This window comes from Xenia sp. Carnegie-2017, unplaced genomic scaffold (genome assembly GCF_021976095.1).
Source record: "Xenia sp. Carnegie-2017 unplaced genomic scaffold, XeniaSp_v1 HiC_scaffold_3, whole genome shotgun sequence".
NCBI classification, from domain to species: Eukaryota; Metazoa; Cnidaria; class Anthozoa; order Malacalcyonacea; family Xeniidae; genus Xenia; species Xenia sp. Carnegie-2017.
In genome coordinates, this window is record NW_025813493.1 from 1,736,453 (window position 1) to 1,946,452 (window position 210,000).

Consider the following 210,000-nt stretch of genomic DNA (forward strand, 5'->3'; position numbering starts at 1 on the left):
AAAATCTCGGTCAAATTCATTTTCTTTAGTCATACTGGTTCCGATATCACGAAATCATGAGGACCTTTGCTCTTTTAGTGATTTTTGGTTGCGTTCTTCTCACTGCAAATGTTCTATCTCTAAAATATGTAACTGTTGAACCAACGACAGAAGAGATCGAGGTAAAAAATCAAAAATCGTTCATGACGTATTGCCAGATTGACCAGTTAGAACAACTGTTATTATAAAATATATAATGTTTTGATATACTATTTATATCAAGGTTTTATTTTAATGTATTGACTCGCGTACTAAAGTAACTTTTAATGCACTGTTATATAAAGATAATGAAAATCTTTACGGCAAATATTCAAGAAAACATTATCAAACTGTTCATCTTTCTATTCAAAAGCCATTTTTTATCAAAACGATTATGTATTTCAAGACTCAAGTATTTTTATGATGGAATGGTAAACATCAAATCAATTCTTTCTCATCATCGCGCTATTATAAATTTTAGAAATATAGTACGCCATTTCGATAATTTCAAAGTGTTTAGGAAGGTTCAATTTCTGCTTTTTCGACTCATGTACATATATGCAAATGCATGAATGTACTTTTACAATATTTATCAATTTTGATAGACAATTTTACATGCGCGCAAATTGACACTATATGTTACGTGTCAATAAATAGGTGACAATAAAAAAATTCACATAACGTACTTTTTTTTGTGTGAAAAACACACAAAACGTTTGTACAAACAAAAAGAAAGGATGAAATCTACTTGCTTCATAGGTGTAACATTACAGATAAAACTCTATGGAAGACCTATTTGCAGACGACAACCAATATGTAATCTATCCATATTCACATTCTGCATGCGTGTATTGAATTACATCTCACACATAGACATCACGCAACATAAGTCGAAAAGATCACAAAGTATGTACAAGTCTTAAGTACTATTTTAGTCCAAGGTTAAGATTTGATTAGTACATTCAAGAAACTTATGCCACATCGAAAAATTACTTTGACATGAAGCGAAATTTATTGTATAATGAAGAATATAAAAATAATCATGGGTTGAATGCCATTTGTATTTCTTTCCTTTTAACAAATTAATCGCATTAGTGTTCCTTCTTTGTATTTTGTAAACAGTTTACCTGACCATAAAGTATCCGCCAAAAATTGCTTTGTTTACTTTGAATTACAGTCATTTAATACACCGTTCTCAATATTTCATTTACAATGAAACTTTAGAAAATTGGACAGAAAAATCCAAACAAACTGCATAGCAAACATTTTTGACAACTTGCGCGTGACCTTGACAACCGAGATGAATGTTAATTTTGATGTAATTTACATGCCATTTTAAAACGTTTCCCATTTTATTGACACTTCAATAAGAGGTATTCTTAGTATACCCTATTGCTTCCAATATTGTTGCTTTATCCATATTCTTCCCTTCCTTTTATCCATTTTGCCAGCAAGAGTGTCATTTATCCCTATTGCTCCCTATAGTGCTGTGAGTTGTGTCATTATTTTACAAGGATGAGGATATGGTATATTGACTATAAAAGATGGATTTGGGATTTTTATCTTTCCTCTAAAATAGGATAAAAGTGACATGATTTTGATGAAGATAACTGTTTTAATCATTTAGGATGATTTTGATGACGATGAAGATGAACCTATTAATGGTGGAATGGGTACTAGTGTGGATACAGATGAAGTGAATACTCTTGTGAAAGATACGATAGATTCATTTAATGTTACGGTTGGTTATAAAGAAAAAGATGACGATGAGTATGAAAAGGCAAAGTGCTCAAAGGTTTTATTCAGATTTCCTATATTTCCATATCTTTGCTATTTCACTTTGCGTTTTGCCAGTTCGCTATTATGGTTGAAAAGTTTTCTTTTCAATATTTTAAAATATTTCAAAATGACGAGATAATGAAATGGAAAATAATATAAATGTATTTTTCTCAGCCAGCACTCTCGAAGATTTTGGAGCACTCTTAAATTCTTCCCATTGTTTTTATGTCTAAGTTGTACTTTATATGTCATTAATTATATAATAGTAAAGGAGAAAACGTAAGATTGTATTAGAAAAGTGATGCTTTAATATAATAGTGGTGCTATAATTGTATTACAGTATCACAACACAACTTTTACATAATCTCAACAGTTTTTCAATTATCGAAGTCGTGCATTTTTGCGTACTTTCACACGATAAGACTAGGAACAAGTAGCTTACTTTTTAACAACAACAGATAACTTTTATAGCTACAGAACTTTGTTATTTCATAACGTCAACATTAAGTTAACTCTAAATTACATTCAAATGAACTTTATAAATATAAACTTTATTATCAATGTTAAATATACAATGGCCAAATAATATATTATGGGAAGATTGATACTCCGGAAATTAACTGAATACGTGGATTCGTCTTTGTTTATCATACAGAAATGCAGGGACACAGCCATGAAGTATATAACGAAAGGTGAAGTCGGCAAATACTATAATTCTCTTGTAACGTGTATGAAGACATAAAAAGAAAGGTTAGTTCAAATAAATTCTGTAAGAGCATTTTTCAAACAATTGTCGGAAATTCAAATTTAATAACGAGTAATCAGACAGATAATATTTCATATTTTACTCTGGTATGTTTGAGAAAAATAAAAAGGCAAACATTTCCCTATATTATTAGCTTTAGATAAGGTAAAGCAAAACTAAAAAATCATTTTAGTTTTGATAATTAGGTGTAGGAAAGCATGATCTTTGAGTGCTCAGGAAAAGACTGTGCATAACTGTGTATTAGTCACATGAGACACTTTTATAAAAGTATATTGTTACATGCTTGTAGATGTTATTCAATTTCATTAGTGAAGTTCTGAGAAAGACTTTTGGTGTTGACTTATGAGTTTGGACAACCTTAGTGTAGTCATGTTCATAGTTCTGAGAGTTCTGAGAAAGACTTTTGCTGTTGACTTATGAGTTTGGATGACTTTAGTGGTGGTCATTTTCATAGTTCTGAGGCTGAAACGTGGCTTAAATTCCGCCTAATGACTAATAAAAACATGAAATATTTTTTTAATATAACTTGCATAACATATACTTCGTGTAAGTAGAAATGAAAGTTTTCAAATCTTTTTCTTTACAGGAGCATTATCCATTCTCAATGCATCCAAAAAGATGTGTATCAAGTATTTATGAAAAGATATGAAATTGTTTGAGGCCAAATCAATAGAAATAATATGTCTTTCAGAAAAATGCTTTATGTCTGTGTCGCAGTGCATTATGACGCAAGGATCTCCTAAAGAATGTGGAGCAAGCTAAACTCTGCATAAATGATTGTCGGCAGGTTGGTAATGGCAAATCAACAGAGTTAAGCTCATAGCATGAATAATATGAAATGTTTTTTTTGCTAATAATGTCTCACAAGATTTGACTCACTATGGTTTGGTATATGAGCATTTTATAAAAAATGGCAGTACATAAGTCATGTACCAAAAACGATAATATTCATAAGGACCTTTTAGCTAAAATTCTGAGAAAAACCGATGAATTACAACCAATTTTTAAAACTACCTGTCAGCTGAAACTTTCATATTTTGCTCTGTTATGCTCTCGCTATGTCATCTTTTATTTTCACCACGGACTTTTGTGACCCAAGCCCGATAGCCGTTTTTATGAAATATGCTCGTATCCAAAGGATTTAGTGCGAAAAGAAAACAAATTCTTACGAGTTAGTGAAAGCTTTCGTTAATGCTATTGTTCTAATTTCAACTTTCACCACAATAATTATACAGTTGCTAAACTTTATTTCCATTTTTAATGGCACGGATTCGAGAAGTATTATTTGTGTTTGCAATTTTTATCTCAACCATCCATCTTAAGCTTAAAAAATTGGTCTTGAATGTGATTCTGTAAGCCACAGTAATACTGAGCTTCAAAAGTGACGTCACGAGTGTAGACCTGGATTATGGTTCATTTACAGATTTACCATCTTTAGTTTTTTTACCATCCGTATTTCTAGAACTTCACTGCGAACAACACTCTTGGCATGACTTGTATGGTAAGTTATTACTTCGGTAAATTTGCTAAAATAACAATGTTGTTTGTTGTTGATGATCTGAAATGTTTGAGTCAAGCAATCAGAAGATTCCCATCACCGCTAAGCATTTGTATACTAATTTAAAAGTTAAAAACGTTTAAATTGTATTTAAAAATCGAAAGTATTCTTTTGTTTTGAAGTCTTTGTAAACACTTACTAGACTTTATAGTGATTTATAATTCGCATTTATTTTCAACAGCATAACTGTACCGATGAATTGATAAACTGCTTAAATAGTACGGAAGATTTCTCTACGTGTTTTCAAAAGATGCCTTTTTGCGTCATGAAATGCAAGGTAACTATTCATACACACATGGAAAAATTTAATTAAGGATGTCTTTATCAATTTACAAATAACGGACAAATTTCGTTAAAATTTTAGAGCGATTCTTATCCCATGAGTTCCGTTTCGCCATTCAAAGAATGTATGGTTAGTGCTCCCAAATAACAAATTCTGCTTCAATTTGTTCAAATTTTTCATTTACAATTGTAAAATAATGTGCAATCAACCTAATTCTAATCTCATTTTACTGCTGTTAATTTGAAATTACGATGACTTGTAAACAAGTATCTATTTTATGAGCTTGATTTAACAAAAGTATCTTTAAGCCATGAGAGCCACGAAAGCTATTCTTGTAAATCTGTTCCGACTACAAAAAATGACAAAAAACTAAACGACAACCAACTGACCAGCTTCACATGGTTATAAATGCCTTTTTATTTTTGCTAGTAACATAACATAATTGAAAGGGAAGTGGTTGGTTTTTTAAACTTCAAATGATAAATTTTGAGTATTTCGATTCAAACTTTTAATAATCCATATTTTTCGTGCTAATAAAGGTCTGAGTTGATGTTCTAAAATCATTTCTGCAGCAAAAAGTCTATGTATGTAAGACAACATGAAATGAAAAAGTTGGCTGATTTTAAAAATTTGTTTCATCAAACAGGTAGATTGCACAGAATCGTTTATTAAATGCTTGAAGAGCAGCAAAGATAAAGACACATGCTATAAAACGTATGAATCATGTTTCATGAAATGCAAGGTAAGAATAACGTTGTATGGTTATGTAGAGTGACAATGTAGTTTTGATTGTCTATAATTATTTTTTAGAAGAAACATTTACCAAATATAAGCAAAGCTGTCGAATGCAAGGTGAGTAAAATTACTCAAATTTATTGAGACACATCCTGGTAACTCAATATTATTTCTAACATAGTTGAAAACGCATGAAATTTGATTAAATTGTCCATGTTTATGCACTCGTGGGATTAGCATCAGTAACGTGGTTTTAATTTTTGAACAATTAGCTAGTTTTTAAATATATTCTTTCTTTCATAAGCCGCGTATTACCACTAGTTAAGAGTTTCCCTCTTTTCAATGACCACGCAAGTATACATGCCAAAGGAAAAAAGGGCTGATTTTAAGTTTATTTTATAAAATAGAAAAAATGCGGAGAAGCATTTGCCGAATGCTTGGAAAGCAGCGGAGGAGTGTACAAGTGTTTTGATGTTTTGGTATCATGCACCAAGAACTGCAAGGTATGTTTATTTTTCAAATGTATGGTCGTCTTGATGTTGTTGTTTCAAATTTTTATGTTTTATAGGACCAACATTTGAAAAGTTCAACAAATTTTTCAAGTGTATGGTAAGTATGTATTAAAATATCTCGTATTTTATTGTAAATGTACAATCTTTGGTATGTGATATCGGGTTGTTCTTCATGAGGTATTTTTAAGTTTTCTCAATCGTTCTGGTCTATTTTCACCAAAGTGAAAGCATTTTGTCTTAAGCACTTTTGTTTATAAACACTTTTAGGAACACTAAAAATGATCTCTGTGTTCATACATACAATGGCTGCAACAATCTTTTTATTTCATTCATTGTTTTAAAGAAAAAAGTAAATGCTAGACAGTCTTTTAGATTTAAAACAAACTCTTTGGGTAGAAACCAAGAACTCCCTCACAAAACTAATACAATTTTATCTAATACTATTTTTCTTTACACAATGCTTAAATTTTAATACCTTAATACTTTTGTATCAGCCCGGCTGTACTACCAACTATGATCAATGAAAATAAAATGTTTAAAATTACCATAAAATTGGTTTGTTCAGATGCATTTAGAAGAGCAGTATTTTTGATTATTTTGACTAGTTTGTTTTACATGAAAAGCCAGATTTGCGTAGAGCAGTGTTCATATTGCATTAAAGTAATTAAAGTAAAAATACGTGATATACAAGTGGCTGTATAAAGGACATTAATGCAGAACAAATAGCAATGTTTATATATTTCAGAAAACATGTAACCTCAATATGAAAGGTTTCAAGTGTCGCCTAAGATTACTTAATCCTAACGACGTAAAATTTCAGTGCTTGAGACAATGCAAGGTGAGTTTGCCATCTTTGAAAACAGAAAGTACATATACTAATAAATATGTCACGACAAAACTATACACATTGATATTCTAACATGAAAATGATAATCATGTTTTGTTTACATGAAGATCAAACGAAACTGTTGCTGAAATCGTATGTCTCAAAACGTACATGGCTTATTACAATTTGGACCTTTTCCATGATGTATTAGCAAAATCAGCCTGGTTTTTATTCTCAAAACACATGCATATAATAATGTTCATTTATTGGGAAAAGAATGAATGCAATTAACTATAGAAATAATTCGTATTTTAAATTTGAGACATCAAAATTTACACTGCATGTATAGCGGGAGTAAAAACAGCATCGCACTTTTTGTGTTCATGTTTTTCTTAGATACAAAGCGTTCCATTCGTTTCATTCGTATTTTAAATTTGAGACATCAAAATTTACACTGCATGTATTGCGGGAGTAAAAACAGCATCGCACTTTTTGTGTTCATGTTTTTTTTTAGATACAAGGTGTTCCATTCGTTTCAAGCTTAAAACAAATGGGATCTGGGCTCTTTTCACAGCTGAAGGTTTGTGAATAGATTATTGTAAATAGATTATGGTAAACAATCACGCGATGCAGCCATAATTTTAAATGGGTACGATTGTATTTTGCCGATCCCCTTACTTGAAGATCCTTTTTAAAATCGGTTAGGTTATTGCCAAGAGACAAATCCCTCCATACCCCCCCCCCCTATTAGGCAGGCTAAGAAAAACTCATGACAATTTTGAAATTATGATATGAGTTGGACTATGTGACATCAAGATTCCCGTTTCCAATTTTTTGTGTGTTTATAATCGCCTCGTGGAACCAACATTTAGCATTATAGTTTAAATAATATGAAGAACGTGGTTATGTTTGTCGTCTTTGTTTCGATAATGGTTATGTCGTAGGTTTTTCGTCATGCTTGTAGATTTCATTGCAATGACTAAAGAGACAAGCTTAAAATAATTATATTGACCTATAAAACCTATTCTTTTTGTAATTCGACTACCCACTAAGGAATCACGTGACTCCTTAACTTCCTTGTTCAGTAACTCACAGAAATACAATGAAAACTTCAATTCACAGATAAGTCTTGTTTAATTTTTTAATTTTTGGACACGTAGCTATTATTTACTGATTTTTATGGAGATTTAGCGTCGAAAAAACTTTGTTTTGTAGTTTAAATCTTTAAACCGTCTACAAATTTTCATTTATTGCAAATATATATGCATGTTTCAAACAAACAACTTTTTTGTCACTCATTCCTTATCTCCTAAACGTTTTACTGACCTGTAGTAAGTGATGTTTTTTAAAATATTTGGCGTCTTTGAATTGTCGTATGGTAATTCTTGAATTGAAACTTTTTGCTATTTTTCTATAGAATCTTGTTTTGGACGTGCAAATCTGTCACCAAACTCAAAGTCACCTGGATTTAAATGGCCGAACAAGTACCAAAAGTATCCTAAGTTTTCAGGACAATCACGACATCGTTCCTCCAAGTTTTAAGACATGGCCACGTCATTCCCCACTTTTCCTCGAAGAATGCCAAAGCGTTTCTCTAAATTCCGAAAAATAGCAAGGAAATGGCAACGAAAAAATGGAGCAGCATCCATACTGGGTTAAATGTTCCAGGTAAATATTAAAATTGGTTGAATTGTAATAAATTCAACTGAAAGAGTTTTGTCAAAGATGCCAAATAGTATTTATACTTAAATGAGAATTGGGTGCGTTGAAGTATTGACATACTTGCCTTTGTAGCATCTTGTTTGTTATAAAACCACACTCATTCTTGTGTTGAATTTTTATCAGATGATGAATTATGTAATACCATGTTTTCCTCAACTTCTTTTGTTCTTGTAAGACGAATTAATAACGTATTTACCTAACAAGATTTAACCTAACTAGAATTCTCTTTACTACAATTCACCTAATTAGAATTCACCTAACTATAATTCACCTAATTAGAATTCACCTAACTATAATTCACCTAATTAGAATTCACCTAACTATAATTCACGTAACTAGAATTCACCTAACTAGAATTCTCTGTACTATAATTAATCTAATTAGAATTCACCTAACTATAATTCACCTAATTAGAATTCACCTAACTATAATTCACGTAACTAGAATTCACCTAACTAGAATTCTCTTTACTACATTCACCTAACAAGATTTCACAAAGTCGTATTACAAAGTAATATTCAAAACAATCCCGACTTTTGATCTTGCAATCATAAAAATCATCATGAAGTATTCCCCAAAACACAAAAACATTTTGGTAATTACGGTATTAAAAAGTAAAATTTGTCTGTTTTATTCCGTGCTTCAACATGTTTTTATGAAAAATTATTAATTATTAATTAATTATTTGAGTTCTTTTCCTATAATAACATTCATGATTATTTTCTATCCCTTTATAGAGCACTTTGTTTTACTAAATTACTTTTGGAGATATATGGTACAGTCAGAATTATTAACAATAATCAGGTTATTGCATGATTGGAATTAATTTGGGAATATATAGACAGTCAATGTATTCTTAATTAATTTAATTACTCAGATGTTGAAATTATCACTAAAATAAAATATATTTTTATATGTTTTGCCTAAAGGATATTGATTTGTACTCGTTTTGCAGTTCATTATCTAATGCAAAAAATAGACAGCAAGATAGCATATTTTACAGATGAAAATTTTGATAAAGCTCTCATAACGATCATGTGGCGATTCTGATCACAAGCTTCTTTCAAGCAGCGATATTTGACTACATTTGTGTTTTATATTGTTGATTCAAGTTCATGGGGCAAATAAGGAATTTTACATTCGCCAAGCCACTTCGCGAAAGTCATTCAAGGTGGTTTCGAATAACATATGTAAAAATGTATAGTCTGGAGTAATATAAAGAGATTATTTTGCGATTTATCTTTTCGGTTTCTCTCGTGTGCATATTCTACTACTGTAAGCAAATTGTCGCACAAGAAACCTTGGAACAAGTGCTCTCTATTCAAATAAATTTATTTTTGCAAAAGCTTACTTTACAGGACATCAATTTTCATGCATTTATGTTGTAAAATTACTCTTTGGCAAGTATCATTTGACAAAAGAAAAATAAGAATTGTTTATCAAATGTCAGCGTTACAGAAAAAAGCCAGAGGAATGGGACCCAGTTCTGGCTGTAGTAGCTTACGTCAGTGAACAAGGGATTTATATCAATTGCATTTTGATTATATTTCATTACTAAGAGTAGTTGCGACAATACTAGATGACCTGTAAAAAAGATGGCAAAATATTTTATATTTGCAAACATCATTGTGGTGTGTATGATCATCAGCAGTGCTTCGTCCTTATCCTGGAGCAGTTGGAGTTTTGTTAAAGACGCTATAGGTAAGATTTGTGCATTCAAACTCTACTTTGACGAGAAATAAACTGTCGTCACAAACTTCCTTTTTATGTGTTAGATAAAATAAAGTTCATAGATTCCATTCAAAGAATCGTAAGTTATCTTCCTTTGATTGCTGAACACCCTAATATACTGCACAGATATACTTGCGTATAACCGGTAATTTTTTGTGTTGTTTTCGTTCACTGCAATGTCCTCGTAAAGTTCAAAACAATTTTGCAATTGTCAGTCCCAATTTTCACAATTATTATTATTTCGCTCATTTTCTCCCGAAAAAGCAGTAAATAATGCGCGTAAAAGAAGCATTTGTTAAATACGTGTTTAAAACATAAGAGAATCTCGTGATAAACTCCCAAGTGCAACATTTTTGCTTGACTTTTTAAAAGGCTTTAAAAGTATTTTTGTTTGATATGTTGTAAAATTATTATCCCTTGAATGTATGTAGCATTATGATTATTCAAAGCTAACAAAGAATTTTCGTTTTCGGTTGTTTTTGTATTGTTCTACCTTAAACCTACCCAGCTGTGCATTATAAATGCTTAAAATTAAAACTACTCTATATAAAAATAAAAAGTTGATAGAAGAAATTGTAACTTTACTTGTAAGTTAATGAAAAGTTAGTTCGTATTTGCCATACTAGTTTATCTAATCGTTTAAATTACAGTTTTATTTTTGAATTTATGATTCATCTCAGCAAACGTGTTTATCTCGTGAAGAAACTTGTGACAGTCGTCATCAAATGGCATCAATTAAGCTTTTGCATAATTAATTTGATAAGAGATCAAATAACAAGATTACACATTTTCAAATATACATCAATATACATTGTAAAAGATATTCAATTAACGCATGAATTGCATATGAATATACTGTTGAGTGTTCCTTGTATGTCCTTTGAGTATCCCTTGAGTATCTCTTGATTATCCCTTGACTACCTTGAATATCTCTTCAGTATCCCTCAAGTATTATTTGAGTATCCTTTGAATATCCTTTGCGAAGGATGTACTTAACGATAATTTAGTCTTAAATTTCCATTTTACATTTCAGGTCAATACATTCAAAAAAATGAATGTAACGAGGATATTATTGCGTATTACAAATTTGACAAGTCATTGCGAGATGTATGCCAAGGTAATAATGCCTTACATTATGGTAAATCCAAAGATGTTTTGCAATCATCAAGTGGAATCGTTCGTGGAGCTGCCAAATTCAATTCGCGTTCTTCCGAGCTACATGTACCAACTCTAAATGGATATGAGTGGGCTTCAAGTTTAACAATCAGTATTTGGTTCAAAAAGTCAGGTGGTATATCAAGTAATATTATCAGCAACTTCATCAATAATCAAAGTGATTCTACTGGAAGTTGGGGAATCCTTTGTTCAATAACGGTGGGACAATGGACACCATAAGAGCTACTTTAGTCACGTCACAATCCAGGAAATCTTGGGACAACATCACAATGCCATTCATTGATCACTGGCATCATTTTGTGATGACGTATGACGGATACACTGTCTCATTTTACCACAACAATCGTCTCGCTCTTATCGACAGACTTTGTTGTCGTGGTAACATCGTCAGCAGCAATTCCGATGTGGTTATTGGTGGCAGAATTTATGGACAAGATCATGCAGGATATATTGACGAAGTTAAGATTTTGAAGAGGTCGGTTGATCGTTATGAAGTCACAAAACTTTACCAACTCAAAACATTGTAAAAAGCCACGTCAATGAAGAATATATGAACAAACCGTGTAATTCTTCTGTTAATGTTTTGTGGTAACTGGTAAATATGGTTGACTATGTAAATATAATAAAAATTTTAAACTAAGGTTTTGAATAAATAACCAATTGCAAAAATAAAAAATTGCTCATAAACTTGGTGCTCGTGTCATAAAATGTTGTTCCGCCATGTTTGAAATCTTCTCGTTTTTAATTTCTTGCTTCATCAATCATACGTAAGTGTAACTTTGGCTATCCAGGTTGTTTCTTTCTTTTTCACAATTTCAGCCATTTGTCCAAATAATATGTACGTAAATGAGTACATCACTTCTATACTCACATCACCAAATGTTACTGATATTAGTCAACCTCTAAAGGTTCGCTAGACACAACTTTATAAACTGCAGAACAGTTGAAACTATGTCAAGCCCTGTAGACTGTAGTAGTTTGTTTTCACAACGTTCGGAGATCATACAAACATAGAGTATTGAGCCTCCCATTTCATTTATAGCCCAATCTCCAGTCTCTGTTATGTCCTTAATTCATAAAAAATTTAGGCTCTAAAGCGATCATACACTAGAAGCTAGCTATTGAGCAACTCTTTTTGTATTGGGGTACTTTGGCCGAACGTAAATACATATATAGTAAAAGAGACATAAACATTATATTCACTGAGCATTGGAGTTTCTATAATTGACATTTCTCAACTCAACACATCAATTATCTGTTAAGTAAAATCAATATACTCTGAGAGTTATTTTTGTAAAATATTCATATTATTGATATTGGAAAACTTACGCTGCAGATCTTGGATATAATTGTAAAAATCTTTAGTCCAGACTTTACAATTTAGAGGTGCTCAAGCACCCTACCAGTGTGTTTCCTACGACAAAATAATCACCATCCTTGCATGAAGTCTCAAGCACCCTACCAGTGTGTTTCCTACGACAAAATAATCACCATCCTTGCATGAAGTCTCAAGCACCCTACCAGTGTGTTTCCTACGACAAAATAATCACCATCCTTGCATGAAGTCTCGGCAACCCTACCAGTGTGTTTCCTACGACAAAATAATCACCATCCTTGCATGAAGTCTCAAGCACCCTACCAGTGTGTTTCCTACGACAAAATATACACCATCCTTGCATGAAGTCTCAAGCACCCTACCAGTGTGTTTCCTACGACAAAATAATCACCATCCTTGCATGAAGTCTCAAGCACCCTACCAGTGTGTTTCCTACGACAAAATAATCACCATCCTTGCATGAAGTCTCAAGCACCCTACCAGTGTGTTTCCACGACAAAATAATCACCATCCTTGCATGAAGTCGACTAAAGTCACTTAAGTTAACTGCTGTTAACTGTCCATCAATAGATAATCATCTTAGCCAAAATGAAAATATATTCTCTTACATCAAAGCACACATATTGAAGTAAGAGACAACCATTAGAGTCGGTTACATCTTTGTATTCTCTATGTGTGAAATGGTTGTAATGACATAAATAGGTACTTTCAAAACAACGAAATGTTCATCGAACACGCTTATGCATACATATTGTTGAATTAGTTATTTGCTGCATAAATTAAACAGCATTGAAAGGCCTTTGTTTCATTTCCTCGGGAAGTAATGGCTTTGTCAATGCATGAAACTGATATGAAATTCATAGAATACTGTTAAATTTATGCAGCAAACTAATTCAATATGTATATCAATCAAAGTGTTCTCCAGTTTTTAAACACTGTATATAGCTGTGATTCAAGCAGAGGCATAACGTTCATGGGGAGTGAGGACGGTTAGGTCGGTAGTTGTATATTCATATATTCATTTTAGGCCTACTACATTTGAAATAAAAATTCACTTACAAAAGATATCAGTAGAGAATATAAGTTAATAAAAACACATCACCACATTTAACGTTTTATTTACGCATTTTGGGTAATGGGCACATAAATGCATAGAATGGTATTTACAATGTTAACAATCTTACTTGGCATAGGCATGATCCTTATGGAGCCTCCATCAACCAACGTTGGCTAGAGTGAACCATTCATAAAACCTGAAAAATGAATTTACCGTTTTAAAACAATATGTTTTTGGCTCTCATCGACACAGTTGACTATATTAATTTTCTGCACAGAATCTTTGCAACAAGTTGGCGCAATCAACTGTGTAGAAGCATCGAAGGAACACTTAAATTCTTTTCTATACACGAAATGTAGCATGCCGTTTGTGTTCGTTTTATAGTTTGACTAATCCTTGTATTGATGAACCACACTGAATCACATGGGGTTCAGATCGTTTAGTAATGAATTAATTTACAATATATGATGTTGGATCTGACTATGAGTACATACTTTATTTTCTGTAAGCTTTGACATTATTTTCAGATTTGACTGCAAGGGTGTAAATTTTAATGATGATTTCAACGTCTTATTTTCTTTAGCAAAGAGTGATTTAAAGCACATGAACATCCACTTTTTTGCCAAATATTCAAATTACTCCAGAGTGAGCGCTACCAGATGTCTGTCCTGATAAGATCTTGGTGAATCTTCTAATGGAAAAGTTCTCTCGACAGTTAACTCTGTCATATTTGCACTACAACTTAAACACTGAATCTTGCATGCTAACAATAATTTTCCTTCCCAAAGTCGCTGCAGATGGCTCCGGATACCATGAATTTAGTCTCTCAGTCCTGAGAGTCAGATCTCAAAATAATTTAACCAAGCCTTAGATAGTCGCAACGAAAAGCATCATATTAGATAATATTAATCTATTATGTATTATCTCTAAGAATTAAAAGATGTTTACTGTGCTTGCACAGGCTTATGCAAATCGAGAGACCTTTGAGAGAACTCGAGAGCAGATCAGTGCAAGCTTGAGACCGAAGGTCGAGGTTGCTTCTGCTCTCGAATTTTCACAAACGTCTCTGAGGTTTGCATAAGCCAGTGCAAACACGAAAAACATCTTTTATTTCGTTTATAAAATAATAATAATGTAAAAAAGTCAAACATTTTAATTTTTCCTTTAAAATGTATTCATGATCGATTTGCAAATTCTCTTTGATTGATTGATTGTTATGATTGATTTGAATAGTTGAGCTCAGATGTGATTTGCACAGGCTTATGCAAATAAAGATCTAGACCAATCGCCGCACGTGTTTCATTGTGTTTATTTTATAAAAGGTGTTGATGGAACAAGGAATGAGACAGAGAAGACCATGTTTTAAGTTTGATGAATATTGTGATCAATGAAAGAAAGAGGGGAAAGAAAGAATTATACTCAGCCCTGGCAAGCTCAAACTTAGAATAGAGAATATAGCGTTCACAGGCCACACGTCTTGATCAGAAACGGAGTCAAGATCAGCCTAGAGAAAATGAGGGGGAACATGCAAATGCCTACCCGACATTGTTAGAAGAAGTACAACGGTTTCATGAATTATTTCATCAAATTTCTCTCCTTAAATTTAACCACCATGGAACCCATTTGCAAACTTTGTTAAAATAGTAAAAGGCTTTCATACAAACCATTAAAAATTACAAGCAGGAATTTGCTGTGGTTTTTAACAATGCTCCTTAAATAAATTTTGTGTATATAAATCCAAACATAAATAAATGTAATGTAAACAGTTCTTTGTCGTTACGCGATTTTGTTTCTGGTCATTACTTAATGCTTTTAACGCATTGAAGAAATACAACCTACAGTCTTATCAAAACATGTTTAACAAACTTCTCTTTGCTTGGCTCTTGTATTTGTGCCACATGTTTTTCACAATCTTGAAAACTACAGATTATACAGAACAAGAGATAATTTAAGTTAAGCTTTTAATAAATTCCATATAGAACATAAATACTTTAAGTGAAGAAAGTGTTAGATTTTGTAAACCACAGCCGAGTGACTTGATTTGTCATGCTTGATTATTATATATTTGAAAATAATTAAATTCAATCCATACATAAATTCCAACAAGCCTTAACTACTCTATTTTCAATTTATACTTCGAAAGAGCCAAATATTTTTATTAGTTATTGTGCTGCTATTTTGATTCGTATTGAGACGTTTCAAGACATCAAAATGCAAGCTTTATTTGACATATGCCATGGCATAGATTTCTCAGGAATTCGTGGTGGATTGTATATGTATGCAGGTTTACAAGATTCATTTAGGAACTGCAAAATATTTGCTTGATAATTGTGTGTTTGATAATTGTAATGAAATTTATTTCAACATTGCAGTTCCGTCAAATGGACGCCAATTTCCCTACTTGGTTCAAAATATTTTAAGTTGTGTGCTTAATACTCGCGTGTTGTTTATTTTTTGACTGAATACATGACACAAACGACATGTCTTGTTTTCTTCTAAAATGTTTACTGAGTCAGTATTTATCTTGAGTCAAAACAATGAATAGATCGAATAATTCCAAATAGATAGAGTTTTCCAGGTAATTTTCTTAGGGAAGTTTTTGTTAATGTCTTAGCTCTATAAGTTATTAAACAAACATATGCATGCACATTTATGATTAGATAATTTGCAAAAATTAGATTTTGCTCTATAGATACATTGATTGTCAAACGCTAAAAAGCTGAGAGACAGAAAGACTCATTGTAGACTGAACAGTGGACAGGTAGATTGTCTTAAGTTACAAAGTTTGAATACTTATTAGTTTTAGTGTGGTTTCTCTTGTAATGCAAACAGCTCCGTTATGGTATTTGACTCTGTAAGCGAATTCAAAGAAATCTGAACATTAGATTGTTTTTCATTTTGAGATTTGCTTTTTGCCAACTTTCAAGATGGAGTGACACGGTAGTTAGACATCTAGAGGATTGGGTTCTAAATCATTGACATAAACCAGTAATAATTCGTGATATAGTCTGAAAATTTCATTATCTAAAAATATTTCAGCATTATATTAGTAATGTATACGTGTAAAACATTTTATAGAAAGACTCTATTAATGCTGTTTTATTGCTGGAATTTTTCAATTGCTCTCTTTGAACAAACAATTACAGATTCAAGTGCGAGCAAGTAACGTTCAGAAACATCTTCAAGAATGAACAAGCTTAATAGTTTATGTTGATGCTGGTTCAGAGATATGTGCTTCGAAGGAATTACGAAAGAAACAAGATAAATGAGCGTTAATTTGCAATAAAATATTTTTAATGTTCTGACTGTTCTCCAATGGCGTCAATGTACTTCACATCATTTACATTCAACTATTGTTCATTTCACTATTTTTTTTATTTTTAAGAAGATAAAAAGTTTTAGCCTCTCTGCTTTTCCTTACTTTATTTTAGTAACACAACTTAACACAACTTGTAACCCAACGTGTGAAATATTTGGTATATCTTTGGAAAATTCTTCTCCAGGCGTTATTTGACATACCTGTTTTATTTCTGAATCGACCAGAATGCAAACACTTCACTTATTAAACATTCTTTATAGTAAATATCAAACAAGTAATTTCTGTGGAGCAGACAAGTTGTACAAATATCTTTTCAACACGTTTTTTCATTAAATTTTTGTTTCTGCATATCTTATTACGTTAACACATTAACGTATTTCGTAATTCTTAAAACTAATAAATGCTGGACAGATCGATGTACAAAATTTTATTCACAAAATTGCTGCTGTCTCCATGACAACAACGTGTGTATCAATAAGTTCAATATCAAAATATTTCTGGAGATGTATTCTTACCTTATATGTTAACTTTACTCCTCTTTGGTTTATATACTACGGCCTTTCAAATTGTATGTATAAGAGTTTTATTATCTGTATACAAGAAAAAAACGTTTATTTAGATTACTTTTGTAAATTGAGAATACTTGATTCATGATAGCCAAAAGGTATTGTACCAGTGTATTTAGAAGCTATCCTCTTTGAATCCTTTTATCAGTTTATATGTAATGCCAATGCGATTGCTAATTGAGCAGTGTTTTCATGGAGAAATGAAAAATGCAGAAGCAGCAGTTTCTTTACAATACTAACGTCCAGTAATGGGCAGGCAATCTGTACAACAAATATATATGAAGCACAGAAGCAAGAAAAAATCTAAAATGAGGTGATTGAAATAATAAAGTCTATAAAATTGTTGTTTTTTTATTGAGTTTATACACCTTTGATTTGGCAAATTGAATATTCAGATATGAATGGTGCTGAAGGAAGTTGTCGTCAGTATAAAGTTATAGATATGTCAATGAAAGTTAATTACATACATGCTTAAACAAAAATGCTACAGAAAAGCCTTCAAAAATGTGATAAATTCATTTTGTTTTTTAAGGATAAACAAAATAATTAATTCTTTGTACAATGTTTAACTTTTATTTGATTGAGTTTTTCTATACTTCTTATGAAGATAAATGGCTTTAGCTGCCTCTTCACTTTTCATAATGGACTTTGGCATTAAAATAAAATTGCAAACTTTGACGCCGTTTGAAGGTACCCTCGAGAAAAAGGCGGTGATATATCAACAAAAATGTTTTCTCAAAACTTAATATACCTGCTTTATTATTTAACATACCAGAAAGTTAACACTTGACTTATAATAAATAGTTAATGATGTGAAGGTATTATTGTGCCTTTAATAAATCACAGGCTGATCGCCAAAAGAACAGTTATCTTGATTGAAGAAATGCTTTTGGTACATTTTCCATTCTGTTTTGATTTTTAGCTCTTCTTTAATGTTGATTCATAAGCATATTAGAAAGTTCCAGCAAATACTATAAAACCCTCTTGCTCTTATCTCCATGACGACAACATTTTATTATTGACAACTAATGCACAATTTCGTTGGACGGTATAGAATTCTGCACTTACGTTGAAAGCACAACAAAATTAATGTGAAGAATACATATATTTGTGTACACACTTGGATAATGAAAGGCAGACCCCAATAAAACATTCCAGAATATTACCATTCAGTAGTAGGACGAATTGTAATTCAAAAAACGCTTTTTATTAAATTTGATCATAACAAACCAGCTATATTATTAGTTTAAATTATTACATCTACAAAAAATGACTCTTAATCATGTATTTCATAGTTTAACAGCATTGTTGGTCAAAATAACGTGACAAAAATATTGTATAATTTTTATTTAGAGTTTGAAGATTTTAACTTTTTCTCTTCGTATGTTTTATAAAATCATAAAGAGATGTTCTGGTGTTCTGCATTTCCTAAATAAAATCTATTCGAAGTTGTCTGTCTGATATTTTATCAATTAATATGCTATTAATGAATAAAAAATATAGCGGTAAGATGGGCGAGCAATTTTCAAACTGAACTATGTAAAAAACATAGTTCCCTAGTAAGTATAAAATCAATCTGGTACAAAAGTTCAGTTTAGTTCATGCTTATAGTCAAAAATGAAGTGTCTCTCACAATTTAAGAATAAATTATTCATAATACTTCAAGATTTGCTGAAACAAGTTAATTGATCAAAGATACTTAGCAGGAAAAACATGTTATCGTCATCAAGTTGTTAAGAATTTTACATTTTTCAAAACACATAAATAGAGCTTCCCCTATCTTGTCTGCACGCAGAGTTTTTGCTTTGGCTTTAGATATTTTACAAGATGGCGAATTTCACTTATGCATTGTTGGTATTTGGCTGCATTGGTGCTCTCATGCAAGAGTAAGTTTTAAACTTGTTTTAAATTTACTGAATGTAAATGTTTGTAATAAAAATATTTCAGGTTTTAAAGGAGGCGAAACATTACATATTTTTAATATATGTCGTATAAAAGATGATTTTATTGTAATTTGTATTACTTTGTTTCTATTTCTGTATAGAGCGAGAGCAAACAATGTAAAAGATCATTCAAAAAAGGATTTTTTATCAATAAGCTTCGACATGAAACGCACTTTGAAATCTGGACATAGAAATGTAACATTGAAGACACAAATTGCATCTATAAAAGCACAAATAGCTGCACTTCAAGCATATCACAAAAAACTTGGCACACAAAACAAACACCTTGAAACATTTAAGATAGAGCTTCAATCAAAAATTAACAAGACACATGCACAAAGGGGTAAGCTTATAAAATTACAAAAACAAATCAAGAAGTTTGAAATTAAAATGATTAAGCTATCATTACAAATGAAAACACTTGAAGCAAAAATAGCAACTGCCCAAACGGAGCTAAAAAGTCTTGAAAAACAATTTAAAGAGCTTTTCAAGAATAATAAAAATCTCATGCAAACCCAAATAAAAGGTAAGAATTATTTCCAGAAGACAAGAGAAGAATATAACTGTATATTGTCATACGTATATAACTTATAAGCTCTGTAAGAATAGAAGGGTTCGAATTTGAATTCCCTCTTTATCATTTAGCTGAAGGAAAAGACTGTGCAGATCTTTACAGAAAAGGTAAAAAAAAGAGCGGAGTGTATCAAATTGATCCAGATAGCCAGGGTTATTTCGACGTTTTCTGTGATATGAAGAAATCTGGTGGTGGTTGGACTGTGTTTCAACGTCGTCAAGATGGAAGTGTAGACTTTTATCGAGATTGGAAAAACTATACACAAGGATTTGGTAATCTTACTTCTGAATTCTGGCTTGGATTGGATAAAATATACCGACTGACATCAGCCAAGAGAAATAAACTTCGTGTTGACCTGGGAGACTGGTCAGGAAACAAAGCATATGCTGAATATGATTATTTTGCTGTCGAGAATGAAGCACTTAAATATCAGTTGAGTCTTGGTGCACATTCTGGTGAGTCAATAAGTAAATATAAACATTTGATGGACAAATTTCTAAGCAATATTTTGATATAAGCATTATACTTTGGAATGATTTGAGTGATTCCAGTTTCCATGTACAAGTCTCCATTTTTGGGAGAAACATAGATATCTTAACGGTTAACGAACTTTAAGCGGAAGTCTTGTTAGATCTCAAAAAACATACTCAATTTGATCTTACAAACTTACAACAAAATACATTGAACAACCATAAAAAATCATTTTGTTGTGTGAATGATTAAGTTGCACCCTACGAAAACAATTTTTGAGTTACAATAAGAGATCATTCATGGATTGCGGTTACCGTATCATTAAGATTAAATGAAAACTCAATTGTAGCTTTGTTAACAGGTAATGAGCATGCGCCTAAACATCGTGGATTAAAACATTGCTAAATTATGTGGACTTAAATGAACATTAAAACCTTTTATGTCAATGGTATGCAAGCCTGCAGTATATGATTTTAAATGTAGGCCTCCATTCCAAGATTATTTATATATGTATAAACAAGAAAATGATAGCATAGTGCTCTATCCAACAACTACAAACAATAACGACCTTATCTAACAACATTTGAAAATTAACCTTCCACTCCTCTTCCTAGTAAACAAGACAAGTCTGCTCAAAAGCAGAGAGCCTTGCGTTACATGTCCCAGAGGTATACTCTGCTATACCGGTCACAAGCCCGGTATTTCGGTTTTCGTGATTTTTTTCAACATCACTACATATATAATGAATTTATAAGTATATAAACGTTACTAAAATTCATTCAAGTTTATGTGGATAAATTTACATATAGAAAAATAAAAAACATAGATATAAATTAAGTCTCGGACAACACTACAGGTATATCATCAAGTCAATAAAGAATTTTAAAGTTCTATTACAATAAAAATTAAATACCATTCATTAATTAACATAGAAGTGAGAGCAATGAGTTAAGGCTGAATGTAGAAATAATGTTCTGGGAAATGAGAGTAGGATCAAAGTCAAAGTCTTGACAAATTTTACCTTTGCAATATATTTATTCCATTTTGAAACAAGATTTATAGCAAATTGTTAAATAAATCAGCTACAAGAAGTTTTTGAGAAATGGTAACAATATTATAATGTGATTGTGGTTTGATACCCACATGCACCAAAATATAAGAAATGAAAACTCAGTGTTATATAATGTATACACTTATATCAGTCCTTCCACTTTTACTACATAAAATAAAAAAAACTGATTGGCAAATCTCATAAAAGCCCCCAAAAAACCGCTATAAGAATCTTCTACCATTGACGTAAAACCCTTTTTGGGGGAGTTTCTGCAAGTTCAGAAGAATTCTATAACTGCATTAAATGCCATTTTTGAAAGGTATTACTTTTCTTAGGAAATGCTGGAGATTCATTATCTTATCATAAAGGCATGGCGTTTACAACAAAAGATTCAGATAATGATAAGTATCGTGGAGGAAACTGTGCCACTAACTATAAAGGTGCTTGGTGGTATAAGGATTGTTATGATTCTAACCTGAATGGACACTACTATAGTGGCAACCAAAAGAAATACAAAGGTGTAAACTGGTATCATTGGAAAGTTTATAAATCCTTAAAGTTTACTGAGATGAAAATAAAACCATAAAGAATTTCCAAAAACTGTGATGTTATAAATTTGATCATTATTTCTAATGAAACTTTCAACATATAGTAAAAACATTTTAGCTTTTATGTCATTTAAAAGAGCCTTATAATCATTATCATTTAAAAAAGCGTTAAAAACTTGTTATAAAAACTGTGGTGAAATATTATCCCTATAAATTAGAGCTGATTTAGGTAATTATATGATTCTAAGGTTACGTCTTTTCACTCATTTCTTTAATGAGATGTTGCTCTGTAAGTAGCTAAATCTATCTTTTTGCCACGTTTCACGCAATCTTGATGTATCATACGTTTCATGCAATAATCTTACATCATTATTCACTATGTAAGCAATGTCACTTTTGATTGGTCAACTACCTGCAAATAATTCTACATATTTGTAGGTAAGACGTTTATTTACAAATAACAGTTTGTCATTAAAAGCCGGTTTTGAAAAAAATTCAAATCATTACCCGTGTCGCATGTTCTCAATCGCCTGAAGCAAGACTTCTCAAATTGAGAACGTCGCATGTATGTGATGTAGGAGATCCTCTAAGCGTTCTCATTGACGCCATATTTAATTTATATATGCACCAATTTATATATCATCAACACACGACATGCACACGACACACGTGTACCATATCTAGATGGCGGCAACTGGAATACAGTATGAAGTATTAATTGACTTGCAAAAAGCTATCTTGAAGTCTTATTACGATCAGGGAATGAATACAACGGCAAAGGAGAAACATGAAACAATACAAAAGGCAGCTGATGAGACAGGAACTACGTTTGAAAAAGTTAAAGTGAGTGAGTATTTCTACTTACTTTTTATTTGGAAGGGCAGGCTACTGCAGTACTCTCAGAATTGTACGCACTAAAATGTCGTAATGCAAATCTGTGACCAAAACCTATTTCTAGTTTGAAGTATTAGCATACATATATTTTTGTTAAAGGCATTGTTGCCAATGAAGTGCCAGGCGGGAAGCGGATTCTCAATATAAATATTAGAGCCCAACAAATAATTTTAAAAATCGTCATAAACAATTTGGTTTTATGAAAGGTACTGAAATTTGTCATCATGCAGTAAATGTAGTATTTGCGTAACATTTCCTATATAGGTGAAGGTTTGCTCGTATGTATTGTGCTCATTATGTACAAGTTTGATACATTATTATTGCTGACTAACATCTGTTCTAAATAAATCCACATGGAAAGAACTTAGTGCAAAAGACAATGCATTTACACAAATGTTTGTGTTGAAATAACGCAAATTATTTGCAAAAAGTTGATGAAGTGGTGGTGCACATTTCTAACATTGTTCGATGTAGAATATTCCTTATAAGATATGGTATTTTAAAAATAGCAAATGGTGTTTAGGATACAATACCAAGGTACGACAATACAACAAAGAAAAAGGCAATTCAGTCACGTGATGTAAATCTAACGGTAAACAACACTATTTAACTGTTCATCTACTTACGAGATAACCAATATTGATCGAGGATTTATAACTTTGAAGAATTGAAAACATTGCCAAAAAAAGAAATGAGAAAGAAGAGACAATCTATAGAAGAAAAGAAAAACAAAGCTGAATGATGTTTCAGGAATATTTTTAAAACATAAGTAAAATTAAAACATTTATTCGCAGAAAGACAAAACCAATACCAATATGTAAGCACTTGCGTACAATGGCTAAATAAGTACACGAATAGCCGATGTGATAAAAGAGAATTGTTTTCAAAAGTTATGTATTAATTGCATCAGTTATAACTTGACAAGCCCTAGGTATACCTAAAACTGACCTTAATGATGTCAGTAAACCCTAAACTGACTTAACTGAACCTTGAATAAACGAGAACTACGTCATAGAAACCTAAAAATGAATTTTAAAAATTTATCTTGCACTATATTAATATAAGAGGACGATTGTTATAAAATTTACCTGTCAGCTTCGTCAATAACTTTTTCAATCTCGTCTAACGTGATTTCATTCGTTTCATAATAGGCTTACAAATACGTACGAACTGAAAATACCTGAAATATCAAAGAGTTTAGGTGATATAAAAACAGCAGACCTTTGGGATGATTTCGAGGCGGATAAAAACGCAGCTTTTGCGCAAATTTTTATAAGATTGTAAAAAACACAAATATTTGCGTGATTTTCGACCTGGAATACACAATACCTCCGGCAGCTAAACAACAAGGGAAAAAGCTATACGGCAAAACACCGAGGGAAAAACATATATACGGCAAAACACCGAGGGAAAAATATATATACGGTAAAACACCGAGGGAAAAATATATACGGCAAAACACCGAGAGAAAAAGCTATACGGCAAAACACCGAGGAAAAAAACTATACGGCAAAACACCGAGGGGAAAAAGCTATACGGCAAAACACCGAGGGAAAAGCTATACGGCAAAACACCGAGGGAAAAAGCTATACGGCAAACGCTGTATAAACGCTAGATTTTGCACTCAAACGCTGTTAAAAATCCTATACATCTTCATCATCAACTGCAAGAGAATGAGAGTACATTTTCAACCACACTAGACTTAGTGGTCGAAACATACTTCATAAAGGAACTCAGGTACATATCTTCTGAGACATAATCTTCGAAAAAAGACAGGAGCACAAGAAAACGCGAGAAATTTTTATTCGAAAATAGCGTTCTTGAGTGTAACCTTTCACAAGATTTCTAGCTATCGCTTGCCACTTACCCGCGAAACGTCATGACGAATCACTGGGACTCGTTCATCCTCGCCTGACATGAAACTATTTCATTCCAAAACAGAGAAAATGCATCCCTGACAACGCCGACTCCTTCGCCCTTTTCCTCAACACCTCTGGAATCTATCATCTTGACATCCACACACTTCTTTAAAATATCACCTTTTTCAAAATAGTGCAGCAAATCAGCTTTCACATTACAACGAGGAATAAGCAACACTTCTCGCTCTATAACCTCATTTGCCATACTTTCTGGGACAAAAGCAGCCCCTTCAGAACTTTCACCTGCAATGTACAACACTTAATATACTAAAGATGGGTGACAAGCCACAACATTTCTGACTGTTCTATTTTCAAATTCCATTCATCCACATTCTTTGAATGAATTCACAATGATATTTTGCACGATCATCACAATACCCACTCATCATTTCATGAAATATTAGTTGAACATCAAATTACTGGATATTTTTCTTCTATAATATGTAAGTAGAACATCTTTTCCGTAAAAAGACAGACAAGAACAAGTAGACTATATAGTACTCACAAACCTTGGAAAGTATTCATCTCAAAAGCATCACAATTTTGGAGGTTCTCCAGTGCATGTTGTGTTAAAGTTGCATCATCAATAGATGACAGTCCAACCAAAGTTGTGGAATGTGATTCTTCTCCAAGCTGTGGTTCTGTGCACAATGATTCATTTTGAGTCTTTGTTAGTCTGATTTCTTCCAAATCTAATTGCTCTTCCACAACATCATCAACTAATTCATTAGCAACTACAAAACAAATATTTGTATTTTTATCAAATATGTCATTTATTTAAATAAAGATTGTTGCATAACACACTTTTGCTGATTTCCTTATGCACTCATATTGGAATTCTCAAGTATAACATCTAAATGAATGTTGTCTTTTACAGTATTAATGTGCAATATTAGCTCCTTATAGAGTAAGTGTTTAATTTTATTTGTATCATGATAGTTTCATAAAATTAACCAAATGGTGCAAAAATTATTATATACTTGACCTTACAGAATTACTTTGATTACTAAATGCTCATAATTAGGTGTTAATCAACATTAATAAATTGCCTACACATTAACAAAGTGTTTTTAATAATTAATAGAAAACCTCCTCACTTTCATAATCCAAAGTCTTGCAAACATACAAATTCACACGACTTGCATGGCCTGCCAAGGGACTCCTTGTACTTTTCTACAGAAAATGTTTCTGTTGTGCCTGGTAAATATAAAACTCCATATCTGGGTACAACAAAACCTATTCGGAACTTTCATCACGGAGTTGCTTATTGTGAGGCAGTTGCTTCTCCACCCCAGCAGTTTTTATGACAACATGAGAATCACATTTTTTTACATCAATAGGAAGAAGTGAGCCTCGCTTAATTTTCAAATGATTCCCATCCAGCTCAATAATTCCAATGTTTATCTGGAGTGGAAAAAATATCGAGTTACTAGGTGTTCATGATCTGGCATCACAAAATGTTTGATGAAGAATGAAAAAGTAATTAGACATTTAAATGGAAAATACTATTCCATCCTTCTCCATGAAAACCTGAGCCTGATTTTTTAAAGCATGCCACAAAAGTATTATCGTGTTGATTCGAATGACTGCAAAAAACAAATTTCTATAGCAGCATTTTATATTTCAGCTTAAATAGGTGGGAATTACATAACTAATATCTACATAAAACAAGCATTGAATATAATTATTCACTACCATCACCCATCCTTCAAATAATTATTGACATGACCTATTTGCAGAGGTAGTAATAATCACAAACCTTGACAGTCTCATCTTTCTTCCTCTTTTTCGTGGAGACAAAACGATCTTGACGCTTCCTAGTCTCAACAGTGGCAAATGAAATATCTGCCAAATACTCTTTAAAAGTCAAAGTTTGGTGGCACAAAGATCAGTAGAAGGCCCAGCTGATGTTGATGGATCACTGTTCCGCAAGGTCTTTAATTCGTCGGACTTTCGAAGATCCGTCCCCCAGTTAGCACAAAAATTACCCCTTGAATTTAGTGAACTCTGCATACTGTACAAAACATGGTGTTCAAGTTTACATTACCAACAGCCGGGAAAGATAATACGAACATATACATGAACGCTAAATGTAATAAATACCTCACGAATGTTTTGTATTTATCTTACTTTCTCGAAATAAAACGAAAATATAAGAATATGACAATATTCTGCACTTCGGCAACTTTGTAAATTCAGAACACATTTGGCTGGCAAATTAACCGGATATGAATTTTGCATATTATAATTTGTGTTTGTGTATTTGAATTTGTGCTTGTGTATTGCACCTCTGGGCCACCGTAAATTACTGCTAGTAATACAGTATTTTGAGATAATAATGCGTAAAATGAAAGAAATGCCTTTACGTCGAACTTACGAAATTTTATTGCGTATGGTGATTGTTGTGCTGAACTGCTTTTGATATAAGGTTCAATTAACTGACTCAAGTAGAGAACCATTTTTGGAACAAATAACATTGTAAAGTTCGTGCTAATGCAGTTTCAATAGTTTTCTTACTCCAAGGCTTGTTTTCTAATCGAAGATGATTTCTCATTATGTTCTGAAATGGGTCAATTCACACACTTCACAAATCTTAGCCACTTCCACACTAAAACAAACAACTACACCAAATCACAGAAACTCTTACGATTTTCCATGTTGTAGTTTGTATTTATAGTTCATCATTTAAAAATAAAGTAATTATAATTAGGATATTCACTGAAACAGCTGAGTACAATATATTTTTGGTAATGAATTTTACAAATATACCCTAATTCTGTAGCTCAAAGTAGAACATTACTTCTCTTCTAGACTTGTCAATGATATTTTAATTGTAGGTTTTGGTTTATAAGATCACAGAGGCATATCTCCATAATTTCAGCTATTTGAGCTCTTTAATGTATATTACAACGGTTGCTGCCTTTCTGATATATATTAAAAGTTGCTGGCTTTCCGATGTATTTTAAAGTGCTGCTAGCTTTTTGATATATATGTATTTAACTGGCAATACAAGGCATAAAATTTGGACAAACAGGGCTGAGCCCCCTACAATTCACCCCTGTATGATCATTAAACACATACAGAAGTTGTGTCATTCCTCAACCCATATATTTAACTCTTTCCTAAATTAAAGATTGGATAAAACTCATATGGGGACAAGTAGCAAGGCTTCACGTGCCGTCCATGATTTCGACTGATTGCTACAACACGCGCAACACCCTCAAACTTCCAGCCCGAGTTTGGATCGCCCTGGCGCGACAAGATATGATGATGATGATGACTCATGCTGTATAAAAGACTACAAACAGTAGCATTTATAGCAAACAGATTGTTTTTCAACAACAGAAATTTTTCATGTTATAGAAATAATATATTCATTTTAAAGAAATGTCTCACCAAAATTTTCAGCAGAATCCTTAACAAACTTCATTACAAATAAACTTTAATACTTTATAAAGTGTTAAAGGCGAAATAACTTCGTGCAGCGTAAATTGTTTTAAGAATGGTCAACGACGAAATACAGCTTGTAATCAATTTTAATGCATCAAAAGTATGTACGCAAAATATAGCTATATTTGAAAATGTCTGTTCGAGTGCCACGTTTTAAAGGTTTCTTTGTAAGTCGTGCATACAGATTATTACTTAGTTGAATTGAGTGCTGAGACAGAATATCAAAAGGATGTATATCACTTGTAGACAGGAAACAGTTGGGTTGAGTTTTAGGCATAGAATTTTATATATTTGTAAATTTGTTATGTTTTATACAACAAAATATCAAATAAGTAAACAACAGGATGTGTAATCAACTCATTCATAATCTCCATTCTATTGATTGAGGGGTTTGATGTGTCGGTGTCTGGTCGTGCCTGATTGGTTTCTATACTGACATTTGTGGACGTGTCTTGCGTAGAGAACTTAACAGCAACGATTGCTTATTTGGGTCTTCGGACTCAGATTGTTCATTTTCTTCCTCAGTACAATCTGTATCAATCTTTCCCTTTCTTTAGTAAACGCCAGATGTCTTCTGTTCCGTCTGCATATTTAGCCTTCCGAAATAACTTGGTACGACGTGGGTACAAACTTCTGGTTACACACTTATTTCTTTCATGTCCTGCACGTGTCTGGTCTGGTCGTATACGTACTGTATTTTCTAGGTTGAGATCTATTAATGGCTTGCTGCCACAGTTGTAATATTTCCCTTGTTTTTTCTTTTGTTTGTCAACAATTTCTTGACTCGATGGGTTAATTTTGGCTTCAATAGTTTCCTTGCCGTAGAGAGAAGCGTTTTTGTTCACATAGCCTACTATATATGTACGTGGATAAATAGTCCAGCTTAGTTTACATATCAGTGGCTTAATTATCCTCTACCAAAAGCATAGTAAATAAAACAACATTACAACACCGAATCAAATTTATAAATGTTAAAGAAAGGTAATCACATTGCTGTAACAGTTTATCGTTTTCTTAGTGGATTAAAGTCATCTCCGATTCGTTAGGAATGTAATGAGTAATTTAGAGCAAAAATCTTCAGCGTCGCTCTCGCTGACGAAAGCGCGCTAAAAAGAAAAGCAATGATGCGCATGCGTATTAATTTTATATTGCAGTACCCAGCCATTGTACACAGCATGCTCGCTCTGCAATCTTCAGAAACGTTGTGAATATCAATAGGATCGGTGTAGACAATTCTGCCAGAACGTAACAACATGCATCAGTAAAAAATATCTAAGTTTTAAAGAGGAATGATTGTCAATCACTTTGGAAATACAAGTTCTTATTAAACGTCTAGTAAAACTGTCGTGTTCCTTACAAAGGCCAAGAGAATCGATACAATACTGGCATATTCAACTAATTCAAGTTAGATCATCGATGTCAGGTTCTCTAAAAGATCACGTTTTAAATAAGGCATGAACGTACATATATAAATAAAAAGACATGTTGTAGAATAGTGAGAAATTTATCATTTTAAGAAATATACAACAACTGAAATTACTTCAACTAATATCATTATAACGTATATTTTTATAAATGCCACGTTTGTGTTTTTACGTTTCCTTTGAAATTAAAGCATGAATTAATTATCAATTTCAATAGCTTGCTGAAACTAAAAATAAGCACATCAACACATGCTACTTTTTGAAATGGATAATTTTAGTCAATTTGAGAGGTAGAAGTTTATAGCTACGTACCTTTATGGTAGCTATGTTTCAAGTGATGTTTAGTTTTTTAGTTCTCAAGTTTTAGTCCAGCTTTTCATCATCCTTATTTATGTCTATTTAAATTCATTGTTTTTGCCGTGAGTATAAACACAGAAAGATTGACAGCAGGATTACATGAGCATGCTGGCGATATGAACTGTAAATAAAACATTTTCTCATTTTGGACCACGTTCAAAAAAGAATGTCCTAACATTCATTATTTTAAAGTAGAAGTTTCAAAATTCATGTTGATAACGTTAATATGTTCGTAATTGCATGTGTTGTTCGTTGTGACACAACAATTTCCTTCAATGTGCGTGCAAAGTTTATATTAACAATAACATCGCAGTTTGAGATAATAGAGTTATATTTATATAATTTTTATACTGGAGACAGCTGGTGGAATTATTGCCTGTTTGGTTAAATATAGCTGCAACATAAATTGTTTTAAGAATGATCAACGGCGAAATACAGCTTGTAATCAATTTTACTGCATCAAAAGTATGTACACAAAATATAGCTATATTTGAAAATGATCTGTATCGAGTGCCACGTTATAAAGGTTTCTTTGTAAGTCGTGTATGAATAAATTACTTAATTTAATTTAGTGTTGAGTTTGAATGTGAAAACAAGGATACATAGCTATCACTTGTAGACAGGAATAGAATTGGGTTGAGTTTTAGGCATAGAAATTTATACACTTTGTAAATTTGTTATGTTTTATACAACAAAATGTCAAATAAGTAAACAACAGAATGTGTAATTAACTACAAACTGCAAACATATGATGCAATATTTTCAGCTTGAATTTGTAGACAAACTGTTGTGTCTATTATGCCTTATAAATAGTAAAATTGCTTTTCATACTAAAGACAACAAAAATTTTTTCGTGCAAGTTGATTTACATCATTTTTGATAATATACAATAAAATGGTGGCGCAAAATTCGTCTTTTACACATTGCATAATCAAGGAGAACTTGTAATAGTGCAAATTCATTGGACAAAACTTCGAGCACAAAATGGCTACTGTCTAAATCTCAAATAATTAAACTCTTTTGTTATCAGCTGAAACTACTCTATTCTTCATAAATACTCAACATGAAATTACGTGGATGCATCATCGATAGTTCGCCATAAATTATTAAAATACAGTTGGCCAAATACATAAATAGAGCTTCCATGATCTTGTCCTCACTCCAAGCTTTTGGATATCGATCACATACCATAAAATGGCAAAATTTGCTTTTGCGTTGGTCGTAATTTTTTGTATTGGTGTTATTATTGAAGGGTAAGTCAGTCATTTTGTATTGGTGTTATTATTGAAGGATAAGTTTAATTTTGGGATTTTTTCTTAACTTTATTGAACGCTATCAATGTTTCTATAATGTTCTACCGCGTATCTTAACGCGACATTTGATTTCTTTTAATGTTTGCTATTACTTACGTTATAAACATCAAGCCATTTTCAGTAAGTTTATAAATTAGCCACTATGTTAAGTTATCAATTTATTTACGAGTTTGTTTTAAAAGAATTTCATTTTTTGGCTATATTAAATCAATGATTAGAAGAGTATTATGTCCTAATGGTTATGGTTAGTAAAAAATGGTAAATGTATGATCTCATTTCTGTGGTTATTTCTGTAGAGCAAAGTTAACAAGGGAAAGAGAAAGTAATTTAATAGATAATTTCTCATCGCTCAACTTTGACGTGAGACGCAATTTGAAAGTTGTTCAAAAAAATTTAACATTAAAGAAGCAAATTGCATTAATAAAAGGGCAAATAAAGACATTGAAACAATATCACAAAAATCTACAAACACAAACAAAGCACCTTCAAGCATTTAAAATTGCGCTTCATTCCAAAATCAACAAGACACATGTACAAACGCACAAATTAGTAAAATTGCAAAAACAAATTAAGAAAATTGAACTTAAAATGATTAATTTGTCATTAAAAATGAAAACAATCGATGTGAAAGTAGCAACAATTCAAGCACAGCTAAAAAAACTAGAAAAACAACTGAAAGCTCTTTACAAAGAAAATAGAAAACTCACAGGAAAGTCTGAAAGAGGTAAGAATGATTTTAAGATAACAAGAGTGACATTTAACAACATATTATTTCATGACAGATCTCTTTGTTTACATTACCAGGAAAGACTGCGCAAATCTGTACAAAAAGGTGAAAAAAAGAACGGAGTTTATCAAATTAATCCTGATGGTCAGGGTTACTTTAAGGTTTTCTGTGATATGAAGTCATCTGGTGGAGGTTGGACTGTGTTTCAACGACGACAAGATGGAAGTGTAAACTTCTATCGAGGTTGGAAAGACTATAAACAAGGTTTTGGTGATCTGAAAGGCGAAGTCTGGCTTGGATTGGATAAAATATACCGACTAACATCTGCAAGAAGAAATAAACTTCGTGTAGACCTGAGAGACTGGTCAGGAAACGAAGCATATGCTGAATATGACTATTTTGCTGTAAAGAATGAAAATAAAAAATATCAACTAAGTCTTGGTAAATATTCTGGTAAGTTAATACGTAAATATAAACGTTTGAGGAAAAAACATTTTGATATATACAATATTTTTGAATGATATGAATGATTGCAGTTTGCGATGGGGGATTCTCCAAGTTTTGATAAAAACGGATAGTAACGGTTGGTTTCGAACTAAAGCCTTGTTTGTCAATAAAAATATAATTAACTTTGAGCTTAAAACATACCGAAAAAATACAACAATTGAGGTAATGAGCCGAAATACACCACTGCGAAATTGCAGGATTTTTTGCCAAAAACAGTGGTCTTCGAGCCAGCTTAATGTCTAAAAACCTTAAACAGTGTTTGGACTTTAATATAAAACAAGTTTGAACGACATTTGTACATGTTTAAGCTTCTTTTTAGAAGGATGAAAAGCGAACTTTTTTTTGGCACGTGAAAACATGCCTTATAACTTGAATACAAAACTGACACCCCTCGTGTTTTTTCACTAAAAGGATGTAAAACCCACTTGTCTATCCTTATAATATTGTTTGAATCATTCAAAATGAAGCTGTCAAAGCAAAAAAGGCTATTTTTCGGTAATTTTTGTGTTTCCAAGCAAAATTAGATGAGCGAAATTTTTAATTTTTCTGAGCAAAATTACTTTTCTTAGGAAATGCTGGAGATTCATTATCTTATCATAATGGCATGGCGTTTTCAACCAAAGATTCAGATAATGATAAATCAGGAAGAAGTTGTGCCACTGACTACAAAGGTGCTTGGTGGTATAAAAGTTGTCATTATTCCAACCTGAATGGGCACTACTATAGAGGAGCATATAGTGGAAGTGGTGTGAATTGGTATCACTGGAAAAAAAAACAAATCCTTAAAGTTTACTGAGATGAAAATAAAACCTTAAAGAAATTTTAAATATTGTGTTTCTTAACTTTGATGAATATATCTTATGAAACTTTGCATAATATTGACATTTGATAATAATTCTTTCAATTGAACCTTTACAATCATCATACTTTTAAAAGAGCGTGGAAAAAATTGTTGAAAAATATTGTGGTGAAATAATAAATTTTTTTTCTTCAGCAAATGATGGCAGATTTAATGGTATAGTTTTGCAGTGACGTCTTTTCTTTCATTTCTTTGACGTTTGTGGTGAAAGTTAATTGCAAAAAAATTTTGATGTTTTTTGCCTCGTTCCAACGTCATCTTGGATTTATCATGCATGTCATGTGACTATCTGATATATTATTATCTGGTTTGTCATGAAGCAATCTTGTTCCCGCCAAAGAGAATCGTTGCACATAACCTATAGACAACACAGTGTGTCTAACTGTTGTTTAGATAGAGTTAAGCCGCTATATTATTCATTTAAAATTTGAGTAGAAATTCACACACAGGTGAACGCAGTCATACACACCTTACATTTAAGCCCATTACTGTTCGTAATTTTTAAATTCAAAAGAAACCCCGTTATTCAAGAAGACTTTGAATGGAGACACAAACAAACAATTGTATTGGTGGAGATAATTTACATACATGCTACATCGGAATGATATTCTTTCTAATCACCAAAATGAATTTCTCGATCATCAGCAACTTGTGACGGGCTCAAAATTCACCCTAAACATCACAATGGATTTTACCATTATTATGACGCAACTTGTCTCAGGTTTCTCCTCGGAAAATGCCTGAAATGATTTAAGCATTCCATTCGAAAAGGGCGTATTCCTGAAAGAAAAGAGAAGTAATCAATTTGATGAAGTCATATTAACTACACATCAACTTTAGCTTTAAGGAGGTCCATAACATCATCCCATTATACTAAAAAGGCAATCTTATTAAAATAATATTTACTAAGGAGTAATTGAGACAAAATTTACTGCAAAAATGTAAACAGGTTTGTGTACATGTTAGAGGCCCATTCAACGTACGGTAATGCACAAGTTAAACTGCATGCAATTAACTGTTTGTCTGTTTAGGTTTTTGATAAAATTTCCTATGAACATATTTTAATAAACAAAAAAAGGACTATTTTTTATCTATCCTTTATAAAATAACAAAAAGATATAACGCAATACGCTGCTTGGACTACAGCTCAGTTTTCAATAGCCTTTGCTAATGTGGAAAGTTGATCTCAGCTTAATCAATTAAATCAATTAAAGATAATTTAGAATAAATAATTTCGCAAAACATGTTTTATTTCAAATAATACTGGACAATGGTGATAAAAGGCTTGTACCTCATAGTTCTTTTTAAGAACTGTTTAAACTACCATCTTGCAGTAAACGTAATATTTGCGTAACATTTCCAATTTAAGTTGAGGTTCGCATTTCTCTATATATTTTCTGACGTTTTTAAATACGTTGTATGTGAGACTAGTACGTTGTATGTGAGATTAATACTTTGTATGTGAGATTAATACGTTGTATGTGAGACTAATACGTTGTATGTGAGACTAATACGTTGTATGTGAGACTAATACGTTATATGTGAGATTAATACGTTGTATGGAAGACTAATACGTTGTATGTGAGATTAATACGTTGTATGTGAGACTGGGCGGGTGGCTGAATGGTTAATTGCGTGAGCTTTAAGCCAGACGGCGCGGGTTCAATCCCGGCTCGTGGCACATCTGGCAATGTGTCTGAAAACCTAACCCGGGTTGACCAAAGCCATGTGAGGGAAATTTGGTAGAGGAAACTATGTCCTCGATGGACTGTATCTGCATCTGCAATGTTGCAGCCTTGTCACCCTGTGTCACGCTGATATCAGCGTTGTAGTTGCGTGAAGGGTACGGAGTGATTGTAGTCTGATCAGCTGCCTTCACTATAATTTCAATGACCAGGATGTTCCACTTTGTGTGTGGAACTCTCATACGTCGAAACGACGGAGTCCATTTTACTTACTTATGTGAGACTAATACGTTGTATTTGAGACTAATACGTTGTATGTGAGATTAATACTTTGAATGCGAGATCTTTCGGTTAATAATACAGCTGGGAATTGTTTTATATTGATTTGACTATTAAAAGAAATCCGTAAATAACGAAAAATTCAATATCTCTCATACGTGTATAACGTATGAGAGATTATTGAATGGTAACCTCTGTTCTGAATAAATCCACATGGAGAGAACTTACTGCAAAAGACCATGCATTTATACAAATGTTTGTAAAGAAATAACGCACACTATATGGAAAAAGTTGATGAAGTGGTGGTGCACATTTCAAACATTGTTCGATGTAGAATGTTCCTTATAAGATATGGTATTTTAAAATAGCAAATGTTGTTTAGGTACATTACCACGGTACGACAATACAACAACGAAAAAGGCATTCAGTCACGTGTTGCAAATCGAAACATAAACAACACTATTGAAAAATTTATCTACTTACGAGATAACCAAAATTGATCGAGGATTTATAACTCTGAAGAATTGAAAACATCGCCCAAAAGAAATGAGAAAGAAGAGACAATCTATAGAAAAAAGGAAAACAAAGCTGAATGATGTTATTTCAGAAATTTTTTTAAAACATAAGTAAAATTAAAACATTTATTCGCAGAAAAACAAAACCGACGCCAATATGTAAGCACATTCGTACAATAGGTAAAAAGTTACTTGAATAGGCTGTGTAATAAAAGCCTATAAAGGTATACATAAAACCGACCTAAATTAAATGGCGTCATTAAACCGTAAACTGACGTATTCCAAAAACTGAACCTTAAATAAAGGAGAACTAAGACAGTGAAAATAAATCTGTCAAGACATGCGTTCTCATAGAAATTCTCAAAGAATTTCCAAAATTTATCTTGCGCTATACTAATACAAGAGGACAATTGTTAAAAATATATACCTATCCGCTTCGTCGATAACTTTTTCAATCTCGTCTAACGTGACGTCAGTCGTTTCATTGTAAGCTTGTAAATACGCACGGACAAAAAATACCTGAAATTTCGAAGAGTTTAAGTGATATAAAAACAGTTAACCTTCAGGAAAATGCCGAGGACAAAAAAAACCAGTTTTTATGCAAATTTTGCATACAGTAAACCTCCAGCAGCTAAACACCGAGGGAAAACCTCTACGGCAAAACACCGGGGAGAACCTCTACGGCAAAACACCGGGGGGACCTCTACGGCAAAACACCGGAGGGGGAAACCTCTACGGCAAAACACCGGAGGGGGGAAACCTCTACGGCAAAACACCGACGACAAAAAATCTCTACGGCAAAACACCGACGACAAAACCTCTACGGCAAAACACCGACGACATAAAACCTCTACGGCAAAACACCGACGACAAAAAACCTCTACGGCAAAACACCGACGACAAAACCTCTACGGCAAAACACCGACGACAAAAAACCTCTACGGCAAACACCGAGGGAAAACCTGTACGGCAAAACACCGAGGGAAATACCTCTACGGCAAAACACCGAGAGAAGAAAGCAAAATAAGCAAAGCAATCAAAAGCAAAAAAAAAACACGAGAAAAACAGAAATAAAGTACTGAGAATAAATAGTTATACCGCAAAGAAAAGCACAATCATCACATCATTAACACATGGTAGCTATAAATGCTGTAACTCAAATCAAGCAATAATATATAGCCACATTATAAACAGCATATCATCCTTTTCATATGAACTATAGTTCGGGGGTTATTTTTCACCATAAAATTGTTTTTATCTTTTTTTAAATTATTACATATATTAGTGAATTACCTTTTGATCATAAGAAGCATATTTGGTGACGTCTCCGGTAAAAAAGGGATAATGTGGATGATTATAATCAAATATCCATTCACTGAAATGATTACCAATATCGTATCCTCTGAATCAAAAAATAACAAATATTATAAAAAAGTTTGACAAGGTAAACGATGTTTAAAATAAGAAAAGTTGAAAAGTTTTGATGAAATAAATAATTTAAAATGCTCCAAAAGAAAGATAAGCAGCTGGTTGAAAAGCATTATGGGTACAATATGGTTGTTTTGTTGCCAGATCTCCCCCCCCCCTTGCTCAATAATTGATGACTGCTTTAAAGCCCGCCGCACACTGGTAAACTTGCCGCGCGTACTTGTTATTCGTGACAAGTGTGATCGAGAAAATTTCCTAGTGTGCGCGGAAGTTTTGAACAACATTTGTCATTAATGACAGATGAGTCAAATATCAAATGCGCGTTTGTTTAATTTTGTCGATCACACTTGTCACGAATAACAAGTACGCGCGGCAAGTTTACCAGTGTGCGGCGGGCTTAAGTGAACAAACAAAACCCTTGCTATCATAATATTTGACAACTCTACGCAGCGCAAAGATGAAATAATATTCCAGATATAGAACTAAATGTCTCCTTTCTTCCTTCCTCATTTGCGGTTTAAACGAAAATTATCCTTCTCTCTTTTTTTTCACACGTATTTTTGCCTCATCGAGATCTTCATTTGCTTTCACCAACAAGTTTCCTATAGGTATTTAAATTATATTTAACCTTTATTAAAAACCCATAATATTCACAATAACCTAGTTGGAAATCTTTACCTGGTTGTACGTCATTATGGCAGAAGAAAACTGGTGATTGGCTGTTTTCAACCACGTGCCTAACACATCAACAACAAAATAACAATAATGTAAGCAACATATAAATTCATTGATCCTAAAACATCTTTTTGACACATAAGTATTTCCAGTTTAATTAACCTTGTATATGGTTTGTGCATAGCATTTCAGCAGTTAATGTCTCATATTATATTATTAAATAAATTAATGATTTGTGATTATTTGAATTTTAAGTAATTAAAAAATCTATAGTTTTTATTCATTTAGTACTGTGGTTGATTGACTGTGTGTCCAAATAAGTAAGTACGTCATACAATTGCTTCCATATAATGTTCTTCTTTGTAAAAATTCTTAAGTAAAGGCTACGTAGTCCAAAGGCAGCATACTAAAAAAAACCGCAGAAAAATAAGAAACATTATTATTCTATCATGACGTTGATATTTGATCTTCATCTGGCATGAAGCATACAATTTTCAACATCACTGCCAGACTACTGACTAGCAAAAGTAGTAGCTTAAACAGAAAACGACAACTTAATGCATATGTATAAAAATAAGCATTCATTTATCACGTAAGTAGTAAAAAAAATTTACTTGTTTCTAAACGCGGGAAAGTTTGGAACAAAAAATAAATTATGTGCCAAGCACGAGCACGAATTGAGTACTTTCAATGAATTTCGAGTTGCTCCAAAACTTTCACAAGTATGTATTTCATTCATAAATTAAAACCAACATTAAAAAGACAAATTTAACGACATATTGTTTAAATTTTCCGTGTCCACGCAAACCACGCAATCTGCGATACTTTTGCGAGACTGAAAAAGAGTTTCTGAAATACGGGGTTTGCGAGCATTCAACCAATCAGTGCCAATTATAAATTTATTTTCAAAATACCAGAAAATCAAAGATTAAGACAACTTTAAAAAAAGAAAACCGTCAGTATCATCTACTTTTCTAGCTAATCCTACATCGTACGTACGCTCAGTCAGTCACAATGCACAATGTATGATCTCAATTATAATCACAAAATTTCTTAAAAGCACGATGGATATCAGACATTTTAAATGAACGACGAGTTTTTTTTATCGTAAACATGTTTCGGCATACTCGCCATCTTTCCACAAGCATTAAAGAACACACACATTCCGAAAAAAACTCACATATTTATAAACACCTTCACACTTCACTACATTGCAAATCAAAATACAACCATTCATGTTTACGCATCTTAGACACCGCCAACTCTTCTGTTTTATATTGATTTGATTATTAAAAGAAATACGTGCATAACGTATGAGAGATATTGAATGGTAACCTCTGTTCTGAATAAATCCACATGGAAAGAACTTAGTGCCAAAGACCATGTATTTACACAAATGTTTTTGAAGAAATAACGCAAAGTATTTGTAAAAAGTTGATGAAGTGGTAGTTCGCATTTATAACATTGCTCGTTGTAGAATGTTTCTTATAAGATATGGTATTTTAAATATGGCAAATGGTGTTTAGGTTACATTAACACGGTACAATAAACAACGAAAAAGGTAACTTAGTCACGTGATGTAAATCGAACGTGATGTAATAAAAAAGAGAATTGCTTTCAAAAGTTATGTATTAATTGCATCAGTTATAACTTGACAAGCCCTAGGTATACCTAAAACTGACCTAAATGGTGTCAGTAAACTCTAAACTGACTTAACTGAACCTTGAGTAAACGAGATTTACGTCAGTCAATCAGTCAAGACATACGTACCCATAGAAACTTAAAAAAGAACTTTAAAAGTTTATCTTGCGCTATATTAATATAAGAGGACGATTGTGATAATATTTAAATGTCAGCTTCGTTAATTAGTTTTTCAATCTCATCTAACGCGATTTCATACGTTTCATTATAAGGTTGTAGATACGTACGGACAAAAAGTACCTGAAATATCAAAGAGCTTAGGTGATATAAAAACAACAAACCTTCAGGACGATTTCAAGGCCGTTAAAAAAGCAACTTTTGTGCAAATTTTTATAATATTGTTAAAAACACGAATATTTTCGTGATTTTCGACGTGGAATACATAATACCTCCGGCAGCTAAACACAGAGGTAAAAACCTATACGGCGATAATAGATAACTACATTATAATCAGCAGATCATCCTTTTCATATGAGCTATAGTTTGGGAGGTTAATTTTAACCATAAAATCTTACAATCATAATATTTGACAACTTTACGCAGCGTGAAGATGAAAATATATTCCTTCCATTTTTCCTCAATTGTGGTTCAAAAGAAAACTATTCTTCTATTTTTTTCACCTGTAGTTATATAACAAGAATATTCGAAATCAATCACACGAATTTTTGTCTCATCAAGATCTTCCTTTGCCTTAACCAACAAGTTTCTTCTACGTATTTAAATCATATTTACCTTTATTAAGAGTCTGTAATATTCACAATAACCTAGTTATAAATCAATACCTGGTTGTACGTCATTATGGCAGAAGAGAACTGGTGATTGGCTGTTTTAAACCACGTGCCTAACACATCAACAACAAAATAACAAAAATGTTAGCAACACTTGATCATAAAACATCTGTTGAGTACATAAGCATTTCCAGTTTAATAAACTTTGTATATGTTTTAGGCATGACTTTTCAGTAGTTTAAGTAATGAATGAAAACAATAGATTTTTGAACAAGTATACTTTACAATTCACATAAGAACAAATCAGTCATGTATTTACTTAGTACAATACTTTGAGACATTAATTGACTGTGGTTGGTTGACTGTTTGTCCAAATGAGTAAGGAGCTACACGTTATACAATTGCTTTAATATAATGTTCTTGTTTGTCATAATTTTTAATTAATGGCTACGTAGTCCAAATGCTTCGTAAAAAAAATAAGAAAAATAAGTAGCCATTATTATTCTATCATGACGTTGATATGTAATCTTTATTGTGGTGAATTTCGTTCGATTCCCAAAATTAGTTCGAGGAAGTCCAAATTGAACTTGAGTAATTGCCTTTTATTGTTGATCTCCCTCAAATCACATCATTCACATCACAACTCTTTTACAACAACAACCCACCCACATTTCGACAGCTCTTATTAACTTAACATAACAAGTTCCTGATCTCAGTTCATTTTACTGGAATGTGCTAACATTCACGACATTATCAGGCACGGAGCATGCATTTTTTAACATCATTGTCAGACTATGACTAGTAGTAGTAGTAGTAGCTTAAACAGAGAAGGACAACCTAATGCATACGTCTGTAGCTACGTATAAAAATAAGCATTCATTTATCATGTGAGAAATAGAAAATATTTTCCGTGCTTCTACACGCGAGAAAGTTTGAGAAACAAAAAGTTGCGTGGCAACCACGAGTACGAATTGCGACGGCGAGTACTACCGAGCAATTTTGAGTTGCTCAAAAACTTTCACAAGTACATATTTTTATAACTCAATGGAAACAAGTAAATATGTTTTTTATTACACTCATGAAATAGCCTATTAAAGAAATATTAAAAAGACAAATTTATTGACATGTTGTTTGAAAAATTTTTTCATTAAAAGTTTCCGCACAAACCATGCATTCTGCGATACTTTTACGAGACTGTAATAGAGTTTCTGAAATACGGGGTTTTCGGGCATTTAACCAATCAGCGTCCGTATCTTCAAAAATATTTTGTAAATTTATTTTCAAAATACCAGAAAATCAAAGATTAAGACTACTTTAAAAAAGGAAAATCGTCTGTATCATCCACTTTTCTAGCTAATCCTACATCGTACGTACGCTCAGTCAGTCACAATGTATGATCTCAACTATAATCACAAAATCTTGTAAATACCTCACCTGTAGACACACTAGTTTCCCAAAAAGGTCTCCCCACATGTGACCTTGCCGTTTCTCCTTAGTCCCCATGACCGTTCTGTGTTTGAGTGACTGACGTTATTTATAAACTGAGTACTTATCATTATTGCATAGTGACATAAATAATAAAAACGATACGTCAATAATTGTACTGAAAAGCTTCAATTTGCATCCACTTGACAATAAAAATATTTCTCGGGGAATAACGCAAACACTATAGCTAGATATCTTAATAAAAGAACTCATTATGGAACTTTAGGAAATTATATTTCAAACCACAAAACAAAACAGGACGTCTGTAGAAGCTAAGTTTTTAGCTAGCAAAGGCTTTAGCTAGCAAAGGTTTTTAGCTGCGAATCAAATTAATACAAACAAAGTGGACTTTTATTAATTATTAACTACTAATTATTATTATGTTATGTGTTATAGGAAGTCATATTCTAGTGCTTAATGATTTATATATGAGTTTTGTCTTAATGTGTTAGGTGTCACAAAAGAGATAGTTAATGTGGACAATGTTTGTTCACCAATAAACCAATCTTTCCATTATCATCAAGCAAGAAAATATTTCTACAAGCCTCTAGGAGTTAAAAAATAATCGGCTTTTATGGCATTTAAACATGCCCAAAATATCGGAAAAGTGCTTTTCTATGCAATTTAGGTAAATTGAACACAGCTGCATGTGCAAAATATAATTTATTCTTCATGATGGTGGCTATATAATTGTTGCCAAAAACATTTTTCAAACATAAAGTGTTTCTTTCTTTTATGCAAGATGTCGATGCGTGTTTTTGTGATTTTTGTTTTAGTTGCTTACTGCAATGCATCAAATAATGCTTGTCAAAGTTCACAAAGTGATTTTACAACGACAAAAAACAACGGTATGTTACAATATAACAAGATAACGTAATAATGAAAATGAATTTAAGGATATAAAAAACTCGTATCTTTTAAAACGCGTATGTTTTAAAAACCATTCTTGTGTTTTATTAACTTAACGCGAGGGAAACATATTTTTCGTTGAATATTTAACAAAGCTCAAGGTCTTCACCTAGATAAATCCGACCAAGGGCTTTTTAGCTATATACAGAGCCCGTACGGCGAGGTTATCTACTCAAAGTCTAAAATCCAATATTTAACGGTAATGACCGAGCAGACAAGGTTGGTTGGATTATTACATGACTTGAAACAAAGCTTTCTATCTAGCTTTGTTGGTCTTTAGTTTGATTTGTCAGCAAAATAATTTTTTTGAAATCGTGTCATCACATCTAAATAATAAAACTTACTTCTCTTGTGTCTTTAATTTCTTCGACTCATTTTCGTATATTGCTTGCGTTCAATGCCGAAACTTGTGTAAAAACTTTGGTAGGTGAAAGCTCGCAAAGGTAATTCATCGGACGGATTTATAGTTATAAAGTTTATTAATTTTTGTTAATCAGAAATTTTATCTGCCACCACTGACGCTTAATAAAAATCATGCAGTTTTGCAAGCATAACTTTACACATTTGCAGGGACATATAATTGGCAATACTATAAAACTATACGCCTAAAAGTTTGCGCTCATTTAAGTTTATTTATAGAAGGCGTCTTTATGTAGTGCAGCCCAAGAATTTTTTTTTCTTCACTGTAGGTGAAAAACGTATATTATCCTTAAGTTCTCATCTTTATGTTTGTGTAAGGGAATCTATCTCCCGTCTAAGGTCGATATTGAATTTCTACATCTAACAATGCATACATAAATTCATCAATCATTACAAGTAAAAACAACTAACTATAAGTTGATACAAACTTGAGCCTAATTCACACGACATTAGCTAATCTGGGCTCAACCAAGATTCAAATGAATGCGTGTATGCCTTTTTTGCGTGTAAACACTATTAACACAGGTTTAGCCTGGGTTTAATTCATTCCACTTCTTGATATGGGTTAAGTCAAACCAAGATTAAACCTGGATTTTAATGGTCAGCAAACGCAAAGAAATAGCCCGTGTGAATTTGAATCTTCGTTGAACTCAGGTTTGTTTATGTCAAACAAATTGGACTTTGGAGAAAATAAATTATACACGGAGAAAAACACGGACAAATTAACTTGCACAATAATGTGAATACAACGATACAAACATACGATCAAAGAATTTAATGTTGCAAAATAACTATAAATTTATACCATTGGCTGCTTTCGCTGAGCTTACAAAACACCTTCTTCTATCAGTAAAACTAAACGGAGTTTCCACATAACATGTTGACACGTCATGCATTTGCCAAAGAATTTGTAGGGCTTCATCTCAAAATTTTTAATGGTTTGTAATCAGATTTTATATACACGAGTACAAAACCTTGCCCGTTGTACTTTTTAAAATAATGGAACAGTGAAACCATGAAAATTATCCCAACAAATTCCTGAAACTTGCCCAACTAGTCCAAAGATTGCGAAAGTTGGAGAGTTTTCTCACCCACCCCTCCCTCATACCCTGAGAGAATTTCAGGAACTTTAAGACACTAGACATTAAAAACATGTTCATATCTTATTTATAAATTAACGCAACAAAAGTCTTTATATTTTTGCCGTGTGGATTGCATGTTATGAACGAAATAAGTTTCTTTTGCATGTTTATATGATTTTTGTCATGAAAATTACTAAAAAAATCTACTGATGACGATTCATACGCAAAATACAATTTGGCAAATTTAGGGCAATATCGTAGCTACCATTGTATCATCCCGTCTATGTAATATACGTACAGAAATGTTTTTGTTTACGTTTGAACATAATGATGATAGGTTACTTTTGAGAAACGAAGATAATTGGGACTTTCTTTTGCTTCCTGTCTCAATGAATTTTGTAAATTTTAATTTTATTATGTATATACTGACTAGAAAATGGACTTTGTTATCTTTGTGCATAATTTACACCTATAGTAATGTATTCTGTTTTGTTCTCTATTTTAAGGTGAGATTCTTTCACCGAAAGATATCATTTCAACTCATGCTGTTCCCAATCACATTGAATGTTTCACGAAGTGTCATCAACAGAATCTATGTGTTGGCTTCAATTTCTTATTTCATGCAAAAGAACATGAGATAAACTGCCAAATTACTAATGCCAAATTACATGACAGCAATTTAACGAAACTAGCCTCAGAAGGAAAATGGACTTTTTATCAAAGTCTACTACCGACGGTAAGAATAAAGAAATTAGCTAGTTGATTGGAAAATGTTTCTTAAGTAGGCATTTGGATTAATTTTAAATAATTGATAATTCACGCTAATTTTCTCTAGGTAAGTGTTGTGCAAACTATATTAAATCTGACTTAAAGTTCTTTTAAAAAGAAAATTTTGCTCATTTCTTTGTTAGCCTGATCAAGTGTTCGTTTTCGAAATCATCTTCTTGCAAACCCTCATATTATCCTACCGACATATTTTTATTTTTAGGTCTTCTTTTGTTCTGCATTGATTAGAGCATATTGGATTAAAGCAATGCATGATAAATATTACTCTTTCTTGCATTTTTAATATAATGTAATATAAAATACAAACGTCATTTTTTAAACATATCTGGTGAAAAATTATGTACTTATTACATTTATATTGGCAATGAATTGGAGTTTCGTTTGTCAGTTGAACCAAAAATAAATTTCTATTTTAGCGAAGACAGTAAGGAGTGTTAAAGAATCTTGCACATAAAAAGATTTGTGTTATTCCTTTATTAAGATCTATATATTAATGATCACTGAAATGCTTGCTAAGTCTTGATCAATAAAAACATCAGTTGATGTTTAGAATCAGTTAATGTCATTTAATTTGCCTGCTTAATCGTCAATCACTAAGATTATAAATATGATAACATAACCTAAATAAAGATTTGGGCTTTAATCTAATAAAGAAAATTGTCTATAAATCGGAACGGTAGTCCATTAACCAAGTTTACCACGCCTGTAGCATCCTAAATAATGTTTAATAATAATATTAACTGATTTATACATGGAAACTGTGCATTGGTGAATTTTTAATATATAAAAATTGGAATGTAAAATTCCAAAATGTTTTAAGTGTGATTTTGTTTCTACTACATTTGACCATTTTAAACAGGTTTTGTGTTCTTTTAATGAAAGTTTGCGGTAGGAGACGTTGACTTCATCTATCATTATAAAAAGCCATTGTTACCAACCTTTCTATTTAAACATGCTCTGCATCATGTACGTTCAGACAACCAAACGATAACTGACAATATCAGAAGATATATTTATTCTCTACAATAAATCAAATACGCCACAGGTAACAGAATCACTAAAAAAGAAATTCATCTCTTAAGTTACTGAAATTCTCCTGATTTCAAGGATAAGAACGCAATTGTAATGATCTTGAGTCAATTTTCTTGCTAATTTGTTTTAACATTTAACTATAAAATATACAAAATAGTTATTTAGCACAATGGATCTATGCGCAAGAAAGCTGTGTAACAATTTCTTTATAGGTTTAATGAGTTACAAAACCCATAAGACGTACATTGCAATAGCTTTTTTAATAAAACTTTTTTCAGGAAAAAGACTGTGCAGATCTCTACAAAAAAGGTGAAAAAAAGAACGGAGTTTATGTAATTGATCCAGATGGCCAGGGCACATTCAGTGTCTTCTGTGATATGACGTCATCTGGTGGAGGTTGGACTGTGTTTCAAAGACGTCAAGATGGAAGTGTAAACTTTTATCGAGGTTGGAAAGACTATAAACAAGGTTTTGGATCTGAAAGGCGAATTCTGGCTGGATTGGATAAAATATACCGACTAACATCAGCCAAGAGAAATAAACTTCGTGTTGACCTGGGAGACTGGTCAGGAAACAAAGCATATGCTGAATATGATTATTTTTCTGTAAAGAATGAAAGTAAAAAATATCAACTAAGTCGTGGAGCATATTCTGGTGAGTCAATACGTAAATATAAACGGAAAAATTTCTAAGCGTGAGTTTGACACATGCCAAATGTTGGAATGATTTGAGTGAGTGCAGTTGCGAAGAGAGAAACAACACAGGTAGTAACGGTTGGTATTGAACTGAAGTCTTGTTTGTTATAAAAAGTATGATAATTCATTTTGAATCGACAAGCTTACATTAAAATACAAGGAACAACAATTAAGTAAAAATCATTCTCTCGTGTGAATCATTCAGTTGCACCATGCGACAACAATTCTTGACATGCAAGAAGAGATCATGAAATGGTTGTGAAATTCAATTCTTGCTTTGTAAATAGGCACTGATAAACTGCGCCTGAACAACATGTATAGCTTATAAAACACGACTAAAACATTTGGTACATAAGAGAGAATTTATACTGTGAACACCATTGTCCAGTAATCATTGACTGAAATCTTTTTTTATAAAACGCAAGCATTCATGTTAGCCAGTTGTAACTAATTGTAAATGATTTATCTATGATAACTTGTTCTAAAAATAAAGGTTTCTCACGAACTTTTAACAACCTAAAACGTTACTGAAAGTCATTCAAGTTTACATGGAGAATTTTCATTTATAAGAACGAAACACATAAATATCATTTGAGCCTTGGAAAATACCCAGGTACACCATCAAGTAAATACACAAATTTTGAAAATCTATCATACAATAAAATTAGGCCGGTTAACATTGAGACCAATGTGAATAGACTGCATGCAGAAAAAAAGTTCAGGGGAATGAAGGTGGGATGAAAGAAAGCTAAAAATCTCTTCATGACATGTAGCTAGCTAACGAGTAGACAACTTTTATTTTTGCGATTTATTTATTTCATTTTGAGAAGGATAAATGGTTTAATATATTAGCAACAACTATATTATAAACGGTAGCAAATTTTAACTTAAAGTTAGCGTTATACATTATGCATGAGTGTGGTTGGAGCTTCCGCTAAAATTAACAAATGAAATTCAATTTTAGCTTTGTATAAAACTGTATAATGAGAATGCTACTGAATATATCTAAAGAAAACTTAGTATTGTAATATATTTCGGTATTTATACCGCTTCTTTCTTTACTCTATAAACTAAATGAAAAAAGTAATTGACAAATCTCATAAAACCCTTCTAAACAAATGACCATTGAAAAATCTCTTAAAATTTTCTATTAACCCCATAAAACACGTGTTGGGTATTTTCTGCAATTGTTAAGGAGAATTGTGAATAACATTAGTTAAATGACGTAAAATTTTTCGGAGCCAATTTACTCTTCGTAGGAAATGCTGAAGATTCATTATCTTATCATAATGGCATGGCGTTTACAACCAAAGATTCAGATAATGATAAACGTGTAGGAAACTGCGCCATTCTCCACAGTGGTGCTTGGTGGTATAATGCTTGTCATGAATCTAACCTAAATGGACACTACTATAGTGGAGCATACAGCAGTTCGACTGGTGTGAATTGGTATTATTGGAAAAATAACTATGAATCCTTAAAGTTTACTGAGATGAAAATAAAACCATGAAGAATTTCCAAAGACTGCGATGTTATAAATTTGATCATTATTCCTAATGAAACTTTCAACATATAATAAAAACATTTTAGCTTTTATGTCTTCTAAAAAAACCTTTATAGTCATTATCATTTAAAAAAGCGTTGAAAAATTGTTAAAAATGCTGCGGTGAAATAATATTTTCCCTAAAAATTAGAGCTGATTTAGGTACTTATGTGATTCTAATGTTACGCTTTTTCACTCAATTCTTTAATGAGATGTTGCTCTATAAGTAGCTAATTCTATCTTTTCGCCACGTTCCACGCAATCTTGGTGTATCATGCATTTCATGCAATTATCTTACATCATTATTCACTATGTAAACAATGTCACTTTTGATTGGTCAACTACCTGCAAATAATTCTACATATCTGTAGGTAAGACGTCTATTTACAAATAACAGTTTGTCATTTAAAGCCGGTTTTGAAAAAAATTCAAGTCATCACCCGTGTCGCATGTTGTCAATCGTCTGAAGCAAGTCTTTTCAAATTGAGAACGTCGCATGTATGTGATGTAGATCATTGAGTTCTATAATAACTGGGGCGGCTAACTTTACTGGGGCGAGGACGCCAAAAAAATAGCGGCCAACGGACGTATTTCCGCTGAAATGATCGCTTTGCAGAAAAATAATATTCTCGACTTCCCCCTGGTATCTATAGCAAATTATAAAGAATTTTTCAAAAACAAACACGATATCACAGAAGATGGATATCGTTAGTTCCATATTCTGTGACGATTCTTTTTTGGCATTTCTTTTATAATGCCAACACTTCAATCGTTCAATTGTTGGATGTCGTAGTTTCCACAAAAAGGAACATATGGCTTCTCACAGGTGAGATAGTTGCTTGTTTTGTTAGTCCGTCAACGATTGAAAAGTGATGAAAGTCAACGACTCAGTGATGAAACCTTTAAAGTTACTGTACTGTATATTTCTTCATTATTACAGTTTTCGCATTAAGAAACAGTTTGAGCTTATTTACCCATTAGAGTACAGAATGGAGATTTATCATATGCATTATTGCTGCTTTTTTAAAGAAAGGTTTCTTCACTTTTCAAAGCTTTTCTACAATTTTTTGCTTCTTATTTCTTTTCATGAGATTAATGATATAGAGGTAATATAACTTTCTAATTTCTAAAAAGCTTCTAAGCTTCAAGCATAAATATACACTAAAGGTATTTAATTCATTTGGTTTTGTTGTCTTGCCATCACATATCTACTTGCACTTCATCATTCTTGTAGGAACAAAACACCAGATGTGGATACTCAGAGAACAAAATGTACTACCAACTGCTTATGAAATTTATTATTGAGGTGAAAACTGTGTTAATCATTCAAATTGTGCACTTATATTGCAAATATAGGAAAAACAAAGTGAAAAAGAAGGGTAGAAGTATTAAAACTACAATTGAATTATAAACACCATTGGAAGCATAAGTGTTTTGATGATTATTTGCATTTTGCCCAATTCATATATCAATACAACAAAATCAAAATGTGCTACAACTTTACAAGTATTGGATGCAGTTGCACTTCAGAACATCACAAAAGGTTACTTAAAGTAATTTCTATACATTATTGTTTGTTTTCATTTACCAAACCTATGCAGACTTGAGTCTTTTTGAAATTTAATATGAAACTCAATTACAGAAAATCCGTAAGTATCCAGAGATTTAATATTTACTTTTTTAAAGAAACAAGTAAAAATCCTACAATTGTGGGGAAAAAAGCCATTGCCCATTGCATGAAAAGAAGCAAAATAGCAATGATAACTTCTCTCTCGTGAACCGTGGAAATGAACTATGATATACTTTTTTGTATAGACTAAAGAGTTTAATCAATCAAACAAGTTTGATGCTGGTAAAAGAACGACCCACATCTGCATTCATTCATGTGTAGCCGACATATATTATAGCTCTTTCGTCGATAGTTTTAAATGCATCCTCGTAAGAGCAGATAACTGACAACCACAGTTGACTCGCTGTTTAAGGTTTTTACCTTGATTTTCATCAAAAATTGCTTGCCGAATCCCAAATACACACATCACTCTTGCCTCAGGAGGGTGTGGGAAATTGTGAAATTTTCGGAAAAGCGGTCAATTTCGGTAAATCTCAGCGGCAACGGACGAAATCCGCCATTTTTTTGGCGTCATGAGATATCTAAGGCCGCGTTTGAGATAGCCGCTCCAGTTATTATAGAACTCAATGATGTAGATCCTCTAAGCGTTCTAATTGACGCCATATGGACTTGCCACTTGCAAAAAGATATCTTGAAGTCTTATAACGATCAGGGAATGAATACAACCTCAAAGGAGAAACATGAAACAATACAAAAGGCAGCTGATGAGACAGGAACTACATTTGAAAAAGTTAAAGTGAGTGAGTATTTCTACCTACTTTTTACTTGGAAGGGCAGGCTACTGCAGTACTCTCAGAATTGTGCGCACTAAAATGTCGTATCCAAATCTGTGACCATAACCTATTTCTAGTTTGAAGTATTAGCATACATATATTTTTGTTAAAGGTATTGTTGCCAATGAAGTGCCAGGCGGGAAGCGGATTCTCAATATAAATATTAGAGCCCAACAAATAATTTTAAAAATCGTCATAAACAATTTGGTTTTATGAAAGGTACTGAAATTTGTCATCATGCAGTAAATGTAGTATTTGCGTAACATTTCCTATATAGGTGGATGTTTGCACGTAAGTATTTCTCCAGATAGTTTCTGACGCTTCCTTAACACCTTATATGACAGATTAATAAAACGCACTCAAGATCCTTTGCATGGTTACTACTGCGGATGGGATTTACTTTATAGAGATTTGATTCTATAAAATTTAAACACAAAATCCTTCTTGCAAACTTACAAGAAATCTTCGCAAAGAGTTACGCTCCTTTTACGTTTGTTCACAATGATAGTGCTCATTATGTACAAGTTTGATACAAACGCATAACACATTATTGCTGACTAACATCTGTTCTAAACAAATCCACATGGAAAGAACTTAGTGCAAAAGACCATGCATTTACACAAATGTTTGTAAAGACATAACGAACACTATATGCAAAAAGTTGATGAAGTGGTGGTGCACATTTCTAACATTTCTAACATTTCTAACATTGTTCGATGTAGAATGTTCCTTATAAGATATGGTATATTAAAACTAGCAAATGGTGTTTAGGATACATTACCACGGTACGACAGTACAACGAAGAAAAAATCCAAATTCAGTCACTTGATGTAAATCTAACGGTAAACAACACTATTTTACTGTACATATACTTACGAGATAACCAAAATTGATCGAGGATTTATAACTTTGAAGAATTGAAAACATCGCCCAAAAGAAATGAGAAAGAAGAGACAATCTATAGAAGAAAAGGAAAACAAAGCTGAATGATGTTATTTCAGAATATTTTTTAAAACATACGTAAAATTAAAACATTTATTCGCAGAAAGACAAAACCGACACCAATATGTAAGCACTTGCGTACAATGGCTAAAGAGTACTTGAATAGGCGATGTAATAAATAATTGAAAAGTTATGTATTAAGCATCTATAACTTGACCCTAGGTATACTGACCTAAATGGTGTCAGTAAACTCTAAACTGACTTAACTGAACCTTAAATAAACGAGAACTACGTCAGTGAATCAGTCAAGACATACGTACCCATAGAAACCTAAAAAAGAATTCAAAAATTATCTTGCGGTATATTAATATAAGAGGACGATTGTTATAAAATTTACCTGTCAGCTTCGTCAATAACTTCTTCAATCTCGTCTAACGCGATTTCATTCGTTGCATTATAAGCTTGTAAATACGTACGGACGAAAAATACCTAAAATATCGAAGAGTTTAGGTGATACAAAAACCGCAAATCTTCGGGACGATTTCAAGGCCGATAAAAAGCAGCTATTGTGTAAATTTTTATAAGATTGTTAAAAAAACACAAATATTTGCGCGATTTTCGACCTGGAATACATAATACCTCCGGCATCTAAACACCGAGGCTGCATTATACGGCAAAACACCGAGGGAAAAACTATAAGGCAAAACACCGAGGGAAAAGCTATACGGCAAAACACCGAGGGAAAAAGCTATACGGCAAAACACCGAGGGAAAAAGCTATACGGCAAAACACCGAGGAAAAGCTATACGGCAAAACACCGAGGGAAAAAGCTATACGGCAAAACACCGAGGGAAAAAGCTATACGGCAAATCACCGAGGGAAAGCTATACAAAACACCGAGGAAAAAGCTATACGGCAAAACACCGAGGGAAAAAGCTATACGGCAAAACACCGAGGGAAAAGCTATACGGCAAAACACCGAGGGAAAAGCTATACGGCAAAACACCGGGGAAAAAGCTATACGGCAAAACACCGAGGGAAAAAGCTATACGGCAAAACACCGAGGGAAAAGCTATACGGCAAAACACCGAGGGGAAAAAGCTATACCAAAACACCGAGGGAAAAAGCTATACGGCAAAACACCGAGGGAAAAAGCTATACGGCAAAACACCGAGGGAAATAGCTATACGGCAAAACATCCGAGGGAAATAGCTTTACGGCAAACGCTGTATAAACGCTATATATTTTTGCACTCAAACGCTGTTAAAAAATCCTGCACATCTTCATCATCAACTGCAAGAGAATGAGAAAGTACGTTTTCAACCACACTAGACTCAGTGGTCAAAATATACTTCATAAAAAAACTCACGTACATATCTTATGAGACATAATCTACGCCAAAAAGACAGGAGCACAAGAAAACACGAGAAATTTTGATTGGAAAATAGCGTTCTTGAGTGTAACCTTTCACGAGATTTCTAGCTATCGCTTGCCACTTCTCCCGAGAAACGTCATGACGAATCACTGGGACTCGTTCATCCTCGCCTGACATGAAACTATTTCATTCCAAAACAGAGAAAATGCATCCCTGACAACGCCGACTGCTTCGCCCTTTTCCTCAACACCTCTGGAATCAATCATCTGGACATCCACACACTTCTTTAAAATGTCATCTTTTTCAAAATAGTGCAGCAAGTCAGCTTTCACATTACAACGATGAATAAGCAACACTTCTCGCTCCATAACTTCATTTGCCATACTTTCTGGGACAAAAGTAGCCCCTTCAGAACTTTCACCTGCAATGTACAACACTTAATATAGTAAAGATGGGTGATAAGCCACAACATTTCCGACTGTTCTATTTTCAAATTCGATTCATCCACTTTCTTTCAATGAATTCCCAATGGTATTTTGCACCATCATCACACTACCCACTCATCATTTCATGAAATATTAATTGAACATCAAATTAGTGGTACTTTTCTTCTATACTATGTAACTAGAACATCTTTTCCATAAAAAGACTGACAAGTACAAGTAGACTACATAGTACTCACAAACCTTGGGCAGTATTCATCTCAAAAGCATCACAATTTTCGAGGTTCTCCAGTGCATGTGGTGTTAAAGTTGCATCATCAATAGATGACAGTCCAACCAAAGTTGTGGAATGTTATTCTTCTCCAAGCTGTGGTTCTGTGCACAAAAATTCATTTTGACTATGCTAGTCTGATTTCTTCCAAATCTAATTGCTCTTCCACAACATCATCAACTAATTCATTAGCAACTACAAAACAAATATTTGTATTTTTATCAAATATGTAACTTATTTAAATAAAGATTGTTGCATAGCACACTTTTGCTGATTTCCTTATGCACTCATATTGGAATTCTCAAGTATAACATCTAAATGAATGTTGTCTTTTACAGTATTAATGTGTAATATTTAATATTAGCTCCTTATAAAGTGTTTAATTTTATTTGTATCATGATAGTTTCATAAAATTAACCAAATGGTGCAAAAATTATTATATACTTGACCTTACAGAATTACTTTGATTACTAAATGCTCATAGTTAGGTGTTAATCAACATTAATAAATTGCCTACACATTAACAAAGTGTTTTTTAAGAATTAATAGAAAACTCCCTCACTTTCATAATCCAAAGTCTTGCAAAGATACAAATTGACACTACTGCATGGCCTGCCAAGGGACTCCTTGTACTTTTCTACAGAAAATGTTTCTGTTGTGCCTGGTAAATATAAAACTCCATATCAGGGTACAACAAAACCCATTCGGAACTTTCATCATGGAGTTGCTTATTGTGAGCCAGTTGCTTCCCCACCCCAGCAGTTTTTATGACAACATGAGGATCACATTTTTTTACATCAATAGGAAGAAGTGAGCCTCGCTTAATTTTCAAATGATTCCCATCCAGCTCAATAATTCCAATGTTTATCTGGGGTGGAAAAAATATCCAGTTACAAGGTGTTCATGACCTGCCATCACAAAATGGTTGATGAAGAATTAAAAAATAATTAGACATTTTAATGGAAAATACTATTCCATCCTTCTCCATGAAAACCTGAGCCTGATTTTTTAAAGCATGCAAGAAAAGTTTTATTGTGTTGATTCGAATGACCGAATGACTGCAAAAAAAACAAATTTCATATAGCAGCATTTTATATTTCAGCTTAAATAGGTGGGAATTACATAACTAATATCTACATAAAAACAAGCATTGAATATAATTATTCACTATCATCACCCATCCTTCAAATAATTATTGACATGACCTATTTGCAGAGGTAGTAATAATCACAAACCTTGACAGTCTCGTCGTTCTTCGTCTTTTTCGTGGAGACAAAACGATCTTGACGCTTCCTTGTCTCAACAGTGGCAAATGAAATATCAGCCAAATACTCTTTAAAAGTCAAAGTTTGGTGGCACGAGGTCAGTAGTAGGCCCAGCTGATGTTGATGGATCACTGTTCCGCAAGGTCTTTGACTCGTCAGACTTTCGAAGATCCATCCCACAGTTAGCACAATAATTACCCCTTGTATTTAGTGAACTCTGCATACTGTACAAAACATGGTGTTCAAGTTCACATTACCAACAGCCGGTAAAGATAATACGAACATATACATGAACGCTAAATGTAATAAATACCTCACGAATGTTTTGTATTTATCTTACTTTCTCGAAATAAAACGAAAATATAAGAATATGACAATATTCTGCACTTCGGCAACTTTGTAAACTCAGAACACATTTGGCTGGCAAATTAACCGGATATGAATTTTGCATATTATAATTTGTGTTTGTTTGTGTGAATTTGCGTTAGTGTATTTGAATTTGTGTTTGTGTATTTGAATTCGTGTTTGTGTATTGCACCTCTGGGCCACCGTAAATTACTGCTAGTAACACAGTATTTTGAGATGATATTGCATTTTTTATGATAAGTGTGTAATAACTGATTGTTGACGGCTGCTAAATGTCATTACATATCGCTAGAATCGAGGATTACGAAAAACATGAAAGGAATCCCTTTCGTCGAACTTACGAAATTTGATTGCGTATGGTGATTGTTGTGCTGAACTGCTTTTGATATAGGTTCAATTAACTGACTCAAGTAGAGAATCATTTTTTGGGCCAAATAACATTGTAAAGTTCGTGCTAATGCAGTTTCAATAGTTTTCTTACTGCAAAGCTTGTTTTCTAATCGAAGATGATTTCTCATTATGTTCTAAAATGGGTCAATTTACAAACTTCTCAATTCTTAGCCACTTCCACTCTAAAACAAAAAACTACACCAAATCACAGAAACTCTTACGACTTTCCATGTTGAATTTTGTATTTTTAGTTCATCATTTAAAAATAAAGTAACTATAATTAGGATATTCACTGAAACAGCTGAGTACATTATATATTTGGTAATGAATTTTACAAATGTACCCTACTTCTGTAGCTCAAAGTAGAACATTACTTCTCTTCTAGACTTGTCAATGATATTTTAATTGTAGGTTTTGGTTTATAAGATCACAGAGGCATATCTCCATAATTTCAACTATTTGGGCTCTTTAATGTATATTACAACGGCTGCTGCCTTTCTGATATATATTAAAAATTGCTGGCTTTCCGATGTATATTAAAGTGCTGCCAGCTTTTTGATATATATATTTCACTGGCAATACAAGGCATAAAATTTGAACAAACAGGGCTGAGCCCCCAACACTCCTCGATCTGTATGATCAATAAACACATACAAAAGTTGCGTCATTATTCAACCCATATATTTCAATCTTTGCTAAATTAAAGATCGGATCAAACTCATATGCTGTATAAAAGACGACAAACAGTATCATTTATAGCAAACAGACTGTACTTCAACAACAGAAATTTTTTATGTTAAAGAAATAATATATTCATTTTAAAGAAATGTTTCACCAAAATTTTCAGCAGAATCCTTAACAAACTTCATTAGAAATAAACTTTAATACTTTATAACGTGTTAAAGGCGAAATAACTTCGTGCAGCGTAAATTGTTTTAAGAATGGTCAACGGCGAAATACAGCTTGTTATCAATTTTACTGCATCATAAGTATGTACACAAAACATAGCTATATTTTAAAATGATCTGTATCGAGTGCCACGTTTTAAAGGTTTCTTTGTAAGTCGTGCATATAAATTAATTACTTAATTCAATTGAGTGCTGAGACAGAATATCAAAACAAGGATACATATCACTTGTAGACAGGAAACAGTTGGGTTGAGTTTTAGGCATAAAAATTTGTATAATTTGTAAATTTGATATGTTTTATACAAAAAAATATCAAATAAGTAAACAACAGGATGTGTAATCAACTCATTCATAATCTCCACTCTATTGATAAAAGTATGAGCTGCAACGATGCCTTCAATTAAGAAGGCGCTAGAATTCTCGCCCCAAACAGTACATCCGGTCAAAAGGCCCGATAATCTATATCGTTACATCTATCTCCTCGTAAGGAACAAAACAAGGTTATAATTTGAAGGACCTAAGAGTAGTTTTCATAAAAATTGGTAATTACATATAGAACGTTCTTCATAATGTACGTCCTATAGAAGATTTTCTTTTGACTGAGGGGTTTGATGTGTCGGTGTCTTGTCGTGCCTGATTGGTTTCTATACTGACATTTGTGGACGTGTCTTGCGTAGAGAACTTAACAGCAACGATTGCTCATTTGGGTCTTCGGACTCAGATTGTTCATTTTCTTCCTCAGTACAATCTGTATTAATCTTTCCCCTTCTTTAGTAAACGTCAGATGTCTTCTGTTCCGTTTGCATATTTAGCTTGTTTTTTCTTTTGTTTGTCAACAATTTCTTGACTCGATGGGTTAATATTTTGGTTTCAATAGTTTCCTTGCCGTAGGGAGAAGCGTTTTTGTTCACATAGCCTACTATATATGTACATGGATAAATATTCCAGTTTAGTTTACATATCAGTGGCTTAATTATCCTCTACCAAAAGCATAGTAAATAAAACAACATTATAACACCGAATCAAATTTATAAATGTTAAAGAAAGGTAATCACGTTGCTGCATCAGTTTATCGTTGTCTTAGTGGATTAAAGTCATCTCCGATTCGTTAGGAATGAAATGAGTAATTTAGAGCAAAAATCTTCAGCGTCGTTCTCGCTGACGAAACCGCGCAAAAAAGAAAAGCAATGATGCGCATGCGTAATAATTTTATATTGCAGTACCCAGCCATTGTACCTAGCATGCTCGCTCTGCAATCTTCAGCAACGTTGTGAATATCATTGGGACTACTGTAGAAGATTCTGCCAGAACGCAACATCATGCAGCTGAGGAAAATATCTCAGTTTTAAAGAGGAAGGATTTGTCAATCACTTTCAAAATACAAATTCTTATTAAACGTCTAGCAAAATTGCCTTGTGGCTTACAAAGGCCAAGAGAATCGATACAATACTGGCATATTCAACCAATTCAAGTTAGATCATTGATGTCAGGTTCTCTAAAAGATCACGTTTTAAATAAGGCATGAACGTACATACCCAAAGAAAAACACATGATGTAGACAAGTGAGAAATTAATCATTTTAAGAAATATACAACAACTGAAATTATTTCAACTAATATCTTCTAACGTATATATTTATAAATGCCACGTTTGTATTTTTACGTTTCCTTTGAAAATAAAGCATGAATTAATTATCAATTTCAATAGGTTGCTGAAACTAAAAATAAGCACATCAACACAAGCTACTTTTAGAAATGGATAATTTCGTTCAATTTGAGAGGTAGAAGTTTATAGCTACATACCTTGATGGTTGCTATGTTTCAAGTGATGTTTAGTTTTTTAGTTCTCAAGTTTTAGTCCAGCTTTTCATAATCCTTATTTATGTCTATTTAAATTCGATGTTTTTTGCCTAAGTATAAACACAGAGAGATTAACAGCAGGATTACATGAGCATGCTAGCGATATGAACTGTAAATAAAACATTTTTCTCATTTTGAACCACGTTCAAAAAAAAATGTCCTTCACATTCATTATTTTAAAGTAGAAGTTTCAAAAATTCATGTTGATAACGTTAATATGTACGTAATTGCTTTTGTTGTTCGTTATGACACAACAATTTCCTTCAAAGTGCGTGTAAAGTTGATATTAACAATAAAATTGCTGTTCGAGATAATGGAGTTATGTTTATATAAATTTTATACTGCAGACAGCTGTGTGGAATTATTTCGAGTTTGGTTCAATATAGCTGCAACATAAATTGTTTTAAGAATGGTCAACGGCGAAATACAGCTTGTAATCAATTTTACTGCATCAAAAGTATGTACACAAAATATAGCTATATTTGAAAATGATCCGTATCAAGTGCCACGTTTTAAAGGTTTCTTTGTAAGTTGTGCATATTTTCAATTACTTAATTCAATTGAGTGCTTAGACAGAATATCAAAAGAAGGATACTTATCGCTTGTAGACAGGAATACAGTTGGGTTGAGTTTTAGGCATAAAAATTTGTATAATTTGTAAATTTGTTATGTTTCATACATCAAAATATCAAATAAGTAAACAACAGGATGTGTAATCAACTCATTCATAATCTCCACTCAATTGATAAAAGTATGAGATACAACGATGCCTTCAATTAAGAAGGCGCTAGAATTCTCGCCCCAATACAGTACATCCGGTCAAAAGGCCCGATAATTTATATCGTTACATCTATCTCTTCGTAAGGAACAAAACAAGGTTATAATTTGAAGGACCTAAGAGTAGTTTTCATAAAAATTGGTAATTACATGTAGAACGTTCTTCATAATGTACGTCCTATAGAAGATTTTCTTTTCACTGAGGGTTTGATGTGTCGGTGTCTGGTCGTGCCTGATTGGTTTCTATACTGACATTTGTGGACGTGTCTTGCGTAGAGAATTTAACAGCAACGATTGCTCATTTGGGTCTTCGGACTCTGATTGTTCATTTTCTTCCTCAGTACAATCTGTATAAATCTTTCCCTTTCTTTAGTAAACGTCAGATGTCTTCTGTTCCGTCTGCATATTTAGCCTTCCGAAATAACTTGGTATGACGTGGGTGCAAACTTCTGGTTACACACTTCTTTCCTTCATGTCCTGCACGTCTGGTCTGGTCGTATAAGAACTGTATCTCCTAGGTTGAGATCTATTAATGGCTTGCTGCCATGGTTGTAATATTTCGTTTGTTTTTTCTTTTGTTTGTCAACAATTGTTTGACTCGATGGGTAAAATTTTGCTTCAATAGTTTTTTTGCCGTAGGGAGAAGCGTTTTTGTTCACATAGCCTACTTTATATGGACGTGGATAAATAGTCCAGTTTAGTTTACATATCAGTGGCTTAAGTATCCTCTACCAAAAGCATAGTAAATAAAATATTACAACACCGAATCAAATTTATAAATGTTAAAGAAAGGTAATCACGTTGCTGAAATAGTTTATCGTTCTCTTAGTGGATTAAAGTCATCTGCGATTCGTTAGGAATGAAATGAGTTATTTAGAGCAAAAATCTTCAGCGCCGTTATCACTGAAGAAACCGCGCTAAAAAGAAAAGCAATGATGCGCATGCGTATTAATTTTATATTGCAGTACCCAGCCATTGTACCCAGCATGCTCGCTCTGAAATCTTCATAAACGTTGTGAATATCAGTGGGACTAGTGTAGAAGATTCTGCCAGAACGTAACATCATGCAGCTGAGGAAAATATCTCAGTTTTAAAGAGGATGATTTGTCAATCACTTTCAAAATACAAATTCTTATTAAACGTCTAGCAAAATTGTCTTGTGGCTTACAAAGGCCAAGAGAATCGATACAATACTGGCATATTCAACCAATTCAAGTTAGATCATTGATGTCAGGTTCTCTAAAAGATCACGTTTTAAATAAGGCATGAACGTACATACCCAAAGGAAAACACATGTTGTAGACTAGTGAGAAATTAATCATTTTAAGAAATATACAACAACTGAAATCATTTCAACTAATATCTTCTAACGTATATATTTATAAATGCCACGTTTGTATTTTTACGTTTCCTTTGAAAATAAAGCATGAATTAATTATCAATTTCAATAGGTTGCTGAAACTAAAAATAAGCACATCAACACAAGCTACTTTTAGAAATGGATAATTTCAGTCAATTTGAGAGGTTGAAGTTTATAGCTACATACCTTGATGGTGGCTATGTTTCAAGTGATGTTTAGTTTTTTTGTTCTCAAGTTTTAGTCCAGCTTTTCATCATCCTTATTTATGTCTATTTAAATTCATTGTTTTTACCATGAGTATAAACACAGAGAGATTGACAGCAGGATTACATGTGCATGCTAGCGATATGAACTGTAAATAAAACATTTTTCTCATTTTGAACCACGTTCAAAAAAATGTCCTGTACATTCATTATTTTAAAGTAGAAGTTTCAAAAATTCATGTTGATAACGTTAATATGTACGTAATTGCATGTGTTGTTCATTATGACACAACAATTTCCTTCAATGTGTGTGCAAAGTTGATATTCACAATAAAATTGCTGTTCGAGATAATAGAGTTATATTTATATGATTTTTATACTGGAGACAGCTGGGGAATTATTGCAGTTTGGTTCAATATAGCTGCAACATAAATTGTTTTAAGAATGGTCAACGGCGAAATACAGCTTGTAATCAATTTTACTGCATCAAAAGTATGTACAAAAAATATAGCTATATTTGAAAATGATCCGTATCAAGTGCCACGTTTTAAAGGTTTCTTTGTAAGTCAAGTATGAATAAATTACTTAATTCAATTGAGTGCTGAGACTGAATGTGAAAGCAAGAATACATAGCTCTCACTTGTAGACAGGAATACAGTTGGGTTGAGTTTTAGGCATAGAAATTTATATAATTTGTAAATTTGTTTTGTTTATACAACAAAATATGAAATAAGTAAACAAAATATCAAATAAGTAAACAACAGGATGTGTAATCAACTCATTCATAATCTCCACTCTATTGATAAAAGTATGAGCTACAACGATGCCTTCAATTAAGAAGGCGCTAGAATTCTCGGCCCAATACAGTACATCCGGTCAAAAGGCCCGATAACTTATATCGTTACATCTATCTCCTCGTAAGGAACAAAACAAGGTTATAATTTGAAGGACCTAAGAATAGTTTTCATAAAAATTGGTAATTACATGTGTAGAACGTTCTTCATAATGTACGTCCTATAGAAGATTTTCTTTTGACCCAGGGTTCGATATGTCGGTGTCTGGTCGTGCCTGATTGGTTTCTATACTGACATTTGTGGACGTGTCTTGCGTAGAGAACTTAACAGCAACGATTGCTCATTTGGGTCATCGGACTCAGATTATTCATTTTTTTTCTCAGAAAATCGTTGTCTTGGTAGATTAAAGTCATCTCCGAATCGTTAGGAATGAAAAGAGTAATTTGGAGCAAAAATCTTAAGCGTCGCTCAATATGACGAAAGCGCGCCAAAAAGAAAAGCAATGATGCGCATGCGTATTAATTTTATATTGCAGTACCCAGCCAATGTACCCATCATGCTCGCTCTGCAATCTACAGAAACGTTGTGTATATCAGTGGGACTAGTGTAGAAGATTCTGCCAGAACGTAACATCATGCAGCTGAGGAAAATATCTCAGTTTTAAAGAGGAATGATTTGTCAATCACTTTGAAAATACATGTTCTTATTAAACGTCTTGTAAAACTGTGGTGTTGCTTACAAAGGCCAAGAGAATTGATATAATACGAGCATATTCAACTAATTCAAGTTACATCATCGATGTGAGGTTCTCTAAGTGATCACGTTTTTAATAAGGCATGAGCGTACATACACAATAAAAAAACATGTTGTAGACAAGTGAAAAAATAATCATTTTAAGAAATATACAACAAATGAAATTACTTCAACTAATATCATTATAACTTATATATTTGTAAATGCCACGTTTGTGTCTATTACAGTTCCTTTGAAAATGAAGCATGAATTAATTATCAATTTCAATAGCTTGCTGAAACCAAAAATAAGCACATCAACACAAGCTACATTTAGAAATGGATAATTGCGCTCAATTTGAGAGGTAGAGGCTTATAGCTTCTACATACCTTGATGGTAGCTATGTTTCAAGTGATGTTTAGTTTGTTAGTTCTCAAGTTTTAGTCCAGCTTCTCATCATCCTTATTCATGTCTATACAAATTCATTGTTTTTGCCATGAGTATAAACACAGAAATATTAACAGCAGGATTACATGAGCATGCTGGTGATACGAACGGTAACTAAAACATTTTTCTCATTTTGGACCACGTTCAAAAAAAAATGTCCTATACATTCATAATTTTAAAGTAGAAGATTCAAAAATTCATGTTGATAACGTTAATATGTACATAATTGCATGTGTTGTTCGTTATGACACAACAATTTCCTTCAATGTACGTGTAAACTTGATATTAACAATAAAATTGCTGTTTGAAATAATAGAGTTATATTTATATAATTTTTATACTGGAGACAGCCGGGGGGGATTGTTGCCAGTTTCGTTCAATATAGCTGCGACATAAATTGTTTTAAGAATGTTCAACGGCGAAATAGAGCTTGTAATAAATTTTACTGCATCAAAAATATGTACACAAAATATAGCTATATTTGAAAATGATCCGTATCGAGTGCCACGTTTTAAAGGTTTCTTTGTAAGTCGTGTATGAATAAATTACTTAATTCAATTGAGTGCTGAGACTGAATGTGAAAACAAGAATACATATCACTTGTAGACAAGAATACAGTTGGGTTGAATTTTAGGCATAGAAATGTATATAATTTGTAAATTTGTTATGTTTATACAACAAAATATGAAATAAGTAAACAACAGGATGTGTAATCAACTACAAATTTGACACATACAATGCAATATTTTCAGTTTAAATTTGTAGACAAACTGTTGTGTCTGTTGTTCCTTATAAATAGTAAAATTGATTTTCATACTAAAGACAACAGAAATTTTTTCGTGCTAGTTGATTTACATCAAGGTTTGACTATATACAATAAAATGGTGGCGCAAAATTCGTCATTTAAACTTCGCATAGTCAAGCAGAACTTGAAATAGTGCAAATTCATTGAACGAAACTTCGAGCATAAAAAGACTACTGTCTAAATCTCAAATAATTAAACTCTTTTATTATCAGCTGAAACCATCTTATTCTTCATGAATACTTAACATGAATTTACGTGCATGCATCATCGATAGTTGGCAATAAATTATTGAAATACAGTCGACCCATGTACATAAAAAGAGCTTTCATGATCTTGTCCTCATTCCAAGCTTGTGGATATCAATCACATATCACAAAATGGCGAAATATACTTTTGCGTTGGTCGTAATTTTTTATATTGGTGTTATTATTGAAGGGTAAGTCATCATATTTAAAGTTCAATTTTGTGATTTTTGAATAACTTTTGTTGAACGCCGTCAATGTGTCTATGAGGTTTTACGGCGAATCTTAACGAGTAAATAAACATCAAGCCGTTTTCAGTTAGCTGCACTATGTTAAGTCATCAATCTATTTTCGAGTTTGTTTTAAAACAATTTCATTTTTTGGCTATATTAAATCAATGATTGGAGGAATATTATGTCGTAATGGATATAGTAATAAACAAAGTGAATGTATTGATCTCATTTCCTTCATTATTTCCATAGAGCGAATTTAACAAGTGAAAAAGAAATTAATTTCAAAGATAATTTTTCATCGCTCAACTTTGACATGAAACGCACTTTGAAAGTTGTTCAAAGAAATGTAACATTAAAGACTCAAATTGCATTAATAAAAGGGCAAATAAAGACACTGAAAAAATATCACAAAAATCTACAAACACAAAAAAAGCACCTTCAAGCATTTAAGATTGCGCTTCATTCCAAAATCAACAAGACACATGTACAAACGTACAAATTAGTAAAATTGCAAAAACAAATTAAGAACATTGAAGTTAAAATGATTAATTTGTCATTACAAATGAAAACAATCGATGTGAAAGTAGCAACAATTCAAGCACAGCTAAAAAAACTAGAAAAACAACTGAAAACTCTTTACAAAGAAAATAAAAAACTCACAGGAAAATCACTAAGAGGTAAGAATGATTTTGAGATAACAAGAGTGACATTTAACAACATATTATTTCATGGCAGAACTCTTTTTTACATTACCAGGGAAAGACTGCGCAGATCTTTACAAAAAAGGTGCAAAAAAGAACGGAGTTTATCAAATTAATCCTGATGGTCAGGGTCACTTTAAGGTTTTCTGTGATATGAAAACATCTGGTGGAGGTTGGACTGTGTTTCAACGACGTCAAGATGGAAGTGTAAACTTTTATCGAGGTTGGAAAGACTATAAACAAGGTTTTGGCGATCTTACTTCTGAATTCTGGCTTGGATTGGATAAAATATACCGACTAACATCTGCAAGAAGAAATAAACTTCGTGTAGACCTGGGAGACTGGTCAGGAAACAAAAAATATGCTGAATATGATTATTTTGCTGTAAAGAATGAAAATAAAAAATATCAATTAAGCATTGGTAAATATTCTGGTAAGTCAATAGGCAAATAAAAACAATCAAAGCACAAAGTTCAAAGGGTAAATAGGATAAAGATTATATTAACATTAAATTAAAACGATTTGGATACGTTCGATTCTTCGTCTACAAAGATGAATAATCATTGATTACTCATCTAGACGTATAAAGCGTCTTGTGCTCGTCTTTACACTGAAGACGCATAACCAGACGAAAAAAATTTCTTGCCCAAGTTCGTTCAGACGCATTATGCGTGTCTCGTATAAAAACGGCCAATGACAAGCTCGCGCCTGAATATCATGTAGGCAATTAAACACGACTAAATTGTAGATTGACGAAGTCCTTATTATAGTAAGCCTCAGGTAATCAATTGTAAAAGCAAGTGTCAGTGCCTAAATGATATATACATTAAAATTGTTCTTGTGTTAATGCAAGTTCAAAAGAATTCTATAACTGTATTAAATGCGATTTTTGAAAGGTATTACTTTTCTTAGGAAATGCTGGAGATTCATTATCTTATCATAAAAGCATGGCGTTTTCAACAAAAGATTCAGATAATGATAACAATCGTTTTGGAAATTGTGCCACAACCTTCAATGGTGCTTGGTGGTATAAGAGTTGTTATATTTCCAACCTGAATGGACACTACTATAGTGGCAACCAAAACCATTCCAAAGGTGTGACTTGGCAACGATGGAAAGTTAATAAATCCTTAAAGTTCACTGAGATGAAAATAAAACCATAAAGAATTTCCAAAGACTGTGATGTTATAAATTTGATCATTATTTCTAATGAAACTTTCAACATATAATAAAAACATTTTAGCTTTTATGTCTTCAAAAAGAACCTTAATAATCATTATCATTTAAAAAAGCATTGAAAAATTGTTAAAAATGCTATGGTGAAATAATATTTTCCCTAAAAATTAGAGCTGATTTAGGTAATTATATGATTCTAATGTTACGTCTCACTCATTTCTTTAATGATATGCTGCGCTGTAAGTAGCTAATTCTATCTTTTCGACACGTTCCACGCAATCTTGGTGTATCATGCATTTCATGCAATTATCCTACATCATTATTTAATATGTAAGCAATATCACTTTTGATTGGTAAACTACCTGCAAATAATTCTAGATATCTGTAGGTAAGACGTCTATTTACAAATAACAGTTTGTCATTAAAAGCCGGTTTTGAAAAAAATTCAAATCATCACCCGTGTCGCATGTTCTCACTCGTCTGAAGCAAGACTTCTCAAATTGAGAACGTCGCATGTGTGTGATGTAGGAGATCCTCTAAGCGTTCTTCTTGACGCCATATTTGATTTATATATGCATCAATCCATATATCATCAACACACGACATGCACACGACACGTGTACCTTATCAATATGGCGGCAACTGGAATACAGTATGAAGTATTAATTGACTTGCAAAAGCTATCTTGAAGTCTTATTACGATCAGGGAATGAATACAACGGCAAAGGAGAAACATGAAACAATACAAAAGCAGCTGATGAGACAAGAACTACATTTGAAAAAGTTAAAGTGAGTGAGTATTTCTATCTACTTTTACTTGGAAGGGCAGGCTACTGCAGTACTCTCAAATTGTGCGCATAAAATGTCGTATCCAAATCTGTGACCAAAACCTATTTCTAGTTTGAAGTATTAGCATACATATATTTTTGTTAAAGGTATTGTTGCCAATGAAGTGCCAGGCGGGAAGCGGATTCTCAATATAAATATTAGAGCCAACAAATAATTTTAAAAATCGTCATAAACAATTTGGTTTTATGAAAGGTACTGAAATTTCTCATAATGCAGTAAATGTAATATTTGCCTAACATTTCCTATATAGGTGGAGGTTTGCACGTAAATATTTCTCCAGATATTTTCTGACGCTTCTTAATATCTTATATGACAGATTAATAAAACACACTCAAGTTCCTTACCATGGTTACTACTGCGGATGGGATTTACTTTATAGTGATTTGATTCTATAAAATTTAAACACAAAATCCTTCTTGTAAACTTATAAGAAATCTTCGCAAAGTGTTACGTTGCTTTTACGTTTGTTCACAATGATAGTGCTCATTATGTACAAGTTTGATACATACGCATAAGACATTATTGTTGACTAACATCTGTTCTAAACAAATCCAGATGGAGAGAACTTAGAGCAAAAGACCATGCATTTACAGAAATGTTTGTAAAGAAATAACGCACACTATATGCAAAAAGTTGATGAAGTGGTGGTGCACATTTCTAAGATTGTTCGATGTAGAATGTTCCTTATAAGATATGGTATTTTAAAAATAGCAAATAGTGTTTAGGATACAATACCACGGTACGACAATACAACAACGAAAAAGACAAATTAAGTCACGTGATGTAAATCTAACGGCAAACAACACTATTTAAATATTCATCTACTTACGAGATAACCAAAATTGATCGAGGATTTATAACTTTGAAGAATTGAAAACATTGCCCAAAAGAAATGAGAAAGAAGAGACAATCTATAGAAGAAAAAGAAAACAAAGCTGAATGATGTTTCAGGAATGTTTTAAAACATGAGTAAAATTAAAACATTTATTCGCAGAAAGACAAAACCGATACCAATATGTAAGCACTTGCGTACAATGGCTAAATAAATGCACGAATAGGCGATGTGATAAAAGAGAAATGCTTTCAAAAGTTGTGTATTAATTGCATCAGTTATAACTTGACAAGCCCTAAATGATGTCAGTAAACCCTAAACTGACTTAACTGAACCTTGAATAAACGAGAACTACGTCATGGAAACCTAAAAATGAATTTTAAAAAATTATCTTGCGGTATATTAATATAAGAGGACGATTGTTATAAAATTTACCTGTCAGCTTTGTCAATAACTTTTTCAATCTCGTCTAACGTGATTTCATTCGTTTCATTATAAGCTTGTAAATACGTACGGACGAAAAATACCTGAAATATCGAAGAGTTTAGGTGATATAAAAAAAGCAAACCTTAGGGACGATTTCGACCCGATAACAAAGCAGCTTTTGGGCAAATTTTTATATGATTGTTAAAAACACAAATATTTGCGTGATTTTCGCCCTGGAATACATAATACCTCCGGCAGCAAAACACCGAGGGAAAAACATATATACGGCAAAACACCGAGGGAAACCATATATACGGCAAAACACCGAGGGAAAATCATATATACGGCAAAACACCGAGGGAAAATCATATATACGGCAAAACACCGAGGGAAAAACATATATACGGCAAAACACCGAGGAAAAATCATATACGGCAAAACACCGAGGAAAATCATATATACGGCAAAACACCGAGGGAAAAACATATATACGGCAAAACACCGAGGGAAAAACATATATACGGCAAAACACCGAGGAAAAACATATATACGGCAAAACACCGAGGAAAAATCATATATACGGCAAAACACCGAGGGAAAATCATATATACGGCAAAACACCGAGGAAAATCATATATACAAAACAACCAGGGAAAACATATATACGGCAAAACACCGAGGGAAAATCATATATACGCAAAACACCGAGGAAAAATCATATACAGCAAAACACCGAGGGAAAATCATATATACAACAAAACACCGAGGGAAAAACATATACGGCAAAACACCGAGGGAAAAATCATATATACGACAACAAAACACCGAGGGAAAAACATATATACGGCAAAACCGAGGGAAAAACATATATACAAAAACCGAGGGAAAAAAACATATATATGGCAAAACACCGAGGGAAAAACATATATACAACAAAACACCAGGGGAAAATCATATATACAATAAAACCGGGGGAAAAACATATATGACAAAACACCGAGGGAAAATCCATATATACAAGCAAAACACCGAGGGAAAATCCATGCTCTTACAACCAAAACTTTCGAGGGAGAAAAACATATGCTACAACAAAACAACGAGGGGCTATATATGCAGCAAAACACCGAGGGGAAAAACATATATGCAAACCACCGAGGGGAAAAACATATATGCAACAAAACACCGAGGAGAAAATCATATATGTACAACAAAACACCGAGGGAAAATCATATGCTCACAATAAAACTCGAGGGAAGATCATATGCTCTGGCTTAAACAACAGGGGAAAAAACTTTATCACAACAAAACTTGAGGGGAAAAACATATACAACAAAACCACCAGGGAAAAAATCCTCTGACAAAACTCTTTCAGGGAAAAAACTTTGTTCTACAACAAAACAGGGAGAAAAACTATCTCTCCTAATAAAACCTCGAGGGAGAAATCACTCTCTGTAATAAAACAACAGGGAAAAAGCTCTCCTATGGCTCTGGCTCTCAAGGGAAAAACTCTCTCAACTCGGCTCTCAAGGGAAAATCCTATCTAATAAAACTCTCAGGGAAAGATCATGCTCCCAGCAAAACAACAAGGGAAAAACTCTATCCTGGCAAGCTCTCAAGGGAAAAATTTCTCTCCCTGAAAAAAACAAAGGGAAAATCCTCTCTCCAAAAAAAACAAAAAACAACAAAGGGAAAAAGCTCTATCTCCTAATAAAATCTCTCGAGGGAAAATCCTCTCTAACATAAAAGCTCTCGAGGAGAAAAACTTTCTCTATCCCAACAAAGCTCCTCGAGGAAAATCTACTAATAATAAAACTCTCAGGAAAATCTTGGCTCTCGAGAAGAAACATATATGCAAACAAAGGCTCTCAGAGGGAGAAAAACAATAATAAACAAAACAATGAGGAAAAACCTATATACTGACAAAACCTCGAGGGAAAAACAATATATCTGAAATAAAACCGAGGAAAAACATATATACAATAAGGCACAACGAGGGAAATAGTATATATGAAAATAAAACCTCAAGGGGAGAAAGATGTATATACAATAATTTTCCTGAGGGAAAAGCTCTGACAAAACTCGAGGGGAGAACTGCTCCTGACAAAACACCAGGGAGAAAAACTGTCTCCTGACAAAGAAAACCTCGAGGGGCTTTCTCTGAAAAGGCTCAGGGGAAAAAACATAAACAAAGAACAGAGGGAAAAATTTCTCTCCGATAAAACTCTCGAGGGAAAAAATTTCTCTCTCCCCAATAAAATAACATGATCGCTCTCCCACAACCGACTCTTCGAGGGAAAAACATATATACAGCAAAACAACGGGGAAAAACATATATACAACAAAACAACGAGGGAAAAACATATACGGCAAAACAACAAGGAAAAACATACATACGGCAAAACAACGAGGAAAAATATATATACAGCAAAACAACGGGGAAAAACATATACAGCAAAACACTGAGGAAAAACATATATACGGCAAAACAACGAGGGAAAAACATATATACGAAAAAGCAAAACAACGAGGGAAAACTATACGGAATAAAAAATTAAAGAAAAACCTATACGGCGATAGTAGACTACATTATAAACAGCAGATCATCCTTTCCATATGAAGTATAATTTGGGGTTATTTTTAACCATAAAATTGTTTTACCGTTTCTTAAACTAATACTTCTATTAGTGAATTACCTTTTGAGCATAAGAAGGATATTTGTGACTTCTCAGTAAAAAGGGATAATGTGGATGATTATAATCAAGTATCCATTCACTGAAATGATTACCAATATCGTATCCTCTGAATCAAAAATAAAAATATTATAAAAAGTTTGACAAGGTAAACAAATTTAGAAACGTTAAAAATAAGAAAAGTTGAAATGTTTTGATGAAACAAATATTCAAAATTTTCTAAGAGAATGATAAGCAGCGGGTTGCAAAGCATTATGGGTACAAATTGGTTGTTTTTGACAGCTCTTCCCCCTTTGCTCAAGTGTTGACTGCTTTAAGTGATCAAACGAAAATCTTGCTATTATAATATTTGACAACTCTACGCAGCGCGAACATGAAATAATATTCCTTTCTTCCTTCCTCATTTGCGGTTTAAACGAAAAGTATCCTTCTCTCTTTTTTTTCACCTGTAGTTATAACAAGAATATTCGAAATAAATTACACGAATTTTTGCCTCATCGATCTTCATTTGCTTTCACCAACAAGTTTCCTGTAGGTATTTAAATTATATTTAACCTTTATTAAAAACCCATAATATTCACAATAACCTAGTTGGAAATCTTTACCTGGTTGTACGTCATTATGGCAGATTAAAACTGGTGGTTGGCTGTTTTCAACCACGTGCCTAACACATCAACAACAAAATAACAAAAATGTTAGCAACACTTGATCATAAAATATCTGTTGAGTACATAAGCATTTCCAGTTAATAAACTTTGTATATATTTTAGGCATGACTTTTCAGTAGTTTAACTAATGAATGAAAACAATAGATTTTTAAACAAGTATACTCTACAATTCACATAAGAACAAATCAGTCAAGTGTTTATTTAATAAGATACTTTGAGATATTAATTGACTGTGGTTGAATGACTATGTGTCCAAATGAGTAAGGAGCTACACGTTATACAATTGCTTCAATATAATGTTCTTGTTTGTCATAATTTTTAAATAATTGCTACGTAGTCCAAATGCTTCGTAAAAAAAAAACCCAAGAAAAATAAGAAGCCACAGTTATTCTATTGGGTCGATACAATGTTCGGGAAAGACGGGTTTATTGGTGGTTTCAAAGTCAAAACATCATTCAGTCAATTAAGTGGAACATGGAACATTCGACAATGGGAATGATTGAGAATGGGATAGTAGCAAACGAGAAGGACAACAATGCGTCTGTAGCTACGTATAAAATAAGCATTCATTTATCATGTAAGAAATAGAAAATATTTTCCGTGTTTCTACACGCGAGAAGTTTGAGAGAAACAAGAAGTTGCGTGGCAGGCACGAGCACGAATTACGACGGCGAGTGCTTCCGAGCAATTTTGAATTGCTCAAAAACTTTCACAAGTACGAATTTCTATAACTCAATGGAAACAAGTAAATATGTTTTTTATTACATTCATAAAATAGCCTATTAAAGTAATATTAAAAAGAGAAGTTTATTGACATGTTGTTTGAAAAATTTTTTCATTAATAGTTTCCGCACAAACCATGCAATCTGCGATACTTTTACGAGACTGTAATAGAGTTTCTGAAACACGGGGTTTTCGGGCATTCAACCAGTGGCCGTGTCTTCAAAAAGTATTTTGGAAATTTATATTCAAAATACCAGAAAATCAATAACTAAAGACAACTTTAAACAGAGAAAACCGTCAGTATCATCTACTTTCCTACATCGTACGTACGCTCAGTCAGTCACAATGTATGATCTCAATTATAATCACAAAATCATGTAAATACCCCACCTGTAGACACACTAGTTTCCCAAAAAGGTCTCCCCCCATGTGACCTTGCCGTTTCTCCCCAGTCCCCGTGACCGTTCTGTGTTTGAGTGACTGACGTTATTTATAAACTGAGTACTTATCATTATTGCATAGTGACATAAATAATAAAAACGATACGTCAATAATTGTACCCAAAAGCTTTAATTTGCATCCACTTGACAATAAAAATATTTCTCGGGGAATAACGCAACCACTATAGCTAGATATCGTAATTAAAGAACTCATTATGGAACTTTAGGAAATTATATTTCAAACCACAAAACAAAACAGGACGTCTGTAGAAGCTACGTTTTTAGCTAGCAAAAGTTTAGCTAGGAAAGGTTTTTAGCTGCGAATCAAATTAATACAAAGAAGGTGGACATTTCTTAATTATTAATTACTAATTATTATTATGAGATGTGTTATAGGAAGACATATTCTAGTGCTTAAAGATTTATGTATGAGTTTTGTCTTAATGTGTTAGGTATCACAAGAGATAGTTAATGTGAACAATGTTTGTTCACCAATAAAGATTTTCCATTATCATCAAGCAAGAAAATATTTCTACAAGCTTCTAGGAGTTAAACAAAAATCAGCTTTTATGGCATTTAAACATGCCCAAAATATCGGAAAAGTGCTTTTCTATGTAATTTAGGTAAATTGAACACAGCTGCATGTGCAAAATATAATTTATTCTTCATGATGGTGGGTACATAATTGTTGCTAAAAACGTTTTTCAAGCATAAAGTGTTTCTTTCTTTTATGCAAGATGTCGATGCGTGTTTTTGTGATTTTTCTTTTAGTTGCTTTCTGCAATGCATCAAATAATGCTTGTCAAAGTTCACAAAGTGTCTTTATAAAGACAAAAGACAACGGTATGTTACAATATAACAAAGATAACGTAATAATGAAAATGAATTTAAGGATATAAAAAACTCGTATGTTTTAAAACGCGTATGTTTTAAAACGCGTATGTTTTAAAAACCATTCTTGTGTTTTATTAACTTAACGTGAGGGAAACATATTTTTCGTTGAACCTTTAACAAAGCTCAAGGTCTTCACCTAGATAAATCCGACCAAGGGCTTTTTAGCTATATACAGAGCCCGTACGGCTAAGTTATCTACTCACAGACTAAAATCCAATATTTAACGGTAATGACCGAGCAGACAAGGTTGGTTGGATTATTACATGACTTGAAACAAAGCTTTCTATCTAGCTTTGTTGGTCTTTAGCTTGATTTGTCAGCAAAATAATTTTTTTTTGAAATCGTGTCATCACACATCTAACTAATAAAACTTACTTCTCTTGTGTCTTTAATTTCTTTGACTCATTTTCGTATATTGCTTGCGTTCAATGCCGAAACTTGTGTAAAAACTTTGGTAGGTGAAAGCTCGCAAAGGTAATTCATCGGACGGATTTATAGTTATAAAGTTTATTAATTTTTGTTAATCAGAAATTTTATCTGCCACCACTGACGCTTAATAAAAATCATGCAGTTTTGCAAGCATAACTTTACACATTTGCAGGGACATATAATTGGCAATACTATAAAACTATACGCCTAAAAGTTTGCGCTCATTTAAGTTTATTTATAGAGGCGTCTTTATGTAGTGCAGCCAAAATTTTTTTGTTAACTGCAGGTGAAAACGTATATTATTCTTAATTTCTCATCTTTATGTTTGTGTTACGGAATCTATCTCCCGTCTAAGGTTGATATTGAATTTCTACATCTAACAATGCATACATGAATTCATTAATCATTACAAGTAAAAACAACTAACTATACGTTGATACAAACTTGAGCCTAATTCACACGACATTAGCTAATCTGGGCTCAACCAAGATTCAAATGAATGCGTGTATGCCTTTTTTGCGTGTGAACACTATTAACACAGGTTTAGCCTGGGTTTAATTCATTCCACTCCTTGATATGGGTTGAGTCAAACCAAGGTTAAACCAGAGTTTTAATGCTCAGCAAACGCAAAAAAGTAGCCCTTGTGAATTTGAATCTTCGTTGAACTCAGGTTTGTTTATGTGATACAAATTGGACTTAGGATAAAATAAATTATACACGGATAAAAACACGGACAAATTAACATGCACAATAATGTGAATACAACTATACAAACATACGATCAAAGAATTTAATGTTGCAAACTAACTATAAATTGATACCATTTGCTGCTTTCGCTGAGCTTACAAAACACCTTCTTCTCTCAGTAAAACTAAACGGAGTTTACACATAACATGTTGACACGTCATGCATTTGTTAAACAATTTGCAGGGCTTCATCTCAAAATTTTTAATGGTTTGTAATCAGATTTTATATACACGAGTACAAAACCTTGCCCGTTGTACTTTCTAAAATAATGGAACAGTGAAATTCCTGAAACTTGCCCGACTAGTCCAAAGATTGTGAAGATTGGAGAGTTTTCTCACCCACCCTTCCTCATACCCTGAGAGAAGTTTCAGGAATTTTAAGACGCTAGACGTTAAAAACGTTTCATATCTCATTTATCAATTAACGCAACAAAAGTCTTAATATTTTTGCCGTGTGGATTGCGTGTTATGAACGAAATACGTTTCTTTTGCATGTTTATATGATTGTTGTCATGAAAATTTCTAAAAAAATCTACTGATGACGATTCAAACGCAAAATACAATTTGGCAAATTTAGGGCAGTATCTTAGCTACCATTGTATCATCCCGTCTATGTAATATACGTACAGAAATTTTTGCGTTTACGTTGGAACATAAATGATGATTGGTTACTTTTGAGAAACGAAGATAATTAAGGACTTTCTTTTGCTTCCTGTCTCATTGAGTTTTGTAAATTTTAATTTTATTATGTATATACTGACCAAAAAGTGGACTTTGTTATCTTTGTGCATAATTTACACCTATTGTAATGTACTCTGTTTGTTCTTTATTTTAAGGTGAGACTCTTTCACCGAAAGATATCATTTCAACTTATGCTGTTCCCAATCACATTGAATGTTTCACAAAATGTCATCAACTGAAACTATGTGTTGGCTTCAATTTCTTATTTGATGCAAAAGAACAGGAGATAAACTGCCAAATTACTAAAATGATAACAGACAGCAATTTACCGAAAGTTGCCTCAGAAGGAAAATGGACTTTTTATCAAACTCAACTATCGACGGTAATAATAAAGAAATTACCTAGTTGATTGGAAAATGTTTCTTAAGTGGGCATTTTGCGTTAATTTTATATAATTGATAATTCACGCAAATTTTCTCTAGGTAAGTCTTGTGCAAAACTATATTAAATCTGACTTAAAATTCTTTTAATAAGAAATTTTGCTCAGTTTTTTGTTAACCTGATCAAGTGTTCGTTTTCGAAATCATCTTTTTGGAAACCCCCATAATATCCTGCAGGCATACTTTTATTTTTAAGCTTTCTTTAGTACTGCATTGATTAAAGCATATTGGATTAAAGGGGTTATATCACGAATTTTAGCCCCCCTTTTTTATTAGCTTAATTGAAAATTTGGATTATTTGAAGAACTATGACATGTCGCTGGACTTAAACAGATAAATATAAGTTCCTTAATTTTGCCTCCAAAGTCGGGTACTTTTTGCGAATTTTTTACGACGCCATATTGATACTTGTGACGTAGATAGTTGAACACGTCTGTTTCCGTCAATATAATATTATATTATAGGAGGTGATTTTGTTGTCGTTTTCTTGTGTTAAAACAAATAATGACAGTATTTTCAATAAAATATTAAAAAACAAGTTGTCCGGAAAGTATGGCTTCAAATCAGTGCTCAGATAATTCGAATTCGATGTCTGAATGCGTATCTGATTCGAGCTCGGAATCCGTGGGTTATGTCGAGCATTTAAACGACTTCGCATATGACGATGAACCGCTAGCAGGAGATGGTGATGAAGTGCATACTCCAGATGATCCCGATGGAATTCTCCCTGCGATCTTAGAACAACGAAGTGATGGCGTAATTCCACTCGGTGAATGGTAAGTTGTTGTTTTCTCCTGTTTGTAATATACATAAAGTTACTTTATAATAAACCACAATGCTCCCACGTTTCAGGTGTAATTGTCAATGCTGTCATACCGATTTGTTAGAAGGCGCATTAGAGTACAGATGCTGTAAGGAAATAGGACCAGCTTTGCAGAAAATGACATTCGATGGCAGCATTGAGAAAATATCATGCATAACACAGCATGCCAAATTTGGGCCTTTAGTTCATGAGGCTGTCCTTGAAAACGTCGGGCCACTATTGAGAGATAGGAATGGACGTGCTTATCGCCGCCAAGCATCACAATCATTAAATATGTAAGATTGTAAATTGTATGAGAAAGAATGTTATCATCAACATTGTTTCATCAACAATAATTAGTCCAACCTTTTTATTTACTTCAGGTACTTGAGAGCTGTGGCATACAGATGGTTGATGCGATGGTTTTGTGGGTCTATGGGATGGGAGAATACTCGGCCTTTACCTGCTTGTGTTTACCACTTTATTCGGAAAGCATATCCAAGTGGTAACACAAAGGTTACATACCATCAGAGGGGCGATGATGGAAAGGTCTTTAACTTGTGCACTGTAGAGACTGTTGGCCTTCTTTGCTGAGTTTAGAATGGTCAGGAAATATGCCTAGATGAAAACCAAATAGGAGATACATGGATGCACTATACGGTAAAGAAAATCTTTTCTTCAATGTCAGTCTGGGAAAAAAAGAAAAATTATATGGAATTAAATCATAGCATAAATGTAAAATGGAAAATAGCAAGCCACATGAACTTATCTTATAAGGTCTTCACACTTGAGTGCACTGCATCCACAAAGGGCATGTTGAGCATTAAACTACAATAAAAAATTATTCATGAAAATTAATTAGTTGCACAATCGAGTGAGATAGTCATCTTCAATCTGACAAGTATACATACCATTCAATGTTATATTAATACTGTAATCATCAGGAAAGGTGTGTATATCAGTGCCCAGATAGGGAGGCTAGAGGGTACTATCACTTGCCTAAGGTGAACCCTCAGGCTGGTGGTGGGAAGGAGGTGCCTTACTTCTCCATTCCAGACAGGCTCCAAGCAATGTCTGACCACTGCCCTATCATCTACCAACTTCAATTTATTCTTTTTCAGTGAAGCATTGACCTCGAGGATGTCCTTTCATTGGAGCTTTGCATTTAGTACATTTGCGAGTACTTTTATTCCCAGAGCTATTTAATATTTGATCTGCATCATCTGTTAGGTCTTGTAACTGCTGTCTTTGCTGTTCCACTAAGGAAAAAATGCAGATCATTTTGAAACTTCTGGGCCTTTTTCTTCAAAGATGCTTTTGTCTTTTTATACCAGCTTAAAGTCTTTTGTAAAGATGTAAGTTTTTTCTTAAGACGATGGCACGATTTACATGGAGACTGGGATTCACAAATATCTTCACCAACTGCATGTAGTTCTTCTTCAAATGGCGAATCGTTTGCTTCCCCAGTGCATACTTCAACATGCTCAGCTCCATCACTAGTAGATGGTACTTCCTCATCGAGAGAACATGTTTCCTTCAGCGATGGCTTATGGAGAGTATGTCGAATAATCTACAAAACATATATCGAATTTACATATGACAAAAGAAAAATTAACATAAACAAGCGTAAACTTACTTGTCTGCGCTTTCGATCGGTTATTTCGTCCTGTAATGGTTCAGGAATCCCAGCCACGTCAATGGTTGGGATAGCATCTTTCTTCAACCTTCTTTTGAGCTTGACTTGCACGCTCAAATTAAGGTCAAAACAAGAATCTTCAAAATGCGCAGAACACAGACACGAGGTAGAGGAAGCCTCAAAACCCGGTCTATGTTTACGCACAAAATTTACCCATTTTCTATGTCTTTGCGGCTCTGTTTCTTTATTAGGAAACAGATGCATCGACATTCCTTCTGTTTTGAATCATTGGCGCAACTAATTTGATTAGGTCCGCCAGCAACACAGCGTTTTCCTCCGCGTTTCTTATTAAGATTACTAGTAGAATACGCCATGTTGATATATGTGTTCAACTATCTACGTCACAACTCATTAGCATACCGATCAAAAAGTTCGCAAAAAAAATGCTGAAAATCGTGACTTTGAACGTCCATAAAATCACTTTCACCAATCCAATTTCAATTATAATTGCAGATTTAAAATCACTGAAATAAGGTCTTTCAATTTAGCTAATAAAAAAGGGGGGGCTAAAATTCGTGATATAACCCCTTTAAAGCAATGCATGATAAATATTACCCTTTCTTGCATTTTTAATACAATGTAATATAAAATACCTACAGCATTTTGAAAATATAGCTGGTGGAAAACTATGTACTCATTACATTTATATTGGCAATGAAATGGATTTTCGTTTGTCAGTTTAACAAAAAATAAATTTCTATTTTAGCGAAGACAGTAAGGAGTGTTGAAGAATCTTGCACATGAAAAGATTTGTGTTATTCCTTTATTAAGAGATATATATTAATGATCACTGAAATGCTCGCTAAGTCATTATCAATAAAAACATCAGTTGATGTTTAGAATCAGTTAATATCATTCAATTTGTCTGCTTAATTTTCAATCATTTATATTAAAAATATGATAACATTACCTAAATAAAAATTTGGGCATTAATAAAATAAAACATATTGTCTTTAAATCGGAACGGTAGTTCATTAACCAACTTTACCACGCCTGTAGCATCCTAAATAATGTTTAATTATAATATTAACTGATTTATGCATGGAAACTATGCATTGGTGAATTTCAAATATAAAATGTAAAATTCCGAAATGTTCAAGTGCGATTTTGCTTCTACTCAATTTGACCATTTTAAACAGGTTTTGTGTTCTTATAATGAAAGTTTGCGGTAAGAGACGTTGAATTCATTTATCATCATAACAAGGCATTATTACCACCCTTTCTATTTAAACATGCTCTGCATCATGTACGTACAGACAGCCGAACGATAACTGACAATATCAGAAGATATATTTGTTTTCTACAATAAATCAAACACGCCTCAGGTCACAGAATCGCTATAAAATAAATTGATCTTTTAAGTTACTGAAATTCTCTTGATTTCAAAGATAAGAATTCAATTGTAATTATCTTGAGTCAATTTTAATGCTAATTTGTGTTTACATTGAATTATAAAATATACAAAATAGTTATTTAGCACAATGGATGTATGCGCAGGAAAGCTGTGTAACAATTTGCTTATAGGTTTAATGAGTTACAAAACCCATAAGGTGAAACAAAAAAGGTGAAAAAAAGAACGGAGTTTATGAAATTGATCCAGATGGCCAAGGCAGATTCAGTGTCTTCTGTTATATGACGTCATCTGGTGGAGGTTGGACTGTGTTTCAACGTCGTGAAGATGGAAGTGTAAACTTCTATCGCGGTTGGAAAGACTATAAACAAGGATTTGGTAATCTTACTTCTGAATTCTGGCTTGGATTGGATAAAATATACCGACTAACATCAGCCAAGAGAAATAAACTTCGTGTTGACCTGGGAGACTGGTCAGGAAACAAAGCATATGCTGAATATGATTATTTTGCTGTAAAGAATGAAAGTAAAAAATATCAACTAAGTCGTGGAGCATATTCTGGTGAGTCAATACGTAAATATAAACGGGAAAATTTCTAATCGTGAGTTTGACATATGCAAAATGTTGGAATGATTTGAGTGATTGCAGTTTGCGATGGGGGATTCTGCAAGTTTTGAAAAAAACGGATAGTAACGGTTGGTTTCGAACTAAAGCCTTGTTTATCAATAAAATTATAATTAATTTTGAGCTTAAAAACTTACCGAAAAAATACAACAAACAAACGTAAACTAAAAAGTCGTTCCAATTTGCGAACGATTCTGTTGCAAAGATTGATTGTGACATGTAATAATTGTGATTAACTTATCATTAACATGAAATGCAAATTCAACTGCAGCTTTGTAAATTACGTAATGATAACCTAGCACCTGAACAACATGTAGTTAATAAACACGACTAAATTATTTGGTACATAAGAAAGAATCTATACTGTGAATACGATTGTCTAATGATCATTGACTGAAATCTTTTTTATAAAATGCAAGCATTGAAGTAAGCCCTAGTAAATAATTGTAAATGCAAGTTTCAATGCCTAAATGATGTATACATTATAACTTGTTCTATCATGTAAAAGTTTTTTATGAACTTAGCAACAACCTAAAACATAACAGAAATTTATTTAAGTTTACATGGACAATTCACTTTTATAAGCATGAAACACAAATATATCAATTGAGCCTCGGAAAATACCCAGGTGCGCCATTAAGTAAGGTCTGTTTCATAAGTCAAACTTTACATGCACCGAACAGAGCCCTCTATTTGTAAGAGTTGGGACATGTATTGTTCTCTGGTTTGCGAACGTTGACTGGACAATATCGATCACATGATTAATTTCCGCATTTTCGTTCCTAATTTTGAAATTTCAACTAGTGCTTATATGGCGATTATTACAAGTTTCTTTGTATTTTGAGAAAATATTTTGATTTTTTGGAGGTATGGTTACAGTAATTGATTATTTGATAGCTAAAACATGTAACTATACACTAGGTGCCAAAAAAATGAGTCCAGTTCCAATATTGGAAAAATTTGTGGGAAAAAATGTGTCTTTTGAAATATATAGTTACAGTAGTCACTTGAAAATGCGCAGTGAGACCTGAAATTGTCTTTCACAATTGTTTGCATGATATTTCACAATATCTCAGCCCATGGGCAGTACATTGGGAAATGGCTAAAGATTTAAATGAAGGAGTTAAAGGACAAATTGTTGCTCTCACTAACGAAGGTTACTCACAACGAAATGTTGCTGCAAAGCTGGGAGTGTCCAAAGGAGCTATACAGCGAACCGTGGGAAGATTTAAAAAGACGCAATTTTATTCCAGCTTACCAAAACCTGGGAGACCATGTATAACAACAACAAAAGAAGATCAGTTCATAAAGCTAAGTTCTTTGCGCAACAGACGAGCAACTGCTAGCAACATTCAATTGTCAATTAACGCCACCCGAGAGAAAGCAATCAGCAAAACAACAGTGAGAAGGAGATTGGCTGCAAGTGGTCTGAAAGGAAGAGTTGCAGCTTCCAAGCCGTTGCTTCGCCCGATAAATAAGCGGAAGAGATTCTCACGGGCCAAAAAGTACATGCATTACAACGTAGACAATTGGAAAAAAGTACTTTTTACTGGTGAATGAAAGTTTGAAATACATGAAAATAATCGCCGTGTTTATGTGTGACGAAGATGTGGTGAAAGATTGTCAAGTCAGTGCCTCAAGTCCACCGTGAAGCAGGGGGGTGGAAACATTCAAGTCTGGGGCTGTTTCAGCTTTAATGGTGTTGGTAGTCTTTACAGAAGAAAAGGCAATCTTGACAAAAAGCAATACCATTCTATTCTACAAAGGCATGCTGTACCATCTGGCAAAAGGTTAAGCGGAAGAGGATTTACCTTACTTCAGGATAACGATCCGAAACACAGCTCCAACTTGTGTACAAATTATTTAAGGAACAAAGAAAATCAAGGTGAATTGAAGCTCATGGCATTTCCGCCTCAATCGCCCGATGTTAATCCAATTGAACACTTATGGGATGAGTTAAAAAGAGAAAAAGTGAAACGTGACGTAACAAGCCAGGACAGGCTATGGGATGTAATCTCTACATGTTGGCATAATATTGAAAAATCTACACTTCAAAATCTTTTTAAATCAATACCAAAAAGAGTTGAAGCCATTTTGAAAGCTAAGAGAGGACATACCATATACTGATATTGCTTTTTCGAGAACTTAAAACCTAAAATTGTTGTGACAGAGTGGTGATATGGTTCAAAACTAAAAATATGCATTCGATATTTAGTGGACACATTTTTTTGGCACCTAGTGTATATCGCCAGAATCATGGAATCGGGAAAAAAGAAAGAAATGGCTTTACGATAGATTGGGTTGTGCGTAGTGGCCATTGTGTCTAACTGATCTTGAACTAAAGGTTTATTTACGAAGATTGTTTTCGAGTAAAACATCATTGGAAATATTTGTCCTAATGCTAACGATTCAATAGTTTTCCAACATGCAAAGTCTGTGCTTTATAGAAAGATTATGACTTATCATTATGTTGAGAAATGACTCTAATTTACAAGTTCTTAACCATTTCAACAGATAATTATTGTTAATCCAATATGCTAAAATAATATACTTTCGAATATTGTATTTTGCATCTTTAGGAAATCCTTTGAAAGTATAGTATCAGTAATCATAAATAAAATATTTACTGAAACAGCTAGGTAAAATACATTACTGGTAATAAAATATATATTCTGGCTGTACTTTAAACCAGAGCATGTTCGATTTGGTTATCAATGATTATTTCTGGTCTTTACACAATCAATGATTTGGTGTGGTCTTTGGTCTTTATAATTTGGAAAAATATGCAGAAGTTTTGTCATTACTCAACTTATTAATTTTCTACGCTTTATTAAAAATTGGATTAGACTCATATACAATATCAAAGTCTGTACAAACAGTAACATTTGTAGCGAAAAAGAATGTTCTTCAACAGCAGAATTATTTTATAATACACAAACATAATTTCCTTTTCAACAAATGCCGCACCAAAATAGAAGCCTATACCATTTTGTATTTTAATTCAACTTTAACTATAATCACAGTTTCACAATCAATAAAGAAATCAACAACTTCACTTTAGATTAATACAATATAAAAGCTACTGCATCTAACAAATATTTTAAATTCATACTTTTCCAGCAAAAAACCTTTGTAATCTGTCTGCATTAAATTTTTATGCCTGGACTACATTGCAAAATATGTACTACCAAAGCAAAATTTCATGACTACAGTGCTTCAAAACAAAACTTTGTACAACTATGGATAACACCGATTCAATGGTAGACACAGTTTAAGTCAAAATACATATATTAGTCACAATACATTATAACAGCTCAATTGTTAATTTTTTAACATTCGCTGCCTCCCGAATCTGGATTTCTATTACTGCTTATATTAATGACAACCAGCGAAAACAGCAACGATACCGTAAGCATAAAATGTTGAAAATAATGCTTCAGGTTTTTGTGAAATAGACATACACATTTAAATGAGGTAAATCTACCTGAAAATAACGTACATTTTGTCAAATAATGTTTAGCTATATTAGAAATAAATATCAAACGGCATTCTTAACACTGTAAATGTGTCGTTGAGCTAAAATGCATAATCCCATTAGCATTACTTGTGTTTTTGACTGTTTGATAACAGCTTGGTGCAACTGTCTTTCTTAAATAGATGGGTAAATCTTAGTTAGAATGTCCAAAAGGAGTTAGAAAAGTTAGCTTACCTACGACTTAATCGACTGGAAATATATTGTAAGTAGGTATGTAATTTTTGAGTTTTTGGTAAGATTGATTCTGGGTGTCTTATAAATATTATGATATTCTGATAAATCTACTAAGAACTTATGAAAAAATATCTTGAACTAGGAGAGCAAAAGAACAAAATTCAGAAATTCTATAATCATGTTGCTGGTTCTGTTTTGAGCCAAGATATTAGAAACTGGATTGTCATTGACAACCATGGATCTACTACTGGACAGAACTACATTAATTTACCATTGAAAGTACTATTTCTTAAAATTAAAGTGCATTGGTTTCTCTGACATAACACTTTTCTTATTGCTGCATGAAGGCAAACCTGTTTAAATAATTATAATGTAGGTGAAGATATTTAGCATGTTGTATAATTGTTAATGTACAGTTATTATTTATAAAATTATGGCCTTGTGTAATGTATGTCAAGAAGAACTTATTAATTCTCAAAATGCTAACCTTCTTGACTATTTTTCTCTTGTGTCCTTACAAATTACAGTTACCTATACTAATTTTTCTAGGTTCAAACAACTTGAAAACTTTTGAATTTTACATTATGCCTTTGAATTTTTCTTTTTGTCTTTTGGTAAAAATATCAGTGAATGACTTAAAATCAAGTTTTTCTAATATAGGATTTTGTACAAAGTAACTATACATAATTGGAAAAGTCTCATATTGAAGACAGATGTTGCTTCTTTTACTAGATTGCTAGTCTTACTCTTTTAAATGATATCGTAATTCTTCAAAAGACATAAAAGTTCTTTGCCATCAATTTTTGCTTCTTCCACATTCAACTTCAATGCAACCAATGCATCTTATGTGAATTTTTAATCACCTGGAATTGAAAAACGTATGGATTTTGTCAGATGATGCAGTACTAAATATAATGTTTCATGCATGTCATCATAAGCTTTTCTTGAGCAAATATTTCAAGGTAGGCAAAAATTTGGCACATTATTGAACAAAGTAGTTTTATCTTGATTTTGATATACTAACCTATTTACTACACTGCATAACAAACAATTCATTTACAGAGACACCAGATGGCATTTATAAAACTTTTAGCAAAAAGCAAACCTTTACACACCATCATCATGATTTTCCGTAATCTGTCAAATTGTCCAGGTTTGCTGTTTAATACAGGTATTTTTATTGTACATGTACCAAATCGTTCATTAATTAATCCTGCACTGCATTTGATTTCAATACAGTTCTTTCCTTAATATTTGCTTCATATTTTCAGAAAAATATCATGAACAAATCCTCCATTTTAACTCAGTTGAAACAAGGAGTTTTAAGATATGCATATCACGATAAGAACTGGTTGCTTTGCCTCGTCTAGCAAGCGATTAAGTAAAGAACAAATAAGACTGCATAAACATAACTTAGATTACAACTTAGGAGTAAAAATATTCACAAAATATATGCCATCACACTTCAAGTATTGACTTAAATCAAAACACAGAACACTTTAAATAGTAAACAATCTTACGTTGCTTACCGGTGTCATGAAATGTTTCCTTTTCTGGCATTACTTCAGCATCCGTATACCAAACAAGTTTGCACCATGTTTTAAAGATAAAATTTCTAAAGTTTTTATGCTTGGCATTGATATTTTATATAATCGCAATTGTGGTTGTCAAATCCGGGTGGGCGAAAAAAATTTTATTTTATGAGCCCGCGTCTTTCCGCTGACTTTGACAACCAAAATCCGCCATGTTATTGACCACACGGCCGCGCGCTAATAATTTAAAGTAATTTGGTTGACATTTCCCCTCCAGGTCTTATAGAACTCAATGGTCACAATTAGTTTAAAAGCACGAACTAGTCAACAGCGAATGTAGCTCAAATCCACGAAATTGAGTTTGGTTTGCAGTAATTATTCACAAAAACGCCAAAAGCTAGATTGTGGTTTCCGATATATTTAAAATTTCCATCAAACTAGGCTGAATTTCTTTATTATTTTGCTCATTTAGCCATTTTCACACAGTTTTATTACAAGTTTAACTTGCAAGTAGTCACGAAAATGGCGGCTCCGCGCTCGCCCCAGACCCGTTGTTCTAGCTCTGGCACCGAACGCATTAAAGACAAAAGAAAATGTGATAAAATTCCAAATTATCTGTTGTTTTAAATGCATTCGGCTTATTTAAAACGCTACGTATGAAACAGGCCAAAGCAAACAAATTTTGAAAATCTATAATATAATAAGAATCAGTCCAAGTAACAATTGAGATCAATGTGAATAGACTGGGTAGAGAAAAAACTTCAGGGCAATGAAGGTGGGGTGAAAGAAAGTTAAAAAGCCTTCGTGACATGTAGCTAATTCGTAGACAACTTTTACTTTTGCGATTTACTTGATTTCGAGAAGGATAAATGGTTTAATAAATTAGTAACAACAACTATAATACCAGCGATATTGTCCAGTCAACATAATTGTGCATGATTGTGGTTGGGACTTCCGCAATTCTTAAGGAGAATTGTAAAATAACATCAGCTAAATGACGTAAAATTTTTCTGAGCAAAATTACTTTTTTTTAGGAACTGCTGGAGATTCATTACGTATTCATAATGGCATGGCGTTTTCAACAAAAGATTCAGATAATGACAAAAGTGGAAGAAACTGCGCCACTGTCCTGAAAGGTGCTTGGTGGTATAATAATTGTCATTCTTCCAATCTGAATGGGCACTACTATAGTACAGCACTCGACGGTGGGAGAAGTGTGAGTTGGCATTCTTGGAAAAAAAACTATAAATCCTTAAAGTTTTCAGAGATGAAAATGAAAATGACAAAGAATATTTAATATTGTGTTTTCTTAACTTTCATGAATACATCTTATGAAACTTTGCATAATATTGACATTTGATAATAATTCTTTCAATAGAACCTTTACCATCATCATTCTTTTAAAATAGCGTGAAAAAAATTGTTGAAAAATGCTGTGGTAAAATAATAATTTTTTTCCCCAAATGATGGCATATTTAATGATATAGTTTTGCAGTGACGTCTTTTCTAACGATTCTTTGACGTTTGCGCTGAAAGTAAATTGCAAAAATTTTGATGTTTTTTGCCTCGTTCTCACGCCATCTTGGATTTGTCATGCATTTCATGCGACTATCTGATATATTATCTGGTTTGTCATGAAGCAATATTGTTCCCGCCAAAGAGGATGGTTGCACATAACCTATTGACAACACAGTGTATCTAACTCCTTGTTGATTAGATAGAGTTAAACCACTAGATAATTCATTTGAAAATTTGAGTAGAAACCCCGTTATGCAAGAAGACTTTGAATGAAGACGCAAACAAGCAATTGTGTTGGTGGAGATAATTTACATACATGCTACATCTGAATGACATTCTTTCTAATCACCAAAAAATGTACTTCACCCTAAACATCACAATGGATTTTACCATTATCGTGACGCAACTTGTCTCCAGGTTTCTCCTCGGAAAAATGCCTGAAATGATTTAAGCATTCCATTCGAAAAAGGGCGTATTCCTGAAAAAAGAGAAGTAATCAAGCAGATGAAGTCAAATTAACTACAGCTCAACTTTAGCCTTCAGGAGGACCATAACATTATCCCATTATACTGACAAGGCAATCTTATTAAAATAAAATTTACTAAGGATTAATTGAGAAAATATTTACTGCAAAAATGTAAACAAGTTAGTGTACATGTTAGAGGCCCATTCAACGTGCAATAATGCACCAGTTAAACTGCATGCAAATAACTCTGTTTGTCTGTTTAGGTTTTAATAAAATTTTTGAATTCATTCGTTTTCATTATTTTTATTTCATAGAAGAAACAGAATATATATTTCGCAAAACATGTTTTGTTTAGATAGATAATTTTATTTTAACACGATTACCATTGTCAACATACAAGTTGATTTCCACATGGGGCGTGTGCAAATAACACTGGGCAATGGTGATAAAAGGCGTGTAAACTCACAGTTCTTTTTAAGAACTGTTTAAACTACCATCTTGCAGTGAATGTAGTATTTGCGTAACATTTTCTATTTAAGTTGAGGTTCGCATTTCTCAAGATATTTTCTGACGATTTTAAATACATTGTTTGTAAAACTAATACGTTGTATGTGAGACTAATACGTTGTATGTGAGACTAATACGTTGTATGTGAGATTCATACGTTGTATGTGAGACTAATACGTTGTATGTGAGATTAATACGTTGTATGTGAGATTAATACGTTGTATGTGAGACTAATACGTTGTATGTGAGATTCATACGTTGTATGTGAGACTATTACGTTGTATGTGAGACTAATACGTTGTATGTGAGATTCATACGTTGTATGTGAGACTAATACGTTGTATGTGAGATTAATACGTTGTATGTGAGATTCATACGTTGTATGTGAGACTAATACGTTGTATGTGAGATTCATACGTTGTATGTGAGATTAATACTTTGTATGTGAGACTAATACGTTGTATGTGAGATTAATACTTTGAATGCGAGATACATTGTTCGATGTAGAATGTTCCTTATAAGATAGGGTATTTTAAAAATAGCAAATGGTGTTTAGGATACAATACCACGGTACGACAATACAAGAAAGAAAAAGTCAAATTCAGTCACGTGATGTAAATCTAACGGTAAACAACACTATTGAACAATTCATCTACTTACGAGATAACCAAAATTGATCGACGACTTATAACTTTGAAGTATTGAAAACATCGCCCAAAAGAAATGAGAAAGAAGAGACAATCTATAGAAAAAAGGAAAACAAAGCTGATGTTATTTCATAAATATTTTTAAAACATACGTAAAATTAACATTTATTCGCAGAAAAACAAAACCGACGCCAATATGTAAGCACATGCGTACAATAGGTAAAAAGTTACTTGAATAGGCTGTGTAATAAAAGCCTGTAAAGGTATACATAAAACCGACCTAAATTAAATGGCGTCATTAAACCCTAAACTGACGTATTCCAAAAACTAAACCTTAAATAAACGAGAACTACGTCAGTCAATCAGTCAAGACATACGTACTCATAGAAATCTAAGAATTTCCAAAATTTATCTTGCGCTATATTAATACAAGAGGACGATTGTTATAAAATTTACCTATCAGCTTCGTCGATAACTTTTTCAATCTCGTCTAACGTGACATCAGTCGTTTCATTGTAAGCTTGTAAATACGCACGGATGAAAAATACCTGAAATTTCGAAGAGTTTAGAATAAGAATTTTTCACGAAATTTTTATTTCATGAGCCCGCGCCTTTCCGCTGACTTTGACAACCAAAATCCGCCATGTTTTTGACCACGGGCCGCGCGCTAATAATTTATAGTAATTTTGTTAACGTGTTCCCTCCAGGTGTCATAGAACTCAATGGAAATACCTCTACGGCAAAACACCGACGACAAAAAACCTCTACGGCAAAACACAGACGACAAAAAACCTCTACGGGAAACACCGGGAGAAAACCTGTACGGCAAAACACCGAGAGGAGAAAGCAAAATAAGCAAAGCAATCAAAAGCAAAAAAAAAAAACACGAGAAAAACAGAAATAAAGTAGTGAGAATAAATAGTTATACCGCAAGGAAAAGCAAAATCATCACATCATTAACACATGGTAGCTATAAATGTTGTAATTCAATTCAAGCAATAATAGATAGCCACATTGTAAACAGCAGATCATCCTTTTCATATGAACTATAGTTCGGGAGTTATTTTTAACCATAAAATTGTATTTATTTTTTCTGAAATTATTACATATATTAGTGAATTACCTTTTGATCATAAGAGGGATATTTGGAGACGTCTCCGGTAAAAAAGGGATAATGTGGATAATTATAATCAAATATGCATTCACTGAAATGATTACCAATATCGTATCCTCTGAATAAAAAAATAACAAATATTATAAAAAAGTTTGACGAGGTAAACAATGTTTAAAATAAGAAAAATTGAACAGTTTTGATGAAATAAATAATTTAAAATGTTCAAGAAGAAAGATGAGCAGCCGGTTGAAAAGCATTATGGGTGCAATATGGTTGTTTTGTTGCCAGCTCTCCCCTTGCTCAATTGTTGACTGCTTTAAAGCCCGCCGCACACTGGTAAACTTGCCGCGCGTACTCGTTATTCGTGACAAGTGGGATCGACAAAATTTCCTAGTGTGCGCGGAAGTTTTGAATAACATTTGTCATTCATGACAGATGAGTCAAATATCAAACGCGCGTTTGTTTAATTTTGTCGATCACACTTGTCACGAATAACAAGTACGCGCGGCAAGTTTACCAGTGTGCGGCGGGCTTAAGTGAACAAACAAAACCCTTGCTATCATAATATTTGACAACTCTACGCAGCGCAAAGATGAAATAATATTCCAGATATAGAACAAAATGTCTCCTTTCTTCCTTCCTCATTTGCGGTTTAAACGAAAATTATCCTTCTCTCTTTTTTTTCACCTGTAGTTATAACAAGAATATTCGAAATCAATCACACGAATTTTCGCCTCATCGAGATCTTCATTTGCTTTCACCAACAAGTTTCCTGTAGGTATTTAAATTATATTTAACCTTTATTAAAAACCCATAATATTCACAATAACCTAGTTGGAAATGTTTACCTGGTTGTACGTCATTATGGCAGAAGAAAACTGGTGATTGGCTGTTTTCAACCACGTGCCTAACACATCAACAACAAAATAACAATAATGTAAGCAACACTTAAATTCATTGATCCTAAAACATCTTTTTGGAACATAAGTATTTCCAGTTTAATTAACTTTGTACATGATTTGTGCATAGCATTGCAGCAGTTAATGTCAAATTAATGATTTGTGATTATGTGAATTTAAAGTACTCAAAAATCTATTGTTTTTATTCATTGAGTACTGTGGTTGATTGACTGTGTGTCCAAGTAAGTAAGTACGTCATACAATTGCTTCAATATAATGTTCTTCTTTGTAAAAATTCTTAAGTAAAGGCTACGTAGTCCAAAGGCAGCATAATAAAAATAAACCCGCAGAAAAATAAGAAGCCATTATTTTTCTATCATGACGTTGATATTTGATCTTCATCTGGCATGAAGCATACAATTTTTTAACATCACTGTCAGACTACTGGCTAGCAGTAGTAGTAGCTAAAACAGACAAGGACAACCTAATGCATATGTGTAAAAATAAGCATTCATTTATCATGTAAGTAATAAAAAAAATTTACTGTGTTTCTAAACGCGGGAAAGTTTGGAAGAAAAAATAAAATGCGTGGCAAGCACGAGCACGAATTGAGTACTTTCAATGAATTTCGAGTTGCTCCAAAACTTTCACAAGTATGTATTTCATTCATAAATGAAAACCAACATTAAAAAGACAAATTTAACGACATATTGTTTAAATTTTCCGTGTCCACGCAAACCACGCAATCTGCGATACTTTTGCGAGACTGAAAAAGAGTTTCTGATAAAAGGTGTTTGCGAGCATTCAACCAATCAGCGCCAATCAAATTTATATTCAAAATACCAGAAAATCAAAGATTAAGACAACTTTAAAAAGAGAAAACCGTCAGTATCATCTACTTTTCTAGCTAATCCTACATCGTACGTACACTCAGTCAGTCACAATGTATGATCTCAATTATAATCACAAAATCATGTATATACCCCACCTGTAGACACACTAGTTTCCCAACAAGCTCCTCCCCCCACACGTGACCTGTCTCCCTAGTCCCCATGACCGTTCTGTGTTTATGTAGCTGACTATTTTCCATACCTGATATATTTGAGAATTTCATCAATGTCAAATTTATGAAAAATTTCATGCAAGATCTTCAATTTATCAACATTGGAAAATTTAAGACCTTTAATTTCCTTCACAAATCTATCAAAAAAAAATATAGACTATGTACAATCGACGTATTATATACTGCACACTGTGATAAAATAATAATATAAGGAGATGGTGAGGTCATTTCGAACAATATGAAATCTTGAATATATTTAAAAAAAAGTTGTAACAGAAAGTGGGTTTACTTCAAAACTATTTCAGATTGGTGCAAAAGATTCAAAAAGACAAACTCACATTTGAAGTGAATCCAAAAACCAAGTTCCTTCCTTTGAGAGAGGAAGTTTTAGCTTATGAAATGCAGCTACATGCTCAGCTATTTGTCGTGATAAACGAGGATACTGGACTTCCCAACTAGTCAATGCTCGAACCTTTAACAAATTATAACACAAGTAAATTAAGCTTTGGTAAACAATGCAAAAATTAATGTTGCAAAAATTTTAACTATTTAACAGTTTAATTCAAAAATTATAAATTCTTTCCAACACAAATGAGAATGAATTTACAATTTTTCTATACAGACTGTATGAGTATGAAATAATCTGATTATACCACTATCAGTGGAATACAAACTCAGCTGTGCTAGAACAGATTTAGTTTGATATTAAAGCTGGAAAGCTAGGGCATGTTCTTTCCATATAAGTAGGTGGTATACTCACTATTAAAAATAAACTTTCCTTACATTAATCGCTGAATTTTTTTGCTACTTACATTAGGAATAAACTGTTCAAGTCTTCCTTCAGGAAATATACCATACAACTCTGGGGCCATCTTTTTTTCAGCTAAAAGGCCGCAAATGATGCATTCCTCCATCATGCGAACATTGTTGTCAGACAAATCTGCATAGAATGCACCATATAGCCGAAGCAGTGCTTTGTTCACACCATCAGGATTTGAATTTGCATATTCATGTGGCAGAGAGCACAGAAACAAATGATTTGTTAATCCACCACTGTAATTGTTAAAAACGTATTGATTATAATAATCACTCAAACTATGATTTCATCTCTTCTGAGTGGTAAGTTTATCAACAAAAGAAAAATGATAGACAAGCATAGAGGTAAGATCAGAGCATTGGTTAAAGAAATATACAAAATAAGCCCATTCTTAGATTAATCATATCTCACAAGATCTTTTTTTCCGGAAATTAATTTCTAAATCAAAGGCACTATTATGATGGTATTTTGCATATAAAACAAGGATGCTTATTTTATTTCACACATGTATTCTGCCTCCACCCTTGAACAAAACTAAAACAGCTTTGAACAAGAAAATATCAGACATAAGAAATATGAGACATGGAAGTTGGAAATTACAAAAAAATTAGCTGCACTTGAGAAATTTTATCACTTTCATGGACAGACAGCAGAGAATAATTGGTGGAGAAATTTCTACATATTAAGATAACCTGGACTTCAGATGTGGCCTTTTACACACCGAAGATATCTTTCTGAAATCCATCACACTTTGCAATCTGCAGCCTTGCTCAACTACAGAAAATCTTTCATATTGCATGGAAACATATAAATCTTGAGAAGAAATTTAGTGTGGCAGCAAACACAAACAGCCCAGCACTCTTAAAATGTTGGCAATAGAGATATAGAGAATATTTTCACCTTAAATATCATTGAGAACATTTTTACTATTAAATAAATGCCGCCGCATCTAAACAATATAGTTCTTACAGTTACGTATTCGAAAATTGTACTTACTGAATTCGTTCAATTTCAAAATGTTGTGGACTGATTTTCTTCCATTCCTCACCAAGATATTTTCGACATAAATTATAGCCGAAATCTTTGATCTTAGCGTCAACCATTTTTCCAGTAAGAAAATAATTTTTCAAACTACGCAGAACTTTGTAGCGAAGCATGGTCGAAACCAGCCAAGCAACAACGCAGTCATTTTAACGATGGCTTGAGAAATGTGTCGAATTTACTCAAGAAATGACAACAATCACTGATTCTACGTTCGTTGAAGGTCGATCATGAGGTCGTTTGGTAAGATGAGGTGTAAAATTGCAAGAACTTTGCACAAAGTACATGCAACAAATGACATGTTCAACGTAAACAAAGCTTTAGCCATGTGATACTTATTCATTCGTGCACAGAAGGCGGTCTACCATTTCCTGTTATGAAGTGACGTGTAAACTTCATCCGTCAACATCACAATATTCTTTCCAACAAAACTAATCGTGAAAACACAGAGCCAAAGGACTTCTAGAAAACGATTAACATGGTAATGAAATGTGCTTTTGACTGTGAAAATGACTACCGCTAAGGTTGTCGAAACGTCAGTCAACAACAACAAAAACAGTCCTTCTCAGGACTATACCAACCTTGACGATCTACATGTACAAACATGTAACGACACTTCCGGGTTCAAACCATTTACTTGAAATGTGCATTGCTTACAGTAATAATTATTAAGTAATTAAATTATCATCGTATATTAGTAATGGTAATATTACAGATGATTAGTGATAGAAAGAAATGTACTGTAACCAGTGGCGTAGCTAAGAATTTCTCTGACAGTGCAGATAGATAAATTTTCCTACAACAGGGCGTGGTAATTTTGGCGTGGCTAAAAGAAATGTATTTTTTAAAAATGGGGTTTAAAAACTGTGTACAAATGAATATATATACGGATATACCATTTTAAATAAACCAAGTGCAACAAATGTGAAGTAACAAATAATTATTGAAAAAATCTTCTAGTTTTGTCGTTCATGAAAGACACTTGAGGTTCTCGAATCGAAATTTTTGAAATAATTTCTCGCGGTTGATGGAAATACATGCAAAATTCGAATGGCGTTTTTCTGTCATAGTACTGCCTATATGTTTTATATCGGAAATAATTAGTGACTTTGGAGAATAAGGAAATTTGACGGACACTGAACTTAACACGTGAATATCTTTTACAATTTCCTACCTACTTGTAAATTACTGCAAAGAATATGATAAAAAAAACTTTTACAAATGGCACACAATCTATAGCTATTAATTGTATTGGTGAGAATGGATTTAAAGTCCAAATATATTTTATTTTTGTTGTACAATTGAATAAATAATCACTTTCATCACTGGCGCTGAATTTTTGTGAAAACAATCAAAAAAAATTTTATCCAATCTGAATGAATGAGAAAACAATTTTAGCCAATCTGCATCGCGTTTTTGCATTCAAAAATTTGACCAATGCTTAGATAAGTGTCCTAGCATAGGTTTTGAGAAATATTTGGTACAAAACCTAAAAACATTCGCATTTTTCATATGCATGGAAATACATTTTAATGTAAAAAAAACTGCAAAATGCAGTAAAATTATTCATGGCAAATGAGATGTATTTTTCGTAGCCTTCCATGTACTTATAAGATATTTATGGTTTTGTGAAAGTGTTTCTGTTAACAGTCGTTAATTTGTATTGAGAGTTGCCTACCTTGTCAAAATATAGGACCTTTAAGACCATATAAACGTGTAACTCACGCGAGATGTCCACGTAACAAACATTGCATATAAATCAAGAAATATACTTACTACATATATCGATTGTATAAAAAACATAAACAGATTTCTGGGCCGCCTATGGTAGGACATGCAATAATAGAAAGTTTCTACCTGTGAATGAAAGTGAACTAATATCTTTTACGATCTCAGGGCGAAGCTGCCAAATTCTCTGTTGGTCCTTGTACAATTCCTCGTCAATGATATTACTTATAGTACTCTTCTCATAACACTCCATCCGTATATACAAATTTTGCAGAGAGCACTTTGAATCTTATTGCAAATCTCTTGTGGTGATTGCTTCCTCTTCACTTTCGAAATCAGATTCATTGTCCTAAAGCAAAGACACTTGTATGTATTTTTTCATGTCTTTAGCAAGATCATGAATAATTCCCACTACTATATACCACGTGAGCCAACGACCTTTGAAAGTGTAAGTATGATGTATCGATATTTCTTTTGAACAATATCTCCAGAAGACTCGGTGTTGTTACTCGTTTGTTTTGGTATTGGAGCCTCGTCTTCGCCAGAGCTATAGAACTATACAATAATGAGCTATAAAAATTAAACAAAAGTTGCTTATAGAGCATACTCCTTTTTTGGCTTTATAGTATTTTATCTATGAACGGAAACTAACATCTGCAGTGCACATTTTTCTTTTAGTTTGTAGAGACACTTGAAATAGTTGACCAATTTGAATAACGTCAAAATAAACATATTTTTTTCCGGGGTGTTGTTATAAGGAATTAAAATAATTTGGTCTGTTATTTTCATTGTAAATGATATTTCTTCGAATTGTTGAAACAATATTTTGTTGCATATTTTTTCTGACATTTTATTTCTGCAATTACTGCTCTTTATCTAAAATATAATTAAAAATTATCACAATTTGTGTCCCCGTCCACAGAAAAGTACTTGTCTTGTGTTGATATCAAAATTCAAGAAGCCAATATTACTAGCACTTTAGGACAAGACAGTTTCTACTTCAGTTACATTTTTTCTAAACTGCAATTTGAGAAGTATAGAAAACAACTTGTCAGAATTCAAAAGAGAAATTTCATTGATAGTAAAATTGCCTCTTCAATGGTAAGTAATGAAAACATAAAGAAAACCTAAAATTCAGAGCCTATCACATAATTTAAGAACAATAGCTAATATGGATTAAACTTCCTTATGAACACCATACATTTCATTTATCATAGTCATGCTTGTACGTAATTCAACAGATAATGTAATACAATCTTTATCTTTTAAAATATTTAAAGCATTATAAAACATTTTTGTACGTTTTTTTTAAACATTTTCTGTAGTTAAGTCTAGCGCAGCCATACGTCTTGTATACATAGCTGCCATTTGTTAATTTGACTAATTTAAAATTCTTAAAAAAACTTTTACTGCTTTCCAAATCTTTTTATTACTTTATATTTATCCTCATGATGAAAACAATAGCGAATTCATTGATCGCAACAAATGATAAAGCTCTACTAATTGATATTTATGAATTTCTGGAAATGTATTACATCATATTTCCATTGATACGCCAAAGAAAATCGTAGCTACATCGAAAATATTTGAAGCAACCATCATTCGTATTTTTGTTCTAAATACAGATAACAAAAAAAGGTTTTTCAACTATCATAGACATTTAAAAATTATCAAATAAATGTAAAGTGCTTTACGTTTTTACGTGAGAATGATAGTAAACAAAAACTTGAATGCATGTGAGATAAAGAATATTTGATTGGACATTAAAACTAGGATTTATGACTGAGGGAAATGATAAAGAGAGAGAAGTACATAATTCAACAAATTGAATGGGGCAAATCATTATCAAACATCAATAAAGAAGTCATTCTAAAAAGTAAGGAATGCATGCAAAACAAATGATACATTTTTCCTCTCTTGTTTCTTTTGTTACAATTATTCAAAATTGCACGAATATTTTTGACAGATGGCAAATGCCTTTTAATTGTCTGAAACAAAATATTTGAAGAATTAAAACTTTTTGATACTTTAAAGTTGAATTCCTCTATTTAGTTCTTTAGACTTTTTTTACTATAGCAATTTTGTCGAAATGGTGATAAATTTCATTGAATTCAGAACTTATATCATTATGAGAGTTGAACTTCTGTATACGGCTGACAGATGTTGTAAACAGAATATCATGTATATCACGTAAACTTTAAGTCGAAATTTTTGCTCTGAAAATGTTTAGGGGGATGGGGGGTTGCAACCATTAATGTGTCTTTTTTGTCCTTATTTTCTGCATTTTTGAGAGAGGAAAGAGAATGAATACATTGAAATAAACTAATTTTATTAAAAACATAAGAAATTAAAATCATGTGAAATGGCATGTGTAAAGATAAACACCTAAGAAACTAGCCTTGTTTGAATTTGATATACTTTAGAAAGTTTCATGTTAGGTTAAGTAAAAAAGGGTAAAACATATTATAATGAACTATAAAAGTTGAACAAAAGTTGCTTATAGACAATACTCCTTTTTTGGCTTTATAGTATCTTATCTACGAGCTGAAACTAACATCTGCAGTGCACATTTTTCTTATAGTTTATAGAGACACTTGAAATAGTTGACCAATTTGAATAACGTCAACATAAACATATTTTTTCCCGGGGTGTTGTTATAAGGAATTAAAATAATTTGGTCTGTTATTTTCAATGTAAATGGTATTTCTTCGAATTGTTGAAACAATATTTTTGTTGCATATTTTTTCTGACAATTTATTTCTGCAATTACGGCTCTTCATCTAAAATATAATAAAAAATCATCACAATTTGTGTCCCCGTCCACAGAAAAGTACCTGTCTTGTGTTGATATCAAAATTCAAGAAGCCAATATTACTAGCACTTTAAGACAAGACAGTTTCTACTTCAGTTACATTTTTTCTAAGCTGCTGTTTGAGAAAAATAGAAAACAACTCGTCAGAACTTAAATAAGAAATTTCATTGATAGCCAAATTGCCTCTGCAATGGTAAGTAATGAAAACATAAAGAAAACCTAAAATTCAGAGCCTATCACATAATTTAAGAACAATAGCCCATATGGATTAAACTTCCTTATGAACACCATACATTTCATTTATCATAGTCATGCTTGTACGTAATTCAACAGATAATGTAATACAATCTTTATCTTTTAAAATATTTAAAGCATTATAAAACATTTTTTTACGTTTTTTTTAAACATTTTCTGTAGTTAAGTCTAGCGCAGCCATGCGTCTTGTATACATAGCTGCCATTTGTTAATTTGACTAATTTAAAATTCTTAAAAAAACTTTTACTGCTTTCCAAATCTTTTTACTACTTTATATTTATCCTCATGATGAAAACAATAGCGAATTCATTGATCACAACAAATGATAAAGCTCTACTAATTGATATTTATGAATTTCTGGAAATGTATTACATCATATTTCCATTGATACGCCAAAGAAAATCGTAGCTACATCGAAAATATTTGAAGCAACCGTCATTCGTATTTATGTTCTAAATACAGATAACAAAAAAAAAGGTTTTTCAACTATCATAGACATTTAAAAATTATCAAATAAATGTAAAGTACTTTACGTTTTTACGTGAGAATGATAGCAACAAAAACTTGAATGCATGTGTGATAAAGAAAATTTGATTGGACATTAAAACTAGGATTTATGATTGAGGGAAATGATAAAGAGAGAGAAGTACATAATTCAACAAATTGAAATGGGGCAAATCATCATCAAACATCAATAAAGAAGTCATTCTAAAAAGCAAGGAATGCATGCAAAACAAATGATACATTTTTCCTCTCTTGTTTCTTTTGTTACAATTATTCAAAACTGCACGAATATTTTTGACAGATGGCAAATGCCTTTTAATTGTCTGAAACAAAATATTTGAAGAATTAAAACTTTTTGATACTTTAAAGTTGAATTCCTCTATTTAGTTCTTTAGACTTTTTTTACTATAGCAATTTTGTCGAAATGGTGATAAATTTCATTGAATTCAGAACTTATATCATTATGAGAGTTGAACTTCTGTATACGGCTGACAGATGTTGTAAACAGAATATCATGTATATCACGTAAACTTTAAGTCGAAATTTTTGCTCCGGAAATGTTTAGGGGGATGGGGGGTTGCAACCATTAATGTGTCTTTTTTGTCCTTATTTTCTGCATTTTTGAGAGAGGAAAGAGAATGAATACATTGAAACAAACTAATTTTATCAAAAACATAAGAAATTAAAATCATGTGAAATGGCATGTGTAAAGATAAACACCTAAGAAACTAGCCTTGTTTGAATTTGATATACTTTAGAAAGTTTCCTGTTAGGTTAAGTAAAAAAGGGTAAAACATATTATAATGAACTATAAAAGTTGAACAAAAGTTGCTTATAGACAATACTCCTTTTTTGGCTTTATAGTATCTTATCTACGAGCTGAAACTAACATCTGCAGTGCACATTTTTCTTATAGTTTATAGAGACACTTGAAATAGTTGACCAATTTGAATAACGTCAACATAAACATATTTTTTACAGGGGTGTTGTTATAAGGAATTAAAATAGTTTGGTCTGTTATTTTCAATGTAAATGGTATTTCTTCGAATTGTTGAACAAATATTTTTGTTGCATATTTTTTCTGACAATTTATTTCTGCAGTTACGGCTCTTTATCTAAAATATAATAAAAAATCATCACAATTTGTGTCCCCGTCCACAGAAAAGTACCTGTCTTGTGTTGATATCAAAATTCAAGAAGCCAATATTACTAGCACTTTAAGACAAGACAGTTCCTACTTCAGTTACATTTTTTCTAAGCTGCTGTTTGAGAAAAATAGAAAACAACTCGTCAGAACTGAAATATGAAATTTCATTGATAGCCAAATTGCCTCTTCAATGGTAAGTAATGAAAACATAAAGAAAACCTAAATTCAGAGCCTATCACATAATTTACGAACAATAGCTCTTATGGATTAAACTTCTTTATCTAAACCATACATTTCATTTATCATAGTCATTCTCATACACAATCCAACAGATAATCTAACACAATCTTTATCTTATAAAATACTTAAAGCATTATGAAACATTTTTGTATGTTTTTTTTAAACACTTTCTGTAATTAAGAGTAGCGCAGCTATGCATCATGTATAAAAGCTGCCATTTGTTGATTCGACTAATTTAAAATTCTTAAAAAACTTTTACTGTTTCGCAAATCTTTTTATCATTTTATACTTATCCTTATGATGAAAACAATAACGAATTGATTGATCACATTAAATGATAAGCTTCTACTATTTGATATTTATGAATGTCTGGAAATTTATTATATCATATTTCCATTGATACGCCAGAGAAAATCGTAGCTACATTAAAAATATTTGAAGCAACCATCATTCGTATTTTTGTTCTGAATACAGATAACAAAAAAATGTTTTCCAACTATTATAGACATTTAAAAATTATAAAATATTTACAAGGAGTTTTACGTTTTTACATGAGAATGAAAGTAAAATAAAACTTGAATGCGTGTGTGATAAAGAAAATTTGATTAGACATTAAAACTAAGATTTATGATTAAGGAAAATGATTAAGAAAGAGAAGTACATAATTCAACAAATTGAAATGGGGCAAATCATCATCAAACATCAATAAAGAAGTCATTTTAAAAAGCAAGGAATGCATGTAAAACAAATGATACATTTTTCGTCTCTTGTTTCTTTTGCTACAATTATTCAATATTGCAAGAATATTTTTGACAATGGCAAATGCCTTTTGATTGTCTAAAACAAAATATTTGAAGAAGTAAGAATTTTTTAATACTGCAAAGTTGCATTCCTCTATTTAGCTTTTTAGATTTTGTTTACTTTAGCAGTTCTATCAAAATACTCATAAATTTCATTCAATTCAGAGTTTATATAATTATGAGAGTCGAACTTCTCTATACGACTGACAGATGTTGTAAAGCAGAATATCATGTATTGTGTAACGGCCTCCATTTCTGTAACCAGATTACATGTAGTTACAGAGAGGCCAGCGAGTCTGTTTAACACTGCGCAAAAGATTATTTGGCATTTAATTTTGCTGGCTTAGTTAAGCAATACGTCTTTCACATTCATCTGGTAAACTGAGTTAACATGAGGAAATTTGAAATCAACCCATTTTAAATTTTTCTAAACCGCTCTTGGTGAATTTCATATATTGCGTCATTTCCTTATAGTGGACATTGAAATGTTTTATTTCTTTCTATGCTTTCGCGTCCTAGAAACCTTACATCTATTTATTTAAAACACGTTCTAGGCTGGTGAACTCTATTTATATGAATTGTTGTAAACATGAGTTTTTATAAATGAACGATTTGTCTAATCTATTGCAACAATATTCAATCATCATAAATTATCTGAAAGCAAACGTAAAAATACTTTTTGGGGAAGGAAGTTAAAATGTTACATAATTATAGAAATCAATACTTGATTTATGTACCAAAAAAAGTTTAAGAACACATGATTATATGATTATATTGATGATAAGCCTTTCATAAAGAAAGTAAATGTTTTACTTCAAAAGCTTTAAAGAAATTAGTAATCGTCCACCTTCTAATAAATAGAAAATAAAGATGATATCAAGCTCAACAAAAGCGTTTCTTGGGACTCTCATAATCCTGTCTATTAGTGGCCAAATAGTAAATGGTAATGACGACATATCAGTCTGCAAGAAAAGCTTAGAGACATTAAAAGACAACGTGAAAGAATGGATGGAAACTTGCGTCGATAAAAATGGCAATGACGATAACACAACTGCATGCAAGGAAGTAAAACAATACAACAAAGAAATGATGCAAATGCAAACAGAAATGTGTTTTTACAAAGGTATAATCTTTAGATTTGACAAATTTTCATAGTTTCTTGTTCATAGCACCAAAACAATATTCAACAAAATAGGTAGAAGTTGTGCAGCCAATCTAATTTCAGTTATTAGTAATATTTCTACAGTGAAAAATTCTTTCTAAAAATACTTATTCTGGTCTTTCACAAAATATTATGATCGTAAAGTCTATAAAATTTGCATTTTTAATCCACTCTCATCGTTGTTATTTATAGTTTTTTTATTATTTATTTAGATGTTTATCCAAAGCCATATTTGATTATTATGAGCTTTGATAAAATATACTCTGTTGATTCTATTACTGGAGATATTCATGTCAGCACTATTAATGGCTCCAGTAAAAATAAATCTGACCATGCATCAAGATATAATGACATAGAAATTGATGTAGTTGAGAATGTGCTTTACTACATTGATGACAAAGACATCAAACGGGGAAATCTTGACTTGACTAGAAACGAAATTTTTGCGAAAAATGTTTTTGTTCATGATATTACAGTTGACTGGATTGGTCGTCGTATCTTTTACATTGACTCCACGAACATTATCTATCAAATTTATTTGAAAAAGAACGTTACAAGTGTTATGAGGCTTCAACCAGGCTTACAATTTTCCAGCATTGCATTTGACTCAAAACATGGGTAAGGCGATATTGAAATTCTTTTTATTTACTTGTAAGCGTAAAATTAATAAACTATGTCAATCTATTGGAGGGATTTCTTAAGTAAGGTAAGTGTTTTTGTTTTTAGAGATGATGTTTTAATTTAATAGAAAAGTTGAATTTTATAAGTCCGTATTATGGTTTGTTATTTAAAGGTATAAATAATAGAGAAAAAATCGATTTTCAGGAAATAAAACTGCTTTTTCCCGAGAGCGAATATTAAGTATTTTATGATAGTGTTTTATGTGCGGATTTTGAATTAATGAAGATATGAATTTATTGTCTCATGAACAAATTCGAAATGACCTCTGCGGTTTGCTCTGACCAACTGAGAGTGACCGCAGATGTCATTGGTTGAATTTTGTTGAGACAATTGCTTAAATTCTCCAGAAAAGTGCGAAGATCATATCTTCATTGACATAAGTATTTTGTTAGCTATAAACAAACAAACGTTATATGGTTCGACAGATTTTTAATTAAATCAACGTCTTTCGGAGAGATTTGGCCAGCAAAATTTTATTGCGTGACTATAAGGAACTTCAAACCAACTGCAATAATGAACACGTTTCGTGTGTTTCGTGTGATTATTCAGCACACATGGAATATAAAATAACATGCAGATCCTGAAATTTCAAAAATCGACAGCGATATTTATGTTGAGCAACTAAAGAGCTTTGAGAAAAAGGTAACAACGGAGGGATCAATGTTTATATATGATGAAGTCATTAAACAAAATAAAACAGAGCGGTAGAAACTGAAAAAAAAATATTAAATAATTACTTTGCACATAACATTTTAGTCAAATACTCACAAAACCTCGACTTTCCACAACCTACAAAAAAGAAGTACAGCTTCACTGTGCAACTTAGTGTTGTACATTTAATTCCATTAGTGGCTTCGGCTAGCCACCTAAGAGCGCTTTTCTTTGTCAGAAAAAACAATTTGCTTGACGCCTCCATGGTAATCATATGCTTAATAAGATATGCCCTACACAAAAGATTTCAACAAATTGGGAGCATTGTTTGTTGCTATACTGTGCTCTTTTGTATACTTTTTTGAGGCAGTGTAAGAGATATGCAACAATCTCATTACGGATTGGCAATAAAGTTTTAAAATATTCACGAATGTGGTAAACGTAAAAAACCTCAACATTCGTTTTGTAATGAAGATAAAAAGAATTACACACATTCCAACGTAGTTACATGAAAAATATAAAAATGGATTTTAGTTTTCAAAAATGTGGCAATTTAAAAAAACATAATCAATATATCAAGTTTATAGTTTTTCAAGCCTTCTTTTAACTTTAATTGAATAGCAGAGCATATTGAAAAGTCGAGAGCTGCAAATTAAGTGGCTGCACACTTCCCTTTAATAAATCCAATCACACATCCAATCAAATCACCTGAATGGAAAATCATTCCACTACCTTTAGTTCATGCAGTGTTTCTTAGTGTAGCTTAGGCAAACGTTAGGTCTGTAGCTGCTCCACTGATGATGAATCTGAAGATAATAATCATGTGATTAAAAAGAAATTGGCTTAAAAGCCTTGTGGAGCGAGAACTTTCTGAATATGTTATAAATAATTTACGACTTTAAAATAATTTCCTCTTCTAACGATTCCTATGAACTCTCCATTCATGAGAGCCTTCTAATAAATAAATACAAGCCTTCACTCTTCGTGCAAGGAGGTTCCATTCCACTTAACCTCTCTTAACTTCACTAAATTTTACTTCCCAACTTCTTTATCATGTAATCCATTTGACACCGCCTCCTTTAGTCGTAATTTAACACCTTTTGTAAATACAATATCTTGTCTTAAAATCTCATTATAAATTATTACTTGCCTGAATATGTCTTGCGTAAGGACGAAACGTCAGTATAAATTCAATTTTACAGCTTTTGATCTATTTCTATAGCTCTAATTAAAACTTTATGTTAGGCATTAATTGTTATCATATTACAAGAAAAAATTAAGTTTCACGAACACAAAAAGCCAAAAGAACGGTAATATATACGAGAAAGTTTTTAAAGAGCTCGGGGCAAGTAGTAATGAACGACAAAAACACATGGACTTTGCTGTTACTCAAATGCGTAATATATTTAAGAAATGTATTGGAGAATGCAAATATGCTGCGATGATAATCAAAACTGGCAGTTGCATCAAACATTTTCGATAAAGTAAAGGCCATAGTGTTCAAGCAGTTTTTTAGCTTGTCCAATCTAAAGATTCTTAAAAACACGAACATGACATGGCGATAAAATCATCATTTTCAAATGATACCAATAGCCCTAGCTCCAGTGTCAATCTTTTTCTGATTTTTCAGAAAAACAATAAAAAAATTTGACAATTAAAAAGAGAAGGTTAAGATAGTTTTAAAAAATCGTTTGTCCAAACAAACTGAAAAAAAGTATCAACAAAAGACAATGTTTTTGAAGCTATAGCTCTTTTAAAGACATTTGTGGACAATGATCCATCCAAGGAGCTGCTACTTTTCATGCAAGATGAAACTGAAAATTAAGAAAGCTTAAAATTGAAATGACAAAGCTTTCTTAATTTTATGTCTATATTAAATGGTGCATATCATTTACCAACACCGAATTTTCAATTCGAACAAAAATTTTCAGCATTATTAGTTACCAACACAATTCATTCAGCAGCAACTCCAAACTACAGCATTACTCATTCCGACAATAATCTCAAACAATACCAATCATTATAGAAGTTATGTGAATAAAATAACGTATTACATTTATTAGTATGTTCTGAACCACATGCAATGTTCAATTACTTCATATATTTTAGTTAAGATTTTAAAAGAGAGATTTCAAATGATAAAGGTGATCTTTTCCTATTAGTTACAATAGCTTTATATTGCTGTATTATCAAATTTCATGAATATGTTCCATTAAACCGCCTATATATGAAGGTAGTTCTGAATACTTTGACAACATCTTTGTCTAAACTAAAAAAATATTCTATCTTTCCTTTCTTGCATATATTAGCCTGACAATTGTTTATGTATTTCAGTACGTATAGAGAAAACTAATGTACAAAACAAATATTTTTATTAAGGTATCTATTCTTGGCAGAAAGTACAGAACTTTTCTTATGGTTATGGAGCGTGAGTGCAAATAAACATCATATTTTTTCAGTTTCACTTCAGTCAATAGCACTTGATCTAACGCTTGACATGGCTAAAGAGAAGATTTATTGGCGAGTTTCAAACGGAAATGTTTTTTCTTGTGATTACTACTCCCATAATGTAATTGATTTTGGAACTTCAGGAGGTCCCATGGCAGTATTTGGGGATTTCATTTATATCATGACTAGTGTTGGACAAAGTGTCGTTAGTGTCCATAACACAACAGATCAACGTACGAGACGCAAATATTTTCTTCCTGTTAACAACGATTATTTTGATGTAGCTGTACACAGTATCACTCCTGACTCAAACGGTAGTTAAATATTTACTTATTTGACATAGTAATGTAAGACCTGCAAAAACTCCCACGCTAATGTTCATAAAATAGAAAGACGTTAAAAAGTTCAAAGTTACATTGCCTTAGTAAACGGTTGTTCTTCCTTCCATAATTATAGAAAATTTGAAAAACATTAAGTTCAAAGTGCAAAGTGTCTAATTTGGACATTTTTGCCGTTTGTCTATTCTTATCAAACTTCTTGGGTGTTAAATTTAAGTCTTTATTGTTTCTTACATCATTTAAACAATCACTTGGGCTTGAAATCAGTCTTAAATAAAAAAAAATCATGAAAATAGATTGTAAGACAAAAACGTCCAAATTGTGCAGTGAGCTTAAGTTTATCAAATTTCTTAAAATTTCAGTATATTGCAAAACAGAGTTTAAACTTTTACATTTTTGGATTAAACTAAATTTGAAACTTTTCATTTTCTTTGTGCATGCTGTTCAAATTGAGGCGATTACGAAGTACTCTCATGGTTTTCGAGATTAATATTTTATTCATTTTATTTTAAATAAAAAACAAGGCAAGCCATGCCAAAAATACATGAGCTTTGACACATTTTGTGAGAACTACTGATGAATTGATAATTTTCTGAACATTTTTCAATTATCTAACTTCTTTCGTATATCCTTTATAGTGTCCAAAGCAGTCAGCAAATTTGTTCATACTCTGTAAATTTTCAACATTTATTTAATTGTTTTGTTTTTACGAAATGCGTAACACCAAAAATACCAACATTGCATAACAAACTTGCTTGCTGGGTACGTCAACGTGCATACTGGGTGACAAATTGTGTTCTTTGAGGAAGAATATGTTTCGTTTAAAATCCCTGGTTGATTTTATTTTTAATTTTATTGATCGATATAGCGACAAGCACTTTTCACTTTCCTTTGTGTGGACCCAACACATACTATCGTAAAATTAATGGAACATTGAACTGCACGTGTATGGAAGGATACTCAGGAGAATGTAACTCGTGCCAAGGTATGGATTTATTACTGTCTTTATCAAGATTTTTTATCACCGATCATGAATAAAGAGCATCTCTGTGCAGTTTTAAAACTTTGTTCTTTGTTGAGAATCCTGAGCTGTTCTCTGTGCTGTTGCTTCTGTGCAAGGAATTTGCTGCATCTACATTTTACATGTAACCACAAAATAAGGCTCACAGCCACACATACAAGTTCATCATTATCAATAAATCAAGCAGGAAATCAGTAATAAATTTATGAAAAGCTTCAATACACTTAAAACTCCCTCAGCACACTACATTGAAAGTGTATGGTTCTCTAAATGACAATAGCATATGTTAGCAATAAAACATTTTGATTTTCTCTACATTAAGGAGGGGGAAGGGTTATGGTAAGGGTTAATGTTAGGTTTAACATTCCTCCGGAGGTTAGTAATCTAGCTATGGCCCTGCTAACCTAGATACACCATATTAGACAGTCTTGAGTTTATTATTGGTTGGCTTTCGTAAACTAAGAATTCTGTAAATCCAAACTTTAAAAAGCATTTTGACAGACATGCTTCCAGACCTCCTAGAATGAGTGCACCTCAATAATATTACATCAAATTTTTTCAAACAATGGATTGTAGCTTTATGAACTTATTCCAAGAACAGACAAATATGGCCGTTATCCGATTACTCAGTATGCTATGTAGGCTGAAGCTTACATTCCCGCGTTTTTAAAAGTCCTGTTCTCTTTAAACATAGTTTTTACTCTTTGCCATTATAGATGAGATAAATGTTCAAAATTTCTATAATATATCCTGTTGGAAACTGTACGATATACTATTGTAATGCTCTATGTATAGAACTCATAAAGTAGTGAGTTTATCTCGTTCGAAATTTAAATTTATTCTATAATGTTTACACCATGAGTAACAAAGCTGAAGCAAAGGCAAAGGAGCATAAGAAACGGAAACCTCCTCAAAAGACTGAAATTTTTGGGAGAAAGTTATATCACTTAAAGTCGCACAAATTTTTTGAAGCTTACAGGCCGCGCAATTAGTCATCCGCCGCTTAGTATGGGTGGTATGCACTGATAATATTCATTCATACATATCTTGTTAACTTTCGACGTAAGAAAATTAGGTTTTACTTCAATAATTCACTTCCTTTAAAAACCTAAATAAGCAATGTTTTTAAGAGGTACAATAAATAAGGTCAAAAAATGTATGTAAATATGGTGTGATAACGTTTTTCAGTAGATGGCATTAAATTTCTACTGGGTTTAATAAAATTTCAAATGACTTTCTTACTATTCAATTTAACGCTATTAGAATTAGACTGGAATTTTTTATTCAGACATAAAAAAATTTCATGTAAGCACACATTACAATGAAATTGACTTTAATCTGGAAAATTAGGAATATTATTTGAAATGGGCGTAAAAATGAGCTATATTTGACAGCTTACCTCAGGTTCATGCACATTTTTGATGTAATGATTTCCTTATTTTAGTATTTCTTTCTCCATTAAAACATTATGCAATGAAGTAGATTTTAGTCTAAAACAGACAGTTGATTATGCACGATATAAATACATAACAAATCCACATCAACGCTTATTGATTATTATAACCATCCATTTAAACACAAAGGTTTCTCCTTATGATTAAAATGTCAAGTGTTAGCCGGACTACATAAGCTTCACAATCAATTTCTTTTATTTCTTTTACAATTTCTATTCAATTTTTTTAAGAATTGTATTCTATTATACTTTTCTCTGCAACTTGTGGCTACTCTACAAAACCAGATCAAAGACCCTCCTCATTCTTAAAAACCCTTCATGTATTGAAAGACATGTTTTAAACAACATCTGTCTGCAAAACACAATCCTGCCTGTTTAAGCATTTTTTATCAGCTTTTACAGTTAAAAAGTGCATATTAAATATTCTATTCTATTCGTACAAATCATTCTGAAAATAATTACTTGTTATTGTTGTCTTATTTATTTTTTCATCCGTCTAGCAAGCTGTCGTTCTGATTGGTTGCATATAGAATCATCTTGTTATTTCTTCAGTACAAAAAGAGCAACATGGAATAAAGCAAGAAAACTTTGTCAACAGAAGGGAGGAGATCTTGCTGTTCCAAAGAATAATGCTGAGAATAATGCCATTTACAGAATCATCTTAAGAAAAGGCAATAAACGTCATTTTATTGGTTTGTATCGCAAAAAAGCGACAATCAGTTCTACACAGTTCAAAATGGCAAGCCCAGTTTTACATTATGGTATCCTGGAGGACCTAGTTGCCAAATATTTGGCATAGAGAAATGCGTTGTATATAAATTTTACAAGTGGAATTTTGTTAGATGTGGGCGTCACTTTAACTTCATCTGTCAACGTGAGAGACGTAATTTAAACTGTGAGTAGCTTCTATAATTATCAATACATTAGGTACTTTACATAAATGTACTATTTTGTAGTAAAATGGTTGCATTCTTTAGTTATTGTTTTCCTGCCAAAAAATTGTTAGAACTAGATAACTCATTCGACCATGTAGCAGATTGTTGAGCACTAAAAGCGAATTCTGAACTTTTTGTGCAACTAAGAGTGATTCAATCAATGGCCCAAGGTGAAATGTTAATGGGTAAGACAAATAATTCTCTTATCGCCAAAAATAGTTTAACATATTCAACTAAAATTAATGTGGTACCAAATTTGGCCAATCTGAAAATTGCAAGTATATCTTAGTTCATACTTAAAGATGTCAATTCAATAAAGAACTGGTATGCAGGGAATGGTCACTTAAATATCAAAAATAATTAAGAGTTATGTTTAATAATAGTCTTTGCCCGAGTAAATGTGTCAAAAACGGAGCCTTAGATAAAGCTTCCCCAACCTTATATAAATTCAAAAGACCTGCTTTTAGGCAATAATGAAAGTGCCATACCTTCTTAGCCATTCCTATTTACATAATTTCTTTGTCCGTCACGTCCTACTGCTGAGCACATTAGGTCACAAAACATGAATATTCGCACATATATGAATATTTAACACCCCCCCTCCCCCTCCAATCAACGTTCTAGTTTTGGACCTGGTCGTAGCCAACCTGCTTGTATTTAGTCTTGTTTTGTTGGTTTTTCTGTGTTTATTTACTTAGAAAACAATAAATTTCAAAATAAACAGTGCTTGATGGAACAATGAATAAGGCTTGATTGAATAATATTTTTTTAAAATTTTACGGCAAGATGCAGCGTCTCCAAATACCTATGCTTTTCATACCAAGATATGCATATCAATGACGACATGCTTGGATTAAATATGATTTTTCCACTTCTTGTAAAAAGTTTTTTCAAAGGATTTATTGCGGGTAAACCGTCGAGCTTGTTTGGTGTAGATGATATGCTTTAATTTCACATAATTTTGTTAGTCGATGCATTTTCTTTTGCAAAGATAGTCCAACATCTTCAATTAACAAACTCAAAATTTCCGAAACTTGTAACGACAGGATGAGATAATTAATATGCCCCTGTTGTGTAAATTTTTCCAAAGCAAATCTCATTGCTTTAAATGGCTAAGTTTTTTTTCGTTTTTTTATTAATGATGAAAATATTTCAAAATAGCAGCCGTCGTGGGTACCTTATCAATCCACCTTATCAATCCCACTATCAGATTTAACTTTCTTTATGTGTGGTTCTGCTTGTAGCCCTTGGTGAGCAATCTTCTATCGTGTACAGTAAATGATTGTTAATTAATGTATTCTGTTAATAGACTCATTCTTGTTGTCAAAAATCGAACGTAGTCTGTATGATTTACAAAAATATTTGTCTAAATGAATCTACAAAGTTTTGTTGTATTTACAAATAAATTACTAGTACATACAGTCCCAAAAATCACAGATCTCATTTGTTACAGAATTTATTTGACGTTTTAGATGTTGATTTGTTCATATCAAATACATGTATTAAACTTTTAGGACAATTATAAGTTTACATTCTCGCAAAATCAATTAAGAAATATTCAAACGTAAAAAATTAAACAAAAAATTTCATATTTATTTATTACACATCTTTAAATTAGACATAGAATAAAATTGCTTAATTTATGGTACATATTTTCAAACAACTTTATTGTGAAACATTAGATATCGGCAAATGTCAGTCTTCTCCTTGTGGCAAAGATCACTCATGCATAAATATCCCAGGCTCCTACGAATGCCAATGCTCCATTGGATACAAACTTGACAAATCCAAAAAGAAATGTATCAGTAAGTTGGTCTTTCTAGATCTTTTGACTTATGTTGCAAGCTTACGTGACTTCATGAAAATTCTTTGAAAACTGCTTGAACTATTAAAATATGGGAAATGCTTGACAAGGTCTTGTGTTCAAATGCACAAATTATTAGCTAACTCAAGAAGGGCGTTTCTCGAAAGTCTCTGCTGATTAAGTGAATTAAAAGCTAAATAGATAACAATTAGTGGTTTATGTTACATTAAAACTGACTTAAGCTTGTTTAAAGTGATCATTTTATGTGAAACCAACATAAAGTTGGCATTCACTTAATTAGAATTCAATTTATAAGTAAAGACAGTGAAATGTGGTTCTGATTGGTCAATAGCTGTGTTTTCGTTAGTCTGTGCTAAACAGATATGAATTCAACCAATCAAATCAATCAAATTGCAAATCGATCATAAATACATTTTAGGGGTAAAGTTATAATATTCTTAGGTTGCTGGTTTAAAATGTCATCTGTCATTTGAGTTAACACATATGGTCAAAAAATTATGTTAAGTGCAAAAGTGCAATTGGTATTTTTCATGTAGCTATTGCTGAAAAGGCTGATTAATTTTTTTAAATAATGTTTATCACTCAATCAACAATGACAACACCAAGCACATAAAAAGAAATTAGATTAGAGATATAGTAGATTTAGTATTGAATTTTCAATTGAATTACTCTTGTTGCAGCATTTTCCCCTGAATTTAAGAACAATTAGTTGTTGTTATATTTCCTTATAACTTTAAAATTTCTCACAAAAATCATCTGTGGGGGAGATCATCTCTGATCTACTACCTCCCTGAGATTTCCGTTTAATATAAAAAATCTTTTAGTTTATAGAGTACCATCGAGTAGGCAATCAGTTTGAAATCAATATAAAGGAAACAATATTGTCCATAGTAAGATTAGTTTTGATTACATTAGCTACCCGTCAGTGGAATTTACAAAACCTTTATAAAGTCTGCCTGACCCTGACTTAAAAAAATGTTGGTCAAGTGATTTTAAGAATTTTTTTGTAATAGTAGTCTCAACATTTTTGATGTATACAAGGTGAAATGTTTCATATATGATACAAATGGTGAATGATATATGATGAATGAGTATTTTTGTGTGAATTTACTGAATTTTGCCCGTATTCTAAAACTTTAATCACACTCATACTCAATGAAAGCAACACAGAAATCACGCTCCTATAAAGTAATGGCAATTTAATGTATTCAACAATGGCATGGTTTTTTGCCAAAATATTTCAAATTATAGCTACGCCATGAAAATTTGCGAGGGGTTTTTGAAACTTCATTCTGTGTGTGTGGATAGGGGTAAGCCTTTAAAAAACAGGCATGTGATACCAACGAATACAAGTATTCTATTTGTCGCCTTTGTTACCCATGCTATAATATCTCAGGCGATTACGATTGCAGAAGACGTACATGGGATTTTTGTTCGACGATTATTTTCTATTGTAAGTTTTTATAAATGCTCTATGACAAATGTTTTACTATCAAAACCTATAAGAGAGATTCCTGCAAAATATAGACAAAAGACCAAAGCGAAGAATTTAACTAGGCTATCTATGGTAGATGGCTACATTTTATCGGCAAATGAAGCATGTTGAAGTTCTAAAGTTCATCGTAAAATTTTTCATTGTATTTTTTTTCAAAGTTGTAGTGTGGCATATACCGAACGTTATTATACGGACAAAAAATAGGAAAAGGTTATACAAAAGTGAACTTACGATGTTCATGTATGAAATTAAGAACCTCATAGAATTTTTACGAAATTTCACAAAAATATTTCAATTCGTTTTTCATTTATTCAAACCAAGCGATATTTTTTGATTTCCTGCAATCTGATTGGCTGCAGCAGCGGGCATCTTTTTACGATGCCTAAATTATGATTCAAAAGTGATATTTTTAGCAATAACTTGGTTACAAAGTGAAGTGTAAATTTCTAAAATTGATTTAAAAGCGATGTAAATTGTTCAGTGATAAAGAACAGTGTATTCAGATGAAAGTCATCATAGCAAGAGTGTATTTTACTGTACTTAAGAAGTAAAATTTGTAACAAAAAATCCAATTTTTTTCAATGTCAAGCTGTGTCGGCTATTTTACAACGCAAATTTCTTTATAATAAAATAAAAAAAATATGTTATTTACCGTTTAGGTCGGTCTTAACGGAAAAAATATTTTCACTAGGTCTTAAAGGCTCCGGTAAATAATATACATTTATTTTGATTTAGCTGTCCAAAGCGATATTTTTTGATTTCCAGCAATTTGATTTGCTGCGTGAGCGGGCAGCTTTTTACGCATATCTGCCATTAAGCACAAATGATATTTTTTTGCAATATACCTGTTTACGAAAAGAAATGCAAATTTTATAAAATTGATTTGAAAGCGATGTAAATTGTTTAACGATTAAGCAAGGTGTTTTCAGATGAAAGATGTCGTTGCAAGAATCCATTTTACTGTCCAGACAAAGCGAATTTTGCTGAAAAGCATCCAATTTTAGCCTCAACATTAAGTTGCAGACCTTGTGAAAACAATTTTTCCATATACGGACCTCCCAGTCGGTAAATACGTATTATACAAGGGCGGATCCATGGGGTATCCAATGTGGCACTGGAAACGGTCAGAATTCGAAAAAAATCTTGAAAATCAGACATTAAACATATATTTTCTTAGTTTATTCAGTTTATTTAGTCTATTTTTTAACCAAAAACACTAAAAAAAACACACATGAAATGCACTTGTTGACATACTCGAAATTCGCATTTAAACGACGATTTTATAAATCATCGTATTATTACGCCGTTTAGATTTGCCTAATGTAATCCGATTATCCTACAAAACGTCAAGTTTTGCTGTTACAGTAGTATACAGAGCGTTGCCGCTGGCGCACTTCATCTTGAGAAAGCATCGTTTCTAGTGCACCTCACAGTTAGAGAAGGAGTATACACAAATCTAAGCGCCCCAGCCCTAGCTCGCTTACGTACTTCTTGTAATTATGCTAGCATAATTACAGCGAAGGTCAAACCCAGGACAACGGCAGGAGCCAAAGACGTCCGGCCCACCACCCCGCGTAAGTGAGCTAAGGCTAGGGCGCTTAGATTTGTGTATACTCCTTCTCAAACTGTGAGGTGTGCTAGAAATCACGCTTTCTCAAGGTGAAGTTCGCTAGCTGCAACGCTTTGATTTTCACAATTAACACATTTTGATTTTCTCTACATTAAGGAGGGGGAAGGGTTAAGGTTAGGGTAAGGGTTAAGGTTAGGTTTACATTCCTCCTGAAGTTATTAATCTAGCTATGGCCCTTCTAACCTAGATACACCATTTTAGACAGTCTTGAGTTTATTATTGGTTGGCTTTTGTAAACTAAGAATTCTGTAAAGCCAAACTTAAAAAAGCATTTTGACAGACATGCTTCCAGACCTCCTAGAATGAGTGCACCTCAATAATATTACATCAAATGTCTTCAACCAATGGATTTAGCTTTATGAACTTATTCCAAGAACAGACAAATATGGCCGTTGTCCAATTACTCAGTAGGCTATGTAGGCTGAAGCTTACATTCCCGCGTTTTTAAAAGTCCTGTTCTCTTTAACCATAGTTTTTACTCTTTCCCATTCTAGATGAGATAAATGATCAAAATTTCAATAATATATCCTGTTGGAAACTGTACGATATACTATTATAATGCTCTATGTACAGAACTCATAAAGTAGTGAGTTTATCTCGTTCGAAATTTAAATTTATTCTATAATGTTTACACTATGAGTAACAATACTGAAGCAAAGGCAAAGGAGCATAAGAAACGGAAACGTCCTCAAAAGTAATATCACTTAAAGTCCACAAATTTTTCTAAGCTTTCAGGCCGCGCAATTAGTCATCTGCCGCTTAGTATGGGTGGTATTCACTGATAATGTTCATTCATACATATCTTGTTAACTTTCGATGTAAGAAAATTAGGTTTTACTGTTAAGCATTCACTTCCTTTAAAAACCTAAATAAGCAATATTTTTAAGAGGTACAATAATAAGTTAAAAAAATGTATGTAAATAATGTGTAATAACGTTTTTCAGTAGATGGCATTAAATTTCTACTGGGTTTAATAAAATTGTAAATGACTTTCTTACTATTCAATTTAACGCTATTAGAGTTAGGCTGGAATTTTTATTTAGACATAAAAAATTTCATGTAAGCACACATTACAATGAAATTGACTTTAATCTGGAAAATTAGGAATGTTATTTGAAATGGGCATAAAAATGAGCTATATTTGACAGCTTAACTCAAGTTCATGCTCATTTTTGGTGCATGATTATTATAACCATCCATTTAAACACAAAGGTTTCCCCTTAAGATTAAAATTTTAAGTGTTAGCCGGACTACATAAGCTTCACAATCAATTTCTTTTATTTCTTTTACAATTTCTATTCAATTTTTTTAAGAATTGTATTCTATTATACTTTTCTCTGCAACTTGTGGCTACTCTACAAAACCAGCTCAAAGACCCTCCTCATTCTTTAAAACCCTTTAGGTATTGAAAGACTTGTTTTAAACAGCATCTGTCTGCTAAACACAATCCTGCCTGTTTAAGCACTTTTAATCAGCTTTTACAGTTAAAAAGTGCATATTAAATATCCTATTCTATTCGTACAAATCATTCTGAAAACAATTACTTGTTATTGTTGTCTTATTTATTTTTTCATTCGTCTAGAAAGCTGTCCTTCTGATTGGTTGCATTTAGAATCATCTTGTTATTTCTTCAGTGCGAAATTAGCAACATGGAATATAGCAAGAAAACTTTGTCAACAGATGGGAGGAGATCTTGCTGTTCCAAAAAATAATGCTGAGAATAATGCCATTTCAAGAATCATCATTATTAATAAACGCCATGACGATCATTTTATTGGTTTGTATCGCAATAAAAGTGACAATCAGTTTTACACAGTTCAAAATGGCAAGCCCAGTTTCACACCATGGCATCGGAGAGAACCTAATAATTATGGTGGTTTACAGGATTGCGTTTCAATTAATAAATCCAAGTGGATGGACATTAGATGTGTGCATCACTCTAACTTCCTCTGTCAACGTGAGAGACGTAATTTAAACTGTGAGTAGCTTCTATAATTATCAATACATTAGGTACTTTACATAAATGTACTATTTTGTAGTAAAATGGGTGCATTCTTTAGTTATTGTTTTCCTGCAAAAAAATGTTAGAACTAGAGAACTCATTCGACCATTTAGCAGATTGTTGAACACTAAAAGCGAGTTCTGAACTTTTTATGCAACTAAGAGTGATTCAATCAATGGCCCAAGGTGAAGTGTTAATGGCTAGAAGACAAATAATTCTCTTATCGCCAAAAATAGTTTAACATATTCAACTACTATTAATGTGGTACCAAATTTGGCCAATCTGAAAAAATGCAAGTATATCTTGGTTCATACTTAAAGATGTCAATTCAATAAAGAACTGGTATGCAGGGAATGGTCACTTAAATATTGAAAATAATTGAGAGTTATGTTTAGTAATAGGTTTACCCGAGTAAATGTGTCAAAAACGGAACTTTAGATGAAGCTTCCCCAAATTTATATAAATTCAAAAGACCTGCTTTTAGGCAATAATGAAAAAACCATACCATCGTAGCCATTCCTATTTTCATAACTTCTTTGTCCGTTACGCCCTACTGCTGAGCACATTAGGTCACAAAACATGAATATTCGCACATATATGAATATTCAACCCCTCCAATCAACGTTCTAGTTTTGGACCTGGTTGTAGCCAACCTGCTTGTATTTTGTCTTGTTTTGTTGGTTTTTCTGTTTTGATTTACTTACAAAAAATAAATTTGAAAATGAACACTGCTTGATGGAGCAATGAATAAGGCTTGATTGAATAATATTTTTTTAAAATTTTACGGCAAGATCCAACGTCTCCAAATACCTATGCTTTTCATACCAAGATATGCATATCAATGACGACATGCTTGGATCAAATATGATTTTTCCATTTCTTGTAAAAATTTTTTTTAAAGGATTTATTGCGGGTAAACCGTCGAGCTTGTTTGGTATAGATGATATGCTTTAATTTCATATAATTTTGTTAGTCGATGCATTTTCTTTTGCAAAGATAATCTAACATCTTGAATTAACAAACTCAAAATTTCTGACACTTGTAATGACAGGATGAGATAATTAATATGCCCCTGTTGTGTGAATTTTTCAAAAGCTAAACTCATTGCTTTAAATGGCTAAGTAGTTTTTCGGGTTTTTTATTAATGATGAAAATAATTCAAAATAGCAACCATCGTAGGTACACGTTACACTTCATAATTCATAATCCTATTAGCTATGTAAGAACTAGGTTTGATTTATATCAGTAAGTTGGTCATTCTAGATCTTTTAACTTATGTTGCAAGCTAACGTGACTTCATGAAAATTCTTTGAAAATTTTAGGACAATTATGTTTTTACATTCTCGTAAAATCAGTTAAGAAATATTCAAAAGTAGTAAATTAAACAAAAAATTTCATATTTATTTATTTCACATCTTTAAATTAGACATAAAATAAAATTGCTTAATTTATGGTACACATTTTAAAACAACTTTATTGTGAAACATTAGATATCGGCGAATGTCTGTCTTCTCCTTGTGGCAAAGATCACTCATGCATAAATATCCCAGGCTCCTACGAATGCCTATGCTCCTTTGGATACAAACTTGACAAATCCAAAAAGAAATGTATCAGTAAGTTGGTCTTTCTAGATCTTTTAACTTATGTTGCAAGCTTACGTGACTTCATGAAAATTCTTTGAAAACTGCTTGAACTATTAAAATATGGGAAATGCTTGACAAGGTCTTGTGTTCAAATGCACAAATTATTAGCAAACTCGAGAAGGGCGTTTCTCGAAAGTCTCTGCTGATTAAGTGAATTAAAAGCTAAATAGATAGCAATTAGTGATTTATGTTACATTAAAACTGACTTAAGCTTGTTTAAAGTGAGCATTTTATGTGAATTTAATTGATTAATGCAATACAGTCCTAAAAATCACAGATCTCACTATACTCTCATTTGTTACAGAATTTATTTGACGTTTTAGTTGTTGCTTTGTTCATATCAAATACATGTATTATAATTTTAGGACAATTATGTTTTTACATTCTCGTAAAATCAATTAAGAAATATTCAAAAGTAATAAAATAAACAAAAAATTTCATATTTATTTTCTACACATCTTCAAATTAGACATAAAATAAAATTGCTTAATTTATGGTACACATTTTCAAACAACTTTATTGTGAAACAATAGATATCGGCGAATGTCAGTCTTCTCCTTGTGGCAAAGATCACTCATGCATAAATATCCCAGGCTCCTACGAATGCCTATGCTCCTTTGGATACAAACTTGACAAATCCAAAAAGAAATGTATTAGTAAGTTGGTCTTTCTAGATCTTTTAACTTATGTTGCAAGCTTACGTGACTTCATGACAATTCTTTGAAAACTGCTTGAACTATTAAAATATGGGAAATGCTTAACAAGGTCTTGTGTTCAAATGCACAAATTATTAGCTCACTCAAGAAGGGCATTTCTCGACAATCTCTGCTGATTAAGTGAATTAAAAGCTAAATAGATAACAGTTAGTGGTTTATGTTACATTAAAACTGACTTAAGCTTGTTTAAAGTGAGCATTTTATGTGAATTTAATTGATTAATGCAATACAGTCCTAAAAATCACAGATCTCACTATACTCTTATTTGTTACAGAATTTATTTGACGTTTTAGTTGTTGATTTGTTCATATCAAATACATGTATTATAATTTTAGGACAACTATGTTTTTACATTCTCGTAAGATCAATTAAGAAATATTCAAACGTAAAAAATTTAACAAAAATTTTATATTTATTTATTACACATCTTTAAATTAGACATAAAATTGCTTAATTTATGGTACACATTTTCAAACAACTTTATTGTGAAACATTAGATATCGGCGAATGCCAGTCTTCTCCTTGTGGCAAATATCACTCATGCAAAAACATCCCAGGCTCCTACGAATGCCTATGCTCCATTGGATACAAACTTGAGCGATGTAAATTGTTGAACGAGTAGGCAGAATGTCTTAAAATGATATTTATCGTAGCCAGAATGCATTTTACTATCCAGACGAAGCAAAGTTTGTAGAAAATCCAATTTTAGTCTCAACATATTTTTTCGCAATGTATTTGTTTACGAAGTGAAATGCAAATTTTATAAAATTGATTTGAAAGCGATGTAAATTGTTTAACGAGTAAGCAAGGTGGATTCAGATGAAAGATGTCGTTGCAAGATTCCATTTTACTGTCCAGACAAAGCGAAGTTTGCTGAAAAGCATCCAATTTTAGTCTCAACATTAAGTTGCAGACCTTGTGAAAATATTTTTTCCGTATACGGACCTCCCAGGCGGTAAATACGTATTATACAGGGGCGGATCCATGGGGTATCCAATGTGGCACAGGAAACGGTCAGAATTCGACAAAAAATCTTGAAATTCAGACATTAAACATATATTTTCTTAGTTTATTCAGTTTATTGAGTCTATTTTTTAAAGTGTTTATATTACGAATTTTAGCCCCCCTTTCTTTATTAGCTAAATTGAAAGACCTTGTTTCATTGATTTTAAATCTGCAGTTATAATTGAAAATGGATTGGTGAAAGTGATTTTACGGACGTTCAAATTCACGATTTTCAGCATTTTTTTGCGAACTTTTTGATCGGTATGCTAATGACTTGTGACGTAGAAAGTTGAACACATATATCAACATGGCGTATTCTACTAGTGGAGGAAAACGCTGTGTTGCTGGCGGACCTAATCAAATTAATTGCGCCAATGACTCAAAAACCGATGGAATGTCGATGCATATGTTTCCTAAAAAAGAAACAGAGCCGCAAAGACATAGAAAATGGGTAAATTTTGTGCGTAAACATAGACCGGGTTTTGAGGCTTCCTCTACCTCGTGTCTGTGTTCTGCGCATTTTGAAGATTCTTGTTTTCACCTTAATATGAGCGTGCAAGTCAAGCTCAAAAGAAGGTTGAAGAAAAATGCTATCCCAACCATTGACTTGGCTGGGATTCCTGAACAATTACAGGACGAAATAACCGATCGAAAGCGAAGACAAGTAAGTTTACGCTTGTTTATGTTAATTTTTCTTTTGTCATATGTAAATTCGATATAAGTTTTGTTGTTTATTCCACATACTCTCCATAAGCCATCGCTGAAGGAAACATGTTCTCTCAATGAGGAAGTACCATCTACTAGTGATGGAGCTGAGCATGTTGAAGTATGCACTGGAGAAGCAAACGATTCGCCATTTGAACGGCTTGCTGTTTTCCATTTTTACATTTATGCTATGATTTAATTCCATATATTTTTGTTTTGTCTTTTTTCCCAGACTGACATTGAAGAAAAGATTTTCTTTCATTTAATTCTTTCAGCTTAACCTCTCAGTAGTTGCACCAATTTCTTTTTATTGTTTACTCTTGTTTCAAACCATTAAACTGCATGTCAACTTATATAGTGCATCCATGTATCTCCTATTTGGTTTTCATCTAGGCATATTTCCTGACCATTCCAAACTCAGCAAAGAAGGTCAACAGTCTTCAGTGCACAAGTTAAAAGACTATTCCATCATCGCCCTCTGATGGCATGTAACCGTTTGTGTTACCACTTGGATATGCTTTCCGAATAAAGTGGTAAACACAAGCCGGTAAAGGCCGAGTATTCTCCCATCCCATAGACCCACAAAACCATCGCATCAACCATCTGTATGCCACAGCTCTAAAGTACCTGAATTAAATAAAAAGGTTGGACTAATTATTGTTGATGAAACAATGTTGATGATAACATTGTTTCTCATACAATTTACAATCTTACATATTTAATGATTGTGATGCTTGGCGGCAATAAGTACGTCCATTCCTATCTCTCAATAGTGGCCCGACATTTTCAAGGACAGCCTCATGAACTAAAGGCCCAAATTTGGTATACTGTGTTATGCATGATATTATCTCAATGCTGCCATCGAATGTCATTTTCTGCAAAGCTGGTCCTATTTCCTTACAGCATCTGTACTCTAATGCGCGTTCTAACAAATCGGTATGACAGCACTGACAATTACACCTGAAACGTGGGAGCATTGTGGTTTATAAAGTAACTTGTATGTATATTACAAACAGGAGAAAACAACAACTTAACATTTACCGAGTGGAATTACGCCATCACTTCGTTGTTCTAATGTCGCAGGGAGAATTCCATCGGGATCATCTGGACTGTGCACTTCATCACCATCTCCTGCGAGCGGTTCATGGTCATATGCGAAGTCGTTTAAATGCTCGACATAACCCATGGATTCCGAACTCGAATCAAATACGCATTCAGACATCGAATTCGAATTATTTGAGCACTGATTTGAGGCCATACTTTCTGGAAAAGTTGTTTTATAATATTTTATTGAAAATAATGTCATTATTTGTTTTTAAGACAAGAAAAACGACAACAAAATCACCTCCTATGATAAATATTATATTGACGGAAACAAACGTGTTTAACTATCTACGTCACAAGTATCATTATGGCGTCGTAAAAAATTCACAAATAGTACCCGATTTTGGAGGCAAAATTAAGGATTTTGTAATAAATTAAAACAGATAAATAACTTATATTTATCTGTTTAAGTCCAAGGACATGTCATAGGTCTTCAAATAATCCAAATTTTCAATTAAGCTCATAAAAAAGGGGTGCTAAAATTCGTAATATACGCCCTTTAATCATAAACAATAAAAAAAAACACATGAAATGCACTTGTCGACGTACTCAAAATTCGCATTTAAGTGACAGATTTTATAAATCATCGTATTATTACGCCGTTCAGATTTGCCTAATATAATCCGATTATCTTGCAAAACGTAACTCGATTGCTGTTCAGAGTCCAGTTTTGCTGTTACAGTGGTATACAGAGCGTTGCCACTGGCGCACTTCACCTTGAGAAAGCGTTGCCGCTGGCGCACTTCACCTTGAAAAAGGGTTGTTTATAGCGCACCTCACAGTTTGAGTAGGAGTATAGACAAATCTAAGCGCCCCAGCCCTAGCTCGCTTACGTACTTCTTGTAAATATGCTAGCATAATTACAGCGAAGGTCAAACCCAGGACAACGGCAGGAGCCAAAGACGGCTGGCCCAACCCCCCAGCGCCTGCCCGGCCGGCCGTCGAGGTCTATTATTTAGAGAGATATACTCTCATAGAGTAATCCAAACGTTCGACAGCCGTGAGGCAGGGCAAGAACAAGTGTGCGTGGTTTCTACCCGGAAAGCTCACCACATGTGGGCGAAGCTCCATAGGTGAGTATTGTGGACTTCCTATGAAGTGATTAAGGGAAGGCGGGCGACCTCTACAACCATGTCGTAAGTGTGGCGCCGGAACACAGGCAGAAACTATCCTTTGTCAAGCCTGCGGTGCCGTTAGGAGGCATCATAAGCTCGTTTATAAGCAGAAACAAGCAAGAAAGAGATTTGCTAGAGTACTCGCCGAATTAATTTCAATTTAAAGAATTATCTCGCGTAAGATATAGCACTAAAATTTGCGACACTTGAGATGAATACTGTCGAGAAACTTCTACAACTATATGACCAAAGAGTAATCAGCGGACACGCGCTGAACGCCTCTCTTAAAGCTCTTCAACACCCCGCTGACCCGACACCCACGCCAAGAAATGTCACTCCGCCTATCCCAAAACCGCGAAAGCGCACCCACACCAATCTCCCAGCTCGAATGAGTAGAGCGTGAGAGCGACCTTGCTATCAACGTGTACGGGTGGGAAGGCGGCGTCGTTCCTTGCAGTCTAAGCAAAGTAGAAAGAGCTCGCAAGACTGTGAACCTCTTCCTCGTCTCGGATTCGAAAAATCCTGAGAAACACCACTACACATGGATCAAGAACTTCAAGCGCCTTCTCAACCAGAGTGGCCACCATCAGCTGCACTTCTGTGAGCGTTGCCTTCACGGCTTCGCCAGGCAAGATTTGCTGGAAAAGCATAAGCCTGATTTTCGAGGCATCAACCAGGCCGCGGTTGCCATCAGAATGCCAACCCCAGGAACAAATGACAAAATCCGCTTTGAGAACTACCACAAGCAGCTCAAAGCGCCCTTCATAATCTACGCAGACTTCGAGAGCCTGGTTCGTAAGACCGAGGGCCTCGCGCTTAACCCAAAAAAAGAGCGGCACCCAGCAAACTTCCAGACACGAGACATGCGGCTACTCATTCATAGTCTTTCGTTCAGATTGGGAAACTCAGCCGCCGCAGCTCTACCGAGGGCCCGACGTGGCCAAGCATTTCCTGGAAGCGCTCCAAGAAGAAGAGTGCAAGATAAAGACGGCGTTTGCTAACCCCGAGCCTATGCATATAGATAGATAGATAGATAGATGATTTATTTCTTAAAACTGGCAGCCATATTGCTGAAATACGTTTAAGATTACATATAATACATATATAAATAAATTAACTAAATTACATCTTCAAAGAGTTATAAGTTATAAAACTATTTCTAAAACGTTTGGTATTAAAGTTAGTATTAAATGAAGATTGAGTCCTAAGTTCCATAGTTGAACGTTCTAAACGAGGAGGCAAAAGGTCATGAAGCTTATGTAAGGAATCTGCTACTATCTTCTGAAACAACGCTGTTGTTATATCATTCCTCCTTTCGCTAAGGCGTTGCAAATTAGTAAACTGCAGAGCGTTTTCATATTCTTGATGAGGCAGGATTATTTTTAATGCTCGCTTTTGGACTGACTCTAGGTCATCTGACAGATACAATGTCAGACTATTGTGGAACACTGGGCAAGTATACTCCAAGACAGGTCTTATACACGTTTTGTAAAATTGGAGCAATTCCTTGACTTCGATATTTGCTTGTTTTAGTTAAATAAGATAATAAAGGCGTTTACGGCATTTCTTAATCATTTCATTTACGTGGATGTTCCACTTAAGGTTACTGGCTATAACCAATCCCAAAACTTTCGCGTGTTGGACAATATCCAGTGTAATGTTATTGATGGTAATTGGTTGAATGTCATTGGTATTAGATCCAAAACAAATTCGCATCTCTTTACATTTGGTTTCATTTAACTGGAACTTACCACGCGAGATGTTGTTCGCTAATGTGTCCATTTGGTTTTGTAAGTTACTTGTTTGATCTTTCGCAATTACTTCACTTACAGTGGTATCGTCCACGAATTTCCACATTTTATTATTTGGTAACTTGAGATCGTTAATCATTATCAAAAATAGCCAAGGCCCCAATTTTGTGCCCTGCGGAACGCCTGCAGGTACGAGTTTCCACTCTGAAAAGCAATCGAATTTCAGCTTTACTCTTTGTTTCCTGAAGGAAAGGAAATCCATAATCCAGTGTAGAACCCATTTCGATTTATATAATGAACGTAGTTTTTCAACCAATAAGTTATGATCAATCAGATCAAGAGCTTTCTTGAAATCCAATAACAGCACACGAACAGCCGCCCCGTTACCATCAGTTGCCATCAGTTGCATATGACAGGAAAGGACTGGGGGAGTCACAAGAAAGCCACAAATTGCCACGTCTGCTGCAAGCCCCTCGAAGGCAATTACGTGCGAGACCACTGCCACATACCTGGCAAGTACCGAGGTGCGGCCCACAATGAGTGCAACTTGAAGTTGCGGCTCAGCCCGAAGACGACAACCATAACGTTTGTCTTTCACAACTTACGGGGCTACGACAGCCATCTCATCATGCAGACTATTGCAGAGACTGAAGGGAAGGTCACCTGTATCCCCAACAACGCCGAGAAATACATCTCGTTCAGCATCGGCCAGCTCCGATTCATCGACAGCGCCCAGTTAATGCTGTCATGCCTGGATGGACTGGTGAAAGCCAGCGACCCGCAAGACATGCGCATCACAACAGACTAAGAGCCGAACCTCCAGAGGCCTACCCTCTTGCTCCGGAAGGGGATCTACCCCTACGAGTACATGGACAGCTGACTCCGATTGGACGAGGAGAGCCTCCTGCCGAAGGAGCCTTTCTACAACAAGCTCTCCCATGAAGGCATCACCAACGGTGACTACGCCCACAGAAAAAGGGTCTGGGACGCCTTCGTCTGCACAACCTGGGCGACTACCACGTCCTCTACCTTCGGACCGATGTCCTCCTCCTCGCTGACGTTTTCGACAACTTCCGAAAGCTGTGCCTGGAGCGATACCGGCTAGAACCGGCCCACTATTACACAAGCCCGGGCCTAAGCTGGGACGCTCTCCTCGGGCACACAGGGCTTGAGCTCGAGCTGCTCACCAACATTGACATGCATCTCTTCATCTAGAAGGCCTGCGGGGTGGCATCAGCATGGCCAGTAGGCACTTCGCCAAGGCCAACAATCCCAAGGAGCCAGACTACGATCCGGGGAAGCTCCAAAGATGGATCCAGTACTACGACGCCAACAACCTGTACGGCTGGGCGATGTCGCAGCCGCTGCCGAAAGGCGCGTTTGAGTGAGTCACCCAAGAGGATGTGAAGACGGCCCTGAATCAGCCTGTACATGCAGAGAAGGGCTACATTCTCAAAGTCGATCTGGAGTATCCAGAAGAGCAGCACGACGAGCACAATGCATATCCATTAGCGCCAGGACGCCTGAAGGTCGACAACGCTTTGATGTCGGATTACCAGCAAATTCTCTTCAAACAGATGTATGGGGGTGCGTCTCACGAAATCGAAAAGCTGGTCCCCAATCTGCGCGACAAGGCCCGATACGTCTTGCACTACCGAAATTTGCAGCTCTATCTGCAGCTTGGCATGCGCGTGAAAAATATCCACAGAGCGCTCTGCTTCAACCAAAGCCCATGAATGGAGCTCTACATCCGGAAAAACACCGAACTCCGGAAGAAGGCAAAGAGTGACTTTGAAGTCAACCTCTACAAGCTGCTGAACAACAGCGTCTTTGGCAAGACGATGGAGAATCTCCAAAAGCGTGTCGATGTGAAGCTTCTCTGGCCAAGCGAGACCGAGAGACTCCGCAAACTTATCGCTATGCCGACATATAATCTGCCTCTTATCTTTGGCGATGCGGGAGACCTCGCAGCCGTTCATATGAATAAAAGCAGTCTGCTGCTCAACCGGCCTGTATTCGTGGGCACGAGCATTCTCGACCTCTCGAAGCATCTGATGTACGTCTGGTACTACAACCATATCAAGGTGCAGTACAGGTCATCAGCAGAGCTCCTCTACACCGACAGCCTTGTGCTGGAGATACAGACTGAGCACGTGTACGCCGACATGAGACGCAACGCCGGTCAATACGACACCACCAACTACCCCAAAGACCAACCGTTGTTCAGCACAGCAAACAAGAAAGTGCTGGGGAAATTGAAGGACGAGTGCGCTGGGTTGCCTATCACTTAGTTTATGTGGCTCAGGGCCAAGATGTACTCTATCCTGAAAGCCGACGGTCTGGAGGAGCGCAAAGCCAAAGATGTTGAAAAGGCTTCGTGAAAAAGCATATCAGTCATGCCCAGTACAAACAGGCGCTATTTGAGGCAAAGTGCTTCCGCCACGGTATGGATATGCTGCGCAGTCACGGGGATCAGATCTTCGGCGAGCATGTCAACAAGACATCATTGAGCCCCCTGGACACGAAGCGCTGGTTCGCGGCCAATGGGATCTCTACCCTAGCATGCGGGCATAGGGAGGCCGGTGCCGCAGGCGAATAAATAATAAATGCGTAATTATGCTGATAATTAGTTCTGATGTGATAATTACAGTAGAAGAGCTGCTCCACGGCTAAGCGTAAGGTAGTATATGGTAGTGAAAGCTTTCATAAAAAGCGTGACAGGACCCCATCGACTAAGCCGGTGGTGTTTTGGTCCCAAAGGGCACCACTTGGAGCTCCTCGCGTACAATCGCGTCAGCATATCTTCGGCACATCGCTCAAATAATACAACACAGGCTTCCCACCATCAGACACAGCCCACTCGACCTGATGTGAGGTCACACTCCATACAGGGTAGGTCGCCCTACGCCGTTCGCCACCCTCGAGATCACCAGGCGCATACAAATACCGCACCATAATATCCGATGGCAAGCGTCGCTCTTTGAAACCAACTGGACGAAGCGCCAGCGCAGCGGGTTTGGCCTTAAAGCTCTTCTTCCGAATCGCAAGGGAGGGCTTTTCACCCGTCAAACGGGTAGTTTCATTATTGAGCGCTTTAACCACCTCAGTTAATCTTGATACCCATTCTTTGTTCCGAGTTCCAAGCTCAGCCAGCTCGCAATGATACTGGTTACCGAACAATCGCTCCGCCAAAATTCGGTTGAATCTTTCTACGATCCCCTGATCTCTATGAACGATATTTTTATCACACGCTTTTTGCACAGCCCCGCGAAAGTCCGAACCAGGTTCGACTTGTACAACTTTAGGCCTTCGAAGAGGCCCACGGGCATAAATAAACTCTAACGCCTTCCCAACCTAAGTCGCTGTCTTGTCTGTGACTGCCTGGGCTTCGTCATACAAACTTGCTACGTAGACGACCGTGGGATAGCACTTCGCGCTGGTGCGGGAAAGTAGATTTGCCAGATGGCCTGTTAGGCATTCATGAGCCTCATCCTGTTCACCACAAGCATTAATAACACTATTAAAAGGGCCACCTAAGATCCAACGAACATCAATGTTTGCCGGAGCTTTTTTCAAAGCTTCAGGATGAAGACTAACGTGAAAGTGGTAAATAGGAAAGAGGTTTGCGAAGTCTCCTAAGTTTACTTGAGAGCCTGTATCTGGGTCGCTGTATTTCATCACAGCGTCTTGGAATATCATGTAAGCTCTGCTGTAATTTCTTTCAGCAGCTGTGTAATTGACTTCAAGCTCTTCTTCAGGATACTTGTGATTCTTATTCATCCGCACATGAATCAGTTGCAAATTAGCATTATCAAGCACATGTATAGTTTGTTCTTGATTTTCTGAGCGCTCTGCATCTTGGAACGCTACGAAGATATGTGTTGGTAGCTCTTCACTTCCGTTTGTCGTCAAACGCCATAAGACGGTGGTTTGACCTCTGGTGAGTCTCTCTCGGTAAATATGATCTTGCTCAAAATATAGCATGCGTGTGTAACCAGCAATCAACTTGCTTTCTATCATGGTTTGAACTTCGATCAAAAGTCTGATGAAAGGAACCCTAAGCGAAAGATGTTTTATCTGAAATTTTCCAGCATCTACCCCACTTGCTCTATGAAGCGAGTTTTCAGCAGAAGCGCGAGTGAGATTCAGATTGAAATTTATACCTATGAAAGCTGAATCAATGTCTTTGGCGAAGCCTAGGATGTCAGCGAGGAGAAGCATCATGGTAACGTCTTTGGCGCCCATGCAGAGCTGGCGGTGACTTGCGAAACCAATGTTGAAGTTAGGGTTCTCTGTTGAGTTGAGGTAAAGTTAGCCCGGATGTTGCCGCCATTTAAAGCGACACCGTTACCTACATTAGCAGCAGGAAGCAACTGAGCGTTAGTTCTGTTTACATGCTTATTAGAAACAGCCCCACTGGTAGCTCTACTGTCGCGGTACCAGAAAGCACTCGTGGCGTGCTCCTGGACGAATCATCCGAATAAGTTACAAGCCGCATGATCATGTTTACAGTTGAAGCATACTGACTTATTTTTTCAACGGTCTTGTTATTAACCTGGAACTGGACCGTATTAAACAGGCTCCAGCCACCATTTGCCAAAGCGACATTGTCGGCGGCATCATAATTGGTGCCATCGTTCTTTACCACACGACCTCGAACTTTAAGAACGGCTCTGTGAAGCCATATAAGCTGGTCAACGTTCTCAGTGTCGATATTGATATTCTTATTATCGAAATTTGGATCGCGGGGAAGAACTCTTTTGTACTGCAGACGCTCAACAGAGCGGTCAACGATGGGCTCGTTAAAGAGTCGAAGTGCTGGGAATATCATGTCCGTAGCCATTGTTATGATAGTTTGTAGTTCGTACAGTATATATATTATAAAAACTTTGCGTTTGCCGATCATCAGACCGATGTAGTTTAATCATTATTCCTGATATTTAGTCTCATGTGATATTTAGTCTGATGTGATATTTAAGCATATATCATGCCGTTACCTGACACGAGGTTGCTTAGAGTACATAAGTCTCGAGAAGTCAGCTGTTGCTTAGCAAGGCTTTCAGCGCGCGATACTAGAGCTTTTCTAGCTTCAGAAGTCCCAACCAGCTCATTAAGTTTAGATCTAGCTTCTTTCGTTAAAAAGCAGTGCGAGCACTTTTTGTGCGCGTTTTTGCAGTACTTATACCAGCTTCAGGCCCAGCACGAGCCACTGCAGATGCACGTGATTTAGCTTTTCTTGCCACTGCAGACGCACGTGATTTAGCTTTTCTTGCCACTGCAGATGCACGTGATTTAGCTTTTCTTGCCACTCCTTTAACGTCTCCGCGGGTGAGATCGGCAATAAGACTGCTTACGTTTTTAGGCGAGAACTGCTCTTTTGCAGTCTATATAACAGCCTCTTTAGCTGCTGTAGCCGTGTCATGAATTGCTTTTTTACCAGCCGCCACGGTCACATTCTTGATTTTTGGAGCAAACTTACCTACGCGAGATCCTAAGGCTGTAGCTGCGGACTTCCCCGCACTGAATAGCGCACACTTTGCCTTACCAGCAAGGCCCACGAGGTTTCCGATCAATGACCCCCCCGACAAGTTTTCGACGAACTATACCACGTCTAATCATAGGAACTATCATTTTGCCTAGTATATTATATATGGAAAATAAGTCATTATGGCAACAGCTTCTGAATCGGAATCCGCTTATGAGCGTGTATGATCACATTTTTGGACGGATGTTTAAAGTGTAAGTTACTTGATCCCCATTTAAATCAATCTTATTTCCTGACTGATCAGTGATTTTCATTCTCACTTTAATAATAAGGCTAGTTTTTATGAGTGGTAAGTAGGTCGTTGGACTAGGACTTATTTCCAAAAAACGTCCTGGTCCTCGATTTGGAGTAAACGATTTATTAACATCACTAGGATTCCCGTTTACTATACTTGAATTAACAAGCGAGCAGTGAATATGGATCTTCTGTACATCTGTAATGTTAATTCGATTCTGACTTAAAGTCTTTCCTCTAGTACTATCATCTCCACCAACAGCAAACCCAAGAATAGGGCCCATGCTGTTATCTGTGTCAAAGGAAACTACAAGATCACCTTTAATAGTAATCTCAGATTTAGATGTGGGAATATTTACTGAGAGCATAAAGGGTGGATCACGTCTTGCGGTTTTATCTTCATGTGCGAACTTTACCCCCAATGCTTCCATAGCATTTTCAATAGCTTGATTGATATCGGGAATGTTGTAAGCACCTGGGGGTATTGTGAATTTTTGCCGTTGAATTGTAGTCTGTTTAAGCTCTCCTCTTTGTGCACCATCAGTATCACGAAAGTTTCCATTTCTAATCTCAAACTCAAGTTGATTGTTTTTAATAGTTACATTTTCTCACGAATTCCACAAACTAGCTTCAGAAAGAGCCACTCGATATTTTTTGTTAGCCTCTAAAGGTATAGGTGGCCTAAAGCCAATTTGAAAGTCATTCGCTTCTCCACCGTGCGCCGCAATGGCTCTTGTTGAGTACATCTCAATGCTTATTTCGTCTTCTAATACTCCAGCCATTATGGTTATATCGACAATGAACAATAGCTCTGTATAATATATATAAGAAGAAAATTTTTAACGCACGTATTAATTTCTAATTTTTCGGTAATAACTTTTCGATATCGCACTTTCGTCTAGCAGTTTTGTTAAAATCGCTTCAATATCGTTTTTTAACTCATTACCAGCCTCTACAGACTTGCAGGAAAGGTGAAGGCGGTCGATAAGCTCTGATCGGCTATTATAATAGTGCACTCCAGTTCCTGTTCGTGTTGTTTTGAAGAGTCGTTTGGGGCGACTTCTTTTTTCTTTTAAAACATTGTAACGTTCGAGGTTTTTTTACATAGCTCTCGGTCAGCTGGAGAAGCGGTTCTTCTTGTAGACGGGCCGATAGATTTTCCAAGATTTTCAAAATCTATGTCGTTTATATACTCACCAGCCTCCAACTCATCAAGCAAATTTGAATTCTCTATAGCCTTCCAAGATGGTTTGTCTTTTGTTAAAAGGACTAGATCATCTAGCCGTTGGGCAAACTGCTGTTGAGTGTCCTCAACCGCTTGAGTGACTTGTTGCAACCCTTCAATTTCTTTATCTTGTTTTTTGTTAAAAGCTTCTGCTACAGATTTTTCAGCATTAACAATGGGCTAAGACACCCTTTCAAAGCATTTTTCTTCGTGCTGTCGAGACACTTTGAAATCGACTTGGTGCCGCTTGAGTTCCGCGCGGTTTTTTACAAACTCTTGGACTAATTTTTCGCGCTCTTCCACAGATGCAACTGACCTGAAAATACTTGAAATTCAATCTCAAGAAAGATGAAGGTAGATAAATGTTTTTTGTCTTACTATATAATAGGACAAAAAAATGGATGACCCATATGGTGTAATGAAAAATTATAATCTACCTGAAATACAGTCGGTGCTAGCATCTATTGATTCACAATCTCAAGATAATAAACTGTATTTTACCCTGCCAGTGCCTGTTTCAAGTGATACAGTGGAATCGGATGAAGAGTCACGTGATACAGAAAAATCGTCTATAGATCCTTGCGAGAAGTCATGTGACTCTCATTTTAATAAGGTAAGAACGTATATGTATAAAATCTGCTCTAAACACAAAATTCCATTCAACGAAATTAAATGCAACCATGTTAGCCGTATGGCGGCTGATATGCCTTGGTCTACTGGAAAGCCTTTAAATTACCCCTCCTTCATAGCAAATTTCGTTCCGATTTGTCAAAAATACGACGCCTCGGGTTGGCCTGCTGAAACCGTCGAAACTATAATGCAGGCGGTTACTCCTCATCTTCCAAAATATAAAAGAGCCAACAAGAATAAGTCTAATGATGTCTTCAAAGAATGGATTACCACTTCGGGGCTACCAAAATTCCGTTAAAACGCTTCCGATAGCGAATAGCAACCTCCTCTGCAGTACGATCAATTACAGAGTAGCCGTACTTCTTTTCAGTCGCTTCATGGTAAGCTGCCGCTAGCTGCTCTTTTGTAATACCATCAGCGTGGTCAGCTGCGATTTCTCTTACGTCGCGCTGGTGAAGACCTCTCATAAGCTCAATACAGCCGGTACTTCGTCGAATATACTTGGGGACGTCATAGTAGCTTTGCGCTAAGTATATGGCTGTGACATTCTTATGTCAACTTGCTGAGAAATACTCTTCGATTGCGTTTAAGGTTTTTGAATCGAGCCGAATATCGTCAAAGACGACTGTCTCGGGATTAGTGTCCAACTCCTCTACTGGAATTACATCATCAGGCTCTCTTAATTCAACACATTCTTCCAGGCCGATGCTTTCGTAGAACTCTGATAGAATCTGATATTTTTCCTGGTCGCGACTTGTTGTGTAAATAGTTAATTTTGGGCAATCAAGCCAACGCATATTCATGTTAATTAAAAGGTTCGTTTTACCGGAATTAGTAGGGCTTACGATCAGATAATGGCTTTCGGCCAATTTTTTCTGCATCTATATATAATCCTGCGAGAAAATTGAAACTGCAAGCGCACCTCCAGTCAAGCCAGTGGACGTTCCTAGGCCATTACCACGGATATATCCGGATTTAAAATGTGAATATGAATACCAAGGAGTAGAAGACGTTCTTTCACCCCGTTCATCAATCGAAACGAGCAACTTTTGCTATGTTCGCATTTTAAACATTGAGGCAGAGCTCCGCCAAGAGCGTGACGCTCGTCATAAGCTGCGTAAGAAATACACACGTATTACTTCGACACTCGACACCTTATCTGCTGCATCGAGTGCCTTTACAGTCGTGACAGGAACTGGAGGTATTGCTCTCACTCTATCTGGTGTGGGCGCTCCGGCTGGGGCCGCTCTTGAAGCTCTTGCTGTCGCTGGCGGGTTGATCTCAGGTGTTGGGCGTGTTCTTTTTAAAAAGTTTGATAAAAAGGCTAAACAGCACGACCGCATAGCCCAAGCTGCTGCGACGATTCTGATGACTGTTGGTGATAGTACGTCACGTGCTCTCAGTGACAGCTGAGTCTCACATGAAGAGTTTGAACAGGTTCTACATCAAATGCGGCGTTTTAACGAGCGTAAACGCGTTTTTCCAAATGAATTCGACACTCTGATGAGTAAGAAACAGGCTGCCGATATAACTTCTCTACTCAACGAGATGAAAAAGACAAATAAGAACTTAGAGCTTAAAAAAAAGAAGAAGCTGTTGCCGCCGCTGCTGAAAGCGCACGCCGTGAAGGTGAAGCTCAAGCTTTCAAAAAAATCGCGGGTCTGGCTGGAGGCTCGTCATAGATTTCTCTCACGGTCAAATATAAATCCAGTAATTAAAAAAAAAGTTTCTATTATATAAAGTAAGTATATAAACGTCGCATCAAAATAAACATCGCATCAAACTAAACATCTCATCAAACTAACCGTCGCATCAAACTAATGGCAACATTAGTAATCGGTGGAACTGATGATGGTTATGGATCTGAAAAAGCAGGATCACCAGGACCTAGAGGCCCAAGAGAATTTAAGGGAGATAAAAGTAACACAGGAGCTGAGGGGGCTCTAGGAGATACGGGTACTAGAAGACCAAAGAGAGAAAAAGATGATACAGGAGCTACAGGGGCTCATAGAGATACGGGTCTTCGAGGACCAAAAGGAGAGAAAGGTGATGAGGGTCTTAGAGGAGATGACAGAACTGATGGGACCAATGGAAGTGATGGTGCGCCCGGGGCCACAGGAGCTTAAGGGCCTTAACGACCTCCAGGACTTAAGGGAACTTAAGGCCCTCAAGGGCAACAAGACATTAGAGGTCTAACAGGTCCAAGAGGAGAGCCGGGGTCTACAGGGCCGCGTGACCTCGAGGAGGCCCTCAAGGGCCTAAAGAAGATACCGCAGCCACAGGGCCTCAGGGACCTTCAGAACGTCAAGGACCTCAAAGACAGGCAGGAGCTGATTGGCTTAAAGGAGACCAAGGATATTAACCTGTTTTGAACTCTCCTAATGGATTTTACCCCCCAGATATGAGCGGAGTAAATGTAACTTTAGTAACGTTTCCTACTGGAAAAACACTCGAAAAGAATAAAATAGCATTATTAAACATTTGGTTTGAACGGTCTCAAAACGAGTGGTTCAACATTAGATCTACTGTGTTTGAACAAAGTTGGGAGGCTTATGTTAGTTTCGCACATGATAACACTAACAAATTGATGTCATATGTTAGTACAATACCCCCTAACTAGACGCGAAGATATGAGGTACATTATTTAGAGTTTTCTTAATTCTAAAACAATAAATGTTCACTTTATATTTATAATGTTAATCACTTCAGTTGTGTCTTGTCACACAAACATTAAAATGTCTAACGCAGCTGAAACTTCGGTTCATGAATTTGAATCAACAAACGATCTCTTTCACCGAGCAGTAGAAGTATACTTACGACAAAATAGAGAGAAAAATTTTGAAAAATTCCAACTAGAAGATAATTCTAGGCTGAAAAAATAGTCATATCTTCTTGGAACTATTCAGACGTAGATAAACCTACGCGTGAGGCTTTCAAAGCTTTGCTAAGTCCGGCAAAAACTACCACGCCCGTCGTGTAAAACATCATAGAAGACAAGAAAAACACAAAAAGCGACTAGAAATTGCAGTAGGTGTGTACACTCAAGTTGGTACTTCAGTCACTGGTAAAAGAGGTTCAGATTGGACTAATGCTGTGATGTGTGAAAAAGGTGAAGAAGATTCTTCTACAATCACCATCGAAACCGCTGGATTATACCGAATATCATTAAGTGGAAAATGTTTTACAAGTGCAGGAACGCTACGAGTACTTCAAACTCCTAGCAAATTACTTGTCTTAAGTGAAACAAAAACACATCGTGTTGGTTATATTAACTTTGAATGTAGCTATAGCGATTTTATAGATGTAGACTTACCTACTGATGCAACATTAGTTGTTCAACAGATGGGAACTGCTAGAGTAATTATCACACTCACTATAGAAAGTATAATACCCGAATATTCAACGGTTTTTTAATGAAGATATGTTACACGAAGCGCTAGATGATTCCGAAGGCTTTCCTTTATTATCTGGAACTGAATAAGAACACTTCACGTTTGGCAAAAGGAGTGAACCGGCCGCCGGAGGAATCTGAGTTTTAGTTTTTGGAGGAATTGCACTTAGAAACTGAAGTGCGTAATAGCGTATTAACGCTGGGTCGCTCATATTTCCATACGTAGCTTCCTTACCTACAGAATTTGTTATAACAGGCGGTCTACTTTCTATTACGTCATTAGGCATAATAGGTCTGCGCTTACAGGGTACCGAAGGAAGTTCAGGTGGAGCTGTATTCGTACGCTTTCTTTATGTAGATTCTAGTGGTTAAAAAGCTTCAAGGAATGAGTTTAGAGCTCTTCCACTTATAACACCTTGTTTATATAGTTGCAGAATCTCTCTAACAGTATCCATCTCGATTCTATATAATATATAAATATTATTCTTCTAATTGTATCGTACCTATTTGTATTAGCAGCCTGGTTTGTAATTTAAGATGTTCTTTTCTTTGTCTTATTATTGTATTATTCAATTTTTTCTCTCTTTCTCTTCTTTATTTTTGCTCTTGTCTTTTCATACGTACTCTTTTGGATTCACTATTCATTTTACCACGTACCCTATTATACGCTACTTCTAAATAATTAACCCCGTCTTCTGCCGTTGTCCTCGGTTTGACCTTCGCTGTAATTATGCTAGCATATTTACAAGAAGTACGTAAGCGAGCTAGGGCTGGGGCGCTTAGATTTGTGTATACTCCTTCTCAAACTGTGAGGTGCGCTAGAAACGACGCTTTCTCAAGGTGAAGTGCGCCAGCGGCAACATTTTGATTTTCACAATTAACACATTTTGATTTTCTCTACATTAAGGAGGGAGTAGGGTTAGGGTTAGGGTAAGGGTTAGGGTTAGGGTAAGGGTTAAGGTTAGGTTTAACACTCCTCGTGAAGTTAGTAATCTAGCTATGGCCCTGCTAACCTGGATACACCATATTAGACAGTCTTGAGTTTTTTATTGGTTGGCTTTCGTAAACTAAGAATTCTGTAAACCCAAACTTTAAAAAGCATTTTGGCAGACATGCTTCCATACCTCCTAGAATGAGTGCACCTCAATAATATTACATCAAATGTCTTCAATCAATGGATTGTAGCTTTATGAACTTATTCTAAGAACAGACAAATATGGCCGTTGTCCAATTACTCAGTATGCTATGTAGGCTGAAGCTTACATTCCCGCGTTTTTAAAAGTCGTGTTCTCTTTAAACATAGTTTTTACTCTTTGCGATTCTAGATGAGATAAATGATCAAAATTTCAATAATATATCCTGTTGGAAACTGTACGATATACTATTATAATGCTCTATGTATAGAACTGATAAAGTAGTAACTTTATCTCGTTCGAAATTTTAATTTATTCTATAATGTTTACACTATGAGTAACAAAATTGAAGCAAAGGAGCACAAGAAACGGAAACTTCCTCAAAAGATATATCACTTAAAGTTCCAAAAATTTTTCTAAGCTTACAGGCCGCGCAATTAGTCATCCGCCGCTTCGTATGGATGGTATGCACTGATAATGTTCATTCATAAATATCTTGTTAATTTTCGATGTAAGAAAATTAGGTTTTACTGTTAAGAATTCACTTCCTTTAAAAACCTAAATAAGCAATATTTTTAAGAGGTACAATAAATAAGGTCAAAAAATGTATGTAAATAATGTGTCATAACGTTTTTCAGTAAATGGCATTAAATTTCTACTGGGTTTAATAAATTTCATATGACTTTCTTACTATTCAATTTAACGCTTTTAGAGTTAGACTGGAATTTTCTAATCAGACATAAAAAAATTTCATGTAAGCACAAATTACAATGAAATTGACTTTATGTTCTGAAATTGAGTATGTTGCAAAACAGCATCCCCACTTCAAATGTAATTCACAGTAGTAAATAATATCCATATCTTACATGCAATGCTTGTGTTCTGTAGCTTTCCAGCCTGTGAAACATGAAACAAGCAATTTTTAACAAATAATAATAATACCTAGTAATTATTTCATTCGCTTAAGAACACTTTTTCGCAAAATTCAGTCGTTTATCCTATCATAACATAACCTTGAGAAACTGATTTTTTAACATTTTCAATTTAAAGTAGCCAAAGATTGCACTGAGGTACAAAATAATGGCAAGAACGAAAGTGGAGTTTATCAAATTGATCCTGATGGTCAAGGATCTTTTAATGTCTACTGTGACTTGACTTCATATGGTGGTGGCTGGACTGTATTTCAAAGACGCCTAGATGGAAGTGTTGATTTCTATCGTGGGTGGAATGACTATAAAGAAGGTTTTGGTAATCTTAGTTCTGAATTTTGGCTTGGATTGGATAAGATATACCGACTAACATCTGCAAGGAGAAATAAACTTCGTGTAGACCTGGGAGACTGGTCAGGAAACAAAGCATATGCTGAATATAATTGGTTTGCTGTAAAGAATGAAAATAAAAAATATCAACTAAGTTTTGGTAAATATTCTGGTAAGTTAATACGTTAATATAAACTTTGGGGGAAAAATATTTTGATATATATAATATGTTTGAATGATATGAGTGATTGCAGTTTGCAACGGGGGATTCTCCAAGTTTTGATAAAAACGGATAGTAACGGTTGGTTTCGAACTAAAGCCTTGTTTGTCAATAAAAGTGTAATTAATTTTGAACTTAAAAACTTACAGAAAAAATACAACAAACAAACGTAAAAATCGTTCCAATTTGCGAACGATTCTGTTGCAACGATTGATTGTGACATGTAATGATTGTGATTAGCTTATCATCAACATTAAATGCAAATTCAACTGCAGCTTTGTAAATTACGTAATGATAACCTAGCACCTGAACAACATGTAGCTAATAATCCCGACTAAATTGTTTGGTACATAAGAGAGAATCTATACTGTGAATATCATTGTCTAATGATCATTGACTGAAATCTTTTTTATACAATGCAAGCATTCAAGTAAGCCCCTAGTAATTAATTGTAAATGCAAGTTTCAATGCCTAAATTATATATACATTATAACTTGTTCTTACATATAAAAGTTTTTTATGAACTTAACAACAACCTAAAACATAACAGAAATTTATTTAAGTTTACATGGACAATTCACATTTATAAGCATGAAACACAAATATATCAATTGAGCCTCGGAAAATACCCAGGTACGCCATTAAGTAAGGTCTGTTTCATACGTCAAACTTTACATACACCGAACAGAGCCCTCTATTTGTAAGAGTTTGGACATGTATTGTTCTCTGGTTTCCAACGTTTACTGGACAATATCGATCACATGATTAATTTCCGCCATTTTTGTTCCTAATTTTAAAATTTCAACTAGTGTTTATATGGCGATTACTACAAGTTTGTTTGTGTTTTGAGAAAATATTTTGATTTTTTGGAGGTATGGCTACAATAATTAATTATTTCATAGCTAAAACATGTAACTGCTTATCGCCATAATTATGGATCGAGAAAAAAGAAAGAAATGGCTTTACGATAGACTGGATTGTGTGTAGTGAGCATTGTGTCTAACTGATCTTTATCTAAAGGTTTATTTACGAAGATTGTTTTCGAGTGAAAAATCATTGGAAATATTTCTCCTAATGCTAACGATTCAATAGTTTTCTTACATACAAAGCCTGTTCTTTATAGAAAGATTATGACTTATCATTATGTTCGGAAATTACTCTAATTTACAAGTTCTTAACCACTTCAAGAGATAATTATTGCTAATCCAATATGCTAAAATAATATACTTTCGAATATTGTATTTTGCATCTTTAGGAAATCCTTTGAAAGTATAGTATCAGTAATCATAAATAAAATATTTACTGAAACAGCTGGGTAAAATACATTACTGGTAATGAAATACACATTCTGACTGTACTTCAAACCAGAGCATGTTCAATTTGGTTATCAATGATTTGTTCTGGTCTTTACATAATCAATGATTTGGTGTGGTCTTTGGTCTTTATAATTTGGAAAACATGCCAAATTTTTGTCATTACTCAACTTATTATTTTTTTTAAGATAAATTAAAACTTGGATCAGACTCATATACAATGTCAAAGTCTGTACAAAAAGTGACATTTGTAGCAAACAAGACTGTTCTTCAACAGCAGAATTGTTTTATAATACACAAACATAATTTCCTTTTCAACAAATGCTTCACCAAATAGAAGCCTATACCGTTTTGCATTAGAGTTAAACTTTAACTATAATCTCAGTTTCACAATCAATAAGAAATCAACAACTTCACATTAGATTAATAGAATATAAGAGCTACTGCATCTAACAAATAATTTAAATTCATAATTTTCCAGCAAAAACTTTTTGTAATCTATCTTCATTAAATTTTTATGCCTGGACTACATTGCAAAATATGTACTACCTAAGCAAAATTTCACGACCACAGTGCTTCAAAACAAAACTTGGATAACACTGATTCAATGGTAGGCACAGTTTAAGTCAAAATAAATTATAGCAGCTCAATTGTAAATTCAAAATACTTTTTAGTTTTAGAATAAGATTATTAGTGGTGAATTTCTAAAGAATATATTTTTACCAGTTGAGTCGCCTCTACGTTTTCTAAATGTAAATATAACCAAAAATGAGCTGCAGTGATTTATTTTTACATACCTTATACCTGTCAAAGCATAGATTCAAATCTGGAGATATGTGTAGTAACGTGTTTTCCCGAACAGGAATTTGCAGCCAAAATGTCGAGTATTTTCTTTATCGCTGGTAAATTATAAGCAATGAAAACAAATATCTTGGTGCTGTAGTTGAAAACTGCGAGAATATACGTTCACATACGTAAAAATGCCTTGCAGTGGGTCACAATTAGTTTCAAAGCACGAACTAGTCAACCGCAATGTAGCTAAAATCTGCGGAATTGAGTTTGGTTTGCAGAAATTATTCACAAAAACGCCAAAAGCTTGATTGTGGTTTCCGATATGTTTAAAATTTTCATTAAACAAGGCGGAATTTTATTATTTCTTTTGCTCATTAACCAATTTCACACAGTTTTATTACAAGTTTAACTTGCAAGTAGTCACGAAAATGGCGGCTCCGCGCTCGCCCCAGACCCGTTGTCATAACTCTTACAAAAAGAGGGCTCTGGCACCGAACGCATTAAAGACAAAAGAACCATTGTCAAATGAAGATTGACTGAAGTCCTTTTAATATCTAAGCCTCTAATAATCAATTGTAAATGCAAGTGTCAATGCCTAAATGATATATACATTAAACTTTTGTTAATGGAAGTTCAAAAGAATTCTATAACTGCATTAAATGCGATTTTTGAAAGGTATTATTTTTCTTAGGAAATGCTGGAGATTCATTATTTTATCATAAAGGCATGGCGTTTACAACAAAAGATTCAGATAATGATGAGGATCGTATAGGAAACTGTGCCATTGACAGAAAAGGTGCTTGGTGGTATAACAATTGTTATTGGTCCAACCTGAATGGACACTACTATAGTGGCAACCAAAACAATATTAAAGGTGTGAATTGGGGTCGTTGGAAACTTGATAAATCCTTAAAGTTCACCGAGATGAAAATAAAACCATGAAGAACTTCCAAAAACTGTGATATTATAAATTTGATCATTATTTCTAATGAAACTTTCAACATATAACAAAAACATTTTAGCTTTTATGTCTTTTAAAACAACCTTGATGAAATTGTTAAAAATGCGTTGGTGAAACAATACTTTTCTAATATTTTCCCTAAAAATTAGAGCTGATTTAGGTAATTATATGATTCTAATGTTACGTCATTTCACTCATTTTTTTAATGAGATTTTGCTCTTTAAAGCCCGGTTTCCATATGATCGTTCCTGTCGTAAGGATCGTCTTTGTCGCTTGCAATTTGTAGAAGCGACAGAGATGATCATATGGAAACGCTCAACTCAAACGACAAAAGCGATCCATACGTTAGAAACGATCCTTGCGTATCGATCGTTTGAGATAGACTAGAGTTCTATCCTTGCGACAGAAACGACCGGAAACACCTTTTACGCGCTTGCATTTTTTTAATGGAAACCGGTGCAAAACGATCGTTACGAAGTAGCTAATTTTATCTTTTCGCCCCGTTTCACGCAATCTTGATGTATCATGCATTTCATGCAATTATCTTACATCATTATTCACTATGTAAACAATGTCACTTTTGATTGGTCAACTACCTGCAAATAATTCTAGATATCTGTAGGTAAGACGTCTATTTACAAATAACAGTTTGTCATGAAAAGCCGATTTTGAAAAAAATTCAAATCATTACCCATGTCGCATGTTCTTAATCGTCTGAAGCAAGACTTCTCAAATTGAGAACGTCGCATGTATGTGATGTAGGAGATCCTCTAAGCGTTCTCATTGACGCCATATTTGATTTATATATGCATCAATTTATATATCATCAACACACGACATGCACACGACACACGTGTACCTTATGAACATGGAGGCAACTGGAATACAGTATGAAGTATTAATTGACTTGCAAACAGCTATCTTGAAATCTTATTACGATCAGGGAATGAATACAACCTCAAAGGAGAAACATGAAACAATACAAAAGGCAGCTGATGAGACAAGAATTACATTTGAAAAAGTTAAGGTGAGTGAGTATTTCTACCTACTTTTTACTTGGAAGGGCAGGTTACCCTGTACTCTCAGAATTGTGCGCACTAAAATGTCGTATCCAAATCTGTGACCTTAACCTATTTCTCGGTTGAAGTATTAACATACAAATATTTTTTAAAAGGTACTAGAATTTTTCTTACGTAAGTTTGTTTGGAAAGGCATATATATGCAACTACAAATATACACGTTAATGATGTTGTATTGCCTATGTTAAGAAGCTGCGCATTATTTCTTCGACTAAATGCGCTTTTAGAATAATGACAAAAATGCCTTAATGGTAATATTTTGGCCTTGTGTGATGTGCTTTTGCCTAGGAAAGACTAAAATTAAGAATAATTTGGGATATCAAATGATTTGTGTCGGAATGATTTTGTAGCAGTTTTTGGTTTGAAAAAATATCAATATGTTAAATTCAATTCTAGTCTGTGATACTTATAGTCCTTTTTATGAAGATTCTTTTCTTGCCATTGTCTACATGCAAATGAAGTGAACATTGTACTTATAAAAGATAGCTTTTACTATAAAACATATAAATTCATTTTTGACGGTGTGAATTTCTAGCTGAAAATCTATCATATGAGCAAATTTGTATATTCCATTTCATTCATAGTAATTTATTTAAGTCAACGAAGCTCGTTAAGAAATCTGACAATTTGTGTAATATCTTGCAGGTTTAGTTACATCAAGCAGTAGTAACTGGAATGATCCAGCAATGGTATTAACTATTTAATATTTAGGTTATGAGAAAGTACATTTCCTTACCTCTGTCTTGAGTATTTATAAAAGAAGACTTTTTTGTGATAAACATTATTAATAGTGAAATTGACCGACAAAAAGCAAATTGCCGTATACTTTGTGTAAGACTTGATGCAACTTGTCTCGCAAAAAACTCTGACCGCTGCGATGTATCAAGAAAAAGCAAACGGCGTAACAGCACAGCGCCCAAATCGTTGGTGAAAAAACAAATTTCTATTATTTTTCCAAATGAAGGCAGATTTATTGATATAGTTCTACTGTGACGTCTTCTCTCTCATTTCTTTGACGTTTGTGGTGAAAGTAAATTGCAAAAAATTTTGATGTTTTTTGCCTCGTTCTCACGCCATCTTGGATTTATCATGTATGTCATGCGACTATCTTATATATTATCTGGTTTGTCATGCAGTAATATTGTTCCCGCCCAAGAGAATGTTTGCACAGCACCTACAGAAAACACAATATATCTAAATGTTTCTTGTTTAGTTTTTAGAGTTACACCATTATAGTTATTCTTAATTTGAGAATTTGTGTAGAAATTCACACACAAATTAATACAGTTTTTCACAATTTTATATCTTTGGAGTGATTATTATATTCGCCAATTAGCATATTTATATAGAAAACATATATCTTTGTCATTTTGGAATCCAAATCAAAGTATATAAAGGTTATATCCTGATTTAAAGGTCATAACAATGTAGTTAAAACATACAAACATAACTTTATGAAATTGTTAATGGTTTCCATTAACTTTACTATAGTCAGAAAACTACATTTGGAATTACGACAAGACAGTAGTGAGCACTCTCTGTGAGAGTTTTCAACCGGAAAGTAACGTAATAGCAAGTCAAACAATAGAAGTAACAAGTGGTAAATGCCAAATAGATTGACATTGGCGGAAAGGGGGGGGGGGATTCTTGTATATATTCATAAGGAATTTCCGCGAGAGAATCTCGAAACACAACACACGCGGATTTAGTGTAAGATTTGGCTTCAATTATTTTCTTAACGTAGCGTTTCATGTATTTTTAGTTTAATGATCTGAGCTTAATAATTAAATCAATTCAAGAGAATTTAGAAATTAATCATCAATACATGTAAAAAGAAAAATTTAAAAATTTCTTTTAAGTTCATTCGTTTCGATTATAGTTATCTTATAGAAAAAACAAAATGTATTTTGCAAAACATCTTTTATTTTAAATAATACTGGGCATGTGTGATAGAAGGCTTGTAACTCACAGTTCTTTTTAAGAACTGTTTAAACTACCATCATGCAGTAAATGTAGTATTTGCGTAACATTTCCTATATAGGTGGAGGTTTGCACGTAAGTATTTCTCCAGATATTTTCTGACAATTCTTAATACCTTATATGACAGATTATTAAAACAAACTCAAGATACTTTGAATGGTTACTACTGCGGATGGGATTTACTTTATAGTATTTGATTCTATAAAATTTAAACACAAAATCCTTCTTGTAAACTTATAAGAAATCTTCGCAAAGTGTTACGGTGCTTTTACGTTTGTTCACAATGATAGTGCTCATTATGTACAAGTTTGATACATACGCATAAAACATTATTGCTGACTAACATCTGTTCTAAACAAATCCACATGGAAAGAACTTAGTGCAAAAGACCATGCATTTACACAAATGTTTGTAAAGAAATAACGCACACTATATGCAAAAAGTTAATAAAGTGGTGGTGCACATTTCTAAGATTGCTTGATGTAGAATGTTCCTTATAAGATATGGTATTTTAAAAATAGCAAATGGTGTTTAGGATACAATACCACGGTACGACAATAGTATTTAATTCTTCATCTACTTACGAGATAACGAAAATTGATCGAGGATTTATAACATTGAAGAATTGAAAACATTGCCCAAAAGAAATGAGAAAGAAGAGACAATGAAAGAAAAACAAAGCTGAATGATGTTGTTTCATAATTTTTTTTAAAACATACGTAAAATTAAAACATTTATTCGCAGAAAGACAAAACTGACGCCAATATGTAAGCACTTGTGTACAATGGTTAAAAGAGTACACGAATAGGTGATGTAATAAAAAAGACAATTGCTTTCAAAAGTTATGTATTAATTGCATCAGTTATAACTTGACAAGCCCTATGTATACTTAAACTGACCTAAATGGTGTCAGTAAACTCTTAACTGACTTAACTGAACCTTAAATAAACAAGAACTACGTCAGTGAATCAGTCAAGACATACGTAACCATAGAAACCAAAAAAAGAATTTTAAAAATTTATCTTGCACTGTATTAATATAAGAGGACGATTGTTATAAAATTTACCTGTCAGCTTCGTCAATAACTTTTTCAATCTCGTCTAACGTGATTTCATTCGTTTCATTATAAGCTTCTAAATACGTACGGACGAAAAATACCTGAAATATCGAAGAGTTTAGGTGATATAAAAACAGCAAACCTTCGGGACGATTTTGAGGCCGATAAAAAAGCAGCTTTTGTGCAAATTTTTATAAGATTGTTAAAAACACAAATATTTGCGTGATTTTCGACCTGGAATACATAATACCTATAGAGGGAAAAATATATATACGGCAAAACATCGAGGGAAAAAACTATACGGCAAAATACCGAGGGAAAAAGCTATACGGCAAAATACCGAGGGAAAAAGCTATACGGCAAAACACCGAGGGAAAAAGCTATACGGCAAAATACCGAGGGAAAAGCTATACGGCAAAACACCGAGGGAAAAGCCATACGGCAAAACACCAGGGAAAAAGCATACGGCAAAACACCGGAAAAACATAACACCGAAACACTTGAAAAAGCTATACGGCAAAACATCAAGGGAAAAAGCTATATGGCAAAACACCGAGGGAAAATATCCGGCAAAACACCAAGGAAAAAGCTATATGGCAAAACACGGAGGAAAACATAACACCATGAAACCCAGGAAAAAGCTTTCGGCAAAACACCGAGGGAAAAAGCTATACCGGCAAAACACCAAGGAAAAAGCTATACAGCAAAATCACCAAGGAAAAATATACGGCAAAACAATATGGAAAAGCTTACGGCAAAACACTATGGAAAAAGCTATACGGCAAAACACTAAGGGAAAAAGCTATACGGCAAAACACTAAGGGAAAAAGCTATACGGCAAAACACTAAGGGAAAAAGCTATACGGCAAAACACCAAGGGAAAAAGCTATACGGCAAAACACCAAGGGAAAAAGTTATACGGCAAACACGGTATAAACGCTAGATTTTTTGCACTCAAACGCTGTTAAGAAATTCTGTACATCTTCATCATTAACTGCAAGAGAATGAGAAAGTACATTTTCAACGACACTAGACTCAGTGGTCAAAATATACTTCATAAAGGAACTCAGGTACATATCTTCTGCGACATAATCTTCGCCAAAAAGACAGGAGAACAAGAAAACGCGAGAAATTTTGATTGGAAAATAGCACTCTTAAATGTAACCTTTCACAAGATTTCTAGCTATCGCTTGCCACTTCTCCCGAGAAACGTGATGACGAATCACTGGGACTCGTTCATCCTCGCCTAACATGAAACTATTTCATTCCAAAACAGAGAAAATGCATCCCTGACAACGCTGACTCCTTCGTCCTTTTCATCGACACCTCTGGAATCTATCATCTTGACATCCACACACTTCTTTAAAATATCATCTTTTTCAAAATAGTGCAGCAAGTTAGCTTTCACATTCATCATCATCATCATGCAGTCAGTCGTAAGCGACGAGGACTGTTCTATGGTTGGATTGAAGCTCTCCAGGCCGGTCTGTTATCAGCCAGTTGCTTCCAGGTTGTCACGTTGATGTCTCTCCTCTTTAGATTTCGTTTCATGACATCTTTGAGTCTGAGTCGAGGTCGGCCTTGGTTTCGTTTCCCTTCTACTAGTTGGCTGTACAATAGCTGGCGTGGTAAACGAGATCTCTCCATACGATGGACATGACCAATCCATCTTAAATTCTTTTGAATCAGCATGTCAGCCATGTGTGGCAGGTCAGTCAGACGGAGAATCTTAGCATTTGCGATCTTGTCCCGCCATGATATCTTCAGAATGTCCCGCAGTTGTCTCATCATATACGCACTCAGTTTCTTCACTTGAAGCCTGTAGATTGTCCATGCCTCTGCTCCATAAAGGAGTGTTGTCAGCACCACCGCCTGATAGACCTTGGCTTTAACTCTGGTCGAGACATGCTTATTTTGCCACAGCCGATCGTTTAGTTGACTGAACGCTGCACTCGCCCTTCCCATTCTGTTCCTCAGCTCCTTTTCAATCTTAGCAACAACACAACAATGAATAAGTTCTTTCACATTACAACGATGAATAAGCAACACTTCTCGCTCCATAACCTCATTTGTCATAATTTTTAGGGACAAAAGTAGCCCCTTCAGAACTTTCACCTGCAATGTACAACACTTAATATAGTAAAGATGGGTGAAAAGCCACAACATTTCTGACTGTTCTATTTTCAAATTCCATTCATCCACTTTCTTTCAATGAATTCCCAATGGTATTTTGCACCATCATCACAATACCCACTCATCATTTCATGAAATATTAATTGAACATCAAATTAGTGGATATTTTTCTTCTATAATATGTAACTAGAACATCTTTTTCATAAAGACAGACAAGAACAAGTAGACTATATAGTACTCACAAACCTTGGAAAGTAGTCATCTCAAAAGCATCACAATTTTGGAGGTTATCCAGTGCATGTGGTGTTAAAGTTGCATCATCTATAGATGACAGTCCAACCAAAGTTGTGGAATGTGATTCTTCTCCAAGCTGTGGTTCTGTGCACAATGATTCATTTTGAGTCTTTGTTGGTCTGATTTCTCCCAAACCTAATTGTTCTTCCTCAACATCATCAACTAATTCATTAGCAACTACAAAACAAATATTTGTATTTTTATCAAATATGTAACTTATTTAAATAAAGATTGTTGCATAACACACTTTTGCTGATTTCCTTATGCATTCATATTGGAATTCTCAAGTATAACATCAGAATGAATGTTGCCTTTTACAGTATTAATGTGTAATATTTAATATTAGCTCCTTATAAAGTAAGTGTTTAATTTTATTTGTATCATGATAGTTTCATAAAATTAACCAAATGGTGCAAAAATTATTATATACTTGACCTTACAGAATTACTTTGATTATTAAATGCTCATAATTAGGTGTTAATCAACATTAAGAAAATTGACCATACATTAACAAAGTGTTTTTAATAATTAATAGAAAACCTCCTCACTTTCATAATCCAAAGTCTTGCAAACATACAAATTGACACGACTTGCATGGCCTGCCAAGGGACTCCTTGTAATATTCTACAGAAAATGTTCCTGTTGTGCTTGGTAAATATAAAACTCCATATTTGGGTAAAACAAAACCTATTCGGAACTTTCATCATGGAGTTGCTTATTGTGAGCCTGTTGCTTCTCCACCCTAGCAGTTTTTATGACAACATGAGAATCACATTTTTTTACATCAATAGGAAGAAGTGAGCCTCGCTTAATTTTCAAATGATTCCCATCCATCTCAATAATTCCAATGTTTATCTGGGGTGGAAAAAATATCCAGTTACAAGGTGTTCATGACCTGCCATCACAAAATGTTTGATGAAGAATGAAAAAGTAATTGGACAATTTCATGGAAATACTATTCCATCCTTCTCCATGAAAACCTGAGCCTGATTTTTAAAGCATGCAACAAAAGTATTATTGTGTTGATTCGAATGACAGCAAAAAAAAATTTCGTATTGCAGCCTTTTATATTTCAGCTTAAATAGGTGGGAATTACATAAGTAATATCAACATAAAAACAAGCATTGAATATAATTGTTCACTACCACCACCCATCCTTCAAATAATTATTGACATGACCTATTTGCAGAGGTAGTAATAATCACAAACCTTGAAAGTCTCATTCTTCTTCCCCTTTTTCGTGGAGACAAAACGATCTTGACGCTTCCTTGTCTCAACAGTGGCAAATGAAATATCTGCCAAATACTCTTTAAAAGTCAAAGTTTGGTGGCACGAGGATCAGTAGAAGGCCCAGCTGATGTTGATGGATCACTGTTCCGCAACGTCTTTGATTCGTCAGACTTTCGAAGATCCGTCCCGCAGTTAGCACAAAAATTACCCCTTGTATTTAGTGAACTCCTGCATACTGTACATAACATGGTGTTCAAGTTCACATTACCAACAACCGGGAAAGACAATACGAACATATACATGAACGCTAAATGTAATAAATACCTCACGAATGTTCTGTATTTATCATACTTTCTTGAAATAAAACGAAAATATAAGAATATGACAATATTCTGCACTTCGACATCTTTGTAAAATCAGAACACATTTGGCTGGCAAATTAACCGGATATGAATTTTGCATATTATAATTTGTGTTTGTTTGTGTGAATTTGCGTTTGTATATTTGAATTTGCGTTTGAGTATTCGAATTCGTGTTCGTGTATTGCACCTCTGGGCCACCGTAAATTACTGCTAGTAGAACAGTATTTTGTGATAATATTGCACTTTTTATGGATAAGTGTGTAATAATTAAAATTTAAACGAGCTTACCTGTAAGTGAAGTTTGATTGGGATTCTACCGATCCATTGCGAGGAACGAAGGGATTACATGAGATTGCGCCAGCGATCACAACTTCAATATTTAACGCTTGTCGAATATCATTATAACCTTGGGTCGGGGTTAGCAGCCATTTACAATCGGCAATAATCTACACAGTACTAATATCTATTACATAACAAAGAGTAAAATGGGAGGGCATGTAATCCCTTCGTTCCTCGCAATGGATCGGTAGAATCCCAATCAAACTTCACTTACAGGTAAGCTCGTTTAATTTTTAATTCTACCTCACCATTGCTACGCCACTACGGGATTACATGAGACTTTAAAGTACCAATGATATGAGACAACTGAATGAACCAAACCATTACCAGTCATAACTAATTTTATACTCTAACAAAACAAAAAAAAATAAATTTTTAAATAACATTGTGCAGTAATGCATGACTAAAATTGGCTAAACCCTCAATTGGTTTATGATAAAATGTTGCAAAAGTTCGTGCATTAGTCCAACCAGCCGTATTCATTATAGTTTGAATATTCACTCCCAATAGTGATGCTGCAGACGTAGAAGCTGAACGTGCGCTATGTGTTTTAAAAATGTTCATATCTACCCCAGCCTTTTCCATTATTGTTTTGATCCACCGACTCAAAGTGTCCTTGGATACCGCAGAATGGGGTTTAACAAAACTCAACAATAGCTGTTTTTGTTGTCCTCGAATGACGGAAGTCCGCTTAAGATATTCTTTAAGGCATAGGACAACACATAATCTCTCATCCGGTGTGTATACCTCAAACTCTAAATCCTTTATGTGCCTGCCGGGTTTGACTGCTTCACCAGCCCTTTGACTTGAAAAATAACTTTGTTTTCCTGCAATATCATGTGATCAATATGCAACAGATGAATTGTTTGCAGTCGCTGCCCAGACAATATCACCAGCAAGCTTGCCAACTTTAATGTAAGTTCCTTTAGTGACAGGTGTTCAGCCAAAGGTAGCGCCTTAAAATAGCTAAGCACAATATTGACGTCCCAAGTAGCTGTGTATCTTGGCAAACTTGGTCTTTGTTCAAATACCCCTTTCATAAATCTGATGACCAAAGGGTGAGATCCAAGAGAAACGCCGTCGTGCAATGAGAGAACCGATGAAAGGGCACTACGTGCTGTATTTATGGCACTATATCCCAAACCGGACTTGTACAAGGATAATAAATAATCAATTACCTCATTGATCTGTGGGGCACATGGTTGAAACCCATTTTTTAAACAAAATCGTGTCCATCGTTCCAAGTATCCCTTGTACTGCTGCCGGGTTGACTTACGCCAAGAACACATTAATATTTCAGTGGCCTCTGGTGAGATTCCTGTACTTTCGATTGATTGCCGGATAAACTGCAGGCCATCAGTCGTAATCTCTGTGACAGAGGATGTTGAACCCCTGGTTTGTAGGGCAATATTAGAATGTCCTTCTGGTAAGGCAACAACAGCGGTTCTTGGAGTAGCATCCTCCGGAGAATGGGATACCATGGTTGTGTGTTCCAATCTGGGACAATTAATATTCCCGTAGCTTGATCTTGTTCTATTTTCTGTAGCACCCTGCCCAATAAAGAGAAAGGTGGAAAAGCATAAAATCGACGATTAGTCCAGTCAAACGTAAATGCGTCAATTGCAAAGGCTCCTGGGTCAAGATTCCATGAAATATAAGGTTGTATCTGATAATTGAGCCTTGAAGCAAATAAATCAATATCCGGTTGAAATGCGAAAAACTGAACAATATACTGATACATGCTAGGATTCAACTGCCATTCTGTTTGGTCATGAAAAACTCGAGAAGCTTTATCTGCTTCCCCATTAAACTTGCCTGGTAAGTGTACTGCAGTAAGCCAAATGCTGTTTTGAATGCACCAAATCCATATTTCCCTAGCTTTGGCATTGCATTGAAATGATTGACTTCCCCCCATATTAATTATATGTGACACTGCAGTTGTGTTGTCAGTTTTTAGGCAAATATGTGTATTGGACAAACTAGAACAAAAGGTTTGTAAACCCAAAAGGACTGCAGACATTTCCAGATAGTTAATGTGTCGCACAGCTTCAGTGGGTAACCACTGCCTTCCTGCAGACTTTCCCTGGAAATTTGCTCCCAGCCAAGCAACGAGGCATCAGTAAACAGTGTGTACTCAGGCTTAGGCTTTGAAATTGTCTTACAAGTGGTTTCTATATTATCCGCCCACCATCGCAAATCAGCCAGACTGGTTTTGGAAGGTGTCATAACCTCATCATAATGGCCCCTGCAGGCCTTAAAGGTCACCTGAAATGCTTGATATAACTTTGCTTCATATGAAAGCTTAGCTAATGATTAGCCTATTCGCCAAATTTGAAAGTCCAATGTTTTATATTTTATGAGATATGGTCTTCTGAATTCATTACATTGACGATTTCCGAAGGCCGAATTCAAATAGCGCGAGTGAATTTGAATTACCCAAGCTGGGGCGAGTTTCACGTAATAGTTGCCATTGCATGTTTTTGCTCAGTGCAGCCAGTAGCAGTAAAAATTAAATTTCGCCAATTTTCTTTTTGTTGTTGCTGCTACTATTAATGCGTGTTTATCTCGATGTCTTCAACGGAGGAAAAAGTCGAATTTGACATCGAATATATTGCTACGGAGGTCCAGCCTTACATGTTTGAACCGCTAGCTAGTAGCAATAATGTTGAAACTGACGAAGATCTGTCTTCGTCGTCGTCAACGGACAGCTCATCTGACGAATATACTAACAGGATTGGAAATACAAACTGGTGCGTTGCTTTTTTTCATGATTAACAATTTCAGATCGCCGGCCGGGAAAGCATTTGTTGCCATGAGGAACCGAAGACAGACCCTAAAATTCATGGCGACCATTTATGCATCACAGAAGAACAAGAGTTTCACATGGTCTGCATCAACGAAACAGTCGTTAGAACAGCTATGGTTGTATTCATTCACGATCACGGGCAATACCAGACGCTCCAGAAACCGAGTCAGTTTCAGCTTTTTTGATATCTCCTCATATATCGACAATAATTTGCTTATGTTTGATTTTGTTTTGTTTCCCAGAACTTTGCGTTACACTGCCTATAGGCAATGGACAGCATGGATACATGGAAAGCTTGGCAAGAAATATCGACTTCCTATACCATCCTGTGCTGTTAAAGAAATAAGGAAAGCATTTCCTTCACCTTCTGGCATATATAAAGGCTTTGAATATGCACAGCATTTATAAATACCTGTGAGTGTTAGACTTCAGTTTAGTTAAGAGTGAATTGTGAAGTATGTTGTTGCACTGCTGTTACTTTATCAACTTTTTCAACTCTACTAGTCAGTGGATCTGGTATTTTTCGTTGTCTTTCTGTTGCAATTGCTTGGTTTAAACTGGAATTAGCATGTCTGCACCTTATCACTTTCTCCATTAGTTGTTTCACATAGTCTGTAAAACAGGGGGAGAAGAATTAAACTGAGAAGTGCAAGAAATGTACCATCAGTAGAACAAGTATTTGGCTTTTGAGTGCTAAAACTTGTCCTTACCATAAGTACTATCAATTTTAACACCTTTGATGACTCCACATGACTGTCTTGATTTGGGGTGAGACACTTTCCACATTAATTCCCCATTTTCTTTTGTACGCCTTTGTTCTTTACTTCCATTTTCATTGAAATGGAGAGCAGCAATCAGTAATCTAAAAATTTAATTTTACTTTTTAGTGTGCCGCCTTGCAATCATTTTCAGTATGAAAACAACATTGTTTATTGTTTGTTTACCTAGCTTGCATTGCCTTGTAAAAGAAATGTGTATGCTTTGGTGCATATAGTATAACAACTCGATGAAAACATATCAATTACTGTAAATAACTATTATGTCTTATACCAGAGCATTTAGGATTAATTTGTACCTTTCTTTATCCATAAGCGAGGCTCAAGAGTACCATGCTCACATTTTGGAAATAATTCACTATGACCATCATGAATGTTGCAAATGTGATTCAGCAATGATAGCCATTTAGCCTTAAGTAGTTTCTCATCACCACCACTAATTGCAGCACACCAGTAGACATGGTTAGATATTGACTGTGCCCAATCAAGTAGCAATCTACATCCACTCTTCTTACCGGCTGCCATTACCTTTTTTTTGATACCTGTAGAAAAAAATAGACACTGTACATTGGTTAAAAAATTGTAATGCAAAACATAGCAATAATTGATCAAAATATCATGAAATTAAATGCAATTAGAAAAATTCTAAAACCTCTTAATCACTTGGTAATTTATGATTATAAAGATACTCTTTGATCAAATCAGGAAGTACTTTATTTTAAGACCCATTGCTGTACTTTGAGCAGCTTTTGCTTTAAAAGTTTAGGCTTTTGCACAAAACAAAACTGCATTGCATTCCCTTACCACTTTGTCAGTTTGTGTTCCATTGTCACTTATGTTACATTTATCTCTTGAGTCCAGTTGTCCACTCAAAAAAAACGAACATGTTTTTGATGTATTTTCGTCCTCGTCAGGCTGCTCAATGTTTTCCACGGAGTTCTCAAGAGCTTCGTTTATTATCTGAATTGTATATGCGTTTTTTTAAAGTAATGCACTATAATTACATTAAAACTGCTTGGCTACAAGACTTTACCTCTAATTTTCTGCGCTTTGCATACGCGTTTCTAGTTGCCCCGGTTTCCGTTTATCACCAACTTTCGACCTCGAATAGTCGAAGATCGTTGGTATTGCGTCTTTCTTTAACCTTAACCTGGTTGGTCGCCATCCTAAAGATTTCAGGACTCCGGGGTTTTGGACAAAACAGCAGGCTTCAAAGTGTGCCGAACAGAGCTTTGACCTTTTCGAAGGATTCCAATCTTTCCTTTTCACCTTATCGACCCATGCTTGGCGTAAAGGATTCTTAGCGGGGAAACTGAAAAACCCAACTTTTTCCGCCTTAGATTGGTTCTTAGAAGAACCATTTTTGCAGTTAAATGCCACACAGTAAACCATCTTAAAATAGCCGATCAAAATCAAACTTTATTTATGAATTCATATTTGCCGCTTTCTCGCGCGAAATGTCAATGGCAACTATTACGTCACGCCGAGTACTTTCCGACGATAAACCGACGGAATATTTTTTACTTCTATTCAAAAAAAACACAAATTCACACGTTGATATCTCTTAAAATAATCATGGGATTGTTTTCAAATTTTCTTTGAATAGTCTACGCAATATATACATTTTATATGTCAAATAAACAGAAATATGAATTTTGCATTTCAGGTGACCTTTAAGTGCTGAAATTTTATCATTCTCCAGTTGTCTGTAAAATAAAGGGCCCATTTCTACTCCTGGAAAACTGGCCACTAAGATTCCTATAACTTCAGATACTTCCCTTATGGAAGGTTGAGTTTGTGTCATGAGTTTTTCACAAGCTTGCTTTAACCGCCGCGACTTGTTGGGCGTCAAACTAGCCATCATTAGCTTAGAATTTAATAAAAATCCCAAGAATTCTATTTCTTGCGATGGGATGAAATTTGACTTCTCTTCGTGAACGCAAAAACCCAGTTCAGATAAAAACGTGGAGGTGGTAGAAACATTATGACGACAATCGTCATAGCTATACCCTTGTAAATAGGAATCATCAATATATCCCACTGATAATAAGCCCTGTGCTCGCAAATGACCATAAACTGGTTTTAGTAGCTTGGTAAACAACCGTGGGGCACATGCAAGACCATTGGGCATACAAGTAAATTGGTATAACTGTCCCTTAAAGTGAAATTTAAGATACTTTTGGTGGGACTCATGAATAGCTACAGAATAATACGCATCCCTGATATCCAGTGAAGCCATGAAACAATCCGGTTTTATCATTTGAATAACCTGCTTAAGTGATTCCATCTTAAAATGTTGGTAGCGTACAAATTTGTTAAATCTCTTTAAATTTAGTATCAGACGAAATGACCCATCTTTCTTGGGGGTCAAGAAAATAGTAGAAATATATTCCCCTTTCTCATGATGACTAGGTATAATAACCTGCTTTGCTAACAACTTAGAGATTTCAGCTTCAATGAAGGTGGCTTCTTTTGCTGAAAACTGTTTCTGTTTAGAAACATGCATTTGGGAAGGTTGTTGAAGTAAATCAATTTTACAATCTTTCACAATATTCAAAATGAATGAGTCAGTTGTTAAGTTTTCCACTTATTATAAAAACATTGAAGTCGCCCCGCTATAAAACTAGAGGCTGGATTTTGACTTACCAAATTACATTGGGTAGATGTCATTGCTGTTTCTGGCAGTCTTTTTGGTGCCTTTTCTTTCCCCGGTATGGGGGTTTGTGCCATCGAGGGCCCTGCCGAAAATTCTGACCATAATGGTCCCTTGGGCGATGTGAGTGCCTGGAGTAGGAGCCCATTCCATTCTGCCGATCATATTGTCGGGAACTAACCAGCTGTTGGCTTACTCGATTGGTGGCACTAATATCCTGCACTTGTTTGGGTAAATCATCCCCAAATAGCCAGTTTGTGAACTCAATATGTTCACCACAAAGTTGCTGATATTTATCATTAAGGTCTGGTCGTATCAGTTCTCTACGTCTTTGCACGAACTCATAATTAGTATGTCCCAGAATGGCCATAGAGTCCATTAGACTCCTTATCAGTGATTTATTATCATCAAGTTGAGATGAATCAGCCTGCATGAGTTTGTGGATAACTTTAACCACCGGAATGCTAGCCTTCAGTAACATATTTTGCACCCGTTGTAATTTAATATCTCGACTCCGAGTGCTTGACTTCAATTTCGGCCAAATTTCAGGGTTGATTTTAGTGCCTACAATGTTCTCGCAGTTTGTGGGCCGAGTACTCTGTGTCAATTTTTCTTTAAGTTTTTCATCGGTTAATCTGTTACGCACCATTTTGTTAGCAACGCTTGCTAGTTTAGGATTAACCTCTTCAGCACATTGTTCGTCAAGGTTGTATTCTTCAGCTATTAAGCCTAGAACATCCTCCTCATTTTGAGCAGAGGCTGGCAACATTCGATGTAGTGTTGGGATCATTCCCTGCTAACAATTCGTCAACTTCCACGTCAACATCACCTGTTGACTCACGACGCGCTCTTTTAGTAGCTTTTCGTGTTTCCGATGCTACTGATGCCACGGAGTCCGATGACTCTGATGCTGAGCGAGTCCTAGTGCGCCCCTGTTTGGTAACGTTGCTTAACTGCGAAGCAATAGCCTCCGTAAGCTTAGAAAAACCTCGCTGAAGACCATCAGTTAGGACTTGTTGCATTGCAATTATATCTCGTCCCATATCCCTACCGTCATCACTTGTCGATGGTATATCAGATGATGTTTTAATCCGTCGGTTATTACGACTTTCATCTCGTTCATTTTCCGAGCCAGACGAGTCTAAGACTTCATGGCCGGTTTCACCTTCCGCCGCCATGCGTTTTCGGTCGATTGCGAAGAAAAACAACAAAATGAGCAAAAAAATAGTTTAAATTGACGATTACGTCGACCTATATCGTAGTAAGAGTGGGAAACAGCAAGATTGCTTGCTGTAAATTCCCCGATGCAAAACGATTGCCCAAAATATATTAATATTACAATGGCAAATACAAAAGCGTCCTATCTCGTTGTGTTCACCTTTACATTGAAGTTGTGATCGCTGGCGCAATCTCATGTAATCCCGTAGTGACGTAGCAATGGTGAGGTAGAACTGATTGTTGACAGCTGCTAAATGTCATTACATATCGCAAGAATCAAGGATTTCGAAAAACATGAAAGAATTGCCTTACGTCGAACTTACGAAATTTGATTGCGTATGGTGATTGTTGTGCTGAACTGCTTTTGATATAAGGTTCAATTAACTGACTCAAGTAGAGAAACATTTTTGGGCCAAATAACATTGCGAAGTTCGTGTTAATGCAGTTTCAATAGCTTTCTTACTCCAAGGCTTGTTTTCTTATCGAAGATGATTTCTCATTATGTTCTGAAATGGGTCAATTTACAAACCTCTCAATTCTCAGCCACTTCCACACTAAAACAACTACACCAAATCACAGAAACTCTTACGATTTTCCATGTTGTATTTTGTATTTTTAGTTCATCATTTAAAAATAAAGTAATTATAATTAGGATATTCACTGAAACAGCTGAGTACAATATATATTTGGTAATGAATTGTACAAATGTACCCTACTTCTGTAGCTGAAAGTAGAACATTACTTCTCTTCTAGACTTGCCAATGATATTTTAATTGTAGGTTTTGGTTTATAAAATCGCAGAGGCATATCTCCATAAATTCAGCTATTTGGGCTCTTTAATGTATATTACATACAATACTGGCATATTCAACCATTTCAAGTTAGATCATCGATGTCAGGTTCTCTAAAAGATCACGTTTTAAATAAGGCATGAACGTACATACATAAAGAAAAACACATGTTGTAGACTAGTGAGAAATTTATCATTTTAAGAAATATACAACAACTGAAATAATTTCAACTAATATCAATATAACGTATATTTTTATAAATGCCACGTTTGTGTTTTTACATTTTCTTTGAAAATAAAGCATGAATTAATTTTCAATTTCAATAGCTTGCTGAAACCAAAAATAAGCCCATCAACACAAGCTACTTTTTGAAATGGATAATTTCAGTCAATTTGAGAGGTAGAAGTTTATAGCTACATACCTTGATGGTAGCTATGTTTCAAGTGATGTATAGTTTTTTAGTTCTCAATTTTTAGTCCAGCTTTTCATCATCCTTATTCATGTCTATTTGAATTCATTGTTTTTGCCGTGAGTATAAACACAGAGAGATTGACAGCAGGATTACATGAGCATGCTGGCGATATGAACTGTAAATGAAACATTTTTCTCATTTTGGACCATGTTCAAAAAAGAATGTCCTGTACATTCATTATTTTAAAGTAGAAGTTTCAAAAATTCATGTTGATAGCGTTAATATGTACGTAATTGCATGTGTTGTTCGTTATGACACAACAACTTCCTTCAATGTACGTGTAGAGTAGATATTCACAATAAAATTGCTGTTCGAGATAATAGAGTTATATTTATATAATTTTTATACTGGAGACAGCTGGGGGGAATTGTTGCCAGTTTCGTTCAACATAGCTGCGACATAAATTGTTTTAAGAATGGTCAACGGCGAAATACAGCTTGTAATCAATTTTACTGCATCAAAAGTATGTACACAAAACATAGCTATATTTGAAAATGATCCGTATCAAGTGCGACGTTTTAAAGGTTTCTTTGTAAGTCGTGCATATAAAACAATTACTTAATTCAATTGAGTGCTTAGACAGAATATCAAAAGAAGGATACTTATCACTTGTAGACAGGAATACAGTTGGGTTGAGTTTTAGGCATAGAAATTTATGTAATTTGTAAATTTGTTATGTTTCATACAACAAAATATCAAATAAGTAAACAACAGGATGTGTAATCAACTCATTCATAATCTCCACTCTATTGATAAAAGTATGAGCTGCAACGATGCCTTCAATTAAGAAGGAGCTAGAATTCTCGCCCCAATACAGTACATCCTGTCAAAAGGCCCGATAATTTATATCGTTACATCTATCTCCTCGTAAGGAACAAAACAAGGTTATAATTTGAAGGACCTAAGAGCAGTTTTCATAAAAATTGGTAATCACATTTAGAACGTTCTTCATAATGTACGTCCTATAGAAGATTTTGTTTTCACTGAGGGGTTTGATGTGTCGTTGTCTGGTCGTGGCTGATTGGTTTCTATACTGACATTTGTGGACGTGTCTTGTGTAGAGAACTTAACAGCAACGATTGCTCATTTGGGTCTTCGGACTCAGATTGTTCATTTTCTTCCTCAGTACAATCTGTATCAATCTTTCCTCTTCTTTAGTAAACGTCAGATGTCTTTTGTTCCGTCTGCATATTTAGCTTGTTTTTTCTTTTGTTTGTCAACAATTTCTTGACTCGATGGGTTAATTTTGGCTTCGATAGTTTTTTGCCGTAGGGAGAAGCGTTTTTGTTCACATAGCCTACTATATATGGACGTGGATATATAGTCCAGTTTAGTTTACATATCAGTGGCTTAATTATCCTCTACCAAAAGCATAGTAAATAAAACAACATTATAACACCGAATCAAATTTATAAATGTTAAAGAAAGGTAATCACGTTGCTGAAACCGTTTATGGTTCTCTTAATGGATTAAAGTCATCTCCGATTCGTTAGGAATGAAATGAGTAATTTAGAGCAAAAATCTTCAGCGTCGTTCTCGCTGACGAAACCGCCCTAAAAAGAAAAGCAATGATGCGCATGCGTATTAATTTTAAATTGGAGTACCCAGCCATTTGTACCTAGCATGCTCGCTCTGCAATCCTCATAAACGTTGTGAATATCAGTGGGACTAGTGTGGATGATTCTGCCAGAACGTAGCATCATGCAGCTGAGGAAAATATCTCAGTTTTAAAGAGGAAGGATTTGTCAATCACTTTAAAAAAAAAATTCTTATTAAACGTCTAGCAAAATTGTCGTGTGGCTTACATAGGCCAAGAGAATCGATACAATACTGGAATATTCAACAAATTCAAGTTAGATCATTGATGTCAGGTTCTCTAAAAGATCACGTTTTAAATAAGGCATGAACGTACATACCCAAAGAAAAACACATGATGTAGACTAGTGAGAAATTTATCATTTTAAGAAATATACAACAACAGAAATCATTTCAACTAATATCTTCTAACGTATATTTTTATAAATGCCACGTTTGTGTTTTTACGTTTCCTTTGAAAATGAAGGATGAATTAATTATCAATTTCAATAGCTTGCTGAAACCAAAAATAAGCTCATCAACACAAGCTACGTTTTGAAATGGATAATTTCAGTCAATTTGAGAGGTAGATGTTTATAGCTACATACTTTGATGGTAGCTATGTTTCAAGTGATGTTTAGTTTTTTAGTTCTCAAGTTTTAGTCCAGCTTTTCATCATCCTTATTTATGTCTATTTAAATTCGATGTTTTTGCCTAAGTATAAACACAGAGAGATTGACAGCAGGATTACATGAGCATGCTGGCGATATGAACTGTAAATAAAACATTTTTCTCATTTTGAACCACGTTCAAAAAAAAATATCCTGTACATTCATTATTTTAAAGTTTCAAAAATTCATGTCGATAACGTTAATATGTACGTAATTGCATGTGTTGTTCGTTATGACATAACAATTTCCTTCAATGCACGTGTAAAGTTGATATTAACAATAAAATTGCTGTTCGAGATAATAGAGATATATTTATATAATTTTCATACTGGAGACAGATAGGGGGAATTATTGCGAGTTTGGTTCAATATAGCTGAAATATAAATTGTTTTAAGAAAGGTCAACGGCGAAATACAGCTTGTAATCAATTTTACTGCATCAAAAGTATGTACACAAAATATAGCTATATTTGAAAATGATCCGTATCAAGTGCCACGTTTTAAAGGTTTCTTTGTAAGTCGTGCATATAAATTAATTACTTAATTCAATTAAGTGCTGAGACAGAATATCAAAAGAAGGATACATATCACTTGTAGACAGGAAACAGTTGGGTTGAGTTTTAGGCATAAAAATTTGTATAATTTGTAAATTTGTTATGTTTCATACAACAAAATATCAAATAAGTAAACAACAGGATGTGTAATGACTCATTCATAATCTCCACTCTATTGATAAAAGTATCGGCTGTAACGATGCCTTCAATTAAGAAGGCGCTAGAATTCTCGCCCCAATACAGTACATCCGGTCAAAAGGCCCGACAATTTATATCGTTACATCTATCTCCTCGTAAGGAACAAAACAAGGTTATAATTTGAAGGACCTAAGAGTAGTTTTCATAAAAATTGGTAATTACATGTAGAACGTTCTTCATAATGTACGTCCTATAGAAGATTTTCTTTTCACTGAGGGGTTGGATTTGTCGGTGTCTGGTCGTGCCTGATTGGTTTCTATACTGACATTTGTGGACGTGTCTTGCGTAGAGAGCTTAACAGCAACGATTGCTCATTTGGGTCTTCGGACTCAGATTGTTCATTTTCTTCCTCAGTACAATCTGTATCAATCTTTCCCCTTCTTTAGTAAACGTCAGATGTCTTCTGTTCCGTCTGCATATTTAGCTTGTTTTTTCTTTTGTTTGTCAACAATTTCTTGACTCGATGGGTTAATTTTGGCTTCGATAGTTTTTTGCCGTAGGGAGAAGCGTTTTTGTTCACATAGCCTACTATATATGGACGTGGATATATAGTCCAGTTTAGTTTACATATCAGTGGCTTAATTATCCTCTACCAAAAGCATAGTAAATAAAACAACATTATAACACCGAATCAAATTTATAAATGTTAAAGAAAGGTAATCACGTTGCTGAAACCGTTTATGGTTCTCTTAATGGATTAAAGTCATCTCCGATTCGTTAGGAATGAAATGAGTAATTTAGAGCAAAATCTTCAGCGTCGTTCTCGCTGACGAAACCGCCCAAAAAGAAAAGCAATGATGCGCATGCGTATTAATTTTAAATTGCAGTACCCAGCCATTGTACCCAGCATGCTCGCTCTGCAATCTTCATAAACGTTGTGAATATCAGTGGGACTAGTGTAGAAGATTCTGCCAGAACGTAACATCATGCAGCTGAGGAAAATATCTCAGTTTTAAAGAGGAAGGATTTGTCAATCACTTTCAAAATTTCTTATTAAACGTCTAGCAAAATTGTCGTGTGCTTACAAAGGCCAAGAGAATCGATACAATACTGGAATATTCAACAAATTCAAGTTAGATCATTGATGTCAGGTTCTCTAAAAGATCACGTTTTAAATAAGGCATGAACGTACATACATAAAAAAAACACATGATGTAGACTAGTGAGAAATTAATCATTTTAAGAAATATACAACAACAGAAATCATTTCAACTAATATCTTCTAACGTATATTTTTATAAATGCCACGTTTGTGTTTTTACGTTTCCTTTGAAAATGAAGGATGAATTAATTATCAATTTCAATAGCTTGCTGAAACCAAAAATAAGCTCATCAACACAAGCTACGTTTTGAAATGGATAATTTCAGTCAATTTGAGAGGTAGATGTTTATAGCTACATACTTTGATGGTAGCTATGTTTCAAGTGATGTTTAGTTTTTTAGTTCTCAAGTTTTAGTCCAGCTTTTCATCATCCTTATTTATGTCTATTTAAATTCATGTTTTTGCCTAAGTATAAACACAGAGATTGACAGCAGGATTACATGAGCATGCTGGCGATATGAACTGTAAATAAAACATTTTTCTCATTTTGAACCACGTTCAAAAAAATGTCCTGTACATTCATTATTTTAAAGTTTCAAAATTCATGTTGATAACGTTAATATGTACGTAATTGCATGTGTTGTTCGTTATGACACAACAATTTCCTTCAATGCACGTGTAAAGTTGATATTAACAATAAAATTGCTGTTCGAGATAATAGAGTTATATTTATATAATTTTATACTGGAGACAGCTGGGGAATTATTGCGAGTTTGGTTCAATATAGCTGCAACATAAATTGTTTTAAGAATGGTCAACGGCGAAATACAGCTTGTAATCAATTTTACTGCATCAAAAGTATGTACACAAAATATAGCTATATTTGAAAATGATTCGTATCGAGTGCCATGTTTTAAAGGTTTCTTTGTAAGTCGTGCATACAAATTAATTACTTAATTCAATTGAGTGCTGAGACAGAATATCAAAAGAAGGATACATATCACTTGTAGACAGGAATACAGTTGGGTTGAGTTTCAGGCATAAAAATTTATATAATTTGTAAATTTGTTATGTTACATACAACAAAATATCAAATAAGTAAACAACAGGATGTGTAATGACTCATTCATAATCTCCACTCTATTGATAAAAGTATCGGCTGTAACGATGCCTTCAATTAAGAAGGCGCTAGAATTCTCGCCCCAATACAGTACATCCGGTCAAAAGGCCCGACAATTTATATCGTTACATCTATCTCCTCGTAAGGAACAAAACAAGGTTATAATTTGAAGGACCTAAGAGTAGTTTTCATAAAAATTGGTAATTACATGTAGAACGTTCTTCATAGTGTACGTCTTATAGAAGATTTTTTTTTTCACTGAGGGGTTAGATGTGTCGGTGTCTGGTCGTGCCTGATTGGTTTCTATGCTGACATTTGTGGACGTCTCTTGCGTAGAGAACTTAACAGCAACGATTGCTCATTTGGGTCTTCGGACTCAGATCGTTCATTTTCTTCCTCAGTACAATCTGTATCAATCTTTCCCTTTCTTTAGTGGACACCAGATGTCTTCTGTTCCGTGTGCATATTTAGCCTTCCGAAATAACTTCGTACGACGTGGGTGCAAACTTCTGTTTACACACTTCTTTCCTTCATGTCCTGCACGTCTGTTCTGGTCGTATAAGTACTGTATCTCCTAGGTTGAGATCTATTAACGGCTTGCTGCCGTGGTTGTAATATTTCGCTTGTTTTTTCTTTTGTTTGTCAACAATTTCTTGACTCGATGGGTTAATTTTGGCTTCAATAGTTTTGTTGCCGTAGGGAGAAGCGTTTTTGTTCACATAGCCTACTATATATGGACGTGGATAAATAGTCCAGTTTAGTTTACATATCAGTGGCTTAATTATCCTCTACCAAAAGCATAGTAAATAAAACAACATTACAAAACCGAATCAAATTTATAAATGTTAAAGAAAGGTAATCACGTTGCTGAAACAGATTATCGTTCTCTTAGTGGATTAAAGTCATCTCCAAATCGTTAGAAATGAAATGAGTAATTTAGAGCAAAAATCTTCAGCCTTGTTCTCGTTGACGAAAGCGCTTCATAAGAAAAGCAACGATGCGCATGTGTATTAATTTTTTGTTGCAGTACCCAGCCATTGTACCTAGCATGCTCGCTCTGCAATCTTCAGATACGTTGTGAATATCAGTGGGACTAGTGTAGAAGATTCTGCAAGAACGTAACATCATGCAGCTGAGGAAAATATCTCAGTTTTAAAGAGGAAGAATTTGTCAATCACTTTCAAAATACAAATTCTTATTAAACGTCTAGCAAAATTGTCGTGTGGCTTACAAAGGCCAAGAGAATCGATACAATACTGGCATATTCGATTCAACAAATTCAAGTTAGATCATTGATGTCAGATTCTCTAAAAGATCACGTTTAAAATAAGGCATGAGCGTACATACATAAAGAAAAACACATGTTGTAGACTAGTGCGAAATTAATCATTTTAAGAAATATACAACAACTGAAATTACTTCATATAATATCATTATAACTTATATATTTGTAAATGCCACGTTTCTGTCTATTACAGTTCCTTTGAAAATAAAGCATGAATTAATTATCAATTTCAATAGCTTGCTGAAACCAAAAATAAGCACATCAACACAAGCTACTTTTAGAAATGGATAATTTCCTTCAATTTGAGAGGTAGAGTCTTATAGCTACATACCTTGATGGTAGCTATGTTTCAAGTGATGTTTAGTTTTTTAGTTCTCAAGTTTTAGTCCAGCTTTTCATCATCCTTATTTATGTCTATACAAATTCATTGTTTTTGCCGTCAGTATAAACACAGAAAGATTGACAGCAGGATTACATGTGCATGCTAGCGATATGAACTGTAAATAAAACATTTTTCTCATTTTGAACCACGTTCAAAAAAATGTCCTGTACATTCATTATTTTAAAGTAGAAGTTTCAAAAATTCATGTTGATAACGTTAATATGTACGTAATTGCATGTGTTGTTCGTTATGACACAACAACTTCCTTCAATGTAGCTACGTGTAAAGTTGATATTAACAATAAAATTGCTGTTCGAGATAATAGAGTTATATTTATATAATTTTTATACTGGAGACAGCTGGGGGGAATTATTGCGAGTTTGGTTCAATATAGCTGCAACATAAATTGTTTTAAGAATGGTCAACGGCGAAATATAGCTTGTAATCAATTTTACTGCATCAAAAATATGTACACAAAATATAGCTATATTTGAAAATGATTGGTATCGAGTGCCACGTTTTAAAGGTTTCTTTGTAAGTCGTGTATGAATAAATTACTTAATTCAATTGAGTGCTTAGACTGAATGTGAAAGCAAGAATACATAGCTCTTACTTGTAGACAGGAATACAGTTGGGTTGAGTTTTAGGCATAGAAATTTATATAATTTGTAAATTTGTCATGTTTATACAACAAAATATCAAATAAGTAAACAAAATATCAAATAAGTAAACAACAGGATGTGTAATCAACTACAAATTTGACACAAACAATGCAATATTTTCAGTTTAAATTTGTAGACAAACTGTTGTGTCTGTTCTTCCTTATAAATAGTAAAATTGATTTTCATACTTAAGACAATAGAAATTTTTTCGTGCTAGTTGATTTACATCCAGGTTTGACTATATACAATAAAATGGTGGCGCAAAATTCGTCATTTAAACTTCGTATAGTCAAGCAGAACTTGTAATAGTGCAAATTCATTGGACGAAACTTCGAGCATAAAAAGACTACTGTCTAAATCTCAAATAATTAAACTCTTTTATTATCAGCTGAAACCATCCTATTCTTCATGAATACTTAACATGAAATTACGTGCATGCATCATCGATAGTTGGCAATAAATTATTGAAATACAGTCGACCCAAGTACATAAAAAGAGCTTTCATGATCTTGTCCTCACTCCAAGCTTGTGGATATCAATCACATATCACAAAATGGCGAAATATACTTTTGCGTTGGTCGTAATGTTTTGTATTGGTGTTATTATTGAAGGGTAAGTCATCATATTTTAAGTTCGATTTTGGGATTTTTGACTAACTTTGTTCAACGCTATCAATGTGTGTATGAGGTTTTACGGCGTATCTTAACGCGTAAATAAACATCAAGCCATTTTCAGTAAGTTTATAAATTAGCCACTATGTTAAGTTATCAATTTATTTACGAGTCTGTTTTAAAACAATTTCATTTTTTTGGCTATATTAAATCAATGATTAGAGGAATATTATGTCGTAATGGATATAGTAATAAAGAAAGTGAATGTATTGATCTCATTTCCGTCATTATTTCCATAGAGCGAATTTAACAAGTGAAAAAGAAATTAATTTCAAAGATAATTTCTCGTCGCTCAACTTTGACATGAAACGCACTTTGAAAGTTGTTCAAAGAAATGTAACATTAAAGACACAAATTGCATTAATAAAAGGGCAAATAAAGACACTGAAAAAATATCACAAAAATCTACAAACACAAAAAAAGCACCTTCAAACATTTAAAATAGCGCTTCATTCCAAAATCAACAAGACACGTGTACAAACGTACAAATTAGTAAAATTGCAAAAACAAATTAAGAAAATTGAACTTGAAATGATTAATTTGTCATTAAAAATGAAAAAACTAGATGTGCAAATAGCAACAATTCAAACAAAGCTAAAAAAACTTGAAAAACAACAGAAAACTCTTTACAAAGAAAATAAAAAACTCACAGGAAAATCGCTAAAAGGTAAGAATGATTTTGAGATATCAAGAATGACATTTAACAACATATTATTTCATGGCAGAACTCTTTTTTATATTACTAGGGAAAGATTGTGCAGATGTTTACAAAAAAGGTGAAGAAAAGAACGGAGTTTATCAAATTAATCCTGATGGTAAGGGTTACTTTAAGGTTTTCTGTGATATGAAGTCATCTGGTGGAGGTTGGACTGTGTTTCAACGACGTCAAGATGGAAGTGTAAACTTCTATCGAGGTTGGAAAGACTATAAACAAGGTTTTGGTGATCTGAAAGGCGAATTCTGGCTCGGATTAGATAAAATATACCGACTAACATCTGCAAGGAGAAATAAACTTCGTGTTGACCTGGGAGACTGGTCAGGAAACAAAAGATATGCTGAATATGATTATTTTGCTGTAAAGAATGAAAATAAAAACTAGCAATTAAGCCTTGGTAAATATTCTGGTAAGTCAATAGGCAAATAAATTAATCAAAGCACAAAGTTCAAATATTATATAGAATAAAGATTATATTAGCATTAAAGTAAAACGATTTGGATACGTTCGATTCTTTGTCTACAAAGATGAATGACCATTGACTATTCATCTAGACGTATACTGCATCTTGTGCCCGTATTTAGACTGAAGACACATAACCAGACGAAAAAACTTTCTTGCCCAAGTTTGTTCAGACGCATTATGCGTGTCTCGTATAAAAACGGCCAATGATAAGCTCGCGCCTGAACATCATGTAGCTAATAAAACACGACTAAATTTTTTGGTACATAAGAGAGAATCTCTACTGTGACTACCATTGTCAACTGAAGATTGACTGAAGTTCTTTTTATATCTAAGCCTTTGGCAATCAATTGTAAATGCAAGTGTCAATGCCTAAATGTTATTTACATTAAACTTGTTCTTGTGTTAATGCAAGTTTAAAAGGATTCTTGATAACTTCAATAATTGCGATTTTTCAAAGGTATTACTTTTCTTAGGAAATGCCGGAGATTCATTATCTTATCATAAAGGCATGGCGTTTTCAACAAAAGATTCAGATAATGATAAATATGGAGGAAACTGTGCCAAAAACCAAGGAGCTTGGTGGTTTAAGCGTTGTTATGAATCTAACCTGAATGGACACTACTATAGTGACAACCAAAACAATGCCAAAGGTGTGACTTGGTATCATTGGAAAGGTTATAAAATATCCTTAAAGTTCACTGAGATGAAAATAAAACCATAAAGAATTTCCAATGACTGTGATGTTATAAATGTGATCATTATTTCTAATGGAACTTTCAACATATAATAAAAACATTTTAGCTTTTATTTCTTGTAAAACAACCTTTATAAACATTATCATTTAAAAAAGCGTTGAAAAAATTGCTAAAAATACTGTGGTGAAATAATAACTTTCTAAAACTTCCCCTAAAAATTAAAGCTGCTTTAGGTAACTATAGGATTCTAATGTTACGACTTTTCACTCATTTGTTTAATGAGATGTTGCTGTGTAAGTAGCTAATTTTATCTTTTCGCCACGTTCCACGCAATCTTGGTGTATCATGTATTTCATGCAATTATTTTACATCATTATTCACTATGTAAGCAATGTCGCTTTTGATTGGTCAACTACCTGCAAATAATTCTAGATGTCTGTAGGTAAGACGTCAATTTACAAATAACAGTTTGTCACTAAAATCCGGTTTTGAAAAAAATTCAAATGATTACCTGTGTCGCATGTTCTCAATCGTCTAAAGCAAGACTTCTCAAATTGAGAACGTCGCATGTATTTGATGTAGGAGATCCTCTAAGCGTTCTCATTGACGCCATAATTGATTTATATATGCACCAATCTATATATCATCAACACATGACATGCACACGACACACGTGTGCCATATCTAGATGGCGGCAACTGGAATACAGTATGAAGTATCAATTGACTTGCAAAAAGCTATCTTGAAGTCTTATTACGATCAGGGAATGAATACAACGGCAAAGGAGAAACGTGAAACAATACAAAAGGCAGCTGATGAGACAGGAACTACATTTGAAAAAGTTAAAGTGAGTGAGTAATTCTACCTACTTTTTACTTGGAAGGGCAGGCTACTGCAGTACTCTCAGAATTGTGCGCACTAAAATGTCGTATCCAAATCTGTGACCAAAACCTATTTCTAGTTTGAAGTATTAGCATACATATATTTTTGTTAAAAGTATTGTTGCCAATGAAGTGCCAGGCGGGAAGCGGATTCTCAATATAAATATTAGAGCCCAACAAATAATTTTAAAAATCGTCATAAACAATTTGGTTTTATGAAAGGTACGGAAATTTGTCATCATGCAATAAATGTAGTATTTGCGTAACATTTCCTATAGAGGTGGATGTTTGCACATAAGTATTTCTCCATATATTTTCTGACGCTTCTTAATACCTTATATGACAGATTAATAAAACACACTCAAGATCCTTTGCATGGTTACTACTGAGGATGGGATTTACTTTATAGTGATTCGATTCCATAAAATTTAAACACAAAATCCTTCTTGTAAACTTATAAGAAATCTTCGCAAAGTGTTACGTTGCTTTTACGTTTGTTCACAATGATAGTTCTCATTATGTACAAGTTTGATACACACGCATAAGACATTATTGCTGACTAACATCTGTTCTAAACAAATCCACATGGAAAGAACTTAGTGCAAAAGACCATGCATTTATAGAAATGTTTGTAAAGAAATAACGAACACTATATGCAAAAGTTGATGAAGTGGTGGTGCACATTTCTAACATTGTTCGATGTAGAATGTTCCTTATAAGATATGGTATTTTAAAAAAAAGCAAATGGTGTTTAGGATACAATACCACGGTACTACAATACAACAAAGAAAAAGCCAAATTCAGTCACGTGATGTAAATCTAACGATAAACAACACTATTTAACTGTTCATCTACTTACGAGATAACCAAAATTGATCGAGGATTTATAACTTTGAAGAATTGAAAACATTGCCCAAAAAAGAAATGAGAAAGAAGAGACAATCTATAGAAAAAAGGAAAACAAAGCTGAATGATGTTGTTTCAATATTTTTTTTAAAACATACGTAAAATTAAAACATTTATTCGCAGAAAGACAAAACCGATACCAATATGTAAGCACTTGCGTACAATGGCTAAATAAGTACACGAATAGGTGATGTAATAAAAGAGAATTGCTTTCAAAAGTTATGTATTAATTGCATCAGTTATAACTTGACAAGCCCTATGTATACTTAAAACTGACCTAAATGATGTCAGTAAACCCTAAACTGACTTAATTGAACCTTGAATAAACGAGAACTACGTTTATTCAAAAATGAATTTTAAAAATTTATCTTGCACTATATTAATATAAGAGGACGATTGTTATAAAATTTACCTGTCAGCTTCGTCAATAACTTTTTCAATCTCGTCTAACGTGACTTCATTTGTTTCATTATAAGCTTGTAAATACGTACGGACGAAAAATACTCGAAATATCGAAGAGTTTAGGTGATATAAAAACAGCAGACCTTTGGGACGAGTTCGAGGCCGATAACAAAGCAGCTTTTGTGCAAATTTTTTTATGATTGTTAAAAACACATATATTTGCGTGATTTTCGCCCTGGAATACATAATACCTACGGCAGCTAAACACCGAGGGAAAAAGCAATGCGGCCAAACACAGAGGGAAAAAGCTATACGGAAAAAAAAAGAAAAACCTATACGGCGATAGTAGATAACTACATTATAAACAGCAGATTATCCTTTTCATATGAAGTATAATTTGGGGGTTATTTTTAACCATAAAATTGTTTTTATCGTTTCTTAAACTATTACTTCTATTAGTGAATTACCTTTTGATCATAAGAAGGATATTTTGTGACTTCTCCAGTAAAAAAGGGATAATGTGGATGATTATAATCAAATATCCATTCACTGAAATGATTACCAATATCGTATCCTCTGAATCAAAAAATAAGAAATATTATAAAAGTTTGACCAGATAAACAAATTTAGAAACGTTAAAAATAAGAAAAGTTGAAATGTTTTGATGAAACAAATATTCAAAATTTTCTAAGAGAATGATAAGCAGCGGGTTGCAAAGCATTATGGGTACAAATTGGTTGGTTTTTGACAGCTCTTGCCCCTTTGCTCAATTGTTGACTGCTTTAAGTGATCAAACGAAAATCTTGCTATTATAATATTTGACAACTCTACGCAGCGCGAACATGAAATAATATTCCTTTCTTCCTTCCTCATTTGCGGTTTAAACGAAAATTATCCTTCTCTCTTTTTTTTCACCTGTAGTTATAACACGAATATTCGAAATTAATCACACGAATTTTTGCCTCATCGAGATCTTCATTTGCTTTCACCAACAAGTTTCCTGTAGGTATTTAAATTATATTTAACCTTTATTAAAAACCCATAATATTCACAATAACCTAGTTGGAAATCTTTACCTGGTTGTACGTCATTATGGCAGATTAAAACTGGTGGTTGGCTGTTTTCAACCACGTGCCTAACACATCAACAACAAAATAACAAAAATGTTAGCAACACTTGATCATAAAATATCTGTTGAGTACATAAGCATTTCCAGTTAATAAACTTTGTATATGTTTTGGGCATGCCTTTTCAGTAGTTTAAGTAATGAATGAAAACAATAGATTTTTAAACAAGTATACTCTACAATTCACATAAGAACAAATCAGTCAAGTGTTTATTTAATAAAATACTTTGAGATATTAATTGACTGTGGTTGAATGACTATGTGTCCAAATGAGTAAGGAGCTACACGTTATACAATTGCTTCAATATAATGTTCTTGTTTGTCATAATTTTTAAATAATTGCTACGTAGTCCAAATGCTTCGTAAAAAAAAAACCAAGAAAAATAAGAAGCCACAGTTATTCTATCATGACGTCGATATTTAATCTCTATTGAGGTGAATTTCGTTCGATTCTCACAATTAGTTCGAGTCTATTATTGTCGATCTCTTTCAAATCACATCATTCTCATCACAACTCATTCCTATCTCAGTTCTTTTTACTGGAATGTGCTAACATTCACGACATTATCAGACAAGGAGCATGCATTTTTTAACATCATTGTCAGACTATGACTAGTAGTAGTAGTAGTAGCTTAAACAAAGAAGGACAACGCACTGCATACGTATGTAGCTACGTATAAAAGTAAGCATTCATTTATCATGTAAGAAACAGAAAATATTTTCCGTGTTTCTACACGCGAGAAAGTTTGAAAGAAACAAAAAGTTAAGTGGCAAGCACGAGCACGAATTGCGACGGCGAGTGCTTCCGAGCAATTTTGAGTTGCTCAGAAACTTTCACAAGTACGTATTTCGATAACTCAATGGAAACAAGTAAATATGTTTTTTATTACATTCATAAAATAGCCTATTAAAGTAATATTAAAAAGAGAAGTTTATTGGCATGTTGTTTGAAAAATTGTCTCATTAATAGTTTCCGCACAAACCATGCATTCTGCGATACTTTTACGAGACTGTAATAGAGTTTCTGAAACACTGGCTTTTCGGGCATTCAACCAATCAGCGCCCGTGTCTTCAAAAAGTATTTTGTAAATTTGTATTAAAAATACCAGAAAAGCAAAGACTAAGGAAACTTTAAAAAGAGAAAACCGTCAGTATCATCTACTTTTCTAGCTAATCCTACATCGTACGTACGCTCAGTCAGTCACAATGTATGATCTCAATTATAATCACAAAATCATGTTAATACCTCACCTGTAGACACACTAGTTTCCCAAAAAGGTCTCCCTCCATGTGACCTTGCCGTTTCTCCCCAGTCCCCATGACCGTTCTGTGTTTGAGTGACTGACGTTATTTATAAACTGAGTACTTATCATTATTGTATAGTGACATAAATAATAAAAACGATACGTCATTAATTGTACCCAAAATCTTTAATTTGCATCCACTTGACAATAAAATATTTCTCGGGCAATAACGCAAACACTATAGCTAGATATCGTAATTAAAGAACCCATTATGGAACTTTAGGAAATTATATTTCAAACCACAAAACAAAACAGGACGTCTGTAGAAGCAAATGTTTTTAGCTAGCAAAGGTTTTTAGCTGCGAATCAAATTAATAAAAACAAAGTGGACTTTTATTAATTATTAACTATGAATTATTATTATGATATGTGAAAGGAAGACATATTCTAGTACTTAATGATTTATATATGAGTTTTGTCTTAATGTGTTAGGTATCACAAAAGAGATACTGAATGTGAACAATGTTTGTTCACCAATAAACCAATCTTTCCATTATTATCAAGCAAGAAAATATTTCTACAAGCTTCTAGGATTTAAACAAAAATCGGTTTTATGGCCTTGAAACATGCCCAAAATATCGGAAAAGTGCTTTTCTATGTAATTTAGGTAAATTGAACACAGCTGCATGTGCAAAATATAATTTATTCTTCATGATGGTGGCTATATAATTGTTGCCAAAAACGTTTTTCAAACATAAAGTGTTTTCTTTCTTTTGTGCAAGATGTTGATGCGTGTTTTTGTGATTTTTCTTTTATTTGCTTTCTGCAATGCATCAAATAATGCTTGTCAAAGTTCACAAAGTGATTTTACAACGACAAAAAACAACGGTATGTTACAATATAACAAAGATAACGTAATAATGAAAATGAATTTAAGGATATAAAAAACTCGTATGTTTTAAAACGCGTATGTTTTAAAAACCATTCTTGTGTTTTATTAACTTAACGCGAGGGAAACATATTTTTCGTTGAATATTTAACAAAGCTCAAGGTCTTCACCTAGATAAATCCGACCAAGGGCTTTTTAGCTATATACAGAACCCGTACGGCGAGGTTATCTACTCGACGACTAAAATCCAATATTTAGCGGTAATGACCGAGCAGACAAGGTTGGTTGGATTATTACATGACTTGAAACAAAGCTTTCTATCTAGCTTTGTTGGTCTTTAGTTTGATTTGTCAGCAAAAAATTTTTTTGAAATCGTGTCATCACATCTAACTAATAAAACTTACTTCTCTTGTGACTTTAATTTCTTCGACTCATTTTCGTATATTGCTTGCGTTCAATGCCGAAACTTGTGTAAAAACTTTGGTAGGTGAAAGCTCGCAAAGGTAATTCATCGGACGGATTTATAGTTATAAAGTTTATTAATTTTTGTTAATCAGAAATTTTATATGCCACCACTGACGCTTAATAAAAATCATGCAGTTTTGCAAGCATAACTTTACACATTTGCAGGGACATATAATTGGCAATACTATAAAACTATACGCCTAAAGGTTTGGGCTCATTTAAGTTTATTTATAGAAGGCGTCTTTATGTAGTGCAGCCCAAGAAATTTTTTTCTTCACTGTAGGTGAAAAACGTATATTATCCTTAAGTTCTCATCTTTATGTTTGTGTAAGGGAATCTATCTCCCGTCTAAGGTCGATATTGAATTTCTACATCTAACAATTCATACATAAATTCATCAATCATTACAAGTAAAAACAACTAACTATAAGTTGATACAAACTTGACACTAATTCACACGACATTAGCTAATCTGGGCTCAACCAAGATTCAAATGAATGCGTGTATGCCTTTTTTGCGTGTAAACACTATTAACACAGGTTTGACCTGGGTTTAATTCATTCCACTTCTTGATATGGGTTGAGTCAAACCAAGATTAATGGTCAGCAAACGCAAAAAAATAGCCCGTGTGAATTTGAATCTTCGTTGAACTCAGGTTTGTTTATGTCAAATAAATTATACACGGATAAAAACACGGTGTAATAAACATGCACAATAATGTGAATATAACTATACAAAGATACGATCAAAGAATTTAATGTTGCAAACTAACTATAAATTGATACCATTGGCTGCTTTCGCTGAGCTTACAAAACACCTTCTTCTCTCAGTAAAATTAAACGGAGTTTACACATAACATGTTGACACGTCATGCATTTGTTAAACAATTTGCAGGGCTTTATCTTAAAATTTTTAATGATTTGTAATCAGATTTTATATACACGAGTACAAAACCTTGCCCGTTGTACCTTTTAAAATAATGGAACAGTGAAACCATGAAAATTATCCCAACAAATTCCTGAAACTTGCCCAACTAGTCCAAAGATTGCGAAAGTTGGAGAGTTTTCTCACCCACCCTACCTTATACCCTGAGAGAATTTCAGGAACTTTAAGACACTAGACGTTAAAAACATGTTCATATCTCATTTATAAATTAACGCAACAAAAGTCTTTATATTTTTGCAGTGTGGATTGCATGTTATGAACGAAATAAGTTTCTTTTTCATGTTTATATGATTGTTGTCATGAAAATTACTAAAAAATCTACTGATGACGATTCATACGCAAAATACAATTTGGCAAATTTAGGGCAATATCGTAGCTACCATTGTATCACCCCGTCTATGTAATATACGTACAGAAATTTTTGCGTTTACGTTGGAACATAAATGATGATTGGTTACTTTTGAGAAACGAAGATAATTGGGACTTTCTTTTGCTTCCTGTCTCATTGAATTTTGTAAATTTTAATTTTATTATGTATATACTGACTAGAAAATGGACTTTGTTATCTTTGTGCATAATTTACACCTATTGTAATGTATTCTGTTTTGTTCTCTATTTTAAGGTGAGATTCTTTCACCGAAAGATATCATTTCAACTCATGCTGTTCCCAATCACATTGAATGTTTCACGAAGTGTCATCAACAGAAGCTATGTGTTGCCTTCAATTTCTTATTTCATGCAAAGGAACATGAGATAAACTGCCAAATTACTAATGCCAAATTACATGACAGCAATTTAACGAAACTAGCCTCAGAAGGAAAATGGACTTTTTATCAAAGTCTACTACCGACGGTAAGAATAAAGAAATTAGCTAGTTGATTGGAAAATGTTTCTTAAGTAGGCATTTGGATTAATTTTAAATAATTGATCATTCACGCTAATTTTCTCTAGGTCAGTGTTGTGCGAAACTATATTAAATCTGACTTAAAGTTCTTTTAAAAAGAAAATTTTGCTCATTTCTTTGTTAGCCTGATCAAGTGTTCGTTTTCGAAATCATCTTCTTGCAAACCCTCATACTATCCTACCGACATATTTTTATTTTTAGGTCTTCTTTTGTTCTGCATTGATTAGAGCATATTGGATTAAAGCAATGCATGATAAATATTACTCTTTCTTGCATTTTTAATATAATGTAATATAAAATACAAACGTCATTTTGAAAACATATCTGGTCAAAAATTATGTACTTATTACATTTATATTGGCAATGAAATGGAGTTTCGTTTGTCAGTTGAACCAAAAATAAATTTCTATTTTAGCGAAGACAGTAAGGAGTGTTAAAGAATCTTGCACATGAAAAGATTTGTGTTATTCCTTTATTAAGATATATATAATAATGATCACTGAAATGCTCACTAAGTCTTGATCAATAAAAACATCAGTTGATGTTTAGAATCAGTTAATGTCATTTAATTTGCCTGCTTAATCGTCAATCACTAATATTATAAATATGATAACATAACCTAAATAAAGATTTGGGCTTTAATCTAATAAAGAAAATTGTCTATAAATCGGAACGGTAGTCCATTAACCAAGTTTACCACGCCTGTAGCATCCTAAATAATCTTTAATAATAATATTAACTGATTTATACATGGGAACTGTGCATTGGTGAATTTTTAATATAAAATGTAAAATTCCAAAATGTTTTAAGTGTGATTTTGTTTCTACTACATTTGACCATTTTAAACAGGTTTTGTGTTCTTTTAATGAAAGTTTGCGGTAGGAGACGTTGAATTCATCTATCATTATAAAAAGCCATTGTTACCAACCTTTCTATTTAAACATGCTCTGCATCATGTACGTTCAGACAACCAAACGATAACTGACAATATCAGAAGATATATTTATTCTCTACAATAAATCAAATACGCCACAGGTAACAGAATCACTAAAAAAGAAATTCATCTCTTAAGTTACTGAAATTCTCCTGATTTCAAGGATAAGAACGCAATTGTAATGATCTTGAGTCAATTTTCTTGCTAATTTGTGTTTACATTTAACTATAAAATGTACAAAATAGTTATTTAGCACAATGGATGTATGCGCAGGAAAGCTGTGTAACAATTTGCTTATAGGTGTAATGAGTTACAAAACCCATAAGACGTACAATGCAATAGCTTTTTTAATAAAACTTTTTTTCAGGAAAAAGACTGTGCAGATCTCTACAAAAAAGGTGAAAAAAGGAACGGAGTTTATGTAATTGATCCAGATGGCCAGGGCACATTCAGTGTCTTCTGTGATATGACGTCATCTGGTGGAGGTTGGACTGTGTTTCAAAGACGTCAAGATGGAAGTGTAAACTTCTATCGAGGTTGGAAAGACTATAAACAAGGTTTTGGCGATCTGAAAGGCGAATTCTGGCTAGGATTGGATAAAATATACCGACTAACATCAGCCAAGAGAAATAAACTTCGTGTTGACCTGGGAGACTGGTCAGGAAACAAAGCATATGCTGAATATGATTATTTTTCTGTAAAGAATGAAAGTAAAAAATATCAACTAAGTCGTGGAGCATATTCTGGTGAGTCAATACGTAAATATAAACGGAAAAATTTCTAAGCGTGAGTTTGACACATGCCAAATGTTGGAATGATTTGAGTGAGTGCAGTTGCGAAGAGAGAAACAACACAGGTAGTAACGGTTGGTATTGAACTGAAGTCTTGTTTGTTATAAAAAGTATGATAATTCATTTTGAATCGACAAGCTTACATTAAAATACAAGGAACAACAATTAAGTAAAAATCATTCTCTCGTGTGAATCATTCAGTTGCACCATGCGACAACAATTCTTGACATGCAAGAAGAGATCATGAAATGGTTGTGAAATTCAATTCTTGCTTTGTAAATAGGCACTGATAAACTGCGCCTGAACAACATGTATAGCTTATAAAACACGACTAAAACATTTGGTACATAAGAGAGAATTTATACTGTGAACACCATTGTCCAGTAATCATTGACTGAAATCTTTTTTTATAAAACGCAAGCATTCATGTTAGCCAGTTGTAACTAATTGTAAATGATTTATCTATGATAACTTGTTCTAAAAATAAAGGTTTCTCACGAACTTTTAACAACCTAAAACGTTACTGAAAGTCATTCAAGTTTACATGGAGAATTTTCATTTATAAGAACGAAACACATAAATATCATTTGAGCCTTGGAAAATACCCAGGTACACCATCAAGTAAATACACAAATTTTGAAAATCTATCATACAATAAAAATTAGGCCGGTTAACAGTGAGACCAATGTGAATAGACTGCATGCAGAAAAAAAGTTCAGGGGAATGAAGGTGGGATGAAAGAAAGCTAAAAATCTCTTCATGACATGTAGCTAGCTAACGAGTAGACAACTTTTATTTTTGCGATTTATTTATTTCATTTTGAGAAGGATAAATGGTTTAATATATTAGCAACAACAACTATATTATAAACGGTAGCAAATTTTAACTTAAAGTTAGCGTTATACATTATGCATGAGTGTGGTTGGAGCTTCCGCTAAAATTAACCAATGAAATTCAATTTTAGCTTTGTATAAAACTGTATAATGAGAATGCTACTGAATATATCTAAAGAAAACTTAGTATTGTAATATATTTCGGTATTTATACCGCTTCTTTCTTTACTCTATAAACTAAATGAAAAAAGTAATTGACAAATCTCATAAAACCCTTCTAAACAAATGACCATTGAAAAATCTCTTAAAATTTTCTATTAACCCCATAAAACACGTGTTGGGTATTTTCTGCAATTGTTAAGGAGAATTGTGAATAACATTAGTTAAATGACGTAAAATTTTTCGGAGCCAATTTACTCTTCGTAGGAAATGCTGAAGATTCATTATCTTATCATAATGGCATGGCGTTTACAACCAAAGATTCAGATAATGATAAACGTAGGAAACTGCGCCATTCTCCACAGTGGTGCTTGGTGGTATAATGCTTGTCATGAATCTAACCTAAATGGACACTACTATAGTGGAGCATACAGCAGTTCGACTGGTGTGAATTGGTATTATTGGAAAAATAACTATGAATCCTTAAAGTTTACTGAGATGAAAATAAAACCATGAAGAATTTCCAAAGACTGCGATGTTATAAATTTGATCATTATTCCTAATGAAACTTTCAACATATAATAAAAACATTTTAGCTTTTATGTCTTCTAAAAAAACCTTTATAGTCATTATCATTTAAAAAAGCGTTGAAAAATTGTTAAAAATGCTGCGGTGAAATAATATTTTCCCTAAAAATTAGAGCTGATTTAGGTAATTATGTGATTCTAATGTTACGCTTTTTCACTCAATTCTTTAATGAGATGTTGCTCTATAAGTAGCTAATTCTATATTTTCGCCAAGTTTCACGCAATCTTGGTGTATCATGCATGTCATGCAATTATCTTACATCATTATTCACTATGTAAACAATGTCACTTTTGATTGGTCAACTACCTGCAAATAATTCTACATATCTGTAGGTAAGACGTCTATTTACAAATAACAGTTTGTCATTAAAAGCCGGTTTTGACAAAAATTCAAGTCATCACCCGTGTCGCATGTTGTCAATCGTCTGAAGCAAGTCTTTTCAAATTGAGAACGTCGCATGTATGTGATGTAGATCATTGAGTTCTATAATAACTGGAGCGGCTAACTTTACTGGGGCGAGGACGCCAAAAAAATGGCGGCCAACGGACGTATTTCCGCTGAAATGATCGCTTTGCAGAAAAATAATATTCTCGACTTCCCCCTGGTATCTATAGCAAATTATAAAGAATTTTTCAAAAACAAACACGATATCACAGAAGATGGATATCGTTAGTTCCATATTCTGTGACGATTCTTTTTTGGCATTTCTTTTATAATGCCAACACTTCAATCGTTCAATTGTTGGATGTCGTAGTTTCCACAAAAAGGAACATATGGCTTCTCACAGGTGAGATAGTTGCTTGTTTTGTTAGTCCGTCAACGATTGAAAAGTGATGAAAGTCAACAATTCAGTGATGAAACCTTTAAAGTTACTGTACTGTATATTTCTTCATTATTACAGTTTTCGCATTAAGAAACAGTTAGAGCTTATTTACCCATTAGAGTACAGAATGGAGATTTATCATATGCATTATTGCTGCTTTTTTAAAGAAAGGTTTCTTCACTTTTCAAAGCTTTTCTACAATTTTTTGCTTCTTATTTCTTTTCATGAGATTAATGATATAGAGGTAATATAACTTTCTAATTTCTAAAAAGCTTCTAAGCTTCAAGCATAAAAGTACACTAAAGGTATTTAATTCATTTGGTTTTGTTGTCTTGCCATGACATATCTACTTGCACTTCATCATTCTTGTAGGAACAAAACACCAGATGTGGATACTCAGAGAACGAAATGCACTACCAACTGCTTATGAAATTTATTATTGAGGTGAAAACTGTGTTAATCATTCAAATTGTGCACTTATATTGCAAATATAGGAAAAACAAAGTGAAAAAGAAGGGTAGAAGTATTAAAACTACAATTGAATTATAAACACCATTGGAAGCATAAGTGTTTTGATGATTATTTGCATTTTGCCCAATTCATATATCAATACAACAAAATCAAAATGTGCTACAACTTTACAAGTATTGGATGCAGTTGCACTTCAGAACATCACAAAAGGTTACTTAAAGTAATTTCTATACATTATTGTTTGTTTTCATTTACCAAACCTATGCAGACTTGAGTCTTTTTGAAATTTAATATGAAACTCAATTACAGAAAATCCGTAAGTATCCAGAGATTTAATATTTACTTTTTTAAAGAAACAAGTAAAAATCCTACAATTGTGGCGAAAAAAGCCATTGCCCATTGCATGAAAAGAAGCAAAATAGCAATGATAACTTCTCTCTCGTGAACCGTGGAAATGAACTATGATATACTTTTTTGTATAGACTGAAGAGTTTAATCGATCAAACAAGTTTGATGCTGGTAAAAGAACGACCCACATCTGCATTCATTCATGTGTAGCCGACATATATTATAGCTCTTTCGTCGATAGTTTTAAATGCATCCTCGTAAGAGCAGATAACTGACAACCACAGTTGACTCGCTGTTTAAGGTTTTTACCTTGATTTTCATCAAAAAGTTGCTTGCCGAATCCCAAATACACACATACATTTTCCTCACTCTTGCCTCAGGAGGGTGTGGGAAATTGTGAAATTTTCGGAAAAGCGGTCAATTTCGGTAAATCTCAGCGGCAACGGACGAAATCCGCCATTTTTTTGGCGTCATGAGATATCTAAGGCCGCGTTTGAGATAGCCGCTCCAGTTATTATAGAACTCAATGAAGTAGATCCTCTAAGCGTTCTAATTGACGCCATATGGACTTGCCACTTGCAAAAAGATATCTTGAAGTCTTATAACGATCAGGGAATGAATACAACCTCAAAAGAGAAACATGAAACAATACAAAAGGCAGCTGATGAGACAGGAACTACATTTGAAAAAGTTAAAGTGAGTGAGTATTTCTACCTACTTTTTACTTGGAAGGGCAGGCTACTGCAGTACTCTCAGAATTGTGCGCACTAAAATGTCGTATCCAAATCTGTGACCATAACCTATTTCTAGTTTGAAGTATTAGCATACATATATTTTTGTTAAAGGTATTGTTGCCAATGAAGTGCCAGGCGGGAAGCGGATTCTTAATATAAATATTAGAGCCCAACAAATAATTTTAAAAATCGTCATAAACAATTTGGTTTTATGAAAGGTACTGAAATTTGTCATCATGCAGTAAATGTAGTATTTGCGTAACATTTCCTATATAGGTGGATGTTTGCACGTAAGTATTTCTCCAGATAGTTTCAGACGCTTCCTTAACACCTTATATGACAGATTAATAAAACGCACTCAAGATCCTTTGCATGGTTACTACTGCGGATGGGATTTACTTTATAGAGATTTGATTCTATAAAATTTAAACACAAAATCCTTCTTGCAAACTTACAAGAAATCTTCGCAAAGAGTTACGCTCCTTTTACGTTTGTTCACAATGATAGCGCTCATTATGTACAAGTTTGATACAAACGCATAACACATTATTGCTGACTAACATCTGTTCTAAACAAATCCACATGGAAAGAACTTAGTGCAAAAGACCATGCATTTACACAAATGTTTGTAAAGACATAACGAACACTATATGCAAAAAGGTGATGAAGTGGTGGTGCACATTTCTAACATTGTTCGATGTAGAATGTTCCTTATAAGATATGGTATTTTAAAAATAGCAAATGGTGTTTAGGATACATTACCACGGTACGACAATACAACAAAGAAAAAATCCAAATTCAGTCACTTGATGTAAATCTAACGGTAAACAACACTATTTTACTGTACATCTACTTACGAGATAACCAAAATTGATCGAGGATTTATAACTTTGAAGAATTGAAAACATCGCCCAAAAGAAATGAGAAAGAAGAGACAATCTATAGAAGAAAAGGAAAACAAAGCTGAATGATGTTGTTTTAGAATTTTTTTAAAACATACGTAAAATTAAAACATTTATTCGCAGAAAGACAAAACCGACACCAATATGTAAGCACTTGCGTACAATGGCTAAAAGACTACTTGAACAGGCGATGTGATAAATAAGATAATTGCTTTCAAAAGTTATGTATTAATAGCATCAAATATAACTTGAAAAGCCCTAGGTATACCTAAAACAGACCTAAATGGTGTCAGTAAACTCTAAACTGACTTAACTGAACCTTAAATAAACGAGAACTACGTCAGTGAATCAGTCAAGACATACGTACCCATAGAAACCTAAAAAAGAATTTTAAAAATTTATCTTGCGGTATATTAATATCAGAGGACGATTGTTATAAAATTTACCTGTCAGCTTCGTCAATAACTTTTCAATCTCGTCTAACGTGATTTCATTCGTTTCATTATAAGCTTGTAGATACGTACGGACGAAAAATACCTAAAATATCGAAGAGTTTATGTGATATAAAAAACAGCAAATCTTCGGGACGATTTCAAGGCGAAGCAGAATTTGCAAAAAAGCAGCTTTTGTGCAAATTTTTATAAGATTGTTATAAACACAAATATTTGCGTGATTTTCGACCTGGAATACAAAATACCACCTGCAGCTAAACACCGAGGGAAAAAGCTATACGGCAAAACACCGAGGGAAAAAGCTATAGAGGGAGGCTATAAAACACCGAGGAAAAACATATATGGAAAACACCGGAAAAGGCAAAACACCAAGGAAAAAGGAAAACATCGAGGAAAACAATATAAAGGAAATGAGGAAGGAAAATACGGCAAAACACCGAGGGAAAACATATACCCAAAACACCGAGGAAAAAGCTATACCAAAACACCGAGGAAAAATATATACCAAAACACCGGGAGGGAAAAAGCTATACGGCAAAACACCGAGGAAAAAGCTATACGGCAAAACACCGAGGGAAAAACATATATACCACAAACACCGAGGAAAAAGCTATACGGCAAAACACCGAGGGAAAAACATATATACCACAAACACCGAGGAAATAGCTATACGGCAAAACACCGAGGGAAAAACATATAGACGGCAAAACACCGAGGGAAAAAGCTATACGGCAAAACACCGAGGGGAAAAAGCTATACGGCAAACGCTGTTAAACGCTAGATTTTTTGCACTCAAACGCTGTTAAAAAATCCTGTACATCTTCATCATCAACTGCAAGAGAGTGAGAAAGTACATTTTCAACCACACTAGACTCAGTGGTCGAAATATACTTCATGAAGGAACTCAGGTACATATCTTCTGAGAAAATTTCTTCACCAAAAAGACAGCAGCACAAAAAAAAACGCGAGAAATTTTGGTTCGAAAATAGCGTTCTTGAGTGTAACCTTTCACAAGATTTCTAGCTATCGCTTCCCACCTCTCCCGCGAAACGTCATGACGAATCACTGGGACTCGTTCATCCTCGCCTAACATGAAAATATTTCATTCCAAAACAGAGAAAATGCATCCCTGACAAACGCCGACTCCTTCGCCCTTTTCCTCAACACCTCAGGAATCTATCATCTTGACATCCACACACTTCTTTGAAATATCATCTTTTTCAAAATAGTGCAGCAAGTTAGCTTTCACATTACAACGATGAATAAGCAACACTTCTCGCTCCATAACCTCATTTGCCATACTTTCTGGGACAAAAGTAGCCCCTTCAGAACTTTCACTTGCAATGTACAACACTTAATATAGTAAAGATGGGTGAAAAGCCACAACATTTCTGACTGTTCTATTTTCAAATTCAATTCATCCACTTTCTTTGAATGAATTCCCAATGGTATTTTGCACGATCATCACAATACCCACTCATCATTTCATGAAATATTAATTGAACATCAAATTAGTGGATATTTTTCTTCTATACTATGTAACTAGAACATCTTTTTCGTAAAAAGACAGACAAGAACAAGTAGACTATATAGTACTCACAAACCTTGGGAAGTATTCATCTCAAAAGCATCAAAATTTTGGAGGTTCTCCAGTGCATGTGGTGTTAAAGTTGCATCATCAATAGATGACAGTCCAACCAAAGTTGTGGAATGTGATTCTTCTCCAAGCTGTGGTTCTGTGCACAATGATTCATTTTGAGTCTTTGTTAGTCTGATTTCTTCCAAATCTAATTGTTCTTCCACAACATCATCAACTATTTCATTAGCAACTACCAAACAAATATTTGTATTTTTATCAAATATGTAATTTATTTAGATAAAGATTGTTGCATAACACACTTTTGCTGATTTCCTTATGCACTCATATTGGAATTCTCAAGTATAACATCAGAATGAATATTGTCTTTTACAGTATTAATGTGTAATATTTAACATTAGCTCCTCATAAAATAAGTGTTTAATTTTATTTGTATCATGATAGTTTCATAAAATTAACCAAATGGTGCAAAAATTGTTATATACTTGACCTTACAGAATTACTTTGATTACTAAATGCTCATAATTAGGTGTTAATCAACATTAATAAATTGCCTACACATTAACAAAGTGTTTTTAAGAATTAATAGAAAACCTCCTCACTTTCATAATCCAAAGTCTTGCAAAGATACAAATTGACACTACTGCATGGCCTGCCAAGGGACTCCTTGTACTTTTCCACAGAAAATGTTTCTGTTGTGCCTGGTAAACATAAAACTCCATATCTGGGTACAACAAAACTCATTCGTAACATTCATCATGGAGTTGCTTATTGTGAGCCAGTTGCTTCTCCACCCCAGCAGTTTTTATGACAACATGAGAATCACATTTTTTAACATCAATAGAAAGAAGTGAGCCTCGCTTAATTTTTAAATGATTCCCATCCATCTCAATAATTCCAATGTTTATCTGGGGTGGAAAAACTATCCAGTTACTAGGTGTTCATGATCTGCCATCACAAAATGTTTGATGAAGAATGAAAAAATAATTAGATATTTTAATGGAAAATACTATTCCATCCTTCTCCATGAAAACCCGAGCCTGATTTTTAAAGCATGCAACATAAGTATTATTGTGTTGATTCGAATGACTGCAAAAAAAACAAATTTCGTATAGCAGCATTTTATATTTCAGCTTAAATAGGTGGGAATTACATAACTAATATCTACATAAAAACAAGCATTGAATATAATTATTCACTACCATCACCCATCCTTCAAATAATTATTGACATGACCTATTTGCAGAGGTAGCAATAATCACAAACCTTGACAGTCTTATTCTTCTTCCCCTTTTTCGTGGAGACAAAACGATCTTGACGCTTCCTTGTCTCAACAGTAGCAAATGAAATATCTGCCAAATACTCTTTAAAAGTCAAAGTTTGGTGGCACGAGGATCAGTAGAAGGCCCAGCTGATGTTGATGGATCACTGTTCCGCAAGGTCTTTAATTCGTCAGACTTTCGAAGATCCGTCCCACAGTTAGCACAAAAATTACCACTTGTATTTAGTGAACTCTGCATACTGTACAAAACATGGTGTTCAAGTTCAAATTACCAACAGCCGGGAAAGATAATACGAACATATACATGAACGCTAAATGTAATAAATACCTCACGAATGTTTTGTATTTATCTTATTTTCTCGAAATAAAACGAAAACATAAGAACATGACAAAATTCTGCACTTCGGCAACTTTGTAAATTCAGAACACATTTGGCTGGCAAATTAACCGGATATGAATTTTGCATATTATAATTTGTGTTTGTGTGTGTGAATTTGTGTTAGTGTATTTTAATTTGTGTTTGTGTATTGCACATTGAGTTCTATAATAACTGGAGCGGCTATCTTTACTGGGGCGAGGTCGCCAAAAAAATGGCGGCCAACGGACGTATTTCCGCTGAAATGATCGCTTTGCAGAAAAATAATATTCTCGACCTCCCCCTGGTGTCTATAGTAAATTATAAAGAATTTTTCAAAAACAAACACGATATCACAGAATATGGATATCGTTAGTTCCATATTCTGTGACGATTCTTTTTTGGCATTTCTTTGAAAAGTATCAAGCACACATTTTGCTCTGTGAAAAGTATCAAAAAGAAATGATCAGCCCCAACAGTACCCATGATTTGGAGCAGAGCTTGTTATGTTCTATTTGCTGACAACATGCAGGGAAGACCAAGGAGTAAAGATGACTGGAAGATGTTATTGACCAGGCAGAGTCTTAAAAAAATGATAATGCTGTAAAGATAATTGATTTATTGTCTGCCTTATCCAGAGTTATTTAATTTGATCATGGTCAAATTCTATGGATGGAGACAATGGATTCACTAATGATGCCTTGAATGCTTTGAAGTTAAAGTTCATGAACCAAAAAAAGATGGCAAGAAGGTTGTGTGTGTTTTGATGCTTAATTAAATGTCAATTCACAACATATAAAATGGAAAGGCCATAAAGTTTGTGTCTATGTAAACATTTGTACTGAGATTGATGATGACTCGATGCAGATGTGAAGCATCAAACTGTATAAGCCATTGGGTTTTATATAACTTAATGTTTAAATCATGTCATATCTTTATCAAAATATTTTAGTTGAGTGTTGTTTGAATGTTACTAATATCTAATGCACTATACTGAAGCATTAAAGATTCAGTGATGAAACCTTTAAAATTACTGTACTGTATATTTCTTATATATTTCTTATATTTCTTTAAGAAACAGTTTGAGCTTATTTACCTATTAGAGTACAGAATGGAGATTTATCATATGCATCATTGCTGCTTTTTTAAATAAATGTTTTTCACTTTTCAAAGCTTTTCTACAAATATTTTGCTTCTTATTTCTTTTCATGAGATTGATGATATAGAGGTAATATAATCCAATAACTTTATAATTTCTAGAAAGCATTCATGTATGAAGAAAACACCAAATGTGGATACTCAGAGAACAAAATGCACTACCAACTGCTTATGAAATTTATTATTGAAGTGAAAACTGTGTTAATCATTCAAATTGTGCACTTATATTGAAAATATAGGAAAAACAAAACAAAGTGAAAAAGAAGGGTAGAAGTATTAAAACTAAAAATGAATTATAAACACCATTGGAAGCATAAGTGTTTTGATGATTATTTGCATTTTGCCCAATTTATATATCAATACAACAAAATCAAAATGTGCTACAACTTTACAAGTATTTGATGCAGTTGCACTTCAGAACATCACAAAAGGTTACTTAAAGTAATTTCTATACAATATTGTTTGTTTTTTTACCAAACCTATGCAGACTTGAGTCTTTTGAAATTTAATATGAAACTCAATTACAGAAAATCCGTAAATATCCAGAGATTTAATATTTACTTTTTTAAAGAAACAAGTAAAAATCCTACAATTGTGGCGAAAAAAGCCATTGCCTTTCCACGAAAAGAAGCAAAATAGCAATGATAACAAATAAGCTAAATTCTCTCCCGTGAACCACTGTGGACATGAGCTATGATATACTTTTTTGTATAGACTAAAGAGTTTAATCGATCAAACAAGTTTGACGCTGTTAAGAAAACGACGCACATCTGTATTCATACATGTGTAGCCGACATATATGTCTTTCGTCGATAGTTATAAATGCATCCTCGTAGTAGCAGATAACTGACAACCACAGTTCACTCGCTGTGACGAATTGTAGGTTTTTATCGTGATTTTCATCAAAAAATTGCTTGCCGAATCCCAAATACACACATACATTTTCTTCACTCTTTCCTCAGGAGGGAGTGGGAAATTGTGAAATTTTCGGAAAAGCGGTCAATTTCGGTAAATCTCAGCGGCAACGGACGAAATCCACCATTTTTTTGGCGTCATCAGATATCTAAGGCCGCGCTTGAGATAGCCGCTCCAGTTATTATAGAACTCAATGGTATTGCACCTCTGGGCCACCGTAAATTACTGCTAGTAATACAGTATTTTGAGATAATATTGCATTCTTTTATGGATAAGTGTGTAATAACTGATTGTTGACGGCTACGAAATGTCATTACATTTAATATCGCCAGAATCGAGGATTAAGAAAAACATGAATGAAATGCCTTTTCGTCGAATTTACGAAATTTGATTGCGTATGGTGATTGTTGTGCTGAACTGCTTTTGATATAAGGTTCAATTAACTGACTCAAGTAGAGAAACATTTTGGGCCAAATAACATTGCAAAGTTCGTTCTAATGTAGTTTCAATAGTTTTCTTACTCCAAAGCTTGTTTTCTAATCAAAGTTGATTTCTCATTTTGTTCTGAAATGGGTCAATTTACAAACTTCTCAATTCTTAGCCACTTCCACACTAAAACAAACAACTACACCAAATCATAGAAACTCTTACGATTTTCCATGTTCTATTTTGTATTTTTAGTTCATCATTTAAAAATAAAGTAATTATAATTAGGATATTCACTGAAACAGCTAATATATTCATTTCAAAGAAATGCTTAACCAAAACTTTCAGCAGAATCCTTAATAAACTTCATTAGAAATAAACTTTAATACTTTATAAAGTGTTAAAGGCGAAATAACTTCGTGCAGCGTAAATTGTTTTATGAATGGTCAACGGCGAAATACAGCTTGTAACCAATTTTACTGCATCAAACGAATGTACACAAAATATAGCTATAATTGAAAATGATCTGTATTGAGTGCCACGTTTTAAAGGTTTCTTTGTAAGTCGTGCATACAAATTAATTACTTAATTCAATTGAGTGCTGAGACAGAATATCAAAAGAAGAATACATATCACTTGTAAACAGGAAAAAGTTGGGTTGAGTTTTAGGCATAGAAATTTATATAATTTGTAAATTTGTTATGTTTCATACAACATAATATCAAATAAGTTAACAACAGGATGTGTAATGAACTCATTCATAATCACCACTCTATTGATAAAAGCGTATGAGCTGCAACGATGCCTTTTTAACTATATTTTACGACCGAAGCAAAGCTTATGTAATTATTTCCACCACAAAATTGATATGGCGCTAGAATCTCGCCACACTACAGAAAATCCGGTCAAAAGGCCCGGTGTACTAAGTCTGACGATTTATATCGTTACATCAATCTCCTCATAAGGAACAAAACAAGGTTATACTTTGAAGGACCTAAGAGTAGTTTTCATAAAAATTGGTAATCACATGTAAAACACTCATTTTTATTTGCGTCCTAGAAAAAATTTTCTTTTTACTGAGGGGTTCAATGTGTCGGTGTCTGGTCGTGCCTGATTGGTTTCTATACTGACATTTGTTGACGTGTCTTGCGTAGAGAACTTGGCTGCACGGGTTGCTCATTTGGGTCTTCGGACTCAGATTATTCATTTTCTTTCTCAGTACGCTCTTTATCAATCTTTCCCTTTCTTTAGTGGACGCCAGATGTCTTCTGTTCCGTTTGCATATTTAGCCTTTCGAAATAACTTGGTACGACGTGAGTGCAAACTTCTGGTTACACACTTCTTTCCTTCATGTCCTGCACGTCTGGTCTGGTCGTATAAGTACTGTATGTCCTAGGTTGAGATCTATTAATGGCTTGCTGCCACGGTTATAATATTTCGCTTGTTTTTTCTTTTGTTTGTCAACAATTTCTTTACTTGATGGGTTAATTTTGGCTTCAATACTTTCCTTGCCGTAGGGAGAAGCGTTTTTGTTCACATAGCCTACTGTATATGTACGTGGATAAATAGTCCAATTTAGTTTACATATCAGTGGCTTAATTATCCTCTACCAAAAGCAAAATAAATAAAACAACATTACAACACCGAATCAAAATTATAAATGTTAAAGAAAGGTAATCACGTTGCTGAAACAGTTTATTGTTCTCTTAGTGGATTAAAGTCATCTCCGATTCGTTAGGAATGAAATGAGTAATTTAGAGCAAAAATCTTCGGCGTCGTTCTCGCTGACGAAACCGCGCTAAAAAGAAAAGCAATGATGCGCATGCGTGTTAATTTTATATTGCAGTACCCAGCCATTGCACCTAGCATGCTCGCTCTGCCATCTTCAGATTTACCGTTGTGAATATCAGTGGGACTAAGTGTAGAAGATTCTGCCAGAACGTAACATCATGGAGCAGAGGAAAATATCTCAGTTTTAAAAAGGAAGGATTTGTCAATCACTTTCAAAATACAAATTCTTATTAAACGTCTAGTAAAATTGTTGTGTGGCTTACAAGGCCAAGAGAATCAATACAATACTGGCATATTCAACTAATTCAAGTTAGATCATCGATGTCAGGTTCTCTAAAAGATCACGTTTTAAATAAGGCATGAGCGTACATACATAAAGAAAAACACATAATGTAGACTAGTGAGAAATTAATCATTTTAAGAAATATACAACAACTGAAATCATTTTAACTAATATCTTCTAACGTATATTTTTATAAATGCCTCGCTTGTGTTTATTACGGTTCCTTTGAAAAAAAAGCATGAAGTAATTATCAATTTTAATAGCTTGCTGAAACTAAAAACAAGCACATCAACACAAGCTACTTTTAGAAATGTATAACTTCGGTCAATTTGAGAGGTAGAAGTTTATAGCTACATACCTTGATGGTAGCTATGTTTCAAGTGATGTTTAGTTTTTTAGTTCTCAAGTTTTAGTCCAGCTTTTCATCATCCTTATTCATGTCTATATAAATTCATTGTTTTTACCGTGAGTATAAAACACAGAGAGATTGACAGCAGGATTACATGAGCATGAACTGTAAATAAAACATTTTTCTCATTTTAGACCACATTCAAAAAAAAATGTCCTGTACATTCATAATTTTAAAGTAGAAGTTTCAAAAATTCATGTTGATGACGTTAATATGTTCGTAATTGCATGTGTTGTTCGTTATGATAAAACAATTTCCTTCAATATAGGTGCAAAGTTGATATTAACAATAAAATTGCTGTTTGAAATAATCGAGTTATATTTTTATAATTTTTATACTGGAGACAGCTTGGGGGAATTATTGCCAGTTTGGTTCGTTATAGCTGCAACGTAAATTGTTTTAAGAATGGTCAACGGCGAAATACAGCTTGTAATAAATTTAACTGCATCAAAAATATGTACACAAAATATAGCTATATTTGAAAATGATCCGATCGAGTGCCACGTTTTAAAGGTTTCTTTGTAAGTCAAGTATGAATAAATTATTAATTCAATTGAGTGCTGAGACTGAATGTGAAAGCAAGAATACATAGCTCTCACTTGTAGACAGGAATACAGTTGGGTTGAGTTTTAGACATAGAAATTTATATAATTTGTAAATTTGTTATGTTTTATACAACAAAATATCAAATAAGTAAACAAAATATCAAATAAGTAAACAACAGGATGTGTAATCAACTACAAATTTGACACAAACAATGCAATATTTTCAGTTTAAATTTGTAGACAAACTCTTGTGTCTGTAGTTCCTTATAAATAGTAAAATTGATTTTCATACTAAAGACAACAGAAATTTTTTCGTGCTAGTTGATTTACATTAAAGTTAAAATGGTGGCCCAAAATTCGTCATTTAAACATTGCATAGTCAAATAGAACTTGTAATATTGCAAATTCATTGGACGAAACTTCGAGCACAAAATGGCTACTGTCTAAATCTCAAATAATTAAACTCTTTTATTATCAGCTGAAACCACTCTATTCTTCATGAATACTTAACATGATATTACGTGCATGCATCATCGATAGTTGGCAATAAATTATTGAAATACAGTTGACCCAAGTACATAAATAGAGCTTCCTTGGTCTTGGTTTCATGATCCTGTCCTCACTCCAAGCTTGTGGGTATCGATCACATATCATAAAATGGCAAAATTTGCTTTTGCGTTGGTCGTTATTTTTTGTATTGGTGTTATTATTGAAGGGTAAGTCTTCATATTTAAAGTTAAATTTTGGTATTTTTCACTAACATTTGTTGAACGCCATCAATGTGTCTACGAGGTTTTACGGCATATCTTAACACGTAAATAAACATCAAGCCATTTTCAGTTAGCTGCACTATGTTAAGTCATCAAACTTTTTACGAGTTCGTTTAAAAACAATTTCATTTTTTGCCTATATTAAATCAATGATTAGAGGAATATTATGTCGTAATGGATATAGTAATAAAGAAAGTATATGTATTGATTTCATTTCCTTCATTATTTCCATAGAGCGAATTTAACAAGTGAAAAAGAAATTAATTTAAAAGATAATTTCTTATCGCTCAACTTTGACATGAAACGCCATTTGAAAGTTGTTCAAGGAAATGTAACATTAAAGACACAAATTGCATTAATAAAAGGGCAAATAAAGACACTGAAAAAATATCACAAAAATCTACAAACACAAAAAAAGCACCTTCAAACATTTAAAATAGCGCTTCATTCAAAAATCAATAAGACACAGGTACAAACGTACAAATTAGTAAAATTGCAAAGACAAATTAAGAAAATTGAGCTTAAAATGATTAAGCTGTCATTAATAATGAAAAAACTAGATTTGCAAATAGCAACAATTCAAACAAAGCTAAAAAAACTTGAAAAACAACTGAAAACTCTTTACAAAGAAAATACAAAACTCACAGGAAAATCACCTTTAGGTAAGAACGATTTTGAGATATTAAGAGTGAGATTTAACAACATATTATTTCATAACAGATCTCTTTGTTTACATTACCAGGGAAAGATTGTGCAGATATTTACAAAAATGGTGAAAAAAAGAACGGAATTTATCAAATTGATCCAGATGGTCAGGGATTTTTTGAGGTTTTCTGTGATATGAAGTCATCTGGTGGAGGTTGGACTGTGTTTCAACGACGTCAAGATGGAAGTGTAAACTTCTATCGAGGTTGGAAAGACTATAAACAAGGTTTTGGTAATCTTAGTTCAGAGTTCTGGCTTGGATTGGATAAAATATACCGACTATCATCTGCAAGGAGAAATAAACTTCGCGTAGACCTGGGAGACTGGTCAGGAAACAAAGCATATGCTGAATATGATTATTTTGCTGTAAAGAATGAAAATAAAAAATATCAACTAAGTGTTGGTAAATATTCTGGTAAGTTAATACGTTAATATAAACGTTTAAGGGAAAATATTTTGATATATGTAATATTTTTGAATGACTTGATTGATTGAAGTTTGCAACGGGGGATTCTGCAAGTTTTGAAGAAAACGGATAGTAACGGTTGGTTTCGAACTAAAGCCTTGTTTGTCAATAAAAATAGAATTAATTTTGAACTTAAAAACTTACCGAAAAAATACAACAAACAAACGTAAAGTAATAAGTCGTTCTGTTTTGCGAATGATTCTGTTGCAACGATTGATTCTGACATGTAATGATTGTGATTAGCTTATCATCAATATTAAATGCAAATTCAACTGCAGCTTTGTAAATTAGGTAATGATAACCTAGCACATGAACAACATGTATCTAATAAACACGACTAAATTATTTGGTACATAAAAAAGAATCTATACTGTGAATATCATTGTCTAATGATCATTGACTGAAATCTTTTTTACAAAATGCATGCATTGAAGTAAGCCCCTAGTAATTAATTGTAAATGCAAGTTTCAATGCCTAAATTATATATACATTATATTGTTCTTACATGTATAAGTTTTTTATGAACTTATAACAACCTAAAACATAACAGAAATTTATTTAAGTTTACATGTAACTATATATCGCCAAAATCATGAAATCGGGAAAAAAGAAAGAAATGGCTTTACGATAGGTTGGATTGCGCGTAGTGACCATTGTGTCTAACTGATCTTGACCTAAAGGTTTATTTACGAAGATTGTTTCGAGTAAAAAATCATTGGAAATAATTGTCTTAATGCTAACGATTCAATAGTTTTCTTAGATACAAAGCCTGTGTTTATAGAGAGATTATGACTTATCATTATGTTCGGAAATTACTCTAATTTTCAAGCTCTTAACCACTTCAACAGATAATTATTGCTAATCCAATATGCTAAAATAATATACTTTCGAATATTGTATTTTACATGTTTAGGAAATCCTTTGAAAGTATAGTAGCTATCAGTAATCATAAATAAAATATTTACTGAAACAGCTGGGTAAAATTACATTACTGGTAATGAAATATACATTCTGACTGTACTTTAAACCAGAGCATTTTCAATTTGGATATCAATTATTGCTCTGGTCTTTAAATAATAATTGATTTGGCGTGGTCTTGGTGCTGTTGTTAGAAACTGCCAGAATATACGTTCTCATACGTAAAAATGCCTTGCAGTGGGTCACAATTGCTTTCAAAGCACGAACTAGTCAACAGCGAATGTAGCTCAAATCCACGAAATTGAGTTTGGTTTGCAGTAATTATTCACAAAAATGCCAAAAGCTTGATTGTTTTTTCCGACATGTTTAAAATTTCCATTAAACAAGGCGGAATTGCTTTATTCTTTTGCTCATTTAGCCAATTTCACACAGTTTTATTACAAGTTTAACTTGCAAGTAGTCACGAAAATGGCGGCCCCGCGCTCGCCCCAGACCCGTTGTCCTAGCTCTTACAAATAGAGGGCTCTGGCACCGAACGCATTAAAGACAAATGAAAATGAGATAAAATTCCTCATTATCTTTTGTTTTAAATGCATTCGGCTCATGTAAAATGCGACGTATGAAACAGGCCAAAGTAAACTAATTTTGAAAATCTATAATACAATAAGAATCAGTCCAGGTACCAATTGAGATCAATGTTAATAGACTGGATACAGAAAAACTTTAGGGCAATGAAGGTGGGATGAAAGAAAGTTAGAAAGGCATCATGACATGTAGCAAATTAGTAGACAACTTTTATTTTAGCGATTTATTTGATTTCGAGAAGGATAAATGGTTTAATAAATTAGCAACAACTATAATACCAGCGAGTACATTGTGCATGATTGTGGTTGGACCTTCCGCTAACATTAACAAGTAAAATTCGATTTTAGCTTTGTATAAAACTAAATAATGAGCATGGGACTGAATATATCTAATGAAAACTCAGGATTGTAATATGTTTTGGTATTTATACCACTTCTTTTTTACTCTATAAATTAAATGAAAAAACTATTAGACAAATCTCATAAAAGCCTTCTAAACAAATGACCATTGAAAAATCTCTTGAAATCTTCTATTAACGACATAAAACACGTGTTGGGTATTTTCTGCAATTCTTAAGGAGAATTGTAAGATAACATTAGCTAAATGACGTAAAATTTTTCTGAGCAAAATTACTTTTCTTAGGAAATGCTGGAGATTCATTATCTTATCATAATGGCATGGCATTTTCAACCAAAGATTCAGATAATGATAAATATAAAGGAAACTGTGCCACTAGCCACAAAGGTGCTTGGTGGTATAATAGATGTCATTATTCCAACCTGAATGGGCACTACTATAGTAGAGCATACAACAGTGGGAAAGGTGTGAGTTGGTATCATTGGAAAAAAAACTATAAATCCTTAAAGTTTTCACAGATGAAAATGAAAATGACAAAGAATTTTTAATATTGCGTTTTCTTAACTTTCATGAATACATCTTATGAAACTTCGCATAATATTGATATTTGATAATAATTCTTTCAATAGAACCTTTACAATCATCATTCTTTTAAAACAGCGTGGAAAAAATTGTTAAAAAATGCTGTGGTAAAATAATAATTTTCTTCCCCAAATGATGGCATAATTAATGATATAGTTTTGCAGTGACGTCTTTTCTAACATTTCTTTGACGTTTGCTGTGAAAGTTCATTGCAAAAAATTTTGATGTTTTTTGCCTCGTTCTCACGCCATCTTGGATTTGTCATGCATGTTATGCGACTATCTGATATATTATCTGGTTTGTCATGAAGCAATATTGTTCCCGCCAAAGAGAATGGTTGAACATAACCTATTGACAACACAGTGTGTCTAACTGCTCGTTGTTTAGATAGAGTTGAACCACTAGATTATTCATTTGAAAATTTGAGTAGAAATTCACACACAAGTGAACGCAGTCATACACACCTTACATTTAAGCCCAATACTGTTCGTAATTGGTAAATTCAAAAGAAACCCCGTTATTCAAGAAGACTTTGAATGGAGACGTAAACAAACATATGTGTTGGTGGAGATAATTTACATATATGCTACTACATAATGATATTCTTTCTAATCACCAAAAAATGAATTTCTCGATCATCAGCAACTTGTGACGAGCTCAAAATTCACCCTAAACATCACAATGGATTTTACCATTATCATGACGCAACTTGTCTCAAGGTTTCTCCTCGGAAAAATGCCTGAAATGATTTAAGCATTCCATTCGAAAAAGGGCGTATTCCTGAAAGAAAAAGAGAAGTAATCAAGTAGATGAAGACATATTAACTACACATCAACTTTAGCCTTTAGGACGACCATAACATCATCCCATTATACTGAAAAGGCAATCTTATTAAAAAAATATTTACTAAGGAGTAATTGAGACAAAATTTACTGCAAAAATGTAAACAAGTTTGTGTACATGTTAGAGGCCCCATTCAACGTATAATAATGCACCAGTTAAACTGCATGCAAATAACTCTGTTTGTCTGTTTAGGTTTTTGATAAAATTTCCTATGAACATATTTTAATAAACAAAAAAAGGAATATTTTTTGTCTATCCTTTATAAAACAACAAAAAGATATAACGCAATACGCTGCTTGGACTACAGGTCAGTTTTCAATAGCCTTTGCAAATGTGGAAAGTTGATCTCAGCTTAATCAATTAAATCAATTAAAGACAATTTAGAATAGATAATTTCGCAAAACATGTTTTATTTCAAATAATACTGGACAATGGTGATAAAAGGCTAGTAACTCATAGTTCTTTTTAAGAACTGTTTAAACTACCATCTTGCAGTTAATGTAATATTTGCGTAACATTTCCTATTTAAGTAGAAGTTCGCATTTCTCTAGATATTTTCTGACGTTTTTAAATACGTTGTATGTGAGACTAATACGTTGTATGTGAGACTAATACGTTGTATGTGAGACTAATACGTTGTATGTGAGATTCATACGTTGTATGTGAGACTAATACGTTGTATGTGAGACTAATACGTTGTATGTGAGATTAATACGTTGTATGTGAGATTAATACGTTGTATGTGAGACTAATACGTTGCATGTGAGATTAATACGTTGTATGTGAGACTAATACGTTGCATGTGAGACTAATACGTTGTATGTGAGATTAATACGTTGTATGTGAGATTAATACTTTGTATGTGAGATTAATACGTTGTATGTGAGATTATTACGTTGTATGTGAGATTAATACGTTGTATGTGAGACTAATACTTTGTATGTGAGATTAATACGTTGTATGTGAGATTAATACGTTGTATGTGAGATTAATACGTTGTATGTGAGACTAATACGTTGTATGTGAGATTAATACGTTGTATGTGAGATTCATACGTTGTATGTGAGACTAATACGTTGTATGCGAGACTAATACGTTGTATGTGAGATTCATACGTTGTATGTGAGACTAATACGTTGTATGCGAGACTAATACGTTGTATGTGAGATTAATACTTTGAATGCGAGATCTTTCGGTTAATAATACAGCTGGGAATTGTTTTATATTGATTATATTATTAAAAGAAATCCGTGCATAACGAAAAATTCAATATCTCTCATACGTGCATAACGTATGAGAGATATTGAATGGTAACATCCGTTCTGAATAAATCCACATGGAAAGAACTTAGTGCCTAAGACCATGTATTTACACACAAATGTTTGTGAAGAAATAACGCACACTATATGCAAAAGTTGATGAAGTGGTGGTGCACATTTCTAACATTGTTTGATGTAGAATGTTCCTTATAAGATATGGTATTTTAAAAATAGCAAATGGTGTTTAGGATACATTACCACGGTACGACAATACAACAAAGAAAAAGCCAAATTCAGTCACGTGATGTAAATCTACTGGTAAACAACACTATTTAACTGTTCATCTACTTACGAGATAACCAAAATTGATCGAGGATTTATAACTTTGAAGAATTGAAAACATCGTCCAAAAGAAATGAGAAAGAAGAGACAATCTATAGAAAAAAGGAAAACAAAGCTGAATGATGTTATTTCAGATATTTTTAAAACATACGTAAAATTAAAACATTTACTCGCAGAAAAACAAAACCGACGCCAATATGTAAGCACATGCGTACAAAAGGTAAAACGTTACTTGTATTGGCTGTGTAATAAAAGCCTATGAAGGTATACATAAAACCTATGAAGGTGCTTGTTTGTAATATTAACGTTTGTTCAATGGACAATTGACAAAGATATTTAAAATAAAGATGTTCTTTTCGCACTAACATGTTTCTCATCGTTTAGTTGTTTCATTATGTAGAGAAATATTTAAACTAATATATCAAATTCACCTGTGTTTTCATATAAAACTCTGTTCAGACCCTTGCTCATAATTTGCTGTACACAAAGCTGAAGCTGAATTTGTAATTTATTTTAATGAGTAAATTAGTCTTTATCCTTGAACATCTCTTTAGTATTGCCTGTCCAGGATTATTTGTTGCAGTTTGTAATTTAGTTGCTCTACTGGTTTTTTCAAAACTGTATTCACACGACAAAATAATTTTTGATTTACCAATGGGGTTGTTTGTTGTATTTTATAAGTTTAAACAATATATTGTTCCTATGACAAATATTTACCAAAAAAGGTGAATCAGTTCATGCAAACTCCAAGCATCCAAGGCATTTTAACTTAATGCTGATACAATTTTTATCATATTAACCTTTAGAATTTTGTGTGCTTTTATTGTTTGTATTTGTCTATTGACTTACCAGAATATTTTCCATGACGCAATTGATATTTTTCATTTTCGTTCTTTACAGCAAAATAATCATATTCAGCATATGTTTTGTTTCGTGACGTGTCTCCAAGATCAACACGAAGTTTATTTTGCCTTGCAGATGTTAGTCGGTATATTTTGTCCAATCCAAGCCAGAATTCGCCTTTCAGATCACCAAAACCTTGTTTATAGTCTTTCCAACCTCGATAGAAGTTTACATTTCCATCTTGACGACGTTGAAACACAGTCCAACCTCCAAAAGATGACGTCATATCACAGAAAACCTTAAAGTAACCCTGACCATCAGGATCAATTTGATAAACTCCGTTCTTTTTTTCACCTTTTTTGTAAAGATCTGCACAGTCCTTCTCTTGTATCTCCTTTGAGCTTTGTTTTATTCCTGTTAGTTTTTGACATTTTTTTGAAAGCCTTGTCAAATGTTTTTCAATAGTTTTTAAAATGTTTTGTGTTTTTGCTAGTTGTGCTTCGAGTGTTTTCTTTTGTATGTATAACTTAAGTAATCTTTGGCGGCACTTCGAATTCCAGAAGCCACATTTCATGTTAGGGCTGCACGTTTTCTAATATATATAAATATAATTATATGTTCAGCATTAATGTTTTTCTCATACAGCAACATAGATTACCTATTTTTCACTTTAATTACTTTTATGCAATATGAGCACAGAGTTAAAAAACGATAAAACTAAAGCCTTGAAGGATGCGAAAGGGAATTATGATACCAATACAAAAATAGCACGGGGTGCACGAACAGAATTACACTGGTGGGTTTTTAATGCTGAAAATTTATTTCAGAAATTTTCAGGAAGAAACACCAATACGCAATTACCATTGATGCTTTCCACTTAGGGTGGGAGGCATGGCATCAAGGAACATTCACAACTGGTGCATGGAAAAATCCGAGTCTACAAACAACATTGACTATTTAGAAATGTGAGCTATCTAACGAGGTCTACACACCTTTGCAAAGCATATTGAGAACACGCACATAAGAATACTGTATGACAACACAACTGTAGTAAACATCATAAATCATAAGGATACACGCCATTCAGACATAAATAATACTATGACAAAATGATTTGGGAATTGTGTATAAATAAAAACATCTGGATTAGTCTTGCTCTCATTTTAGGCAAACAAAATGTTGTCGCTGATTGAAATACAATCGTTTTGATAAGAAATGCTTTTTGAATGGAAAGATGAGCAGTTTGATAACCTTTTCTTGAACATTTGCCATGAGTAGATTTATATATATAAATATTTATAGGTAACAGCCTATAACAAACACTTAGAGCTCAGTACATGCACGAGTCAATACCATCAAAATAAGAATTTTGATATAAATGGTATACAAAAAACATTTTATGCTTTATGATGACAATAGCTGAAAGTAAATTGTTGTTGATGTCGTGTTGTATGTCATAAATGAATTTTTCATTTTTCTTACCTCTATCACTTTTGATGTTGATCCAGTGAATGGTTCAGCAGTTGCATATACTTGAGATATGACATTTCCACAAAGAAAGACGCAACCAAAAATCGCTAAGAGAGCAAAGGTCCTCATGATCTTGTAATGTAGAAACCAATATGACTAAAGAAAATGAACGTGACCGAGAATTTAAAGTGATATACGATCCTGTTTTCGTCTTCATTTTGGCAAACGACGCAAAGCACCTCATAAATTTGTCAACACTACCAGCTGTGGTGAATATCACTTTCTATTTTCAGCTGTCATCATATACATTTAAAGCGTTTCATAGAATAGATTTTTTCGAATATAATTATTTTTTAAAACGGCAGTGTGTATTGTATTGCAATGAAAAAATACGTTATAAAATTACAATCAATCACGTTTTTTTATTGAAAGAGAATTGACATAAACGAGATATCAATTCGCTAAAAGAGGAAGAAATTTAGATGGAACCCATGCCGTGGCTATTTTTATCTTTTTTTATAGATATAATTAAAATATAATATTGTACATGTTTAAGTAAATCCTATTTTATTTCCTATTCTAAAATTCATAACCTTTTTACAGCTATATTGTCCCTATGGAAGATATTTTTATAAATCTAAATAACTTGAGCTCACTAATGTTTTCATTGCGTTTGTGAAGTTAAGCAGATTTAATTACAACTTAACTGAGAGTCGTTCTGAAGCTTAAGAAATCATGCAAAACGTTTAGACTTCAATTTATGTTTGAATAAGTTCACGTACGTCAAAATTTCGTGTTTTCTTACAATACTAACGTCTTAGATTTGTCTTTACTTTTCATCAAATCATAATGGTATTTTGTTAAATATTTGTAAATGACCATTGGAATTATGTCTGATATATAATATCATTAAGTTTTCAGACAAAAAATATAGGGTCCCCTATTGACTTGACCTTACTATGAAGAGCAAAGCTCGTGCTAACTACGTATGCAAATGTTGTTATCGAGAACTCCTTTCCTAAACATTGTCATTGTTGATAGTTTTTGTTTGAAGCTAAAGTCGATAGCTAGCAATCCAGCTGTGTGATACAGAACAATAATTACTAGGTCAATGTCAAATTCGTTGTCAAAGGCGGTAAGTGGTTTTTGAGCAATGTCATAGATTCATTGGATTTGTTGTGATGCGAAATAAATGGATTGTGATGCAAATTCCTGTAATAATTAGTAAAAAGTATCAAAAACTTGAGAATTTGCTAAACTTCTTAATTTATGACCAATATTATAAACTATTTACATTGGCTATTCACATTTGTTTTTACCATAGACTGAATGAGTCATCGAAGTTATATAGAATAAGTTCCAGGAAAAGATGCTCAACAGAATTCCAGTTGTTAATGAACAGAAAACCTCTGCATGATAAGACATAAAGTTATTTACCTTCGGGATGGAGTGGTTGGTTAGTGTTAAGTAGAAGGAGGAGGACTAAGCAATGTCAGTACAATGTAGGGGGTATACTGAGTGAGCTCGGTACAATTGCTTGTGGACGATATGAAGGTACATGAGGAGATGGAGGATGTGAAGGTGTTTAAGGAGGTGAAGGCTGTGCAGGTGTATGATGAGGTGGGTGAGTGGAAGGTGTATGAAGAGGTGGAAGGCATGATAAGTGGATGATGTAGGTGATGAGGTGATTGAAGAAATGATGATGGATGGTAGATGATGGATGATAGGCGGTGGATGGGATGATAGCGCATGATATGACTGAGTGAATGAAAGAAGATGGGATGATAGGTGGATAATGATCGATCATGAAGATGATGATAAATGGGCGCATTGATGATGATGTAATGATGATGAGGCATAGAATGATGATGAGATTTAGAGAAAGATGTTCGATTGATGATCGATGACTCTCAATGGTGAAGAAAACGAAAGAGAAAAAAACCCTCTCCATCTTCTCCTTCTCCATTTCTCTCCTCCCTTTCCCTTCTCCCTTCTCTCTTTCTTCTCTCCCTCCTTTCTCCTCCTTCTTCCTTCTATCAAGCATCCTCCATCTCTCCTGTTCTCCACCCATTTTTCCTTTCTGTTTTACCCTATTTTCCACCACTTTTCTAATGCAAATAATGAAACTAATACTAGCATTAACTAACACAAACACTATGGGTGTCAACACATCACGACTAGTATCATTATTATTATTATTATAATTATATAATATTTATACAGTATTTTTCTTCAGTACAGAACACTGTCATCAACGAAATAGCTCTATAAATACATATAAATAAAACTTAAAACACACTTTAAAAAATTACAAAACTAAAATAGTAAGACTAAACCAAAATAGTAAAAAAACAGTAACTCTTACACAAAGACCAACATCAACACTAAGAAAACACCAGCACTATGACGAACACTGACACTGATATTAACACATTACTTAAACTTTGACAAATATTAACATTTTCCCAGTCCAAGTCACCACATTTTTTGTTACTATTTCCTTCACGTATAACCTTAATCTTAATCAAAACAACTTATTTTGAATTTTTCAAACAACGCGCACACCATTTGTAATTTTCTTACCATAAAGCACACTGCATTCTATGTGTTGTATTTTGCTTTTCAATCAAGTAGATTGTTTAAAAAAAATTTCTTAAGTAAGAATTCTTTATAATATTTGTGACTTTTTTACACAATTTCTACCCATCTCCATTATGTCATAATGCGTATATTTATATCTATTTGATGTCTACCTTTATTTATCTTTATTTCAATCTCCCTTTGTGTCTTTCTTTATGTTTATCTACCGTGATATGTCTACAATTATGTCTTACTCTATGTCTACCTTTATGTATACCTTCATTTTTTATGCAATATCAATATAAATTTACAAGATGTAAGGACTTCAAAATGTTCAGACTTAAGTCTGAGGTCGTGAAACTTCTTGGATCACAATTCGAGAGACTGAATTCCATCCACTGTTTGCATTTCCAGGGTTTCCTTGATTGCAATTGCCGACATAAAAGCCAACATTAACTGTACCATTGTTAATGTTGCTACAATATCCCTCTATATGACGATGACGATGAATATTTTGTGTTAGTTTACCTTTCCACATGTAGAGGATACCTTCAATTGTTGGACTACATTCTTTTCCATTGAATTTAAAATACCATCGTTTGCAAAAATAGTCACAGTTAGAAATACGGAGGTTACCACCATAGAACACACGAAGGTACGTGTTGTTACATTTTTTAAAAAAACTACAAGACTAGAAAAACAAAACAAGCAGAATATGAAAAACATTTTCCAATGCATCGTTACATCTAATATGATGACTGCCTTACATAGGTCCGTAGCAAGATCTATGATTGGGGGAATCATATTTGTATACGTCATAACCTGTAAACAATTGTTTTAAAGGACTTCATTAACTCGGCATATCATGCATATACGTGTAGTTATGAGACACCCCCTTCTTCAATTACTAAGCTTGTGACGGAACTCTTAGAAACTTGCAGTATACAGGCTGGTAAAAAAAGTAGGTTCTTGAAAAAATTCTCTAAAACAAGACGACGTGTTCTTTCTTCATATTTAACATTCTGCTACAGCCTTTTTCTTATGCTTGCATTCATATCAATGCTTATGTCACATGCCTTTGCTTGTGCTAATATCAATGCTTATGTCACATGCCTTTGCTTGTGCTAATAATATTCACTTCAACTGTGTTAACCAAGCTTGATGCAAATGATCTGTCATTGCAATTTACATTATTTCAATTCTTTTTTTCCACAAAACATTAATTAGATGGAAGTTTTGTTATAAGTTCAAATTCCAACATCTAAATCGACAAATTTATAAACCTAAATTTGCTATATACATCAGCGTTTTTTGTACACATACTTGAAATAATGGTTACAATTACATTTAAGTTCAGAACCAAAAGTTACGTTTTGGGCCGTCAATTCATAATGAAAATTTGCTTTTTGCTTGCAAATTTAATCTTTATAGGTAGTATACCTTTATAAATAAAACATTCGTAAGAAGGACCTTTATAAGACCATAATTCATGTTAAGTTCTTCCTTCCATGTGCATTGCTTCCAGTTCGATTCAATATAGTCTTCTTGAGCGCCTTGTACACAAAGTTTGCCATTTTCAACCTTTATCACAAAAATATATACAGTCAGAATTATAGTTTAGTCATGTTATCAATAGTTAAGTCTGGAAAATCGGTAATCATTACGCTCTGATTTTCTTTTTCCTCAAAAAATAGTAAAACTTAAAATGTCAAATGTGTAGCTGTTAATTGGAAGATGTATCGTTTAAATCCTTGTCATTTGTCTTCAGCAGTAAGCCAGTAGTTTTTTGTATACCAAAAGATATACTCAGTCTTTCATTTTGCATGATATTGCGTATGTCTAATTTAAGTTCAGTAGCGTATCCGACTAATCCAAAATCCCTCTTTTATAAGAGTCATTGAATGTTATAAAAAGATTCTACTTTCAGTAGCACAACAGCAAAAAGTTCAAAATAACAGAAATGATGAGACGCAAAATTTTTTGTTATCAAAACAATAAGTTTTTAAAATACTTGTTTATAATTAACTGCCAAATGAAAAAATACAATTTGTTATAGATATTCTAAAACAGGTGCATCCTAGTCATAATGACGTTTAATTATTTGTACATGACAGAAAAATGAAAGGGGCTTTATTTGTAATTTTTAAGTTCTCGATACAAAAAGTTTATGAACAAGATATATCTAAGCAAAGTAAATACTATGAAAAATGAGGAGACAATCTCAACATTTTCTTCACCTAAACTGTTTACAAAAAAAACCAGCGGTTCTCTTTTTCTTGGCGGTGTTAAAATTAAGAATACAGGTCCGCCATTACGTGTGATGGGATTTCAGGCTGTCACGTGATAATTTCCCCAAGCAATGTGGGTACTCTCCCACTGTTCAATCTTGGGATTTTAGTTTTGGACCATAGTTTCCACAGTTCTTACTCTCTACATAGTCACTGACATTTCTTTAGCTGTAACCCACTTCACTAGCTAGTTCGCTTTTGGAGTAGCATTGATCTTTCGACCTTACCAATACCATTCCACGACATTCAACATTGATTCTTGGCTTTGGACGTATAATTCAGTAATTTGTCTAGATTCTTCTTATCCACTAAACAATTTTTCTTTCACTCAGTGCTGTTGGAATGAAGTTCGACTATATAAGTCTTAAAGTGAATGGTTTGAACCTGGGAACTCTGAAGATGACTACCGCTAAGGTTGTCGAAACGTCAGTCAACATCAACACGAACAGTCTTTCTTAGGATTTTATTGTCATGGGTGATCTACATCTACAAACATATATATATACGTCAAATGTCATTTGTGACTGTTGTAGGACATCTAACCGTGGTTAAATATGATTAACAACAGAATGTAAATTTGTATTATAGGCTATAACGTCTTCCCAAATAAAATAAGAAAATTGAGCAGTTCTTTTTGACAGTTGAATGGTGAAATTTTACGGTCTATTACAAATTGTAAGGAGAGAAAGTCGTTTGAAACGTAGTTTTGGCTTGCGCTTGTAGCCAACCATTGTATCATTTGCATATTTAAATTATTGGTTCTCTTGCACATTAAGTATATAACTTTCACGCAAATGCCCTCAAGAGCGTTAACTGTACCTCATAAAAATGTTTCTACCTTTTTCAAACTTATTTCTGATTCATTTTTGTACAATACGTAATACAATTATATGTCTTTCAATACTGGCTCCTTAAACTTATCCATACTAAATTCCATCACTATTGTCTATAGAATGATTTAAAAGTGGCAGGTTTGCATGTCTATCCTACGACTTAAAACTTTTGCCATTAACCTTAAATGATGCCCAAGTATTGACATGCAAAAACTGGTATTTGCGATAGATTTCAATTGTCTCGGTTGCCTGTTTGAACTAAACTCCCCAGTGATCTCAAATATATATGCATGTTCTACTTTGGTTGCTCCTAACAGTCGATTCATTTCAAATGACTTCATGATCCACGTTTAGATATACTAAAAGCATAGAAACCTACATTGTCTTGTAGTTTTAAGCTTTTGTAAGTTACAAGAAAAATATGCATGTGTATATGTTTTCAAAGTTCCTTTGTCGACGCATCCTTGTAAAAATCTCACTTTTGAAATATATTTTTCCATATCTGTACATTATCATACATTAGGGCATTGTCAATCGCTTAAAAAATTTTTTTAATTAAAGAAACAACAGTCTCAACCTCAAGGCCAAAATATGTCAAAATGTCATTATACGAAGTTTGCATTCTGTACAGTTCTTGCTCGCTGGGTTAGATTGTCCATCTTCTAAACGTGTTTTTCTCGCGATATGACTCTAGCCAGTCACGTGCTGCTTTCATTGATGAATTCATTGGTCCCTGTCCGCCCACGTATGCGACTTTACCTTCTTTGATGGCGTAGAGTCTCTCAGGCAACGCCCCATAGGCCACATTTCCATTGTCGTCCATTGTATCTACCATTATTTGACATGGAAGATTGAGTTCTTGTAGCTTTTGCGCGGCTTTGCATCCTTCATATTGATTTCGATGCTTTCGTACTTTGATAAAGTTATTCTAAAAGGAAGTGAAATTAGCTTCGTTCATGACTTTATCAAGAAATCTTAAGACATGTTTTTCTATACACAAAAAATTGTCAAATAATGAAAGGGACGATTCTTTTTCAAACAACATCTTTGTTTTGCCTAATGAAAGTATAGTTCAACAGAAGTTCACTATTTCTGCCTTTGAAAAAGGTCCCATTTTTATCAGTAAGATAAAAAAGCTATTATTATGTCAACAGAACATATTGTCTGGCTATATAGCCAACTAAAATGTTATGAGTGTTTGCAAAAGATTTTTACCTGATGAAATTTATATGCTTCGTTATTATTATTATGGTTATACAAAGAATGTTTTATAAATCACGAAATTGCTGTAGCCGTTTAATTTCTCTTTCATGTTATACTGGAAAAACTATTCTTCATAATGAATAACGTAGCTATAATATAACTCTACGATTTTTATCAATTCAAAATTATGTTGAAGAAATAAAAGAATTTACCTTGAAAGACCATCCATCAATTGGATGAGCTTCTTCAATATATACAACGACAAAATCCACGATATCTGAAAAGTCTTGAGCTAGAACACCAAATTCTTTCAGTTTATTCAGAAACACTGGGCAACTACAACTGCCAAAGTATACGACTAATGCTCTCTCAGCTTGAAGTAAATCAAGTAAACGCGCACATTTCTTTCCATCAGGTGTTACCAAGGAAACATTTTGTGCCTCCAGTCCGTTTCACATTTCCTTTGTAATATCGACAACTCTTGATTTTCAAACTGACTTAAACATTTCCCATCCAAGAAATGTTTCCCAGTAGTTGGTTTTAGGGATATTTAATCGCGTCACTTTTCTCATACCATTCTCGAGCACAAACCCTAAACCTAGTTATTCATGAAAATCATAAAACATTAATCATGATCATTTTGACAGAAAAAAGGAAGAGATGCCATATATTGGTGTGAGAGTTAGTGCACCATTATAAGGCTTTTTTGTTGTGTGAAAGGACGTACTTGTTTATGAAGGCAATATGTATGTGATTAGGAAAAAGTTTTATCGTTGATTGGACAAGCAGCACAAAGCCCACATTTGAATTTAAGAACAATCCAAATGCACACAAAATTTTATGTTGCCCAAAATACGTATGAACTAGCTGTCTAACATTAGATTGTATTATATTTATATCTATATACGAGTATCCATAATGTATATGCCATTTTAAACTACGAATTCCGAAATTTTATGTGAACTTGTAAAAGCAATTTGATCCACTATTACTAGCTTGACCATTGTTCTGCGAGGTCTAAATTTTAGGCCCCCTTTAAAGAGCTTACAAGCTTTTTACTTCTGCTATCTGTATATTTAGTTTATAAAATTTTACATCTGTAAGGTTTGTAAATTTTAGCTTGAGCTTATTTGCCTGCATTACAGGAAAAAATGACCGAAGAAACGAATGATTGTTATGGTTAAGGCGTGACATATAAACAACGTAGGTTTCTCACCTGGAATATAATAAAATATGCTACAATTAGCAAAAATGACTGTTACTTCAACCGTAACCCAACATTTATCTGCGATCCTGTACATGCTTTCACCTTTCATGTCTGTCTTGCTTGAAGTCTATGTGACTGGGAAGATTTCGATTCATTCATTTAGTGTATTTGAAAGTTCTTAATTTGCATTTTTATTCTTTTACGGTATAATAATTATATTTTTTTACTGTATAAAATCACGGTATATTATTTCCTGTTCTCTGTTTTCATGGGACATTTCAAATGCCAGCAATAGCTGAATACCCATGAATAACGGACCATAAACCAGAAATTTTCTCTCACAAAAAACTTCCATGCCTAATCCTTGAAAGAAAAGTAAAATGTATGCGAGACATGTTTTGAAAATTTCGTGCAAAGA

At 33.6% G+C, this 210,000-nt stretch overlaps 8 protein-coding genes and 14 long non-coding RNA genes across 30 annotated transcripts; 10 read left to right on the plus strand and 12 right to left on the minus strand.

The window, feature by feature from the left end:
• Window positions 1-6: 6 nt before the first annotated feature.
• LOC124454542 lies at window positions 7-9,127 on the plus strand. Its single transcript, XR_006951492.1, has 16 exons — window positions 7-161; window positions 1,646-1,813; window positions 2,453-2,547; window positions 3,150-3,192; window positions 3,255-3,350; window positions 4,026-4,064; window positions 4,303-4,398; window positions 4,486-4,533; window positions 5,051-5,146; window positions 5,215-5,256; window positions 5,547-5,642; window positions 5,708-5,748; window positions 6,397-6,489; window positions 6,992-7,057; window positions 7,895-8,145; window positions 8,937-9,127. It is a non-coding gene; the product is annotated as an uncharacterized LOC124454542 (long non-coding RNA).
• Window positions 9,128-16,924: 7,797 nt separating this feature from the next.
• LOC124454556 lies at window positions 16,925-17,640 on the minus strand. Its single transcript, XR_006951512.1, has 2 exons — window positions 17,492-17,640; window positions 16,925-17,408 (listed from the first exon to the last, which is right to left on the minus strand). It is a non-coding gene; the product is annotated as an uncharacterized LOC124454556 (long non-coding RNA).
• Window positions 17,641-19,130: 1,490 nt separating this feature from the next.
• On the plus strand, window positions 19,131-22,355 carry LOC124454540 (techylectin-5B-like). Its single transcript, XM_047005330.1, has 4 exons — window positions 19,131-19,270; window positions 19,429-19,853; window positions 19,973-20,356; window positions 21,759-22,355. Exons 1-4 carry the CDS (start codon window positions 19,212-19,214, stop codon window positions 22,007-22,009), a joined length of 1,119 nt encoding a protein of 372 aa, XP_046861286.1. The 5' UTR covers window positions 19,131-19,211; the 3' UTR covers window positions 22,010-22,355.
• Window positions 22,356-23,030: 675 nt separating this feature from the next.
• Window positions 23,031-23,577, plus strand: LOC124454551. Its single transcript, XR_006951506.1, has 2 exons — window positions 23,031-23,071; window positions 23,389-23,577. It is a non-coding gene; the product is annotated as an uncharacterized LOC124454551 (long non-coding RNA).
• Window positions 23,548-26,993, minus strand: LOC124454547. The gene is made up of 6 exons (XR_006951497.1): window positions 26,544-26,993; window positions 25,882-26,188; window positions 25,294-25,518; window positions 24,733-25,027; window positions 23,954-24,045; window positions 23,548-23,575 (listed from the first exon to the last, which is right to left on the minus strand). It is a non-coding gene; the product is annotated as an uncharacterized LOC124454547 (long non-coding RNA).
• A 4,192-nt stretch (window positions 26,994-31,185) lies between these two features.
• Window positions 31,186-32,006, plus strand: LOC124454553. The gene is made up of 2 exons (XR_006951508.1): window positions 31,186-31,268; window positions 31,625-32,006. It is a non-coding gene; the product is annotated as an uncharacterized LOC124454553 (long non-coding RNA).
• A 9-nt stretch (window positions 32,007-32,015) lies between these two features.
• LOC124454812 (ryncolin-4-like) lies at window positions 32,016-33,575 on the plus strand (the record flags this gene model as incomplete). Its single annotated transcript, XM_047005563.1, has 2 exons — window positions 32,016-32,508; window positions 33,132-33,575. Coding segments are annotated over 2 exons (720 nt in total), but the record flags the coding sequence as incomplete, so codon positions are not given.
• Window positions 33,576-33,815: 240 nt separating this feature from the next.
• Window positions 33,816-93,996, minus strand: LOC124454538 (choline kinase alpha-like). 4 transcript variants are annotated; one of them, XM_047005327.1, is made up of 11 exons: window positions 93,636-93,996; window positions 92,635-92,875; window positions 92,161-92,294; window positions 91,852-91,959; window positions 90,709-90,767; window positions 90,548-90,632; window positions 89,870-89,978; window positions 89,203-89,294; window positions 88,760-88,841; window positions 87,534-87,604; window positions 33,816-34,099 (listed from the first exon to the last, which is right to left on the minus strand). In XM_047005327.1, exons 1-11 carry the CDS (start codon window positions 93,794-93,796, stop codon window positions 34,063-34,065), a joined length of 1,179 nt encoding a protein of 392 aa, XP_046861283.1. In that variant the 5' UTR covers window positions 93,797-93,996; the 3' UTR covers window positions 33,816-34,062. The 4 variants fall into 4 exon arrangements, with proteins under 4 accessions (XP_046861283.1, XP_046861284.1, XP_046861281.1 ...); XM_047005328.1 differs by lacking the exon at window positions 33,816-34,099 and adding an exon at window positions 79,799-80,253 and having other exon boundaries at window positions 87,517-87,604; XM_047005325.1 differs by lacking the exon at window positions 33,816-34,099 and adding an exon at window positions 86,883-87,137 and having other exon boundaries at window positions 87,517-87,604.
• On the minus strand, window positions 36,360-37,347 carry LOC124454552. The gene is made up of 2 exons (XR_006951507.1): window positions 37,194-37,347; window positions 36,360-36,419 (listed from the first exon to the last, which is right to left on the minus strand). It is a non-coding gene; the product is annotated as an uncharacterized LOC124454552 (long non-coding RNA).
• LOC124454546 lies at window positions 37,743-38,098 on the minus strand. The gene is made up of 2 exons (XR_006951496.1): window positions 38,007-38,098; window positions 37,743-37,930 (listed from the first exon to the last, which is right to left on the minus strand). It is a non-coding gene; the product is annotated as an uncharacterized LOC124454546 (long non-coding RNA).
• Window positions 42,539-66,281, plus strand: LOC124454541 (ryncolin-1-like). Its single transcript, XM_047005332.1, has 5 exons — window positions 42,539-42,765; window positions 44,835-45,064; window positions 46,425-46,614; window positions 65,145-65,333; window positions 65,813-66,281. The coding sequence occupies exons 1-5, from the start codon at window positions 42,660-42,662 to the stop codon at window positions 66,061-66,063; spliced, it is 966 nt and encodes a 321-aa protein (XP_046861288.1). The 5' UTR covers window positions 42,539-42,659; the 3' UTR covers window positions 66,064-66,281.
• On the minus strand, window positions 45,574-52,197 carry LOC124454548. 3 transcript variants are annotated; one of them, XR_006951499.1, is made up of 5 exons: window positions 52,127-52,197; window positions 52,050-52,059; window positions 51,664-51,745; window positions 46,053-46,171; window positions 45,574-45,827 (listed from the first exon to the last, which is right to left on the minus strand). It is a non-coding gene; the product is annotated as an uncharacterized LOC124454548 (long non-coding RNA). The 3 variants fall into 3 exon arrangements; XR_006951498.1 differs by having other exon boundaries at window positions 51,962-52,059; XR_006951500.1 differs by lacking the exon at window positions 52,050-52,059 and having other exon boundaries at window positions 52,127-52,140.
• On the minus strand, window positions 52,883-55,510 carry LOC124454549. 4 transcript variants are annotated; one of them, XR_006951502.1, is made up of 5 exons: window positions 55,054-55,510; window positions 54,381-54,686; window positions 53,791-54,013; window positions 53,103-53,525; window positions 52,883-53,022 (listed from the first exon to the last, which is right to left on the minus strand). It is a non-coding gene; the product is annotated as an uncharacterized LOC124454549 (long non-coding RNA). The 4 variants fall into 4 exon arrangements; XR_006951503.1 differs by having other exon boundaries at window positions 52,883-53,525; window positions 54,381-54,455; XR_006951504.1 differs by having other exon boundaries at window positions 52,883-53,525; window positions 54,381-54,479.
• LOC124454545 lies at window positions 77,434-78,347 on the minus strand. The gene is made up of 4 exons (XR_006951495.1): window positions 78,333-78,347; window positions 78,028-78,266; window positions 77,608-77,955; window positions 77,434-77,524 (listed from the first exon to the last, which is right to left on the minus strand). It is a non-coding gene; the product is annotated as an uncharacterized LOC124454545 (long non-coding RNA).
• Window positions 93,997-102,534: 8,538 nt separating the features above from the next.
• Window positions 102,535-168,991, plus strand: LOC124454537. The gene is made up of 5 exons (XM_047005324.1): window positions 102,535-102,946; window positions 106,040-106,422; window positions 107,315-107,431; window positions 138,058-138,435; window positions 168,552-168,991. The coding sequence occupies exons 1-5, from the start codon at window positions 102,570-102,572 to the stop codon at window positions 168,797-168,799; spliced, it is 1,503 nt and encodes a 500-aa protein (XP_046861280.1). The 5' UTR covers window positions 102,535-102,569; the 3' UTR covers window positions 168,800-168,991.
• LOC124454557 lies at window positions 143,201-146,075 on the minus strand. The gene is made up of 2 exons (XR_006951513.1): window positions 145,675-146,075; window positions 143,201-143,802 (listed from the first exon to the last, which is right to left on the minus strand). It is a non-coding gene; the product is annotated as an uncharacterized LOC124454557 (long non-coding RNA).
• LOC124454543 lies at window positions 152,960-153,920 on the plus strand. Its single transcript, XR_006951493.1, has 3 exons — window positions 152,960-152,994; window positions 153,072-153,243; window positions 153,778-153,920. It is a non-coding gene; the product is annotated as an uncharacterized LOC124454543 (long non-coding RNA).
• Window positions 168,992-171,924: 2,933 nt separating the features above from the next.
• LOC124454555 lies at window positions 171,925-172,174 on the minus strand. The gene is made up of 2 exons (XR_006951511.1): window positions 172,039-172,174; window positions 171,925-171,962 (listed from the first exon to the last, which is right to left on the minus strand). It is a non-coding gene; the product is annotated as an uncharacterized LOC124454555 (long non-coding RNA).
• A 1,940-nt stretch (window positions 172,175-174,114) lies between these two features.
• Window positions 174,115-179,829, plus strand: LOC124454813 (microfibril-associated glycoprotein 4-like). The gene is given in 5 exon segments (XM_047005564.1): window positions 174,115-174,220; window positions 176,254-176,483; window positions 177,837-178,215; window positions 179,520-179,592; window positions 179,594-179,829. Coding segments are annotated over 5 exon segments (963 nt in total). The 3' UTR covers window positions 179,769-179,829.
• Window positions 179,830-192,988: 13,159 nt separating this feature from the next.
• Window positions 192,989-196,662, plus strand: LOC124454814 (ryncolin-1-like; the record flags this gene model as incomplete). Its single annotated transcript, XM_047005565.1, has 4 exons — window positions 192,989-193,047; window positions 193,336-193,432; window positions 193,822-194,221; window positions 196,418-196,662. Coding segments are annotated over exons 1-4 (801 nt in total), but the record flags the coding sequence as incomplete, so codon positions are not given.
• A 589-nt stretch (window positions 196,663-197,251) lies between these two features.
• On the minus strand, window positions 197,252-199,219 carry LOC124454544. The gene is made up of 2 exons (XR_006951494.1): window positions 199,169-199,219; window positions 197,252-197,494 (listed from the first exon to the last, which is right to left on the minus strand). It is a non-coding gene; the product is annotated as an uncharacterized LOC124454544 (long non-coding RNA).
• An 8,599-nt stretch (window positions 199,220-207,818) lies between these two features.
• On the minus strand, window positions 207,819-209,379 carry LOC124454816 (thyroxine 5-deiodinase-like). Its single transcript, XM_047005566.1, has 3 exons — window positions 209,368-209,379; window positions 208,588-208,815; window positions 207,819-208,100 (listed from the first exon to the last, which is right to left on the minus strand). Exons 1-3 carry the CDS (start codon window positions 209,377-209,379, stop codon window positions 207,819-207,821), a joined length of 522 nt encoding a protein of 173 aa, XP_046861522.1.
• Between the last annotated feature and the right edge of the window lie 621 nt (window positions 209,380-210,000).

What these genes read in the sequence shown, in the direction of transcription:
- LOC124454537 (XM_047005324.1), top strand. Translation starts at nt 102,570, where the DNA reads ATGAGCTTTGATAAAATATACTCTGTTGATTCTATTACTGGAGATATT. An exon ending in GCATTTGACTCAAAACATGG is followed by an intron (nt 102,947 to 106,039) that starts GTAAGGCGATAT and finishes ATTTTTATTAAG; the next exon opens with GTATCTATTCTTGGCAGAAA. An exon ending in AAGTTTTGGTAAATATTCTG is followed by an intron (nt 138,436 to 168,551) that starts GTAAGTTAATAC and finishes TACTTTTCTTAG; the next exon opens with GAAATGCCGGAGATTCATTA.
- LOC124454541 (XM_047005332.1), top strand. Translation starts at nt 42,660, where the DNA reads ATGTCGATGCGTGTTTTTGTGATTTTTGTTTTAGTTGCTTACTGCAAT. An exon ending in TACAACGACAAAAAACAACG is followed by an intron (nt 42,766 to 44,834) that starts GTATGTTACAAT and finishes CTCTATTTTAAG; the next exon opens with GTGAGATTCTTTCACCGAAA. An exon ending in AAGCATTGGTAAATATTCTG is followed by an intron (nt 65,334 to 65,812) that starts GTAAGTCAATAG and finishes TACTTTTCTTAG; the next exon opens with GAAATGCTGGAGATTCATTA.
- LOC124454816 (XM_047005566.1), bottom strand. An exon ending in TTGATGGATGGTCTTTCAAG is followed by an intron (nt 208,101 to 208,587) that starts GTAAATTCTTTT and finishes ACTTCCTTTTAG; the next exon opens with AATAACTTTATCAAAGTACG.
- LOC124454538 (XM_047005325.1), bottom strand. Translation starts at nt 93,796, where the DNA reads ATGCTTCGCTACAAAGTTCTGCGTAGTTTGAAAAATTATTTTCTTACT. An exon ending in TTTGAAATTGAACGAATTCA is followed by an intron (nt 92,876 to 93,635) that starts GTAAGTACAATT and finishes TAACAATTACAG; the next exon opens with TGGTGGATTAACAAATCATT. An exon ending in CCATAATGACGTACAACCAG is followed by an intron (nt 90,633 to 90,708) that starts GTAAACATTTCC and finishes AAATACCTACAG; the next exon opens with GAAACTTGTTGGTGAAAGCA.
- LOC124454540 (XM_047005330.1), top strand. Translation starts at nt 19,212, where the DNA reads ATGGCGAATTTCACTTATGCATTGTTGGTATTTGGCTGCATTGGTGCT. An exon ending in ATTGGTGCTCTCATGCAAGA is followed by an intron (nt 19,271 to 19,428) that starts GTAAGTTTTAAA and finishes ATTTCTGTATAG; the next exon opens with AGCGAGAGCAAACAATGTAA. An exon ending in CATGCAAACCCAAATAAAAG is followed by an intron (nt 19,854 to 19,972) that starts GTAAGAATTATT and finishes TTTATCATTTAG; the next exon opens with CTGAAGGAAAAGACTGTGCA.